The sequence below is a fragment of the Heterodontus francisci genome, chromosome 6 (assembly GCF_036365525.1).
Source record: "Heterodontus francisci isolate sHetFra1 chromosome 6, sHetFra1.hap1, whole genome shotgun sequence".
In the NCBI taxonomy this organism is placed as follows: domain Eukaryota; kingdom Metazoa; phylum Chordata; class Chondrichthyes; order Heterodontiformes; family Heterodontidae; genus Heterodontus; species Heterodontus francisci.
The window spans coordinates 11,400,992-11,676,164 of record NC_090376.1 but is presented as its reverse complement, the minus strand read 5'-3'; the positions used below and the strand labels follow the sequence as shown (position 1 = coordinate 11,676,164).

At 43.9% G+C, this 275,173-nt stretch overlaps 2 protein-coding genes across 12 annotated transcripts; one reads left to right on the top strand and one right to left on the bottom strand.

Moving 5' to 3' along the window:
• Positions 1–31,928: 31,928 nt before the first annotated feature.
• gdpd4a (glycerophosphodiester phosphodiesterase domain containing 4a) lies at positions 31,929–101,264 on the top strand. Of its 8 annotated transcripts, none has more exons than XM_068032772.1 (16): positions 31,929–32,114; positions 49,971–50,174; positions 58,677–58,780; positions 62,894–62,981; positions 64,876–64,935; positions 66,122–66,220; positions 69,478–69,571; positions 82,501–82,646; positions 84,006–84,088; positions 87,514–87,664; positions 88,104–88,325; positions 90,048–90,205; positions 93,997–94,144; positions 97,979–98,061; positions 99,475–99,554; positions 100,614–101,264. In XM_068032772.1, the coding sequence occupies exons 1-16, from the start codon at positions 31,944–31,946 to the stop codon at positions 100,721–100,723; spliced, it is 2,001 nt and encodes a 666-aa protein (XP_067888873.1). In that variant the 5' UTR covers positions 31,929–31,943; the 3' UTR covers positions 100,724–101,264. The 8 variants fall into 8 exon arrangements, with proteins under 8 accessions (XP_067888873.1, XP_067888875.1, XP_067888876.1 ...); XM_068032778.1 differs by having other exon boundaries at positions 32,096–32,114; positions 49,966–50,174; XM_068032777.1 differs by lacking the exon at positions 31,929–32,114 and adding an exon at positions 32,422–32,924.
• Positions 101,265–108,812: 7,548 nt separating this feature from the next.
• On the bottom strand, positions 108,813–236,502 carry myo7aa (myosin VIIAa). Of its 4 annotated transcripts, XR_010975184.1 has the most exons (50): positions 235,997–236,502; positions 234,194–234,307; positions 230,238–230,390; positions 224,625–224,809; positions 222,790–222,911; positions 219,735–219,877; positions 217,975–218,088; positions 214,557–214,710; positions 211,461–211,537; positions 209,763–209,882; positions 208,093–208,235; positions 206,602–206,812; positions 205,449–205,584; positions 204,259–204,365; positions 195,455–195,592; positions 193,626–193,784; positions 191,934–192,026; positions 187,516–187,610; positions 184,888–184,972; positions 183,928–184,146; positions 182,808–182,915; positions 177,298–177,507; positions 176,296–176,499; positions 174,396–174,572; positions 172,620–172,703; positions 171,813–171,940; positions 170,973–171,099; positions 169,688–169,807; positions 167,074–167,247; positions 159,035–159,262; positions 158,258–158,428; positions 155,621–155,738; positions 154,079–154,205; positions 151,023–151,192; positions 148,746–148,936; positions 146,814–146,999; positions 144,573–144,697; positions 144,280–144,437; positions 140,872–141,025; positions 137,218–137,373; positions 135,046–135,151; positions 133,655–133,768; positions 128,182–128,269; positions 127,044–127,150; positions 120,617–120,802; positions 119,862–119,978; positions 119,085–119,168; positions 117,691–117,810; positions 114,689–114,863; positions 109,497–109,580 (listed from the first exon to the last, which is right to left on the bottom strand). XR_010975184.1 is itself a non-coding variant. In XM_068033109.1 (49 exons), the coding sequence occupies exons 1-49, from the start codon at positions 236,105–236,107 to the stop codon at positions 109,491–109,493; spliced, it is 6,807 nt and encodes a 2,268-aa protein (XP_067889210.1). In that variant the 5' UTR covers positions 236,108–236,502; the 3' UTR covers positions 108,813–109,490. The 4 variants fall into 4 exon arrangements, 3 of the variants coding, with proteins under 3 accessions (XP_067889210.1, XP_067889211.1, XP_067889213.1); XM_068033109.1 differs by lacking the exon at positions 114,689–114,863 and having other exon boundaries at positions 108,813–109,580; XM_068033110.1 differs by lacking the exons at positions 114,689–114,863; positions 146,814–146,999 and having other exon boundaries at positions 108,813–109,580.
• Between the last annotated feature and the right edge of the window lie 38,671 nt (positions 236,503–275,173).

The window sequence follows — 275,173 nt, the reverse complement described above, 5'->3', positions numbered from 1 at the left end:
TTGCTTGGCCCAGGGGGCCGGTGAGCAAATTTCGAAAGATAAAGGCATTAAAAATTTATCTTGCTAATAAAAACAACAAATGTGCATTTTTGTGAAGAAACTTTAAGTGAGAAGACGAATTTATTGACTTACATTCTCGTCACTATATTGAAAACTAATTTAGTGACATACCTGGCGTTGTTTTTGCTTGCATAAGTCGTCAATCTCTGGCCACACACTTGATATAGCGATGCAGAGTATTCAGGATAGCTATCCATCTCTTGATCTCTCTGGCTCTGCCCCACCCAATGTTCCCCCCTCTCTGTGTTGTTCCCCCCCTCTCTGTGTTGTTCCCCCCCTCTCTGTGTTGTTCCCCCCCTCTCTGTGTTGTTCCCCCCCTCTCTGTGTTGTTCCCCCCCTCTCTGTGTTGTTCCCCCCCTCTCTGTGTTGTTCCCCCCCTCTCTGTGTTGTTCCCCCCCTCTCTGTGTTGTTCCCCCCCTCTCTGTGTTGTTCCCCCCCTCTCTGTGTTGTTCCCCCCCTCTCTGTGTTGTTCCCCCCCTCTCTGTGTTGTTCCCCCCCTCTCTGTGTTGTTCCCCCCCTCTCTGTGTTGTTCCCCCCCTCTCTGTGTTGTTCCCCCCCCCCGTGTTCTCCCCCCCCGTGTTCTCCCCCCCCGTGTTCTCCCCCCCCGTGTTCTCCCCCCCCCGTGTTCTCCCCCCCCCGTGTTCTCCCCCCCCGTGTTCTCCCCCCCCCCGTGTTCTCCCCCCCCCCCCGTGTTCTCCCCCCCCCCCCGTGTTCTCCCCCCCCCGTGTTCTCCCCCCCCCGTGTTCTCCCCCCCCCGTGTTCTCCCCCCCCCGTGTTCTCCCCCCCGTGTTCTCCCCCCCCGTGTTCTCCCCCCCCCGTGTTCTCCCCCCCCCGTGTTCTCCCCCCCCCGTGTTCTCCCCCCCCGTGTTCTCCCCCCCCCGTGTTCTCCCCCCCCGTGTTCTCCCCCCCCGTGTTCTCCCCCCCCCGTGTTCTCCCCCCCCCGTGTTCTCCCCCCCCCCGTGTTCTCCCCCCCCCGTGTTCTCCCCCCCCGTGTTCTCCCCCCCCGTGTTCTCCCCCCCCGGTGTTCTCCCCCCCCGTGTTCTCCCCCCCCCGTGTTCTCCCCCCCTCCGTGTTCTCCCCCCCTCCGTGTTCTCCCCCCCTCCGTGTTCTCCCCCCCTCCGTGTTCTCCCCCCCTCCGTGTTCTCCCCCCCTCCGTGTTCTCCCCCCCCGTGTTCTCCCCCCCCCCCGTGTTCTCCCCCCCCGTGTTCTCCCCCCCCCCCCGTGTTCTCCCCCCCCCCCGTGTTCTCCCCCCCACCCCGTGTTCTCCCCCCCCACCCCGTGTTCTCCCCCCCCCCCCCCGTGTTCTCCCCCCCCCCCCCCCGTGTTCTCCCCCCCCTCCCCCGTGTTCTCCCCCCCCCCCCCCCCCGTGTTCATTACTCCCCTGTGCTCGTCCTCTCTCTCTGTCGCCCTTCTCTCTCTCTCTGGCCCCCCTCTCTCTCTCTCTGGCCCCCCTCTCTCTCTCTCTCTCTCTCTCTCTCTGGCCCCCCTCTCTCTCTCTCTCTCTCTCTCTGGCCCCCCTCTCTCTCTCTCTCTCTCTCTCTGGCCCCCCTCTCTCTCTCTCTCTCTCTCTCTCTCTCTGTCCCCCCTCTCTCTCTCTCTCTCTCTGGCCCCCCTCTCTCTCTCTCCGTCCGCCCCCCTCTCTCTCACTCCGTCCGCCCCCCTCTCTCTCTTTTCCCCTCTGTTTTCTCTCTCTCTCTGTTCCCCCTCTTTATTACCCCCTCTCTTCACCTCTCTCTGTTTCCCCCCTTCTGTCTGTCTTTGTTCCTCTTTCCCCCCCACCCCGTCAGTTGCACTGAGCCTGAGCGCTCAGCGCAGCAGCTTTCTGGTTGGTCAGAAAAAATAATTCGCGACAAATTCAATAGTCACGTGGACAAATGCGAGTTAATTAAGGAAAACCAGCATGGATTTCTTAAGGGAAAATCATGGTTAACCAACTTGCTGGAGTATTTTGAGGAGGTAACAGAGAGGGTTGATGAGGGCAATGCTGTTGATGTGGTGTACATGGACTTTCAAAAGGCATTTGATATAGTGACACACAACAGACTTGAGAAAACTTGTAGCTCATTGAATAAAAGGGACAGTAGCAACATGGATACGGAATTGGCTGGGTGACAGGAAACTTGAGTAGTGGTTAATGGATGTTTTTCGGGCTGGAGGAAGGTTTGTAGTGGAGTTCCCCAGGGATCGGTGTTGGGACCCTTGCTTTTCCTGATATATATTAATGACCTGGACCTAGGTGTACAGGGCACAATTTCAAAGTTTGCAGATGATACAAAACTTAGAAGCATTGTGAACTGTGAGGAGGATAGTGTCGAACTTCAAAAGGACATAGAAAAGTTGGTGGAATGGGCAGATGAAGTTCAATTCAGAGAAATGTGAAGTGATTCATTTTGATAGGAAGACCATGGAGAGACAACATAGAATAAAGGGTACAATTCTAAAGGGGGGTGCAGGAGCAAAGGGACCTGGGTGTATATGTGCATAAGTCATTGAAGATGGCAGGATAGATTGAGAGAGCAGTTAATAAAGCATACAGTATCCTGGGCTTTATTAATAGGGGCATAGAGTACAAGAGCAAGGAAGTTATGTTGAACTTGTATAAGACACTAGTTCAGCCTCATTTGGAGTATTGTGTCCGGTTCTGGGCGCTACACTTTAGGAAAGATGTGAGGGCATTGGAGAGAGTATAGTAAAGATTCACGAGAATGGTTCCAGGGATGAAGAACTTTAGTTATGAAGATAGATTGGAGAAGTTGGGTCTGTTTTCCTTGGAGAAGAGAATGCTGAGAGGTGATTTGATAGAGGTATTCAAAATCATGAGTGATCTGGACAGAGTAGATAGAGAGAAACTGTTCCCACTTGTGAAAGGATCGAGAACGAGAGGGCACAGATTTAAAGTAATGGGTAAGGAAAGTAAAAGTGACATGAGGAAAAACTTTTTCACGCAGAGAGTGATTAAGGCCTGGAATGCTCTGTCTGAGAATGTGGTGGAGGCAAGTTCAATTGAAGCATTCAAAAGGGAATTAGACAGTTATATGGGAAGGAAGAATGTGAGGGGTTATGGGGAGAAGGCAGGGGAATGGGGTTAAGGGAATTGCTCTTTCACAGAGCCAGTCTGGACACGATGGGCCGAACGGCTTCCTTCTGCGCTGTAACGATTCTGTGAACAAGATCCAGCAAGATCAATTAGTACAACTAAATTCCCACTCATCAGCGACTTAGGAATGGGTAATAAATGCTGGCCTTGCCAGTAACACCCACATCACCAGAGTGATTGATTCTTTAAAAAAAAATTAAGGGATTGACGATATTGACGAGGGAGCCACAGAATGGCTTGATATAAGAAATGGGAAAATGTAACACTGATGTGGTAGGAGGTGATCTTCTGAAACTACATGCACAGTCTTGGAGAGTAGCACAAGTTTTGCACTGCAGGTTGGTGGTCTTTGCTGACATTTGGAAAATCCTAGCAGCTAGGATTTGTTAGAGAGAGTCATGAAAGAACTAAAAGTTGGAGAAATATTTTTCTCATGGTTCTGCAGGGGTGCTGTATACCATTGTATTAATCGGCATAACTAATGAACCAGCGGGATGCAGGGCACTGCTCATCTTTACTTTCCTGAGACTATGCTGGGAGACTTGAATCACTACAGCTCTTCCTGCGATTTGCAGTGATTGCTCTATGACGGAGAGACTTGCTTGGCCACTTCAGAGGGCATTAAGAGTTAATCAAGTTATGTGGAATTGGTGTCATGTGTAGAAGTGGGAAGTGGAGATGGCAGATTCCCTTCCCTGAAGGGTATTCGTGAAGGCATTTAGGCTCTTTGTGACAATGCAGCAGCTATCATGGGAGAAAGTAGGTGTGGGGGAGGAGGGTGCAGGTGCAGGGAGATGGGTGCTGATCGTCATAGTCATAGAGTTATACAGCACAGAAACAGGCCCTTCAGCCCATCATGTCCATGCCGGCCATCAAGCACCTAACTGATATATGAAGTTAAATTTTTAAAAAAGCAGGTTGAGCAACCAAAAACACAAGCAAATTCTGGAATAATACGTGCCTCTCTTTGTACACAGTGTGCTGAATGAAATTGAGCATTTCCATTTGATTTGATGAATGTGTTGCCACGTGAACCTGTTGCCTTGGTCTCCAAGGGCTTAGTTAATGACCGTTCTTCAAATATTAGTCATAGCAGTATGAGCTTTTCATGATTGTCAACCAAAGAAATTATGCACAAAGTGTTCAAGCTCATTCCAAACAAGTCGATGCTTTTTCTTCTCCCAGAGTGTTGGATGGCATGACCTTGTCTGTCTGATTTTCCGAAGCTCTCCTGATTGTTTTTCTTTTGCGTTTACAGGGAAACATAATCAGCATTTCACGTCAGCTTAGCTCAGTTAGTGGAACACTCATAACTCTGTTTGGTGTCCCACACCAAGGGTAGAGCGCACAAACCGGGCACAGTTGCAGTGCTTTCTGGAGGTTGCTGCATTGTCAGACGTCCTATCCTTCAGAAGAATTTCAACACTAGAGCTGTCTCTGCCTGTTCAGTTTGGAATCCAGGTTGCCAACTGTGGTTGGGTATAGACCTGGAGGTTTCATCACATGACCTCCTGCCTCAAATCATCGGCAGCCCCCGCCCCCACGGCCATGCTTACCTGTTGTCCCACTTCCCCATTTGTCCATCCTCCAGGGTCACCACCTTCCATGGCCAATTGGAAAGGGAACAGACTCTGTTACCCAATTGGGTTAATCTTGACTGACAGTGGAACAGAACTTTTTTCACTTTTATAACTAATAAATGAAAGTGTTTGAAGAAAGTGGAAAAATAAATAATTTTTTTTAATGCCCAATGATTTTCTTTCCTCCTGAATTGATTGCTACAGTGTCTGAAGATTGCTTTTCTATTCTTAGAGACTAAGAAAGAATCCTGGAGAGTTGGTAACTCTGGTTGTTCTGAAAGGATGAGATCTAACAGGCCAAAGAGCCTACTTCACCTGAACTTGCCTTACGAACTGAGAAATACATATGCAGTTTATTTATAAAGCTGGCCTGTGTTGACAGGCTATTCAGTATGGAAAGGGCATCACAGTTAAACCTAATCTTGACCTTACCAACATCCACACATGCGTTTAGAAGCAGGGGTCACTGTGTAGCAATCAGGAGCAGCAACTCAGGCTGATTCTTACCCTCACAGGGAGCATGCAAGTTCTCCCTGGTGTCCTGTCCAGTATTTCTCCCTGCAACTAATTTGATGTCAATGGCCTTTAAGTCAAAGTGTCCAATTGTGACATTTTCCACATCACCCCCCCCCCCCCCTTGGCAGTAACCCGGCAAAGCGGATGAAAACAATGGGACAATATCAGGCGAGTTCTATGAAGGAGCGGTGCTCCTCTCTGCAAGTTTACTGTCCAGGCAGAAAAGTTGAAAATGACCCCAATTGTGTTTTGTTTTCTCCAAAAGCACTGAAGGTTAAAGGTTTATGGTTCACCAAATGCAGCTGATTCTCTTCGTATTGGGGATTAAGCACGGCTCTCCTGAGCTGTATGGTGCGGTGCAACACTAGGCTTTTATTAGTGGGGAGCCCAATAAATTTGACATGTAATTATAGAGGGGCTGATTATCAATAGTTTTCTGTGTTGTGCCAGTTGTGGCTCAGTGGGTAGCATTCTTACCTCTGAGTCAGAAGGTTGTGTGTTCAAGTCCCATGCAAGCTACCACTCAAGTGCAGTAAGGAGGGAGTGCTACAATATCAGATGCGCTCTCAGGTGCATGTAAAAGATCTTGTGGCACAATTGTAAAGGTGTTTTCCCTGGTGTCCTGGCCAATATTTCTCCCTCAATTAGCATCACTAAAATGGATTATCTGGTCATTAATAATAAAAACAAAATGGATTGGCAACAGTTACTGTGGTAATCTGCACCATTCTTAAGATTACCTATTTCACCTCCATAACATTGCCTGATTTTGCCCCTGTCTCAAGTTATCTGCTGCTGAAACCCTCATTTCTGCCTTCATCACCTCTAGACTTGACTATTCCAATGTACTTAGCTGATCTCCCACATTGAGGTCATCAAAAACTCTGCTGCCCATGCCTTAACTCGCACCAAATCCCGTTCCCCATTACCCCTCTACTTGGTGACCTACATTGGCTCCCAGTCAAGCAACAACTTGATTTTAAAATTCTCATCCTTGTTTCAAAAATCCATCCATGGCCTCTGCACTCCCTATCTCTGTAATCTCCTCCATCCTCACAACCGTCCAAGATATCTACGCTCCTCTAATTCTGGCCTCCTGTGTACCCCTGATTTTAATCATTCCACCATCGGTGGCCGTGCCTTCAGTTGTTTAGACCCCAAGCTCTGGAATACCCTCCCTTCACCTCTCTGTTTCTCCATCTCATTTTCTTCCTTTAAGACACTCCTTAAAACCAAACTCTTTAACCAAGTTTTTGGTCATCTGACCTAATATCTCCTTTTGTGGCTCGGTGTCATACTTTGTTTTATAATGTCCTATAAAGTGCCTTGGGATGTTTTATTATATTAAAGGCACTATAGAAATACAAGCAGTGGTTGTTGTAACTCCCTTTGACCTTGAACCATGACCCCTTTTCTCATTTAATCTTTCCTGCCCTCCATTGTATTACAGACCTTCCCTTTTGTTCCTTCTTCCCCCCCCCCCACCCCCACCTCCCTTTACATGCTCTAACCCATTGCATTTCTAAATTTCCCCAGTTCTAAAGAATTGTTATTGACCTGAAACCTTAACTTTGTCTCTCCACAAGCGCTACCATATCTGCTAAGTCTTCCCAGCATTTTCTGTTCTAATTTCAGAGTTCTAACATCCTCAGTATTTTGCTTTTGTGTTATCTGGTCATTACTTCATTACTGCTTGCATTGCTGTGTGCAAATCAACTGTTGCATTTCCCTACATTAAAACTGTGACGACACTTCAAAAGAAACATATTGGCCGTAAAACACTTCAGAATATGCTGAGGTCATGAAAGGCAAAATAAATACAAATCTTTCTTTTTCCTCTCCTTAACCCAGCCGCACTAAGGCCACTGAGTGGCATTTGAACGCAAGCCAATTTTGACCCCCCCTATCAGCACTTCAGCCGAGATCAGCCAACTGACCACTGACCATGGATGGGACTTGGGGCTGTATCTGTCTCTCCAGGCAATCCATTTACTAACTGAGCCCATGGGAGCGTGTAATATATTTATTTTTAAATTGAAGGAGCCAAAGCTGTTTATCTCCAAGTCCCGTCCGAAACTGGTTTGGTGAGAGTGATTGGGAGGCTTGTCTGTGAGTTATCTAAAGTTAGATATCACATAATAATTCTCAGCATTATGTGCTGACAGCCTTGTATCGACCAACAGCTTAAAATTAACAATCTTAAAATCAATTATAGCAACTTCTTGGCTTGCCTTGACCACATGATTCCTCTGCTAAATCTGTTCCAAATGTGTTGATTAAATTTCACTTAAAATAAATCTCTTAATGATTAATGCTGTTTAATGGTTAGATGACTTTCTTCTATTTGTTTTTGGGATATGGGTGAGGCAGCCAAGGCTGAATTTATTGCCCATGGTTGCTGCTTGAGAAGGTGGTAGTGAGCCCCCTTCTTGAACCACTGCAGTGTGTGTGGTGAAGGTGCTGGGGAGGGAGTTCCAGGATTTTGGCCCAGTGCTGATGAAGGAATGGCGATATATGTCTAAGTCGGGATGGTGTATGACATGGAGGAGAACTTGGAGATGATGGGTGTTCCCATGAAACACGCTGCCTTTGTTCTTCCAGGTGGTTGCGGGCTTGGGATGTGTTGCTGAAGAAACTTTGCCAAGTTGCTGCAGTGCTCCCTTGATGATTCTGTTACTCATTCTTGGTGATAGAGGTCAGGGGCTCAGTGAGTTGATGCATTGTACTGAAGTCGAGGAAGGTTGCCACTTCATTCATGCCATTTTTGGTTCCCATTCTTGACTGTGTTGACAGTGGCTCTGAGTGAAACCCCTGCAGGGAGCAAGCAGAGGCACCTAAGCTGAATCAACTGCTGGACATCTCTCATGTACGTCATAGTCACTGTCTTGGGTAAACCCTCAAAGCACTTTTAGTGCAACCTACCAACCAACCGCTCTCTGGCTGAGTATGGTGTGTGGTGCATGAAGGTCCAAATAATTTCCAGAAGCAGGGGTATCTTTAGGAAATGAAATGGATAAAACCAAAAATTAAACAACTTATTGGATAAACTAAATTGGATATATAGTTAGGAAAAAATGTGTAGGTGGGGAATGGGACTCATTAGATCGGTCTTTCTAAGCGGCATGATGGGTCTCCTTCTGTACTGTATGAATCTTCCAGGGGAGATAAATCTGTGAATCAATGCCCTCTCTGTTGAATATTTATCAAACATTTCCCTCACTGACCCCCATATTAAATTTTCCTTCACTTACCAAGTTAAAATCCTGACACAGAATTAGTTAACATCAGTATAAGGCAAGTGCAGTAGTAGTAGGGCTGAGCCTCGATTTGCCAGTCATTAAAATTCATCAAAGCCTTGCCAGAGTTAATTATTAATTGCATCACCAGAGACTGAAGTATGTGAAAAGGTAAACAAGCTTTTAGTACCTGGTTTGCATTTCAGGAACTTTGCCTAGTCAGATCATGGCAGATTCCCACCAGTCTGCAAAATGCATCTGTTTAGTTATGCATCAAGTGGAAGGTAACAGACATGCTGAAGATAGGGGTGCCAACTCTCCAGGATTGCTTCGGAGTCTTCAGGAATTGAAAACTAATCTCCAGGACATTGCTGTAAGCAACACCCTGGAGAAAACATATACAGGCAATGAAAGAATTGTGCTTTTCAAAAATGTTCCTTGAACATGTTTGTGTATTAGTTATAAAAATTCTGAACATAGGATAAAAGGCTGTACAATGACAATCAAGCATCATCCAATCAGGCAATGAATCACAGAATAATACAGTGCAGAAGAGGCCCTTCGGCCCATCGAGTCTGAACCGATGCATTAAAACACCTGACCTGTCTACCTAATCCCATTTGCCAGCACTTGGCCCATAGCCTTGAAGAGTCCTTTCATTTTCTAATTGGCGGTGGGAAGGCAGAGCACTGTGAGGATGGACGTGTCAGGTGACCAATGGCGGGAATGTGAGGGGAGGGAGGCAGGAGTTTCATGCTATGAAATCTCCAGGAATATTCCCAACCAGAGTTGACAACTCTCTGAAACGGAGTAGGGCTGGGTGCAGGGGGTGGGGAATGGGAGATGAGAACATTTTGCTTTGTGTTTACTATTTAACACCAAGGTCACTATGTATAACCCTGTGTTTCATTGGAAAGACAAAAAATTATGCAAATGAAACTGACAAAGGAATTATATGTTGCCCCTATAATCTGATGGAAATTTTGAGTTCTGGCATGCTAATAATAATAATAAAGGAGAATAAATATCACACACATGTAGTAGGTGTGGCCTTGTTCCTGTTGTGTTTCCTCTTTCTTGACATAAACACACCAGTTGCTCTTATCTCTGTAGTTTCTTCCAACAACTGCCTAAAGCTCACGTGGGTCTGTACATCCTGTCTGGTGTTGGACAGCTTTTTGAAATACGCCCCTTAATGTAATACCACAACAGTTCCCTGGAGCTCAAGTCCTACCTGAGAATAACAACAACTTGCATTTATATATCACCTTTAACATAGTAAAAGGCAGTTCACAGGACTGTTATCAAACATAAATTTTACACCGTCACATAAGGAGATGTTAGGGCAGGTGACCAAAAGCTTGGTCAAAGCGGCAGCTTTTAAGAAGCATCTTAAGGGGGAGAGGTTTAGGGAGGGAATCCCAGAACTTTAGGCCCAGGCAGCTGAAGACATGGCTGCCAATGGCGGAGCGATGAAAATCGGGGATGCTAACTTTTGAGGGCAATTTACAACCTGTGTTATAAACAACCCAGCCAGGTGATTAACGGGTAGATCTTGACTTTGTGTATTAGTGTAAAATGGGCGATAACAAATTGACAGCCCATTTTACAGCTTTCCCTATTGAAATTGTCACGATCAGATGAGAAAGTGTCTAGGGTTCCCTCTCAGCCTTCGCCTGGTCTTACTGTAACAAGGTTTAATTTTAAACACACCGTGTGTTTAGCTCCCCCTTGGTGAATCCTTGTTCACTGCTTTCCAGTTAGAAGGCAAAGAAACCAGCACAAACAGGCTTTCTTAGGTTTAAAGAAGAAAAGTTGAAATTTATTAAACTTAAACTCTAATTCGGTTGACGACTACAGATACAAAACGCACCCACACAGAGCTTTTGTTACAGTTCTTTGAGCTCATTGTAGAGTCCTTGATTGTAGGTAGATCTTGCTTTTCATTGGGGCCCAGTATTCTTCTTAAAACCTGTTTGCTGTAGGAGACTTTTCTCTCTTGGAAAAGAAGAAGAAGAAGAAGTTCATGTGTCTTCAGTGGATTCAGAGGTTTGTGAGAAAGAGATGGGAGCAGACAGGAGAGATCTTCTCAGTCCAGGAGCAAACAGTCTGTCTGTTCAAACTCTCTGTGGCTAGTTCAAAAAAATCCTGGAACAGCCAGTTAGTTATGTGACCAGCTGAACTGACCAGTCCTGGATTGTATCACCTTAGCAGTCTCTGGAATGCTCCTCTTACACACAATAGCTGATGATCAAGGTCCATTGTGGGTTGAATGTGTCAGGGAATGGTCCTTTGTCCTTCCAAGTACTGTCTGTTAGTATGCAAATGTTTTTTCCAGCCACGGCTGATCTGTTTAACAAGTCATTTCCTCGCACCAGCAACAGTTTAAAATCAATGTTCATGACAAAATTAATGTGCCTCATTCTTGGCAGGTGGGTGCTAGCATGACAAAGTCAATGGAAATTTTAATCTAGTTGGTAGCACTCTTACCTCTGAATCCCACTCCAGAGACTTGAGCATAAAAGTCAAGGCTGATACTCCAGCACAGGGAGTGCTGCACTGTCAGAGGTGACGTCTTTTGGATGAGACATTAAACCGAGGCCCTATCCACCCTCTCGTGGATGTGAAAATTGCGTGGCACTATTTCAGAGAGCAGGGGAGTTCCTTCCTGGTGTCCTGGTCAATATTTATCCCTCAATCAACAACACAAACACACATTATCTGGTTATCACGCAGATTATCTCACTGCTGTTTGTGGGAGCTTGCTCTGCACAAATTGACTGCCATGTTTCCTACATTGCAATAGTGGTGATACCTCAAAAGCACTTCATTGGCTGTAAAGCACTTCAGGGCGTCTTGACGTTGTGAAAGGTACTATATAAAAGCAAGCTTTTCTTTTTAACATTGGATCGGATTCTTTCAGTCGGGCAGGTGCTTTCTGGCTTGCTTTAATGCCAGTTGTTACAAGTGTCACCTTCCGGGTCAGTCTCTCTCTCTCTCTGACTGTCTTTGTTTTAAGCTAGAATGGTGTCACCTCTCATCTGCTGTTAGGAGACACTCTTGTTTTTTCCTATGGTGATCACACAATGGCCCAGGACGTGGCTACTTCACAGCTCCTTTGTTTGAGAAGAAGACATTCAACTCTGGAATGTTTTTAGGATAGGTGTAAGATGGATTTCATTAACACTTTTTGTATTTGAAGATTTGTCCTTTGTCAGACTGTTTGAAGACACAAAAGGCTAATCCTCTTTTTCTTTGGTGGCCATTTTGGACCATTGTTCATTTTTAAAAATAAGGTCTATTTTTTAAAGACAAAGTCCATTTTTTTATACCTCTTCAGAGTTAGTCCGTGAATGCTGTATTATTGCACCTCCGATGTGCGTGACAAACCAATCACTTGATATTCAAATTCAACTACTTTCTAGCACAGATCACTGGTTAGTGATCAGGAGCATGAACGCTGGTTGATTTTCTCTTTCCGGAAACAATGGGGTACATTTTGACTTTGTGTAAAATGGGTCATTGATGTCAGTAGGAGAGCGGAAGGCAGTTGTGAATGTGGAAAAGATGTAAAATGGCTGCTGACTCACTATGAGCTATTTTACACAACTGCACAAAGTCAAGATCTACCTCTATGAGTCCAATTGAAGTGTCCTCCTTCCTACCCCAAATTATATCGTGTCTACAGCTAGAAACAGGTTATTCGGCCCATGCTGGCATTTATGCTGCACATAATCCTTCTCCAAACCTTCTTCTAACACCGTCAGCCTGGCCTTCTATTCCTTTCACAATCATATGTTTATCAAGCTTCCCCTAAAATGTATCTTTTCTATTCACCTCAGTTAATCCTTATGGTAGCACCTTCCACATTCTTACCATTCTTTGGGTAAAGAAGTTTCTCCTGATTTTAATGTTGGATTTATTAAGAACAGAATAACATAGAAAATAGGAGCAGGAGTAGGCCATTCAGCCCTTCAAGCCTGTTCCGCCATTCAATATGATCATGGATGATCATCTACCTCAACTCCACCTTCCCGCACTATTCACATATCCCTTAATCCCTTAGTACCCAAAAATCTACTGATAGTGACTATTTTATATTTATAGCCTCTAGTTATAGTCTCACTCACAAGTGGAAATATTTTCTTCATGTCTATGCTATCAACTGAGATCTACTAACACAGTAGTGATTAGGGATCCAGTCCAAGAACTTTGTAATCTGGTCACCCAATCACTGGGTTATATTTCACTTTGTGTGTAAAGTTAAAGAGCTGATGGGCAAGTTTATAATGATGACTTGGTGAACAAATTTCCCTTTAACTTCATATGAAGCACCACGTATTTCACTCAAGTGGCATTTTTATACTGAAGGGAGCCCACAGCTTCTGTTAATGTGCTGGCACTACACTCACAACACAGCACCACTGAATTTGTGATTTGATTTGCATTAATCTCCTTCACACTGCGACTCAGGAACTGCAACTAGGAGCCACGGAAGAACCGGCAGCTCCTCGGGTAATTGACTCCCCTTGTCTTGCGTTAAACAAAAATGTCAAAAATGCAGCACACATGGGGTTCTGGGCCATGAGGTTTTATATCTTTAAATCTTCACATTGTGAATGTGATGCCCCTTGAATGCCTGCTTCCAGTTGGCGAGGGTGGTAAGGGGCACATTGATACAAAGATACCATCCCAAACTCCTTGCCCAGTGACCTCCTGCAAAAATACTGTGGAATGAAAATACAGCAGTATATATGGTTTCTATGACAATATGTCATAGTAACTCTGCAATCTATGGTGTTGATGAGGCTGATGTAACTCTAACAATATTTAGACCAGAGAGCGAATGAATGAATCAAGAACTATGTGAATTCTTGGATGCACAGATTGTACAGGGGTAAATTTAACTCTTTGCTTGCCAGCACATTCTATGTAGTTATTCAAGCTCTGAACTCCCTAGATGGGTGTACCAAAGAGTGAGGTACTGGGTCCCACTGACCACACAATCTACAACAAAAACTTGCATTTGCATAACACCTTTATTGTGGTAAAATGTCTCAAGGTTCTTCATAGGAGCAATTATCAAACAAAATTTGACAGTGAGCCATATAAGGAGATATTAGAGCAGGTGACCAAAAGCTTGGTCAAAGAGGTAGGTTTTAAGGAGCATTGTAAAGAATGCGAGGGAGGCAGAGATGTTTAGTAAGGGAATTCCAGAGCTTAGGACCAAGGCAGCAAAAGGCACCGCCACCAATTCTGAGGCAATGAAAATTGGAGATGAGCAAAAGGCCAGAATTGGAGGAGCTCAGAGATCTCAGAGGGTTGTAGGGTAGTAACTAGCGCAAAGGAAGATGATTGTGATTGTTGGAGGTCAGCTCCAGGACATCACTGCTGGAGTTCCTCAGGATAGTGTCCTAGGCCCAACCATCTTCAGCTGCTTCATCAATGACCTTCCTTCAATCATTAAGAACAAAGAATAAAGAACAAAGAAAATTACAGCACAGGAACAGGCCCTTCGGCCCTCCAAGCCTGCGCCGATCCAGATCCTCTATCTAAACATGACGCCTATTTTCGAAGGGTCTATATCTCTTTACTTCCTGCCCATTCATGTATCTGTCTAGATACATCTTAAAAGATGCTATCGTGCCCGCATCTAACACCTCCACTGGCAACGCGTTCCAGGCACCCACCACCCTCTGCGTAAAGAACTTTCCACGCATATCCCCCCTAAACTTTTCCCCTTTCACTTTGAAGTCAGAAGTGGGGATGTTCGCTGATGATTGCACAATGTTCAGCACCATTTGCGACTCCTCAGATACTGAAGCAGTCCGTGTAGAAATGCAGCAAGACCTGGACAATATCCAGGCTTGGGCTGAGAAGTGGCAGGTAACATTTGTGCCACACAAATGCCAGGCAATGACCATCTCCAACAAAAGAGAATCTAATCATCGCCCCTTGATATTCAATGGCATTATGATCGCTGAATCCCCCACTATCAACATCATGGGGGTTACCATTGACCATAAACTGAACTGGAGTAGCCACATAAATACCGTGGCTATAAGAGCAGGTCAGATGCTGGGAATCCTGCGGCTAGGAACTCACCTCCTGACTCCCCAAAGCCTGTCCACCATCTACAAGGCACAAGTCAGGAGTGTGATGGAATACTCTCCACTTGCCTGGATAGATGCAGCACATGCACTGCAGCGGTTCAAGAAGGCAGCTCACCACCACCTTCTCAAGAGCAATTAGGGATGGGCAATAAATGCTGGCCTAGCCAGCGAGCCCACATCCCATGAACGAATAAAATAAAAAGGGAGAGGTTACAGAAATAGACCACAGAGGGTCCCAGTATCGATTGGGGGTCTCAAATGAGTTGGCAGTCTAAGGGCACTAAAATTGTTCTTTGCACCCGTGGGCTAAGAAGGGAAATATCAGTTCAGGTTTGTGCTCCTGTTAAGTCCCCAGTGAACTCTGTTGAAAAGCACAAACTCACAAAATGTAGGCTGACATTTCCGTGCAGTACTGAGGAAGCGGTACACAGTGCTACAGTGACTACATTTTAAAAGTACTTCATTGGCTGTAAAGTAGTTGAGGATGACCTGAGATTGTAAAAGCCAGTGTGTAAATAAATATGTCTTTCTTTTTATCTCTGGTTTAATTTTAACCAATTTTATGCAAATTTAACTTCTTTGCTACTGTTCTCTATGCCCCTTATCTAGGCTTGTGCTAATGAACAGTAATATTTGCGGGTAACATGTGTGCCACACCAGTGTCAGGCACGGAGCATCTCCAACAAGAGAGAGTCTAACCATCTCCCTTTGATACTCAATGACATTACGATTATCAAATTCCCCACCATCAACACTTTGGGGGTCACCATTTACCAGAAACTGAACTGAGCCATATAAATACTGTGGCGACAAGAGCAGGTCAGAGGCTGGGAATTCTGCGGCGAGGAACTCACTCCTGACTCCCCAATGTCTGTCCAGCATCTACAAGGCACAAGTCAGGAGTGTGATGGAATACTCTCCACTTGCCTGGATGGGTGCAGTGCAAAAACACTCAAGAAGCTCGACACCATCCAGGGCAAAACAGCCCACTGATTGGCCCCCATCCACCACCTTAAGCATTCACTCTCTCCACCGCCGACGCACAGTGGCAGCAGTGTGTACCATCTACAAGATGCACTGCAACAACTCACCATGCCTCCTTCGACAGCACCTTCCAAACCCGCGACCTCTACCACCTAGAAGGACAAGAGCAGCAGATGCAGGGGAACACCACCACCTGCAAGTTCCCTCCAAGCCACACACCATCCTGACTTCGAACTATATCGTCGTTCCTTCACTGTCACTGGGTCAAATTCCTGGAACTCCCTTCCTAACAGCACTGTGTGTATACCCGCACCAGATGGATTGCAATGGTTACCACCACCTTCACAAGGGATGGTCAATAAATGCTGGTCTTACCAGTGATGCACACATCCCATGATTGAATAAAAGCATTTTCTTTATATAGAACCCAAAAATGCTGTTGGACTTTTTTTAAGGTTTGATCAACCTACACTCGAACTATTAGAAAATGATGTGTTTGAGGTGCTGGGTCTCAATGTTCAGACACTTAGTGTAAATGTTCAGGCTCAGGATACACTGAGGATCCATATGGTCCACGTAACACACTCTGCCTGGAGACAAGACCGATTGCAGCAAGTATAGAGGTATCTCCCTGTTTTCTGCAACACGGAAGATCATTGCAAGGATCCTCCTCAATTACCTCCTCCCAGTGGGTGACGAGCTCCTTCCGGAGTCGCTGTATGGCTTTCGCCCATTGAGAGGCACCACAGACATGATCATCCCTGCGCAGCAAATCCAAGACAAATGCTGGGAACAATACCAACTGCTGTACATGTTTTTTTTGGACCTCACAAAAGCCTTTGGCTCTGTCAACAGTGAAGGCTTATGGAGCATCCTGGTCAAATTTGGCCACCCTCAGAAGTTTGTCACCATCCTCTCTCTACTCCATGATGACATGCAAGCCATAATCCTCACCAACGGAACCATCACAGACCCTATCTCAGTCAAGACCAGGGTCAAGCAAGGCTGTGTCATCACACCAACCCTCTTCTCCATTTTCCTCACTATAATACTGCACCTCACCTCAAGCAAACTACCCACAGGTGTGGAGATAATCTACAGAACTGACAGGAAACTGTTCAAGCCTTTAATCCAAAACCAAGATCACTCCAACCTTAGTCGTCAAGCTTCAGTATGCAGATGGCGCTTGTGTGAGCTCACTCTGAAACTGAGCTCCAGATCATTGTCGATTTCTCCAAAGCGTGTGAGAAAATGTGTCTTTCACTAAACACACAAGGCCCTCTTCCAACCAGCCCTCACCAACACCTCCCCCCGTCAATCAAGATCAATAGCGAGATCCTGGAAAATGTGGACCATTTCCCATATCTTGGGAGCCTCCTCTCAGCGAAGGCAGGCATAAATGACGAAATTCATTAGCGTCTCCAATGTGCCAACTCAGCCTTCCGACTGAGGGAAAGAGTATTTGAGGACCAGGATCGCAAACCAGAGATTAAGATCATGGTTTACCAGGCAGCAGTGATCCCTGTGCTCTTATATGCTTTGGAGACTTGGACAAGCTATAACAGGCACCTCAAAGCACTGGAGAAGTACCACCAAAGGTGCCTCTGTGAGAGTCTCCGAATTCAGTGGCAAGAAAGGTGGTCAAACTGCGGCGTCCTCGCCCAAGCCAATCTGCCAGCATTGGGGCGCTAATCACCCAAAACCAGCTCCGCTGGGTGGGATATTTTTCACATGCCTGACACCAGACTCCAGAAGCAGCTGTTCTACTCAAAACTTGGTCACAGCAGGAGGCTCCCAGGAGGACAGTGAAAACACTGTAGAGATGTTCTCAAAGCGTCACTAAAAAGAACAAACATGCCCATTGACTCATGGGAGTCCCTGGCTTGTGATGTTCCTGGATGGATAAAACTCATTTGGGAAGGCATCGTACACCCAAGGGACTTTGTCAGGACCATACAGAGGTGAAGTCGAGGCATTGGAGGGAGCTCACAAACCTCCAAACTACTCATCCACCTGACCCTTCAAGTACGACCTGCCCCTCATGTTGCAGAGTCTGCTGATCACGCATTGGACTTAGCAGTCATCTCAGAACCCATCGAACCGGAGTGGAAGCAAGTGATCCTCGATCCCGAGGGACTGCCTAAGAAGAAGACGCTGCCCAAGAGTTCCCCACACTCCCAACCTTTTGTGTCTAACGTGAAAAAGTTAGACAGTGTTAGCCTGAACTCTCACTAGCAGCAAACTCTCATAAGAATCAAACTGCTCCTAGTCAATTGACACAAGTAATAATTTTTGGGATGCCCTCAGTCAGCAAATTGATCAACAATGCTGCGTAGAGTAAGCGGTGAAGTATGGTGGCCTGGGAGAAGACTTTAGGAGGGATGCAGACGGCCGTGCAACTCTCTCTGTCAGAGGAAGGGAGGAAAGGAAAGCCAAGTGAATCGAAGGATATGGGGATGAGGAGGGAAGGTGGAGTTGTGCGGCGTGGAGTGGAAATTCAGCTATGAGCTAACTGAATGGCGGAGCAGGCCCCAGGAGCCATGTGACCTGCTCCTGCTCCTACAACTTATGTTCTTACGTTCTACACCCTCTATATTGTCTGCATGCTATTCAGTTCTGACTGCAGCAGAATTGCCTATTAAGCAAGGCCAATAGAACAGATTGACAATTAGAAAACTAGACCAAATTGTAAAATGTGATCAAAAAAAACACTAGTACAAAAAAACCTGAAATTCCATTGGTTAAAAACAACACAGACCTTAACCTATTCAATCACTATAAAGTAATGGCCTATACTATTTTTACAATTTCTAACTTCTCCCAGATCGTTAACTTCTGCTAGACCTCCCTCCAATGCCTCGACCACCTCCGTATGGTCCTGACAAAGTCCCTCAGGTGTACGATGCCTTCCCGAATGAGTTTTATCCATCCAGGAACATCACGAGCCAGGGACTTCCATGAGTCAATGGGCATGTTTGTTCTTTTTAGGGATGCTTTGAGTATTTCCAACATTCTGTGTTTTTGCTTATGCCTAAGATCACAGTTTTATAGGGTCAGAACAGAGAATGCTGGAAATCCTCAGCAGGTCAGGCAGCGTCTGTGGAAAGAGAAACAGAGTTAATGTTTCAGGTCGATGACCTTTTGTCAGAACTGAGCATAAGCCTAAATTCAAGGCAAGTTTTGAGATGTTAATTGAGACTCCCACAGCTACCTCGACTACACTTCTTCACACCCTACCTCCTGTAAGGACTCCATTCCATTCTCCCAGTTTCTCCGTCTCCGACGCATCTGCTCTGATGATGCTACCTTCCATGACGGTGCTTCTGATATGACTCCTTTTTCCTCAACCGAGGATTTCCCCCCACTGTGGTTGACAGGGCCCTCAACCGTGTCCGACCCATTCCCCGCACCTCTACCCTCACCCCTTCCCCTCCCTCCCAGAACCGTGACAGGGTTCCCCTTGTCCTCACTTTTCATCCCACCAGCCTCCATATCCAAAGGATCATCTTCCGCCATTTTCGCCACCTCCAGCGTGATGCCACTACCAGTCGCTTCTTCCCCTCCCTTCCCCTGTCAGCATTCCGAAGGGATCGTTCCCTCCGCGACACCCTGGTCCACTCCTCCATTACCCCCACCACCTCGTCCCCGTCCGAGGGCACCTTCCCCTGCAATCGCAGGAGGTGTAATACCTGCCCATTTACCTCCTCTCTCCTCACTATCCCAGGCCCCAAACACTCCTTTCAGGTGAAGCAGCAATTTACTTGTACTTCTTTCAATGTAGTATACTGTATTCACTGCTCACAGTGTGGTCTCCTCTACATTGGGGAGACCAAGCGCAGACTGGGTGACCGCTTTGCGGAACATCTCCGCTCAGTCCGCAAGCAGGACCCTGAGCTTCCGGTTGCTTGCCATTTCAACACTCCCCCCTGCTCTCATGCTCACATCTCTGTCCTGGGATTGCTGCAGTGTTCCAGTGAACATCAACGCAAGCTTGAGGAACAGCATCTCATCTACCGATTAGGCACACTACAGCCTGCCGGACTGAACATTGAGTTCAATAATTTCAGAGCATGACAGCCCCCCATTTTACTTTCATTTTTAGTTATTTTTTCTTCCTTTTTTTTACATTCCTTTTTACATTTTTTACAATTTTTTTTGCATTTATTTCATTTCATCTTAGTTTGTTCAGTTTGCTTACCCACTGTTTTTTTCAGGTTGTTTTTTTTCAGGTTTGCACTTGCTGCTGTTCTATATTCAGTGTATTCACACCTAATCTTTACTAATGCTTTGTCTTTCAACACACCATTAACATATTGTTTGTCTTTGCTCCGTGACCTTTTGGTCAGCTATGTGGCCTGGTCCAATCTGCACCTTCTCCTTTGTTATCTCTTGCCCCACCCCCACCTCACTTGTTTATAATCTGTGACTTTTCTAATATTTGTCAGTTCCGAAGAAGGGTCACTGACCCGAAACGTTAACTCTGCTTCTCTTTCCACAGATGCTGCCAGACCTGCTGAGTGATTCCAGCATTTCTTGTTTTTGTTTCAGATTTCCAGCATCCGCAGTATTTTGCTTTTATTTGAGATGTTAATGTTTTTTTATGGGGGCCAGGGGGTGGGAGCAATTGTTTCAGCTGATTTGAAATTTTTATTAGCCTATTCTAGGTGTGTGAAATTTTAACCTTGTGATTGCAGATGAACTGGCACTACGAGGGCAACAGGAGTGTTATCCTCTCCCCTCAGCATTCTGGGGATCAGCATTGCTAATCCAATTACATTTTCTCATGTTTTCCTTTAACTATTTTCTGTCAATCATTTTATTATCATAGCCTAACCGATTGCAACATATGACACATGGGTGAAAGCAGTACAATTCTTTGCTTCCCATGGCACTGTGACATAATCCCTCCAGGTCACACACCATCCTGACTTTTTTTTTTAGAGATACAGCACTGAAACAGGCCCTTCGGCCCACCGAGTCTGTGCCGACCATTAACCACCCATTTATACTAATCCTACACTTAGTCCATATTCCTACCACATCCCCACCTGTCCCTATATTTCCCCACCATCTACCTATACTAGGGGCAATTTATAATGGCCAATTTACCTAACAACCTGCAAGTCTTTTGGCGTGTGGGAGGAAACCGGAGCACCCGGAGGAAACCCACGCAGACACAGGGAGAACTTGCAAACTCCACACAGGCAGTGCCCAGAATTGAACCCGGGTCGCTGGAGCTGTGAGGCTGCGGTGCTAACCACTGCGCCACTGTGCCGCACTATATCACCACTGTCGCTGGGTCAAAATCCTGGAACTCCCTCCCGAACGGCATCGTGGATGCACTGGCACCACATGGACTGCAGCAGTTCAAGAAGGCAGCTCACTAACACCTTCCCAAGGACAGTTAGGGATGGGCAATAAATTCTGGCCTTGCCAGTGACGCCCATGTCCTGAGAATGAATAAAAAATGATTGAAGCAAGAGCCGATGCGTCCTTTTGCTTTTTCCAGCGCGATTAAATTGAGGTGAGTCATAACAGGCTGTCACCAACAACATCTGAAGGTTACGTAAGCAGTTAAATTGAAGCACAGGCTGCTTCCTGTGTTAACAGACTGTTAATTCATGAGTTGCGAGATGCACTCCTCACCTCTCAGCTTCACTTCAGCACAGTGAGTGACTAAGTGAAAAGATCCCAGATTAAGGCATCATGTGTTTGTGCAACCATCTCCCAAGGGAAGGTCTCACCCACCTCGGTGTCTGTTGAAAGAAGTAATATAGGGTTATGATGGGGTGACGTGAGAGGAAGAGGGTCTTCCCAGGTCAATTTGATGCTATTTGAGTTATTTTATACCACGGTCATTAAGGTTTAAATTTCCTTGCCGACCCTTAACTTATGCGTTTAGTTTACTGAAGAACTATGTCATCTGAATGGCTAGATGTGATCCCAAGCACCTTTATTTTTATTCACTCATGGGATGTGGACGTCACTGGCAAGACAACATGTTATTGCCCATCCCTAATTGCCCTTGAGAAGGTGATAGTGAGCCGCTTTCTTGAACCACTGCAGTCAGTGTGGTGTAGGTGCACCTACAATGCTGTTAGGGAAGGAGTTCCAGGATTTTGACCCAGCGACAGTGAAGGAACGGTGATATAGTTCCAAGTCAGGATGGTGTGTGACTTGCATCCTCTGCCCTTGTCCTTCTAGGTGGTAGATGTCGTGGGCTTGGAAGGTGCTGTTGAAGAATCTGAACTTGTACATGAGTTATAGAGGAGATGGAACACACTCCTGATGGATCCCTCAACACATCTCCCCCTCTCCCCCTCCCCCCCACCATTGTTTCCTTTTCCTTTGGTTGTAAACCTGCTGGTTAGAGTTGCCTCTTCCTGTCCAAGTGTGTCCTCCATTATTTGGTGATTATGAACCCTCAGCATAATCTGGCACTAATTCAGCAGCCTGAGAGGCACTTGGTGTGGAAATGAAAACATGCTTATTGTGGGAATCATTTCATTTTTTCCTCTCTTCCTTGCTCGAAGGTACCAATCTCTATTGGGGTTCGGTTCAACCAGTGCCAGTAATCCTCCTGTACCTCACTCCTGTGGCCATTTTCCTGTTGAGAGCTTAGACGTCAGGACAGAAAATTAACTCGTGTATGTTGGTGGAACTCATTTAAATGCTGCCGATTTTCTTTTTGACGCCGTGCTCTTGTTTCTCCTGGAATGACAGAATTAAAAAGAGCATTTCTTGTTCTTTTCAAAAGCACTTAATTGCCTATAAAGTGTTTTGGGGTATTCTGAGGTTGGCTGTAAGAACTGGGCTGGCACAAGAAGCAGATTAAACACTTTATTGTGGTTCTCACCAGACATTAGGTGGTACAATTTGTGACATTCTGTGCACTAATTTGTAGTATTTAAGATCGTATTAGGTAGCTGCATAGACATCCAGTAGAGGGAGCCTAAACTTGGAGGTCATTTATTTGGTCAACTCCTGGTTGAGATGCAAAAAAGAAAGTCTTGTATTTATATTAGCGGCTCTCATGATCTCAGGACATCCCAAAGTGCTTTACAGCTAATGAAGTACTTATAAAGTGCAGTCACTTTGCAATGTAGGGAAACATGGCAGCCAATTTACACACAGCAATCTCCCACAAACAGCGATGTGATAATGACCTGAAAATCTGTTTTTGTTATGTTGATTGAGGGATAAATATTGGTCACGCCACTGGGGAGAACTCCCCTGCTCTTCTTCAAAATAGTGCCATGGAATCTTTTACATTCACTTGAGAGGGCGGCAGTGTCTTGGTTTAACATTTCATCCAAAAGGACAGCACATCCAACCTCCTCATCATGCTACACTGGAGTATCAGCCTAGATTTTATACTCAAGAATGGGGCTTAAACCTATGAGATGTTAACAGTAGAGGTAAGAGTGCTGCCAACTGAACCACAGTTGACACATCGAGGATCAGCAAATTAAAATGGGGGTGAAAGACTGATCAGAACATGAGTGAAGGGCAGGAACAGTGTGACACCTTAAATTTTATTTGAATACAGAGCAATCACAAAATATAAAACCAGACACTTTTTCTGACGTAAAATATTCAAAAATTAAGAACAATTTTATTTCCCTCTCATCAAATTTTAATTCCTTTGCGGGAGACCTGCTTTCTCACAAGCATTTAACTTTGCTCTTAACACAATGCAGAAAACCACATCAATTACCACTACCTTTAACAGCTTGAGGGATGACTTATTGGGAGTATGAAGGAGGGTTAAAGGATAAGTATAGATATAGATAAAATGCTGTGTACGTATGGGTACGATGGTTTAATGATTATGTTACAAAGCCAGTAATCAGACTAGATATAGTTCAAATGCTGCCAGGGTAGGTTAAGAATTTGAACTCAGTTTGAAAAGCCTGGCAATTAAAAAGCTGGTGTCAGTAACAGGGACCATGAAGCAATAAGATTAAAATAAAACTCAACCGGGAAGGAAACTGTATCCAGTTTGCCCTCTATAACTCCAGATTACCACCAGCTGTTAAAGAATACTATAATGATAAGGGCAATTAGGCTTGTCAGTGACGCCCATAACTTGAGAATAAATGAATTTTAATAATGTGACACGTCAAGGAGTGGGGTTGGAAATTTGTACCTCTGCTACCTTACCTTGTTAACATCATCGATTTCCGCCTCTGTAACATCACCAAACTTTATTCCTGTCTCAGCTCATCTGCTGCTGAAACCCTCAGTCATGCCTTCGTTACCTCTAGACTTGACTATTCCAACGCACTCCTGGCTGGTCTCCCACTTTCTACTCTCCGTAAACCTGAGGTCATCCAAAACCTCTGCTGCCCATGTCCTAACTCACATCAAGTCCCGTTCACCTATCGCCCCTGTGCTCGCTGACCTACGTTGGCTCCTGGTCAAGCAACATCTTGATTTTAAAATTCTCATCCTTGTTTTCAAATCCCTCCCTGGCCTCACCCCCTCCCTATCTCTGTCATCTCCTCCAGCCCCACAACCCTCCAAGATATCTGCGCTCCTCTAATTCTGATCCCATGAGCATCCCTGATTTTAATCGGTCCATCATTGATGGCTGCGTCTTCAGTTGCCTCAGCCCTAAGCTCTGGAATACCCTTCCTACATCTCTCCACCTCACTTTCCTCCTTTAAGACACTCCTTAAAACCAACCTCTTTGACTTAGCCTTTGGTCATCTAACCTAATACCTCCCTATGTGGCTCAGTGTCATATTTTGCTTGATAATGCTTATATGAAGCAGTTTGGGACGTCTTATCATGTTAAAGGCTCTATGGTGATGGCAAACACGAGGGGACATAGCTTTAAGTTGAGGGGTGATAGATATAGGACAGATGTTAGAGGTAGTTTCTTTACTCAGAGAGTAGTAGGGGCGTGGAACACCCTGCCTGCAACAGTAGTCGACTCGCCAACTTTAAGGGAATTTAAGTGGTCATTGGATAGACATATGGTTGAAAATGGAATAGTGTAGGTCAGATGGTTTCACAGGTCAGCGCAACATCGAGGGCCGAAGGGCCTGTACCGCGCTGTAATGTTCTAATATAAATATAAGATGTTCTTATATGGCGTTAGCTTGCAGATCAATGATGTCATTGAATGGTAGAACAGGCTTGAGGGGCTAAATGGCCTACAGCTCTTCCCATGTTGTCACTGGGAGAACCTTTACTCAGGATATCTATATGGATTGCTGCCAGTCATGATCTGTACGTGGCCTGTTGAAGGTTACTAAAGCCACACCCCTTCACTTCAGCCACACCTTACCGTACACCTCCAGGTAGCTGCCCGGACTGGGTGCAGGACAACCTGATGGATGTATTGCACTAGTAGTGAGTGTACTGTGCCAATATTCCAAGGAGATACAAAAACATCACCAAAAAAAAACATCAGCTGAAGCCTGGATTTGATTTCCTTGCCATTTAGAGTCTATCTTTAGACTGTCAAATTGAACGCCCCTCTTTAAATGCAGTCACAGTGATCTTATAGAAATAAATTTTATTTCAATATACAACCAGTTAAAAAAATCAGACCATTTACCTGAGCTAAAATATTCAAAAACAAAAGGTCAGTGATTTCCTTCTTATCAATGTTTTGTTTCTTTGAGCAACCACTGTATCAAAAGGGAATTTGTGATAAAAACAAAGATAAAATCTTTACGGTCTTTATCAATTTAACAACCTGGTACCTATTCCCTATAGCAATATAACTAACTCCGGGAATGCTTATTGCGACATCATGATCTTAGCAACCAGTCTAATTGTGAGACCTGACAACTGATTGCTTTCTTCACAGTATATATATGCTGTCGTGAAACTCAAGCTTCCCTCTGAATGAAAAGCTTAATGATAAATGTTCTGAGTCTTTTCGACCATAGGAATGGGGGAGGCCATTCAGCCCCTCTAGCCTGTTCCATTATTCAGTTGGATCATGGCTGGTCAGTATCGTATCTCCATCTACCTGCCTTGGTTCTTTATCCCTTAATACCCTTACCCAACAAAAAACCGTCAATCTTAGTGAAATCTTTAATTGACCCTCAGATTCAGCAGCTTTTTGGGGCAGAGAGTTCCAGATTTTCACTACCCTTTGTGTAAAGAAGTGCTTCCTGGCATCATCCCTCAACGGCCTAGCTCTTATTTTAAGGTTATTCTCCTTTATGCTGAATTACCCCACCAGAGGAAATAGTTTCTCTCTATCTATCCTATCAATTTTCTTAATTACCTTAAACATCTCAGTTGGATTGCTAGTGACACAGCTGGTTTGATGTTTAAAAGGGGGCCATAGGCCTACCATCTGGTGGATCTTGACGTGAAGTGATCTATAGGCCCATAAGTTTAATGTCCATGCATCATCATAAATGCATGCTAAGTATTACTATAATGAGTTGCCATTTTTTTATGCTTTGTGGTGCTGGCTTTGCTCCCCCATAGTTTCGTTGCAGCCTGCCCATCCTGTGTAACATTTCACAACCACACTTTGCAATTATTTCGTTCATGTTTCCACGCTCGCAGGTGATGCTGAAGGTATTCAGGTATTATTACATGAGGCTCCCTCATTAACCTGCTCTATACTTTTATAGTCCTGCTTTACTGTCCCAATGCTCCCAGGCTAATTGTTAAACTGAGGTCCCGTCTGCCCCCTCAGGTGGATGCAAAAGATTCCATGGCACTATTATGAATAAGGCCAGTGGTTTCCTGGCTGGTGTTGATCCCTCAACCAATATCAATAAAATAGGTTATCTGGTCAGTATCTCATTGCTGTTTGTGGGAGCTTGCTGTGCACCACTTACCTGCTTTGCTTCCTTACATGACAATAGTGACTACACTGTAAAAATACGTGTTTGGCAAGTCGGGACTTGCTGAGGTTGAGAAAGGTGCTATATAAATACAAGTATTTCTATCTCCTTCCTTTCCCTGTTAGTCATTTCCTCTTCAAAACACTTTTTCCCTTGAAATATGCTTCCATTTAGCTATTGTTCAAACTTGTGTTCCATTTCCGAGTTTTATTGTCTCCCTCGTAGCCCATTGGAAGAAATTCTTCTCAGTTCCTACTCCCTGATCTGTTCATCTGCTGTAGGAGGAAGCAGTTGCCACGGTAACTATGTTTGCATTCAAAAGAAGCTGAGCAGGATCATCTGTCATCTCCCAAATCTCCCAAACCATCCATGTCTCATTTCAGTGTGATCGGAGGTTATCTATATCAATGAATTATATCAGTAACCAATCAAATAGTCCAGAAGCTGATAGTCAAGAGCCAATCAGAAGTTACTTTCTCCTATGATGGTTTGAGAGCTTGAAGCAGAAATGTTCTGAAAAAAGAAAGACTTACATTTATATAGCACCTTTCACAGCCTGAGGACATCCCAAAGCGCTTGTAATGTAGGAAACACGGCAGCCAATTTGTGCACAGCAAGCTCCCAAATGTGATAATGCCCAGATAAGCTGCGTAAGTGATGTTGATTGAGGGATAAATATTGGCCAGGACACTGGGGAGAACTCCCCTGCTCTTCGCTGAAATAGTGCCAGAGGATCTTTTTATGTCCACCTGAGAGATCAGATGGTGCCTCAGTTTAAGGTCTCATCTGAGAGACAGTGTAGCACTCTCTCAGTACAATTTCATCACAGCATGGAACTCCAGCTCTTTCATCAGTTGGCTGATTTCAAACAGGTCCAGCTGGTTGGCATTCCAATGGTAATGGGTCTCTGCCAGTTTCCTGCACTCCTCTTCACAACTTGGCATCCTTGGGAAACCCAACATAAACTAACCACAACAACTAAATCAGAGATATTGACGTGGTTGGCTTAGAGGGCAAGTAACGTTTGTGAAGAAGGAGAAACCACAAAAGGACACCCCATTCACTGGGAGTGTCAGCCTAGATTTTGTCCTTGAAATTCTGAGAGCAAGACTTGAATACACAACCTTCAAATTCAGAGGTGACGGGTCAACCCATTGAGCTACACCTCAATCCCAACTTAACCCCACTTATATGATAATCAAGAGAAGTAACTCTGACTGAGGGTTCCCCCGACCCCGCACTCACACACCCCCACCCCACCCCACCCTGCATAGCCTCGAGGTGTTGAGACACAAAATGAATGGCGGCAGCTAAGCCGGGAGGTTAGTGCTACACTGGGCATTCTCAGTGACTTGCGAACTTGCCACTTTTTAATCGAATCGACATGACAAGCCAACAGAAGCAAGTGAGCAAAATTACTATCAATTTCCATCTCCAATTAATATGTTCCTGTCTGATGGGGAGGCATGTGTGCTGTACACAATTACATTTGGGAAAATGTGATTCATACTCCACTATATCAGCAAAACTAGTCATTCTAGGCAAATGGAAGAGATTAGCCTCAGAAAGCACTGTCTGGCAGTCAGCCGGAAACCCATGTGGTTTGCTATGGGCATTCATTCTCTTTCTCTGTCTGTCTGTCTATAGGTGATATTTTCCTCTGTAGGTCAAGCTTAACATAAAAAGCAGCCAGGAAGAAATAGGAGAGAATTGATGGAAGTGCTATCAACAGTGCTATCAAGCGGCACTTGCTCAGCAATAACCTGCTCAGTGATGCTCGGTTTAGGTTCCGCCAGGGCCACTCAGCTCCTGACCTCATTACAGCCTTGGTCCAAACATGGACAAAAGAGCTGAACTCCAGAGGTGAGGTGGCAGTGACTGCCCTTAACAACAAGGCAGCATTTGACCGAGTATGGCGTCAAGGAGCCCTAGCAAAACTGGAGTCAATGGGAATCAGGGGGAAAACTCTCCGCTGGTTGGAGCCATACCTGGCGCAAAGGAAGGTGGTTGTGGTTGTTGGAGATCAATCATCTCAGTCCCAGGACATCACTGCAGGAGTTCCTCAGAGTAGCGTCCTAGGCCCAACCATCTTCAGCTGCTTCATCAATGACCTTCCCTCCATCATAAGGTCAGAAGTGGGGATGTTCGCTGATGATTGCACAATATTCAGCATCTTTTGCAACTCCTCAGATACTGAAGCAGCCAATGTCACAACATTTAAGAAGTATTTAGACATCACTTGAAACGCTGTAGCATACAAGGCTACGGGCCAAGTGCTGGAAAATGGGATTAGAATAGATAGGCTTGATGGCTGGCACAGACACAGTGGGCCAAAGGGCCTGTTTCTGTGCTGTATAACTCTGTGACTCTATGACTCTATGTCCAGATGCAGCAAGACCGGGACAACATCCAGGCTTGGGCTGATAAGTGGCAAGTAACATGCGCACCACACAAGTGTCAGGTAATGACCATCTCAAACAAGAGAGAATCCAACCATATCGCCTTGACATTCAATGACATTGTCATCACTGCATTCCCCACTATCAACATCCTGGGGGTTACCATTGACCAGAAACTGAACTGGACCAGCCACATAAATATTGTGGCTACAAGAGCAGGTCAGAGGTTAGGAATCCTGCAGTGAGTAACTCACCTCCCGACTCCCCAAATCCTGTCCACCATCTCTGAGTCAGGAGTGTGATGGAATACTCTCCGCTTGCATGGATGGGTGCAGCTCCAACAACACTCAAGAAGCTCGACACCATCCAGGACAAAGCAGCCCATTTGCTTGGCACCCCATTCACAAATATTCACTCCTTCCACCACCAACGCACAGTAACAGCAGTGAATACCACCTACAAAATGCACTGCATCAACGCACCAAGGCTCCTGAGACAGCACCTTCCAAACCCGCGACCTCTACCTCTACCAGCTAGGTCAGGTTAATTTCCTTTCATTAACTCGAAATGGATCCGATTGAAGCTAAATTTGATGACTAAGCTAAATAATTCCTGAAACTATATTTGATCACAGCCAGCAGCTTCATTTGGATTCTTAATTTCCACAGTATTTTGGGTAATTTGTGGACTGACCCCCCCAGTCAATTAATGACTATGAAAGCCACCAGATTGGTGTAAGAAACCCAATTGGTTCAGTATTGCCCATCAGAAACAGGGCAACATCCACCCCTGCCTGGTGTGGCCCACAGCCAACTCCAGTCCAGCCTGCTTGATGAACTCTCAATGAAGTGGCCTGCAAACCACTTAGTTACCAGCGGTGAGGGATAAAAGAAAGACTTACATTTATTTTCAACCTTTCATGACCCCAGGATGTCCCAAAGTGCTATACAGCCAAGGACTAATTGAGGTGACTAGCATAAGGGGAAGCTAGATAAACAAATGAATGAGAAAGAAATGGAAGGATATGGTGATAGAATGAGATGAAATAGGGTGGGAGGAGGCTCCTGTGGAGCATAAATACCAGCATAGATCAGTTGGGTGAAATGACCTGTTTCTATGTTGTAAATGCTATCTAATAATGTGGGAAATGTGGCAGCCAATTTGCACACAGCAAGATTCCACTAACAGCAATGATGATAACCAGATAATCTGTTGAGAGATAAATATTGGCCAAAACACCTGGGAGAACTCTCCTGCTCTTCTTTGAATAGTGTCATGGGATCCTTTAAGTCCACTTGAGAGGGCAGGCAGAGCCTCGGTTTAACATCTCATGCAAAAGACAGCACTTCCAACAGTGCAGCACTCCCTCGGTACTGCACTGGGTGTGTCAGCCGAGATTATGTGTTCAAGTTTCCAGAGTGGGATTTGAAGCCTTGACCATCTGGCTCAGAGGGCAGAGTGTATTTACTGATGGACAATAAATGTGGTCCTGCTGCCGTTGTCCTGGTCCTGAGGCAAATCCATGAATCCTGAATATGGATCCTGCATGCAGTACTTCACAAGTTAGTGTAATGGTTATATTCCTGGACTAGAGTAGATAGCCAGAGTCTGTTTCCCATGGTAGGGGTGACTAAAACTAGAGGGCATAGATTTAAGGTGAGAGGGATGAGGTTTAAAGGGGATCAAAGGGGTAAATTTTTCACACAAAGAATAGTGGGTATCTGGAATGAGCTGCCAGAGGAGGTGGTGGAGGCAGGAACAATAGCGACATTTAAGAGGCATCTGGACAGGTACTTGAATGAGAAAGGCATAGAGGGATATAGAATTAATGCAGGCAGGTGAGATTAGTATAGATAGGCATTATGGTCAGCATGGACACGGTGGGTTGAAGGGCCTATGACTCTATGACTCTATTCCAATAGATGTTGCCAGGACTGGAAAAATTCAGCTATGAGGAAAGATTGGATAGCCTGGGGTTGTTCCCCTTGGAACAGAGAAGACTGAGGGGAGATCTGATTGAAATGTACAAGATTTTGAGAGGCTTGGATAGAGTGGAGGTGAAGGGTCTATTCACCTTAGCAGAGAGGTCAGTGACGAGGGGGCATGGATTTAAAGTGATTGGTCGAAAAATTAGAGGGGAGATGAGGAAAAACTATTTCACCCAGAGGGTGGTGGGGGTCTGGAATTCACTGCCTGAGAGGGTAGTTGAGGCAGAAATCCTCAACTCATTCAAAAGGAATCTGGATATGCACCTCAAGTGCCGTAATCTCCAGGGCTGCGGACAAAATGCTGGAAGGTGGGATTAGACTGGGTGGATCATTTTTTGGCCAGCACAGGCATGATGGGCCAAGTGGCCTCTTTCTGTGCCTTAAACTTTCTATGGTTCTAGTAGAATTTGAGCTCAGACCCCACTGTGGCAGTTTTGAGAATTTGAATTCAGTTTGGAAATCGGTAAAAGTGATCAGGAAGTTGTGTCAAACGCAAATGGTTCATTAATGTCCTCGAGGAAAGGAAATCTGCTGTCCTTGGCTTATATGAGACTTAAGTCCCACGCCAATGTGTTCTTCTGAAGGAGTTGTACTAGCCACACAGTAACTGGTGATGAGCAATAAATGCTGACCTTGCTTGAGAATTAATTTGAAATAAAACCTTTCATATGGATGTCTGATCACAAGAGGCAGTGTTGTGTAAAAGATGCAACACATTCACTTGTGTTGCTGTTGAGTTGGCTTAGCTTAGCCTGGGTAGTCAGTGGGAATTAACCCTTTTGGTGATGATTAGTTGACCTGTTGCCTTTGCAAAAGATAACTGGGAGTCTTTGTCAGCAGGCGAACAGTTAAACAGTGCATTCCAGAGAATGAGCCAGTGTGATCAGAAACTGTCTTCACACTTTAATCACACTCTATCTCAACAAACTACAAGCGGAGGAGTAGAACCCTGGTGTTTTGTTTTAAGTTTTTGTTTCTTAATATGTTTTATTGGAAATAGAGGGCACAATTCGTACTGGAAAAGAGGCAATATAGTCATGGACACTGGAAATCTGAAATGAAAAAGAGAAAATGCTGGAAACTTTCAGCAGGATGGGCAGTCTCTGTGGAGAGAGAGAGAGACAAACAGAGTTAACGTTTCAGGTCGATGACTTTTCATCAGAACTCAGTTGATACTGGAATGGGATTAGCATCAGACTCAGTACACTGTTCCTGTAACAATAGCAATGTGTTGGTGAGAGCAGCCAGAGAGAGTGTTCTGTTACAACAAGAATTTGATCATTGCACTGGAGCCAACAGGCTTGACTGTATTTATTGGGTAAGTGCTCTCCCTTTCTCTTCCTCCCTCTCTCTCTCTTCCTCACCTTTTATTTCTCTCCCCCTCTCCTTTCTCACTCTGTCTTCCTCCTCTCTCTTCCCCCTCTCTCTCCTTCCTTTCTTTCCCTCTCCCTCCTCTTTCTCTCTCCCTCTCTTTCCCCTCCTCTCTCTCTTCCCCCCTCTTCTCTCCCCCTTGCTCCCTCTATTTCTCTCCCCTCCCTCTTTTTCTCTCCCCCTCCCTACCTCTCAACCCTCCCTCTCTCTCCCCCTCCCTTTCTCTCCCTCTTTCTCTCAATCTCTTCCTCCTCCCTCCCCCTTTCTTTCTCACCCTCTCTCAATCTCTTCCTCCTCCCTTTCTTTCCCCTCCTATCTCTTCACCCTCCTCTCTTACTTCCTCTTACATCTTCTCTGTCCCTCCCCCTCTATCTGTCCCTCTCTGTCCCTGCTTTCTCTCTCTCTCCTCCCCCCCCCCACCCCCCCCCCGCCATCTCTCTAACTTTCATTTCCATTTGACAGCGAGTTCGTGCTGAATACACCAACTCCCCGCTCATTCTCCGCTCTGACATTTGCCAAGAGTTGGGTCAGTTTCAGGAGAGTGAAATTGACGCCGTTTATTTCTCTCTGATTTCCTTCTGCTTTTGAACAGCTCCAAAATCCTGCTGCCCGCTGTTTTGTGTTTCAGTCTGGGTTCTGTAAAGAGGTTCATTAATTTCTGAGCAGAAAGTTAAGCGTTTGTGTACAATTATTTCTCCGTGACGACACACTGTTGGAGGAACTTGGATGCAATAACTTTGACGCTTTTGAAAGGACAGTAAGTGAGATTTTATTTTCTGAATTGTCAGAACATTTAGTGAAACAGTAATAACTCAGAGTATTCATTGAGGAAGTCTGTGTTCTTCCACATATGGTGAGGAAACAGACCAGTGAGATACAATGTGCGTCTGGTGCAGATATCTGACAAAGTTGTGTTCTTAACACATTTATTTTCCATTTGCGTTTATTCCCCCAGTTTGCAAGTGCTCTGAAAATTTTCATTTACAGATTCTTGCACTGAAACTATAAGACGGTTCTCAATTTACCAGCATAAACCTACAGATTGAAGGGCCATCTATCCCCTGGCAGGTTCTCCTCCTCTCTCTATAACAGCAGGTGATTTTTTACTGATTTTTGGGAAGCTTTGTTGCAGCGCTCTTCCGCAGTCTGATCTCCCAAATTAAACAGAAAAGCCTAAATAAGACTCCGGCAACACCAGGAGATCACAAGGAGAGCCGCTGCCAACCCCGCTCAGGAACAGCGTTTGGATTTTTGCAGAGAGACTGGAATTGCGGTGGCGATTTAAAATTAAGTATTTAACTGCAGGTTAGCTGGAATGGAATGATGCGATTAAGCGGAATCTTAGTCAAAGGAGGGAGAGACCAGCATTTTCATAGCGCCTTTCACCACCTCCGAACGTCCCGGAGCGCTTTACAGCCAATGAAGTGCTTTTTGAAGGGCAGCTCATTTGTGCACAGCAAGCTCCCACAAACAGCAATGTGTTAATGGCCAGATAATTGTTTGTTTTTTAATGATGTTTGTGGAATGATATTATTGGTCGGCGCAGTGGCTGACTCCAGCTGAGCTCTGGAATTCCCTCCCTGCTCTCTCCCTCTCTTTCCTCCTTTATGACCTACCTCTTTCAGCAAGCAGCATCTGTCCTAATATTGTCTTTTGTGTCTCAATGGTAATTTTTGACAGCACCTTGGGATGTTTACTACTTTAAAGGCGCTAGATAAATGCAAGTTTGAAGAAAGAGATCAACTAATGTTTATTTTATGTTGAGTTTAATGGGATATCAGAGTCACTGGATCCTTTCAAAGAGTTTGTGTGCAGGTACTGCCCCTCTCTGATCTGCCACTGGGAGAACCAGTCAATCTTGGTGAAATCCAGAAGACTATGGGTGAGAGACGTGTGCTGCAAGCTGGTATCACCGGTGCCAACTGATCCAAAAATAAAACTGCTTTAAATGTGGGACTGTAATGCCATCTTGCTTATTACAGAGTGCTGGTAACTGTGGGGAACTGTGAAGAATGATCTGATCGAGGTGTTTAAAATGTTAAAAGGATTTGATAGGGCAGTTACCAGAAAACCTCAGGTGGGGGGAAGGGGGGGGGGGGGGGGGGGGAGGGGAAACCAAGATCGAGGGGACAGAATCAGAAGATTGGAGCATTTTTCACAGACAGTGGAAAGGTAGAGTTTTCTCCCCCAACAGGCTGTTGGGGTTAATCAGAACATTGGAGACTGAGATCAGTAGATATTCGTTGGGTAAGGCTATTGAGGGATATGGAGCGAGGTCAGGTGAATGGAATTGAGGTGCATTTCAGCCCTGATCTAACTGAATGGGGAAGCAGGCTCGAAGGGCCGAGTGGCCTCCTCCTAATGTTCCTATTTTCCGACAATCAACAGCACTCATTAAATTTGAAGAGCTTTTGCATGCAGAGCAAAACACTCTCTCTATCCAGCAATGTGTTGTTGAGAGGATATTTTTCACTACACCTCGAACAGTGACATTTCTCCATTTCCCACACTAGTCATTGTGACCTCTCCAAGCAAGAGATGTCAATTAGTGTAAGATTATGTTTTTTAATGCAATTTTTATTACACAGGCTCATGCTCACTAGGAAATGGATTAAAATGGCAATCAGAACCTGGCAATTTTATGATGTAAAACCATCAAAACCTATCTCCCAGCGCGATAATTTAAAATTATGTCATTGTATTGCAACAGTGAGTTTCATTGCATCGTGTGTTTGGAACACAGATATAGAGAAGTTTACTTGTTTCTAAATGAAAACACGGTCCCTTTAAGATCCAGAAAGTGACTGGTGGAAGGTTTGATCCAGATATAAATTCTGGTAGTTTTGCTGAGAAATTGTAGATTGGGATTGGGATTGGGATTGGGATTGGGATTGGAATTGTCATTTATAGATTAAGTGTAGGAGTGGTTGACTTTGCAAATCTTCGTATCTCGGACTGTGCACTGGTTCACTCAGGAATTCACTCTAACCAGAAACATTGTGCACTAAAGCAAGCAGGGATTTCACATAGAAAAGAAATCTGACTGCTAAGATGTCGACTGATGCTCCACATTGCTACATCAAGTGTGTGGGCAGTCATTGACTACTTGTGCAAGCAAGAACAATGCCAGGTACTCACTAAGTAGGGAGAAATGTGTTTTAAATCAGACTGTGTTTTGATGGCATTAGATTGACTTTATACACAGATTAATTGCCCCCATGTCAGTGGCTGAGTCAATAATTTTGTCAAATGTCTTTGGTGTAACATGTTGGTGCCTATCCCTGGTTCCAACATGTATCAGAAGCTACAGAACAATTGTGTAAATTGTGTAATTGGGGCGGCACAGTGGCGCAATGGTTAGCAACGCAGCCTCAAAGCTCCAGCAACCCGGGTTCAATTCTGGGTACTGCCTGTGTGGAGTTTGTAAGTTCTCCCTGTGTCTGCGTGGGTTTTCTCTGGGTACTCTGGTTTCCTCCCACAGCCAAAAGACTTGCAGGTTGATAGGTAAATTGGCCATTATAAATTGCCCCTAGTATAGGTAGGTGGTAGGGGAATATAGGGACAGGTGGAGATGTGGTAGGAATATGGAATTAGTGTAGGATTAGTATAAATGGGTGGCTGATGGTCAGCACAGACTTGGTGGGCCGAAGGGCCTGTTTCAGTGCTGTATAACTAAACTAATGTGGAATCCATGGATAATTACGTTCCTTTAATCGATGGACTGTCCTTTTAAAAAAATAGTTTTCTTTTTTAAATTTATCAGCATCGAGTGTCATTGGCTGGGTGCAGTGTAAAGCTTCCTCTACTCTAGATTACTAATGCACAACAGTACCGTTCCCAGTGTAAACGTTAATAATAATTTGCCAGACAGGATAATGCAGACATGAAGGATTTTCAAAATGCAGTGGGATGCTAAGTTAGAAGAGGTAGAATACTGCATAGAATTGCACAGAATACACAGCACAGAAACAGGCCATTCGGCCCAGCTACTCAATGCTGGCTTTTATACTTCACTTGATCTCCTCTCATCCTTCCTCATCTAACTCTATCAGCATAATCCCTCGATTCCCTCATATGCTTACCTAGCTTCTGCTGAAATGTACCTGTACTATTCACCTCAACCACTCCCTGTGGTAGCAAGTTCCACATTCTCACTACTCTCTTGGTAAAGAAGTATCTTTTGAATTCCCTATTTAATTTCTTTGTGACTATTTAATGTTAATGGCCTCTAGTTTTGCTCTTCCCTACAAGAGGAATATTCTCTGTGTCTACTCTATCAAAACCTGCCATACCCTTTAAACACCTCTATTAGATCACCCCCAGTCTTCTCGTTTCAAGAGAAAAGAGATCCAGCCTGTTTATCCGCTCCTAATAGGTACAACCTCACATTTCTGGTATCATCCTTGCCAATTTCTTTTTTTGCACCCTCTCCAGTGTCTATATCCTGTTCATAATATGGCAATCAGAACGATTCACAGTACTGCAAATATGGTCTAACCAGGGTTCAATACAAGTTTAACATAACCTCTCTACTTTTCAATTCTATCCCTTTAGAAATAAACCCCAGTGCATGGTTTGCTTTTTTATGGTCTTATTAACTTTGGGTGGCACTGTGGCGCAGTGGTTAGCACCGCAGCTTCACAGCTCCAGCGACCCGGGTTCAATTCTAGGTACTGCCTGTGTGGAGTTTGCAAGTTCTCCCTGTGACCGCGTGGGTTTTCGCCAGGTGCTCTGGTTTCCTCCCACAGCCAAAGACTTGCAGGTTGATAGGTAAATTGGCTGTTGTAAATTGTGCCTAGTGTAGGTAGGTGGTAGGGGAAGGTGGGGATCTGGTAGGAACATGGAATTAGTGTAGGATTAGTATAAATGGGTGGTTAATGGTTGGCATAGACTCGGTGGGCCAAAGGGCCTATTTCAGTGCTGTATCTCTAAATAAATGAAACTTGTGTCGATATTTTTAGTGAATTGTGTATTAGTACTCCCAGATCCCTTTGCTCCTCTACTCCATTTACATCCTTCTTTTCTAAGTAATGTCCAACCTCCTTATTTTGCTTCCCAAAATGTAATACCTCGCACTTATCTGTGTTGAGATTCATTTGCCAATTATATAACCATTCTGCAAGTTTATTAATGTCGTCTTATAACTTGTTGCCATCAGTATTGACTATGCTCCCCAATTTGGTGTCATCTACATATTTAGAAAATGAGGTTCAAAGTTTGAATTGGGCTTAATAGACCATTTTTTTGGTATTTGACCTTTCTTCATAAAAGGGAGATGGAACAGGCTCTGATGGAGTCAGCTATATGGACTGAATGACCTTTTCTCTTTCTGTCCTGAAATATATTGTTCGTGATAGAAGCAGAAAATTTCTGCAAATGCATCTAAGAAAGAACTTGCATTTCTATAGCACCTTTCACAACCTCAGGATCTCCCAAAGCGCTTTACAGTCAACGAGCATGCGAATTAGGAGCAGGAGTAGGCCACTCGGCCCTTCGAGCCTGCTCCGCCATTCAATAAGTTCATGGCTGAACTGAACTGAAGTGTCGTCAATGTCATAATGTTAATTTCCGCACTGGATTGAGAATTACAAGGAGATTGAAATTGCTCGTGTCTCTTTTAGCCTTAGAAAAAACTTTCTTCCTTCCAGTATCTGGTTGTTGACATCATTTAAATGCATGGATTTTTGTTTGCTTTTAAAATTATTTTATTTTTGAGATTAATTTGACTATAAGTGCTGGAATATTTCAAATGATACTTTTGTTGTGGGTTCTTAGTGTCACCGCTGAGTTTACTTTTTGCCCAGTCTCAAATTCCATAATCTTTTATTCACTGTAGAAGATTGAAAGAGCTTACATTTATATAAAACTTCCTCAGAACTTCCAAAGCTTTAGCAGTCAATGAAATACTTTTGAAGTGTAGTCACTGTGGTAATGCAGGAAAATGCAGCCACAAACTTGCACACAAGATCTCACAAACTGCAATGAGGAAATAGTCTATTTTAGTGAAATTGATTGAGGGATAAACATTGGCTAAAAGGCTGAGGAGGACTCTCCTGTTCTAAAAGGCTGAGGAGGACTCTCCTGTTCTAAAAGGCTGAGGAGGACTCTCCTGTTCTTCTTCATGTGGTGGCTGTCTGATCTCTTTATTTTATTTTAGTTTTTTTAAGAGCTTTGTTTGACTATCAAGTATTGCTGAAAATAGAGACATGTCATTGAAGCTTTTCATCTTGCACTCATCAGGACAATCCGCAAGAATAACCAATGTCAGGGAAAACAACGCCTTTATACTGTATGAGAAGAGAGTGCTGATTGGTTGGCAAGTGAACATTGATTGGTAGAGGCGTTGCCATGGAGAATGCACCAGTTTACAGTGACTGACAGTTAACTGCCAAGCTTTGTTTTAAATTTAAACCAGGCAGCTTGACTCTGATTGGTCAAGGCATTGGCCTGAGGAATGAACCAATGAATGGCTGTCACTTATTTTGTTCAGCTGAAACAGGCGCAATGTTTGTACACGTTCTTTCTGTCAGCAAAGAACTGGGGCCTATGTATTAATATCAGCTTTCAATACGTGCAGTGTCCAACATTAGATGTGATTACGCAATTTGACAACATTTGCTAAATAATCCTCAGTGTGCTAAAAGTTACGCTGACAACCAATTTAAGATTGTCAGTAGGGCTCACAGTGTGGCACATTTGCATGTACTGGAAGCTACCGATATTAATAAATAGGACCCTGTACTTTACAGAAAGAAAGAATATGTACAAACATTGTGCCTGTTTCAGCTGAACAAAATAAGTGACAACTATTCACTGGTTCATTCCTCAAGGCAATGCCTTGACCAATCAGAGTCAAGCTGCCTTGTTTAAATTTCAAACAAAGCTTGGCAGTTAACTGTCAGTCACCGTAAACTGGTGCATTCTCCATGGCACACTTCTACTAATCAGAGTTCACTTGCCAACCAATCAGCACTCTCTTCTCATAGAGTATAAAGGCATTGTTTTCCCTAACATTGATATTCTTGCGGATTGTCCTGACGAGTACAAGACAAAAAGCTTTGACAACCTGTCTCTATTTTCAGCAATACTCAAGTTCTGTACTACCAAATGACTATTTATAAAGTTGTAGTTTATATAAAGTGATAATAAGAACATAAGAACATAAGAAATTAGAGCAGTAGTAGGCCATTCAATAAGATCATGGCTGATCTAATTTTGGCCTTAACTCCATTTACCTACCCCGCATCCCCACCCCCTCCCCCCATAATCCTTGACTCCCTTGCCAATCAAAAATCTGTCTAACTCAGCCTTGAATATATCAAATGACCCAGTCTCCACTGCTCGTTGGGGAAGAGAATTCCAAAGGTTAATGACCCTCTGAGAGAAGATATTTCTCCTCCTCTTTGTCATAAATGAAAGACCCTTTAATTTAAAACTGTGCCCCCTAGTTCTAGTTTCCCCATGAGGAGAAACACCCTTTCAGCATCTATGCTGTCAAGCCCCCTCAGAATCTTATATGTTTCAATAAGATCACCTCTCATTCTTCTAAACTCCAATGAGTGTAGGCCTAACTTGCTCAACCTTTCCTCATAAGACAAACCCTTCATCCCAGGAATCAGCCTAATGAACCTTCTCGGAACTGCTTCCAATGCAAGTATGTCCCTCCTTAAATAAGGTGACCAAAACTGTACGCAATTCTCTAGGTGCGGTCTCACGAATGCCTTGTACAGTTGTAGCAAGTCTTCTCTACTTTTATACTCAATAAAGGCCAACATTCCATTTGCCTTCCTAATTTGCTGGACCTGCATGTTGACTTTTTGTGATTCATGTACAAGGACACCAAGGTCCCTCTGTACCACAACATTCTGCAGTCTCTCTTCATTTAAATAATATTATGCTTTTCTATTCTTCCTGCCAAAGAACTTGTTGGTGGCAGTGTTCCCATACATCTGCCTTTTAGGTGTAAAAGGTCACGGGTTTAGAGGGTTCTGTTGAAGGAGCCTTGGCAGGTTGCTGCAGTGCATCTTATAGATGATACACACTGCTGCCATGGTGCGCCGGTGGTAGAGGGAGTGAATGTTTAAGGTGGTGGATGGGTTGCTGATCAAAAGGGCAGCTTTGTTCTGGATGGTGTTGAGTTTCTTGAGTGGTGTTGGAGCTGTACTCATCTGGGCAAGTGGAGAGTATTTCATCACACTCCTGACTTGTGCCTTGTAGATGGTGGACACGTTTTGGGGAGTCAGGAGGTGAGTTACTGCCAGAATACCCAACCTCTGACTTGCTCTTGTAGCCAAAGTATTTATGTGTCTTTTCCAGTTAAGTTTCTGGTCTATGGTGACCCCCATGAGGTTGATTGTGGAGATTCAGCAATGCTAATGCCATTGAATGTCAAGGGGAGGTGTATATTGATTCTCTTGTTTGAGATGGTCATTGCCTGGCACTTGTGTGACACCAATGTTGTATAGTATGTATGGCCTCTCCTCATTCTTCCTACCAAAATACATCACCTTTCACTTTGCTGTGTTGAATTTCATCTGCCATACCTGAATGCCTCAATTAGGTTTCAGCCTGTAAATTACAGTTATAGATAGCTGAGAGATAAAAGAGTGAACATGTTTAATTAGGAGCATTGCTTGAGTGGAGCACAAGAACAAGATGGACTGATTCGGCTTAGGGATCTCTTACCCCATTGTAGAACAAAGAACAAAGAAAATTACAGCACAGGAACAGGCCCTTCGGCCCTCCAAGCCTGCGCCGATCCAGATCCTCTATCTAAACATGTCGCCTATTTTCTAAGGGTCTGTATCTCTTTGCTTCCTGCCCATGCATGTATCTCTCTAGATACATCTTAAAAGATGCTATCGTGCCCGCGTCTACCACCTCCGCTGGCAACGCGTTCCAGGTACCCACTACCCTCTGCGTAAAGAACTTTCCACGCATATTCCCCCTAAACTTTTCCCCTCTCACTTTGAACTCATGACCCCTAGTAATTGAATCCCCCACTCTGGGAAAAAGCTTCTTGCTATCCAACCTGTCTATACCTCTCATGATTTTGTACACCTCAATCAGGTCCCCCCTCAACCTCCGTCTTTCTAATGAAAATAATCCTAATCTACTCAACCTCTCTTCATAGCTAGCGCCCTCCATACCAGGCAACATCCTGGTGAACCTCCTCTGCACCCTCTCCAAAGCATCCACATCCTTTTGGTAATGTGGCGACCAGAACTGCACGCAGTATTCCAAATGTGGCCGAACCAAAGTCCTATACAACTGTAACATGACCTGCCAACTCTTGCACTCAATACCCCGTCCGATGAAGGAAAGCATGCCGTATGCCTTCTTGACCACTCTATTGACCTGCGTTGCCACCTTCAGGGAACAATGGACCTGAACACCCAAATCTCTCTGGACATCAATTTTCCCCAGGACTTTTCCATTTATTGTATAGTTCACTCTTGAATTGGATCTTCCAAAATGCATCACCTCGCATTTGCCCGGATTGAACTCCATCTGCCATTTCTCTGCCCAACTCTCCAATCTATCTATATTCTGCTGTATTCTCTGACAGTCTCCTTCACTCTCTGCTACTCCACCAATCTTAGTGTCATCTGCAAACTTGCTAATCAGACCACCTATACTTTCCTCCAAATCATTTATGTATATCACAAACAACAGTGGTCCCAGCACGGATCCCTGTGGAACACCACTGGTCACACGTCTCCATTTTGAGAAACTCCCTTCCACTGCTACTCTCTGTCTCCTGTTGCCCAGCCAGTTCTTTATCCATCTAGCTAGTACACCCTGGACCCCATGCGACTTCACTTTCTCCATCAACCTACCATGGGGAACCTTATCAAATGCCTTACTGAAGTCCATGTATATGACATCTACAGCTCTTCCCTCATCAATCAACTTTGTCACTTCCTCAAAGAATTCTATTAAGTTGGTAAGACATGACCTTCCCTGCACAAAACCATGTTGCCTATCACTGATAAGCCCATTTTCTTCCAAATGGGAATAGATCCTATCCCTCAGTATCTTCTCCAGCAGCTTCCCTACCACTGACGTCAGGCTCACTGGTCTATAATTGATTATCCCTGCTACCCTTGTAATTTATGTGTAGCTCTGTTTAATTTTGGTAGAAAAGAACAGGAACATAATGACTAGTGAAGGATAGGGAACAAGGCAGTACAGCTTTAAATTCAAATGGTTGGATATTGAGGAACTCTCTCTGTTTTATTCTGTCTTTGAATCTGATTTGCTCCAGTTTCATTGTTGTTTATGGGAAGTAGGATATGTAGAGGTGGATGTCACTGTGCAGAGTTCTGTTTATTTTAGTTGAGGTCGTCCCTTTAATGATAAAAGCAAAATACTGCGGATGCTGGAAATCTGAAATAAAAACAAGAAATGCTGGAACCACTCAGCAGGTCTGGCAGCATCTGTGGAAAGAGAAGCAGAGTTAACGTTTTGGGTCAGTGACCCTTTTTCGGTCCCTTTAATGATGTTTGCCTCATTTGTTGACAGTAAAACAAATCCCTGGAGTAGATAAATTTTGCCTTTAATTAAGAGACAAGGTGCACGTAGAGAGATCGCATGTATAACAAGCGCCGTGTGTGGGCAGGTGAATCTTACCCCCACCCCCCCAAATTTTTTCCTGCAGCTGATAAAACATTAAGATAAAACAATATTTCCGGATCATGAGGATGCATAATCAGCTGAAGAATGGATAAATTTCCAGACATGGTCTTTGAAAGGTAGGTTTTTACCCAGTCAGTTGTTGTGATCTGCAATGTGCTGCCTGAAAGGACAATGGAAGCAGATTCAATAGTAATTTTCAACAATAGATTGGCAAACCTGGGGCTCTTCTCCGTAGAGAAGAGGAGTTTGAGAGGAGATTTGATAGAGGTGTTCAAAATCATGAGAGGTCTGGACAGAGTAGATAGGGAGAAACTGTTCCCATTGGCAGAAGGATCGAGAACCAGATTTAAACCAGATTTAAAATGACTGGCAAAAACAATCAATGGTGGCATGAGGAAAAACATTTTTTTGCAGTGAGTTGTTCTGATTTGGAATGCACTAATTAAGATCGCTGACCCCTATCCTAAATGAAAATTAAATGTTGAGTCCAGACTTTGCCTTCAATGACTCCCTTAATCCTTGAGCCATCACTTCTCAGTGCCCAGTTTTCACTCTAGTTTTGGGAAGTTAAAGGCATTGTATAAATGGAAGCTGTTACCAAACAGAGAGCCGGCATAGACTCGATGGGCTGAATGGCCTCCTTCTGTGCTGTAAATGACTCTATGTGACCTGCAAGTGACCCTCACCAGGGCACATCACCCCCAAACTGGTTTTCCCGCTTGATTTGGAAGTTTGCAGTTTTATATTTATGTTCAATAGCTGATTTGAAGAGATTAGTTTAATATTTATCCAAGTCAGTGTTGGTCAGGAGAATGAGGTTGGCAAATTGACATTTCCGGTAGTGAGAAATATTGCATCCACTCTAGAAAATGCACCTCGTTCTTCTGCATTTTTAATAAACTGCTTTTGCAGAAAGCAATTGGACCTATGCCCTGTGTCCTTAAATAGTACATGATGTGCTAGATAAATTGTACTGCGGGTCATTTAGTATCTGAATAGAGATTACATTAAATTACATAGAATTTATAGCACAGAAACAGGCTAATCAGTATAACAGGTCTATGCTGGTGTTTATGCTCCACATGAGCCTCCTCCCAATCTAATTACTTCATCTCACCCTAGAGGCATAACTCTTTTCTGCCCGATGTGTTTATCTAGCTTCATTTTAAATGCCTCTATGCTAATCCCCTCAAATACGCCTTATGGTAATGAGTTCCCCATTCTCACCACTCTCTGGGTAACAATAAAATAAATTAACATTTTGAAAAAAGACAAAAAAAGGAAAGATTTGCATTGATGTGGCACCTTTCCCGACCTCAGGACATCTCAAAGCACATTACAGCCAATTAAGTACTTTTGAAATAAAAACAACAAATGCTGGAACCACTCGGCAGGTCTGGCAGCATCTGTGGAAAGAGAAGCAGAGTTAACGTTTCAGGTCAGTGACCCTTCTTCAGAACTAGCAAATATTAAAAATGTCACAGGTTATAAGCAAGTGAGGTGGGGGAGGGGCAAGAGATAACAAAGGAGAAGGTGCAGATTGGACAAGGCCACATAGCTGACCAAAAGGTCATGGAGCAAAGGCAAACAATATGTTAATGGGGGTAATGGAGGCCTCCGCCATTTCCGCCACCTCCAGCGTGATGCCACTACCAAACGCATCTTCCCCTCCCTTCCCCTGTCAGCATTCCGAAGGGATTGTTCCCTCCGCGACACCCTGGTCCACTCCTCCATTACCCCCACCACCTTGTCCCCGTCCCATGGCACCTTCCCCTGCAATCGCAGGAGGTGTAATACCTGCCCATTTACCTCCTCTCTCCTCACTATCCCAGGCCCCGAACACTCCTTTCAGGTGTAGCAGCGATTTACTTGTACTTCTTTCAATGTAGTATACTGTATTCGCTGCTCACAGTGTGGTCTCCTCTACATTGGGGAGACCAAGCGCAGACTTTGGTGACCGCTTTGCGGAACATCTCCGCTCAGTCCGCAAGCAGGACCCTGAGCTTCCGGTTGCTTGCCATTTCAACACTCCCCCCTGCTCTCATGCTGACATCTCTGTCCTGGGATTGCTGCAGTGTTCCAGTGAACATCAACGCAAGATCGAGGAACAGCATCTCATTTACCGATTAGGCACACTACAGCCTGCCGGACTGAACATTGAGTTCAACAATTTCAGAGCATGACAGCCCCCATTTTACTTTCATTTTTAGTTGTTTTTTCTTTTTTCTTCTTTTTTTCTTTTTTGCATTTTGGCATTTATTTCATTTCATCTTAGTTTGTTCAGTTTGCTTACCCACTGTTTTTTTTCATGTTTGTACTTGTTGCTGTTCAATTTTCAGTCTATTAACACCCTATCTGTACTAATGCTTTGTCTTTCAACACACCATTAACATATTATTTGCCTTTGCTCCATGACCTTTTGGTCAGCTATGTGACCTTGTCCAATCTGCACCTTCTCCTTTGTTATCTCTTGCCCCACCCCCACCTCACTTGCTTATAACCTGTGACTTTTCTAATATTTGTCAGTTCCGATGAAGGGTCACTTACCAGAAACGTTAACTCTGCTTCTCTTTCCACAGATGCTGCCAGACCTGCTGAGTGGTTCCAGCATTTTTTTTTTTAGAGATACAGCACTGAAACAGGCCCTTCGGTCCACCGAGTCTGTGCCGACCATCAACCACCCATTTATACTAATCCTACACTAATTTCATATTCCTACCACATCCCCACCTGTCCCTATATTTCCCTACCACCTACCTATACTAGGGGCAATTTATAATGGCCAATTAACCTATCAACCAGCAAGTCTTTGGCATGTGGGAGGAAACCGGAGCACCCGGAGGAAACCCACGCAGACACAGGGAGAACTCGCAAACTCCACACAGGCAGTACCCAGAATTGAACCCGGGTCGCTGAGCTGTGAGGCTGCGGTGCTAACCACTGCGCCACTGTGCCGCCCCTCAGATTTCCAGCATCCGCAGTATTTTGCTTTTACTTAAGTACTTTTGAAGCATAGTCACTGTTGTAATGTAGGAAACGCAGCAGCCAATTTGTGCACAGCAAGATCCCACAAACAGCAATGTGAGAAGGACCAGATAATCTGTTTCTGTGATGTTGGTGGAGGGATAAATATTGGCCAGGACACCGGGGAGAACCTCCCTGTCTTTTTTCAAAATAGAATGAGTCGTTAACATCCAGCTGAGAGGGCAGATGGGGCCTCAGTTTAACAACTTACCCAGAATGATGGCACCTCCAATAGTACAGCCCCAGCACTGGAACATTAGCCTAGACCTTTCTGTGCTTAAGTCTCTGTGACTCAGAGATGAGAATGCTACTGACTGAGTCACGACTGACATTGCTCACTGATGGAGATTCATCATTTGCAGTATTGTACATAGAGAAAAAAGGACATTTATTTATACAGAACACTCTCTTCAAACATCTCAAACATCCAAAATCATCTCATTTCTAATGTATTCGCTTTGAAGTGCTGTTACTGTTGTGTAAGTAAATGTGACAGCATTGGACAGCAGCAAGGCTCCACAGACAGCAAATGAGATGAATGGCCAGTTACTCTGTGTTTTGGTTGCTTTAGAAATGTTATACAGGATACCCGGAGAGTTTACTGTTCCTTGTATAATGCAATTGGATCATTAACATCCACCTGAATGACAGAAACAGGCAAATAGATTCTTGTGTTTTATATCTCATTCAAAGAGCAAGTTCTCTGACAGTGATGCACAGGAGTCGGGTCTGAACCCACCACTTTCTGACCTGGAGGTGAGAACATTAACAGCTGAGCCAAGTTAGTACTTTACATCCCAGAAACGGAGAGAGGAGGTTGGAGAAAGAGTTCCCAGTTTTCCCTTTGTGATCCTGGGTTATCACATTGCTGTTATGGAAGCTTGCTGTGCGCAAATTGGACACCCCGTTTCCCGCATTAGAGCGGTGACCACACTTCAAAAGTACTTAATTGGCTGTAAAGTGCTTTGAGACATCCTGAGGTCGGAAAGGCACTATATAAATGCAAGTAATTTGTAAGGAGGATGCAGATAATCTGCAAAGGGATTATGGACAGGTTAAATGAGTGGGCAGGAAAGGGGCAGATAGAGCTTGATGTGGGGAAGTGTGGTAGGAGGAATAGCAAAACAGAATATTTTTAAATAGTGAGAAACTATTAAATGTTGGTGTTCGAAGGGATATGGGTGCTGTTGTACAAGAAACTCAGAAAGTTAACATGCCGGTACAACAAGCAGTTAGGAAGGTAATTGGCGTGTTGGCCTTTATTGCAAAGGAATTGGAATATGAGAACAAGGAAGTCTTGCAGCAATTGTGCAGGACTTGATTACACCATACCTGGAGTATTGTATACAGATTTGGTCTCCATAACTAAGGAAGAATATACTTGCCTTGGAGAGGGGTGCAATGAAGGTTCACTAGATTGATTCCGAGGTTGGGAGTGTTATCCAATGGGGGAGAGTTTGAGTAGAATGAGCCTATATTATCTGAAGTTTAGAAGAATGTGAGGTAATCTCAGTGAAACATATAAGATTCTGAGATGGCTTGACAGAATAGGTGCTGAAAGGCTGTTTCCCCTGGCTGGAGAATCTAGAACTAGGGGGCATAGTCTCAGGATAAGGGAAGGGCCATTTAGGATTGAGATGAGGAGAAATTTCTTCACTCAGAGGGTTGTGCATCTTTGGAATTCTCTACCCCAGAGAGCTGTGGATGCAAGGCTGAGATCGATAGAGTTTTGGACTCGAAAGGAATATAGGGATATGGGAATTTAGCAGTAATGTGGAATTGAGGTCAAATATCAGGCATGATTGTATAGAATGGTGGAGCAGGCTCCAGATCCTATTTCTTATCTTTTTATGTCTTTCCGCCTTCCTGTTTTTCTTTTGCCTCTCCCAGAAGGTCACATGATTGTTGGGAGATGGGGATGAGAGGGGTGGGTGGGAGAGGAAGTGTTTAATTATTCAAGCATGTGGTTCAGGATTGATGGACCAGCTGGTCTTTTCATGTCCATTATCTTTGTGTGTTTGTATATAACACAGTGCTAGAAGAAGGAATGGTGAACAGGCTTGGGGAGTACTAGAACAAGGAGTGCTCCACTTAATATGGAAAGATGAGGAGAGATGATAGCTAAGGACTTTCATAGTAACAATTTTATCCACATCTGGAAAAGCAATTCAAATAAATCAGAGGGACATTACCCTCCGAGATTGGTCTTCATTCTGTCTTAATTCCAACTACGTGAAGTATTAAAACTTGATGGGGACATTTTTTAATGTTGGAAGGTGCCCCTGTGTAATATGGAGTGAGGGTCCAGTCCGTACAGTCATGGAGTTGAACTCAATGCTGATCTCACAGTACATCCACATACTATTTGCAGCAGAGCTCAATGGATAGTGATCTAGTGTGAGACCAGGTTCTCAGACCAGACAAGGTGCACAGTTGTTACACAGACTGAATCAACCTACGCAGCACAATCTAGGCAGCCAACTTTATTTGCTTTTCTTAAAATGGACACTGAGAACACTCCAGTGGTCACTACCGTCCCAGCATTAACGGCCGTGTTTTCAGCCCGTCGGCCCAAAGCTCTGGAATTCCCTTCGCCTCTCTGCCTCTCTCGCTGCTCTTTTAAGATGCTCCTTAAAACCTCTCTCTCTTTGACCAAGCTTTTGACCACCTGTCCTAATATTTCCTTGTATGGCTGTATCCATTTTGATTGGTAACACTCCTGTGAAGCACCTTGGAACAATTTACAACGTTAAAGGTGCTATATAAATGCAAGTTGTTGGTGTTGTTAATATCATAGTTCTCTGCTGTTCAAGAAAGATATAGGGTAATATTAACTTTGGGTAATATTAACTTTGGGTAATGGTGTGAAACTGCTAATTTTTTTTTTAGAGATACAGCACTGAAACAGGCCCTTCGGCTCACCGAGTCTGTGCCGACCATCAACCACCCATTTATACTAATCCTACACTTATCCCATATTCCTACCACATCCCCACCTGTCCCTATATTTCCCTACCACCTACCTATACTAGAGACAATTTATAATGGCCAATTAACCTATCAGCCAGCAAGTCTTTGGCATGTGGGAGGAAACCGGAGCACCCGGAGGAACCCCACGCAGACACAGGGAGAACTTGCAAACTCCACACAGGCAGTACCCAGAATTGAACCCGGGTTTCTGGAGCTGTGAGGCTGTGGTGCTAACCACTGCACCACTGTGAATTCCTTGTCTGAATTTCCCTATCATTGACTTCAGTGAAAAGGGAAGGCGGGCTGTGGTGGCCTTTAATGGGTGAACAATTTGATAGCGTCTGTACACCATCACCCAGGGTTACAATGACCCTAGCAGAGTTGAGATTTGATAAGTACAGTGCCCGCTCTAACACTGAGCTCTCCAGCCCAAGGAGGTCCGGGGTTTGATCTGCAGTCTGTGCTGGGTTAGGGACTCAGTACTGGGCCACTCGGGTAGGGCTGTAAGGGAGGGTGTACAATAATTAACCTCAATGCTTAGGAGGAGAGAAAATCAGCAAGGGTTTCCGCTCCAGAACACCTTTTACTGGGAAGTGAGGTGAGGTCAGCAAGGGGCTTGACTCTGACTCCTCCTCACCATTGATGATTCACTGGCCAAAATCACATGGGAAGAATGGCTTCTTGGGCAGGTCTGGGAGGACAGCTTAGACCCTGGGGACCCATACCTCCGATCCAGAAGTAAGGATGCTCAGGGGGTTCTAGTTCGATGTCAGCTGTGGCTCAATTTGTAGCACCCTGGCCTCTGAGTCAGAAGGTCATGGGTTCATCGTCTGAGATACTTGGGCACAAAAATCTAGCCTGATGCTCCCAATACTGAGGGAGTGCTGCACTGGCAGAGGTGCCATCTTTCAAATGGGATATTAAAGCGAGGCCCTGTCTGCCTGGTCAGGTGGATGTTAAAGATCTCATGACACTATTTCAAAGAAGAACAAGGGAATTCCCCCTGGTGTCCAGGCAAATATTTATCGCACAACCAACATCATTATAACATTGACTACACTTCAAAAGTACATCATTGGCTGTAAAGTGCTTTGGGGTGCCCTGAGGTTGTGAAACGAGCTTTGGAAATGCAAGTCTTTCTGTTCATCGCTCTTCTGTCTTTGCAGAGTAGGAAAGGCCTGACCTGTGCCAAATGGGCAGCACTCCAATCCAGCTCACCAAGATCAAGCTGGGGAAGCTCCAGATAGTGCGCAGGCGGTTGCTCCAACGTTATGAGTACCAGCCTTTCCTCTCTTGCCTGGCGGGGCTGTACGGTTGCCAGTGGAAACGCTACCAACGCACCCGAATCCTGCCAGGGGAATTCTGCTGCAGCAAGGTAAGGACTCACCATTCTGCACTGGCAATGGCTTACTCCAGTAGGCATGATGGTTGGAAGTCTTGGATTGGGGAACAGACTTGAGGGGCTGAATGGCATACTCCTGTTCCCATGTAAGTCATCCAGAGTCTGCACCCCACTCTCCTCTCCCTCCCCAGTGCACCAAATTTCAGCTTTGAGTTCTGAGACCTTTTTGGATCACGTATCGTTTCCTTTAGAGAAAATTGTAGGATGATTAAAGCCAGTTCTCACTGCTGATTTCACAACAACTGCTTATATTTATATAGCGCCTTTAATAATAAAACCTTCCCAAGGCGCTTCACAGGAGCATTAATGAAACAAAGTTTGACACTGAGTCACATAAGGAGATATTACCAAAAGCTTGTTCAAAGAAGTAGGCTTGAAGGAGTGTCTTAAAGGGGGAAAGAGAGTTAGAGAGGAAGAGATGTGTGGGAGGGTATTCCAGATCTTCAAGCTTAGGCACTTGAAGGCACGGACACCAATAGTGGAGTGATTAAAATCAGAGGCCCTCAAGAAGCCAGAATTAGAGAAGCGCAGAGATCTCAGAGGGTTGTGGGGCTGGAGGAAATTACAGAGATAGGGAGAAGCAAGGCCATGGAGAGGTTTGAAAATGAGGATGAGTATTTAAAATCTTAACCGGAAGACGGTGTAGGTCAGTGAACATAGGGTAATAGGGGAATGGGACTTGGTGCGAGTTAAGACAAGGGCAAACGTACGAACAATGGTTGACAGGTAAACACCCTCTGGTCCACCCAGTCTGTAATTGTGATATCTTGTGTATTGATCCAACCAAAAATACGAGCTGCACTTGTTTGAAAGAATTTATTTCCTGATTTGCATTTCCTTGTCAAATGAAGGTCAATTACAACTAAATTTTCAGTCATCTCGCTTAAACTTTTCTCAAGGTCATTCCTTTTTTATTGTTCCTGTTATAAAGTGTTGTGGATCGTCATTCTCATGAAGGTACAACAACCTTTCAAGTTCTTGTAATGCACCATTTTGTTTCAGTCACTTTTAATCTCCATTTTTGGTAAAAGCTATTTCATCAAACTTCAGTTCTTGAAACTTTAGAACGTGTCAGAATGTTTTGGCTGGAATGTAAAAATGTTCTGGAAATTTTGGATTCTATGAAGAAAACCCCAGCTAGTCATTCCCCCAAGTTGAGTTCTGTAAGTGGGTAATGTGACACAACATATGACTTGGTGAGTTTTGTTGGCATATCAAAAAAATGAGTATACGTCCTTTTACTAATTCATTTAAGGGATGGGGACATCCTGTTATGGCCTCTAAGTGTGATGTAAACTATGTGCTGTCCCTTTAAATACAAGATGGCTGCAGTTGCCAATCATTCTGGAATGGCTGGCTTATAAGGTGCTTTGAATTTGTTCCTGCCTCAGGAGACTGACCTCTGTGTTCCATTCTTCTATCCTTTAACATTTAGAGTCATAGAGTCATTTATGGCACAGAAGAAGGCCATTCAGCCCATCAAATCTATGCTGGCTCTGCATGGAGCAATCCAGTCAGTCCCATTCCTCCACTCTATCCCTGTCGCCCTGCAAATTTATTTAGTTCAAGTGCCCATCCAATTTCCTTTTTAAATCTTTAATTGACTCTGCTTCCACCACCCTCGTAGGCAGCGAGTGCCAGGTCATCACCACTCACTGTCTAAAAAATGTTCTTCCTCACTTCCCCGCTGCATCGCCTTACCCAAAACCTTAAATCTGTGGCCCCTAGTCCATTTGTGCCATTGTCTGGTTCATTTTAGCTCTGGCTGTTTATTCTGTAGAAGTGCAGGTGACAGAAATAGGTTTGCTGCACTATTCAGTTGTGAGAGTGAATATAGATTAGATATCCTGCTATAAAGTTGGTACCTTTCATCCATTGCAGAAGTGATTACCACCTTTATCCCTGTGTCGTTAAAGGCAGAACTCAGCCTAGGTGATTGTTTGCTATCACTGGTTAAACAATTTCATTGCCTCTGAATAAACAACCTGGTGTTACTGCTCTTTTTGATGCTCCCCCAATCAATATGCTACTGTATTTCTCTCTTAATCAAGCCATAGCAGAATTTTATTGATTGCTGTCTGGTTATATTTAGTCTATCATGGTGCACTATCCTTTTTGAATGTCTCTGTGACCTTTGACACGGTTGACCTCCTCCTCCTCAGATGCTTCTCTATTTTCCAGCTCAGTCCTTGCTCTTATCTACCCAAGTGAAGCCAGAACATATCCAGTAATGTCTTCTCCCACCCTCACAACGTTAATGATTTTTAATATTCATTCAAGGGAAGGTGGTTGTGAGCCGCCTTCTGGAACCGTTGCAGTCCCTGTGGTGTGGGATAACCCAGAGTATTGTTAGGGAGGGAGTTCACGGATTTTGACCCAGTGACAATGAAAGAACCGTGAGATATATTTCCAAGTCAGGATGGTGTGTGACTCAGAAGTGAACCTGAAGGTGGTGGCTTTCCCATGCGCCTGCTGCACTTGTGGAAATTGTTTGCCTGACTATCTTGACTTGGGTTATAATTAACTAGAGTATTTGCTTACTGGAGGCAGTTTACAGCTGAACAGCTGCTAATGTTTTCCTCCCTCCCTACAAGGTAAACACGCCTCCATCACACAGCTCCCAACACATGATCCATGTGCCAAGACTCGAGTCCATCAGCTAGTTTGACAATAACGATGAAAAATGGATATCCAATCAAAGAAGGAAAGAATAGGATGGTGACCCAAGACTTGGTCAAAGAGTGAATGGAGGCGAGTCGTGGGCTTTAGGGAGGGAATCCCAGCCATCTGAAGGCACAGTTACGAATGATGGGATCAGAGGAAAAGGGGAGCTAACTGAGGGAGTGTTGGATTGTTGGAAAGGCTGTTCTTGACATGAGATGCTAAACTACAATGCTGCCTCTCCATTCTTGATACAAAGCTACAAATCATTGTCACGCTGGCCCAACATTCCCTTTAGGTGGGGAGTGGGGACAGCGGGAAGTGGGGACAGCGGGAAGTGGGGACAGCGGGAAGTGGGGAGTGGGGACAGCGGGAAGTGGAGAGTGGGGACAATGGGAGGTGGGGAGTGGGGACAGCGGGAAGTGGGGAGTGGGGACAGCGGGAAGTGGGGAGTGGGGACAATGGGAGGTGGGGAGTGGGGACAATGGGAGGTGGGGAGTGGGGACAGCGGGAAGTGGGGAGTGGGGACAGTGGGAAGTGGGGAGTGGGGACAGCGGGAGGTGGGGAGTGGGGACAGCGGGCAGTGGGGACAGCGGGAAGTGGGGAGTGGGGACAGCGGGAGGTGGGGAGTGGGGACAGCGGGAAGTGGGGAATGGGGACAGCGGGAGGTGGGGAATGGGGACAGCGGGAGGTGGGGAGTGGGGACAGCGGGAGGTGGGGAGTGGGGACAGCGGGAGGTGGGAGTGGGGACAGCGTGAGGTGGGGAGTGGGGACAGCGTGACGTGGGGAGTGGGGACAGCGTGAGGTGGGGAGTGGGGACAGTGGGGAGTGGGGACAGCGGGAAGTGGGGAGTGGGGACAGCGGGAGGTGGGGAGTGGGGACAGCGGGAAGTGGGGAGTGGGGACAGCGTGAGCTGGGGAGTGGGGACAGCAGGAAGTGGGGAGTGGGGACAGCGGGAGGTGGGGAGTGAGGACAGCGGGAAGTGGGGAATGGGTAGAAGTAGGTGGTCATTTCATCCTGTTAAGGGATTCAGACTCTATATTCTTGGAGTGGCACTGGACTGATGGGCAGCTGGGGTTTCAGGCAGTAAAGAAGGAAGGAGCCTCTGACAGGTGCCTGACATTCACTCCATATATCTAAATGAAACCCCTCGTCCTTTGGATTTTTGGGCAGAGTCCAGGGTGACCAAAGCGGCTGATGGAAGGCAGGTCCCGCTCTGCTATATTCGCACCTTGAATGGGTTTGTGGAGGTTCACAATATCTCAGCCATGGATCCACAGAGTCGATTTTAAATTCACATTATTCTGTCTGTCTAATGTCATATAAAATGACGTAACTCAGGCAATTCACTGTTCGAAGCATGTGGAGCTCAATAGAACAGGAGTAGGCCATTCAGCCCCTCAGGCCTGTTTCTCCATTCCTGGCTATTCTGTACCCCTAGCCCGTTTACCATCTTCCATCACAACCCTATGTTTGCAAGGAAATATCCAGCTTGTCTTTAAATACTTCAATTCAGTCCACACAGTTCAATGCAATGCTTACCATATTATCATGACCTTGTCAGCATTTACTTTTAACTAGCTTAACTCTACCTTTAAAATCACTTTCCTTTTCCTTCTGGATTCTCTAAATAGCTATTCCTCTCCTATTAACCCTGTATGGAATGAGTGCACAGACACTGCCTGCCTTGTTTCCAAATGCCTCAATGGCCTCACTCCTTTCTATCTCTAAAACCTCCTGTATCCCTACAACCCTCCAAGATATCTGCACTCTTCCAATTCTGGCTTCTTGCGCATTCCCGATTTTAATCGCTTCACCATTGGTGGCCGCACCTTCAGCTGCCAAGGCCCGAAGCTCTGGAATTGCCTCCCTAAACCTCTCTGCCTCTCTCTCGGCCTTGTAAAATTAGATAGATAGGGGTGGTTTATACCCCTTTCTAAGGTGGGAACAGACTTAGCAGCACAAAGCTTGTTGTGAATTGACGTTATTTAGATAATACTAAGGACAAGTTTAGTAAGTTTTCAGCTGGTCTGATTAGTAAGTTTGCGGACGACACAAAGTTTGGTGGAGTTGCGGATAGTGATGAGGATTGTCAGAGGATACAGCAGGATATAGATCGGTTGGAGACTTGGGCAGAGAAATGGCAGATGGAGTTTAATCCGGACAAATGTGAGGTAATGCATTTTGGAAGATCTAATACAGGTGGGAGGTATACAGAAAATTGCAGAACCCTTAGGAGTATTGACAGGCAGAGAGATCTGGGCGTACAGGTCCACAGGTCACTGAAAGTGGCAACGCAGGTGGATAAGGTAGTCAACAAGGCATATGGCATGCTTACCTTCATCGGTCGGAGCATAGAGTATAAAAATTGGCAAGTCATGCTGCTGCTGTACAGAACTTTAGTTAGGCCACACTGAGAATATTGCGTGCAATTCTGGTCGCCACACTACCAGAAGGACGTGGAGGCTTTGGAGAGGGTACAGAAGAGGTTTACCAGGATGTTGCCTGGTCTGGAGGGCATTAGCTATGAGGAGAGGTTGGATAAACTCGGATTGTTTTCACTGGAACGACGGAGGTGGAGGGGCGACATGATAGAGGTTTACAAAGTTATGAGCGGCATGGACAGAGTGGATAGTCAGAAGATTTTTCCCAGGGTGGAAGAGTCAGTTACTGGGGGACATAGGTTTAAGGTGCGAGGGGCAAGGTTTAGAGGGGATGTGCGAGGCAAATTCTTTACACAGAGGGTGGTGAGTGCCTGGAACTTGCTGCCGGGGGAGGTGGTGGAAGCAGGTACTACAGCGACGTTTAAGAGGCATCTTGACAAATACACGAATAGAATGGGAATAGAGGGATACGGTCCCCGGAAGTGCAGAAGGTTTTAGTTTAGGCAGGCAGGCATCATGATAGGCACAGGCATGGAGGGCCGAATGGCCTGTTCCTGTGCTGTACTGTTCTTTGTTCTTTGTTCATAGTCACAAACTCAATGATTAACAGTCTAATACAGATATTACCTCTCTTCCTCTCTCGCTTTCGCTCTCTCTCTCGCTCTCTCTCTCTTTCCCTCTCGCTCTCTCTCTCTCTCGCTCCCTCTCGCTCTCTCTCTCTCTCTCTCCCTCTCTCTCTCTCTCTCGCTCTCTCCCTCTCGTTTCACTCTCTCTCTCTCTCTCTTGCTCTCATTGTTGTTCACAGATTCTCTACCATACAGGGTCACAGTCAAGGCTTCTTTTATCCTGTCTGCCAGCAATTAACCCTCTCTTTCCCCAATCAGTGATTCGGCTTATGTTAAAGGATACCTTTCTTAACCAATCAAGGATAACTCTTTGGCTGTTGCTAACCTTTTGGATTTATGTAGCTAATACCCCTTTGTGTTAACTACTTTATCTCAATGCTTTTTCTTTTTGTGGTCCATTATGTCATTGCAAGACAAATCTACATTTTGTTCTCACAGAAGCTGTTTTTACTGTCTGCTCTCAAGATCTCACTATTTATTTTTGCAAGTAAGCATTTTAAAACTTGACAATCTCCCAGAATCCCTCTACCTTGATATCTTGTCTATACTGTGCCCTATTTTCTAAGTTTTCCCACGTTACCATACTGCAAAAAAGGGTTTTAATAAAGCTAAATGTTAGTTTATGATAATAAGTTAGTTGTTAGTTTATAATAGCTAAATTTTAACAATTAGTATCCTGGTTAATAACTTCTTTGTAAACTAATAATCTTATATCCTTTACAAAGCTCCTCAAAACTATCCTTTATGAAGGTTTTAGTTACGTGTCCAAATATCTCCTCATGTGTTCTGGTGATTAGTTTTGTTTGATACTGCTCCTGTGAGGCACCTTGGGATTTTTTACTATGTTCAAAGTGCTATATAAATGCAAGTTGTTGTATGCTGGAGAAAATGTGTGATCAAATTTCTCGGCCATAATTTAACAGTATGTCAGGCCTGTAAGGGTAGAGGACATAAATTTAAATTAGTGAAAAGTATATTTGAAATAGGTTTTCGATGGAATTCCTAAACCCAGTGGTACCAAATGATAGGAAGGGCAATAGGTTTAAAGTAAACAGGTGTCTTCAAAGTGCAGTTAGATGATCAGCTTGGAAAATCTGAGTCTTAGAAACACACGTTCGTCTTTCGAGAAATGGGTTTTCCTTATCCGAGACTATTCTTATACATTCATGCTGGGAAAGTCACACTAAAATTCCAACCGTCCAGGAGTAGGCTGGAGTCTCCAGGAGTCATAGAGTCATTTACAGCATAGAAGGAGGCCATTCAGCCCATTGAGTCCATGCCAGATCTCTGCAGAGCAATCCAGTCAGTTCCACTCCGCCACTTGATCCCGGTTACCCTGCAAGTTTATTTCCTTCAAGTGCTCACCTAATTTCCTTTTGAAATCATTCAATCTCTCCGCTTCCACCACCCTCGTGGGCAGCGAGTTCCAGGTCATTACCACTCACTGCGTAAAAAAGTTCTTCCTCACATTTTCCCCCTGCATCTTTTGCCCAAAACTTTCAATCTGTGTCCCCTAGTCCTTGTACCATCAACTAATAGGAACAGGTTTTCCTTGTCTAAATTATCTAAGCCTGTTATTATCTTGTACACCTCGAACAAATCTCCCTCGATCTCCTTTTCTCCAGGGAGAACGACCCCAGCTTTTCCAAACTAACCTTGTAACTGAAATTCCCTATCCCTGGAACCATTCTGGTAAATCTCCTCTGCACCCTCTCAAGGATCCTCATCCTTGCTAAAGTGTGGTAACCGGAACTGGATGCAATACTCCAGTTGAGGCCTAACCAGAGGAATTGAAGATTAAACTCCAGGACACTGCTGGGAGCAAACTCTAGGAAATAAATTGTAGTGGCTTTAAAACAATTTGTGTTTTTTAAATTTTCTTTAGAATATTTTAATTTAATGGTTATGGAAACATTGTTAATGCAGGGTGGGGAAATGTCTGTTTCACTGACACCGGACCAATGGTGGGATTGTGGGGGCGGGCAGTTTGAAACATGAGTTCATATGATGAAACCTCCAGGAATACACGCAACCACTGTTGGCAACCCTAGTGAGGGGAAGGATGGAGATGATAGGTGCTGATATCAGCCAGTGTTCTCAACTGTTACTGTTGCTGCAAAATAGATGCTGATGAGTATTGAGATGAGAATTGGATGAGGAAATTGTATGACCTGGCAACTGAACGCCCGAGACCAGCTTGGCACTAAGTATCACGGCTACCTGCTCAACTAGTTTCTGTCAGAGCAAAGTGACTTTAAGCTGCATCTGCTTTGCAAATTATCTGCAAATCCTCAGCCCATACATTTACAGACTTTGTATTTAAAATCAATTAACTGACTCCAGGTCTAACGTAGCTGTGTGGAGAGACTAGAGAAGCTGGGATTGTACTCAAAGAGCAGAGAAGGTTAAGGGGAGATTTAATGGACGCGTTCAAATTTAGGAAGGTTTTTTTTGGAGTTGATAGCATGAAACTGCACAGGAAGGAGGGTTGGTAATCAGACGTCACAGAGTTAAGATAATTTGCATAAGAACCAGAAGGGAGATGAGAATTATTACGATCTGGAAGGTACTGCCTGAATGGGCGGTGGAAGCAGATTCAATAGTAATTTTCAAAAAGGAATTGGATATATACCTGAAAAAGAAAAATTTGCAGGGCTGTGGGGAAAGATCAGGAGCAAGTAGGATTAATTAGATAGCTGTTTCAAAGAGCCAGCACAGGCACGAAGGGCTGAAGGGCCTCCTTCTATGTTGTACGATTCTATAGTTTTCTAATTTCCTTCCATTGCTATTCCGTCTACCTCCAGTTTGAATTGTTCTGCTTTGGAATCCTGGTGGCGACCTTTGGCCTGGCATTTGTGCTTCTCTACTTTTGGGGTGAAGCAAGGAATGACTACAATGATTTTGATTGGTGAGTCTGCGGCCTTCTTGAACACTTTGTGGCGTGGGATAGCTACTTTTCTTTTCGGGAATTGGGGCTACAGCAATCCTATAATCCAATCTCCGAGCAGCAATGGTCTCAGAGCCGCTGGGATGGTTGTTCACTGGTGTCACCAACTGCAAAGTGCCATTGGCAAAGGTCAGTGGTTTGCCCCTGGCGGCACTTGCTGTGAATCTGCCATCTTGGATTTGGCTGTTGATAATGGGCTGAGTTTTCAACTCACCCGTACAGGTCAGCAGTGTTAGCTGTGGTTCAGTGGGTAACGCTCTCACCTCTGAGCTAGGAGGCTATGGGTTCCGATCCAACTCTAGAGACTTGAGTACAACATCTAGGCTGACACGCCAGTACTGAAGTACTGCACTGCTAGGATGTGCTGTCTTTCAGATGAGATGTTAAACTAAGGCCCTCACTGCTCTCTAGCAATAGAGAATGGTTGATGTGAGAGTGGATGGAATCCAATAACTTCACAATGAGCAAAGCTAAATGCGATTAGAATAGAGGAAAACCTAATGTACACGATGAAAGTTCCTGATTGTTGAATTGTCAGGCCTAGGTTATTGCTCGAATATTGATCCTGAAACACTGATGGTTAAGAGAGCCATTAGCAGCTTTCAGTCCTCATTTAAACTCTCTATTTGCACTCCTCCATGTTATAGCATGCTATTGCAACGCTCTGGTTCTGTGCCCTTCATCCGAATGGATAAAAAATAGAAGGCTCAAGGAGGAAAGGCCACTGTTTAAGGCCCTCCCGCTATAGCATACCGAGGGGCTGGAAACTGTGTAAAACCTCTTGGGCTGTATTCATCAAAGAATAGTTGATGTGTAATGTAAAGCTGAAATGTCAAGTGTAGAGAGGCAACTCATGTACTGTATTGAAAGAAATTGATCTGTATTGCACTTTATTTAATGTCAAATTTGAATTATTATTTAATATATTTTTTACAAATTTTATGAATAAAGTATATGCTTGGATAAAAAATTGGGCTGCTGAGCACAGAAATACCAGTCACTGATAAATATTTTTCTGATAATGGCATTATTAAACCATTTCATGGAAGTGAAACTTTGTATGTCTTTAACAGGCTTATTGACTTGTACAATGCTGCAAAGACTAGTGGTAGGCTAGAAGATTGGGAAACATTTATAAACTGGCAGAGGATGACAAAAAAAATAATAAAGAGGGAGAAATTAGAGTATGAGAGTAAACTAGCAAGAAATAGAAAAATAGATAGTGAAAGCCAAAAGGCAGAGAGTAGATAAAGTAGGTATTGGTCCCTTAGAGAATGAGACAGAGGAATTAATAATGGGAAAAAAGGAAATTGCAGAGACTTTGAACAAATATTTTGTATCTTTCTTCATAGTAAAAGACACAAAGAGCATTCCAAGAATAGCAGAAAATCGAGAGGCAAAAGGGAAGGACGAGCTTAAAACAATCACTATCACCGGAGAAAATGTACTAGGAAAACCTATGGGACTAAAGGTTGACAAGTCCCCTGGACCTAATGGCCTGCATCTGAGGGTCTTAGAAGTGACTGGGGAGGTGGTGGCATAGTGGTGGGAGGCAGTGGTGTAGTGGTCATGTCACTAGACTAGCAATCTAGTGCCCCAGGCTAATGCTCTGGGGACATGGGTTTGAATCCCACCACAGCAGATGTGGAATTTGAATTCAATTCATAAAAATCTGGAATTAAAGCTAGTCTAGTGGTGACCATGAAACCATTATCGATTGTTGTAAAAACCCATCTGGCTTACTAATATCCTTGAGGGAAGGAAATCTGCTGGCCTACATGTGACTCCAGACCCACAACAATGTGGTTGACTCTTAAATGCCCTCTGAAATGGACTAGCAAGACACTCAGTTCAAGGGCAAATAGGGATGGGCAATAAATGTTGGTCTAGCCAGCGATGCCCACATCCCATGAATAAATAAGATAAACGATGCATTGGTTGTAATCTTCCTAGATCTGGAAAGGTCCCAGCAGATTGGAAAACCACAAATGTAAACCTCTGGGTGGGTGTGGGGTGACAGAAAGCAGGAAACTACAGGCCTAACATCTGTCATTGTGAAAATGCTGGAATCCATTATTAAGGACACTTAGAAAATCATAATACAATCAGGCAGGGTCAACATGGTTTTATGAAAGGGAAGTTGTGTTTGACAAATTTATTAGAGTTCTTTGAGGATGTAACAAGCAGGGTGGATAAAAGGGGAACCAGTAGATCTGGTGTATTTGGATTTCCAGAAGGCATTTCGTTAAGGTGCCACATAAAAGGTTACGACACAAGCTCATGGTGTTGGAGGTGAAATATTAGCATGGATAGAGGATTAGCTAACAGGAAACAGAGAGTCGGGATAAATGGGGCATCTTCAAGTTGCAAACTGTAACTAGTGGAGTGCCACAGGGATCAGTGCTGGGACCTCAACTATTTACAGTCTATATTAATGAGATGGATGAAGGGATTGAGTTGTAGCCAAATTTGCTGACGATACAAAGATAGGTAGGAAAGCAGGTTGTGAGGAGGACACAAAGTGTCTGCACAGGGTTATAGATAGGTTAAGTAAGTGGGCAAAAATTTGGCAGATGGAGCATAATGCGAGAAAATGTGAGGTTGTCCACTTTGGCGGGAAGAATAGAAAAGCAGAATATTTACATGGAGAGAGACTGCAGAATGCTGTGGTACAGTGGAATCTGGATGTCCCTGTACATGAATCACAAAAAAATTAGCATGCAGGTACAGCAAGTAATTAGGAAGGCAAATTGAATGTTGCCATTTATTGCAAGGGGGAATGGAGTATAAAAGTAGTGAAGTCTTGTTACAACTGTACAGGGCATTGGTGAGATTGCACCTAGTATACTGCGTACAGTTTTGGTCTCCTTATTTAAGGAGGGATATACTTGCATTGGAAGCAGTTCAGAGAAGGTTCACTAGGCTGATTCACGGGATGAAGGGTTGTCTTATGAGGAAAGGTTGAGCAGATTGGGCCTATACTCACTGGAGTTTAGAAGAATGAGAGGTGATGTTATTGAAACATAAAGTTCTGAGGGGGCTTAACAGGGTTGATGCTGAGAGGATGTTTCCCCTTGTGGGGGTATTTAGAACTAGGGGGCACAGTTTCAAAATAAAAGGTCTCCCTTTTAAGACAGAGATGAAGAGGAATTTCTTCTCTCAGAGGATCACTAATCTTTGGAATTCTCTTCCCCAGAGAGCAGTGGAGGCTGGGTCATTGAATATATTCAAGGCTGAGTTAGACAGATTTTTGATCTACCAGGGAGTCAAGAGTTATGGCAGGGGGAGGGAGAGTGGGTGCTGAGGGTAGGCAGGAAAGCAGAGTTAAGGCCCCAATCAGATCAACCATGATCTTATTAAATGGTGGAGCAGGCTTGAGGGGCAAAATGGCCTACTCCTGCTCCTATTTCTTATGTTCTTGTTAACTTAAAAAAGCATGCAAGATCCTTGGCTTTATAAGTGGAGGCACAGAGCACAGAAACAAGGAACTTATGGTAAAACTTTATAAATCATGCCTTAGGCCTCAGCTGGAGTATTGTGTCCAATTCTGGCTATCACACTTTAGGAGGGATATCAAGGACTTGGAAAGGGTGTGGAGGAGATTTTCCAGAATGATACTAGGGATTGAGGGTCTTCAGTTATGTGGCAAGACTGGAGAAGCTGGGATTGTTCTCCTTAAAGCAAAGAAAATTAGGGAGAGATTTGATAGAGGTGCTCAAAAGTATAAAAGTCTTTGATAGAGTAGATAGGGAGAAACTTTCCACTGGCAGGAGATCCAGTAACCAGAGGACACAGACTTACAGTAATTGGCAAAAGAATTTGCTGCCAGAAAGAGCATTGGAAGCTGATTCAATATAACTTTCTAAAGGGAATTGGATATATATTTGAAAAGGAAATATTTTCAGGGCTGTGTGGGAAGAGTGGGGGGAGTGGTAGTAATTGGATAGCTTTTTCAGAGAGCTGGCAGAGGCCACAATGGGTCGAATGGCCTCCTTCAGTGCTGTATGATTCAATGATCTAAATGTTTGCAGCAGTATTACAAGTGTAAAGACTTATTTTTCTTTCCCTCCCTAGGAATTTCTATAGTGGCAAATGGATTCCTTGGTCGGCCGTAGTTCTTGGTGTGACAGCGACACTTTTTACTTACATCGCAATCCTACTGGTAAGTGAACTGTGCATCTCGGCCTAACTGGTAGGCCTCCCTTAATGACTGAGCTAGTAAAGACACTGCACAGCGAGCATTTGAGCGATGCAGGTGAAGAGGGTCGAGTGAACTGTCTCCTGAAGTGCGACGGAGAAACATAGAAAAATGGAGACAGAGAAAGCAAGGAAGTTAAGCTAAATCGTTATAAATCACTGGTTAGGCCCCTGGTTGGAGTATTGTGTTCAATTCTGGGCACCGCACTGTTTAGGAAGAATATCAAGGCTTTGGAGAGGCTGCAGAGGGGTTTTATGAGAAATAGGAGAAGGGATGAGTTATGTGGGGAGATTGTTCTCCTTAGAGCATAGAAAGTTAAAGGTTGATTTAATAGAGGTGTTGAAAATCATGAAGGGTTTCAATAAAGTAGATAGGGAGAAACTGTTTCCACCAGCGGGCACAGATTCAAGATTATTAACAAAAGAACCACTACGAGATAAGAATGATTTTACGCAGTGAATTATGATCTGGAACGTGCTGCCTGAAAGGGCGGTGGAAGCAGATTCGATTGTAACTTTCAAAAGGGAATTGTATAAATACTTGAAAAGGAGTAAAGTCTGCAGGGCTATGGGGAAACAGCAGCGAGAAGTGGGATTAAATGGATAAACATTTCAAAGGGCTTGCACAAGGATGATTGGCCAAATGGCCTCCTTCTGTATGATTCTAAGAGAGGGAAATAAGTGGAAGTGAGAAAGAGCCAACCCATGTGACTGGCACGCTTACTGCTTTGAACTGTTTCTCAGGATTGCAGTTTGCAATCAGAAACCTCACAGTTTATGCTCTGTTCCTTATAGATTGATGTTTTCTCAAAGCTGCCTAACCCATTGGTTCAGCTAAACAATGGAGGGCAGTGATAACATGACGTAACATTACACAGACTTATTGAGAAATAGAATCGTAGAATCATTAACGCATAGAAGGAGGCCATTCAGCCCATCGAGTCCATGCCGGCTCTCAAGAGCAATCCAGTTAGTCCCACTCTCCCACTTGATCCCCGTAGCCCTGCAAGTTTATTTCCTTCAAATAGGGAGACAAAAATTAATAAATACCATACAGCCCTTTCCAAAAATGCTAAGTATTCCCCACTAACAATGCAGAGGACAGGTTTCTTAAAATACCTTTGTTAAAAATATAGTGAGTTTAGAGGGCATGAAAATGAATGTGCCAGTTGCATAATGCATCATATTAGAACTGTGCAGATGCTTTGGTTAACAACAAGAAGCCCAGGTGAAATGGGCAAGGGTATATCGCAGGACAGTGCCATGGTGGACAACTGTAGAGAGAAGAAATGATAAACCAGGAAGGATCAGGTGATTTTAAAAAAAGGAACTTGGATTTATATAGCACCTTTTAAAACCTCAGGATGTCCCATAGCTGTTTACAGCCAATTAAGTACTTTTTAAAATTTATTCTTTCATGGAATGTGGACGTCGCTGGCTGGGCCAGCATTTATTGCCCATCCCGAATTACCCTCGATAAGGTGGTGGTGAGCCACCTTCTTGAACTGCTGCAGTACCTGTGGTGAAGGTCCTCCCCCAGCATTATTTCAAAGAGCAGGTGAATTCTCCCAGTGCCCTAGCCAACATTATCCCTAAACAATGTCACTGAGATATGGATTATCTGGTCTTTATCACATTGCTGCTTGTGGGAGCTTGCTGTGCACAAATTGGCTGCTGAGGTTCCCACATTACAACAGTAACTACACCTCAATAAAAGTATTTGACTGTCTGTGAAAGGTGTAAGCGAAGGTCTTTTTTCTTTTCACAATGAGGGTTGGACTGTACGGTTTCTGTGTGAACTAGTTCAGTGGTATCTACAATGGTTAGAAGCTGTGAAATCTGCACTTTGTGTTTTGCAGGTTCTGGCAATATGTTTGCTAAGCGAAGGCCAGCGTCTGTACCTATTCTGGGGGCACAAGGTGCGCAGCCTCTTCATAATTCTCAGTCGTTCTCAGTCTGTAGCATACGTGAGGGAGAAGGGAATGGACGGATGTGGTCGGGGGGCAACATGCGGGGTTGGAGTAGGGTGAGAAGCTGCAATTAGAGTTGTCTACTACTACAGCAACAGCAACTTGCATTTATATAGCACCCTTAACATAACAAAACGTTCTAAGGCAGAAATTGGGAATGCTTAAGAGATCAGAATTGACAGAGCACAGGGAATTTAGCAGGGGTTGCAGGGCTAAAGGAGATTACAGATAGTGGCAGGACAGGGGAGGGTGTGCAGCCATTTGCAAACATTTGAAAACAAGGATAAGAATTTTAAAATAGAGGTTTTTTTTTACTTGTTTTAAAATTTTAATCAATTTAATTACAACATTTCTCTAGGTGGCTTGCATGGAGTATAAACACTGGCATAGACGAGTTGGGCCAAATGGCTAGTTTCTGTGCTGTAGGTTCTGTGTAATTCTATGTTAGTCACTCTCGTTTCTCAATCAGTGCAAGTCACTAACATTTGTTGAGGAACTCAATGTCACATTTATTGAGGAAATCAATGTCTTGCTTGAGTTCTGTCCTCAGAAATCCTGCAGCCGAGTTTAGGAAGAATCTCAAGGCCCTGGAGGGAGGGTACAGAGGAGATTTACCAGCAGGGTATCAGAGATGAGGGGCTTAGGTTATGTGGAGAGATTGGAGAAGCTGGGATTGTTCTCCATAGAGCAGAGAAGGTTAAGGAGAGACCTAATGGAGATATTCAAGGTGATGAGACTTTTTGATAGAGCAAACTTTCTCCTGGCAAATGGATCAGTAACCAAAGGTCACAGGTTTAAAATAATTGGCAAAAGAACGAGAGGGGAAGCTAGGAGAACTTTTTTCAGGATATTAAGATCTGGAACGCAGGAGCTGAGTGGGTGGTGGAATCAGATTCTGTAGGAACTTTCAAAAGGCAATTGGACAGGCACTTGAAGAGGACTATATTATATGGTTTTGGGGAAAATGCTGGGATGTGGAACTAAATTGGGTTGTTCCGTTAAAGAGCCTGCGTAGGCATGACAGGCCGGATGGCCTCCTTCTGTGCTACGATGCTACGAAAAGTTGAATTTTGGTCAGGTGCATTGACGTGAGTTGCAATCCACATGCATTAGCTCATCTTTCTCTTCCTCTCAGATTGGAATTGTTGTGGTACTGGGTGTTTCTGCTGTCGCTATCGGCTTCTTGTACAATGAGTGGCATGAGGAGTGGAATACCTTCGCCCTCTCATTTCAGGTGGGTGACCGGTCTCCTTTCAGCTCTCTACCCACCAGTGATTCCATCCTTTCTTTACATCTCGGTGGATGTTTCAGCAAACTCCACTCTACGGGCCTGAAAGGTAACGTTGCCTTCACGATGCACTCGGTTATTAATACGCAAATCAGCAACCAGTTCAGGGAAGATACACTGTGAGCTGCAAATCGCCAGCACTTGCTGGTCATTTGCCTCACACGATCGGCATCTCAGTCTCCACGTCCCCGTTATTTTCAAGAACTTGCAGAATTTGCACTTTAATTCACCATTAAACTCAGCACAGAAAGTTAAGTCTGCTAATTAATAGAGACATGATCAATTTTAATACAATCAATCAACCTCTTTGGCCCAGAAACTGAACAATTTAAACTTTCGAGTCTCATTCCTGCAGCTGGCAAATTGATCTTAAAGATTTTTAAAACGTTAAATTTTAAAATGTTATTCGTACTTTTCCTTTCTCTTTTTCCCCTATTTATCCAATCTTTCATTTCCTCACATTATTTCTCTTTCTCTACCCAACTTGACTCTAATTCACCCCATTTCCTTCTGTGTCGTTCCTCTGTTTCTTTCTCAATCCTTAAATCTCATTGGTTAAGGAGATAGACTGTTGGTCCCAACATTCTCTAAGGTCCCAGATGCCCTGTTTCCCTTACTACACTGTTATCAGCTCACACATCCAGCAACTTACAGGGCAAATCATTTTTGAGCTGAAGGTGCTCCGGGAAAATCCAGCCCCATGTTTTGTAGCAAACACAGCCATTTCGTTATCCTCTGTTCAGCTCACTCCATGTTTTGTGACAAACCAGGAATTGAAACAACAGCAACATGTATTTATTTATTTAGAGATACAGCACTGAAACAGGCCCTTCGGCCCACCGAGTCTGTGCCGACCATGAACCACTCATTTATACTAACCCTACAGTAAGCCCATATTCCCTACCACCTACCTATACTAGGGGCAATTTACAATGGCCAATTTACCTATCACCTGCAAGTCTTTGGTGGTGGGAGGAAACCAGAGCACCCGGCGAAAACCCTCGCGGTCACAGGGAGAACTTGCAAACTCTGCACAGGCAGTACCCAGAATTGAACCCAGGTCGCTGGAGCTGTGAGGCTGCAGTGCTAACCTTTAATCCCCTTTAACATAATAAAACATCCTAAGGTGCTTCACAGTAGCGTCAAACACAATTTGACACCGAGCCACATAAAGATATATTAGGGTGACCAAAAGCTTGGTCAAAGAGGTAGGTTTTAAGGAGCATCTTAATGGAGAAGAGAGAGATAGAAAGGCCGAGAGGTTTAGGGAGGAAATTCCAGAGTTTAAGACCTAGGCAGCTGAAGGCACAGTGCCAATGGTTAAAATTGGGGATGAACAAGATGCCACAGTTAGATGAGCGCAGAGAGGGTTATAGAGCTGGAGAAGGCTAGAGATAGGGAGGGGTAAGGCCAGGTAAGGATTTAAAAACAAAGATGAAAATGTTAAAATCAATGCGTTGCTGCACTGGGAACAAATGTAGGTCAGTGAGGCCTGGGGTGGCGGGTGAACAGAACCTGGTGCGAGTTAAGACATGAACAGCAGAGTTTTGGATGAGCTCAACTTTATGCTGGGTGTAAGATGAGAGGCCAGCCAGGAGAACATTGGAATAGTCAAAGCTAGAGATAACAAAAGTATGAATTGTAGTATTAGGACATGTAAGGGTTAATGTTGGAGACAGTGAGAGCCACGCCTCCCACTGTAGACATGATGATGTAATAGTCATATGGTAATGGGCTTTGGAAGAAAGAAGTAGCAAGATGAAGGATGTGAGCTGAGGAGTCTTGAGGAGAGTGTAAATGGTAATGTATATATAATAGAGTTATTAGTTACCCTAATATGGAGTCCTAGACTTTATCTGCAACGCCTGAGCTGTGCCACAACAACTACTACAACATGAATGAGGGTTTCAGAGGAGTTCAGAAAGTGCTGAAGGATCAGAGCACTGCTGTTGAGGAAGTTGACATGTTATTCAGTAATCCTGATTTTTATAAAAACATTTTGTCTGAATTCAAGGTGTGAGATGTTAACTCTGGGCAATATCTTCCATTCTGAACAACATTTGCAGGTCAGATGTAAAGCTGCTTGCATTTTACTGCAGCCTTAGGGTCAATCCTGACTTTGTGCGATAGTGTAGAATGGGATAGTGAGTCAGTATCCCATCCTGATCTCTCATGAAGTCAATGGCGAGATGTAAAATCAGCTGCCAACTCTCTATCGCCCATACTACACACTATCGCACAAAGGCAGGAGTGACACCAGTGTGACTGAGATTCAACTCCAGAAATTTATCCCTTTTTAATTTAATGTACCATTTTTCTGCATTCCCGTAAATCATCTTATGTTTGAGTGAGATTAGTGCTGAATTTAATCGGTTTTATGTCATTCACCCAGCTCGACAGGAACTGGTCTGAACTTCATTAAAATATTCTCATACAATGTGCCTTCAAAACAATCACTTCAGAAAGACTTGCATTTTATAGCACCTTTCGCAAACTCAGGACGTCACAAAGTGCTTTACAGCCAGTGAAGTACTTTTGAAGTGGAGTCACTGTTGTAGTGTAGGAAACGCCACAGCCAATTTGCACACAGGAAGCTCCCACGCACAGCAATGAGATAATGACCGGATATGCTGTTTTAGTGATGTTGATTGAGGGATAAATATTGGGCAGGACACCAGGGAGAACTCCCCTGCCCCTCTTTGAAATAGTGCCCGTGAGATCTTTTACATTCGCCCGAGAGGACACTCGGTTTAGCGTCTCACCCAGACAGTGCAGCATTCCCTCAGTATTACACTGGAGTGTCAGCCTAGATTTTGTGATCTAATCTCTGGAGTGGGACTGTCAACTCACAGCCTTCTGACTCACAGGTGAGATTACTATCCACTGACCCTTGATTGAAGCCTCAGAAGGAAAGTTCCTTAAGGGAATGGTGTTACAGATCTCATGTTGCGTTAACGTTGGGAGAGGAAACCCTTTATATTGACGATTGGCAAGTTTGATAAAGAATTTTTTGCGAGCTGCCAAAAATGTGTTGTTGAGTGCTCCTCCCGGCAAGGAGTCAATGCCTTCAGTGCAGAAGCAATTTGGCAGAGAAAAGGGAGCTGAGGGAAAATCATTGATTTATGAGGCACTGCTCGAAGTGTTTGTGGATATTATTTACCATTGCTTTTAATGTTTGTTTTTGCTTTTTAATATTTTTGTAGGTTACAGCTCCATACCTGCACATTGGAGCTTTGGCGGCCATGACAGTGCTTTCCTGGCCAGTGGCTCAACACTTTGCCAGGACCAATAAAAAAGGTGAGATGGCCAATTGGGCTGTTTTATCCTGGTAGAACTATTTTATTGAATATTCAGGCTCGTGATGTGGGCGTTTATTGCCCGTCTCCAGTTGCCCTGAGGAGCTGGTTGTGGGCCCTTTTCCTAAACTACTGCAGTTCCCTCTCACAATCTGGTGCAACCAATGCAGTTAAGAACCAAGCACGTTGGTGACGGACAATTTTTACAACACTTTTACTGATATCAGCTTTTTATTTCCAGATTTTTTTGAACTGAATTAACATTTCCTGACTGCCATGCTGCATTCGGCGGGGGTGGTGGGGTGAACAGCGTGCGAACTTTATACTTGATGCTGTAAAAAAGGCAACTAATTCTGGGGAGACGGTGGCGTCATGGTAATATCACTGGACTAGTAATCCAGAGGCCCAGGCTAATGTCATGGAGACATGTGTTTGAATTTAAATTCAATTATTAATTTTTTAAAAATCTGGAATTGAAAGCTACTGTCTGTAATGGTGCCAAGCCGCTATGATCAATTTTCATTTTAAAAAAACCCATCTGGTTCACTGATGCCCTTTTGGGAAGGAAATCTGCTGTTCTTATCTGGTCTGGCCTACATGTGACTCCAGACCCACAGCAATGTGGTTGACTCTTAACTGCTCTCTGAAATGGTCTAGCAAGCCTCTCAGTTCAAGGGCAATTCGGGATGGGCAACAAATGCTGGCCTTGCCAGCGACGCCCACATCCCGTGAAAGAATAAAAGAAATGTGACACGCTAGACTTTAATAGGTGGCAGTTACATTGACCTCAGCAATGATGTTTGATTGCGCCAGACTGTCAGTTGGCATCTGTTGTGAATCTTTGGAATTCTCTACCAGAGAAAGGATGCTCAGTCGTTGAGTATATTCAAGACTGAGATTGATACATTTTTGGGCACAAAGAGACTCAAGGGATGTGGTGATAGGGCGGAAAAGTGGAGTTGATGTAGAAATTCGACCATGATCTTATTGAATGGTGGAGCCGACCCGAGGGGCCATATGTCCTACTCCTGCTCCTGCTCCTGTTTCTTATGCTCTTATTAACCTTCTCTGTTCGAAAGGAGAGCAATTCCAGCTTCTCTAATCTCCCTGTGCATCTAAAGTTCTTCATCCCTGGTACCATCCTAGTAAATCTCCTCAGCACCCTCTCTAAGGCCATGGCCATTTTCTGATGCAAGTCCACTAAGTACTAAGTTTATTGAATTCAATTTGAATTTACTGAATTTACCTTGAAAAGGTATGACTTGAACAGATGATCTCTGGGATGCTGAGACTAACTATCAGATAAACAGGTAAACAGGTCTTGTTTTAAGTTTAAAGTATTTCTTTTACCAGCTTCTGTTGTGGGTAATCCATTCTTTTTATTGACACTATTTTAAATTAATGAGAAAGACGGGGTAGGCCTAACTAGGCTCCTATTATAGATCAGTACCCAGAAAGTAGAACAGATGAACTGACTCAAAAGGTTATACAATGCCAAGCCTGGGTTTTAAAGGCCTATTTATTATTAAAATAGGCTTTTCTCTTCCCCTTGTTTTATTTTTAAATATTTTCCCCTGAGGTAACAGGCAAATAGCATTGCAACACACTAACGCACCAACAATTGACTGGTCCATTCTTAGTAGCCATCTGTTCTGTATGCCCCGCAGCCCTTCTGTTGAGTGCAGGATCACTGCTCTCTCTGTAAGTTGGTCACAGACCACCGCCCCCCTCCCCTCCCCTCCCCCCCCCCATTGTGGTCTAGAACATGAACTTGCTTGACTCTAAATTGAAATAGCGGCTAAAAATATGACCAGATAATTTTTCTTTAGTGTTGTTGGTTGAGTGATAACAATTGTTCAGGCCACTGGGAGATCACCCGTGCACTGCTATCGAATCTTTTACATTAACCTGAGAGAGCAGGGCCTCAGTTTAATATCTCATTCAATAAACAGTACCTCCCAACCTAACTGCACCATTGGAGCACCTTAACTACACTGACTGTAGCAGCTCAAGAAGGCGGCTCACCGCCGCAACAAATACTAGCCTTGCCAGCGGCGCCCACATCCCATGAATGAACAATAAAAAGAACGGCTTCACCTTCTGATTTAGGGTTGGGATAGCGGAGAGAAAGCCCAGCCATTGTGTCCCTGTAATACAATAGTCCTGATGGCAAGTAAGCTATAAGTGAAGTAGAGACATGTGACTGTGACTGACTTTCCACTTATTATATAGAATTAGATGGACAAATTATATAATCTGAGATAACATTGAATTTTACAACACAGGAGACCCATCACACTGTGTGAGCTTTCTGAAAGAACTATCCACTTAATCCCATTTAAAAAATATATATATATTCTCAGGATATGGGCATCACTGGTAAGGCTGGCATTTATTAGCTAGATGCCCCTTAGAAGGTAATGTTCGGCCAAGGTGCTGCTGTTAGATGAGGGGTTCCTGGAGTTTAACCCAGTGACGATGAATGTTCGGTGATATATTTCCAACTGCATAGAAGCAATGGAGGAGTATGGTGAGTTGGAAGAAATGGAGGTTGATCTATCATAAAGTAAAAAGACTTTTATTGACCTTTGCCTGTTGCTAAAAACATTAATGTTCTTATCTTTGAGTTCCTAAATCTCAGTCCTTTATTAAAACCATCATTTTGCAAACTGCACCTTCTGGATGAGCTATCTTAATGTGTGACTGAACTTGAAGTATATTGCCAGCAACTATGTGCCAACAAGCTGTTCATATGTAACACCATTAGTCAAACAGGTTGCTGCCAAAGCAAGTGTTAAGTCTGGTGATTTGTACCTTCTGTTCGTCCTCTAATATCAGAGCTCCCCAGAAACTGACATAAGCCTCTCAACACAACAGCTGTACAGTATCTGAGAGGCCTCTTGCTCTGGTCTCTCTCTCTGCTGCGGGTAGTTATATCCAAGTTTTTACTTGGTTTCTCTCATCAGGAAACCACTTTTCAGAAAGAGATTATATTGCATTTGTATAGCACCTTCCACAACCTCAGAATATCCCAAAGTGCTTACCAGCCAATGTAGTGCTTTTGAAGTGTAGTCACTGTTGGACTGCAGGAAACATGGCAGCCAGTTTACACACAACAAACTCCTACAAGAAGGAAGAGATAATGACTGGATAAACTGTTTTATGGATACTGGCTGAGGGATAAATATCAGCCCGGACACTGGGGAGAACGCTCCTGAGAGGGCTGACAGAACCATAGTTTAATGTCTCGTCTGAAAAGCGACACCTCCGACAGTGCAGCACTCTTTCAGTACTGCACTGGGGGAGTGTCAGCCTGGATTACGTGATCAAATCTCTGGAGTGGGACTTGAACTTTATGACCTTCATCGACTCTGAGGTGAATGTGCTACCCTATATTCTTGAAAACTTGTATTTGTTTTATAAGTGGTGCTGTCTGGTAAAGAAAGGGAGCATGTTGGAAAAAGGACCAGATGCAAATCTGTTTGAAGCAGCTCGCATTTCTGCAAACAAAACAGAAATGATCTTTTGTTTGAAAACAGAAGCTTGTAGGATAATTAACAAAACAAAAGCTGCTTTTTCTATTCTGGTAGCTACGAGCAAATACTCTTCGTGGTCAAAGCCTAATTAACAGGGCTAACTGGACGATGCAGTCGCACACCAAGGCAAATAGAGCTCCCATTCAAACCACGTTGTTGTTGGAAACTATGTTAGCAAATTTCCGTTTCGCAATTCATGCCTCAAGGTGCGTCAGAATTTTTCTACTGTTAATTTTGTCTCTGAGTTTTCAACATTTCAACGGTAACTGTGTCAGCCATTGCTCAGTGGGAAGTACTTACACCTCTGAGTCAGAATACTGTGGGTTCCAGTTCAATTCCAAAGATTTGAGCACAAAAATGACACTCCAGTGCAGTACGGAGGGAGTGCTACATTGTTGGACGTGCTGTCTTTCGGATGAGATGTTAACTCAAGGCGTCGCCTGCCCCTCTCAGGTGGGCAGATCCCATAACTAGTTTGAAGAAGAGTGAGCGATTGTCCCCAGTTTCCTGGCCAACATTTATCCCTCAACTGGCATCAATAAAACAGATTATCTGGTCATTATCATATTCCAAGGTTTGTGGGAACTTGCTAGATGCAAATTGGCCATGCTTCCTACCTTACAGCAGTGACTACACTTCAAAAGTACTTCATTGGCCGTAAAAACCTTTCGGAAATCCTGAGGTTGTGAAAGTCGCTATATAAATACAAGTTCTTACTTATTGGCTGGGTCACATATGAACGGTGACCATCTCCCTTTGACATTCAATGGAATTACCGTTGCTGAATCCCCGACCATCAACCTCATGGGGGTTACCATTGATCAGAAACTGAACTGGAGTAGCCATATAAATACCGTGTCTACAAGAGCAGGTCAGAGGCTAGGAATCCTGTGGCAAGTAACTCACCTCCTGACTCCCCAAAGCCTGTCCACCATCGACAAGGCACAAGTCAGGAGTGTGATAGAATGCTCTCCACTTGCTTGGATGGGTGCAGCTCCAACAACACTCAAGAAGCTTGACACCATCCAGGACGAAGCAGCCCGCTTGATTGACACCCCATCCACAAACATTCACTCCCTCCACCACCGACGCACAGTGGCAGCAGTATGTACCATCTACAAGATGCACTGCAGCAATGCACCAAGGCTCCTTCGACAGCACCTTCGAAACATACGACTTCTACCATTTTAAAATTCAAGGGCAGCAGACACAAGGGAACACCATCACCTGCAAGTTCCCCTCCAAGCATCACACCATCCTGACTTGGAACTATATCGCCGTTCCTTCACTGTCGCTGGGTCAAAATCCTGGAACTCCCTTCCTAACAGCACTGTGGGTGTACCTACCACACATGGACTGCAGCGGTTCAAGAAGGCAGCTCACCGCCATCTTCTAAATTCGGGATGGGCAATAAATGCTGACATTGCCAGTGATGCCCGAATCCCATGAACAAATAAAAAAAGGGGCAGAATTTCCTTTCTAGGGGAAAATAATTGACTGGCTGCTAACTCCCTGTAGAGTAGAAGCTCAGTGGGTTCTGTTACCGATGAGTGATCCAGCTCCATGCTCCGCCCAGGCAATGCTTTCTGTCGATCACCCAGAGAGGGATCATGGCTCCAAGCAGCCCAATCCATTTTAATTCACTGCTGGGTTTTTATAGATCAGTTTAACACCATGAAGCCCACAAAGGCTTGGGTTCTTGTGGTTGTGGACTTCCTTCTGTTGCGTCTACCAATCTGAAAACCTTGCTTCTTCTCGACGTATGGTTATGGTAGTGTATTGGTTATGTTATTGGATTACCAATCGATAGGCCTGGACTAATAATCCAGAGAGTGTGAGTTCAAATCCCACTAGGGCAGTTTGAGAATTTGAATTCAGTTTAAAAAGACTAGAATCAATAATTGTTTCTATGAAGCCGTCAGAAGCCCAATGGATTTTCTAATGTTCTTTGGAGAAGGAAACCTGCTGTCCTTACCCAGTCTGACCTATATGTGACTCCAGTCCCATACTAAAATGATTGATTCTTAGCTGCTCAATGAAGCAAGACATTCAGCTGTATTAGACCATTGCAGTGGTTCAAGATGAAGGCTCACCACCACCGTCCCAGGGCAACTAGGATGGGCAATAAATGTTGGGCCTTGCCCACATCCTGAGAATGAATGAACAAGATTCATACTAATTGGTGGTGAATTGCAGGCACCATTTAGTGTTTTGGAAGTTGAGTTAAAATGCTGCAAACTCCTTTTACTCGCTACACCTGCCACACCATTGGAGACAGTGGTTAGATTGTCGAACATACTACCACATGGAGTGGTTGAGGTTGATAGCATCGATGCCTTTAAGAGGAAGCTGGATAAACACATGAGGAAGAAAGGAGTAGAAGGATCTGCTAATAGGGTGAGATGAAGTAGAATGGGAGGAGGCTCGGTCAGCATAGACTAGTTGGGCTGAATGGCATGTAGTTGTGTTTTACAAAGTATATCACAGATACAGAGCATTCATCCCAATGGTCCAGACTGTTGCATGATCCTTGATCCTCCGTGTTTGTATAGACGGTACACAAAGACTGATCACTCAAGATCGGAGCAGTAGCACAATATTGTGGGTTCTTTATTGATTACTGAGAGAGCAGCAATTACATGAGATGGTCACTGTACAGGTGAATCTTCAAGACTGCCGAACACTCAGAATCACGTGGTGTGTTACATCATAGCTCTTACATGACTAACATGATCTTGTAGCCACAACCCTTAGAGGTGTACACACACAACAGATTCAAGCCTATGCTATTCGACTCAACTACTCCTTGAGTAATTCCATATTATAACTACCCTCTGGTTAATGATGTTCTTCTTGAATTCCTATTGGATTTGTTAGTGACTATTCTATATTTATGGCCCCTAGGTATGGTCCGGCCCACAAATGGAAACATTTTCTCTACGTCTACTTCATCAAAACCTTTTATAATTTTACAGACTTCTATCAGGTCACCCCTCAATCTTCTCTTTTATAATGAAAAGAGCCCTAGCTTGTTCAATGTGTCTTGATAGTCGTAACCTCTTAGTTCTGGTATTATTCTTGTAAATCTTTTTTTGCACCTTCTCCAGTGTCTCTAGATCCTTTTTATAATATACAGACCAAAACTCCACATGTGGTCTAACTGTGGATCTTTTCTGCTTTTTATAAATTCTAGCAAATTCTGTGCCACTACAAGTCTGCCCTCTGGAATTCTGCTCTAAAAACCACAGTACCTCACCTATAAGTCCCTCTTCTCAACCATTACATTAGTTTCTTCCCCTTTATACTATTCCTTCCCTGCTCAGTGTTCACCTCACCCCTGTTGTAACTGTTCCGGAATGTTAGGCAATGTCAGGAGAGCTATATAATTGTTGTCAGAGGGAGAGAATACCTTGCATTATTTGACTCACGGAAGGGTGAGGTTTTATAGGATAATTCTGGTACAGATCTGATTTTCTGACATCACTACCTATTGACATGCAAACTTTTTTTATGGGCTCATGATGTGGTCAATGTTGATATGGTTAAATTTGTTGCCCAACCCTCGCTATTTTGAGAAGAATCTTCCTGAGTAATTGCTTTTACAAATAACTGGCTGGCTAGGCCATTTCACAGGGTTCACCCATCACATTGGCTTCTGGAACACCTGGATTCTAAAATTCCCCATGTTCAAATCCTTCCACAGCCTCGCCCCCTCATTATCTTTGTAACCTCCTCCAGCCCTGCAATCATTGAGAAATCTACACTCCTCCAATCCTGGACTCTTGTACATCCCTGACTACCTTCAGCTCCGCTACTGTCTTCAATGACTTCAAAAGGAAATTGGATGGCCACTTGAAGGAAATAGCCTTGTAGGACTACGGAAATCAAGCAAGGGAGTGGGACTGACTGAATAGCTCCATGGAGAGCCGGCATGGATTCGATGGGCCGAATGGCCTCCTTCTGCGCCGTAAATGACTCTATGACTTTACGACACTGCCTTCAACCTATTAGGGCCTAAGCTCTGTCATAGTGGTCCTTTACCTGGAACGTTACTGTTGTGGGATGACCTTAAGAAGGGACGACCTTAAGAACTGCAAGTGAAGATCATCATAAGAAGTGATGTCATGTCACACATGACCAGGCAGTTGTGGGTGGAGCCTGGCAGCATGAGAGATGTTTAAATCTAACTCGTGCAATAACTATTTGTATATATATGTTCCAGTTCAGTTATAATAAAACCCACACTTTGTTGGGAGATTACTTGTAGTCCTGTGCGTCAAATCACACCAAAGGAACAAGTAACATTATAGTTAACTCTATATAAATGCAAGTTGTTGTTGGCATTAAACATGAACCTTGTGGAATGAGACTGGAGTCATGTATATCAGACAGGGTAAGGACAGAAGGTTTCCTCCCTGAAGGGTACTAGTCAGTTTTTATAGCAATCCAGCCCACAATTTGCCAGATTCATTAATTCACTTAAGTTGCTAGTCTAGAAACATTGGGTAGTGTTTCAACTTGGGGCTCTGCCCACCCCCACCCACTGCCACCCACACGAGTTTAAACTAGCTCTGTGGATCACCCACATTTTGTGGAAACTGCCCAGGGTAGTAGGAATCTGGAATTCATTGCCCCAAAAGTTTTCAAATTTGAGCTTGGTAGATTTCTGAATGGTAAGGGATATGGAGACTAGCCATAATCTAATTGAATAACAGAGCAAGCTCAAGGGGCAGAGTGACCTCCTCCTGTTCCTTTGTTCTTAACTTGCCTGTGCAGCAACTGATAAAGCTATCCCGTAACCTGTACACTTCCACACCCATCCAATGATGAAATACATTGATAAGATGGAATTTTAATTTTCTGATATAGGGAACTGTCCTGATATCTTCTCAAAAGCACTCCCTTCATAAATAAAGAACATTCCTTGTTGATTTGTCATAGACTGCAGTTGTGGAGGCCAAGGGACAAGTTGGAAAGTAGAGAGGTTACAAAAATGCAACAACAACTTGCACTTATGTAGCACCTCTAACAGAGTAAAATCTCCCAGGGTGCTTCACAAGAGCGATTATCAAACAAAATTTGACACCGAGGCATATAGGGAGACATTAGGACAGGTGGTCAAAAGCCTGGTCAACCTGGTAGGTTTTAAGGAGTATCTGAGATGAGAAGATAGGGACAGAAAGGTTGAGGAAGGGAATTCCAGAGCTTAGGGCCCAGGCAACTGAAAGCATGACCACTAGGGCGATGGAAATCAGGGAACGTGCAAGAGGCCAGAATTGGAGGAATGCAGAGATCTTGGAGGGTTGTAGAGTTGGGAAGGTTGCAGAGAGAGTACGAGGATATAGAGGGATTTGAACACAAAGATGAGAATTTTAAAAATCGAGGCGTCGCTAGATCCGGGGCCATTGTAAGTTAGTGAACACAGGCTGATAGCTGAACAGGATTTGGTGCAAGTAAATGAACTGATCACCCCATCAATTCTGATAATTCCATCAGTGAGCACGTGGTCTACATTAATACTTCAGTGCAGTGTGAAGGGGATGTGGTATTGTTAAGCTTGCTGCCCTTCAGTTGAGACATTAAACAAGGGCACTGTTTTGTCAGTCAGATCAAGTGGATGTTAATGTTCCCCTAGCACTATCGGAAGAGTTGCTCTGGCCAATATTCATTTATAATAATCACTCAGCTCACTTCAAAGCAATTCCCTGCCCATGAGGTGCTATGAGACATTTCTAAGAGATGTTACAATGCACTTGATAAATGCAAATCTATTTTTATTAGTGCACCTCTGTATATATATCAGCACTGCTGGATTTCTGAAGTGTGGGATTTATCTGGCTGACTGCAAGGCAGATGTAATAGTGCTGGGACCATTGTACAACGTTAATTAAGCTTTGTAGACAGAAAGTGCATGGCCTATTCACAAGATATGGCAATTTTTCTATTGGAACATAAACTAAATGGTACAGTTTTCAGAGGAACAGAAAAACCTGTGGGTGTGAGTACACCAATCTTTAAAGATGGCAGGACAAGTTGAGAAGCCTGTTAAAAAGGTGTACGGGATCCTTAGCTTTGTAAACCGAGGCATGGAGCACAAAATCAAGGAGGTTATGGTAAACCTTTATAAATCACTGGTTAGGCCTCAGCTGGAGTATTGTGGTCAGTTCTGGGCTCCATGCTTTAGGAAAGATGTCAATAAGAACATAGGAGCAGGAGTAGGCCATTCAGCCCATCGAGCCTGCTCTGCCATTTCGTACGATTATGGCTGATCATCCACTTCAATGCCTTTTTCCCACTATCCCCATATCCCTTTATGCCATGGTATTTAGAAATCTGTCAATCTCTACTTTAAACATGCTCAATGATTGAGCTTCCACTCCCTGGGGTAGAGAATTACAAAGATACACAACCCTCTGAGTAAAGAAATCTCTCCTCATCTCTGTCCTAAGTGACTTCCCCCTTATTTTGAAAATGTGTCCCCTGGTTCTAGATTCCCCAACCAGGGGAAACATCTTAGCTGCATCTACCCTGTCTATCCCTTTAAGTATTTTGTAGGTTTCAATTAGATCACCTCTCATTCTTCGAAACTCTAGAGAATCCAGGCCCAGTTTCCCCAATCTCTCTTCATAGGACAGTCCCGCCATCCCGGGAACAAGTCTGGTGAACCTTCGTTGCACTCCCTCTATAGCAATAATATCCTTCCTAAGGTAAGGGGATTGGTTCTGGATAATGCCTGTGCGGAGTTTGTAAGTTCTCCCTGTGACCGCGTGGGTTTCCGCTGGGTGCTCCGGTTTCCTCCCACAGCCAAAGACTTGCAGGTTGATAGGTAAATTGGCCATTGTAAATTGCCCCTAGTGTAGGTAGGTGGTAGGAGAATGGTGGGGATGTGGTAGGAATATGGGATTCATGTAGGATTAGTATAAATGGGTGGTTGTTGGTCAGCACAGACTCGGTGGGCCGAAGGGCCTGTTTCAGTGCTGTATCTCTCTCTGACTCTATGAGTCTAAAACTGCACACAGTACTCCAGATGCAGTCTAACCAAGGTTCTACACAATTGAAGACTTCACTACTCCTGTACTGAAATCCTCTTACGATAAAGGTTAACATACCATTAGCCTTCAGGTCTTAGAGAGGATGCAGGTTTGAGGTTTTCTAGAATGGTATCAGGGATGAACAACTTCAGTTATATGGAGGGATCATAAGATCATAAGAAACAGGAACAGGAGAAGGCCATTCGACCCCTCAAGCCTACTCCACCATTCAATAAGATCAAGGTTGATCTGATTGTGGTCTTAACTACACTTTCCTGCTGTCCCCCCATAACCCTTTCTTTTATTCATTCATGGGATATGGGTGATGCTGGCTGGGCCAACATTTATTGCCCATCCCTAATTGCCCTTGAGAAGGTGGGGGTGAGCTGCCTTCTTGAACTGCTGCAGTCCATGTGGGGTAGGTACACCCACAGTGCTGTTAGAAAGGGAATTCCAGGATTTTGACCCAGCAACAGTGAAGGAATGGCGATATAGTTCCAAGTCAGGATAGTGTGTGACTTGGAGGCGAACTTGCAGGTGGTGGTGTTCCCATGTATCTGCTGCCATTGTCCTTCTAGTTGGAAGAGGTCACGGGTTTGAAAGGTGCTGTCTAAGGAGCCTTGGTGCATTGCTGCAGTGCATCTTGTAGATGGTACACATTGCCGCCACTGTGCGTCAATGGTGGAGAGAGTGAATGTTTGTGCATGGGGTGCCAATCAAGTGGGCTGCTTTGTCCTGGATGGTGTCGAACTTCTTGAGTGTTGTTGGAGCTGCACCCATCCAGGCAAATGAAGTGTATTCCATCACACTCCTGACTTGTGCCTTGTAGATGGCGGACAGACATTGGGAAGTCAGGAGGTGTGTTACACGCCGTGGGATTTCTCGCCTCTGACCTGCTCTTGTAGCCACGGTATTTATATGGTTACTCCAGTTCTGTTTCTGGTCAATGGTAACCCCCAGGGTGTTGATAGCGGGGGATTCAGCGATCATAATGCCATTGAATGTCGAGAGGAGATGGTTAGATTCTGTCTTGTTGGAGATGGTCATTGTCTGGCACTTGTGCGGCACAAATGTTACTAGCCCTTGACTCTCTTGTAGATCAAAAATCTGTCTAACTCAACCTTGAATATTGAATATATGACCCAGTCTCCACTCCTCTCTGAGGAAGGGAATTCCAAAGATTAATGACCCTCTGAGAGAAGAAATTCCTCCACAACTCCGCCTTAAATGGGAGACCCCTTGTTTTTAAACTGGATGTCTGCAAGGCAGATGTAATAGTGCTGGGACCGTTGTACAACAGTTAAATAAGATTTGTAGACAGAAAATGCATGGCCTATTCAAGAGGTATGGCAATTTTTCTATTGGAATATAAACTAAATGGTACAGTTTTCAGAGGAACAGAAAGACCTCTGGGTGTGAGTACACAACTCCTTAAAGAGGGCAGGACAATTTGAGAACTGTGCCGCATGTTCTAGATTCTCTTATGAGGGGAAACAGCCTCTCAACATCACCCAGAAAAGCCCCCTCAGAATTTTATTTGTCTTATGGGGAGATGTGGCGTAGTGGTAATGTCACTGAACTAGTAGTCTAGAGGACCAGGCTAATGCGTTCGGGACATTCGTGCAAATCCCAACGTGGCAGCTGGTGGAATTTAAATTCAATTAACTAATAAAAATCTGGAATTGAAAACTAGTCTCAATAGCCATGAAGCTATTTTCAATATCATAAAAATCCATCTGGTTCATTAATGTTCTTTAGGGAAGGAAATCTGCCATCCTTATGTGGTCTGGCCTACATGCGACTCCAGACCCAGCAATGTGATTGACTCTTAACTGTCCTTTGAAATGGTCTCGCAAGCCACTCAGTTGTCAAGGGCAATTAGGGATGGGCAGCAAATGCTGGCCTTGCCAGTGACACCCACATCCTATGAAAGACTTTAAAAAATGTTTGAATAAGGTCACCTCTCATTCCTCTAAACTGAAATGAGTATACGTTTAACCTTTCCTCTACTAGATAAACTGGGCTTGTTCTTCTTGGAGCAGACAAGGTTAAGGGAGATTTGATAGAAGTGTTCCTTATCAGAAAGAGAAACTATTTCCAGTGGCAGAGAGTCAGTAACCAGATGACACAGATTTAAGGTAATTAGCAACAGAACAAGGGGGGGAGATGAGGATGAATTCTTTTGCACAGTGAGTTATGATCTGAGATGCAGTGCCTGAAAAGCTGGTGGAAGCAGGGTCGATAATAACTTTCAAAAGGGAATTAGATGGGTCAATTGGCCTCATTCTGTGCTGTATTATTCTGTGAGAGTTCAAACTGCAATCAGCACTGTTGCCAACTCAATATTAATTTTTCTATTTCAGTTCCCAGAGCAATCATATTGGGTCTGTACTTTGCTGTTCTCCTTTTTCTCCACTTGGTGCCTCTCGGTATGTATTCTCCCTGCATCAAAGAGAAGGGGACCCTGGGACCAAAGCCAGCTATCATTGGACACAGAGGAGCACCAATGGTACGTAGATCTTCTGATGGGTCCTCACCCTCCTCCGACAAGCCTCTCTGTACTTTCCTGTACGGTGTCAGGTGCATCTTCGTTAGTCACACTCTTGCCTCTGAGGCCGTAGGTTGTGGGTTCATTCCCACTTTTGAGAGACTTGGGCCCACAATCCAGGCAGAACTGAGTAGGTGTTGTACTGATTGAGGTGCTGTCTTTCGGGCAAGGCGTTAAACTGAGGCCATTTTTTGCCCTTTCAGATGAACGCAAGAGACCCTGCTGCCACAATTTGAAGATGAGCAGGGCCTCCATTTGTACCTCAACCAAGATCACTGAAACAGATTTTCCACTCATTATCTCATTGTTTGTGGAAATTTGCTATGCTCAAATTGGCTGCTGTGTTTCCTTTTTACAACAGTGACTACACTTTAAAAGTACTTCATTGGCTATAATGTGCTTTGGGATGACCTATGGTCATAAACGGTGCTATAGGAATTCCAGTCCTTTTTTCTACCTGTAGCAAAGTTTAGAATTTTTGTCAATACTTAACTTTTACCATCGTATTGAACTTGTCAGCTGTGCACGAGTGCAACAACTTGGAGTTTTCAGGAGCAGGGAAAGAATGTCTGATCATCAAGGCTTTAAGAGGCAAAGTGTGATTATGGTAACACAACCCTTCTGATACCTTGTCAAGGTTTCCAGACTCATGGAGAGGCCTCTTTTGCCTTGGTGTCTGTTCCTCTCCGGGCCGCCGATCTAGGGAGCTTCAGGTGTCCGACCTGATGTTAAATTCAGACCCCTTAAGGCAGGGGTGCCCATCGGGCAAATACAGCGGGAGGGTTGGGGAATGTCGACTGGAAGGACAAGACCCAATCCAGGGAAAGGAGCAGGACTTGCGAAAGGTCATCAGCTTCAACAGTGCAGTAAAGTGATTGATCCCCTCCAGAATCTTTCTTCTGCTGAGGTTTGGAGCCTCAACGGGTTTCATTGTGGACTTTTCAGGGCATAAAAGTGGTGGGATTGCCAGAATTGCTTGGGAGCAATTTCTTACACAACCTCTTGATTCAATTTTGGTGGCGGGAGTTGTGGGGGGGGTAGTGGGGAATCTGCCCATGATGCTCTCCACTGGGAAATGACTGGAGCTAAAAAAAAAGGAAGATTCCTGGCACCATCTGGATCTGACCCATGTGATGGTCCTTTGACCTCGAGATTTGCCCATTCCAGTTGTGCTCTCATTTCAGAATCCTTGAGCTTACAGCGCCCTGACCTCTTAAACAAAACTTTGGCGATGGATAGCTCCGCAGAATGTATAGTTGGTGTCTGACAGTAGGGTTAATGTACAACTGATACCAATTTATCCTTTTTATTATTAAACAGCTAGCACCAGAAAACACATTGATGTCATTTGAGAAAACTATAGAACACGGAGCAGATGGTTTGGAGACTGATGTCACCATCAGGTGAGAAGATGCTTTAGCAGTTCTTGTAGACAATAGAAAGCCTACATCCTAACACTTTTCTGGAATGCTTGAACTATGAAATGCTGGAGTACAGCATAACGTGGAAGAGTAAAGAAGCCATCAACAGATTACTGTCTTTTAAAATTTATTTACCATGCTTCTGCATGTGGAGGAGTCCAAAACTAAGGGCCATAAATATGAGAGTCACTTAGAAATCCAATAAGGAATTGAGGAGAAACATCTTTACTCACAGAGAGTGGTGAGAATGTGGAACTCGCTACCATGGGGAGTGGTTGATGTGAATAGCAGAGAGGTAGTTAACGGAAAGCCAGATGAACATATGAGGGAGAAAGGAACAGAAGGATATTTATTTATTTATTTAGAGATACAGCACTGAAACAGGCCCTTCGGCCCACCAAGTCTGTGCCGACCATCAACCACCTATTTATACTAATCCTACACTAATCCCATATTCCTACCACATCCCCACCTGCTCCTATATTCCCCTACCACCTACCTATACTAGGGGCAATTTATAATGGCCAATTTACCTATCAACCTGCAAGTCTTTGGTGGTGGGAGGAAACCGGAGCACCCGGCGAAAACCCACGCAGACACAGGGAGAACTTGCAAACTCCACACAGGCAGTACCCAGAATTCAACCCGGGTCGCTGGAGCTGTGAGGCTGCGGTGCTAACCACTGCGCCACTGTGCCGCCCTATTCTGATAGGGTGAGATTAGGTAAGGTGGGAGGAGGCTCGTGTGGAGCATAATATCCCCTAGTGGACCTGTTAGGCTGAATGGACTGTTTGTGTGCTGTAAGTTTGGGTAATTCTCTTGAATATCCACATCAGGTGAGAGAGAGCTTCTGGTGGTCATGAGGCAGAATACCAATCCAAATTACACTGCCATCAGAGGTGGGATTTTTGGCAGGACTTACACGGGTTCCCTGGAAATTGCTTTTTGGGGGTGGGGTGGTTAGCTCCTGTCCTCTCCCCACTCCTGTCAAGATGAGAAGCTAGATGCCATAAGCCTGGATGTGGACTGGTATATTTTAACTGAGTTGCGTGGCATGGCTGCTATGACTGGAACTCCTTTTGAAACTTTAGAGGGCTGCTACAGCCTATGGCTTTTTTCTTATTCTTTTATGGGATGTGGGCATCACCAGCAAGGCCAGAATTTGTTGCCCATCCCTAATTGCCCTTGAGAAGGTTGTGGTGAGCTGCCTTCTTGAACCGCTGTAGTCCAGTGACTTTAATGTAGCGGTTTGGTACAACTGAATGCCTTGCTCGGCCATTTCAGAGGGCAATAAAGAGTCACCCACATTGCTGTGGGTCTGGAGTCACATGTAGGCCAGATCAGGTAAGGACAGCAGATTTCCTTCCCTAAAGGATGTTAGTAAACCAGATGGGTTTTCACAACAATTGATGATAGTTGCATGGCCCTATTACTGAGACTAGCTTTCAATTCCAGATTTTTAAAAATTAATTAGTGGAATTTAAATTCCACTAGCTGTCATGGTGGGATTTAAACCATGTCGTTAGCCTGGGCATCTGGATCTAGTGACATTACCACTACACCTTTGTCTCCCCTATAAATCATCCTCCTGAGATCAGGCAGCTTTAGTATCTCAGCTGAAACCCAGCACCTCTGACAGTGGAGCACTCCCTCAATAATACACTAAGATATCAGTCTGGATTTCACACTCAAGTGTCTGAAGTGGGATTTGATTTTATATGGATATGGAACCAAGGTGGGTAGATGGAGTAAAGATACAGATCAGCCATGATCTAATTGTATGGCACAACAGGATCAAGGGGCTGAATGGTCTCCTCCCATTCCAATGTTCTGCCTGGCCCGTGGATTGAGAAACTGAGTGCAAAGATTTTCCAGTCAGAGCTATTTAACTAATTTGGAGGAGATTGGAAAATGTCTTAGTGTAGCTTCTGTACATAACCAGTATCAGCTTAGTGGGTAGCACTCTTGCCTCTGAGTTAGCCTGAAGGTTGTGGGTTCAAGTTCCGCTTCAGAGACTTGAGTATGCAATCCAGGCTGACATCTCAGTGTAGTGTTATCATATATTCCCAATTTACATGCTTGCATTTGTAGGTTGGATGCTCCTCCTACCCATCCTCATATCTGGATCACTTTTTAATATGTTTAACATGGGGTGGGGGGGAGGGGGGGGGGTGAGAGGGCAGTGGGGGTGGTGAGAAACCCAGTACTTCTGGGTACCACTGCAACTTCCTGTACCCCCTTCCTTCCTGCTGAAAAACACCACTAACACTCCCTCCCAGACATGAAATATCATGTAACTCAAATGTTGCATTGCTGATTATTTGCTGCACAATCATATCCTTCTGTGTAATTCATTATTTTGCAAATAAACACCAAGCGTTAATTTTAGCCTGAATGATACAGCTGGAAGAGACAATCATTCAAGGCAAAGAATTACATAACCCCTTTGGCATATCACTGCCATTGATGGCATATGTAAGGGTGAATGTGGGACTCGGTTTGGAAAGTGGTGGGAATGTGGGACTAGGTATGGAAAGTGGTGGGAATGCATATAGAGAGCTGGCGAAATGCTCAAATTGTAACAAGCATCAGAGACAAAGTTTGATTCATGAATCAATCAGGAGAGCATGAGAAATCTTATTGTGAAAAGGATGCATTTAAGTGCAATCTGTGCTGTATGCAAAACAATATATCTTGTTAATACTGGTTGAAGCATTCTTAGTGAGTAGAGCTATTTCATAAAATTTGTCATGTGAATTCTTAATTAAAAATAACCTATAAGAAAGAAACTTGTATTTATTAAGCACTATTCACAAATTCAGGATGTCCCTAAGTATTTTACAGCCAGTGAAATAGTTTTTGAAGTGTAATCACTGTTGTAATGTAGGAAATGCAGCAGCCAATGTACTCACACCAAGATCCCACAAACATTAACATGGTAATGACCAGATAATTTGTTTTTTGTGGTGTTGGTTGATGGATAAATTTTGGTCAGGGAAAACTGTGAAACTCCCCCCCTGCTCTTGATTAAAATAGTGCCATGGGATCACTGACATACACCTGAGAGGGGATACGGGCCCTCAGTTTAACTTCTCACCAGAAAAACAGCACCTCCAACAGTGCAGCATTCTCTTGTCACCACATTGGGGGTGCTAGCCTAGATTTTGAGTTCATCTCCTGGAGGCTTGAACTTGCAATCTTCTAACTCTGAGTTCTCCCTGACCTGGATGTGATTGGTGTTGACACTGTTTGCCTGAAACAGAAAATGTCCCCTTTCCCCTGCAGCAGAGATAAGGAAGACATGAAAAGTGTGGAATATGGAGGTGTAATTTTTTGCAGAAGACATATTTCCATGTCTCCAGTTCTAACACAATTCGCAATGTACGACCTTTCTTATTGTTTAACAGTTGGGATGGAGTTCCATTCCTCATGCACGATCAAACGTTGAGAAGGACCACCAATATTGAAGAGGTGTTTCCAAGAAACAAGACCATGAATGCTGCCTTCTTTAGCTGGGATGAACTGGCAGAACTGAATGCAGGGAAATGGTTCCTCCAGGTGGGCACATTGCAGGGGTGAGAGTTGAAAGTGCACATAGTTGACTAAAAGATTGGCTATGGCAACCAAAAGTTTCCCTCTTGCATGGCAGAATACGGGCCTTTGATGTATTGCTGTGAATGTTGAGGTTCAGTGTATGTTATCAGTTGCGCACTAGAGCAGTGTATATACCAGCTGAGCCATTGAGCAAGCAAATGTTGGCTATTTTATTGTGGGAGTGCAGATAGTCAAGAATTAACACAATCTGATGGGGTAATTGTCTGTGATGCAAGCCTGATGTGATTGGATGAAGAATGATTAGTACGTGGTCAGGGGTGTTAGAGGTCAGGGATACTGAAACAGCCCGAGTAGAAATGCTGCTATATTTGCACTTTACCATGTCTGTGCTGTTAAACCCGACCCCTCATTTCTAACTTTGTCTCTTTGTTTCTCCAAACAGGACAATCCCTTTGGAACGAATCATCTGTTGTCACGTGAGGACAAGCAGAATGCCAGTCGACAGGCAGTTTGCAAGTTTAGTGAGCTCTTGAGCCTGGCAAACACCCACAGAAAGGTTGTCATCTTTGACCTTTTCAGGCCACCGCAGAAGCACCCATACCGAAACAGCTTCATTCACCAGACTGTCACAACCATCCAGAACTCTGGTATCAACGAGAGCCTGGTAATGAACTATCACTCACTGGCTTTCCGAGATACACGGCAAGGCACTTCCTCAGAGCTTCCCTTGGCAGAGGTTTAGCAGAACTTGTTGAAGCCCTGAGGAAATTCACCCCATTTTTGGTATATATTTTGGCACGGAAGTTTCAACCTTTCATGCTATCTTCTCTTTTTCTTTCATTCTGTGCTGCTTTCTCTCTCTCTCTCTACCACTCTCTTTTCTTTCTTCCTTCTGTTTGACTTGGTTAATACTTCAGTCCAGTATTGAGTGAGTGCTCCACTGTCTATCAGTTGAGACCTTGTCTGTTCATTTAGGTGAACATAAAAAATTCGACAGGACTATTTGAGGAAGAGTGCAAGAGAGTTCTGCTGGTTCCCTGGGCAACATTCATCCTTCAACCAATATAAGAAATAGGAGCCAGAATAGGCCATATGGCCCCTCGAGCCTGCTGCACCATTCAGTAAGATCATGGCTGTGCTCCTACCTCAACTCCACTTTCCTGCCCACTCCCCATATCCCTTAATTCCCTGGTATCCAAAAATCTCTGTCTTGAATATACAATGAGCATCCACAGCTCTCTAGGGTAGAGAATTGCTAAGATTCACAACTCTTTGATGAAGAACTTTCACCTCATCTGTGTCCTAAATGGCTGACTCCATATTCTGAGACTGTGGCCTCCAGATCTAGACTCCCCAGCCAGGGGAAACATCCTCCTAGCATCTATCCTGTCAATTTTATATACTTCAATGAGATCACCTCTCATTCTTCTAAATTCTAGAGAATATTAGACCTACTCTACTTAATCTCTCCTACGAGCCCAAATGAGAGGACAGTCCCCTCATCCTAGGTGCATAAGAACATAATGGAATCAGGAGTAGGCCATTCAGCCCCTCGAGCCTGTTCCTCCATTCAATAAGATCATGGCTGATCTGATTGTGGCCTTAACTCCACTTTCTTGCCTGCCCCCCATAACCCTGGATTCTCTTGTGGATCAAAAATCTGTCTAGCTCAGCCTTGAATATTCTCAATGACCCAGCCTCCACTGCTCTCTGGGGAAGAGAATTCCGAAGATTAGTGACACTGAGAGAAGAAATTCCTCCTCCTCTCCGTCTTAAATGGGAGAGACCTTAATTTGAAACCCCCCCCTCAAGGGGAAACATCCTCTTAGCATCTATCCTGTGAAGCCCCCTCAGAATCTTATACATTTCAATGAGATCACCTCTCAATCTTCTAAACTCTGATGCGTATAGGCCCAACCTGCTCAACGTTTCCTCATAAGACAGACCACTCACGCCAGGAATCAGCCTAGTGAGCCTTGTCTGAACTGCTTCCAATGCAAGTATGTCCCTCCTTAAATAAGGAAACCAAAACTGAATCAGGAATTAGTCTCGCTCATCAGAACCAGATTGACTAGTCATGTATCTCATTTGTTGTTTGTGGGACTTGGCTACATTTGCCCACAAACCAACATTGACAAAGGGTCAGAGGTAATCCATTGGCTGTGAAGCACTTTGTGATGATGTAAGGATGTGAAAGGCACTATGCAAGTGCTTTTGAGGTTGAGACTGAGATATATTTTCTGGGGCAAAGATAAATGGACCATTACTCTACACATAGCTATACTGCAGCTGACCAAAAAGTGCTTGAAGTTGATACTGCAATGAGGAAAATACCATAGCTTGATGAGCTTAAAATTCCCGAAATGTTTCATATATTTCATTGTAGATTCTCTGGCTGCCCAATGCTATGAGATCGATTGTCCAGCAGGAGATGCCGGGATTTGTGCACATTCATGGAGGAAAGAAGCCCATCGAAGAGTTGCAGTTGGACAAAATTGACAAACTCAACATACGTTACAGTGAAATTTCCAGCAAAGAGATCAGGTAGACGGCAACTTGCATTTATATAGAGCTTTTATTTATTTAGAGATACAGCACTGAAACAGGCCCTTCGGCCCACCGAGTCTGTGCCGACCATCAACCACCCATTTATACTGATCCTACATTACTCCCATTACCCTCTCACATCCCCACCTTCCCTCAATTCCCCTACCACCCACTAGGGGCAATTTACGATGACCAATTTACCTATCAACCTGCAAGTCTTTGGCTGTGGGAGGAAACCGGAGCACCCGGAGAAAACCCACGCAAACACAGGGAGAACTTGCAAACTCCGCACAGGCAGTACCCAGAATTGAACCCGGGTCGCTGGAGCTGCGAGGCTGTGGTGCTAACCACTGCGCCGCAGTAAAACTTCCCAAGATGTTTCACAGCAGAGTAATCAGACAAAAATTGACAGTCAAAGAAAGAAAAGGATTTGCATTTAAATGGCGACCTTTACAACCTCAGGACATCGCAAAGAGCTTTATAGCCAATGAAGCACTTTTGAAGTGTAGGAACACACAGCAGCCAATTTGTACACAGCAAGCTCCCACACACAACAATGCGATAACGACCAGATAATCTATTGTAGCAATGTTGGTTGAGGGATAAATGTTGGCCAAGGCATGGGGATCAAATCTCTGGAACGGGAATGGTACCCACAACTTTCTGAGTCAGAGGTGAACATGCTAAACAAACATTAGGACAAATGACCAGAAGTTTGACCAAAGAGGTAGGTCTTAAGGAGTGTCTTAAAGAAAGAGAGTGATATGGAATGATGTAGAGATTTAGGGAAGGAATTCCAGAGCTTCGGGCCTATGTAGCTGACAATGGTGAGGCAAGAGAAGTGGGGGATGCATAAGAGGCCAGGATTGGAGGAATGCAGAGCTTTTGGAGGGTTGCAGGGCTGGAGGAGGTTGTCATGTATTTGAATGTAGGACCCCTCATCCCACCCATTTTTCTGCCACAGAGGAATGCTCATAGTTAACGGTGTGCACAAGATATAGGGGTCCTCATTTCATTCTCATATAACGATCCTGTGGCATTGCTTATGGTTAGTCTGGGATCCGAAGCATAATGTTATATATAACTGCTAAGGTGGAGCTGTTTAAACAGGGTCTGTACCTTTAAGAGCATTGCTCAGACGCTGTTAAAAGGTACAGTATGGTTCAGGCACTCTTTGCGGGGAAACAGGAACATATGAGGACAACTAGAAGGAGGCTTCTATTCTTGTATTCCCTGCTCCGACCTTTGGGAAGAGACCAAATCATCAACGTTAGAAAAACTATTTCTCCTCCCCACCACCCCCCATACATTCGACAGTCCAGTCTTACAACAAGCAAAGCTTGGCCAGGTTGGGCGTGCTCTCAGCGACAATACTGGAAATTGTGGGTGCAAAGCTCACCTCAGACACGCATAAAATGATCTATGCTGACACTGTAGTGTAGGTTGGGAATTGAGCCTGAGGCCTATGCATAGTTTTGGCACTGCATTAACCAATTGGGCTATCAACAACACCTTCTTTAAACCATCAAATGGGAATCTAAAGCATATTTTGGCCATTAGCTAATTGGTTTTGGCTGAGTGGGTAGCATTCTTGCCTCTGAGTCAATCTGTAGGTTGTGGGTTCAACTGCCACTCAGAGACTTGAGTATGAAATCCAGGCTGACATCTTAGTGTAATACTGAGGGAATGCTATAAAGTCAGAGGTGCTGTCTTTCAGTTGAGATGCTAAGCCTGCCTGATCTCTGATGGATGATTTTTTAAATTATTTGTTCGTGGGATGTGGGCGTCACTGACTAGCATTTGTTTCCCAACCCTAATTGCCTTGAGAAGGTGGTGGTAAGCCACCTTCTTGGAAAAGATCCCATGGTGCTATTTCGAAGCAGGGTGATGGAGTCATGTCTATTGTCCCGGCCAATATTTATCCTGCAATCAACATGTCTAAAAAAAAACAGATTTTTTTTTTTCTTCTTTATTCTTTCATGGGATGTGGGCGTCGCAGGCCAAGCCAGCATTTATTGCCCATCTCTAATTGCCCTTGAACTGAGTGGCTTGCTAGGCCATTTCAAGGGCATGCAAGAGTCAACCACATTGCTGTGGATCTGGAGTCACATGTAGGCCAGACCAGGTAAGGACAGCAGACTTCCTTCCTTAAAGGACATTAGTGAACCAGATGGGTTTTTACAACAATCGACAATGGTTTCATGGCCATTAGACTAGCTTTAAATTCCAGATTTATTAATTAAATTTAAACTCCACCTTCTGCTGTGGTGGTATTCGAACCCACATCTCCAGAGCAATACCTGGGTCCCTGGGTTACTAGTCCACTGACAATACCAGTATGCCATTGTGGTCATTATCACTTTGCTGTTTGTGGGAACTAAAATTGCCTGCTGCATTTCCTACTTCAAAAAAAAGTTCTGAACTGACTGCAAAGCTATTTGGGATGGCCTGAGGTCATGAAAGGCGTTATGTAAATGCAAACCTTCCTTTTTCTTTTAGCAATGGTTATAGATTACTATTTAGTCACTCGTGCTAGAATGTGCAAGGGCACAGATGAGCTCAGGTTCAGGCTTGACTGTGAAGCCCTCCATGGTGGGATAGCTCACGACCATTCTCTTTCTAGACATGGACACAGTGAATGGTCTCTTGGGCTAAGGTGCCTGAGGGTCGCTGATGCTGTGGAATTGTAACCCAGTAGGGAGTTGGCACTTTCAGCAGCGATGGGAAGGAAAGGGCAGAAAATAGGTGTCAAGGATTTTATAATTGAAAGCATGTCACAGCAAAAAAAACAAGAACTGACTTGGTCTTGTTTATAAAGCTGGGTCATTTGCAGTAATATTTAACCCAGTTCCAACTGAGGATGTTGTATTGAAATGATGTGATTGTCTTGTGAATCGTTTGGTTGACAGTGTGTGGTTACATATACTACTTGTCTCATGTTCCCCAGTCACACACGTGAAGGCTCAAAGCTGTACAATGGTGCTGGGTATTATAATTCTATCTTGTAACAGCAATGTCTGCTTAGCACAAAGTGGGGACCTGATCATATCAATGGCTCAAAGACCATGGGACCCCTCGTGCAGTATTGAGCATTGTGGGTTCAAGTCTCACTCCAGAGACTTGAGTGCAATGTCAAGGCTGACACTAAGGGAGTGCTGCACTGTCAGAGGTGTTGTCTTTTAGATGAGACTATAAGCCAAGGTCACGTTTGCCCACTCAGGTGGTCAGACCAGATCCCACTGCACTATTTAGAAGAGCAGGTAATTTTCCCCAGTTTACTGCCCAATATTTATCCCTCAAACAACACTACGCACAAATACCAGCATGGATCTGTTGGGCTGAATAGCCTGTTACAATTTCGTAAAGCAGGTGATCTGGTCATTATCATATTGCTGTTCGTGGAATCTTGCTGTGCACAAATTTGCTGTCTCCTCCTGGTACTGCAATGAAGTTGTAACTTAAGCAGTACAAATTAAGGACAGTTTTACATAACAGCAGGAGAGACGTGAAAACCCAAATTTACCTCTTTCGGTGCCTTACCCCTTTGAGTCTGGGTTCAGGCTGCCTGAAGTGATCTCACATGGGACACTCTCACAGGCAGTGGACAAAGGAAACTTATATCCCGTCAGTCTCGGCTGATTTTGAACCCAGGTCCCTGAGGGCCTTATCTCGTCCAAATATCCCCTCAGTATTGCTTAAACAATCATCTGTGAATCAATGCCTATTTCTATAAATCTTTTTCAACAGAAGATAATCATTTGTGACCTCTTTATTTCTCTTCACCACAGGATGTATGCGGCTGCAAACATTAGCACCAACCTGTACGTTGTGAGTGAGTTGTGGCTCTTCTCTTTGGTGTGGTGCACAGGCGCCCACTCCGTCATTACCAACGCACCCCGGCAGCTGAAGGAGCTCCGCCGCCCATGGTTCCTAATGGTAGGCTGATCTTTTGTCCAGACAACTCCTTGCTTCCCCCTCGGAGTCGCTTCCCTGCTCTGCCATCCTAAGTCCTTTTACAGAAAGTGTGGCAGAGCAAACCCGCTCGTGCAATTGCAACCCCTCCACTGCCTCATCCAGTGAGGTTATGGTGAGGAAATTCCAGGCCTTTCAGGAAATGAGCAATTAAGGACTGGACTTGTGGGAATTGCCTGACTTAGAAACACTGGTCTTAACTGGCAGTGTGCCAACTGTGAATATTTATTGTTGGGTAAGGGTTGTTGGAAGGTTACAGAACCTAGATGGGTAAATGGAACCAGCGAGGATCTAACTGAATGACAGAATGGGCTTGAGGGGTTGAAGAGCCTCCTCCATTTCCTGTTCCTAAGAGCCACTGGAAGCTAGTCAATAGTCTCTAGAGAGTTGGCAACTCCAAAATAGCCCCAAATATAATAAGGGTGTCACATGAAAACAATTACACTGATAGCGCAGTGGAATACAGGTTAGTAACTGAAGCAGTAGGTATAATCCTAGCCTGCTTCTACTCCTATTGAAGGAAACAAATAATATCCGGCAGTCTGAAGAGCAGTACAGTCAAATTTATTCTCTGCCGGAATCAGGGCATAACCACCCACCCCCAAATAACTCCAACTCCAAATATTTTGACTTCTAACACTTTATTTGGTGCATTTTCCACTGTCACAGAATCACAGAATTGTTACAGTGCAGAAGGAGGCCATTCGTCCCATCATGTCTGCACCTGCTCTCCGAATGAGCAATTCACTTAGTGCCGCTCCCGCACCTTCTGTCTGTAACCCCACACATTCTTGCTTTTCAGATAACTGTCTAATTCCCTTTTGAATGCCTCGATTGAATCTGTCTCCACCACGTTCTCAGCCTTCTTTTCTCCAAGGAAAACAGTCCAATCTATCTTCCTAAATTTCTCATCCCTGGAAGCATTCTTGTGAATCTTTTCTATATTCTCTCCAATGCCTTCACATCTTTCCTAAAGACGCAATACTCCAGTTGAGGCCTAACTAATGTTTTATACAAGTTTAACATAATCTCCTTGCTCTTGTACTCTATGCCCCTATTAATATACCCTTGGATACCGTATGCTTTATTAATCACTCTCTCAACCTGTCCTGCCACCTTCAACAAATTATGCACATATACATCCCCCCTTTAGATCATTCTATCAAAATGAATCACTTCACATTTCTCCGCATTAAATTTCTTTGCCACATGTCTGCCCATTCCACCAACTTGTCGATGTCCTTTTGAAGTTCGATACTATCCTCCTCACAGTTCACAATGCTTCCAAGTTTCGTATCATCTGCAAACTTTGAAATTGTGCCCTGTACACCAAGGTCTAGGTCATTAATATATATCAGGAAAAGCAAGGGTCCTAACACTACAAACCTTCCTCTAGTCCAAAAAACATCCATTAACCATTACTCTCTGTTTCCTATCACTCAGCCAACTTCATATCCATGTTGCTACTGTCCCTTTTATTCCATGAGCTATAACTTTGTTCACAAGTTTGTTGTGTGGCACTTCATCGAACACCCTTTAGAAATCCGTGTACTCCTCATCAACAGCATTGCCTTCATCAACCCTCTTTGTTATCTCTTCAAAAAACTCCAGCAAATTAGTTAAACACAATTTTCCCTTAACAAATCCGTGCTGCCTTTCCTTAATTAATCTATATTTGTCTATGTGCCTATTAATTTTGTCCCGAATTATTGTTTCTAGAAGTTTCCCCACCACGAAGTTAAACTGACTGGCATGTAGTTGCTGGACTTATCTTTACACACTTTTTTGAACAAGGATGTAACATTTGCAATTCTCCTGTCCTCTCGCACCACCCCTGAGCAGGGATAGGCACCAACATGTTGCACCACAGACATTTGACAAAAAAAAAATCGGAACTCACTGGAAAAACCTGAACTTGTCCTGAGTTCGGAAGTCGTAGTTCCTGCTCCCAGCACTTGTCAGCTGTGAAACTGACGGCTGTGATTTTTAAAAATTTGGGCTGGTCTGAAAAGACAATGGGAAATTTCTCATTCCTGAAATTACCAGTCACAGACCTCAAAACTTTTAACATGGACACTGGTGTCTATGTACAGACACATTGCCAACTCCTGCCCCTGAGTCTATAAGGTAGACTGGAAAATTATGGCCAGTGCCTCCACAATTTCCATCCTCACTTCCTTCAGTATCCTTAGATGCATCTCATCTGGCCCTGGTGTTTTATCAGTTTTAAATATAGACAGCCTATCTAATATCTCCTTCTTATCAATTTTAAATCCTTCTAATATATTACTTACCTTCTGTTTCACTGTGCCCTGGGTTACATCTTCTTCCCTGGTAAAGGCGATGCAAAGAATTCATTTAATCCCTCAGCTATTCCCCCTGCCTCCATGCATAAATCCACCTTTTGGTCCCTAATCAGCCCCTCTCCTCTTTTTACCACCCTATAACTATTTATACACCTATAGAAGACTTTGGGATTCCCTCGTATGTTAGCTGCCAGTCTCTTTTTATACTTTCTCTTTGCTTCTCTTATTTGCTTTTTACTTCCCCTCTGAACCTTCTATATTCAGCCTGGTTCTCCATTGTATTATCTACCTGCCATCTGTCATAAGCACACTTTTTCTTCTTCCTCTTCATCTCTATCTCTTTTGTCATCCAGAGAGCTCTGGATTTGTTTGTCCTACTTTACCCCTTTGAGGGAATACACCTTGACTGTGCCCGAACTATCTTTTCTTTGAACGTAGCCCATTGTTCAGGTGCAGATTTTCCTTCCAACCTTTGATTCCAATTTATCTGGCCCAGATCCATTCTTACTCCATTGAAGTTCACTTGCCCCAGTTAATTATTCTTGTTTTGCAGGTACAATTAATACGGGCTGTGCAAATCTTTTTACTATAAAAGGAAGAGTTAATTTTATTCAAAACTACTCTGGATTTGTCATTTGGATTTTTTTTTCTTTTAAAACTTCTTGCTCTGAGTTAGCAACAGGTGAATTAGTATTTGGAAAACTAATTATATTTCTTTTAAAAATTGTCCAATAGCAGTGTTAGCTGCGGCTCAGTGGGGTAGCACCCTTGCCTCTGAGTTGCCAGTTTGTGAATTCAAGCCCCATTCCAGAGGCTTGAGCAGGAAAATCTACGCTGACACTCCAGTGCAACACTGAGAGAGTCCTGCACTATCAGAGGTACTGTCTGTCAGATGAGGTACCTGCCCTCTCAAATGTACAAAAAAGATCTGATGATGCAATTTGAATAAGAGCAAGGGATTGCTATCAAATGTCCTGGCCAATAGTTACCAACATCGTGAAAACAGATTATTTCGTGATTTATCAGATTGCTGCTTATGGGAGTTTACTGTGCACAAATTGGCTGCTGTGTTTCCTGTTTTACAACAGTGACTCACTTCAAAAGTACTTCATTGGCTGTAAAGCACTTTGGGAGGTCATGAAAGGTGCTATATAAGTGGCAAGACTTTCTTACACTTTTTTTCTTGGCCAGGGGATTATGCAATCTGGGCTATCCTATCAACTCCTTTGATCATCATAAACACTTCAAAATAGATCACTTCACAATCTTCTATATGCAAGTGAATACAAGCCTATTCTATGCAAACAGTCCTCATAATTTAACCCTTTTTGCCCCAGTATCATTCTGTTGAATCTGCACTGCACCCCCTCCAAGGCCAACATATGCTTCCTGGGGTGCAGTGCTCAGAACTGAACACAGTTACTCCAGCTGGGAAGAATATAAATATCTTAAACACTGATGTTACTTCTTCCATTTTTATTGTTCCCTCCAGACCCCTTCTCAGTACAAAATGATGTGGATTTCATCAGACATTGTATCAGCTGCACTGATCATAATGGTATTTATATTCAATTGGTAAGTCGTAACAGAATTTGTTTTTATGTTTTGTTCTCAGAATATGGATGATGCTGGCAAGGTTGCTTTTAATTACCTTTCCTAGTTGGAAATAAAGAAATTACATTTATATAGCACCTTTCACGACCTTAAGATAGCCAAAGCACTTTAAAGCTAACAAAGTACTTTCGAATTGTTGTCACTGTTGTAATGCAGGAAATGCAGCAGCCAATTTGCACACATCAAGCTCCCACAAACAGCAATGCGATAATGACCCAATAATCTGTTTGTAGTGATGTTGGTTGAGGGATAAATATTGGAAGGGCACCAGGAAGAACTCCCCTGCTCTTCTTTGAAATAGTACCATGGGATCTTTTGCATCCAGTCGAGGGGGCAGACGGGGCCTCAGCTTAACGACACACCTGAAAGATGGCACCTCCAACAGTGCAGCACTCCTCCAATATTGCACTAGAATATCAGCCTAGATTATGTCCTCAAATCACTGGAGTAGGACTGCAACCCACAGCCTTCTGACTCAGAGGCCAATGTGCTATCACTGACATGCAAGTTGCCTTGACAAGGTGCTGCTGGACCTTCTCTTTGAACCTCTATTAAGGTTATGGTGATGGTGTTTCCATGAAGGCATTAGGTTGAAAATTCCAGGAATTTGACCCAGCAACAAAGAAGCCTCAGCCGATATATTTCCAAGCCAGGATGATGTGCGACTTGGAGGTGATGGTATTCCCGTGACATTGCTGCTCATTGCTGTTTGCGGGATCTTGCTGTGTGCAGATTAGCTGCAACATTTCCTATATTACAACAGTAACTACACCTCAAAAAGTACTTCATTAGCTGTAAAGAGCTTCGGGGCATCCTGTGGTCATGAAATGTACCATATAAATGCAAATCTTTTTCGTTTTCTCTGGCGCAGACATGATGGGCTGAATGGCCTCCTTCTGTGCTGTAACCTTTCTCTGGTTCTATGCGACCAAAGCTTGTAAACAGTATTCCAAGGGTGAGGACATCAATGATTTGAGAAGTGACATGAGTACCTTGCTATTTTGTCTCAATATTGACCTGTTAATACAATATAATTATTGAGTAATCCACAGATATGTAAGGGAATGCAGTTCATCTTTTTAAACATTGCAAACCAGGTGATAACCACCCGTCACATGCCTATTGTAGATGCTGCCTGATTTTCATTGGGTGGGTTTTATCAGAGGCAGGGGGCAATTGTATACCCAGGTGATGAGTTAAAAATTGACCTCACTGTGTCAACAGTGTCTAACACGGATTTTGGAATTGTAAGGATGATGTTTTTCTTGTCTGGCTTAATGGGAACTCCCCAATGACCACATAACTGTTGGGAAAGTGGGGAATGCTTTTCTTTCAATGCAACAAGTTTAGTTTCATTTAATTTGGTTCGTGCAGGTGGAGAGAAAATGGATTACCATGTCTTCAGAATGAGAGAAGCAGGAGTGAAAATGGGATTTATAGCAAGTTCCGGACAGGTAAGCATCAACAACAACATGCACTTGTATAGTGCCTTTAATGTAGTAAAATAGTGGCATAATCAGTCAAAATGGAACACCAGACCAGATAAGGAGATAGGGCAGGTGACCAAAAGCTTGGTTAAAGAGGTAGGTTTTAAGAAGGGTCTTGAAGGAGGAGAGGTAGAAAGGTTTTGGGAGGGAATTCCAGAGCTTAAGGCCTAGACAGCTGCCAATGGTGGAGGAATGAAAACTGGGCATGCTCGAGAGGCCAGATTGAAGGAGTGCAGAGATCTCTATGGAAGAATAGGGAATTCAGAAGAAAAATCTTTACCCAAAGAGTGACAAGAATGTGGAACTTGCTACCACAGGGAGCAGTTGTAGATTGGTGTGGGCAAATGGCATATTTCGTACTGTATTTATTTAGAGATCCAGCACTGAAACAGGCCCTTTGGCCCACCGAGTGTGTGCCGCCCAACAGCCACCCATTTATACTAACCTTACAATAATCCCATATTCCCTACCACCTACCTACACTAGGGGCAATTTACAACAGCCAATTTACCCATAAACGTGCAAGTCTTTGGCAGGTGGAGGAAACCGGAGCACCTGGCGAAAACCCACGCGGTCACATGGAGAACTTGCGAACTCCGCACAGGCAGTACCCAGAATCGAACCCGGGTCCCTGGAGCTGTGAGGCTGTGGTGCTAACCACTGCGCCACCCCTAATGTTTGATGTAATAGCTCTACCAAACAGTTCGGGTCACTGACCCGAAACGTTAACTCTGCTTCTCTTTCCACAGATGCTGCCAGACCTGCTGAGTGGTTCCAGCATTTCTTGTTTTTAGTTCTTTTCATAGGCCCAGCTGTAGAAATGATAGGATTTCAAAGAGTGAGCCGAAGCAGGACTTTGTGTTTCTTGTACTCTGCCTTAATGATCTGCCAAGTGCTGGTCTAATAAGCATTGTGGAGCAATGAGATAAGTGAACATAACTGGCAAAGTGATGTCCAGATAGTAAACTAGACCAAACAATGTGTAACTCTTGGGAAAGATCATGAAAACCCAATCTTTTGTTTCAGAAATGAATAATGTCTGGTCCATTTCTGAAGAAGCTGCAACAACTGCCACTCACCGTGACGACCGCATGCCTTTCGCATCTCCTGCGTCAGAAGCCATCGGCCTAGCCTGACCGCCTGTGGAAAGATTGGCGTTTGAAGTTGTTGATGGGAGAGATTGGGGAGGGGGGGTGGTGTGGAAGGGGTAAAAGATGGAGGAATGTTACGATGCAACACACTTCAAGGGAAAGAAGGCAGACTGTGCTAACAAGTGGCAAACACAATGGATTGAAGCCGATTTGCTTGCTTTTCCAGTGTAGTTGACTTTGGGAGTCCACCAACTGAGGACCGTGAATTGACTTTCTTATTTAATTTGTTCTCAAGACGTGGGCGCCGCTGGCAAGGCCAGCATTTATCATCCATTTCTTAGTTGCCCCATGAGAAGCGGTGATAGGGCACTTCGGAGGGCAGTTAAGAGCAATGTGGAATTCTCTGATCTTCACTCTTTGATCTTCAGCTCCTGCAGTCAGAAACCCTGCACCCGTTTATACTAACTTTGTGACTCATTTTTGACATGCAAATATGGAGGGAGCGTTGGGACTAGGGAATGGGAAAAGAGCAAAGCAGTTATTTTTGTGTTTTATTTTAGTGTTTTACTTAAGAATAAAATGAAGTCAGGATTAGCCTTCTGTTTTTGGCTGTTTTGGGTCAGCTAGCACTATTATTAATATTGCAAGTCAGGTATCCCACCCTATTGGGATCCTTGTGATTGCTCAGCTTCCTCACTCCACTCTTTGTGGCTAAGTGAGGTCATTGCAAGGTCAGAAACAACAAGCTGCATCACAAGTCTATCTTTAAACGCTTCCTCTAGATTTGGCTGCCGCGCACTGTGAATCCTCTATATGTACATACGAGAGTATCTCCGGAATTGTTCCTCATCACGATGCCTGGAAATGGGGAAATGTGAAGGAAAACTTGCATTTATATCATGCCTTTCTGGTTCACAGCAAACCAAGCATTTCAGCATAGTCACTGTCAGAATGTAGGAAACACAGCTGCCAATTTGCACACAGCAAGATCTCACAAACAGCAACTTCACACTGATCATCATATAATCTGTCAATCGAGAGAGAGAGAGAGACAGAGACACCGGATCCAACTCTTCAGTGAAATCACAGCCATGGGCTCTTTTATATTTAGCTGAGGGGGAAGATATGACTTTGGTTTAATAGAGCAGCACTTCCTCTGTACTGCAGTGGAGCACCAGCCTCGATTTTATGCTCAAATTTCTGGCAGGATATTGAAACCTACAACCTTCTGACTCCCCCTCCACCCGAGACATGCCCGAAACAATATGAAGTGAGAATGGGACGTCTTGGTATTTGTGTTGGGTCAAAGCTGCTTGGAGCTATGACAGTTTCTGATGACAAGGAGGGATCTGCTTGCTGCTGGCAGACAGAAAGAGGAGGAGAGAGTCGATGAGAATGTCTGCAAGGAGAAAAGGTCACTTGGGTCAATGTGTTAAATCCAGAGGCCCTTATTTTACCATTGCCTCCCCCTTTGAAGGGACTTTTCAAAAAGTTAATTGAATAGACTGTATAACATTTCAACCTAATGTAGGTCCAGAAACGGATTGGCCTTTAAAGCAGCATGATATTTTTAGTGGTACCATTTGATTTGAGACTATAAGCACATAACTAGACTAAAACTACAGTACAGTACTGAGGGAATGCTGCACTGTTAGAGATGCCATCTTTGGATGAGATATTGAACCACCTGTCCTCTTAGGTGGACGTATAGGATCCTATGGCAGAATTCTGAAGAGGAGCAGGGGAGTTCTCCCTGGTGAATTGGCCCATATTTAGCCCTCATTCAATGTCACTGAAGCAGATTATCTGGTCATTAACACATTTCTCTTTTTAGTAGCTTGCTGAGTTTCCTACATTGCGACAGTGACTACACTTCAAAAATATTTGATTGGGTGTAAAGCACTTTGGGATTGAGAGACGCTGGAGAAATGCAAGTCTTTTTTATTACCAAGTTCGAGAAATCTCAGGGGTGTAGCATGTGAGATACTGGCACCTGGTGGACACATCTAGAAATACTGTTACAGGAGTAGCTGCCGTATAGGTGAAGAGTGATTGTGATAAGCTGGTGACTGCACCTGCACATTTGCAAACTTTGTTAATTCTTTCTCTGTGTTGACTCCCCCAGAACAGCAAGGAGAAAAAGGCATTCACTTTTTAAAAAAAATATTCATTCTTGATGACGGTAGCAGTAGCAAAGCCCATTTACTGCCCTGGCTCTGCTCATGTTATTGGCTGTATGCCTAGAGGATTCAAGTCCCTTACTCCTTTCTTATTTTGTAGAAACATAGGAACTTCTAGGTAAATGAAAACTCCCTCAATCTAGTTCACTTTCTACCCACCTGGTAGACGATGATACAGTAATCGAGTTGTTAGCAATCACTTGTCAATTAGCCCACAACAGACCCAGACATGAAGTGAGGAAAAGCCCAAGTATTAGAGAACGTTGGGATCAATATGTCCAAAGTTACCAATTCCTCCCAAGCACGTTACATTTACCACCCATTAGGTCTCATGTAGATCAGATGAAACAGTCCCATTAGCCAAAGGGTCCAGAAGCAGAGGACACTGATTTAAGGTGAATGGCAAAAGAACCAAAAGGTAACATGAGGAAAAACTTTTCTTGTAAATGCAGCCAGTGCTTAGGGTCTGGAATGCACTGCCTGAGAGTGCGGTGGAGGCAGATTCAATCATGGCTTTCAAAAGGGAATTGGATAATTATCTGAAGAGAAAATAGTTGCAGGGCTAGAGGCTAGATGGAGGTGCTCTTGCAGCAAGCCAGCCCAAACATGAAGGGCCGAATGGCCTTCTTCTGTACTGTAACCATTCTATAATTCTTATTTTTACTATATCCCGAATCTACTTTATGAAATTCTTCTTCCAGATCTCAGACTTAAATGAAGTGATTGGACCCCAGTCCTCAGCACTGTACAGTGAACTCCATCTGACAGCAGAGTTATAACTACACACACGCACAATGAAGAGTGCATATTTCAGGGTATAACACCCGAGAACAGTGTTGATACAATCAATAATGATAAGCGAGGTCCGTCCAGAGGGGTAAAAGTACATTTTTAACTTTTTCCCCGCATTCAAAATCCACTCAGATTCACCTTGTCCTTCTAGATGGTGGAGACCACTGGTATGGAAGGTGATGTCAAAGGAGCCTTGGTGAGTTGCTGCAGTGTGTGTTTTATGGATAGTACACGATGTGCCAGTGGTGGAGGGAGTGAATGTTGAAGGTGGTGGATGGGGTGCTGATCAAAACGGGCTGCTTTGTCCTGGATGGCGTCGAGCTTCTTGAGTATTATTGGAACTGCATCCAACCAGGCAAGTGGAGAGTATGCCATCACACTCCTGACTTGTAACTTGTAGATGGTGGACAAATACTTGCTGTAATTTCTACAATTCCATACTCTTGTTTAAATGATCAGCATAATTCAGGAACTTGCAAAGTGTGAAGAATCCTTTGCAATTTCATTGCAACCACATGATAGCGATTTGGATCAAAATAGCCCATCAGAGTTAATTCCATCCTCCCAAACCTGCCATCTTAAAGTTCCAGCATTTAATCATTTTCTACACCAATCCAACGTGCTAGCTTCAGCCAATTTTCCCAGCAGCTCAGTTGACTGCAATCACACTCCTGCCTATAAAGGGTGTAAATAAAACGAGTGAAGGAGTTGGTTTCAACACATCAGCTTCCAAGTGAGTGAACAATTCTCAGCCAGTCCCCTCCACCACCCCAGATAAAACTTAGTAGGTTAGAGTGCACTGCATACAGAGTTAGGTCGCAGATCAACCAGGATCTCATTGAATGGTGGAACAGGTTTGAGGGGCTAAATGGCCTCATGTTCCTACATGTACCTCCATGTGGTCAGCTCAGGAGAAGCACTGGCAGTCATGAAAAATACATACACACACACGTATTAGATACACATGGAATATACAGCACAGAAACAAGCCATTCAGCCCAACAGGTCTATGCTGGTTATGCTTCACACAAACCTTCTCCTGCCCCTCTTCATCTGATCCCATCAGCAGAACCTATACATGTATACAGAGACACACAAAGGAATGAAGTCAATGTATCACAGAATATTTATTACATGGGCAGTACATTCTTTAAACAGATACAAACTGTAGACACAGAACATCAGACATCCCGGAAGGGGAAGAAAAATCAAACATGGTCATTAGCCCACAGCTGGGATTTGCCTTTCAAACCATGCACCATGCATCCACACTAGTTTTGCTCTTTAAAAAAAAAAATCACAATATGTACGTTTATTAACATTATTTACAAATAACGTTATGTGCCAAGTGATAGCCAAACACTGATGGAAAAGACAAATGGTTTATTTTATCTATAAAACTGTTGGAGAGGGAAGTGGAAGAGACAAGGGACCAACATGGCTTTGGGATGGGTTCCAAGCTCAATCAGCAGATCCTTCTCCTTTTGCATCACAGGCAGGGGAACAAAAGTTAACAGCAAAGTTACAGTAACTGTGCTTTTACTAGCATTTTCTTGAGCCAATACACCAAAGTGTATACTTGTCGAATTTTAAGCATGTCCAAATCCATCTGCTCCTCACACAAATGAGCTCATGATCCATTTCAATGAGTCATCACAAAAAAAGGAAATACAATGACTGCACTTCAAAGTGTAGCCCCTTTGCTCACTAAAAGATGTCACACACACACACTTCCTAGACTATTCCAATATAAAATCTCAAACACATAAAACTTGATGACTATCATACAATGGATTCAAAAGCAGGCAGTGATACATTAAACCTTTCCCCAAGGCCTGGACTTGTTGGGAAACGATTTGAAAAGCAAAGACAAACAGTTATCATCTAACGTTTTGGTCATGCTAGCCAAAGGTAAGAGCAAACTGGGCCCCTCAATGGAAGCATACTGTGGCCACTTTGATAATTTATCATCTGATATTATCTGTTTCAATACAAGAGGCCATTAGCTCAGTAAAGTCTTTTAAGAAAAGATAGATATGTGTCATTTTTATGGCATCACACATAAATGAGCTCATGATCTTTTTCAATGAGTCATGACAAAAAGAGAGAGAGGGCACGCTCGTGATGCTTGTGAACATTTTCCCCCAAACCCCCTATCCATGTATAATCACTTTTCATGAAGATGGGGTCCCCTTTGAGTCCAACCAGCAGTCTATAGGACAGACAAAAATGAATATAACTGGTTTACAATTTCACAGAAAAATGGATGTTTGCTTAACAATCCACAAAGCACTGGCTAAAATCCCACACCACCACACAGTGCAGAAGGATTTTGACTCAATCACTGTAGGCTAGTGCTTATCAATAATCTTTTCTAATTCTAACCCTATTAGTTAACACAGCTCTTCTTGTGAATATACTTGCTGTTTGCTGGTTACAAGGATCTTCAGGAGGCACCAAAAGGTTGATTTCACATTAAAATATGTGCTTAAACTGAAGTGAACATTCAGCCAAAAGCACATCTACAAGATCACTACATCATCAGATTCTTTAGGCTATTGGCAGTGACCACGTGCACAATATATTAACCAATGCCAGCATATATTTGATACTGTGCGCTTATGACCCAGGTTTGCACACACCATGACATCACTTGGTTTTAGCCGTTACCTCAAGACTTTCCCCAATAAAGGGGAACGTTACAAAAATACAGGAAGATCTCCTTATGGCTTGCAGGCACTTGGAGAAGCACCAGCTAACTCAATGGGACCTTGTGGTCAGTATATGATCTAATACTTGGGAAGACCAAGTAGTAGGAAAATCAAACAAAATATTAGATATTATTTTATGGACTTGAATCAGATTTCTGAATTTGAGCACAGAATCCAGGTTTGTCCCCGAGTGAGCAGCAGCTAAACTGAGGCACTAACCTGAAAGCCACCAAAACCTATGCAGTTCCTGGAGATGAGGTGACCGTAGAAGCAGCAGCAACAGCGCAAGAGAAGCAAAGTGGAGAGAAATGACGCCCAAGCCTCCAAAATGTACGTGACCTCGACAAAAACCCCATTGGCTGGGATGCAGTGCTTCAGGCAGTCTCGGATCCAGTTGGGAGATCAGACTCCCAGTTTCAGTGAACTGTAGTGACTGAATTCACAGAAGGTTTGTGTGGAATAAGTTAAAGGGGTGGGGGAAAAGGGTATCACTGATTCTCCAGGGGAGGAAAAGAACTCAAAAGAGGAACATATCAATTTTATTTCATACTCAAATAAGAATGAGTCTTCATTGTGCATTGAACCAATAAGTGCCCATTTAAAGAACTTAATTCACCCAGACATACCTACCCACTGTTGAAACAGTTTAAAAAAAGCTGTAAACAATATATATTCTAAATGCTTCATTTACAGTCAGTGTGACCACAAAAATTATCACCCACAGATAGCTTTACTTCCAACTAAAATAAATCCAACAATTAATGATTGCCAACAATAAAATGATATATAAATAGATTATAATTTAAAGGCACAGTTGGCACCTCCAGTGAGAGCATGACCAAAGCTGAACAGACTTGGGCACTTTATAAAATAAAAGGGACATTGTTCCCTCATTGGAAGCAATTGCTAAACCGGGTCAATCCAACAGGCTTGCCATCGCAAATTTAACGCTGGACTTCAGCCGGTTGGCTAAAACTGCCAACTGCTTTGTTTATAAATAAACTGCACTCGTTCACTGAAATAAAAATAGATCGATTAGAGGAAGCCACTCGTCAAAACTCAATGGCCATCAGAATCTCGTTTACGATGCAGTGGACAGTCTTGGCTGAGACTCAACTAAGGTTCTCATTTTCAAGGAGGGAATGAATGACTGGATGTGAACCGAGAAGCCAGCACTGATCAGTAACCTTACAGTAATAATGATCTTATTTGGTACAGTAGAGCAGCCTACAAGCTTGACAGGAGTCACTTTCAGCAATCAACCTCCTTGGTCTCAGCCCAATATCTGACAAAAGATTGTGCCAACCTGAAGCATTCACTCTGTTTCTCTCACGCCACCAATGCTGCTCTGACTCGCTGGGGACTGCCAGCCTTTTTGGTCTTTAAGAATCACAATGAGCTTGATGTAGAGAAGTGGCTTTGGTCTTTTCTTCCCCTCCCCCACCTTTGCAGTCTCAAGATAGTGTAAATGGGTCAACTACCCTCATTAACAAAGTCCCTTCATTAGGCCACACAAAGATTTTGCAAAAAGTACTCCCTACTTACTGTATAAAACTGAAAGTACAACTGCAGATATGAAATGAAACCATAATATGTTGGAAACACTCAATGGGCCAGACAGCATCTGCAGAGAGAGGAAAGACCTGACTAGTTGATGTTTTAAGGCGTAGCCCAATTGTCAGAACTGAAGGCTCCACACCTGAAACACCAGTTTGCCTGCTCTCCTCGCCCCAGATGCTGATGAAAGCATTCCCAGCCTTGGCTGGTGTGGTCTGGTGTTCAAGGACAGACTCATTGCTGGCCCTTAACCCGGCACTTTATTTTTTGGGACACAACCAATAGGGAGAGAGTATGTGAATTACAGCAAGGATTACAATCAGACACAAATAAAATTTACAAACATCTAGAGATGTTTTAGATGAATTTTAAGCACAGTAATTTTTTTTGGGTGGGTGGGGGAGGGGGAGAATACAAAAAAAAAAGAGATGGGTGCGAGTAGAGTTCCCACTTAAGCCAACTTCAACAAAGGACTTGAATGTCCAAAGAGTTGACTAAAAATGGGAGTTTTATTTTGGAAAGGTTTATGGAGATGAGAATTTAGCATTAGCTAAGATACTGATTAAACTATGAATAACTCTAGTGCCAATGAATTTGGGGGACGATTACAGAATTGAATACCTTGTGGTTAATTTGGTCATGAATCATCTGTGACCGACACCATGTCAAGTTTAGAGAAGGTGTGTTTCGACGGCTTCAGCTGACTCCAATAAAAACCAACGGTTGCAAAAAACAAAAAACCACACGTCTAAAATAAACTAACTACTTACAGAAACAGTTGAGGTGGGAGTACGAGGGGCTGGGTTCAAATGGCAAGAACACCACAAAATGAAACATTTTTCAAACGTTACCTGAGCAACCCCCCCCCCCCCCCCCTCCCTCCCCTGCCCCCCACCTTGTCTGAATTACAACCAGACTCACCCCAAATGGAGCTGGCTACTTCATGAAATATACAGCAGGGTATGTTACATTGGTGGTTATGATGCACAACCGATCCATCGAGTTACTCTTCTGAAGGCAGCAATGTCAGGTAACAGGACAAGAGCAGCAACGTGACCAGCTGCTCACTAAAACTTGACACGATTACAAAGTTACGGTGAGAATTCTCCATTACACACCATGAAATATGATGCGCATTACAACCAATAACCTGGGCCACCTACAGCTACGCCGAATCACTACACATGCATTCAGGCTAAAACCAGGATGACTTGTTTGCATTTGCTGAAAGGAGCAACCTTGACAAGTAGATGAAATATCTTTTGAGTGCGATCCATCAAAAAGTGCAGTGAGAGTTTGCAAGAAGTCTGTATCGTAGGCCCAGATTTTTTTTTTTGGCTTGTTGTACATTTGGGGGACTTGAAGGTCGAGATTTTCATACAGACACACACACTACAAGTAGTCATCCTCACTCAAGGGGGACTCCGGGCTGCTGTCGGAAGAGCTTTGCAGAGGGCTCCTTCTCATACTCCAGACCTGTGTAGAAAATGTTTTTCTCCAGCTGCAAGGGTTTCCCACAGGCCTCAGAAGTTGGACCACCTTGTAGGCCCAGATCCAGTAGTCATAGTAAGTTCACTTACTGGCTTTTGTGCTCCGCTGCTTGTTCATAGAGGTCAGCACCTGACTAATATAAGAGGTCAGTAGGTCGTCCATTTTATATCCCTGTTTCGAAGGGATAAAAAAAAAAAGAGGTTTGTCAATTCAATAGAAAGGGACACCTCAAATCAATACTAATCTGCAGTGAAGCCTGTAGAACATACAGCACAAAAATCAGGTTATTCAGCCCAACAGATTCATGCTGATATTTATGCTCCACATGAGCACCCTTACATCCTGCTTCATCTAACCTCATCAAAATAACCCTCTATTACTTTCTTCATGTGTTTACCTAGTTTTCCCTTAAATGTTTCTATGTTACTTGCCTCAACCACTCTGTGGTCGTGAATTCCACATTCTCATTACTCTGAGTAAAGACGTTCCGCCTGAATTCCCCATTGGATTTTTATTAGTCACTATCTTATATTTATGGCCACTAGTTCTGGTCTTTCGACATCTACCCTCTCCAGCCCTTTCATAATTTTTCCTATCTGGTCACTCCTCAGTCTTCTCTTTTCTAGTAGAGCCCAAGCCTTCACTGATAGTTGCTGGATGTTTCAAGCATTTTCTGCTGTAAATCTGGGGGAAACAACATCCACAATATCTTGCATTTTCAATTTCCTTTTAATTACATTAGACTTCAGGATTTAAAAAATACAAAGCGCTTTGGGATCAAGTTTCACAATTTTACTTTGCATCTCCAAAAGCTGAAACCCAGTGGTCCATGTACAACTTATAAAGAGTAGTTACAGTGAGAGTGCAGTAGGACATGAATTCATGAACTAAGGTCAATGTCATGCCAGCTGTATTATAGGTGGAAAACTGAACTAAACAGGAGGGATTGATTTAGAGGTTTGTGAAGGTAGAGTCAGCTCTGTTGGTGCAAAATTGGTTTCCTCCAGCTTATTCCAATATCTATCTAAATCAGGGAAAGATAATAAGCACTGGACAATTATATAAATTATTCAACTTTCCTTGCATTTGAGATGATACAGTATAAATTCCTGACTCTACGTTCAATTCAATTAAAGAAAGAGGGACAAAGAATTTGCACTTCTGTAGCGCCTTTCACAACCTCAGGTCATGCCAAAGTGCTTTACAGTACTTTTGAAGTGTAGTCACTGTTGTAATGTAGGAAATGAAACAGCCAATTTGCGCCCAGCAAGCTCCCACAAACAGCAATGTGATAATTATGAGATAATGTTTCTTTCCATAGTGATATAGGTTGAAGGATAAATACTGGCCAGGATGCTAGGGAGATTGCTCCTTCAAAATAGTACCTTGGAATCTTTTGCAATTACCCGAGGGGGCAGACGGGGCCTCGGTTTAACGTCTCATCGAAAAGATGGCACCTCCGGCATTGTAGCACTTCCTTAACATTGCAATGGAGCGTCAGCACAGATTTTGTGCTCAAGTCTTTAGAGAGGGGCTTGAACCTATAATCTTCTGACTGAGGTGAGACGGTTACCCAACTGAACCACAGCTCAAAGACAATCTTTAAATGTTAAACTTAAAGAGTTTAACAAAAAACTAGATGGGTAGTGCTTGATTTTAATGGCATAGATTAATGTTTCAATTTCCATAATCACGTGTAATAGTGCCTTGTCTTTTAGTTATTTGATCGACATTATTAATTTACTATTTTGTAATTCTATCATGAGGTCCCAGAGTGAAATTAAGCTATGCCGTTAAAAAAAGGCAAGTTATCGTGTGCAGGCTAGCCTCCCTGCTACTAAAATATTAAAGGATTTTTTCCTGGCATTGAATCAGAAACCTGTGCGTACTTCATTCATGTATTTAGTTGATCACAAAGGTTATCTATCAACACAGAGCTCCCATCGAGCAGTGGCTGCTTCGTTCAAGCATCGTTTTTCAGCAACACTTCATGAAGCCAACAGGCCTTCAGCGAACAGAATCCAAAAGCATTATCCTTTTTGGGAAAGGCTCCATTTGGCTGCTGTTACTTGATGCTTGCATCCACCTAACCATGTACGCATGGCCCTTTGTGTGTAGTACTCTCTCCTTGCAGTCAGAAGGTTCCGGGTTCAAATCCCACTGTAGAAACTTTACATAAAACATACAGCACAGAAAGAGGTCATTTGGCCCAACTAGTCTGTGCCAGCCTTTATAGATCAGATGCATCTCCTCCCATTCCATCCACTTCGTCTCAGCCTTTCCACAAATCTTTCTATTCCCTTATCTCTCACGTACTCGTCTAGTTTCCTTTTCGACCAGGTCCTGTGGTAGAGAGTTCCACATTCCAACCACTCACTGAGTAAAGAAATTTATCCTCATTTCCCTATTGGATTTATTAGTAACTATCTTGTATTTATGGCCCCTTGTTTTGGATTCTCCCCAGAAGTGGAAACATTCTCCCCACATCTACCCTACCCAATCCTAATTTTAAAGACTTCTATCAGGTCTCCTCCAAGTCTTCACTTTTCTAAAGATAAAAGCCAAAACCTGTTCAATCTTTCCCGATAGCTGTAATCTCCCAGTTCTAGTATCATCCTTGTAAATTTTATTGCGCTTCCCCTAGTGCTATGTCCTTTTTATGGAATGTGTACAGTACTCAGAGTGCAGCCTGACCACGGGCCACGACCTTTAAATATGTGCACCTGGAAATAAATGCCAGTGCTGTGTTAACATTTTGCGAGCTTATAAATCTAAGCTGACACTCTAGTGCAATACCGAGGGAGTGCTGCACTGTCAGAGGAGCTGTCATTCAGATGCACCATTAATCTAAGGCCCCATCTGCCATTTCAGGTGGCCAGAAAAGCTCCCACATCTCGATTTGAAGAAAAGGGGAGTTCTCCTGCGTTCTGGCCAATATTTATCCCTCAATCCTCATCACTGGCAGATTCTAGTCATTCTCACATTTCTGCTTGTGGGAGCTTGCTCTGCACAAATTGACTGCCACGTTTCCTACAATAAAACAAAAGTATTTCATTGGCTGTAAAGTGCTTTAGGACTCCCGAGGTTGTGAAAGGTGCCATAGAAGTGCAAAGGTGACAGGAAAGGGGAGGAGGTGGTAGCGAGGAGTGAGGGTTTCAGAGAGGGGGAAAAACAGGTTACAAGTAATAGGCTTGGGTCTTGGCTTGGCAGCCAAGAAATGAACCTTCCATCTCTCCTTCCTCTCTTTCGACATACCATTCTCTAGCTAGATGGAAAGGAACCTGCTGGAAATTCTCTTCCACCATTGCTGGACAAACAGCTTAGTCTGCTGACTCTCCCTCTAACTCAAAGCCTGAGACATGGCTAAATATGTTGAAGAGGGGTTAGTGGGGTGGGAGGGGCCTCATTTGGAGCATGAACACCAACATAGAACAGTTGGGCCAAATGGCCTATTTCGGTTGTGTAGATTCTATGAACAACAGACTGAAGCATGCAGTTTGAACTGAAGCAGCAATGGACTAAAGTTTATTATTTATTACAGGGAATAATATTTCTCTATGTAGTGACACAAGGCCTGATACCAAAGTTTGTTCATCACCTATCTCGAGGTCATTTTTCTAATTGGTTTTTGTGTTTCTCCAAACAAAAACCACAGAAAGCAAAACAGCGTCTGTTATCTCATCTACAGCCTTGATACAAAGCCCCATCTTCCTAGAACAGTGGAGAATTGCTGCATTCAGTGGTATTCTCTATGTTAATGTTAATTGGTTAGTTACTGCTCTGTAGCTCAAACTATTCTCAGCTTCTGTACCATGGTTCAGCACAAAGATCTTCTCCATGCTCAATTTGCTAATTACCATTCTAAGTTAAAGAGCTGCCTCATTGTATCAGGGCAATCTTAGCCCAGTACCTGGTGGGTTAGAGTCCACTGCTCAAAACTACTTGTAATTTTGCACCAACTGGTTCAAAAATTGGCAATATAGCTGTTGTGTGAAATCATAAAAAAAGAACACTCTGGTGCACTATAGGTTTTTTTGCAGTCAGGTTGTAAGTTGTTAGGTCATTAGGGCAAAATAGAGAGAGCTTTACCCAACCCAGGAATGTTTGATGCAGACCCCCAAGTTTAAAAACAAAAAAGTAGAAAATTGTTCTCTCCAGCAAGGACATCGGGCTGAATTTTACCAGCCCGCTAACTTTTTTTTTTACTTTATTCATAAAAATCTGTAAAAATTACATTACCAAACAGTTTCAAACAGCACCAAGTCAAAAATTACAAACATTGCAAGGGAGATCAGTTTCCTTCAATACAATCATGAGTTACCTCACAACCCTTCCATTTCATTTGTCGTGCATCATTTTTACATTTTACAGCAGACGGAAGTTTTCCCAATACAGTTCGAGGGGTTTCCCATGGATCCAGCCCCTCAGCTCAGCTTGGTGGGGGGGACCTTACACAGTGGTCTTTCCCCGTTGAGCCTTTGCTGCGGCTGCCCCAAGCTTTAGTGCGTCCCTCAACACGTAGTCCTGGACCTTGGAATGTGCCAGTCTGCAACATTCGGTGGTGGACAACTCTTTGCGTTGGAAGACCAGCAAGTTTCGGGCAGACCAAAGGGCGTCTTTCACCGAATTGATAGCCCTCCAGCAGCAGTTGATGTCTGTCTCGGTGTGCGTCCCTGGGAACAGCCCGTAGAGCACAGACTCCTGTGTTACAGAGCTGCTTGGGATGAACCTCGACAAAAACCACTGCATCTCTTTCCACACCTGGTTTGCAAAGACACATTCCAGGAGGAGGTGGGCGACCGTCTCTTCCCCACCACAGCCACCGCGGGGGCATCGTGCGGAGGGGGTGAGACTTTGGGCGTGCAGGAAGGATCTGACGGGGAGGGCTCTTCTCACCACCAGCCAAGCTACATCTTGATGCTTGTTTTAAAGTTCTGGTGATGAGGCATTCCGCCAAATGACTTTGGCGGTCTGCTCGGGGAACCATCCGATAGGATCCACCGTCTCCTTTTCCCTTAGGGCCTTGAGGACATTCCGTGCAGACCACTGCCTGATGGATCGGTGGTCAAAGGTGTTTACCAGCCCTCTAACATTGGGAGTCATGGTGGGGGAGCCTGGAAAATTCTTCTGGGAGAGGCCTGCCATGACCCCGACGCCAGGAAGACCCCACCACATTTTACTGGTGGCAGCGAGGCCTCGGTACAGCCCTCCCTTCCCTCAATCGTGGTGCCTTCATCTGAATATGCTAATTATATTAAAATTAATGAATAAACACTTACCTGGTAATAACGGCCATCCCACGCTGATATTCCGGCCGTTGGCCGGAACTTCCACGCCTTCGGATCTCCGTACAGGGATCCAAGGGATGACGCTGGTCAGAAGGGTGGGGAGGATGAGTGAAAACCACTCCGATTGGTAGTAGGGATGTTGAGAAGGGGTTGAGGGTCAAAGGTGCTGAAGGTATTGGGGTGAAAGGGCAGCATATTAAAAAGTGATTTTCTGGGGGGATAGGTCATTTTCATTTATGGAGAACTCAGTTGGTAGGGGCGGGGTGGGTGGTGGGAGTGGGAATTCAAAGTTTAAATAGAATTTTATTTACAAGTTTGTGCAGCTGGACCTTTAAAAAATGTAAACATTTACCTGAAGGGCTTGAAGCACTTTATAAATGGCCCTGGTGTCGGCACCGGAAGCTGTTGCTGGGGATGGAGCGACCGCCCCCTCTACGTACTCGGGGGCAGCCGTCCCACCCACTCCATTTAAAGGAGCCCCTGCACGAAATATTGGCAGAAAACTTATAAAATTAAGCCCATCGTGTTTAACTAACTTGATTGAGCTTTTGATGAGATAACAGAGGGTGGATGAGGGTAAAGCAGTTGATGTAGTCTACATGGGCTTCAGTAAGGCTTTTGATAAGGTCCCACATGGAAGATTGGTGAAGAGAAGAGCCCATGGGATCCAGGGCAATTTGCATCCAAAATTGGCTTAGTGGCAGGAGGCAGAGGATGATGGTCGAGGGTTGTTTTTACGATTGAAAGCCTGTGACCAGTGGTGTACCGCAGGGATCGGTGCTGGGACTCTTGCTGTTTGTAGTGTACATTATGATTTAGATGTGAATATAGGAGGTATGATCAGTAAGTTTGCAGATGACACGAAGATTGGTGGTGTCGTAAATACTGAGGAGGAAAGCCTTAGATTACAGGACGATGTAGATAGGCTGGTAAGATGGGCGGAGCAGTGGCAAATGGAATTTAATCCTGAGAAGTGAGTTGATGCATTTTTGGAGGACTAACAAGGCAAAGGAATATACAATATACTAACAAGGCAAGGGATGGTAGGACCCTAGGAAGTACAGAGAGTCAGAGGGACCTTGGTGTACTAGTCCATAGATTACCGAAGGCAGCAGCACAGGTAGATAAGGTGGTTAGGAAGGCATATGGGATACTTGCCTTTATTAGTCGAGGCATAGAATATAAGAGCAGGGAGGTTATGATGGAGCTGTATAAAATGCTAGTTAGGCTACAGCTGGAGTACGGTGTACAGTTCTGGGCACCACACTATAGGAAGGATGTGATTGCACTGAAGAGGGTGCAGAGGATGTTGCCTGGGCTGGAGCATTTCAGCTATGAAGAGAGACTGGATAGGCTAGGGTTGTTTTTCTTAGAGCAGAGAAGGCTGAGGGGGGACCTGATTGAGGTGTACAAAATTATGAGGGGAATTGATGGGAAGAAACTTTTTCCCTTAGCGGAGGGATCAATAACCAAGGGCCATAGATTTAAGGTAAGGGGCGGGAGGTTTAGAGGGGATTTGAGGAAAAGTTTTTTCACCCAGAGGGTGGTTGGAATCTGGAACACACTGCCTGAAGGGGTGGTAGAGGCAGGAACCCTCACAGCATTTAAGTAGTATTTAGATGAGCACTTGAAACACCATAGCATACAAAATGCGGGCCAAGTGCAGGAAAGTGGGATTAGAATAGATCGGTGCTTGATGGCCGGCACAGACACAATGGGCCAACGGGCCTGTTTCTGTGTTGTTACCCGCAAAGTTAAAGCCCATGGAATAAAAGGGACAGTGGCAGCAACGATACGAAGTTGGCTGGAGTGACAGGAAACAGAGTGTACTGGTGATCAGCTGTTTTTTTGGACCAGAGAAAGGTATACAGTGGGGTTCCCCAGGGGTCAGTACAAGGACCACTGGTTTTCTCGATCAATATTGCTGACCTTGATTTGGGTGTATAGGGCACAATTTCAAAATTTGCAGATGACACAAACTTGGAATTATGGTGAACTGTGAGGATAGTGATGAACTTCAAGAGGACATGGACAGGCTGATGGAATGGGCAAATATGTGGTAAATGAAATTTAATGCAGAGAAGTATGAAGCACCTTCTTCCTGTTCCCAAATAGTTAAAATAAAACTCTCATTCTTGACTCAGTAAACAGACCCATCCTTCTTGACATTCTTTGAAACTTTGCCATTGCATCCAAGCCTCTTTGTTAGGTTAGGAGCCAAATGTGGATACAATGCTAATTGTGGTCCCGAGATGTCCTACAGATGAGCAGTACTATCTCCCTGTGTGGATTTATTGGTCTAATTACATCTTCTTGCTCTGATGGTTGTCACCTTTTGCCAAGGCGACATAATACATGAGCAAGGTTCAGTTTTGTGCTTAGCTTTTGAGATCTATTTTAATGTGAAAACCCTAAAACTACCATCTGGAACTAAGCAAAACCAGAGGAAATGCAACAGAAGACCTGCACTATTGGTTTGCACTTCAGAAATTTGATAGCCCTTTGAAAAAGCACATCAGCCCAATCTTCAATTGGATGGGCGGCAACTTGGTTCATCACCAACTAAACTCTTCACTAAACAGCTCCGAACACAAAGGTGCATTTGTATAGCACCTTTAGACACCCTTCGGTGTTTCACAAACCAAATCTAACACTGAGCCACATAAGGAGATATTAGGACAGGTTTTAAGGAGAGAGACAGAGGTTTAAGGAGGAAATTCCAGAGCTTAGGGTGTACACAACTGAAGGTGTGGTCACCAATGGTCAGGAAAAAGCAGTTCGAGAACCACAAGAGGCCAGAATCGGAGGAGCGCAGAGATTTCAGAGGGTTGTAGAGTTGGAGGAAATTACAGAGAGGGAGGAATTTGAAAACAAGGAGGGTGGGGGGGTGATGGGTGAATGACAATTTGGTGCGAATTACAATACAGACAGTTTTGGATGAGCTTGAGTTTACAGCAAATTTGCTAAGATTCCACAGGTTAGGTTGCGCTTACCAGAGAGGTTTCACACAGGAGCTTGCTGCCTCTCACCAGGTTGCCGATGGTAATGTGAAAATATGTATTGCCACTGCTCCAGTTGGAAATCTTGGTGAATGGGTGGGTGGTAAGAATATCCTTGAAAGAGGAAGAGAGGGGAGGTGTTTATATTGTATAAAATAGCACAGTGAGACAGGCACATTTAATAGCCACTTCCTCAACCACCAGAACGCTGACTCTAGTATGTGTCATATCTACAGGATGCATTGCAGCAACTCAAAAGGGTTCATTTATCAGCACTTCCCTGTCCTATGACCTCCACCACTGAGAAAGATATGAACACTAATGACTTCCAGGATTCACTCCAAGTCCTGCAGCATTCTGACTGGGCAGACCCTTCTCAGATGCTGGGTCAATATCCTGTATTTCCCTACTTAACACTTATGTAGAATTACAGAGTTTACAGCACAGAAACAGGCCCTTGAGCCCAACTGCTGCACATGAGCCTCCTCCCACCCCTTCATCTAACCCCATCAGCATATCCTCCTATTCCTTTCTCTCTCTCCTGTGTTCATCTACCTTCCCCTGAGGCATCTATCCTATTCACCTGAACTACCCCAAGTGCTATCGAGATCCAAATTCTCCTGAATACCTTGTCAGATTTATCAGTGACTGGTTTATATTTAGGACTCGTAGTTTTGGTCTCCCTCTACAATTGGAAACATCTTCTCTATGTCTACCCTATGTAACTACTTTCACAAAAAGGGATCCGTCACATTAGAATAGCTTTAACTCGGAGCTTGTTAATAAAAGGAGCTATAATGATTTTTAAAATATTTTCGAAGTGTTTAGATAGATAGATATTGGTCGTAATTTTGTAAAAGTCTAAATTACCCAGTTCAAGCCCTTTACAACAAACCATCCATTTTAGTGATATGTGGAAGATTAGCAGCTTGTTGCTATGTTAGAGTTTACAGAATCATAATTTGAAGATAATTCTGGCACTATATGGGCTTTTTCAGGCTCTGTTCTAGAAGTTGGCATTCAATGCATGCCATACTTCCTGGCTTCCACAGCAATAGATATAAATCAACCTCTAATATTACTGTGCCCATTCTATTGCATTGTGTAATGATATTCCTCATCGTTGCCTGTTGTTCTGAAGCTGCAATTGTTTGGTTGGCGAATTGCTGATCTGTATGTAGACTTTGCATAGCAACTTCCCTCCCCAACCAGAGATACACTGAGAGGGGATGCTAAGCACAGTATTGGCACACACAGTAATTGCATCCCTACTGTTTTTGGATTGTCCTATGTAGCAGTTATAAAGCACCAGCTGCCAGCAGTCAGATCCCAGTCCTCAGGAGGGAGAGGAGGATGGTGAAGGAGAGAGGAAGAAAAAAGAAAGTTACCTTCGTCTTCGGATCGATCAGACTCACACCATGTTTGTTAATCACAATCAGGAGAATCTCTGGGTAATTCGGCTCAGTGGTTTGCTGCCAAAAGGGAAAATGTTACATCAGGTAAGAACATCCAACATTGTAAAAATAAGAGAAAAGAAGGGAAAGGACAAGTGAGAGCGCTTGGGCGAAAAACCAGAGCGGGAGAGAAAGAACGAATGAACATTTATCTTGTGTCTCACATTCTCCAGACCACTGGTGAATTACTTCTGAAGTTTTGTTATTTGGTCTTGCTCAAGAGCTTCTCAGAAATGTTCCGAGTGTTGTTCCAAGAGCGATGGGATGAGGAATGCATTCAAGAGTTCCCCCATTTGGCAATTTCAAAATGCGGGAAGTCACTGAGTGGAAGCCTCGCACTTTGCTACAGAAAAGGGAGAGAAAAAAAATCCAATCTACAGGAGGACCAATAGCATCAAAATTGAACTGTCCCATTTTCAGCTGAAAGACCATTTGACTTTCCAACATTACTTTGTTTTCAAGTGAAGAGCAAGGGAAGAGGGAGCGCTGCTGCATCCCACATCTGGCAATTCCCTACAGCTGGAAAAGCCATGAATGAAGTCCGAAAGATACACAGAGCAAATGCATTAATGTCACAGGCAGACGGTGATTCTGTAGTGCAAGATGCAAATGTAATTATTAGGAGCAGTTTCCTATATGTGGTAGCGCTTTCCAAGTGCTGACCTTGCTGAGGAAATAGAAATACAAGTTGAAAAATAAAATATTCCTTACTTTGACCTCAAAAAAAGCTGATCCAAATGTAGGCCATTTAAAGATAATCTTCAGGAAGGATAGCTTAGCTTCTTCCCTCGATTTTCCTGCTTGTTTGTTGTAAAAGGCCACAATCGACTTCAAAGAAAAGAACAAAATGAGATAAGTTGCATTCAGATCCCAAGGGAGCAGCGCCAGTAAAAGTAGTTATATAACCACGATTTGGATGAAGGAGACCCTTTGGTGTGTTTGATTCACCAACCCTTACATTATATATTTTCCCTATCTACCCCAGACAGACATTCACCTAAAGGGCAGCGGAACGGACAATACTGCACTCCCTCAGTGCTGCCATGGAGTTCCAGTCAGGACACAAGTTCTAATTCAGGCCCCAAACACACAACTTCCTAACTATCAAATCGTGCCTCAGTGTCAGCAGCACGTGGGTTCAAATCCCACTCCAGGGACTTTAGCACAAAATCTAGGCCGACACTCCCAGTGCCGTACGGAGGGAACGCTGCACTGTCAAAGATGAATCTGTAGCATTCTCGTGAAAACACAACCGGTTCACTAATTGTTCTTTAGCAAAGGAAACGAGCCATCCTTCCCAGGCTTTCCTATGTGTGACTACAATTCCACACAAATCTGCTTGACTCCCAACAGCCCTCTGAAGTGGCCGAGCAGCCACCACTGCCTTCTCAGGGTAACTGGTGAAAGAGCGATTCCCAAACCCTTAGAATGGGAAACTTTTTTAAAAATTGAGGAAAATGTTTTACCCGCTTCCAGTCATCGGGTGAGACATGTCGGATTAAATCCTGTGGCACCAGTTCCTTCAGCATTTTGGGAATGTTTGGGAACTGCGACTTGTCCTCTTCGAACTTCACCCTGTAAATGAGCGCAGCCAACTGCAGCACCTCGTCACGAGAACACTTGTGGTAACCTCGCAGGTATTTTGGCAACTCCTGCAACAAGTAAAGTAAATTTCAGCCTCTAGGGTCCTTTGCAGCTTAATAGTGCAGGCAATGCACACTCTCTCAACTAGGATTTAGCCCAAAGGTTAGCCTGCTATGGTGACAGCACTTTTACCATCAGGTGGAGTGATCAAAAAGGTACATTTCTTGCCTTTCCCTTGCTCTGTCTCATGATGCACAAGAACACAAGAAATAGGAGCAGGAGTAGACTATATAGCCCATTGAACCTGCTTGACCAATCAATGTGATCATACTGATCTTGGGTAATAAAAACAAAAAATGCTGGAAATACCCAGCAGGTCTGGCAGCATCTGTGGGGAGAGAAGCAGAGTTAACGTTTCAGGTCAGTGGCCTTTCATCAGAACTGGCAAATGTTAGAAACGTAATAGGTTTTAAATAAAAAGCAGGGGTGCCAGAGCCTGCCAGACTGAACATAGAGTTCAATAATTTCAGAGCATGACGGACCCTCCTTTTTATTTGTAGTTATTTTTTCTTTTTATTTTATTTCTTTTTTTTTTTAAAACCATGTGCCTGCCCACAGTTTTTCATGTTTGCGCTTTGGGCCAGGCTGTTCATTTTTATGTCCATTAACACCCTCTCTGCACCAATGCTTTGTCTTTCAGCACAGTATGAACATACCGTTTACCTTTGCTCCATGACCTTCTCGTCAGTTATTCTCTGCGGCCCTGCCCCATCAACACCCTCCCTTGTTATCTCTTGCCCCACCCCCATTTTATTTGCATTTAGAAAAGCACAGTATGATTAGAACAGGTCAACATGATTTTTCTATAGGAAAATCCTGTTTGACAAATTTACTGGAATTTTTTTGAGGATGTAACTCAAGTGGAGATGAAAGTGGAACCAGTAGATGTAGTAAACCTGGATTTCCAAAAGGCATTCGATAGGGACTCATGGAGTTGGGGTAATAAATTAGCATGGATAGAGGATTGGTTAACTGACAGGAAGTAAAGAATGGGCATAAATGGGGCATTTTCAAGTTGGCAGGCAGTGAAGAGTGGAGTGCTGCAAGGATCAGCTTATTCGGAAGCAGAGAGTGCTGAGCGAGTGATCAGCTGGGAAGGTCAGTTTCAATTTAAACTTAATTTTCCTTTTGTTTTCGGCAGACCAGGGGGCTGCTGGGTAAGTAAAAACCCATATATTTGGGCTGTTTCTGAACCCGAGACACTACACGTGTAGTGTCTCCCACCCGCCGTCCTCCTGCAACCAAAAAAAAAGGACTCGGTGGTATGTAGATAAGCTAAGGCTTTTTCTATTTCTCTCCTTTTTTTTAAATCGTGAGATTGGTAAAAACTTTTTGTTCCTTTTTCATTTAACTAAGTTAAGCTTAAGATTAAAAATGGCAGGAGATCTCAGACCAGTGTCATGCTCCTCTTGCTCAATATGGGAGCTCAGGGACACGGCTGATGTCCCTGACTCCTTCATGTGCTGGAAGTGTGTCCAGCTGCAGCTCTTGTTAGACCGCATGACGGCTCTGGAGCTGCAGATGGACTCACTTTGGAGCATCCGCGATGCTGAGGAGGTCGTGGATAGCACGTTTAGCGAATTGGTCACACCGCAGATTAGGATTGCTGAGGGAGAAAGGGAATGGGTGACCAAAAGGCAGAGAAAGAGCAGGAAGGTAGTGCAGGTGTCCCCTGCGGTCATCTCCCTCCAAAACAGGTATACCGTTTTGGATACTGTTGAGGGAGATGGCTCACCAGGGGAAGGCAGCAGTAGCCAGGTTCATGGCACCGTGGCTGGCTCTGCTGTTCGGAAGGGCGGGAAAAAGAGTGGAAGGGCTATAATCATAGGGGATTCGATTGTAAGGGGAGTAGATAGGCGGTTCTGTGGTTGAAAACGAGACTCCCGAATGGTATGTTGCCTCCCAGGTGCACGGGTCAGGGATGTCTCAGATCGGCTGCAGAACATTCTGAAGGGGGAGGGCGAACAGCCAGTTGTTGTTGTGCACATAGGCACCAATGATATAGGTAAAAAATGGGATGAGGTCCTACAAGCAGAATTTAGGGAGTTAGGAGCCAAGTGAAAAAGTAGGACCTCAGAGGTAGTAATCTCAGGATTGCTACCAGTGCCACGTGATAGTCAGAGTAGAAATGAAAGAATAGTCAGGATGAATGCGTGGCTTGAGAGATGGTGCAGGCGGGAGGGGTTCAGATTTTTGGGACACTGGGACCGGTTCTGGGGGAGGTGGGACTATTACAAATTGGATGGTCTACACCTGGGCCGGACTGGAACCAATGTCCTTGGGGGTGCTTTTGCTAATGCTGTTGGGGAGGGTTTAAACTAATGTGGCAGGGGGATGGGAACCAAATGAGGAGGTCAGTGGAGAGTAAGGAGGTAGTAACTAAAGCCTGTAAGGAACTAGATAATGAAGTCAGCGTGACTAAGGGAAAGAGTAGGCAGGGAGCAGATGATGTATGCAAAGGGACTGGTGGTCTGAGGTGCATTTGTTTTAATGCAAGAAGTGTAGTAGGTAAGGCAGATGAACTTAGGGCTTGGATTAGTACCTGGGAGTATAATGTTATTGCTATTACTGAGACTTGGTTGAGGGAAGGGCATGATTGGCAACTAAATATCCCAGGATATCGATGCTTCAGGCGGGATAGAGAGGGAGGTAAAAGGGGTGGAGGAGTTGCATTACTGGTCAAAGAGGATATCACCGCTGTGCTGAAGGAGGGCACTATGGAGGACTCGAGCAGTGAGGCAATATGGGCAGAACTCAGAAATAGGAAGGGTGTGGTAACAATGTTGGGGCTGTACTACAGGCCTCCCAATAGCGAGCGTGAGATAGAGGTACAAATATGTAAACAGATTATGGAAAGATGTAGGAGCAACAGGGTGATGGTGATAGGAGATTTTAATTTTCCCAACATTGACTGGGATTCACTTAGTGTTAGAGGTCTAGATGGAGCAGAATTTGTAAGGAGCATCCAGGAGGGTTTTCTAGAGCAGTATGTAAATAGTCCAACTCGGGAAGGGGCCATACTGGACCTGGTGTTGGGGAATGAGCCCAGCCAGGTGGTTGAAGTTTCAGTAGGGGACTACTTTGGGAATAGTGATCACAATTCCGTAAGTTTTAGAATACTCATGGACAAAGACAAGAGTGGTCCTAAAGGAAGAGTGCTAAATTGGGGGGAAGGCCAACTATACCAAAATTCGGCAGGAGCTGGGGAATGTAGATTGGGAGCAGCTCTTTGAAGGTAAATCCACATTTGATATGTGGGTGGCTTTTAAAGAGGTTGATTAGCGTGCAGGAGAGACATGTTCCTGTGAAAATGAGGGATAGAAATGGCAAGATTAGGGAACCATGGATGACAGGTGAAATTGTGAGACTAGCTAAGAGGGAAAAGGAAGCATACATAAGGTCTAGGCGGCTGATGAAAGACGAAGCTTTGAAAGAATATCGGGAATGTAGGACCAATCTGAAACGAGGAATTAAGAGGGCTAAAAGGGGTCATGAAATATCTTTAGAAAACAGGGTTAAGGAAAATCCCAAAGCCTTTTATTCATATATAAGGAGCAAGAGGGTAACTAGAGAAAGGATTGGCCCACTCAAGGACAAAGGAGGAAAGTTATGCGTGGAGTCAGAGAAAATGGGTGAGATTTTAAACGAGTACTTTGCATCGGTATTCACCGAGAGGGGCATGACAGATGTTGAGGTTAGGGACAGATGTTTGATTACTCTAGGTCAAGTCGGCATAAGGAGGGAGGAAGTGTTGGGTATTCTAAAAGGCATTAAGGTGGACAAGTCCCCAGGTCCGGATGGGATCTATCCCAGGTTACTGAGGGAAGCGAGAGGGGAAATAGCTGGGGCCTTAACAGATATCTTTGCAGCATCCTTAAACACGGGTGAGGTCCCAGAGGACTGGAGAATTGCTAATGTTGTCCCCTTGTTTAAGAAGGGTAGCAGGGAAAATCCAGGTAATTATAGACCGGTGAGCCGGACGTCAGTGGTAGGGAAGCTGCTGGAGAAGATACTGAGGGATAGGATCTATTCCCATTTGGAAGAAAATGAGCTTATCAGTGATAGGCAACATGGTTTTGTGCAGGGAAGGTCATGTCTTACCAACTTAACAGAATTCTTTGAGGAAGTGACAAAGTTGATTGATGAGGGAAGGGCTGTAGATATCATATACATGGACTTCAGTAAGGCGTTTGATAAGGTTCCCCATGGTAGGCTGATGGAGAAAGTGAAGTCGCATGGTGTCCAGGGTGTACTAGCTAGATGGATAAAGAACTGGCTGGGCAACAGGAGACAGAGAGTAGTAGTGGAAGGGAGTTTCTCAAAATGGAGATGTGTGACCAGTGGTGTTCCACAGGGATCCGTGCTGGGACCACTGTTGTTTGTGGTATACATAAATGATTTGGAGGAAAGTATAGGTGGTCTGATTAGCAAGTTTGCAGATGACACGAAGATTGGTGGAGTAGCAGATAGTGAAGGGGACTGTCAGAGAATACAGATAGATTGGAGAGTTGGGCAGAGAAATGGCAGATGGAGTTCAATCAGGGCAAATGCGAGGTGATGCATTTTGGAAGATCCAATTCAAGAGTGAACTATACAGTAAATGGAAAAGTCCTGGGGAAAATTGATGTACAGAGAGATTTGGGTGTTCAGGTCCATTGTTCCCTGAAGGTGGCAACGCAGGTCAATAGAGTGGTCAAGAAGGCATACGACATGCTTTCCTTCATTGGACGGGGTATTGAGTACAAGGGTTGGCAGGTCATGTTACAGTTGTATAAGACTTTGGTTCGGCCACATTTGGAATACTGCGTGCAGTTCTGGTCGCCACATTACCAAAAGGATGTAGATGCTTTGGAGAGGGTGAAGAGGAGGTTCACCAGGATGTTGCCTGGTATGGAGGGCGCTAGCTATGAAGAGAGGTTGAGTAGATTAGGATTATTTTCATTAGAAAGACGGAGGTTGAGGGGGGACCTGATTGAGGTGTACAAAATCATGAGCGGTATAGACAGGGTGGATAGCAAGAAGCTTTTTCCCCAAGAGTGGGGGATTCAATTACTAGGGGTCACGAGTTCAAAGTGAGGGGGGAAAAGTTTAGGGGGGATATGCATGGAAAGTTCTTTGCAGAGGGTGATGGGTGCCTGGAACGCGTTGCCAGCGGAGGTGGTAGACGCGGGCACGATAGCGTCTTTTAAAGATGTATCTAGACAGATACATGAATGGGCAGGAAGCAAAGAGATACAGACCCTTAGAAAATAGGCAACATGTTTAGATAGAGGATCTGGATCGGCGCAGGCTTGGAGGGCCGAAGGGCCTGTTCCTGTGCTGTAATTTTCTTTGTTCTTGATCAGTATTTACACTCTATATTAATGACTTCGATGAAGAGACAATATAATGTATCTAAGTTTACTGATAGAAAAGTAAGCTGTGGGGAGGACACAGAGGCTGCAAAGTGATAGTAATGGGTTAAATGAGTAGGTAACAAGATGGAGTATAATGTAGGGAAGTGTGAAGTTAAACTCTGTAGCCATTTGATGCAACTGAGTGGCTCGCTAGGCCATTTCAGAGTCAGCCACATTGCTGTGGGTCTGGAGTCACATGCTAGACTCGGTAAGGACAGCAGTTCTCCTTCCCTAAAGGACATTAGTCAACCAGATTTTTTTTTTTTTTTTTTTAAAAACAACAATCTGGAAGTAAAAAGCTGGTCGAGTGGTGACCCCGCACCTTTCATTGCCCATTGGCACAGGATCAATATTATTTTCAATGTACATTTAAAACAATGTTCTAGTGACACAGAACGGCAGATCAGAACTACACCAACCCATCAGATTATGTTCAACCGACTGTCCAATATGGACACGTCCTGTGTCATCCAATTGCTTAGTCAGCTGTCTGTTGAATACTTAAGCCATGTAACTCTGCACAGAGATCAGTTAACAGCAGACAATTGGATCAATGCTTTCCAGCACCTGATTACATGGTTTAATTGTTCAATGGGTAATCAGTCACTCGTTGCAATTTTGTAAACTTGCCAGAGTAAATGGTTATAGGGAATATAAATCACCAATCCTAAAGTTCACCCAATGGGTGTTGGGAGTTCAGGCTATAATATGAACGCCAATTTTCCAAGGTTTGGGAGTGGGGGAGGAAAAATCGGCCAATTTACTCTATTCTAGTACATTCTTCATTTCAGTATTGTTTGCAATGTCTTAACCTTGCCCTGAAAGTTCAATTCTATTGATATCACGACTCTACCTGATAATAATGAAAGATGGAGTCTGCCATCTGGTCCTTTCCAGGAACTGTATGTGTCCATAGTTTCTTCATGAAGAAGACCTGGTAGGTGAGAGAAGGCAGTATACCTAGAAAATAAAAAGGTTCAAAAACTGACTTGCCTTTTGTTACCTTTCATTTTGCTTTACAAACTAATGATTCTAAAATAATTTTTTGACTATGAAAACAGATCTAATGGATGATGATGCCCACTAACAAATATTAATTCATGTGAGAATCAGACTTTCTGTGCCAGTTCCAGCAATGGTCTCCAAGTATGATTTATCAGATATCTGTATCTCCTCACACAACAGATTTCAATTTAACAGCGTCAGCTGTGGCTCAGTTGATAGCACCTTCACCTCAGAGTCAGAAAGATTGTGGTTTTAAGTCTCACTCCAGAGACTTGAGTGCATAAACTAGGCTGACACTCCCAGTGCATTACTGTGGGCATGCTGCACAGTTGGAGGTGCTGTCTTTCAGATGAGTCGTTAAACTGAGGTCTCATCTGCCCCCTCAACTGGGCATAAAAAGAGTCCCATTGCACTATTTTGAAGAGGAGCAAGGAGGTTCTGGTCAATAATTATCCCTCAACCCCAAAAACAAAATTGGTCATTATCTGATTGCTATTTTTGGGATCTTGCTATGCACAAATTTCCTACATTACAGCAGTGACTACACTTCAAAAGCAATGCACTTTGGGACGTCTGGGAGTTGAGGGGCGGGGCAGTGGGTCAACCAAGTTTGCTTGCTTTCTTTGACATTTGCAGTGCTGTGCTATTAGTCCATGGCCCAATTTGCCAAGTACATTCGACTAGCATGGAGCCTCATCCGCAAATTGGGAAATCAGAGAGAAGTCCCACTCAGTGTTTTTCCATCCATTGATTTCAATAGCCAGATAATTGTAAGCACCCTAATCTGCATGGCCAGCAAACAAACCACCTTCCCCCACTCCCCCAGCGTGCCTGACCTCCCACGCCTTCAATAATCAATTTGCATCAAGAAAAACAGCCCTCAAATCTCCACATTAAAATAAGATGAAGAAATGCACATGGCCAGGACAGGTTTTACAAACTAAAACCATACACGTTAAATAACCAAACTCTGTTTAGTTCTTTACCATCTTTCACTGGCCGAGCTTTCTTGATCCAGTCAGTGAGATGCCGCACAAAATCAAAGAAGAAGTCTCCTTCTGGAACACTGATCACCTGACAACCAACAAGATCGTCATTAGTAGCCATTTGCTCACACACAGCTAGACCACTTGAATACAAGCCTCACATTTCACGGAGCAATAGAATCAGGGACCCAACAGAGGGGGTTCGTTCTGGAGACATAGCCAAGATCATGATGGGGGTGAGGGATGTGGTTCAAAATCTTTTTTTTTTTTTTACACCAACACGGCAGTTGGCTGCCACCATTTTAGGTTCAAAGTGCCCAAGACAGGTAGAAATTCTGGGGCGGTTTTCCCGAGCTCATGTTGTAACTTTAGCACAAGATTGGCAGACAACCAATGTTCCCTCTAAGCTGCACAGCAATCTGGGACTTCCCGCACAAGTCAGCCCCTTTAAGTTATCACGCATGTGCTGCCGCACAATTTAAAGGGGCCACGCACTTAAGCAAATCATCTGCGCATTCCACCCCGCAAAAAAAGGGTAGAATAACCCTGGAAAAAAATGTTGCTTTCCTCATTCTCCCTTGACTTATTACAATCTCCTGCTGATGCTACGTCAGAGATACAAAAAAAACAAAAATTGGGAGGACTCCGTGAATTTGCGACCTCCGGAATTTTTGTCTAGGATAAGAGAAGTTAGGAAGCACATCTTCACAAAGAGTGGTTGAAGTATGGAACTCGCTCCCACAAAAAAAAACAGTAGATTAATTAATAATTTCAAAGGCCAAGAGAGTGAAGTAACTCAGAGTAGCAGGACAGGGGTAAAGGAGTTTCTCACCATCCTCAAAGTAGTTGTTGTGGAGAAAATGATAGTAAACGCAGCTAAGTGCTTACCCAGTGACCAAGCCCCTGAACTACCAGAAATGGCCTTTTATAAATTAGAATTTTAAATCAGAGAGCCATAGATTTTTGCTAGACAAAGGGCACAAAAGGATATGGAGTCAAGGCAAGTGGATGGAGTTAAGATACAGATCTACCAGGCTCAGTAGGGGAGGCTGAATGACCTACTCCTATTCATATGTTACTGCTACTTTGCAGATTTCCATAACCTGTTCTGGGTTCCCGGAGTATAGCACATGGCCTCACAGTCAGAGAGCTTGGCACCAGGTACAGATGGGCTATCTTATACTACAGAGCTGCAACATAGGACCAGGAGTAAGCCATTCAGCCCACCAGACCTGCTCAGTCATTCAATACGATCATGGCTGATCATCCACTTCAATGCCTTTTTCCCCCCACACTATCCCCATATCTCCTAATTGCTTGATATACCTGCATGTTAGCTCTCAGTCACTTATTGACGAGGACACCCAGGTCCCTTTGTACATCTACACTTTCTAATCTCTTCCCATTTAAGAAATACTCTGCACGTGTATTCCTTATGCCAAAGTGGATAACCTCACATTTTTCCATATTATATTCCATCTGCCATATTCTTGCCCACTCACTAAGTCTGTCCAAATCCCCTTGAAGCAGCTTTGTATCTTCCCCAAAACACACATTCCCACCTAGTTTTGTGTCATTCGTGAACTTGGAAATATTACATTTGGTCTCCACATCCAGATCATTGATATATATTGTGAACAGATGGGGCCCAAATACTGATCCCTTGCGGTACCCCACTAGTCACAGCCTGCTAACGCAAGAATGACCTGTTTATTTCTACTGTTTTCTGCCTGTTAACCAATCCTTAATCCATGCCAGTATATTGCCTCCCATCTCATGTGTTTTAATTTTGCTAATCCAATCTCCTGTGGGGGACTTTATCAAAAGCCTTCTGAAAATCCAAGTATACCATGTCCACCAACTTCCCTTTATCAATTCTATTAGCAACATCCTCAAATAACTCCAACAGGATCATCCAACATGATTTTCCATTCATAAATCCTTGATTATGTCCAATCAGATTATCATCTAAGTGTCCATTCATTACAACCTTCAGAATAGATTCTAACATTTTCCCTACTACTGATGCAAGGCCAACAGGTCTGTAGTTCTCTATTTTCTCTCTCCCTCCCTTCTTAAATAGTGGGGTGACATTTGCAACCTTCTAATCTGCAGGAACCGCTCCAGAATCTGTAGAATTTTGGATGATCATCAATGCATCCACTATCTCTATCAACACTCTGGAATGTAGAATATCAGATCCTGGGGACTTGGCATTTAGCCCCACCAATTTCTCCAATACAACCTTCTTACTACTACTACTTTCCTTCAATTCCTCATTCTACCTAATCCCTTGGATCTCTAATTCTGGAAGATTTCTTGTATCTTCCTCAGTGAAGACAGACACAAAGTAACCACATTTTTCTTAGCCAAATGTTTCCTTTTACGTACCTATAGAAGCTTTTACATTCCATTTTTGTGTTTTTTTGCTAGCTTTCATTCACATTCTATTCTCCCTTTCTTTATCAGTTTTTGTCCTCCTTTGCTGTATTCTAAAATCCTCCCAATCTTCAGGTTTGCTACCATTTCTGGCAACTTTATAGGCCTATTCTTTTAATCTTGTACAATCCTTAACTTCCTTTGTTAGCCACAGTTGACTGACTTTACACCTTCTTTGCACCTTGAAGTAATGTATAGTTGCAGTAGACTATGTATAATTCTTTAAAGACTATCCATTGCCTATGTACTGTCATACCTTTTAATGTATTTTCCCAATCCACCTCAGCCAATTTGCTCCTCATACCTTCATAATTTCCTTTGTTTAATTTTAACACCCTGGCTTCGGATTGAACTACCTCAATTTCAAACATAATGTAAAATTCTATCATATTATGGTCACTCATCCCTAAAAGGTTCTTTTACAACAAGATTATTAATTAGCCCTTTCTCATTACATAATACTCGATCTAAAATAGCCTGTTCTCTAGTCGGTTTCTCAACATACTGCTCTAGAGAACACACTCCAGAAACTCATCCTCCACAGCATTTTTGCTCATTAGGTTTACCCAGTCTATAAACAGATTGAAGTCACCTGTGATTACTGTATTACCCATTGCTACATGCTTCTCTAATCTCCTGATTAATACCATGCCCCACACTAGCACTACTGTTTGGTGGCCTATAAAACAACTTCTACCCTTGCTGTTTAACTCCACCCAAACAGATTCCACATTTTCTTCTTCCGATCAGAGATCATCCCTTACTAATGTACTGATCCCATCCCTTGTTATCAGTGCAACACCACCTTCTTTTCCTTTTTGCCGGTCCTTCCTAAATGTTGAATATCCAGGTCCCAATCTTGGTCACCCTGTAGCCATGTTTCCGTAATAGCAATTAGAACTACCTTGTTGTGAATGCTGCGTGCATTCAGGTAGAGTGCCCTTAACCTGGTCTTCTTGACATTATTCTGCATTCTAAGCCTAGTTGATGCTTGCCTTTGTTTCACCTGCCTTCTAATGTCACTTTCTACTTTCTGTTACCCTCTTTACTTCCTTCCAATTTGAGCTACCCCTCAGGTTTCCATTCCCCTGACGAGTTAGCTTAAACCCTCAACAGCACTAGCAAATCTCCCTGCGAGGACATTAGTCCCGGTCCTGTTAAGGTGTAGCCCATCCATCTTGTACAGGTCCCACCTGCCCCAATGCCTCAGAAATCTGATGCCCTTCCTCCTACACCAACTCTCCAGCCACGTGTTCAACCGATCAATCCTCCTATTCCTATGCTCACTAGCACACGGCACTGGGAGTAATCCTGAGATTACTGCTCTTGCAGTCCTGCTTTTCAATTTCCTTCCTAACTCCTTAAAATCTGCTTTCGGGACCTCATCCCTCTCCTTACCCATGTCATTGGTACCAATGAGGACCACCAACTCTGGCTGTTCACCCTCCCCCAGAAGGATGCCCTGCAGCTGCTCCATGACATCCTTGACCCTGGCACCAGGGAGGCAACACACCATCCTAGAATGACATTTACTGCCACAGAAATGCCTCTCTGATCACCTGACTATTGAATCCCCATCACTGTTGCTCTTCCACTCTCTTCCTCCCCTCCTGTGCAGCTGAGCCACCCATGGTGGCAGGGACTTTACTCTGGCTGCACACCCGGAGAAGCCAATCGCCCTCACCAGTATCCAGAATAGAAAACCGATTAGCAAGATAGACTCGGGGGACTACTGCACTGCCTGCCTGGTTCTCTTAGACTGCCTGGTGGTCACCCATTCCCTCTCTGCCTGCATGCTCCTAATTTGCCTCCATAAACATGCTATCCATGTAGTCCTCCGCTTTGCGGATGCACAACAGTGACTCCAGCTGCTGCTCGAGTTCCGAAACCCGGAGCTCAAACTTCTGCAGCCGATGACACTTCCTGCAGATGTGTTCGTCTAGGACACATGATGTGTCCATAATTTCCCACCTACCGCAGGATGTACATTCCACTTGGCTGAGCTGACCTGCCACACCTTAACTTTAAAAACTATTACAATTCGAATAAGTAGAATAACTTGCCAGTTACTCACCAATCAGCTTCTTCCCCTGTACCGAGTCAAGAGCCAGCTATCTGGAGGCTGAAAAAAGGTAGAAGAAAGGAGCACCTCCCTCACCAAACTCTCACTTTATACCCTGTGCACTCAAAGCAGCTCTCAGATGAAGCAGCACCGAGGAAGCCCCGCTTTTATGCTTTCTGAAAAACAACTGATTCAAGCTTCTGAAAAGCGGTTTAAGTCAGGTACCTAAATAACTAACTGCAGCTACTCCCAAAGAGCTTGTATACCCATTTTAAGGCTGGAATAAAACTTAACTTAATTTAAAAATTACTTTGAAAGTTAAGAGAAGTTAACTGCTAAATTGAAGAAAAAAAACTAGACTTCAGATAGAAATTAACCCTTAAAAACTCCTCACCAGCTCTCTGCACCAAACAAAAAGCCAAGAAATAAAAAAGTCAAAGTACAAGCATTTTGATCATAAATACCATGGAACATTGTTTCTGTGGATCAATTGCACAAAATTTTAGATTAATGTGGATGAGCAGGTATGGTCTGACATTAACACCTGGCTATTTCCAGCATGGACTCGATGGGCTGAATGGCCTCCTTCTGTGCTATAATGGCTTCCCTCTGGCTTCAAGTTAAAGGTCCTAAAGCTTCTCTCTTCAACCATGCCTTTGTCCCCACCTCAGATCATTCCCATCTCCTCCTTATCATTATTGACTTGTCCTCTTTTTAAAGCATAATGTTCTACTAATTGAAGATTCCCAACATAAATAGAAAGTTCTGTTTTGACCGCTACTTTAGACCAGTCGGCAGGTCTCTCACAATCTGTAGTCCTTCCTAACATGGTGTTCTCTAGTCCTGATGAAGGATCCCTAACCCAATGCAAGATGTCCACATCTCCAGACGTCCACAAGCCTACTTCAAATTCCCAGTGCCGTCTTTTTTTTTTTAAATTGCTCACTCACCATTGTCTCAGAAGCTCGTTACCTTGTCAGAGATCTTGACAAATAAGCTGAACCCGGCGGGAGATTTCAGCAGCAGCCTGGCCGAGATATTCTGGCAGAAATCTTTAGCCTTGGTGCTCGACTCCACTTCAAAGGCCTGCAGAATGTAACAATCATACTTAATGCCCTGATTTGCGAGTTTTTAAAAAAACATTCTTCACAACAATGCAATATTTACTCTTGCCTCAAATTAACACTTGAGAGATCGGTGAACTGCTTTGATCTCCATATTATAAAAACAGATATACAGGCACTGGAGAAGTGGAACAAAAATTCACAAGGATGATATTAGAAGCGAGAGGTTAAACCCATCAGGAAAAGGTCTACAGGCTGGGGCTCTTTTCTCTAGAAAAGGGAAGACTGAAGGGTGACCTGACAGAGTTCATTGATAAGCTAAATGTAGAGATGTTTCCACTTGTGAAGGAGATTAAATCGAGGGGTCATAAATAGGATGGTCACCAATAAACCAAATAAGTAATTCAGGAGAAATTTCTTGATCTAAAATGTGGAACTTGTTACCACGTGGAATAGTTGAGGCAAATAGCACAGATGTATTTAAGGGAAGCTAGATAACATGGGGGAGAAAGGAATAAAAGGATTTGCTTTTAGGGTTAGATAAAGAGGGATGGAAAGAAACTCATGGAGAATAAACACTGACCATTGAGCTGAATGGTCTGTTTCTGTACTCCAATGCTATGTAATTTTATGTAACTATTTGTGGGGCGCATCTTAAAGAGAATGAGCAATGTCCAGCCTCCGCCTGCTCGGTATTTCTCCAGGTCCAATCTGTGATTCATTCTTGGGTATATATGGACAGATATGTTGAATGAATCCCCAATATCCATGGACTATAAATGGGACCTAGGATTCAGTGAAGGACTCCTGTCAATCCTTGCCTTCACCATTCTATGCATTGGTTTAATGCATCACATCAATATGTTGGACACGTTAGAGTGCTAAAGGTTAATAATCCAACTAACATAACATAGATCAACAAGCTTTCTAAACTAAACAGGGTAACAGCGGGGTGCCACTGAGAAGGATGGATGGAATATTTACTCCAAATGTCTGATTAATACCCACAAAGAATACCTGGGGGAAGAAGGGGGAGAAAGAAGGAGAGAGAGAGCGCGAGCGAGAGAGAGAGAGAGCAATGCCTATACTGAAGGTGAATAAAGCCTGTTCCGTATACTCCACCATTGTGTGTCTCCCACTTACTCAATGTAAGTCATTGGTGAACCAGAGAAGGGGTTTGACTAACAGCTGATTCAACACAGTACTTTGCCTTAAAGTCTACACTGATATTACACTCTTGTATGCTATTTAATAAAATACGTTTCTGTTGGTACACAGGGTATACCATCTTTCACTTACCTCGTCGGTATCATCAGGGAAGTAGACTTTGTGGAATATCTGAGTGGTTTTGTGCTGAATAGCCTCCACTTCTACGAGGTGAGGTGGATACTTTCTGGAGCCGTTCCTACACACGGCCAACATAAGGAGAGATGTAGCAACTCTTTAAATCTCATTTATAAAGAAGCATCTAACATTTCTATAGCATCTCTCACGACGAGAGGATGTGTGAAGCACTTTACAGCCAATGAAGTACTTTTGAATTGTAGGCACTACTGTAATGTATCAAAGCACAGCAGCCAATTTGTGCACAGCAAGATTGCACAAACAGCAATGAAATAAATGGACAAATCATCCCTTTTTAAATCGGTGTTAATTACGGTAAACCGCTGTTATTCTTTGAAATAGCACGTGGGAACCTATACATCCATCTGATTTCACAAGAGTTATACAAGGTTGTGCTCATTAAGCCAGAACCTCTTTGGATTGTGATTAGGCATCCGATCAGTCTGAATCTTGGGTTCTCAGAGTTTGGGTAAGTGGGGGGTGAGGGGTGCGGGGATGTGGGTGGAGAGCGTCCCCATCACGGATCCCAAGATTACGAGGTATTTGAATTTCTTTGTTGACTTTTATGATGGTATTGCCTTATTGTACAACCCAACACCACATTAGACAATTGTTTTCTTTGGGTCACACTTTTTTTTTTAAAAGTTAGGACACGGACTCCGCATGGAGCATTATTATTTAAATTGGAGGACTAGGATGCCAAGGGAAGGGAAGGCACAGCGGCGCAGTGGTTAGCACCGCAGCCTCACAGCTCCAGCAACCCGGGTTCAGTTCTGGGTACTGCCTGTGTGGAGTTTGCAAGTTCTCCCTGTGACCGCATGGGTTTCCGCCGGGTGCTCTGATTTCCTCCCACAGCCAAAGACTTGTGGGTTGGTAGGTAAATTGGCCATTGTAAATTGCCCCTAGTGTAGATAGTTGGTAGGAGAATAGTGGGGATGTAGTAGGGAATATGGGATCAATATAGGATTAGTATAAATGGGTGGTTGTTGGTTGGCACAGACTGGGTGGGCTGAAGGGTCTGTTTCAGTGCTGCATCTCTAAAGAAAAAGTATGGAAACTAGAAAAATGAAAGAGGATAATTGCACACTAAACGTGAGGGCCACAGACCCTTGAACACTAGATTAACCGTGAGGTAGGTGCATGCGTGCGCCTGGTTTTGCTCCCAGTGAAATAGAACACTTTCCACTTCAAGCACTCCAGATTAGTTTATATTACAGACAAAGTGTTCCCTATTCTGCCCCAAGCCTTCTGTAGCAAGGTGAGCATTCCCTTTAGCTACACCAGACAACCTGTGAGCAAGGCTGTGATTACAACAACTTGTATTTATATAGCACCTTTAAACATAATAAAATGCCCCAAGGCCATTCACAGGAGCATTATAAAACAAAATGGGACACCATTTAGATTAGGTCAGATGACCAAAAGCTTGGCCAAAGAGGTAGGTTTTAAGGTGTGTCTTAAAGGAGGAAAGCGAGGTGGAGAGGCAGAGAGGTGTAGGGAGGGAATTCCAGAGCTTGGGGGCCTAGGCAACTGAAGGTACAGCCACCAATGGTGGAACGATTACAATCGGGGATGCTCAAGAGGCCAGAATTAGAGGAGCACAGATATCATGGAGGGTTGTGCGGTTGGTGGAGATTAGAGATAGGGAGGGGTGCGGCCATGGAGGGATTTGATAACAAGGATGACAATTTTAAAATCAAGCCCTTGTTTGACTAAAAGCCAATGTAGGTCAGCGAGCACAGGGGTGATAGGTGAACGGGACTTGGTGAGAGTTAAGACACGGGCAACAGAGTTTTTGATGCCCTCAAGTTTATGAAGAGTAGAAAGTGGGAGACCAGCCAGGAGTGCATTGGAATAGGCAAGTCTAGAGGTAACGAAGGCATGACTGAGGGTTTCAGCAGCAGATCAGCTGAGACAGGGGCGAAGTCGGGCATGTGCGAAGTAATTTCAGCCTTGAGGCAGGAGCTTCAACTGTTACTAGAAGAAACTTTTACTGATAGTGGATGGGAAGGTGGAGCAGAGAGAGGGGAAGAGAAGAGGGAAGGTGAAAGGATGAAAGGACATTCTTTTGTCATTTCGTTGGGTAAACTGAGATTCTGGGTTTGCAATGTGAGGGGTTATTCTTACCGGAGTGCTTTCTGCAGTCGATGCATGCAGTCTGGAGCAAGCACGTGGCTTTTCCTCGACTGTAGGAATCTCTGGACATGAGGCAAGAGGACGTTGCTGGGGGGAAAGAGGCCTGTACACAGCCAGAGCAGCTCCCAGCCTTTCTCCTCACTATACCTAATGGAAAACACAGCAGACCAATCGGTAAGTCACAAGCAACAGGTACAAATGGGCCAGCCAGCATTGACTTGGGAAGGGGACGGACGAGAGTCAGGCCATGCCAGGCAGCAGCTGATCAGAAAACATTTACCAAACAGCCACGTCAGCCATCCAATGCAACCATGCCCCTTCAAGAGTGGAGATGGAAATCAATGCAATCGAAGGTTGGAGGAAACTCCTTCTGCAGTCCAGAGATAAAAAGGGATAATTTTAACCCCAAAGTTTGGGAATTTGAAGACGTTTCAAACCTGAACTCAACCCCCTTTACCCTCGCTCACTTCTGGTTTTTAATATGAGCAGGGCATGGCCAACCAACAGTCTCACAGCAGGAGGGCCCCTCATTTAAATATTTTATCTCTGTTTCAGGTGTAACACGAACTGACCGAACTTTCCTTGCCTTGGGAGACTGGCCAGCTGAATGGAGGCGAGGTCTGCTGGACAGAACAGGTAAACACCTTTCCAGCTTTGCTGTGGGCCATGGGGGAGGGGAAGACGGTGGTGCAGTGGTAATGTCACTGGACTAGCAATCTAAAGGCCCAGGCTAATGCCCCAGGGACACTAGTTCAAATCCCACCACGGTAGCTGGTGGAATTTAAATTCAATTCAAGAATAGGAATTTAAATTCGATTAATTAAAAAAAAAAATCGGGAATTGAAAGCTAGTTTCAGTTTCATGGCACCATTACTATCATTGATGGTCATTGACCCATCTGGTTCACTCATGTCCTTTAGGGAAGTAAATCTGTCGTCCTTACCTGGTCTGGCCTACATGTGACTCCAGACCCACAGCAATGTGATTGACTCTTAACTACCCTCGAAATGGCCTAGGTAGCCACTCTGTTCAAGGGCAATTATGGAACAACAACAAATGCTGGCCTTGCCAGTGACACCCACATCCCACGAAGGAATAAAATAAAAAGGAGCAGGAGTTGCCGCAGCTGTTCCCACGTCCCCCTGACCCCCCCAAACTACACTGAAGCTCCCCGGCAATCAGACACCTACCAACCCTAAATTTTGACTGCTGACCTTCGACTCCAGCCCCTCTGCTTTCTTGGACCCCTGACCCATAATCTCTTCAGATCCCACACCACACCTACGATCTCTCCCCCTTCCTTCTATCCGCTAGGCCGGGTTCCACAAGCCTCCTAGACCAACATCCAGCCCATCAATCTCTCAATCTGGCTGGCTGGCTGGGGTCAGGAAATAGAGTCTAAAAATAGTAATCAGATCCTACCTTTAAATTCAGCAGGGCTGGGAGAGAAACCCATTCTTCTGGAATTCCTGACTGCTAAATTTCTCCACCCCTCCAATACTGATGCCAAAGTGCTCACCTCAGATTTTCCCAGTGTCAATCTTCACTGTCTGCCCAGATAGGTTTCACTCAGGGTGCAAGCTGGGCAGCTAGCATTGGTTGGAGTATTCAAACTGGGTTGGAGAGAGAAAGCTACTTACATATGAACATACGAATTAGAAGCAGAAGTAGACCATTCGGCCCCTCTAGCCTGCTCCGCCATTCAATAAGATCATGGCTAACCTATTTGTGTCTTGAATTCCACACTCCCATCTACCTCCGATAACCTTTCATTCCCGAGACGTTTATGTGCATCACTGGTTTCCCAATGACAGTTGAGAATTTTCATTTAAACAGAACGCCTGAAAATGGACTTGAACCCTGGACACTCAGATTAAAAGTCTGATGCTTTACCAAATGAGCTATCCAGGCTCTTCTATTCCCACCCCATCCGCATTGGAAATATGGATGTTCTCCTAGCCAGTCTTAAGACTTTCCCATCTCTCGCGACCTTCACATGCAAATCACTTCCTGGAATTGCCCTCTTCCATTTATTTTCTCTCCGATCCCTGACCTTTCTTTGAAGCTGTGCGGCCGTTATACTCCTACATCAAACTCGTAGCCAGCATGAACGCTGGCCCTTAGTTACACAGTGAGCCGAGATGTCTCACTGACCAACTCACAGCCGCATCACAAAACTCTACCAACATTTCAATCTTGGCAGAGGGAGGTGTTGGAATAGCAGTTTAACACCCATATTGCATAGTCAGGAAGATGGAGTAGACCAAAGCACCTATAAAGATGTTCTCTACCCTTGACCAGGGATGTTGCATAAAACCCAACAGAAAGAGGGACTCTTACCCACCGATGCAGTAAGTACAACAATCCAACTGCAAATATGTTACCTTCATTTGATCAATGTATTTCACTTCAATTTACAAAAATATGCACAAATCCAGCATTTTTGAAATGCAAGAAAATTAGGAATAGGGGTAGACTGTTCAGTTGCTCAGGCCTGCTTGCCATTCAGCTAACTGCACAGTCCCTGTTTCAATAGAGCATTGACAAATTATGACTAAAGCTTCTAAAATTCCCCTTATCTATTTCTTTTAGTACCCTGGGGTGGAAACCATCAGGTCCTGGAGATTAATCAATCTCAAGTCCTGTTATTTCCTCCATACCATTTTGTTACTTATATTGAATCGTCCCCTTGATTTATTTTCAGTTTCCCTTCTATTACTGCTAGTTTATCCTCGTCCTCTATTATGAAAACAAATATTAAACGACTCACTTAATTACATAGAATTACATGGAACATACAGCAGAATAAATCTGGCATTTCCTTATTGTCTACGATAGTATCGCCTGAAATAAAAGCAAAACACTGCAGATATAGGAAATCTGAAATAAAAACAAAGTGCTGGAAATACTCAGCAGGTCAGGCAGCATCTGTGGAGAGAGAGCAGAGTTAACGTTTCAGGTATGACTTTTCATCAGAACCATCTGCTGTTTGCGACGGGCAAGGTACAGATCATACCCAACAAGCCAGTGCTCGCAAAACTCAAAACAGTGTCCAACATTAGATGTGATTCCGTGATTGGCCAACATTTGCTTAATAATCCTCAGCGTGCTAAGCATTATGCTGACAACCAATTTAAGATTGTCAGTCAGGTTCGCAGTGTGGCGCATTTACGCGTACTGGAAGCTACATATATTAATACACAGGGCCCTGTTCTTTGCAGACAGAAAGAATATGTATCAACATTGCGCCTGTTTCAGCTGAACAAAATAAGTGACAGCCATTCGCTGGTTCATTCCTCAGGGCAATGCCTTGACCAATTGGCGTCAAGCTGCCTGGTTTAAATTTCAAACAAAGCTTGGCAGTTAACTGTCAATCACTATAAACTGGTGCATTCGCCATGGCAACGCCTCCATCAAAGTTGACTTGCCAACCAATCAGCACACTCTTCTCATACACTGTTGTTTTCCCTTACATTGGTATTCTTGCGGGTTGTCCTGATGAGTGCAAGATGAAATGCTTCAACATAATGTCTCTATTTTCTTAATTATATCTTTATGAAAACTTTTACTATTAGTCCTCATATTACTTACAACTCCAGAGTTCTTTCTTTAACCAAAAACAGCCAATTTAGTGATCGGACTTACTTCACATGGTTGTCGGTGAGCTGTTTCAGGACCTGGCAATAAATCTCATCCTTCATCAGCTCTCCCTTCAAGGCACCTTCGAATATCTGGTCAGTCAGTTCATTCACTGAGCGCATTCTCTTGGAGGGGTAGTCGCCCATGTACTTCATGACAGGTGCTGGCTAGAAGTCAAGGCAGAACTTGCATTTATATGGCACCGATCACAACCTCAGGATGTCCCAAAATGCTTTACAGCCAATGAAGTACTTTTTGCAGTGTAATCACTTGTAATGTAGGAATCACAGCAGCTAGCTTGCGCACAGCAAACTCCCACAAACAGCATGTGATAATGACCAGATAATCTGTTTTTAGTGATATTGCTTGAGGGATAAATATTGGCCAGGACACTGGGGATAACTAAAATAAAAGCAAAATACTGCAGATGCTGGAAATCTGAAATAAAGGGTTAACTCCCCTGTCGTTCTTCGAAATAACGTCACAGGATCTTTCTCATCCATCTGAGGGGCAGAGAGAGACATGGTTTAACATTGCATCTGAAAGACAACACCTCAGACAGTACAACACTCCCTCTGTACTGTGCTAGGAGTGCCAGCCAAAGATTACTTGCTCAAATTACTGATGTGGCACTTGAATTCACAACCTTCTGACTCAGTCAGAACTGCTACCAACTGAGCACTGAGCTACTGCAAACACCAAGCATTATTGTGGAATTTACCAAGAAGCAGAAAACTGGACTTTGCTCGTTAAGTAAATTAATTGGATGAATAAACACTGTTTTTTCCATGAATGTGCATGTTTCTAGCACATCACTTCCTCAGATGTCACAAATTGTTTCATGAGCATTGATTTCCTTTTAACGTGAGATCCATTATTACGTTGGCATTGTCAATAGTGAAGATGAACATCATAGTAACAGGTAACAGGCCCCTTGAGCCTGTTCTGTTATTCCATTAGATAATGCCTGATCTGCAGCTCAACTCTCTAACCATGTTAGCTCCATATCCCTTAATAAAAATCTCAGTCTCGAGAACTCCAATTGTCCCAGCATCCACAACCTTTTGGGGAGAGAATCCCAGATTTCTACTGCCGTGTGACTAGGTGATTCCTGACTTCCTTTTAAATGAGCTGAATCTAATTTTCAGATTGCATCCTTCTCTCTATTCCCCCACCAGAAGAAACAGCTTCCCTGTATCTATACTCTATTGAAACGTTTTAACATTTTAAACACCTTGATTAGATCATCCCTCAAAACTTCTATACTCAAGGGAATATAAGCCAATTTTACGCAATCTGACCTCACAACTTAATCCACTGACCCCTGGTATCAAAGCCCAATATGTCTTTCCCGAGTGTGATGCCTAAAACTGAACACAGTACTCTAGATGCAATCTGAGATATAAATACGTTGTCACCTCTGGTTTTGGACCAGTTTAAAATACATGCCCAATGCCAAAAGATTTGAAATTCCTCTAAACTGTTCATTTAACTGTTAGACTCTGAATATGACTTTGCTTGGGGCATAAATGTAATGGCTAGGAGCGACTCTGGGCACAAGTGTGAATCAGGTTGCAGTGTGATGCCAATACCATCTGTCTATCCGCCAAGGCAAAATAGGCTGTCGAGAGACTGAGTGGGGGTGATGGGGAGAGAGCTTGCATTTATATAGTGACTGTATCCTTAGGACATCCCAAAGCACCCAACACCCAATGAATCAATTTTGAAGTGTACATGCATTCTTTTGTATGAAAACGCTGCAGCTAATTTGTGCAAATGAGGTGGGTGACTAGTTAATCATTTTCCTTTGGTGATGTTGATCAAGAGGAGGATGTTGGCCAGGACACTGGGAGAACTCCCCTGATCATCTTCATATAGAGCCATGGAGGGTTTAAAAAAAAAAAAAATTCTTTCATGGGATGTGGTCATCGCTGGCAAGACCAGCATTTATTGCCCAACCCTCTACAGCTGAGTGGCTTGATGGGCCATTTGAGAGCAGTTAAGAGTCAAGCACGTTGCTGTGGGTCTGGAGTTACGTATAGGCCAGACCAGGTGAGGATGGTGGATTCCCTTTCCTAAAAAGACATTAGTGAACCAGATGGTATTATCAGTAATGGTGACCATGAAACTTGTACTTATGTAACTGAATTTAAATGTTCCAGCTGCCATGAGATTTGAACATAATCTTATGTCCATCACGTTTCACCTGAAAGATGTTACCTCCGAGACTGCGGCAATCCCTCAGCACTGAAATACCAGCCCAACTCTACACTCCAGCATGAATAGGCATTTGGGTGAGGCACTGGACACTCACCATCCAGACCCATGTATTAAGGAGGGACATCAGGACAAAGTATTGGCGGGTGATTAGGGCCTGTGGAACCATAGTTCAACAGGAAGGGGTAGCAGAGAAAAGAAGAACAAAGAATCCACCAGTCAGTACTAACTTTCTAACTGTGAACTACCTCTAATCATAAAATCATACTTGTGCCAGCTCTTTGAAACAGCTTTCCGATTAGTCCTACTGCCCCCTGCTCTGGCCCTACAATTTTTCTCCTTTTCACATACATATCAAATTCCCTTTTGAAAGTTGCTACTGAATCTGCTGCTGCTATAACTTACAGGCAACGCATTCCAGAGGCATTGAAAATCTAGATAGAGTAGATAGAGAGAAACTGTTCCCATTGACACAAGACTTAGGAACCAAAGAACACCAATATCAAAAGGTGAATGGCAAAAGAACCAATGGTGACACGAGGAAAAACTTTAAAAAAAAATATTGTGCATGGTGGAGGCAGATTTGATTGGGCTTTCAAAAGGGAGTTGGATAAACTGAAGAGAAAAGATTTGCAGGGCTATGGAGAAAGGGCAGGGGAGTGGGACTAGGCGAGTTGCTCTTGCAGAGAGCTGGCACAGACTCAATGGGCCAAATGGCCACCTTCTGTAATTCTGTTCTGAGAACACAACTCCTCGCTGTGTTAAAAAAAAACATTTCTCATCACTTGCCTGGCTCTTTTGGCCAATTATCTTGAATCTGTGTCCTCTGGTTACCAACCCATCCAGCAGCAGAAACAAACAGTTTCTCCTTATTTACTGTATTAAAACCTCTCAGTTTTGAACACCTCTATTAAGTCTGCCTTTCAACTATTTCTGCTCCAAGGAGAACAATTCCAACATGACTGAGGTCCCTCAGCTCAAGTAATAGTCCGGTAAGTCGCCGTTGCGTCTGCACCAAGGCTTTGACATCCTTCCTGAAGCGTGGTGCCCAAAACTGGAAAAAGAAAATATGAACAAGCTCAGTTGAGCATCGACTTTACAAGTAAATGATAACTTTTTTGGTGCTAAGTTAGTATTTCTTAAGCTGATCAGTCTTCATTACTGAAATTCCATTCCTTATGAAACATTAGAGGATATCGATGAACACCAGACAGGATTCTTGAGACAGCTCCTCATTATTCAGCAACTTCTTCAGTAGCGGCTGTTTAATTGGCTCCCGTGTACAAGACCACATTTTGTCTTTCCCACGATTCTTAGTGATCATCACCCGGCTCAAGGTATGCTTTGGAGGTGGTCTAGAGTTTAAGAAAAATAGCAGGAAAAACTTTACAAAATAATTAGAACACTTATTTGGAAATGATGCCATTGAATAGTATCAACAACTTTCTCTCTTCCTCCAGACTTAGTGCATGTTACAGAAGGTGACCTACCTGAAGTAGTCATATGAGAATTCTTCCAGCGTGTAAGGTTTAACCTTCTCCTCCAGCTCCGATATGGACAATTGGGACGTCTTGATGGCTTCTTGCCTCTGGCCTGGCGTCATGGTAACCAAGCACTGGAAGACAAGTCGAGAAGAATCTATGTTAGGATTCTTCCCCTTGGAAGCAGAGAAGGTTTAGGGAAGATTTAGTAAACACAATTGCTACGACCAGGCGAGAAAGGTGTCTAGGGTTCCCTCTCAGCCTTCACCTGGTCTTACTGTAACTGGGTTTAATTTTAAACACACATTGTTTTAAGCACCCCCTTAGTGAATCCTTGTTCACCACTTGCCAATTATAAGGCAAAGAAACCAGCACAAACAGGTTTTCTTGGGTTTAAAGAAAAGTTGAAATTTATTAAACTTGAACTTAATCTCTAATTCGGTTGATGCCTACAGATAAATGACACGCCCACACTGGCAATCCACACATTCAAATAGAGACAGAAAGGAGAAGAAAAATAAAGTGGAAAAGTTTGAGGCAATATCTGAAGAGTTATTGTCGCAGTTCTTCGAGCTCACTATAGAGTCCTTGATTGTTGGTAGATCTTGCTTGTCTTTGGGGCCCAGTATTCTTCCTAAACTTTGTTCGCTGTAGGAGACTTTTCTCTCTTGGGGTTCATGTGTCTTCAGTGGATTCAGATGCTTGTGAGAAAGAGATGGGAGCAGATAGGAACGATCTTCAGTTCAGGAGCAAACAGACTTTCTGCCCAAATTGTTTGTACAAATTTTTAAAAAACTCAAGTTGCCCAGCAGGTTAGTCACGTGACTAGCTGGTTTGACCATGTCAGTTTGTGTATTCGGCCATCTTAGCAGCTCCCCCACCTTCAACGTCTGGCGGTCAAAAGCCCATTGTGAGTTGAATGGGCCAGGGAATGGTCCTTTGTCCTTCCCAAGCACTGTCTGTTAATATGCAAATGTCTTTCAAAAGCCAAGATCTGGCAATTTTTTTTTTTAATAAAGCAAGTCCTTTCTTCACTTCAACAGTTTGAAATTTAATGTCCATGTGGTGAAATTAATATGCCTCATGCTTGGCTGGTGGAGGCTTGCATGACAATGATGTTCACAATTTATGAAAGGTTTTGATAGAGTAAATAAGGAGATTCGATAACCAGAATGGAGAGGAAGAGAATGTTGTTTTTATGCAGTGAGTAATGATGATCTGGAACGCACTGCCTGAAAGGACAGTGGAAGCAGATTCAATAGTAACTTTCAAACGGGAATTGGATAAATACTTAAAAAGGAAACAAATTGCAATGTGGAAATAGCAGGAGGAGTGGGTCTAATTGGATAGATCTTTCAGAGCCAGCAGGGTCATGGTGGGCTGAATGGCCTCCTGCTGTAGTGTAAGATTCTATGATTCAGAACACTCGAGGCATAAGCATTAAACCAGACAAGTACGGTTGCAAGGTCCATCTCTGATTTGTACCCAATTTAGCTCATCTTAGCCAGGGTAGCAATGAAAAAGACTAATATTTGTAATGCACCTTACATAACAGGGTGCTCCAAAGAGTTTTACAGCCAAAAAAACACTTTTTAAAAAGTGTAGTCATTGGGGAAATGCAATTGGACTCCTTATTCTCATGAAGGGGTAGTGGCAATGGGAGGGAAGGAGCAGGAATAAAAAGGGTCACAGCTAGTTTTCCTATTCCCTGGAAAATGCAAATATGCAAAGATGTCAACTGTTGCAACTTAACATCTAAACTCACCTGTGGGGAAAGTGCAGTTGAGTGAAGTACTGGGAAGACAGATAGAAACAAAATAAAGCTTGCATTTCTATAGTATCTTTTTACATCATCGGGATGTGCAAAGGTTTCTTTTTTAAAAACAACTAATAGAGCACTTTTGAAGTGATATTTGGGTGAACATCGGCAGCTAATTTTCCACACAGCAAGATCCCACAAATAATAATGTCATGCAGGCACCCACCTGCCAAAAATGGAGCACAGATATTTTGCCACATGGACATTAAATTTTAAAATTGTTGCTGGGAAGAAAGGAAGGCCTATTACAAGGGGTTGCCAAGCCCCTGACTGGAAAGACATTTGCATAGTAACAGAGTGCTTGGAAAGGACAAAGGGGCCACTCCCTGTTCCAACTTAATCCACAATGGACTTTTGATTACCAGACATGGTCAGACCAGTTTAGTCACATGACTAACTGGCTGTTGGAGTTTTTTTGAATTTGAACTTACCACAGAGAATTTGAACTCAAAGCTCTTTCCTCCTGAACGGAGAACATTTCTCTCCTGTCTTTTCCCCATCTCTTTCTCACAGAACTGAAGTCCCATTGAAGACACACGAACCCCAAGAGAGAAACGTCTCCTACAGTGAACAAGGTTCAAGAAGAATACTGGGCCCCAACGAAAAGCAAGGATCACCTACAAAAGAACTACAGTGAGCTTGAAGCACAGGAACAAGAAATTCATCCGATATTGCCTCAAAACTCTCTACTTTATTTTTTCTTCCGCTCTTTTCTGTCTGTTTGCATGCCAGTGTGGGGCGCGGCATTTTCTGTAGGCGTTAACCAAATTAGAGTTTAAGTTTAAGATTTAATAAACTTCACTTTTCTTCTTTAAACCTGAGAAAACCTGGTTGTGCTCATTTCTTTGTCTTATAATTGGAAAGTGGTGAACAAGGATTCACAAAGGGGGAGCTCAAAACAGTGTGTTTAAAATTAAACCCTGTTACAATAAGACCAGGTGAAGGCTGAAAGGGATCCCAAAGACACCTTTCTCACCTGGTCGTAACAAACAAGTACATTTATGATCAAATGTGTGACCTCTACCACCTAGAAGAAAAAGGGCAGCTGGTGCACAGGACTACCCCCATCTCCAAGTCACATGCCATCCTAACTTAGAATTAGAACACTGTTTGGTAAAAATTGGAACACCCATCCTAACAGCACTGTGGATATATCTGCACACACTAATTCCAGTGGTTCAAGAAGTCAGCGCACCACCACCTTCTCGGAGGCAATTAGGATGGGCAATATGCACACTTCGCATGAACAAATTTTTAAAAAAAGGCAATTTAATGGTGGTGCCGATTACACATCCCAATGCTGTGGACACAAGATCATGTCTTTGACAACCTGGACCATGATCATTATAATAAAAGCAAACTACTGCAGATGCTGGAAATCGGAAATAGAGAGAGAAAGCACTGAAAATACTCAGCAGGTCTGGCAACATCTGTGGGGAGAGAAACAGAGTGAACATTTCTGCTCTGATGAAACATCACCGCCCTGAAAACGTTAACTGTTTCTCTCTCCACAGATGCTGCCAGACAACCCTAGACCCTCTCGGAGTATTTCCAGCACTTTCTGCTTTTATTTCATGATCAATAGGTTATTCACAGCCGACCCCAACCCTGTTCTCGCCCAATATCCATCCATAAAGAACTGCCTTTACCAGCAGTGATTGGGAGAGGGAATAATAGCTGATTTTCCTTTCCCTTGCTTGGAGGCCATGAAGCCATCCGCATACACCGCAACCCCCCCCACAGCAAATACTCCCCTTGGAACAGAGGGACCTGGGACCTATGAGTGCTGTACCACACCACACACATTAATTCAGTGAGCTCTTCTTGGTCTACATACTACAACTTGTAGCAGATTTACCCATTAAAATGATCCTATAAATAAATACACACACACAAATCCAAGTGTTAGCTCAGCTCATTCACACTCGAGTCAGAGATTACGCATTCAAGCCTCACTCCAGAACTTCCTACCCAATCTAGGCTCAAGCCTCAGGGCCGTGCTGCATTGTTGGCATCTATCATCTTTTCAGATGGTATCCCAACCTTGGCCATTTCAGCGGCTGTAACAGATTTCTTGGCATTATTCAAAGAGTAGCGAGGTCTCCCCAGTGTCCTGACCAACATTCCTCCCTCAATCAACACCACCAAACGATCATTCAACTCAATTGCTGTTTGTAGGACCTTGCCGTGTACAAATTGGTTGACACATTTAGCTACATAACAAGGACTGTACTTCAAAAGGAATGCATTTGACGTGAAGCACTTTGGTAAGTAGATAACGTTCTAGAAGGCTCTATATATAAATGCAAACCCATTCTTTTTTCTGTGTCAAAACCTAACACAAACACTGCAAAACAATTTACCACAATCTCAGCTGCTGGCTTCGTGACCGTAGGTAAGACGTAGACGCAGTCAGTTGGGAAGTCACCCTTTTGCTTGGTCCTTTCATTCATTCCATGACCCCAACCACAGTTCATCACCTGCTCCCCAGTGTCATGATCCAGAAGTATCAGATCTCCCTTCATGAAGCTGAGGAACGTCAAATCATCGCCAACTGCACAAAGAACACAGCCGTCAACATTTCAACCACCCCATGGAGATTAGAGGCATCAATTCCGAAAAGATAATGAATCAGGGAAATGACACCCAACAGGAAGGTTCTTGAGCAAAGTTACCAACCTCAACATTGGGAAAGTGTAGAGGTTGGAAGGCAATTGAAAATTTTGAAAGAGAGATCGATAGATTTTTTTTTTTTATTATTAGGCAAGGGATATAGAACCAAGATGGGTAAATGGAGTTAATCTGTAGAGCAGCCACAACCTAATTGATTGGTCAAACTGGCTTAAGGGCTCCACAAGCCACTATCGCACTTCTGGAGCCCAGTTTCAAAGAGTCATGAGATGAGACACGTTGGGAAGAATTTTGGAAGTCCGTCAGAGGCAGGGGCAGAGGCAGACAGGCCAGTTTACCTCAAACATTTTTAAAAGGAGGCTGAGTGGGGTAGTGGCAGGGGACAAGGCAGCTACCTGCCAGGAAGCAGTGGCTAGCCAATTGAAACCATGAAGGCCCTGATCTAGCGCCGACTGGCATTTTCTAATCGACATGCAGGGCCCCTGCACTGGCCAAAAGCTGGCCAGAGAGAAGGGGCGACAGGGGTCGGCAATGTGTCCATACACGGACACTAGTGTCTGTGGTAATTTTAAATGTCTTGCTCCAAGTCTCAAAACTCGTGCTTTAAAATAACCTAGCCACGAGTTTATTTTAAAACACAAGTTTAAAGGCTTGGAGCAAGACATTTATAATGATCAGGAGCGAAAGCAATTACGAAGGATCGGGGCATCGGGCTAATTCCGACAGCTCGCCAAAGTTTAACCGGCTCGCAGATCAAGAGCGCAAATGGTTTGCCTGCGTGCGGACCTTCGTCCAATCAGAGCTCGAGGGAGGCGGGACTCGCTGGGATGACTGGTGCCATCAATCTAGTGATCCCTGCCCGTGTCTGACCTGAGGAATCAGCCATGTAGTGTGTTGGTGCGAGTAGAACTGCAAGGATGGAACTGGAAAGGCAAGACGTCCTGGAGCCAGAGCAAGCTGTTTATTTTTGGCAGACAGTCCACATTCTCAGCTCTCCAAACTCCCTGGCTTCCCTCAGTGTGCGGGATGGGGCTAGCACTGAGCGGCTGTCTGCTTCTGCTCCTGGTGCATGGTGGGCATTGCGGGAGGGGCCAGAAAGGGGGGCACCAGACAGGGAGTGTTGAGACACAGAGGGGAGCACTGTGGGGGGGGGGGGGGGTGGAAGACAGGCAGAACAGAGGGGAAAGGGATGGACCAGAATAAAACAAAATCAAGCTCGTTGCTGACAGATGGACATCTGACCAAATGCTCTGCATTGCTCATCAAGTGTGCAGGTAGACAATGACTAAATTGTGCCAGCAGAAACAATGCCAGCCACTCACTAAATAGTAAGTAATGGTTTTAAATCAGACTGGTGTTTTGATGGCATTAGATTGGTGATACACTTTATATACAGATTAATTGCATCCATGTCTGTGGCTCAGTCAATAATTATGTCAAATATCTGTAGTGCAACATCTAGGTGCCTATCCCTGGGGGAGTGGCTCCTTGGTGGTAGAATAAGGGGGGGGCCAGTGCTCCTGAGCCACTTTAAGACCCCTTCCCCAGCTGCTGATTCAGGAAAATGGATATAGCTGCAGCCGCAGACTTTCCCTCCACAAAGGCAGTCTGGTAGCTATGGCCATTGTTATTCTCAAAGATTTTAAAAGTGCCGAGAGGACACTTCCACCTTGAGGCACCATCTCTCTCCTCAACCAGCATTGGCAAATTGCAGCTTTCTCACTGCTGGAGAGCCTCGAGCGTCAGGAGCCTGCCCACTGTGTAAGGTCCCCCCACCAAGGCCTTCTAAGAATAAAGACGGAGTTTTCCTGTGGGTTGGGATTGGACAGGACAAGAGAGAAAGTGCCTTGGTGCCAAATGACAAACAAAATCAAGACTCTGCACACTCCTGATTTAGGCAAGTATTAAAGGCCATCCCAGCAGTTTGCACCATCACTTGAACCCTTGGATTACTGACTACAGAAAGCAGAGTTAAGAGCACACGTTACCTCCAGCTCATTCTTACTCACCAGGGTTAGGGTTATCTTGCAGAGCTACAACAAACTTTGACCTCCTCCTGAGCCCCTCCAGGAAAGTCACCACAAGGTCCCGGATATCCTCTGCATTGTTGGAGGTGAAGGTGTACTCATCGCCTTTAATGGTTGCCAGTGTGAAGCTCTGTCCTTGCATTTTGCCTCCCCTAGAATCCAAATGAGACGACTTTTCAGCAGTAACACTAACCTGATATTTCAGCTGTATCCCTTCTCCCCTCCCCTCTCAATAGGACAGGGCCATGAACTTGCTCCAAGTTCTACTTCAAAGATGCTTTGGTTTCTCTCTCCTCTTCTCCTGAACGTGTTGCTCTCATTTGCAGGAAGGCTCCACAGGCATCAGGTACCTTCTAATGTCACACTTAAATAATTATTGTGGCAGCTTCAGTTGAGCACCAACTACAAGGGGCATCACACACAAGACCAATTCTGTTCTTGATGAATGCCCACAATTGCAATTCCAGCATGGTAGGTATCAAGTTGATTGAGTTTTCCCTCTCCCACCCCGGGCGTACATACAGCCAATCCCTCGGCTAGGATCTGAAAGCGTGCCTCGGTGACAAAAAAAAAAAATAGCAGCACTAAGCTTGTCCGGTAGGACTTTCACTTGCCCTTACCTGGAATCAATTTTGCTTTCCCTCCCTACTTGAGTGGCAACTCAATTCAGGGTTCAAAGAGTGATGCCCTTTCATTACATTTGGGATAGGCAAGGATACTTTGAAAATATTCTTTGAAAACTGGTGAAAGTCTAGTCTAATTTAGAGATCACGTAAAAGCTGTACTCTCAAGCTTCTGCAATCTATCCAACACACACCAAATCCCATCCCCCCCCATCTCGCCGGTACTCACTGACTAAGTCTAGAAACACACAATTTAAAAATTCTCACCCTAGTTCTCAAAACTCTCCATGGCTTCACCCCTTCCCTTCTCTAACCTCTTCCAGTCCTACATTTCTCCACGATCTTGACACACGTCCAACTCTGGTCTCTTGCGTATCCCCGATATTCTTTGCTCATGTCTTCAGCTGTTCTAGGGCCTTAGCTCTGAAATTTCCTCCCTGAACCTCTCCACATCAAGGTGCTCATTAAAGTCTACCTTTTTGACCAAGTTTTTGGTCACCTGTCCTCATAACTCTTGTGGCTGGGTGACAAATTTTACCTTATAAATCAAAGCTATGAAGCAAGCACTTTGGGATGTTTTATGATGTCAAAAGCACTATACAAATACAAGTGGTTGTATCTTAAGGATCTATGAAAACCTTCTACTGATCAGCCATGATCTAACTGAATGGCAAAGCAGGCTCGAGGGGCTGAATGGGCTATTCCTGTTCTTAGGTTTCCCTTTGTCTTCCCTCATACCAGGTGTTGCTGGGCCACAGCCTTCCTACAGTCAATAAAGCAACATCTACCAATGTAGCCCTTGATCCAGATGTTGGGAATTGCGTGGGAGAATATAGGCCGAGCAACAGAAGATTCTCCCCGATTTCCAATCCTGGTGGAGTGTTAACAGACCTCAGCATTGCTGAGACTTTGAACTCACCCTGTGGAAAAAACCATGGCAACAAACAAGTTAGCACTCAGTGGCACAGTCCACCAGGGTTTCAAATCAGCTGAAGCTTTTAGGTATTATTGTGATAAACAACTTTGAAGTTGAAGAACAATTGAGACCTTTCATCATCCTCTTACTTTTCTCAATACAAATGATACAATTTTATGACCTGTATGGTAATTGTGTCTTACTTGAAATTGGCCTGAAAAAAAAAAATCAAAGTTCAATTTATTTTGTTTGGTGCCCTTCAGGTCGAGGGATGTTAATTCTGGGCAACACAATTTCTGTTATTTCAAGCATCAAGTAACCTCAGAGCAGGTAAAAGCTCCTTCTAGCTGTTGCCCTAATAAGAAGGATCAATCCCAAACTCAGGGGAAGTTATCCCATTTCCCAAAACAAACACCTTGTAGCCTGTCCAAGTAAGAACGATGAGAGCCTCACCAGGGACAGTTTTGCATCGTCAATGAAATCCCACCCAAAACTGGATTGAGACTTCCCTCAAATTTAAGGGGAAAGCTAGGTTAAACCTTGGTTCGATCACAATTGGAGTTCTGTGAACAGTTCTGCTCTCAGTGTTATAACAATGATGTAGAGGGACTGGAGATGGTGCAAAAAACATTTACTACAATGATACCAAAACTGACAGATTGAGCCCATCAGGAAAGATTGAACAGCCTGGGGCTCTTTTCTCCAGAAAAAGACAAAGAAAACTGAGGCAGGTCTTCCAGATTCTGAAAGGTTAGACACAGAGAAGATATTTCCACTTGTGGGGCAAGAATAGATCGGGGACCCCTAAATATAAGACAGTCGCTAATAAATCCAATAGAGAATTCAGGAGAAATTTCTTCACCCGGGGAGTGGTTAAATGTGAAACGTGCAACTACAGGGAGCAGTTGAGGTGAATAGTGTAGATGCATTTAATGGGAAGCTAGATCCGTGCACAAGGAATAGAAGGATATGCTAATAGTGTGACATGAGGTAGTGTGTGAGGAGGCTGTGGTGAATAAACACAGGCATAGATCATTTGGGCTAAATTCTCCATTTCTGTCGTGTACATTCACTCCATGTAAACAAAAAAATACTTTTTTTTTTTGAACACTGCAATTTGTGCACTGGCTAAAATGATGGTGGAAGCAGATTCAATAGCAACATTTGAAAGAAAATGATAAATTTGAAGGGGAAAAGTTTATCTGACTGAGGGGAAAGAGCAGGGGAGTTGATCTAATTGGGTAGCTCTATCAAAGAGCCAGCAGAGGCATGATGGGCTGAATGGCCTCCTACTGTGCTATATTATTCTGACCCTTAATACCAATAAGAGATAGCAACCCCATTCTTTTTTCACTGATTTAAACCAGGTCCTAAAGGTGAAAAGCCAGTGCTGAATCCACTGCCATCCAGGAACCCCTGCACAAAGCTATAACATCCAATATCGTTCCTCATTCAAATTTCTCAGCCACCTGTTTTTAGATTCCAGCCCACTTACTTACTTGCTGCTGGTAACCGCAGTGATTTCTGGGAAGGAAAGTTCCAGAAGGACTTGCTCCTGTTCATCAACAAAGTAAACACCAGTCCAGTTGACAGCTACAATCACATCATTCTTTGGTAGACTTGGGCCTAAAGCAAAAAGGAAAAATGAAAAATCAGTAACTAAACATCACCAGCCCAGCTAATGGGTCCGTGCCTTAACGTATAAATTTCCCCTCTCACACAAGCGGGAGAGAATTCGGAACAGTCCTCGGTCCAGCAACTTCAGAGCATTTCACCTCAGTACTTTCTCTTATAAAAAAAAAAGTCTTGCATTTAGATAATGCCTTTCAGGATCACCAGATGTCTCAAAGCTCTTTACTCCCAACAAAGTACTTTTTGAAGTGTAGTCACTGTTGTAATGTAGGAAATGCCACAGCCAATTTGTGCACAGGAAGCTCCCACAAACAGCAATGTGATAATGACCACATGATCTGTTTTTGTGATGTTGATTTAAGAATAAATATTGGCCGGGACACTGGGGATAACTCTCCGGCTCTTCTTCGAAATAGTGCTGTAGGATCTTGTATGTTCACCCCCAAAGGGGGCTTTGGTTTAACATCTCATCTGAAATACAGCACCTCCGACAGTGCAGCACTCCCTCAGCACTGCACTGGAAAATCAACCTTGATTTTTTTTGCTCAAACTCTAGCATGTGACTTGAACCCCCCCAACCTTCCAATTCTGAGAAAAGAGTGCTACCAACTGAGATACAAGCATACGACTCACGCTCAGTACTAAGTAGGGGCAGCAAGAGGTCACATCATGACTAATCTTAAAAAGTGTGTCGAGTTATCTTGAAGTTATTAGTTTAATAACTCTCCTGTGAAGTGCCTCGGGAAGCTTTACTACATTGTAGGTGCCACGCAAATGGAAATTGATGTTCTTATTGGGGCCAAAATGGAAACTAAATTGGGAATAAAACATTGTGCACAAAAAGCAAAATGTTGCAAATGATGGAAACCTGAAATAAAAAAATGGAAAATTCTGGAAACAACTCAAGTCAATTAGCATCAGTGGAGAGAAAAGAAAAAGTCAACTTCAGATATAGATAGACCTTCCCCAGAACTGAAAAAAAAAATCACAAAATAATACATTCAGGTCAAAAAAAAAAAACACTTAGGCTCCTCTTTTCGGACAGAAGAGGAAGACATTTGGCATATTGCCAGCTCCCTCTGATGTGTGTTGATTCTCTGCACTCCTCGAGGGTGAGGGAGAGGGGAAGAGATTGCATTTTATGAAAAAGGTAAGCCATCAAGCAGCATTGCCCATGCTAACTCCTGGGCTTGTTTTAATCGTCTGAAAAAGGGTTAAAAAAAAAATTTATACTTCATGGTTTCCAGGGAAGGGACAAAGAGCCTGGTCCTGATGTACGCGGCATCATGAGTGTGGCACAGGCTTAATGGACCAGTTGCTCTTTACCTGCCAGTACTTTTGTAAAGTACATTCATATCATCATATACCATGGAGCTTTAGAAATATGATAATTCATATTTTTAACAAACCTGAAAATTTGAAGGCCTCATAAAATCGAGAAAAGAGCAAAGGCCACTTGAAGCGAGCGAAGTCCACAACCTCTTCCTTCACATTCTGAGGGTCAATCCTCTTCTGGGTGTACACTCCCTAAAAAGAGAGAGAGATTTAAAAAAGTGGTATTTAATGCATTGTACATGCAAGATTAACAAAACGCATTCACAATGCAAGGCAGCTTCATTGCCCAGTGTCGAGACTTCAAATAATTCCAGAACCAAAATAATACAGGATGCTAAAATTGGAGAGTGTTGCTGGTTAGTCTACCCCCCATGTCTAGCACTTGTCAGTCAGACACGGAGATTTAACACAATATGGGGTAGGGGATAGATGCTTTCCATCAGGTGAACTGAGATGAAGGGAAAAACTAGACATTTGGACATTTTAGGCTTGAGAAGGCAACTAAGGGGGGACCTAAACTGAATTACATAGAAGTTACAGTACAGAAACAGGCCATTTGGCCCAACAGATCTATGCTGGCAATCATACTCCACTTATATCTTCCTATTCCTTTCATCTTCATTTATTTAGCTTCTCCTTAAATGCATTGATAATTCTTCTTAACTACTTATGGTAGCAAGTTTCACATTTTCACCACTCTCTGGGTGAGGATGTTCCTCCTGAATTCCCTACTGGAATTATTAGTGACTATCTTATATTCATGTCCCCTAGTTTTGGGCTCCCCAAGTTGAAACTCTCTACATCTACCCTACCAAACACCTTTATAATTTTGAAGTCACTCCTCAGCCTTCTCCTTTCTACAGAAGAGCTCCAGCCTGTTCTATCTGTCCCAATACTTATAACCTCAGTTCTCACGGTATTGTGAATCTTCAGGTGGTATACAAGAGTAATTGGTAAAGAAAGGGAGATCTGAAATACTGATTCACACAACAGCTTGCATTTATATAGCGCTCTTAACATAGTAAAACATCCCCAAAGCACATCACAGAAGCGATAGCAGATAAAATTTAGTAAATTTTAGTAAACTATTTAGTGAAAATTTAGTAAACTATAAAAGGATGACAGGCCCAAACTAGGGAAAGGCAAATTTAGGACTGAATCTAGCAAGTTGTTGTCAATCCATGGAATGGATGTCCAGGTAAGGTAGTGGAGGCAAAAAAAAATTAATTTAACAACTGAATGTCACAATTTGGAGCAGAATTGATAGGTTCCTTCTGGATAGAGGAGTTGAATGTCCTTCTTCACCTATATTTATTTTGTGACGTGAACGCAACTCTCAAACCACCACTTTCTTCCCCAAGCATAGATTGGAATGATTGTAGTGTAGCAATCTATTTGGTCAATAGAGGGCATCAGTATGCTTTGCAACAAATGACAGGCTGTTGTCGAGTTCCCAACCTCGTTAAGGACAGAGGAGAGGGAAATCACAGTGAACGAGAGAGAACATCTACATTAGATTAAAACTATCCCACTGACCAAACTTCCCTTCTTCAATTGTACGGACATCAAGTCTTGTACCATACGAGGATGTGACTTCATTTCATGGCTTAATTTTGACAACCAATTAATCCTTTGGTTATTTATATTTTATGGAGTTGCCAACTCTGATTGGATGTAGCCCTGGAGGTTTCAGAACATCCAACAGCCTCAACCCCACACCAATTGGAAAGCAAACGAACTCATCATTGGCTGTCTGGATAATTCTCAACTGTTAATCAAAAACTTTCTTTCATCTTCAATATTCTACTTAAGAATATAAGAAATAGGAGTTGTGGGCCATTTGTCCCCTCGAGCCTGCTTTGCCACGCAAGGTCATGGTTGACCTGATTGTGGCCTGAGCTCCACTTTCCTGCCTTCACCCCTCATAACCCTTGACCCCCTTGTAATCAAAAATTTGAATATATCCAAGGATGAAGTGGGCAATGACCCAGCCTCCACTGCTCTCTGGAGTAGCAAATTCCAAAGATTAACAACACGCAAAAAAGAAATTCCTCATCTGTCTTAAAAAAGGAGGCCCCTTATTTTGAAACTGTGCCCCCGAGATCCAGAAACCCCCACGAGGGGAAACATCCTCTCATCTACCCTGCCAAACCCCTCAGAATCTTATATGTTTCAGTAAGATCACCTCTCATTCTAAATTCCAATGAGGATAGGCCTAACCTGCTCAACCTTTCCTCACAAGACAAACCCTTCGTCTCAGGAATCAGCCTAGTGAACCTTCTCTGAACTGCTTCCAATGCAATTCTTTAAGGCTAAGAAATGAAGTTGCTCAAAGAAAATGAAATATAATTTAATATCCTGTGACTGATCCTGAAGGGCTGTTCACAGCACTACCTTGGAGAATTAGCATTAACTTCTGGAGACCCCAGGAGAATCCTAGAGGGTTGGCAATGCTAATGTCATAGCTTTTTTTTTCAAAAACATGGCTCCTTATTAACATTTTAATATAAAAGAATTTCAACAACTTTTATTTCAATAGGGCCTCTAACAGAGAAACATCCCAAGGTACTTCACAGGAATGTAAGTAAACAAAATATGACAATGAGCCACATGACGAGATCCCCCAACAATGTCTGCCTATTGGATAAATCCATCAGGTCCTTGGCATGCAGCCTCTGGATTCCATTAGCACGTGTGCTGGACGAACACACCTTTTTGTGAGCTGCGATGATGTATTGAGCCCACTTTTCCAACGTTTTGGAGGAGCTGATATCTCGGTCGGGAATGTAAGACGGGATTAAGCTCATGAGTCGCTCGAGGATTATCTCAGATCCGTAATCCACGTAGTACTGCTGTGAGGCCAGTTCAGCCAGGTCTTCCTCCTAATGGGGGATGGGGGGGGTGGGGGAAATTGAAGTTAGAGGAAGCACAAAACCTGGTTAGTAGAAGTAGTTTAATCCAGAGTGTCCAACAAATGCAAAATGGCAAATCAAACCAGACCGTGGTTATTAATTTTTAAACTTAATTTATAATTTATTTATAATTTATATATAATTTATAATTTTTTATTTATAATTTATAAATTTATAATTATAATTTATAAGATCTGGACATTACTGGCAAGGCTGGCATTTATTACCCACCTCTAGTCTCCACAGCTAAATGGGTTGCTATACCACCTCAGAGGCCAGTTGAGAATAGTTTGCCGAACTGAGCAATGGACGCAACCATTAACGGACGTTAATCTTGACTTTTGATCCTTATAAAGATGATATCAAATTCTCAAGTGTTCCAGTCAACACCAGGCTTTATAATTTAGGCTAAAATTTAAACCACTAGACATATTCAGTCATATTTACAATACTAAACCACAAATGAATTCACCCTCCCACCAAATTAGATAGCACAGAAACAGGCCATTCAGCCCATCAAGTCTGCTTTGAGGAATACCTGGTGTAGGTATGCTTCCCGGTGGAGGTTAGACTCACCTTGTCACACCTGTACTCTCCAAACTTGACGCCCCTCACTGTCTGTTGGTAAATTAGGTTGGTCGCCACCATGTCCTCACTGGGGTCATGCCAGGGCGTGAAGATCTCCTTGCGGAAGAAGAGGCGCCAAGGTGCATTTCGCTCTTGTGCGCCCTGCTCCTTGGCATACTGCTCGCACTGGGAGACGGCATCCATCACGTAATCATTCCCACTGCCAAGGGAGGAGACCTACAGAGAGGGCAGTTAGCAGATCAAACAAACCATGAACATCCTAAACAAATCTGGATGCAGGAGTGTAGTGATTATGCTACTGGATAAAAGAAAACGAGCTATGACTTACACTCATCTTTGGTGAAACCACATCTCGAATACTGTGTGCAGTTTTGGTCTTTTCATTTAAGGAAGGCTGTAAATTCATTGGAGACGGTTTACTAGATTGATACCTGGAATGAGCAGGTTGTCTTGAGGAAAGGTTGGACAGACTGGGCTTGTTTTCACTGGAGTATAGAAGAGCGAGGGGAGACTTGATTGAAGTTTATAAAGATCCTGAACGGTCTTGACAAGGTGGATGTGGAGAGGATGTTTCCTCTTGTGGGCGAGTCCAGAACTAGAGGGCACGGTTTTAAAATTAGGGGTCACCCTTTTAGGACAGAGATGAGGAGAAATCTTGCCTAGGAGGGTTGTGCGACTTTGGAACACTCTGCCTTGGAAGGCGGTGGAGGCGGGGTCACTGAATATTTTTAAGGCAGAAGTAGATTGATTCCCTTGCCCGACAAGAAACTAAGGTTATCAGGAGTAGATGGGAATGTGGAATTTGAGACACACACAGATCAGCCGTCTTACTGAATGGCAGAGTAGGCTCGAGGGGCCGAATGGCCGACTTCTGCTCCGAATTCGAATGTTCATATGTTCGTAACAACCACCTGCATTTATATAGCACCTTGAAAACATCCCTTCACAAGACCATAAACAAAATTCAGCCACATAAAGAGATATTAGGACTGATGAAAAATGTGAACAATGACTAAGGTTTTAAGAAGCATCGTAGGGGACGTGCGGAGGTGGGGCAATTCCAGCATTTAGGGATGATAGCTAAAGGCATGGTCATCACGTGTGGGGTGAAGAAAATTGGGGATACGAAAGAGGCCCAAACTGGAGGAGCACAGATAGTCACCTTGCAAGAGACTTCCACATGTGGTGGGAGATCTGAATTAGAGGCTGCAAATAAAGGCAATTACTACTAAAAACAGGAAATTCCATAAAACTTCTTTAGAGAATGGTTAGAACATGGAACAAAGAACAAACAGTACAGCACAAGAATAAGCCATTCAGCCCTCCAAGCTTGCGCCGAACTTGATGCCTGTCTAAACTAAAACCTTCTGCACTTCCGGGGACCGTATCCCTCCATTCCCATCCTATTCATGTATTTGTAAAGATGCCTCTGAGACGTCGCTATCGTACCTACTTCCACCACCTCCCCCAGCAGCAAGTTCCAGGCACTCACCACCCTCTGTGTAAAGAACTTGCCTCGCACATCCCCTCTAAACTTTGCCCCTCGCACCTTCAACCTATGTCCCCTAGTAACTGACTCTTCCACCCTGGGAAAAAGCTTATGACTATCCACTCTGTCCATGCCGCTTATAACTTTGTAAACCTCTATCATGTCGCCCCTCCACCTCCGTCGTTCCAGTGAAAACAATCAGAGTTCATCCAACCTCTCCTCATAGCCAATGCCCTCCAGAACAGGCAACATGCTGGTAAACCTCCTCTGTACCCTCTCCAAAACCTCCATGTCCTTCTGGTAGTGTGGCGACCAGAATTGCACGCAATATTCTAAGTGTGGCCTAACTAAGGTTCTGTACAGCTGCAGCGTGACTTGCCAATTTTTATACTCTATGCCCCGACCAATGAAGGCAAGCATGCCATATGCCTTCTTGACTACCTTATCCACCTGCGTTGCCACTTTCAGTGACCTGTGGACCTGTACGCCCAGATCTCTCTGCCTGTCAATACTCCTAAGGGTTCTGCCATTTACTGTATACCTCCCACCTGCATTAGACCTTCCAAAATGCATTACCTCACATTTGTTTGGATTAAACTCCATCTGCCATTTTTCCGCCCAAGTCTCCAACCGATCTATATCCTGCTGTATCCTCTGACAATCCTCATCACTACCCGCAACTCCACCAACCTTTGTGTCGTCCACAAACTTACTAATCAGACCAGCTACCTTTTTCTCCAAATCATTTATATAAGACATGACCCAGACTATCTACACTCCCTTCCCTAGACTCATCATCTACCAAGTCCTTCTCTTTGGTGAATACTGATGCAAAGTACTCATTTAGTACCTCGCCCATTTCCTCTGGCTCCACACATAGATTCCCTCCTCTGTCCTTGAGTGGGCCAACCCTTTCCCTAGTTACCCTCTTTCTCTTTATATATGTATAAAAAGCCTTGGGACTCTCCTTAATCCTGTTTGCCAATGACTTTTCATGAACCCTTTTGAATCCTGACTCCTTGCTCAAGTTCCTTCCTACTTTTTTTTTTATATCCCTCAAGGGCTTCGTCCGTTCCCAGCCTTCAAGCCCTTACGAATGCTTCCTTTTTCTTTTTGACTAGGCTCACAATATCCCTCGTTATCCAAAGTTTCCGAAACTTGCCAGACTTATCCTTCTTCCTCACAGGAACATGCTGGTCCTATATTCTAATCAACTGACTTTTGAAAGAATCCCACGTCAGATGTTGCTTTACCCTCAAACAGCCGCCCCCAATCTAAATTCTTCAGTTCCTGCCTAATATTGTTATAATTAGCCTTCCCCCAATTTAGCACCTTCACCCGAGGACTACTCTTATCCTTATCCACAAGTACCTTAAAACTTACGGAATTATGGTCACTGTTCCCGAAATGCTCCCCGACTGAAACTTCGACCACCTGGCCAGGCTCATTCCCCAATACCAGGTCCAGTACGGCCCCTTCCCTAGTTGGACTGTCTACATATTGTTTCAAGAAGCCCTCCTGGATGCTCCTTACAAATTCTGCCCCATCCAAGCCCCTAGCACTAAGTGAGTCCCAGTCAATATAGGGGAAGTTAAAATCACCCACCACTACAACCCTGTTACCTTTACATCTTTCCAAAATCTGTCTACATATCCGCTCCTCTACCTCCCGCTGGCTGTTGGGAGGCCTGTAGTAAACCCCCAACATCGTGACTGCACCCTTCCTATTCCTGAGCTCCATCCATATTGCTTCGCTGCATGACCCCTCCGAGGTGTCCTCCTGCAGTACAGCTGAGATATTCTCCTGAACCAGTAATGCAACTCCCCCACCCCTTTTACATCCCCCTCTATCCCGCCTGAAGCTTCTAAATCCCGGAACATTTAGCTGCCAATCCGGTCCTTCCCTCAACCAAGTCTCTGTAATAGCAACAACATCATAGTTCCAAGTACTAATCCAAGCTCTAAGTTCATCTGCCTTAACTGTTAGATTTCTCGCATTGAAACAAATGCAATTCAGACCACCAGTCCCACTGTGCTCAGCAGGGGTAGGCGGTGGCGTAGTGGTATCACTGGACTAGTAACCCAGGGTATTTCTCTGGGAACATGGGTTCGAATCCCACCACAGCAGAAGGTGGCATCTGAATTTAATTAATAAATCTGGAATTTAAAGCTAGTCTAATGATGGCCATGAAACCATTGTCGATTGGTGTAAAAGCCCATCTGGTTCACTAATGTCCTTCAGGGAAGGAAATCTGCTGTCCTTACCTGGTCTGGCCGACATGTGACTCCAGACCCACAGCAATGTGGTTGACTCTTACATGCCCTCTGAAATGGCCTAGCAAGCCACTCAGTTGTATCTAACCGCTACGAAGTCAATAAAAAGGAATGAAACCGAACGGACCACCCGGCATCGACCTCGGCACCGGAAATGACAACTGCAAACCCAGCCTGGTCGATCCTGCAAAGTCCTCCTTACTAACATCTGGGGGCTTGTGCCAAAGTTGGGAGAGCTGTCCCACAGACTAGTCAAGCAACAGCCTGACAGTCATATTCATGGAATCCTACCTTACAGACAATGTCCCAGACACTGCCATCACTATCCCCGGGTATGTCCTGTCCCACTGGCAGGACAGACCCACCAGAGGTGGTGGCACAGCAGTATACAGTAGGGAGGGCGTTTCCCTGGGAGTCCTCAACATTGACTCCAGACCCCATGAAGTCTCACGGCATCAGGTCAAACATGGGCAAGGTAACCACCTACTGATTACCACCTACCGCCCTCCCTCAGCTGATGTCTCAGTGCTCCACCATGTTGAACACCACTTGAAGGAAGCACTGAGGGTGACAAGGGCACAAAATGTACGCTGGGTGGGGGACTTCAATGTCCATCACCAAGAGTGGCTCAGTAGCACCACTACTGACTGAGCTGGCCGAGTACGAAAGGACATAGCTGCTAGACTGGGTCTGCGGCAGGTGGTGGGGGAACCAACACGAGGTAAAAACATACTTGACCTCGTCCTCACCAATCTGCCTGCCGCAGATGCTTCTGTCCATGACTGTGTTGGGAAGAGTGACAACCGCACAGTCCTTGTGGAGACGAAGTCCCGCCTTCACATTGAGGATACCCTCCTTCATGTTGTGTGGCACTATCACCGTGCTAAATGGGATAGATTTCGAACAGATCTAGCAATGCAAAAGCGTGCATCCATGAGGTGCTGTGGGCCATCAGCAGCAGCAGAATTGTACTCATCCACAATCTGCAACCTCATGGCCTGGCATATCCCCCACTCTACCATTACCATCAAGTCAGGAAACCAACTCTGGTTCAATGAAGAGTGCAGGAGGGCATGCCAGGAGCAGCACCAGACATCTCAAAATGAGGTGTCAACCTGGTGAAGCTACAACCCAGGACTACTTGCATGCCAAACTGCGTAAGCAGCATGCAATAGATAGAGCTAAGCGATCCCATAACCAATGGATCAGATCTAAGCTCTGCAGTCCTGCCACATCCAGCCGTGAATGGTGGTGGACAATTAAGCAACTAACTGGAGGAGGTGGCTCCACAAATGTCCCCATCCTCAATGATGGGGCAGCCCAGCACATCAGTGCTAAAGATAAGGCTGAAGTATTTGCAACAATCTTCAGCCAGAAGTGCCGAGTTGATGATCCATCTCGGCCTCCTCCTGATGTCCCCAGCATCACAGATGCCAGACTTCAGCCAATTCAATTCACTCCCCGTGATATCACAAAACGACTGAAGGCACTGGATACTGCAAAAGCAATGGGACCTGACAACATTCTGGCAATAGTACTGAAGACCTGTGCTCCAGAATTTGCTGCGCCCCTAGCCAAACTGTTCCAGTACATCTGCAACACTGGCATCTACCCTGCAATGTGGAAAATTGCCCAGGTATGTCCTGTACACAAAAAGCAGGACAAGTCCAATCCGGCCAATTACTGCCCCATCAGTCTACTCTCAATCATCAGTAAAGCGATGGAAGGTGTCATCAACAGTGCCATCAAGCGACACTTGCTTCGTAATAACCTGCTCAGTGACGCTCAGTTTGGGTTCTGCCAGGGCCACTCAACTCCTGACCTCATTACAGCCTTGGTTCAAACATGGACAAAAGAGCTGAACTCAGGAGGTGAGATGAGTGTGACTGCCCTTGACATGAAGGCAGCATTTGACCAAGTATGGCATCAAGGAGCTCTAGCAAAACTGAGGTCAATGGGAATCAGGGGGAAAACTCTCCGCTGGCTGGAGTCATATCTAGTGCAAAGGAAGATGGCTGTGGTTGTTGGAGGTCAATCATCTGAGCTCCAGGACATCACTGCAGGAGTTCCTCAGGGTAGTGTCCTAGGCCCAACCATCTTCAGCTGCTTCATCAATGACCTTCCTTCAATCATAAGGTCAGAAGTGGGGATGTTCGCTGACGATTGCACAATGTTCAGCACCATTCGTGACTCCTCAGATACTGAAACAGTCCGTGTAGAAATGCAGCAAGACCTGGACAACATCCAGGCTTGGGCTGAGAAGTGGCAAATAACATTTGCGCCACACAAGTGCCAGGCAATGACCATCTCCAACAAGAGAGAATCTAACCATCTCCCCTTGACATTCAACGGCATTACCATCGCTGAATCCCCCACTATCAACATCCAGGGGGCTACCATTGACCAGAAACTGAACTGGAGTAGCCGTATAAATACTGTGGCTACAAGAGCAGGTCAGAGGTTAGAAATCCAGAGGCGAGTAACTCTCCTCCTGACTCCCCACAGCCTGTCCACCATCTATAACACACAAGTCAGGAGTGTGATGGAATACTCTCCACTTGCCTGGATGGATGCAACTCCAACAACACAAGAAGCTCGACACCATGCAGGACAAAGCAGCCCGCTTGATTGGCACCCCATCTACAAACATTCACTCCCTCCACCACCGCACACAGTGTGTACCATCTACAAAATGCACTGCAGCAATGCACCAAGGCTCCTTTTAGACAGCACCTTCCAAACCCGCGACCTCTACCAACTAGAAGGACAAGGGCAGCAAATACATGGGAACACCACCTGCAAGTTCCCCTCCAAATCGCACACCATCCTGACTTGGAACTATATCGCCGTTCCTTCACTGTCGCTGGGTCAAAATCCTGCAACTCCCTTCCTAACAGCACTGTGGGTGTACCTACCCCCCCCCCCCATGGACTGCAGCGGTTCAAGAAGGCAGCTCACCACCACCTTCTCAAGGGCAATTAGGGATGGGCAATAAATGCTGGCCTGGCCAGTGATGCCTACATCCCATGAATGAATAAAAAAAAAAATTCCCTGTCTGCTCTTCCTCTTAGTCTTACTGGCCTTATTCACTAGTTCCCCTTCATTTATTTCACCAGCTGTCCTACTGCTCTGGTTCCCACCCCCCTGCCACGCTAGTTTAAACCCTCCTGAGTGACGCTAGCAAACCTCGCAGCCAGGATATTTGTGCCCCTCCAGTTTAGATGCAACCCGTCCTTCTTGTACAGGTCCCATCTGTCCCTGAAGAGATCCCAATGGTCCAGATATCTGAAACCCTCACTCCTATACCAGCTGTTCAGCCACGTGTTTAGCTGCACTATCTTTCTATTTCTAGCCTCACTGGCATGTGGCACAGGGAGTAATCCTGAGATTACAACCCTTGAGGTGCTGTTTTTTTAAACTTTCTATCTTACTCCCTAAACTCCCCCTGCAGGACCTAGTCACACTTCCTGCCTACGTCATTAATACCGATGTGTACCACAACCTCTGGCTGTTCACCCTCCCCCTTCAGAATGCCCCCTGGCCATTCAGAGACATCCTTGACCCTGGCACCAGTGTGCCAACATACCATCCTGGAGTCTCTTTCACGTCCACAGATACGCCTATCTGTGCCCCTGACTATAGAGTCCCCTATAACTATTGCTCTTCTGCGCTTTGTCCCTCCCTGCTGAACAACAGTGCCAGCCGTGGTGCCACTGCTCTGGCTGCTGCTGTTTTCCCCTGATAGGCCATCCCCCCCAACAGTATCCAAAACGGTATACTTGTTAGAGAGGGGGATAGCCACAGGGGATTCCTGCACTGACTGCCTGCCCCTTCTAGCGGTCACCTATCTATCTGCCTGCACCTTGGGTGTAACCACGTCTCTAAAACTCCTGTCTATGACACTTTCCGCCGCCTGCATGCTCCTAAGTGCATCCAATTGCTGCTCCAACCGATCCATGCGGTCTGTGAGGAGCTGCAACTGGGTACACTTCCTGCAGATGTAGTCGTCCAGAACGCTGGAAGCGTCACGGACCTCCCACATCTCTCAGGTGAATCTCGCAGGAACTCACTAATAAGTAATTGAGGCTTCCCTTTAAAGACACTTGTTAGATAAGCACATGAGGGAGAAAGGAATAGAAGGATATGTTGACAGGGTTTAGATGAAGTGTGGTGCATGTACTCCAGCACAGGTCGACTGGCCCATTTTTGTACTTAAAACACTCTATAAATGGGAGGAGGGACTGTGCAATTTTGGTCATACATACCTTGTCAAACAAAGCAATATAGAGAGAAAATCCAAAGCGATCCTTCAGGCCTATCTTGTCAGCTAGTGAGTTGCACAGCTCTTTAGCTGTCGTGGCAGAGTCAGTCAGGAGGGTCTTTGTTGTTCCATCCATGAAGGTAACAGGCAGCATGATTGGCTTCTTCGACTTTGTGGCCTGTTAGGACGAGGAAAAAAAAAAGTTTATCAAAGCTAGACAACAAAGAAAAAAAAATAGAAAAAGGTCACGCTGATCAAGCTCAACAAGTGGACTCGCTAACACAGGAACTGGTTGAGGCGAATAGCTTGGATGCTTTCAAAAGAAAACTGGATGAGTCCAAGAGAGGGGAGGGAGTAGAAAGATTTGCTGAGAGGCTGAGATGAGGTCAATGGAATGGGAGATGCGTGTGTAGTGTAAGCACCAGCACACAGTCTAGTTATGCCGAATGACCTCGGTGTATTATCCATATTACACAAATTAGAGGTTATACTGAATTTTTTCCTTCCCTTAATCGTGTAAGCATCCATAGGCACTCTTTCTTACCCCACCTGACGAGGCTAACCCCACAGATCCTCCCTCCCTCCCTCCAAGGTTAGCTCTTTGTTCAATATCATTGCTGGCAGCACCATTAAGACCTCGTAAAAGGGAATTATTTTTTTTTTTATTATTCGTTCAGAGGATGTGAGCGTCACAAACAATGCCAGCAATGTTGCCCATCTGTAATGGTCCTCGAAAAGGTGGTGGTGAGCCACCTTCGTGAACTGCTGCAGTCCATGTGGTGTAGATCCATCCACAGTGCTGTTGGGGGAGGGGGGGGGTGGGTGGGGGGCTGGGGTGGTGCAGGGAGTTCCAGGATTTTGACCCAGCGCCAGTGAAGGAACAGTGATATACATCCAAGTCAGGATGGTGTGGCATGGAGGGGAACCTGCAGGTGGTGGTGTTCCCATGCAACTGCTGCCCTTGTCCTTCTAGGTGGTAGAGGTCAAGGGTTTGGAAGTTGTTGCCAGAGGAGCCTTGGTGAGTTGCTGCAGTGCATCTTGTAGATGGTACACACTGCTGCCACTGTGCATCAGTGCTGGAGGGAGTGAATGTTGAAGGTGGTGGATGGGGTGACAAATCAAGTGGGCAGCTTTGTCCTGGATGGTATCAAGCTTCTTGAATGTTGTTGGAGCTGCACCCATCCAGGCATGTGGAAAAGTATTCCAACACACTCCTGACTTGTGCTCTGTAGATGGTGGACAGGCATTGGGGAAACAGGAGACGAGTTACTGACCTGCACTTGTAGCCACAGCATTTATATTGCTGGTCCAGTTCCGTTTCTGGTCAATGGTAACCCCCTAGGATGTTGATAGTGGGGGATTCAGGGATGGTAATGCCGTTGAACATCAAGGGGAGATGGTTAGATTCTGTCTTGTTGGAGATGGTCATTGCCTGACAAGTGCGCGACGTCCAGGTCTTGCTCATGTGGGCACACACTGCTTCAGTTCCCGAGTAGTCGCAAATGGTACTGAACACATGGACGCAATTTTATGGTGGCTCAATAATTTTCAGTCAACTCACTTAAGATTGTAATACCAAGAGACCTCAAGAAAAGGCCATTTGACCTTCCCAGCTCTGCCAAGTAAATTCCATTTCATTTTCCTTCCACCTAAAACCTGAGTAAAATCAAAGAATCTACACAGTCTCCTTTTGATTGGACTGACCAAGACAGTATCCAGAATAAAATCTATTCCATAAATTGGAGAAGTGTGAAGGACAGAAAGCAGGAATAGAAAATTCTTTAAGGTTTACAGGCTTATTTGTTTTCCTACCAGAATAACCATCTTGCAGCAATGCCCCATGCTACGAAGGCTCATGGTCAACACCTCACATTATGCCACTGTACACTGAAGTGACTTTCAACGAGGGGCAGATTTGGGGCATTTCTCAGCTATCTGGAAGCTTGCTTTTCACACATTACAATCCTTTCTAATATCTAGCCATTGGGTGACTTTCCAGTTCTTCACCAAGGGACAGACATCCCATGATCCAGGCTCAACAATGCTGCTTTTGAACCAATTGGCTAGAATGTCTGGAGTACACCAAAGGTGCTTGAATCAGATCTATCTTTCTCATCAGATGCACAGTTATCACCTGCTACATCAGAGGCAAAAAACTCTTGGCAGAGAAAAATCACATGTTACAATGAAGGTACAAGACATTACACCCACTGTGGTGTGCGTCGAGGAATTGATAAAAAGTGCAAGATCCCAAAAATATTCTACTTTGAACTTCCAAACCAAACAGATTGATAGAGTAAGATGGCTTATGAGTGCACTGTACACACAGAGAACACCACAAAAATGTCTAACTGTATGCAGATCACTGAAGTCACTGGTGCAGAACTGGTGAACCTCGGTCTGCTTTACAGGCATGAAATGGGCAGAAGGCCCAGTTATGGGGACCAATGTTCTGTATCCCACATACGCTTTTGTAATGGTACGATGGGATCTGTTGCGTCCACCCGAGAAGAAAGATGGGGCATCAGTTTAGAGTGTTATGTGACTTTCTTGAAACCCTATCCCCCTCTTCCTATGAAATATCTCAACATTCTAAATTTAGATTCCTTGGGAATTACCTGCAGTTCAAGCCAGCTTGGTGGCTGTGTCCGGGTTCCATTAGCAAACGTCCTCCTCATCCTCTCCTCACAGTAAGGTGCATAGCCAGGTGGGCCTCCATTGATGAAATTCCTCAAATACTGAATGAAGAGACATATGATCAACCAGTCATAGCAGCAGGTAGAATTTCAGCCCCTCAAGCCAGTTCTGCCATTCAATTAGATCTTGGCTGATCTCTCTTTTCCAACTTTATCAACCCACCTAGGTTCTGTAACTCCACACTTGCCCACCAAAAAAAAAACTATCTTTGAACTGAAATGTTAAAACCGTTTCTCTCTACAGATGCTACCAGGTACACTGAGTACTTAGACCACTTTCTGTTTTTATTTCAGATTTCCTGCAACTGCAGCTCTTGTAAAAATATATCAATTTCAGTTTTGAAACTTTAACTGATTCCCAGCCTCAACAGGTTTCGTGGGAAAGAATTCCAGATTTCCACTATCATTTGTGTGAAGATAATGTACTTCCTGTCATCAATCCTGAATGGCCGAGCTTTAAAAAATGTTAAGGTTTTGCCTCCTTGTTCTGGGCTCCCCACCGTACTAGAGGGAATAGTTTCTTTCCATCTACCTTAGCAAAATCCTTTTCCAAAAAAGGTAACTTCAGAAGTAGGACAATAGAGAGTTCTAGACATTTCAGAGTTCAGATGGTAGCTCGACTCGAGTCAGCTTCCAGTTCCCAGGAGTCCTAGGCTGATGTCGCCCACACCCACTTCAAAGGAAATCTCCTCTAATGCTTACTGGCTCTCAGATAGCAGAGTACAAAGAAAATCACTGGTGCAATGCACATCATTACTCTTTGGTGCAATTTGCTGTAACATTGTACCAAACAGTTTTGAAATAAATTACCCTTTCAAAAGAATTCTAGCCATAAAAAAGTTAAAATATAGTCTAATCCATTGGATTTCATTAAAGACTGGCATTTCTATAGCACCTTTCACAAAATCGGGATGTCCCAACGCGCTTTGCAGCCAATGAAGTACTTTTGATGTGTAGTCACTTTGTGATGTCTGAAACGCAGAAGCCAATATGTGCACAGCAAGCTCCCACAAACAGCAATGGGACAATGACCAATTAATCTGTTATTTTAGTGCTGTTGGTTGAGAGATAACCAACCAACCAAGACACCAGGCATAACTCCCCTGGCTCTTCTCCATTTAAGCAGATGGGGCCTTGCTTTCATAAGATGGATTTCACTATATTTTAAGCAATTATACAATAACAAAAAGAGAAATTGGAAACTTGCCTTAACAAACTTTGCAGAAGGAGCAAAACAGCCAACACAGAGAGACATGAGGATCCATCCCCTAGCATGACTGCTTTTGGAGGGATTCTGCGTAAGTTGCTTACAGATCTGGCAGTAAATCTCATCTCTGTCACATTACAGAAAAACAAATCATCAGCACAACTATCCAACAACTGAAGTTATTGTGTTACAAACCTAGCAAACATCACTACTAAAATATTTATATAGCACTTTTCACTACCTCAGGACATCACAAAAGCACTTTACAATGACGTGCAGTTGCTGTTGTAGTGTAAGAAATTTGGCAGCCAGCTCATGCACAGCAAGCTCCCACAAACAGCAATGTGATAGTCACCAGATAATCTGTTTTTAGTGATGTTGGTTGAGGGATGGATGGACAGGAGACTAGGGATACCCTCCCGTGCTCTTCTTCAAAATAGTGTCATGGCATCTTTCATATCTAGTTGAAGGACAGATGGGGCCTTGATTTAACATCTCACCTGAAAGAAACAGCACCTCCGACAGTGCAGCACTCTCTCAGTATTGGACTGAGGCATCAGCCTAGATTTTGTGCTCAAATCCCCGGAGTGGGGTTTGAACTCACAACCTCAGGAGGTGCTAATGCTATCACACTAGCCCATAGTAGTGTGTGGCAGGGTACGCATTTCACAAATAGATCAGATTGGCCCGGGCCATTCTATAATCCAAATCAAGGAAAAACTGAAAGTGAACGGACTGGCGGGTGGGGTCTCAGAAAATGGCTGATCTTCCTCGATTCTATTCATCTTTCGAGTTGCCTGGTGAGGAACAATGAGGTAAAGCTGTGGGAGGGATCAGTACCTGAGCTCCGGCCGCAAGATGCCATTGCCAATGATGAAGTGGAGTTTCTCCAGGTTGGAGGTTGGCCTGTCCTCTAACATACTGTTCCCCTGAAGGCTGTATTCACCATCATTCAATCTCTTTGCCACCTAACAAGATTCAAATGAGAAGCCAAAATATAAATTAAGAAGTTGCAGAAACTACGATACAAAAAAAAACTTGCATTTATATAGCGCCTTTAATGTAGTAAAATCTTCCAAGGTACTTCACAGTGGTATCAAAACAAAATTTGGCACTGGGCACCATGAGGAGATTAGTAGGATAGTGATTTTTAAAAAAAAGCTTGGTCAGAGGGGTAGGTTTTAAGGAAGGTCTTAAAAGGAGGAGGGGGAGGTGGAGAGGCAGCGAGGCTTAGGGAAGGAATTTGAGAGATTTGGGCTTAGGCAGCTGAAATCATGGTCACCAATCGTGGACAGAAGCCAATCAGGGATGCGTAAGAGGCCAGAATTGGATGAGCGCAGGAGGGTTGTAGGGCTGGAGGTTAGATATAGAGAGGCATGAGGGGGCAGCAAAGCCATGGAAGGCTTAAAGAGGTGTTGCCGGACTAGCCAATGTCGGTCAGTGAGCACAGAGGTGATGAGTGAGCGGGACTTATTGAGTTAGGATAGAAGGTGGATTGTTACCACGATGTAATCAAATGAAGGATATTTTGATATTAAACTATTTTTGCTTCTGTCTGGATCATAAAGTTCAATTTGATGACACTCACTGCAAAAAGGATCAGTTGTGTGTGCGCGCATGGGATGGAACAAGTCCTCTCAAAATTACCTCCTCTGTTAGCTTAGATTTCTTCTTCAGAGTTAGAGAAACCAGCTTGTGCCTCACGCTGTTCTTCTTGTCTGTGTGCGTGCTCTGCAACACAACATTAAGCTTTAGTGGAATACAGATCACTGCATATGTCAGCATTCAGACCATGTGGAAAAGGTGCCTCCAATTTTTCAGAACTCCTTGATCTTCTTCATACTGTTACCAGTGAACCTCTTTACCCAGAGAGTGGCGAGAATGTGAAACTTGTTGCCACAAGAGAACAGCAGATACACTTAAGGGGAAGCTAAATAAATACATGAAGGAGAAAGGAATAGAAGGGTATATTGGTACGATGAGATGAAGTAGGATGAGAGGGCTCATATGGAGTTCGAATACCAGTACAGCATAGTTGGACCAAATGACCTGATTCTGTACTCTCCATTCAATGTAATTACATATTTAAGAGGAAAAAGGCTTCGCTACTAAAAAGAGGGAAGGGGGGGCGGTGGGTGAGGAAGGGGTGGTATTGTGAGAGAAGGAAAATAGGAAAGTGGAAGAGAAGAGAAAACTGGACAGATAGTTCAGTTATGCTACAGTGTTGTCTCAACCTCAATCCTGCATTCTATGTTGAGTCAATTCTTAGCTAGATTGACTGTACAGGAGATACACTTCTCCCTGAGGCTACTGTCGAGGACCGCCCACTGCTATCCAATCACTCTTGCAGAAAAAGCAAGGAAGAAAGATTGGGCGAGGTTGGAATCGGACTCACCCTTGGGTGAAGAAACTACCAACACTGACTGCTCACGTGTAGAAGACCAATTGGGCAAGGTGCTGGAGGACCTGGAGGCCACATCCATAAATTGATGCTCCAGCATCTTCAGGAGGAAATCAAAGTCATGAGAGGGGCAAAAAAAAAAAAAAAAGTTACCTTGGTTGCTCTCGCACATAAACAAGCTTTGGGACCATTGACATATTGTTTGCCTTTGCTCCATGACCTTCTGGTCAGCTATTGTGACCTTGTCCTATCTACACCTTCGCCTTTGTTATCTCTTGCCCCACCCCTGCTTTACTTGCTTATAACCTTTCACATTTCTAATATTTGCTAGCTCTGATGAAGGGTAACTGACCTGAAACGTCAACTCTGCTTCTCTCTCCACAGATGCTGCCAGACCTGCTGAGTATTTCCAGCATTTCTTGTTTTTATTTAGGATCATCAGAATGGCAAAGTTATCTTAGAATAGAATTTCATTACAGAGAAGGAGGCCATTTGACCCATCATGTCTGTGCTGGCTCTTTGAAAGAATGGCAACACACCCCTGCTCTTTCCCCATAGTCCTGCAATTTTTCAGGTACATAAGCCATTTTGAAAGTTACTATTGAATCTGTTTCCACCACCTTTTCAGAACATACCTACTCGCTATTTTAAAAAAAAAGTTATCCTGGCTTTTTTGCCAGTTACCTTAAAATCGGTTTCCTCTAGTTACTGACTCTCCAGCCAATGGAAATAACTTCTCCATGTTGACTATCAAAAGACTACATGATTTGGAACACCTCCATTAAATCTCCCCTTCGACCTCTCTGCTCATAGTAAAACAATCGCAGCTTCTCTAGGTTTACGATGGTTCCAAAGAGCGAACAAACAAGGTAAAAAATCCCCTAGTTCTTGGGCAATTAAAAACTACCATGTCATCAGCTCCCGCATGACTCTTATTTATCCTTACAGTACCTTCATCAACACGGAATCTTCCAGAGAGCAGAAAGGTTCTTTCACTAGACAGCTTGTTTGTCAAGGCTTACCTCTCCTTCTCCTTGCAGAGCTTGCAGTTCTCGTTTAAATGTCTTCTTCCCAAGGGTTTCGTAGATTTTGGTCATGACTGGAATCTTCTCGCTGCCGTCGCTCATGGCCGTGTGATACTTGGGTTCTGGCAAATCTCCCATGAACCGTAATATTGTTACCCAGACTGCAAGAGCTGCCTGCAAGCAAGGAGGTTAAAAATTTTAAAAAGACTTGCATTTATACCGCATCTTTTCAGGGCTTCAGGATGTCTCAAAGTTCTTTACAGCCAATGAAGTGAAGCAATATAGGACGTTTGCCATTTTGCGCACAGCAAGCTCCCACAAATGGCTATAATGACCAAATAATCTGAATTTTAGTGATGGCAGATGAGGAAAGAATATTGGTGAGGACGCTGGAGAGAAATTTCCTGTTCTTCTTTGAAATAGTGTCAAGATATATTTGATGTCCACCCGAGGGGCCAGACACAGTCTTAGTTTAACATCCTCTGAATGACAGCACCACACTCCCTCAATACTGCATCGGAGTGGGATTTGAACCCACAATCCTTTGACTCAGAAGTGAGAGCCACGACTGATACCAGGTTAGTATGTGGAACAATCTTCCCACAGTGTTTAATCAGATATTGTCATTTAGGAGATTTAAACTTTTACATTCTAAAATTAAATGTTCTATTTCCTGTAACCTTCAGATAGAATCCAAGTTTGTGGAGCTACGGATGTCACGTCATAGCTCCCTGGAGCCGTGTAATCACTTGGAAGAAGTGAAAAAAACAATTGAAAACCAAGGCCAATTTGGGGGTGGGTGGGGAAACTACAACATTCTTCTCCAATTTCCCCTTAGGTAATCAATACTAGTCCAGGAGACTACTCTGGCCCTGACTGATGTTAAACAGTAACCATCTCCTGTAGAAAAACCATAGAAAAGTTACAGCATAGAAGGAGGCCATTCAGCCCATCATGTCAGCGCCAGCTAAAAGAAAAAAAAACTAGCTGCCCAATCTAATCCCACCTTCCAGCACCTGGTCCATAGCCTTGCAGGTTACAGCACTTCAGGTGCAGGTCCAGGTACCTTTTAAATGAGTTAAGGGTTTCTGCCTCCACCACTGTTCCAGACAGTGAATTCCAGATACCCATCACACTATGGGTAAAAAAAAAAATTCCCCTCTAATCCTTCTACCAATCACCTTAAATCTGTGCCCCCTGGCAATTGACCTCTCCGCTAGGGGAAACAGGTCCTTCCTGTCTGTTCTATCTAGGCCCCTCAATTTTGTACACCACTATTAAGTCACCCCTCAGCCTCCTCTGTTCTAAGGAAAACTACCCTAGCCTATCCAATCTTTCTTCATAGCTGCAATTTTCCAGCCCTGGCAACATTCTTGTAAATCTCCTCTGTACTCTCTCCAGAACAATTATGTCCTTCCTGTAATGTGGTGACCAGAACTGTACACAATACTCCAGCTGTGGCCTAACCAGCGTTTCATACAGTTCCAGCATTACATCCCTGCTTTTGAATTCTATACCTCGGCCAATAAAGGAAAACATTCCATGTGCCTTCTTCACTATGATGATGTACGATGTGATTTCACCAGAAACAGGTCCAGCTCTCACTGAGCAATTCAGTGAATCTGTATCCATTGCAAAAGCCAGCTGCCTATTCCAGAGGTTCATTATCTCTGGCAAACATCCACTGCCTGAGAGGGAACCTAGATCTGCATCACCACAACTTGAGACTGTCACCTCATATCTTCCCTAATGCAGTTAGCTGACATTTGAAGCCAACTTTCTGTAATCCTAAAAGGATGATTGATAGCATGCTGACATTTCCACTCAAACATCAAACTCCAAAGTCAAGTACATCAGGCGACAAATAAGTCCACCTCTTCCAACAGTTTTTACTTACCAGCTGGTCTCCTTCGTCGTCATGGTAAAGCAAGGGCAGTTTGAGGGGCCTCCGGATATAGGTGTGTGCCGTAGTTCCCTGAAAGTAAGTAGCGGCAAACTTGGCAAATTTGTACTCGGAGAGATCTTCCTCCTCCTCTTCCGGGAGCGGTAGGCTTGCATCCAGATCCTCTTCCTCCAACTCTTTTGGGACACGCTCAAGGTCCTGGTACCAACGCAAAATATATTCAAAGCTCAAGTCACACCTCACTGACAAAAGCATGAAAAGCAATATATGCAAAACAAATTAAGAAGTTAATGTGGTAATTGGAATAAATCCAGAGCTTTGGTCATTCAACACACTTTAATTAGTGCAAAATACTAATTGCACCTACGCTTATTGAATGTAACTGCAGAAGAAACCAGAATGACTGGGGGGGGGGGAATGGAGGGATTTGATGAAGAGTGATATGTAATTGGAGCAGATTCTCACTGGGGGAAGAAATAGAGGGAGTGAGAGCGATGATTCATTTCCAGTTTTTGGGATACTAAAAAACGGATTGGATAAACTAGACCGTGATCAACAATTTCAGCTTGTCCAGAACAAAAGAACCAGAGGACGAGGCCTGCTCTGGAACTGAGGGGTAAATTCAAAACGAACAATGTTTGAGTAAGTGAAGGGTTCATCTATGGAACAGGCTCCCTAGGGAAATGGTGGAAACAGATCGTGTTAATTCAGTCAAATGCAAATGAGATAAAATTACTATTTTGTGATAGATTCTGAGATACGATATTTCAAGTAATATGGTAAGTTTAACATTGCTTAGGAGAAAAATGGTAACTTTTAACCTATGGTCCCCAATGCTCTCGACAACTGGGGTTTTCATGTCATTTCTGGCTCTGTTGTGGACCAATGGACAATAATTGCTAAGGTTAATCGAAAACTCCATTATTGAGAGACCTGCAAGTGAACCACATGGACTTTGGTCTTTTTTCCTCTAACAATTCATCTTGGCTTTCGTACCTCAAACCCAGATGGCGCTTGCCCTTCCTGTCCCGGCAGCACAGCGGGCGTGCCCAGAAACCCAAACATCTTATCCACCATCTCAGAGTCGTTCACGGGCTCATTTCGAGCCTTCTCCATCTGCTCTACCATTTCTTTCTTTCGACGAGCTTCTCTTCGCTCATTCAGCTCCCTCTCCGCATCTTCACGAGCCAATTGAGCGAGACGTTCCTGCAGGAAGAGGAGAACAAAAAATGATGGGAGAAGACCATTCCCAATGTCAGTAAAACCTTGCACAGTTGGTTCAACCAGTCGAGACAATACAATTTGGTTGGACTTCAGGATTCTTCCAACATAATTATCATCTGCCATTTTAATCCCTGTAATTTTCTCCCTGACCTGCATTAAGGTAGGTTTCCCGGGTGCTGGTTGCCTAACATCTTATCCAGATACACATTCATCTGCAAGATGACAATAGTGTTGGCAGGACCTTCAACTACAATAGTCATTAAAGCCAATAGAGCAACTAGTATTTATACAGCACCCTTTACATAGTAAAAAGGTTTACTGGAGAAAATAAAGTTAACCCAGACCCATTAGGACAGGTGGCCAAATGCTTTGTCAGAGAGGGAGGTTTTAAAGGAGCTTCTTAAAAAGGAGGCAAGAGAGGTGGAAAGGGAAGAGGTTTAGGGAAGGAATTTCAGAGCTTAGACCCCAAGCAGCAGAAGGCATAGCTACCAATGGTGAAGGGAAAGTAGTAAGGGATGTACAAGGTCAGAGTTCTTGGAGTGTTGCTGAAGGTTACAGAGGGTCGAGGCCATGAAGGGACTGGAGTACAAGGATGAGAATGTTTAAAACAGGTGTTGCTGGACCAGGAGCTAATGTAGGTCAGTGCAGGGATGATGGGTGAAAGGGACTCAGAGTTATGATATGGTAGAAAAGTTTTAGCTGAGGTCAAGTTTACAGAGGGTGCAAGGAGGAAGGCTGGACCGGAGAGCATTGGAATAGCCAGGTTTAGAGGTGGTGGAAGCACGGAAGAGAATTTCAGCAGAAGAGGGACTGATGCAGGGAGGGAGAAATTAGGCAGGGAGGATTAGAGACTGAACTTGTCCTGACCAGATGGTCACAGTGTTATAACCCAGAAAGCTTGTTGAAGGATGATGCTGGAGTCAATCTTTACTCAATGTTACATTTATTTTAGAGTAAAAGGAATTACATTTTTTTAAAAAATTTGTTCAAGGGATTTGGGAGTCACTGGCTAGGACAGCATTTATTGCCCCATCCCGAATTGCTCTGGGAGAAGGTGGTGGTGGTGAGCTGCCTTCTTGAACTGCTGCAGACCTTGGGGTGTAGGTACACCCACCGTTCTGTTAGAGAGGGAGTTCCAGGATTTTGACCCAGCAACAGTGAAGGAATGGCAATATAGTACCAAGTCAGGATGGTGTGTGACTTTTGAGGGTGGGGGTGTTCCCATGCATCTGCTGCCCTTGTCCTTCTAGGTGCTGGAGGTCACTGGTTTGGTAGGTGCTGTCGAAGGACCCTTGATGCATTGCTGCAGTGCATCTTGTAGATGGTACACACTGCTGCCACTGTGCATCAGTGGTGGAGGGAGTGAATATTTGTGAATAGGGTGCCAAATCAAGCGGGCTGCTTTGTCCTGGATGGTGTCGAGCTTCTCGAGTGTTATTGGAGCTGCACCCATCCAGGCAAGTGGACAGTATTCCATCACACTCCTGGCTTCTGCCTTGTAGATGGTGGAGGGGCTTTGGGCAGTCAGGAAGTGAGGTACTTGCCACAGGATTCCTAGCCTCTGACCTGCTCTTGTAGCCACGGTATTTATATGGCTACTCCAGTTCAGTTTCTGGTCAATGGTAATCCCCCAGGATATTGATAGTGTGGGATACAGCGATGGTAATGCCATTAAATGTCAAGGGGAGATGGTTAGATTCTCTCTTGTTGGAGATGGTCATTGCCTGGCACTTGTGTGGTGCAAATGTTACTTGCCACTTATCAGCCCAAACTTGGATATTGTCCACATCTTGCTGCATTTCTGCACAGACTGCTTCGGTATCGGAAGAGTTGTGAATGGTGCTGAACTTCGTGCAATCTTCAGCGAACATCCCCACTTCTGACCTTATGATTGAAGGAAGGTTATTGATGAAGCAACTAAAGATGGTTGGTCCTAGGACACTACCCTGAGGAAGTCCTGCAGTGACCTTCTGGAGTGGAGATGATAGACCTCAAACAACCACAATCACCTTCCTTTGAGTTAGGTATGACTCCAACCAGCAGAGAGTTTTCCTCCTAATTCCCATTGACTCCAGTTTTGCTCGGGCTCCTTGGTGCTATATTCTGTCAAATGCTGCCTTCATGTCACGGGCAGTCACTCATCTCACCTCCTGAGTTCAGCTCTTTTGTCCATGTTTGAACCAAGGCTGTAATGAGGTCAGGAGCTGAGTGGCCCTGGCAGAACCCAAACGGAGCGTCTGCGAGTACGTTATTATTAAGCAAGTGCCGCTTGATAGCACTGTTGACAACATCTTCCATCACTTTACTAATGAGTGAGAGTAGACTGATATGGCGGTAATTGGGCAGGTTGGACTGGTCCTGCTTTTTGTGTACAGGACATACCTGGGCAACTTTCCACATTGCTGGGTAGATGCCGGTGTTGTAGCTGTTCTGGAACAGCTTGGCTAGGGATGCAGCAAGTTGTGGAGCACAGGTCTTCAGTACTATTGCCGTAATATTGTCAGAGCCCATTGCCTTTGCAGTATCCAGTGCCTTCAGTTGTTTCTAGATATTACGTGGAGCGAATGGAATTGGCTGAAATCTGGCATCTGTTATGCTGGGGACTTCGGGAGGAGGCCGAGATGGATCATCAACTGGCACTTCTGGCTCAAGATTGTTGCAAATGCTTCAGCCTTATCTTTCGCACTGATGTGCTGGTCTCCCCCATCATTGAGGATGGGGATATTTGTGAAACCACCTCCTCCAGTTAGTTGTTTAATTGTCCACCACCATTTACGACTGGATGTGGCAGAACTTAGATCTGATCTGTTGGTTATGGGATTGCATAGCTCTGTCTATCGCATGCTGCTTCGAATCATCAGCAAAGTGTTGGAAGGGGTTGTCAACAGTGCTATCAGGCAGCGCTTGTTCAGCAATAACCTGCTCACTGACGTTCAGTTTGAGTGACTGCCCTGGACATCAAGGCAGCATTTGACTGAGTATGGCATCAAGGAGCCCTAGCAAAACTCTAGTCAATGGGAATCAGGAGGAAAACTCTCTGGTTATTGGAGTCATACCTAGCACAAAGGAAGATGGTTGTGGATGTTGGAGGTCAATCATCTCAGTCCCAGGACTTCACAGCAAGAGTTCCTCAGGGTAGTGTCCTAGGCCCAACTACCTTCAGTTGCTTCATCAATGGCCTTCCTTTCATCAAAAGGTCAGAAGTAGGGATGGTCGCTGATGATTGCACAATGTTCAGCACCATTTGTGATTCCCCAGATACTGAATACTGAATCCTCAGATACAGATACTGGCCGTGTAGTTAATAGTGAGGAGGTGAGTCATGGACTCCAGAATGATATCAATCGTTTGGTTGAGTGGGCGGAAAAGTGGAAAATGGAATTCAATCCTGAGAAGTGTGAAGTGATGCATTTGGGGAGGGCAAATAAAGCAAGTGAATATACAATAAATGGGAGGATATGGAGAGGTGTAGAAGTAGTGAGAGACCTTGGAGTGCATGCCCACGGGACCCTGAAGGTGCAGGACAGGTAGATAGAGTGATGTAAAAGGCATATGGAAAGCTTTCCTTTGTTGGCCAAGGTTTAGAGTACAAAAGCAGGGACGTGATGCTGGAACTGTATAGAGCATTGGTTAGGCCGCAGTTGTGTAGTTCTAGTCACATTACAGAAAGGACATAATTGCTTTGTAGTGAGTACAGAGGAGATTTACAATAATGTTGCCAGAGCTTGCTGTTTGCAGCAATGAGGAAAGATTGGATAGGTTGGGGTTGTTTTCCCATGGAATTGAGGAGGCTGAGGGGTGACTTGATTGAGGTGTACAAAATTATGAGGGGCCTAGATAGAGTAGTCAGAAAGGACCGGTTTCCCCTGGCAGGGAGCTCAGTTACCAGGGGGCATAGATTGAAGGTGATTGGTAGAAAGATTAGAGAGGACATGAGTAGAAACGTTTTCACCCAGGAGGATAGTCGGTGTCTGGAATTCACTGCCAGAAACAGTGGTGGAGGCAGAAACCCTCAATTCTTTTAAAAGATACCTGGACATGCACCTAAGGTGCTATAACTTGTGGGGCAATGGACCAGGTGCTGGAAGGTGGCATTAGTTTGGGTAAATAGCTTATTTGGTCGGCGCAGACACAATGGGCTGAATGGTCTCCTTCTGTGCTGTATTTTGTTCTATGTTATATGTTCTATGAAGCAGCAAAACCTGGGCAACATGCAGACTTGGGCTCTTAAGTGGCAAGTAACATTCGCACCACACAAGTGACAGGCAATGACCATCTCCAACAAGAGAAAATCTAACCATCTCCCCTTGACATCCAATGGCATTACCATCGCTGAATCCTCTACTATCATCCTGGGAGTCATCATTGGCCAGAAACTGAACTGGACCAGCCACAAATGCTGTGGCTACAACAGCAGGTCAGAGGCTGGGAATTCTGCAGTGAGTAACTCACCTCCTGACTCCCCAAAGCCTGTCCACCATCTACAAGGCACAAGTCAGGAGTGTGATGGAATACTCTCCACTTGCCTGGATGGGTGCAGCTCCAACAACACTCAAGAAGCTAGACACCATCCAGGACAAAGCAGCCCGCTTGATTGGCAGCCCATTCACAAACATTCATTCCCTCCACCACCGACACATAGTGGCAGCAGTGTGGACCATCTACAAGATGCACTGCAGCAAGTCACCAAGGCTCCTTCGACAGCACCTTCCAAACCCGTGACCTCTACCACCTAGAAGGACAAGGGCAACAAATGCATGGGAATACCACCACCTGCAAGTTCCCCTCCAAGCCACACACCATCCTGACTTGGAACTATATCACTGTTCCTTCACTGTCGCTGGGTCAAAATCCTGGATGTCCCTTCCTGACAGCACTCTTGGTGTACCTACACCCAAGGACTGCAGCAGTTCAAGAAGGTGGCTCACCGCCACCTTCTCAAGGGCAATTAGGGAAGGACAACAAATGCTGTCCTAGCCAGCGACGCCCACATCCCCCAAACAAATAAAAAAAAACTCCAACTGCATATAATTAAACAATTGATATAGAATTAACACTGAGGTCTACTTCTCCCCTCCTTAATCCTGAAGGAAATTGTGATGACCTTGGCTAACTCTATGCAGACCCAGAATCAAACCCAAGTGCAGATAGCAACCCTCCTTATTCAGACCTTCACCAATTAAAAACCCACACTGAAGTTTTAAAATGACCCCTGTCCCAAACGCCATTGAGTTACACATCCAGTCACAAAAAACTGGGACTAAACCATTCAAGCGACATACTTGATGTTTCTTTTCTGCCTCCTCCTTGGCTTTCTTGCTGCTCATCTCCTTGCACAGCCGCAGCTCCTCAGCAAGACGCAGTTTCTCTGCTTCCAGCCGTCGATGATACTGTCAGGGCAAGATGCAAAAGGGTGAATAAACTGTTTCAGGGTTTCAAATATGTGATTTCTTTGAATGTGAACAGCAGATGGGACAAATAAAATATCTATATAGCACCTTATCAAGAGAAAGACTTGCATTTATGTCACACTCATGACCTCAGGTTATTCCTACATTTAACTTTGGCATATGCTCCATCAGTAAATCAGTCTGCTGTCCAAAGGTGCAAACAAGTGGTAGATGCCTGCTTGCAAGGATCAAACAGCACAGGAGACTACAAGACGACTGGCTGGTTAGCAGAGACGCAAATAGGAGGCAGATGCAGTTTAATGCGGAGATGCGAAGCAGCAGAGTTGTGTGAGAAACAGCAGGGAAAGACCTCACATCCTGAATCAGAGAGCATAAAATAGGAAGCCATTTGGCCCACTGTGCTGGATTTTTGAAAGAACTATCTAGTTAGTCCCACTCCCTTGCTCTTTCCCCATAGCCAGGCAAATATTTCCTTTTCAAATATACATACGCAATTTCCTTTTGAAAAATTTACTCTCAGGATTGCTTGCATTAGCATTCTAGTCTTTGATTCCTGGAGACTCTAGGGTGACCCTTCTTGTAGGAGACGGTATTCCTTTGCCCATCACAAGAGGGACTCCACTGTACTCCATTGTACTCCATGAAACTGTTTGGGACACCCTAATACATGATACGCAAAATCACAATCAGTGATATAGCAGGGAAGGAGGCCGTTCGGCCCATCGTGTCTGCTAACTCTTGGAAAGGATAATCCAATTAATGCACACTCCCCTGTTCTTTCCCCGTAGCCATGTGTATGTTTCTTTTTAAAATATATATCCAATTTCCTTTTGAAAGTTACTATCGAATGTGCTTCCAACCCCATGCAGTTAGTGCGTTCCCAATCAACATACTCTATGGAAAAAAAATTGCTATTACACATGCAAGCTCTTTCCAATTACTTTCTACATAAAAGGTAGGCGATGCCCTTTGCTGTGTGAAATGCACTTACTTCTCCTTTCAGCCGTTTGTAGAGTCTACGTGCGATCATGCCTCGAACACAGGCCTGGATAGTGATGACTGCCCAGAAGCGATGTCGGAACGCTCTCCGCACCAGATAGCCCCGACAACGAGCCTGGAACACAATTATTCTCTTGCGGGCGAAGTGATACTGCGTGCAGAGCTTACGTGATCGATAGAGAGCCTGCAGTCTGGAGAATCCAATTCTCATCTAACCAAGGGTTTTAAAAAAAAAAACACGAAATGTTGAAAAAACCAATACGTAACTTCTGTTTACACTAGCTACTCTTCTACTCTCTGAACATAAGAATGTAAGAAATAGGAATAGGCCATCTGGTCCCACAATACTTCTCCACCATTCAATAACACGGCTGATCTTCCATCCCAACGCCACTTTGCCGCCCTATCCCTCGATTTCCTCATGTACTAAATCATCAAGGATAGGAGATAATCCAACCCATATGATATAGGACCTTAACAGATAAAGTAGACATGCATCCCATAACTCATTAGCACATTTGATAGAAAGTTTAACAGCCTGATATGAGGGCCTAAGTTTCCCAAAAGGAACAAGTCTAAAAATATGGGTGCGCCTTACAAATCTTGACTTAGCAACAGCCAATTCCTTTGACAGCACCTTCCAAACCTGTGACTTCTACCATCTAGGAGGGACAAGAGCAGCTAATGCATGGGAACACCACCACCTCCAGGCTACACACCATCCTGACTTGGAAATACTGTTTCTGGTTAAAATCCGGGAACTCCGTCTCTCAAAGCACTGTAGGTGTGCCTACACCACATGGACTGCAGTAGTTCAAGAATGCAGCTCACCACCACCTTGTCAAGGGCAATTAGGAACGGGTAATAAATGCTGACCTTGCCAGTGATGCCTGTATCCAGTGAACAAATCATAAAAAGATGACTAGTAATCAATGAAATGTCATTAACTCACCGCACTGAAGTTCTTCCGGCACTGATACCCTCGCCAATACCTCTGAATCAACATCACTGATTTTCTTATTTTAACAAAATTTGACCTGTGAAAAGGTTTTGAAATTTGTAAAATCCAGAATTGAACATGTTTTCTTAAAAAAAAAAACTGCAGCACAATATATAGCCATTCAGGAATGGTCATCAACTAGTATAGTAGGGTCTAGTTGTAGAGTAAGCTTCCCGCTAACCTAAGCTGTGGCTCAGTGGGTAGCGCACTCACCTCAGAGTCACAAGGTTGAGAGTTCAAGTCACGCTCCAGAGGTGTGAGCCCATAAACTAGGCAGACACCCTCAGTGCAGTACTGAGAGAGTGCTGCACTGTCAGTGGTGCAGTCCTTCAGATGAGATGTTAAACGGAGGCTCTGTCTGTCCCATTAGGTGGACGTAAAAGATCCCGTTGCACTATTTTGAAGAGGAGCAGGGGAGTTCTCCTTGGTGTCCTGGCCAAAACTGATCAACCAACATCAAACAAATATAAAAAGGAAAAATAATGCTGGAAATCTGAAACAGAAAATGCTGGAAATACTCAACTATGTTACTTTCTTCACAGATGCTAACGGTGAAAGGTCACCAGTCTGAAACGTCAACACTCCTTCTCTCTCCACAGATGCTGCCAGCCCTGCTGAGTATTTCCAGTGTTTCCTATTTATATCACAAACAGATGGTCATTACCACATCGTTGCTTGTGGGACCTTGCTGTGCATAAAATTGGCCTCTACATTTCCTAGATTACAACTGTGACAACAGATTTGTAAGTCAGAAAAGGCACTATATAAATGCAAGTTTAAAAAAAATATCTGCCTCTTCCATGCAACACCGGTCTCATAAGATCTTCTAGTAAAGAACATCACAAGCCATGCTTGTGACCTTAGTGAGCCTTTGCGATAACAGAGTATTTTCTGCACACTAGAGTGAATGAAAGCTGATCAATCTAAATTTCACAAACACTTGCAACCAGTGAGGAGACGTTTATCCATTTAATTTTACCTGACATTCAAACACAATTCTTATATGAGAAGCAAATTAAGATATTGTGGAATTCTGCTCAAAGAGACAGAGAGACACTAGAGAAGGTGCAAAGATTCACAAGAATAGTAGTTTTGTGACCCCTCAGTTCTGCCATCAGGTACATGAGAAAAAAAGAGGAATAGAAGGATATGCTGATTAGGTTAGATAAACTAGGTTGCGAGGATTGTGTTGAGCATAAACACTAGCATAGACCAGTTGGGCTGAATGGCCTATTTTTGTGTTGTAAATTCTATTTAATTCTTGGTAAATTGGAGATCAGGGAGACTGAACACTCTCTCATATCAAATCAGATGGAACGGAGTTCATGATGAGGTGAACTATGGAAGGAGCAGGATTGATGGGTTAAGCAGCCTTTTCACTTTTAAATGATTCTAACTCTCGGTTAATTAATTCCAATGCTCAGCGGAGTGAGCAAAGCAAATCAGACATTGGGTTATACTAAAAAGTCAATTTTCAGCCAAAATAGCAAGAGTCACTTTATAAGTCATCGCTGTGACCTGCACGAACACAGTACACAAACACTGCTGCAGCTATTGAAAGGGAACAGAAGAGAGCAACCAGAACGATTGAGGGGATGCAGGGATTGGCTTATGAGAAGTGATTAGGTAAATGGGGTGTGTTCTCAATGATTACTGCTCTTGGGATTCTCAAGGGACTGGATAATATAGACCATGACTAACTGTTTCACCTTGTCCAGAGCAGTAGAATCAGAGTGCACAGCCTGTACTTGAAGAAGGCAAAACTAATTTACAGAAACAATATTTCAGTCAGCAAGTGGTCAATCTATGAAACAGGCTCCTTAGGAAGATGGCGGAAGCAGTTAATATTGATTCATTCAAATGCAAATTAAATTTCTTCCAGAAAAAAATAATCTTGGAATACTATACAAGAGTAATATGGGAGGAACAGGTGACTTTGGACCTATGGTTCGGAAAGCTCTCCCCAGTGAGTTTTCCTCATGTCTGGGTCTGTTGTAGACTAATTGATGAGGTTGATCCCTGTGATTAGTAACTATCATTGTATCATGTGAATACCAGGATAGCAGAAGACAAACTAAATGGACCTGGGTCTTTTCTCATCTAGAAATTCCTTTTTTTTGGGATGTCCGCAATGTTATTCAAACAAAAAATTGTACTACTAATTTTCATTTTAATTATAAATATGAAATATAAACATAATTAAAAAGGTCCAAAGGTATTCAGATTAAAACCAAACGGCTGTACAGGGCTTTGAAGTGGAGGGATTTAGATTGAAAGAGGTCATAACACGATCATACGCTCCCTCCCTTATTCGACTAAACTTAGACCAATTAGCAATAGCATTATTCACATGTCTCATATTCATAATCAAATGTTGCTAGCTGACCTCGAGTAGTAGTAGGGCAGTAGGGTTAGACTAGACGCTGCCAACAATGGGCCTAATGGCCTCCCCCTGCTGAAGTGTCAGGTGATTCACTTTGCAATTGGACGGCAACATTCAAGAGATTCCACCAAATAGCGTTCCATAAATTTGGGGCCTTTTGAATAAAACTGGGCTGCTCCAGTGTCAATGAGCCCTACCTGTCTTTAAATCCTCGAACCACTTTCTGAATGAGGATGACCTTGTCTGTAATTGCCTTGTCTCTTTCGATCTCTAGCAACATGTCATGGTGATCCTGAAAAAGGCCAAAGGAAAGCCAAGTTCAAAAAAAAAAAAACACCGATCAAATAAATCCTATTCAGGGCAATATCACTCCATTGAAAAAAAAACCACACCCCACTTGTGGAGGAAAAACAAAAAACAGTACCTCTCCTTCCAGCAGACTAGACCATTGTGAATATCTAATGATTACAGGCAACATCTAGATTCATTGGAAATCTAATGCATTTCCCCCAAATACAGACATAAGCTGAGGTCAGTTGAAAATTTCAACAAGATGGAGATAAGGACTATTAAGGAATATGGAACCAAAGTGAATAAATGGAGTTAAGATACAGACCAGCCATAATCTAAATAAATGGTAAAACAGGTTCAAGAGCTGACTGGCCTACTCCTGTTCCTATGTTCACAGAGGAGACCACCTGTTGGCTATCTGTGGTTGAGAGCTGGGGTTGTTCTTGGTCTGGAGCAAGGATTTCTCCACACATTGACCAGCCAAAATTGGGACACAGGTGGCAATGAGTTACTAGTATCTTGTACAAGAGATGAATATTCACACCTCCATGAGGTTTTCCAACGAGTGGCTCAACCCCTTACGCTGAAATCCAAGGGCCTAGTCCACCTGCAGGGAAGATTATTGCAACAAAAAAAGTGGCCAAGTTTATGGGGAAAACTCTGCCTGCTCCGATGGTGCTTTACCACAGCTGACAATTTACATATAATTGTCTAGTTGAGATGGAGCATTTACTGGAGATAGGGTGTGGAGAGCAACATGGATTCAAATGCACATGAGTCAAAACTACACATTGGCCCAGATTTTGCAGTCAGCAAAGCAGTTACACAGAGAAATAAAAACTTGGACGTTAGCTGCAGCGAGAACTTCCATTTCTTGCTGCAGCATGGTCTACTGATGTCGTCTACAGTCTATGAGGCCTAGCAGCAGGGCGCATTGCCACTGAAGCCACGCCCCAATGGTGTCACAAGCTGAAGACACACCCTTTTTGGTCAGGCTTCAGCTCCAAAGGCAGGTGAATGTTTGAGTATAGATTTTAAACACTTGAAACACTTTTTAAAACTGTTAAGCTTCTAAATATTTAGCACCTACTTTTTAAAAAGACTGTTCTAAATACTTCCAACACTTTATATTAACTTTTTAAAAATATAAACATTTAAATACTGAGACAGGAAGGAGGGGAGGCAGACAGAGAGGGAGGGAGAGAAATTAGGGGAGAGACTCTCGATACGGAGAGGAGGCATAGGAGAGAAACTGGGACACACACACACACACACACACACACACACACACACACATAATACCATTGAACATCAAATTGTAGATGATTAAATTCTCTCTTGTGGAGATGGTCATTGCCTGACACTTGTGATGTAATGTTACTTGCCACTCATCAGCCACTAACATCCTGGGGGTTACCATTGACTAGAAAATGAACTGGACCAACCACATAAATACTGTGCCTATAAGAGCAGGTCAGAGTCTGGCAACTCTGCAGCAAGTAACTCACCTCCTGTCTCCCCAAAGCCTGTCCACCATCTACAAGCACAAATTAGGAGTGTGATGGAATATTCTCCACTTGCCTGGATGGGTGCAGCTCCAACAACACTCAAGAAGCTCAACACCATCCAGGACAAAGCAGCCCGCTTGATTGGCACCCCATCCACCACCTTCAACATTTACTCCCTCCACCACTGATGCACAGTGGCAGCAGTGTTTACCATCTAGAAGATGCATTGCAACAACTCAGTAGGGCTCCTTCAACAGCACCTTCCAAACCAATGACCTAGAAGGACAAGGATAGTAGATGCATGGGAACACCACCACCTGCAAGTTCCCCTCCAAGCCACATACCATCCGGACTTGGAACTATATCACTGTCACTGGGTCAAAATCCTAGAACTCCCTTCCTAACCACACTGTGGGTGTACCTACACTCAAGGATTAGTGGTTCAAGGCAGCGGCTCATCACCGCCTTCTCAAGGGCAATAAATGCTGTCCTAGCCAGTGATGTCCACAATCCATAGCACAGGACTAGTAATCCAGAGTCCCATGCTAATGCTCTGGCAGATGGTGAAATTTGAATTAAATTAATAAATCTGTAATTAAAAGTTAGTCTACTGGTGACCATGAAACCATTGTCGATTGTAAAAACCCATCTGGTTCACTTTATGGAAGGAAATCTGCCGTCCTTACCTGGTCTGGCCTACAGGTCACTCCAGGCCCTCAAATGGCTAGCAAGCCACACAGTTCAAGGGCAATTAGGGATGGGCAATAAATGCTGGCCTAGCCAGCAATACCCACACCCCACAAGCGAATAAAAAATAAATGAACGAATAAAAAAACCTATTGTGAAGATTTTAAGATTCAAACGGTGATGGGTTTCCACTATCCGGCTGATATCTGATCATCGTTTGCTTCTCTGGAGCCCATTATGGGTCACCAAAACATCTAGCTTTTGGCGCAAGCGTGCGTTCCGGACGTTGTGGTGCTGTTATGGCCCTCTATAGCAGCAAACGTCTCCATGTTCCCCACTAATGGGACCACAAAATCTGGGCCATCAGTCCTACACTACAATTTGGAACTTTTCATTGCGTTTTTCTTTTAGTAACCAATTGCAGTTAGACATATTTTCCGACCTCTTATTTTATTCCTGACCCATTCTCTAAACCTCAATCCTAAAAATGCATAAAAAAAAAAATCTCAGCACACACCCACAAGTTTTTCCCTATGTTTCCATGACAATGGCCTTCTACAAACATCACTGTCCCATCAGATGATCTGGAGTTTCCTGCCAGGAAGCCAAGCTCTCCTGCTGTCCTCAGCAATAAATAAAGTACAAAGCAGCTTCCTGATACAGCAACAGCTGAGAATCTCTGATAAACTCTCCCATGGGTGGATGGGGAAAGAAAGTGTTTTACTCCTGCAGCCAGTCACTGATCTCAGCACCACACAATACTACATCAAAAGCACAACATTTTGTTACTGTGTCCTTCACAGGTGTGATAAACAAAATTGGACGCTTGAGCCACACAAATATAGTCGGATGGTTCTTAAAGGGAACTTCTTAAAAGGAGTGAAGTGGGCGGGGGGGGGGGTGGGGGGGGGGGGGGAAGACAAGAAAGGGAGAAAGCGGGAGATATATTTAGCAGTAGGGAATTCCAAAGCTAGGGTCCACACAGCTGAAGGCAGGGCAGCCAATGGTAGAGTTATAAAACATTGGGGATGCACAAGAGTTCAGAATTGAAGTGTTGTGGAGCCCTCAAGATAACAAGCTAAATACTTCCTCACCCGTGGGAACCACTCATTAGTAAATTCCTAGCTGAGAACCATTCCACAGAACCCCCTTTATCCCTGGAGAATTGTTGGAAGGTAGACAGCAAAGCCCAAGATGCATCTTTTAAAAAAAAATCTCAATTCCACGTTCTCACTAGGTGCATCAATCCTCTCTCTTCAGCAATGCATCAAAAGTTGACTCACACCCTTTTCCTTCAATAGCAAGTTGATTACTCTTTGTGAAAAGGAGAGATTCCTTACTTCCCAGTTTTAAAAACTTGCATCCTCTGGTATTTCAACCCCTTTGTTAGTCATCAATTTTACTTGGGAGCAACTTTGGAAATTCCCCTTAAGCTTCAATTAGAGCAAACATGAGGTTGTGGGGGAAGGGGATGGGAAGGAGTAGCTTACTGGGAAGTGACCCTGTCTGCCCCCTCAGCTGGATGTGAAAGATCCCCTAGCACTATTTCGAAGAGCAGCAGGGGAGTTCTCTCTCGTGCCCTGGCCAATATTTAGCCCTCAATCAACATCACAAGAATAGATTATCTGATCATCGCATTGCTGTTTGTGGGATCTTGCTGTGTGCAAATTGTCTGGCGTGTTCTCTACATTGCAACAGTGACTACAAAAGTAACTCATTGGCTGTGAAGCACTTTGGAACATTGAGGTTGTGACAGGCGATATATAGAAATGCAAGGCTGTCCTTTCTTATTTAGGCCTGGGAAGTGTTGACAATTGGCCAACCAGGGTGGCTCGCCAGTGAAATCTGTCCATCACCAAGAGAAGAGCTCCATCCCACTTGACTCCAGATAACCTTCCCAGCTAATGGCCCCAACAGGAAGCTTGGTCCTAGCTGGACAAGCCGCAGGAGTCTTGCATTTTTAAGGGTTCTTACAGCTGGTGGAGAGACTTTCACCCCATCAATAATGGTCTGTGTTGGAAGCCAGCAGTCCTGGACAGGCAGCACTCACACCCTCTTTGCACCCCCTGCACCTGCTCCTCCCACATCCCAACATCTCTCAGATGTCACCAATGGAAATTCTTACACACCTTTAGGAAAATCTTAGTCTTTCCAATCTGCCAGTCTCCACCTTGTCCAAGAACCGCTTCTGCTATTCGCTGGCAGGTACCACGCAGATCTCCCTAGGAATAGAGAAGAGCATTTTTTTTTTAAAAAAAGAGAGAAATCTTACTAATTAATAAAACGCATTACTCAACTCCAGTCCACACATGATCTGGCATCATTGGGTTCCAGTAAATCTGTTAGCAGTACGCTTGCTTCTAAGTGATTGGCCCCAATCCAGAGGCATGACCACATAAACTAGGCAGTAGTGAGGAAGTGCGGCATCAGAGGTGGCAACTTTTGAAGACGACAATATTTTTGTTCGGCAAGGGAATCAAGGGATAGGGAGCAAAGGCTGTTTGAGTGGAGTTGAGGTACAGATCAGCCATGAGGTAACTGAATGGTCTTCTCCAGTTCCTGATGTTCCATGCCCCATCAGTATGTCTGTTTAGGTGGATGTAAAGGATCCTGTAGTCCTATTTGTAAGCAAGCAGGGGTCTTTTCCCCCCCCCCCCCCGCCCTCCCAACATTCAATTTTCAACCAGCATCACTAAACTGACTAAATGGTTGTTTATCTCATCTGCTATTGGTGGATTTTAATGTGAGGAAGGATTGATAAGAATTTACCGACATACCATTGAGCCTCAGATTTTGTTTTCGTATCACAAGGGTGGTCACATGGGCTGAGCCCATCCTTCATGCCACCAGCACTGAAGCAATTATGAGTTCTCGGGTTGCAGTAATGGGCTGCATTACTGAGAGAGGCTTGTGAAGGCAGGGCACGTGTGCTGTATCGCTGGAAAGCGGTTACTGTCACTTCTCTTCCAGGAATGCCAACCTTGAAGAAATTCTACTCTTCTCTTCAACGGGTTTTCTGTTCATCTCTTGTACCTTGTTCACCTTCAAAACTTTCCATTTCCCTTCTTGTGTTTGATCAGGTACCTACAACATGAAACCTTTTGCCATTTAAATCTCTCCTGCCCTCCACCCTATAACAGACCTTCCCTTTTGATCATCCTCCTACCCTCCCCCTTTTACTTGCTCAAAACCTATTCTAATTCTAACTTTTCTCAGTTTTGATGAAAGGTCAGTGACCTGAAACGTTAACTCGGTTTCTCTCTGCACAGACCTGCTGAGCATTTCCAGCATTTTGTTTTTACTTCAGCTTCAGAAGGCACTAGAACACATCTCAGTTGGGAATCACACGGAAGCTTAAAACGGACATGCCAAAAGGGCAGACAAGTGTAGGAACCGGTGAAATGGTGAAAACTTATCGGGTTTCTGACCTAGTTATAAATAACTAACTGACTTCATCTTCGACAGCACCTTCTAAACCTGCAACTTGTACCAACCAGTGGCGCATAGGGACACCACCTGCAAGCTCCACTCCAAGTTGGTCAGGATAGTGTCTTGGAAATATATCGCCATTCCTTCATCATTGGATCAAAAGCCTGGAACTCCCTCTCTAACAGCACCGCAGGTGTACATACACCACAGAGTGCAGCAGTTCAAAAAGGCAGCTCACCACCACCTTCTCAGAGGCCATTAGGGATGGGGAAAAAATGTCAACTTTGCCATTGAGGTCCACATCTCTCAAATCTGAATGCAAAGGAAAACAGTCAAATCTTCAATGAAAAAAAACACAAATCGGCAAAGAATAAAGAAGATTTTGTATTTACCTGTTTGTAAGCTGGTTTGACTCCAGGCATCAACACTCGATATCGGTCTACAAACTCCACAAAGGTGTAACGAATTGGATAACCTGCTCGTCGGATCCGAATGGTTTCCATCATTCCAGAGTATCTCAGTTGGCGAACACACAGCTCCCGGTCAAACAACTGTCAGACATCAAAAAGATATCACGTTGTGGTCATTTGAAAATAAAATTCAGCCTTCTGCCTTAATGGATCAGTGGGTAAATACACAAAGCAGTGTGGAACTGAGTCACACGGATCAGGAAGGCTCCAGGTTTAGGCCTTCAGTGGTGTTAACTGATCACAGCCATGGTATCATTGAAAGCATTAGAATAGGGAATAGGAATGAAACAAGCAAGGAATCCTAAGCTCTCCCTCCTACTGAATGCTACGACTGTAGTTGTGGATTCAGGTAAGAGGCAGACCAGATTGTGAAGGCTTTCATGGTCAAATAACCCAACACTACTCACATGGATCTCCACTTGGATGGTAAGATCAGTCGTCCTAGAAATACCCAACATGAGTAATCTCCTTCAGAAGGAAGAAAGAAGGATTGTGCATTTATCTAGTGCCCTTCCTGGCCCGAGAGCACCCCAAAGTGCTGTATAACCAATCAAGTTACAGGCTTGTCTTCCCAACTGGTTCTTTTACTAATTACCTTAAATCAGGGCCATCTGGTGACTGACCATCCTGCCAGAAAAACACTATTTTACTCAAACACGGCCCTCATAATCATGAATCTAATCTGGGACAACATAGGAAATGCTGAAAATACACAGCAGGTCTGTAAGGAGAGGGGTTCGGATGATGGAAGAAGATCCTTCATCTGATAGACAAAGGACCAGCTGTGCATTTCAAACATTTGCTTCAAAATTCAGAAATCGCAGATTTTTCTCCCTTCAATCGGAGGTGCTGCCCCTTCAGATCAGAAGAGTGGCCGAAACCCCACCCGCAGGTTTGTGTTGATTTAAAGAATCCGATAAAGAGGCGTTCCCCTGGTATCTCGGTCAACACACTGTCCTTAACTGTCAAAAAACCGAGATTAACTAGTTACTCACCCTCAAGTGTCTGCTTGTGGGGGCAGTGCTGCAATGGAGAAATGATCAACTCACTTTGAAAGTGGTTGTGACCGCCGGGTGGAAAGCAGGCGGGGACGCAGTTAAAATTAGGTCAATGCCCTACAGCCCTCTCCCACTTACCTGCCCGCTGGGGACCGATCCCTGCATTTTCTTGGCTGCAGACTCCTCACTCCTGTCCACAGATCTGTTCCAGGGGTGGGAGGAAAGTTATGGAAATGTGGTCCTGGCTATTAAGATCGACTGGGCTTTCATGTTCCCCCTGGACTCCAGAGGTTCATCACTTGTTTACACCCCGCCTGCTTTAAAAATCAAGGGTGTTGTGTGAGGCACTGCAAGCCCTTTCCACATAAAACAAATTGCTAGTGGTTCTTACTTGTCTTTACTGTTGCAGAAACACCTTCAACAGAGATATGCAGAGAGGTTTTCTTTCCATGTTCTAGTTGTAGCAAAATGATAAACTGTGTTTTGATTTTACAATTGCATTAGATCTTGTGCACAGTGGAAATCTTCCAAGTGTTCGTTTTCTTTTTAAAAATCCTTGCTCTGCAAACGGTAACAACCTCCAATATTGAAAGGCCAAGCTTTTAAAACAAATGCCTTCCTTTCCCATTTAGTGACTGAGCAGTGATTTACCCAAGCTTGGGGGACGATTTATATTTCCCCACTATCTGCTCCTCTAGAATGTCATACAGATTAAATAATAATGCTGTAACAGAAACATTTAGTGAATCCTACCATGGACTTCTTGTATTCATTGGGCTTGATACAACGAACGAAGAAGGGCTGACAGACACTGAGCGTTCTCATCAGCAGTTCCAGCGACCGCTTAAACTGGCTGCTGAGGGTTGGCGAGCGTTTCCTGGTCTCTGCTCCCTGGGAAATAAGCCGGACAATGGAAATTAAAAACACAGGAAGCAATGAAACAACAAGAGACACTTTCCTTTGGAACATTTACTGCAGTGACCCTGGTGGTCATTCTCAGCAGCTCCTGCACCACTGCTCAGTATTTAAAGGGGAAGAAAGGAAACATTTAATTTCACTTCTTTTCACCGCGCCACCCCCACCACCCCCCTTCCACCCAGACAAAGGGTCCTGAAAAAAATTCTCTCATTTGGAAAAACCAAGCAGGAAATGGTTATGATGCAACAACTTGCATTATAACGTCGTCAAACATCTCAAGGTATTTCAAAGGAGCGACAGCAATATTTGACAGAGCCACATTATGAGAAATATTAGGGCAAGTGACCAAAAGCATGGTCAAAGAGGTAAGTTTCAGAGAGCATCTTGAATGGGGAAGAGGGGGTACAGGGAGGGAATTCCAGTACTTGGAGCCTAGGCAGGTTGTCAAAGGTGGAGCAATGAAAATCAAGGACGTGCAAGAGGTCAGAACTGGAGGAGAACAAGAGATTGGAGGCTTGTAAAACTGGAGGAAATTACAAGCTAGCGAGGACTGAGGTCATGGAGGGATTTTAAAACGGAGATGAGAATGTTAAAATTGAGGTAGTGCCTGATGCAGCATTATGAATGTGCGTTCATAAATTAGGGACACTTTTAGTCCAACAATTGTTCTTTGATTTCCTCCTATACTTTTAATAGGTTGTTGATTAACATACGCTGTCCAACATCAAACAATAAAAAGGAAAACTAACTAGATTGCAAGATACAATGATAATGGAATTGTTAATTAATCCCAGTAATCCATCAACCACAAACCCAGATATGAGGTGAGAAAGATGGCCAGTGGTTCATAACGGAGAACCATAGGTCCAAAGTCATCTACTCTACCCATACAAGTACATGTCATGTCTCAAATTACTCATATGCGGTGTCCCAAATGTTATTTGCTAAAATATTTAATACAGTATGAGCCACACAATGTAGTTTTAATTTAGACAGACCACCTCTTTCTATTCCTTAGATGTAATTTCCATGTAATTCTAGCAAACAAATAGGCTATTTAGGTCAACTGGTCCATGCCAGTGTTTATGCTCCATACAATCTTTCTCCCACCTTTCTTTATCTCACCCCATCACAATAACCTTCTATTCCTTTTTTCTTCTTGGGATTATCTAGCTTCCCCTTAGTGGCCCCGTCCTTCTGAAAAGGGAGAAAGTGGCACTTGTGGATAGTCCGAATTTAAGCTCGACCCCACTCAGTGTGCAAGTCTCAACTGCCAGGAACATAAAGCACTTCACCATATCTTCCAACCAAACCAAGATAAAAATATGCCCCTTTTCTCTCCCCCACCCCAAAGACAAAATGACACGAGCTTGGCACTGACTCTGTTGGAGATCAAGGAGTTTATTTAACTGGGTTGAGCCAGTGTAGAGTTACAAGGAGTCCAACTGTTTAACATGATCTTTCTGCTGAGAGTGCAGTGTTGATCTTATTGAAGAACTAAAAAAGACTAGTTGAGTTGATAACTAGATGGCGACTAACGGAGCCTTCGCCATCCACCTTAATAGAGCTTGACTGGCTCACTGCTCACACCCCATCCCTCGAGGAGTGACAGGACAAGAGTCCCAAATTTTGGTCTTGCTCATATAGTTCAGTGCTACTCTAGATAGAGACCAGAGACACAAAATGAAAAATTCAGTTCTGTTCATACCTAGAGGAGGAATGAAATAATTTACAGAAATAAACATACACATTATGGGGTAGTGTGATGAAGCAACATCTGGCATAAGATTTTGTCCCATGAAAATTCTGCTGATTAATTGGTGGGCAGATACATTATTGTTGATGGTTTCTCCAGCACAGGGAGAAAGTCATGGGAATGACATTGTTCATTGTACGCTGTGGTGGTTGGGGTGTTCAGTACTCAGCGAGTTCGAAAATGGCGGCTGGAAACCAGACAGTAAATTCTCAATATGTTTAGAAATGGTTCACACTCAGATCACCACTCCCACCCCCAGGATACTTCTGGAGTCTCCAAGAATTAAAGATGAATGCCCTGAACACAGCTGTAAAAAACCTAGATCACAGAGGAGCAGAGTTTAAAAAGTCTTCTCCCTTTTTCATTTTTGAGTTATAAAAACATTAGAAAATCGGTGGGCGGGGGCTATTGACTTGAGAACAAAGTGATTGGAAGCAGGATGCCATGTGGTGATACTTCCAAACATACATCCAGGCAGAATTGGCAACCCTAGTAACAACTGGAAATGCACCATTGGAATATTGGGGCACTGCCCATGATTTCTCATCTGCTCGTTTTACTGGATGGGAAAAACTGAACACCACACATTCAATGTTTCCAATACGTGCTCCCCCAACATGCGAAACTCTATACTGGGAGCATGACCGACAAACACGTCCCCCTGGAGGAGCTGTGCTTATTTTTCCAATAGCGAGACACACCAACATAAGATTACATGCTTCACAACTGAAACAACAAATCTTGCTCCAAATAATTGAACTCTGGCACATCTGCTATGAGATGACATGACATGACCTGTAACAATGTCTGATTTAGACAACAAACTGAAGGAAAATGTTGTTGGCAGAATTCTATGTCTGACACCTATGTGGAGAGATGATGGCGGGAACAGAGGTGGGTAGGCCTGGAATTTCCCACTGCGGGCCGGTGAGTTCCCTGCACAGTCCAGACTCCCAGCTATTTTCCAGGAGGCTGAGTCAGGTTCAGAATAGCTAATTGAGACAATTAAAGGGACCTATTAAAGGCCCATTTCCCACGCCGACTGGAAATTTCCAGTGGGTAGGCCGGCCCTCTGCAGTGACTGAAACATGGTCAGATAAAAGAGGCAGCTTCCTGGCAGCAGACCTAGGCAGGGACGGTGGTGGGGGGAGGGGGTGTGGTTTGTCAGTGCTCCAGATTGGTTTTAAAACCACCCTTTTCCCCCTCCCCAATGACAAAAAGCGACCAAAGCTACAGCCGCAGCCAGCCCTGTAGAGAAGTTTCCCCTTCGTGATGGAAGTCTGGCAGCTGTGACCATTTTTACTTTTATAAATTTTACAAGTGCTAGAAAATGCATCCATCTGGGAGGTCCTCCCCCCTCCTCCAGCAGCAGGTTGCAGCTCTTTCACTGCTGGATGGCCTCCTACTGGCTTTCCAGCCTCAGGAGCCCACCCACTGTCCTTAATTAAAACAGCAAACATGCCCTCTGGCAATAAATTGGTCAATCCTACAAAAATCATGTCAGGTGACTATTCCCGATACGGTTTTGGGGGGGTTGGGGTCAGGACCCACATTTAATCCTGATATCAGGGTCCTGACCCCAAATGGAAAATCTGTATGCCAGGCTAGTTCTATCTGTACAAGCAACGTGATTTAACCGCAACTTCACAATATCATTTCCCATTGTGTCAAGATATCTCTCTTAATATTGTGGCCCAATAAAAACTTCCAGTTTAGCTCCAATTTTGTGATGTAAACTCCTACTCTGAACAAAGACCACAATTGCCCAAACGAATTTCACATTGACTAGAATGGTACCAAAGATGTGAAGGAAAGACTAGAGAAAAGGTGAAGAGGCGATTTGACAGAGGTGTTCAAAATTATGGAGGAGATTTCCATTGGCAGAAGGGTCAGTAACCAGAGGAAGCGGAGTTAAAAAGTAATTGGAAAAAGAACCGGGAGAGAAGGAGGAGATGAGGGGAAATGCTTTTACATAATGAGTATGATGGAAGGGTGCTGGTAGCAAATTCAATATCAACTTTCAAAACAGGATTGGATATATACGTGAAAAGGAAAGATTTGCAGGAATTAGATAGCTTTTTCAAAGAGATGGCAGAGGTACAATGGCCAAATGATCTCCTTCCATGCTCTATGATTCTTTGTGCAGTATGTCCACTTCTAGAAGGCGCTTACAAAGCCGCAAGCAGAGGACTTTTAGTTTAGCTCAGATCGGTGAACTCTCCGAATCGGATAAGAAATTGTGTGAAGGGAACTTGTTGGAGGAATGGCGGGGGTCCTGAGAATCTAGTGACTGGTACTGGGACCACAAAATCATTCCAATTTAGATGAATTGTGTTGATTCACAATCTCAGTGCAAATTGGCCAAATTAATGGATGAGACCAAAACTAGAAGAGGTAGAGGATACAGGAATGACAAAATTGGAAAGAATATGTAAGTGGGCAGAGCAATGGGACATTACATTTAATGCAAATAGAAGCTCCAAGGAAGGAAAAAAAAAAGGGGTCCATGAATGGCATTGAAATAGGCAAGTATGAAACAGAAATAGGCCCAAGGGTTTTGGTAAACTCAACACTCATACATGTCTAATGTAGAGCAGCAATCAACAAAGCCAATAGAAGGTTTTGCTACTCAGTCAAAATAGCACAAGTCAGAGGAAGCTATGCTCAGAATGTAGTGTGTTCTGGTCAGGTTACACCTGGAGTGCCATGTCCAGTTCTGCTCACCGAGACATTCTAGCTGGAGACGGACAAGAGCTACAAGATTGATCCCTGATGTTAAAGGCCTGGAGTTATAGAATTAAAAAATCTGGAGCTGTTAGCCTTGCATTATGAGGGGTTCTGACAAGAGAGATAGAACATACAACAGTACAGCACAGCACAGGCCCTTCGGCCCACGATGTTGTGCCGAACCTTTAACCTACTCTAAAGATCAAACTAACTACCTACCCTAACCATTTCCATTGGCAAGAGGGTTGATAACCAAAAGGGCAGAGATTTAAGAGCCAAGGGGAAGAGAAGGAGGATTTTTAAAAATTTTTAAACCCAGTGAGTTATGATCTGGAATACACTGCCTAAAGTGCAGTGGAAACAGATTCAAGAGGAACTTTCAGAAATGAATTGGATAAACACTTGAAACGGAAAAGTTTGCAGGGCTATGGAGAAAGGGGCAGGGGAGTCAGGCTAATTGGATTGTTCTTTCAAGAAGCTGACACAGGCACGATGGGCCAAATGGCCTCCTTCTGAGCTGTATGATTCTATGATAGGAAACTACTGAGAAGTGATCTTATATATGTTCATAAAGCAGAAAAACAGTGTTGAAAAGCAAATCTAGAAAATTACTTCAAACTAAATTGAGAGTAGGAAGAGAGGAAATGGGTCCAAACTAGTTAAGAGGCAAATTTAGGACTGATGGAATGGAGTGGAGTGATGGAATATAGAAACGGGAGTAGTCTATTCAACCCCTTGAGCCTATTCTGCCATTCAATTCAATCATGGCTTTTAACCAGTAGAGCAAGAACCCTGGAATTATTATATATTTTTTTTAAAAAAGCCTGGCGCTACAACTCAGTATAAAAGTGGAGGATGAACATCTTTCATCGTGCAATTCCACCCTGAAGTTTACACTCACTTTTTACCTTTTGAAGAGGTATTGAAGGAGGACTCAATATTTCAGTTCAATAGCCACAGAGAGAGACAGACACATATTCAGGATACATGTTTAACAGGGCAGAAAAGAAAAGGAAAGACAAGATGAGATTATATTTTAAAAAGAAAAAGATGGGGATGTTAGTGGAACCCTGGCAACAATTCAAATTGGAGAAGCTTTTATTAGACCTGGAGGAGTTTAGGTAAAGGTGAAGGTGGCTGAACAATGATTGGGAATCTGCACATTGGCATCAAGTGGCATAAACTCTATGCAAAGTGACCATTAATAGTGCCTGTGCAAACTGTGCAGATTTTTCAGACTTCAGTTAGAGAGGAGATTTACTGGAGCAGTGGGATGTGGGACTTCATTACGTGGAGAGATCAGAGTAGTGGGGTTGTTCTCCTTAAAGCAGAGAAGGCCAAGAGGTGCTCAAAATCATGAGGAGTTTTGTTGAGTAAATAAGGAGATAGCATTTCCATTGACAGAAGAGTCAGTAACCAGAAGACACTGACTTGCAATAATTGGCGAAAGAACCAGAGGGGGAAAAGAGAGGAGGATAAATGTTTTTACACAGCAGGTTATGAAGATCTGGAACGTGCTGCCTGAAAAGGGTGATAGAAGCAGATTCAACAGTAATTTTCAAAAAGGGAATTGGATAAATACTTGAAGGGGGACAAATTGCAAGGCTGTGGGGAAGGGGTAGAGCAGTGGGACTAATTGGAGGAGTTGCCACCGGCAGGTTTGGTTGAATAGCCTCCTTGTGCAGCATCATTCAGAGTGTCGACCCGGGGTTCCAGTTGGAATGAAACATGAATCAGGTACAATCCCAAAATAAACAAACAGTTGAACACATTCCAACTTCATTGATTTGGCTCAGCATCCTTAAGAATCATAGATGATTAACTTTCAATTCTTGAACAAAAGCAAAATATGGCAAATGTTGGAAATCAAATAAAAACAGAAAATACTAGAAATACCTGATGCTGGAAATACTTGCACTAAGAACCCTTTTGTCATTTAACCTCTTCGGCCTTCTACTCTATCACAAACCTTCCCCTTTGTTCTTTTCCCCACCCTCCCCATTTCACTTGCTTAAAACCTTTTACATCTCCAACTTTTCCCAGTTCTGCTGAAAGGTCATTGGCCTGAAAGGTTAACTCTGTTCCTCTCTCTCTCTCCACAGATGCTGCCTGACCTGGTGAGTATTTCCAGCATTTGCTATTTTATTTCAGCACTTTGGCCTGGCTTAAACCTGGACGGAAGGAGAGAGAGGGAGAACTGATCACATTTCCCAGGAACCTGTCCGAGCCAACATTGCAAAGAAATTTTAGATACTTTTAACAGCAAAGATAAAGGCAAGAACTCCAACTGACAGTCATCTTGGAAACCTGACATTTCTTAGGAGAAGCGTGGTTAAGAAAAAATTATTAGACAGACATAATTTGGAATAAATGAGTGTTCATATTCCACGTATAGGGACTAATGAGATCCTGATAAGGCTTTGAATACCTTTCTGTTGTGTTATCAGGCGGAGGCCTGGGGCCTAAATTATCACCAATAGAGATTCATGGAGAAATACAGCACTGAAAAAGGCCCTTCAGCCCACCGAGTCTGTGCTGACCATCAACCACCCATTGATGCTAATCCTACATTAATCCCATATTCCCTCTCACATTCCCACAATTCTCCTACCAACTACCTACACTAGAGGCAATTTACAATGGCCAATTTACCTATCAACCTGCAAGTCTTTGGCTGTGGCAGGAAAGCGGAGCACCCGGCGGAAACCCACGCAGACACAGGGAGAACTTGCAAACTCCACACAGGCAGTACCCAGAACTGAACCCGGGTCACTGGAGCTGTGGGGCTGCAGTGCTAACCACTGCGCCACCCTCTTGTTGGGGATATGGTTCGCAAGGGCGGGGGCGTGCGCCAAAACCTGGAAGGAGCAGGTAGCCAGGGTACACCATAAGCTGAGCATGTGGGAGCAGTGTTCTTTCTCCAACCTGGTCATCAGGTGCGAGGCGATCACCTTGTTGCTGTTTGTGACTCAGGTCTGGCCCATACCCCACGCCTGCGTCGTGGTGGTCATAATCAAGAAATCTCTTCATTCAGAAGGTTGTAAATCTTTGGATTTCTCGACCCCAGAGGGTTGCGGATGCTCCATCATTGACCATATTTAAGGCAGAGATAGATTTTTGGTCTCAGGGAATTGAGAGACATGGGGAGTTGGCTGGAAAGTGGAGTTGACGCAGAAGATGAGCCATGATCATATAGAATGGCGGAGCAGGTTTGAGCAGCTGTATGGTCTATTCCTGTTTCGATTTCCTATGCTCTTATGAGAGGGCAGACAGTGAGAAAATGTTTGAATTAGTTTTTTCTCCATCCAGGTCTCCTGCAGCTGCACCTTTCAGCCTCAAAATGCCGACTTTGTTTCAGTTTATGTCCTTCCCTCGCTCCTCCTCCCGTAGCCCCAGAAATGAACCCCAGTATTTTTAGTGTAGCTGTCGCCAGTGTTGGGGGCTTTGGAAATCCCACCCTGGGACCCAAAACCTCTCCCACAAATGCTGAAACATTCAACTCAGCTGACTATACAGTATTGTACAAGGTCTCTAATCTCATTGTAGATCAGGGTTGGGATGAAGGCGGTCCGGTAGCATTGGGGTTTTATTACTGGACTTGAAATCCAGAGGCCTGGATTAATGATCCAGAGACAAGAGTTCAAATCCCACATGGCAGTCCGGGAATTAAAATTCAGTTAACTAAGTCATAAAAGTGATGGTAACCATGAAACTATCAGACTGTCATTAAAACCATATGATTCACTAATGCCCTTCAGGAAGGAAATTACCATTCTTACCTCGTCTGGCCTATGTGACTCTCAGCAATGTGCTTGACTCTTACCTGCCCTCTGAATTGGCCTAGCAAACCACTCCACTGTACCAATCCACTACACCAAAGTATAATAAGCAACACAGCCTGCAGCCAAGTAAAGCAGCTCACCACCACCTTCTCAAGGACAATTGTCAGCGACGTCATGAACAAAGAAAGGAAAAGAATCATTGAGAATGCATCAAGTCAATCCAGGTACAAGCAGGCACTTCCCTTCTTTAGATTGCTACTAGAGCAACTGGTTGAATGGAGTCAAGTATTAGCAGAATATTGGAGACGAGCTCTAAATATCACAAATAAACACACTAAAAAAGAAACGCCTCTAATTAAAAATATGCTAGTTACCATGGCGACATCCGCCTGGAAGATCTGCTTAATGAACTTATTCTTGGAGGAGTGGACCAGCTGAATGATGTCTCCATGAAGCGTGTCCCGATTCTTCTCCAGAAAACCTGACAAAAAGGGGAACAAAAACACACAGCTCTTGAGGATGTCAAGGCAATGTAAAGTGGCAGGATCATGCTGTCAGTTATGATAGATTGACTTTCACAGGGCTGGTTATAAAACACCCTCAGGATTTTGTATTCTCCTTTGGACATTAATTGGTTATTTATGGGAGAGTCCATGTCGGATTAGAATGCTTGCTCTGGTGCATCAGGATGCCTTCCTTCAGGCGGCCTAAAATAGAGGCCTCCGTTTTTTTAAAAAAAAGGAAGACGACAAAACCACAAAGGCTCGATGACTGAAGTATGAACTCACTGAAGCTGAACTGTTCAGCTCCTTTGCATTGTCAGTCATGGCACTGTTACCTCACGTGTTCTTTCCTGATCCAGGAAAACTGCTACTTATTTCAAAATCCTAAACCCAACAGCATGAGACAGCCCAGATATGCATACAGTAGGAAAAGAATGAGTTGCATTCATATAGTGCCCTTCATGGACACAGGACATCCCAACGTGCTTTACAGTCAAATGAAGTACCTGTGAAGTGTAGTCACTGTCATAATGCAGGAAACAAGACAACCAATTGGCACACAGCAAGCTCCCACAAACAGCAATGTGATAATGAGCAGATAAATCAGATTTTAGTGATGTTGGTTGAGGGATAAATATTGGCCCAGGACCCCTGGGGAGAACTCCCCCCACCCTTCAAAATATTGCCATAGGAATTGGATAAATACTTAAAAGTATTTCTAAGGCTATGGGGAAAGATTCGTGGAATTGGACTAATCAAATTGCTCTTTCAAAGAGCTGGCACAGACACAATGGGCCAAATGGCCTCCTTCTGTGCAGTATGATTCTAGCATTAGAATGGTAAAAAGGAACTTTTGTTGGTCCAAATAGCCTTCTTATAATTACACATTACAAAATGCGTTTTCCCCCCCAATAGTTAAACCTGACCAGTGAGAATCAGAGGTTATGTGCAACAACTAATGGGTTAAAAGAGAAGAACTACACAAAGTACATTCATGGATAGCTGGGGTGCTTTGGAGTCTGATTCCAATCTAGTCCCAAACGTTTAACACAGCAACCTACCTTTGGTTTCATAGTAGACTATTCCAGCAAAATGGCTGATGCCAAACTGGGTTTCATAGTTGTTCTTTGGAGGAATGTAATAGGTGTTCAACTTGTGCTGGGAATTCAGTTTATTCAACATTGTTGTGTCTGTACCCTGTAGGGAGGTAAGAATTTGCTTTAAAGGAAAAAAAACAATGTTGCTTTCGAATGCCATATTACATATACTCTATAAACACAGTTTCACTGTTCCCCAGTTTAGTGGATATTAAAGTTGCTACAACATCACTTGAATTGAATTTAATAGTCTGACTCTCCCAATGGTTTAATCTGCTGCCAAGGGTAGAACTCGTACAGCGCAGGAAGGCACAAGTCTGGGCCATGTTTGGTGATATTATTCAGGGCTGCTACAGCAGTACAACAATTGGATTCGTGTAACTGGGCTGGGGAGGAAGGGAATATAGTCAGAGTTCTTACTCCTGTTCACTAACCTACAATCCATGCAGGAAAGATATGGGCATCAACTGAAGATCAGGTTGGACTTGGCTGCAATTGCATAGAATTATGTAACATTTACTGGCCCCTTATGGCCATTGCACCAGTGTTTATGCTCCACACGAGCCCACTCCCACTCTTATTTATCGAGCTTCTCCTAAGATGCATCTATGCTAATTTGCCTCAACCACTCTTTGAGATAGTGAGTTCCACATTCTCAGCACCCTCTTTGTAAAGAAGATTCTCCTGATGTCTCCCATGGTTGACTAGCTTGCCAACCTGCATCTCCTAGGTTCACATGCAGAATGGCCATGTGCAGGAGGTGGTCAATGACAACACTCATTTCTGCTATCTTCCATAGATACATTTGATGATGGGTTTAGGGGAAAGTTTTACAAGAGGTACAATGTACATGAGGTTTAGAAGAGTTTTACTCCATTGTCTGAGCCTGGATCATTAGTTTTTGAGACCATACTCTAGAATGACCCTGTTGCTAAGGAGGTGGGTGGAGCGGGGTGGTGGAAGACTCCCTGAAATGTTCCTGAATGTATCCATAAGGACCAGGAAGATGGGGTTGAAAGAACACTCAATGCTAATTGACACATCTTTACTCTAACCTCAGTTTCTATCCACCTCCTTCCATTTGCTTACAAATCCAGTGCCACAGCTACACCCACACCTTAGGGAATTTGCTCTCTTCATCGATGAGGGAAATGATGTTCATGGGTTTGAGCGCAATCATGTCCAGTGCATCCTGGTTGTCGGTGAACTCAATGTGCTGCCAGTTGATGTTCTCCAGGTTATACTCCTCTTGCTCCAGCTTGAAGACATGGCGCACAAAAAACTGCTGCAGATTTTCATTGGCGAAGTTTATACAGAGCTGCTCGAAGCTACAGTGAAGCAAAAGGACAAGATTAAACCAGGTTGTATATGATTCAGACACGTGTCTAGCCCCACAATCTCACTTCTGACATGGAACAGCTGATCAATTTTTTTTGATAAATTCATTTTTGGGATTTGGATGTTCTTGGCAAGGCCAGAATTTATTGCCCATCCTAGTTGCCCAGAGGTGGTGGTGGAGGTGGGCCTTCATACAACTGAGTTATTTGCTAGACCAGTCAGGGGCCAGTTATGATTCAACCACATTGGTGCAGGACTGCAGTCACATGAAAGTCCAGACTGGGCAGCTTTCCTTCCCTAAAAAGAAGGAGATGAACCAGTTGGATTTTCACAACAAATCAACAGCTTGATAGTCACTTCAAGCTGCATTCAAATTCTCAAATAGTCATGGTAGGACTTGAACACTCATTCTCGTTACTAGTCCAGTAACATAACCACTGCACTTAAGGTATTATGTATTCTATGAAGAATCAAAAGAATGTTACAACACAAACAGGCCTTTTGACCCATGAACTTTGCGATGTTCCTCCCCACCATGAGACATCAAGTGTCAGTCTTGGCTCAGTGGTAACACACTTGCCTCCAAGTCACGAGGTTTTGGGTTGAAGCATATAATCTAGGCTGGAAGTGCAGCATTGTCTGAGGTGCCATCTTTAAGATGTTAAACCAACATCTTATCTGCCCTCTCAGATGGGCATAAATGATGCCGTGGCACTCTTGACACATAAGAGCAGGAATGCTCTTCAAATGTCCAGGTCAACAATAATAGACATAAGATCAACACAACATCCCATACTTTCAATTTGTTAGGTGCCCAATGTCAAAATCAAGAACTACCAGAGTCCTGCTGCCCTGACAATATGCCTCAGTTCCGAGGAGGAATACTCTACCACACCATGACATTCATATCCTCCCCTGCATTAATCAGCTTGCTACTTCATTAGGACAATCGCAGCTTTCAATGTGGAGAAAGCTAGGTTTTTGTTAGGTAAGGGTGTCAAAAGATTATGGGGCAATGGTGGAAAAATGGAGTTGAGGTGCAGATTGGCCACAATCTAATTGAATAGCAGAACAGGTTCATGGGGTTGAATGGTCTCCTCCTGTTCCTAATGCTGTTGGGTTACTAAAATTAATTATCCACTACATACCAATATCCTATAAACCAAGCCATGAACATCTAGAATGTAATGCAGTGAAAGGAGAAACTCCCCAAAGTCAAGGATATGGACATAGGAATGTACAGGACCACAATGGACAATGCCCATCTTACCTGTTGACATGGAAGTTTTCAAACCCAAAAATATCCAGTAAGCCAATCGACCTGCGCCACACCTTGGGCTCGCGAGATGGAGGTTTGTAAATAGCTGCGTTGATCTTCTCCACTATCCACACAAATAGCCTCCCATAGATACCCTTGATGTGCATAAAGGGGAGAGGGAGGAGGCAAAATGTGGGGTCATCAGATTAAGGAGAACTACAGCAGTTCGTTGCATTCTCGATCATTGTGATTTGACCCTCTCCCTCCCTCACTCTAGGTTTCACCCCAACATCTCTTCCACCCTCCCCAGTCTCTTCTGCCAATTCTAAAAACCTCTGCAAAAACAACAGGACTGCTTCAACGAGCAGTACAGAGAATACCACTGGGAGGCAGAGTGATCCCATGGCTTCTCTGTACTGGAAAGCTGGTGGGTATTTGCCTTCAATGTATTTTTGGACAGTAGTTGATATTCAAGTCTGACTCCCCAAAGTACAGAAACTGCTCACTTCCACAGGAACCTCTCCAAGCAACCACAAAAGCGATTTAGAAGCATAATTAAAAAACAGGCAGCAGATGCTAAAATCAGGCCACTTGCACAGTAGATGTACACCAGAAAGGAGACCAACAGGGGCTGAATTTATGAGGAGGTTTTCCCCCAATTTTCTGCTGGACAATCCAGAGAAACATCACTTCTCCAGGGGAGTGGAACTAATTTGACCACTTTCAAAAGAGTCAGCACAGAGAAGATGGGCCAAGTGGCCTCCTTCTGTGCTGTATGATTTTATGACTATCTTGCTTATTTTTCTGCTTCAATATATTATTTTATCTAAATAAATAGGAGCAGCAATTTTAGCCTGTAGGCAATGGTGTTTTAGTGGAAGAGCCACTTCTGATAGGATAGGAAAACCAACTGGGCAAATTACATCGAGCAAATAGCCACAGTGGTGGTGGGGAGCATTGTTAGAATTTTGAATGCTAATTCAAGCAAGACAGAACAACACAATGCAAATTTATGTTCATAGGAAATTCAATCTAATCAAGAAAATGGCTATTTTAGATATTAATACAGGGAAAGGTCTTGGAAGAAGCCCAAGCTATAACATCGTCGCAAATGAAGAATTGTTTGCCAAATATTTGAATAAAACAAAGTCCCTTACAGGTTTAAAAATGAGCGTTAAGAGCAGGGTTCAATGTTTTGTTATCTTTCCTCCCATCACCCACCTCCAGTTCTCTCATTAATAGTTTATTTTGTATGCAAGCATCTTTTCCCCTCACTTCCTGCCCCTTGGCTCCCACTTATTCATGGCAGAAATGTAAACTTAAAGAAAAAAGCATTTATTACCCATCCCTAATTGCCCTTGAGTTTTATGACTGGCATTGCTGCATTTGTGATGCAACCAGGGCGACCGACTGTAAAACCACATCAGAATCGGAAGAGGCTCTCCTGAACCAATGCAGCCCATGCTCGTTCCGAGACTGACAACATTGAAAAAGTTTAGAGGGGTAACGTCTTCATGGAAAAGATTAAACCTCAAGCATTTGCCAACTTGATGTACAACTTTGCCTAGCCGAGCACCTCAAAATCCTCATTCTTTTCTTCAGATTAAAAATAAACCAACTCTGCAAAGAGTGCTACTTGCAGAGATGATGTATCCACGATTCGCACAGCGAGGAGCTCTCACCTTCACGAAAGCATCTCGGACATCCAGAGCTTGGTCCATGTTTAGAGGGGTGGACACCGTCTCCCCTCGTGTTATAATGGTACGGCTGGTGAGGCAGTTCTGCAGGTCTAAACAGTCAACCTGAAGGAAGGAACAAGGTAATCCGGAGGTTTAAAAGCAACTTTAAATGGAGCTTTGCATCATTTGTTTTGTATAAAATGGGATTCCAGTTGTCCAAAACGATGGCTCCCAGAGTTGAATGGCAACTGCTGGCACTCCCTTGATTGGGGATAAGGGTTGGGGAGAATGAATCCCAGATAGATAGATCAATGGAAGTATTTTCAGCCATGGCTCAGTTGGTGGTACACTCGCCTCAATCAGAAAGTTGTGCCTTCGAGCCCCACTCCATAGACTTGGGCACAAACATTTAGGCTGATGCTCCCAGTGCGGTACTGAAGGAGTGCTACAATGTCAGAAGAGCCGTCTTTTGATGGAGGAGTTAAAACCAAGACCCCACCTGCTTTCTCAGGTGGGCATTAAAAAAAACCCAAAGGCATAATTCAAAAGAAGAGCAGGGGAGGGAACAGATTTCAAAGTAATTGTCAAACGAAGCTAAAAAGTGACAAAGGAAAGCTTTTTCACGCAGCGAGTGTTTAAGGTCTGGAATGCACTGCCTGGGAGTGTGGTGGAGGCAGGTTCGATCGAGGCATTCAAAAAAGGGAATTAGACTGTTGTCTGAAAAAGGAAGAATGTGCAAGGTTACGGGGAGAAAGCAGGGAAGTGGTATTAGATGAACTGTTCATTTGGAGAGCCGGTGCAGACACGATGGGCTGAATGGCCTCCTTCGGCACTGTAACAATTCTGTGTTTGAATTCTCCCCAGAGTCCTGACTAATATTTATCCCTCAAATCAACATTGGTAAAACAGATTACTTGGTCATTATCACAGTGCTGAGTTTGGGAGCTTGCTGTGCACAAATAGGCTGCCACTCTTCCTAAAAGGGGATGGGGAGAAAAAAAGGCAAGGCTTGGAATTTTACACAGTGCCTTTCACCATCTTAGAATGTCCCAAGCGCTTTCCAGCCAATGAATTACTTTTGAAATGTAGTCACCGTGGTAATATGGAAAACGTAGCAGCAAATTTGCACACAGCAAGCTCCCACAAACAGCAATGTGATAATGACCAAATTTGTTTTTTTTTTTAAAGCGATATTGATTGGCCCTGCAAGTAACCAGCTTTTTTTTTAAAAAAAAAGACAAAAACTGTACTGAATCATTTAATTGTTTCATTGGTGTACACTAGTCCTTTTTTAGTAAATTAAGGATTTGATGAAAACCAATTTTGAAAACCGGTCTACTCGCGGCTGAACGCTTGAGAAAATGAACCTGATTTGAAGAGCCTTCCTGAACCAGCGTAATTGGCAAAAATCTTGTACCGAGGCCATGGTCAGTTGTGTGGGCGAAGTCCTGATTCAGGCAAATTGAACCTTAAACCAGCATTTAAAAAAAAACATGGAAAACACAAGCACAAGCGGTTTGGGCCACAAATCATTTGCATTTAAAATTTCCCAATCTTTTTGCAGTGGTTTGAATGATTCTGCCTGGAATGTGCTGATATAACAATGGAAGCAGGAGGAATATATATCAGTATGAAGCCAAATAGGTCTCACTATGAATGAACACAGACACCAGATATTACAGTAAGTGACTAAACACTTACCTCGAGGAGAACTGCAGCAGTCGTTAGCTGTGTAGAGTAGACGACCTCACATGAATCCAGATTGTCATACACTCGAGCTGAAGGATCAGCAGGATAAACAAAAGCAAAATTATCTCAATTGCAATTTGAATAAAACAGTTATTACCTTTGCTCATTATACTGAAGGCACAACATTGGGATCCCTGCTGACAATATTATGCACATATGCACATGCACACACAGGTGCTTCTAGTGACAGAACCATCTACGGAATGCACCAACTACCCCTTCCCTGCTCCTCGCTCCTGCGTCACTAGCTACTATTTCTAAACAGGGGCACCAATACCTCAGAGTAAGAGGGGCATGGGGCAACTTGTCTCAGTTGTCAGAGTTTGAGGAGTAGGGCAGGGGAAAAAAGGGGTTTAAACCCTTACTGTGACACTCATAGGAAATGACCAACTTGGGCACTGGATGAGTTGGAACTGGAGTTAGCTGTGATACCTCCGCACCTAGCCCATCGGAGGGTCAGTGCCTAGGTTTAGATAGAAAAAAAAAGGTTGGCCTTTATATAGTATCTTGCATGTCCTTAAGATGACCTAATGTTGCATGTGTCAGTAGGTAACCCATCACGTTTGAGTCAGAAGGTTATGCATTCAAATGCCACAACAGACACTTGAGCACAAGAATGAGGGTGATAGCCCACTGCAGCGCTGAGGGAATGCTGCACTGCTGAAGGTGCCATCTTTTGAATGAGACGTTAAACCGAGGCCCCGTCTGCCCTCTCAGGTGGGCATAAAAGATCCTATGGCAAAGAGGGAGTTCTCACCCTACTCATCCCTCAACCGATATCTAAAAAGCCGATAATCGGGTCCTCATCACATTGCTGTTTGCGGGACCTTGCTGTGCGAAAATTGTCTGATGCATTACAACAGTGAGTGGACTTCACAGGTACAACATTAGCAGTAAAACACTTTGGAATATCCCAAGGTTGTGAAAGGCGCTACAGAAATGTAAATTCTTCTTTCCTTCAAAGTGCTTCACAGCCAATGTAAACAGATACAGCAAGGTTCCATAAATGGGACAATGACCCGATTTAGACATGAGAGATAATGGGGATGGCTCCTCCTTTTTCACCTCGCAACTGACTTTTAAAAAAGAAAACAAAGTGTTTTAACCCAAGTGCCAGGAACAGACAAATTACAGCTTTAAGTTTTAAAAGAGAGATGAATGTTCATTTTTCAACATCTGAATATACACAACTACACCCACTCTCGCATTCATACAGATACGCACACACAAGATTGTAATTATACATGTAGCGTGCATTTAGGTCTTATGATTAAGAGTTCTGTGTTACACTTGCTTTTCCCTGGGGTGAAAATTTGAAATAAGGCAGGCCTATAATCGTTTTTTTGTACACTGAAGAAAAGCTCTGGAGGTTTAGGAAGATGGATTCGCTGTCGTATTTTTCACAGTAGCAGAATTCTCTCGTTATACTCCAGTCCCGGTTCAATGGCAAAGCCCTGGTAAGATTCCTACAGTGGAAAGTTCAAGGCCAACTCGAGTCTCTGCCCAAAGGCTGTTGGTGGTAGGCAAAGTCCTTTCTCTTTGAATGGCATAGATGTTCCTCTTCCTGTCTGTCCAGAATATACCATTATCAGAAACCTAAGCTGGAATTTTACGCCACTCCCAATGAGCCGAATAGCGGCGGGGGGTGGCGTAAAATGGAGCGGGAGGCTCCGGGATGCTTTCCCGACCCGCTCCCATCTCCACCCCCTTTACATAAGGCAGGGGAGGGGCAAAAATCAGCCTGCCCGCCCCAGGTCAATCAAGGCCCTTAAGTGCCCACCTCTACGCAGATTTTAAGCATGGCAAACAGGCATCCTGGAGCCGGGAAAAGCCACCTGGGAAAAGCAGGCGGCCTCCGATCGTCTCAGGGGGCTGTCCCTGCTTATCAAGCACAGGGTGCCCGATGGAGGGCCACCCCCACTACACCAACCACCCCCAAGAGCTAACATGCCCCCCTTTCCCCTAAATGACCAGGCTTGCCTCGCCAGGGCCCGACCGATTACCCCCAGGCAAGGCAACCAAAACCTACCTGCCTTCCCGGCTCCCAGGCAAGTTCTGTGCATGCTGGGCTGCAGTCCCAGCAGTGGCCACCACTCCTGGTGGCACTGCTGGAACTAAGAGCTGCCGGCCTGCTGATTGGCCAGCAACTCAATGAGGTGGGACTTCCTCCCTCAAGCAGGTAGAAGTCCCGTTTCGGAACAATTAAAGTCCAGGGACCTGTAAAATACGGAACGGACCCCCAGGCGAGGCAGAAGCAGGCTCACCACTGACTTTTACATCTGAGGCCGGCTCCTATCCACCCACCATAAAATTCCAGCCCTAATTTCTTTCATCTGACCAGAACATCTGTTTCAAATGTCCTCAAATAGTTTCTGATTGTCTGACAATGGAGTCCTGGTATCACTCACCCATATCCCATCTTGATAATAATACTGCTTTTCACACCCATTCTCTGGATTTCCAATTTGAAGTTGAAGTTGAGGTGTCTGCAGCAGTATTTTTCTAATTAGTTGCAGAAATGCTGCCATTACCACTGGACGGGTCATTTGCATATTAATGACTTCACTAAGCCTGGTCTAGATATGGAAATCAGCTCATGGTTCTTGCAGTTCCATGTGTATTGGCAGGAAAGAAAAAGTCTCCTGACCTCGCAACTCCAGTTTATTTTACAGGAACGTGTCAGTTTTGGGTTATACTTCACAAGTTCATATTTATAGTTCATAAGTTCGGATTGCATGAGCATAACACCAGTTAGCCGGTTTTAGTGCTGTTGATCAAGAAAAGAATGTTGACCAGGAACGTAGGGCAACTCCCTGCACTTCTTCAAAAAGCCCCTTGTTATCTTCTACACCCACATGAACAGCCCAACAAAGTCTTTATTTAACCACTCGTCTGAAACATGGCACTTCCGCCAATACAGCCCTCCCTCAGTAATACACTGAGAACGTAGCATAATGATCAGCCACTTGAGGTACAAGATGTCCCCACCACTAATCTTATATTCCCAACTTTCCCTCCTTCATAAAAGCAGATCATCTCTAGACTTACGTTCATAAGCCAGGTTGCCCATGTGCAGAATTCCAGCCATCAGTTTGGAGATTTCCCAGTTCTCTGTGTCGGTGAACATAAGGACCTTCATGGCAGATCGAATGTTGGCATACTCCTTTTTGTCATCACGGCCATCACAGAAGGTGCATTGCCCCTGCAACAAAACAAATTCAAACATGCCATCAGCTACGGATAGACAAGAAACAAGAAATATAGAAAATAGGAGCAGGAGGCGGCCATTCAAGCCTGCTTCACCATTCATTACGATCATGGCTGATCATCCAACTCAGTAACCTAATACCACTTTTGCCCCATATCCATTGATCCCTTTACACCCAAGAGTAAAATCTAACTCCTTCTTGAAAATATACAATGTTTTGACCTCAACTGCTTTCTGTGGTAGTGAATTCCACAGGCTCACCACTCTGAAGAAATTTCTCCTCATCTCAGTCCTGAAAGGTTTACCCCCGTATCCTTAGACTATGACCCCTGGTTCTGGACTCCCCCACCATCGGGAACATCCTTCCTGCATCTACCCTGTCAAGTCCTGTTAGAATTTTATAGGTTTCTGAGAGATTCCCCCTCACTCTTCTGAACTCCAGCGAATATAATCCTAACCAACTCAACCTTTCCTCATACGTCAGTCCCGCCATCCCAGGAATCAGTCTGGTAAACCTTCGCTGCCCTCCCTCTGTAGCAAGAACCTCCTTCCTCAGATAAGGAGGCCAAAACTGCACACAACATTCCAGGTGTGACCTCACCAAGGCCCTGTATAATTGCAGCAAGACATCCCTGCTCCTGTACTCGAATCCTCACGCCATAAATACCAACATACCATTTGCCTTTTTTACCACCTGTTGCGCCTGCATGCTTACCTTCAGCGACTGGTGTACGAGAACACCCAGGTCTCGCTGCATATTCCCCTCTCAGTTTATAGCCAGATAATAATCTGCCTTCCTGTTTTTGCTACCAAAGTGGATAGCTTCACATTTATCCACATTATACTGCATCTGCCATGCATTAGCCTACTCACTCAACTTGTCCAAATCACCCTGAAGCCTCTCTGCATCCTCCTCACAACTCACGCTCCCACCTAGTTTTGTGTCATCTGCATACTTTGGAGATATTACATTTAGTTCCCTCATCTAAATCATTAATATATATTGTGAATAGCTGGGGTCCCAGCACCGATCCCTGTGGTACCCCACTAGTCACTGCCTGCCATTTGGAAAAATGGCCATTTATCCCTACCCTTTGTTTTCTGTCTGCCAACCAATTTTTTATCCATCGCAATACACTACCCCCAATCCCGTGCTCTTTAATTTTACATGCTAATCTGTTATGTGGGACTATGTCAAAAGCCCTCTGAAAGTCCAAATAAACCACATCCACTGGCTCCCCCTCATCAACTCTACTAGTTACATCCTCGAAGAATTCTAGAAGATTTGTCAAGCTTGATTTCCCTTTCGTAAATCCATGCTGACTCTGCCCGATTCTACTACTGTTCTCTAAGTGCTCTGCTATAAAATCTTTGATAATGGACTCTACAATTTTCCCCACTACCAAGGTCAAGCTGACTGGTCAATAATTCCCTGCTTTCTCTCTACCTCCCTTTTTTAATAGTGGGGTTACACTAGCTACCCTCCAATCTGTAGGAACTGTTCCAGAGTCTATAGAATCTTGGAAGATGACCAGCAATGCATCCACTATTTCTAGGGACACTTCCTTAAGTACTTTGGGATGCATTCCATCGGGCCCTGGGGATTTATTGGCCTTCAATCCTATCAAATTTCCCCAACACCATTTTCTCTACTAATTCTGATTTCTTTCAGTTCCTCTCTCTTGCTAAGCCCTGTGTTCCCCAACATTTCTGGTATGATATTTGTGTCTTCCTTTGTGAAGACAGAACCAAAGTATGCATTTAATTGGTCAGCCATTTCTTTGTTCCCCATAATAAATTCCCCCGTTTCTGACAGTAAGGGACCTACATTTGTCTTCACCAATCTTTTTCTCTTCACATACCTATAGAAACTTTTACAGGTCAGTTGTTATGTGCCCCGCAAGCTTGCATTGGTGTACAGGTACACAGGGAATGAGCGAAGCAAGGGGTCTGACTTTATTAATGTGGAAGGGGGGGGGAGGGGAGGGGTGCGGTTTAATCAATCAGCATACTGGAAATCTGGAATTCTTTCCCAAAAATGTCAAAAGTCAGTTGAGAGCAGGGGGGTCAAATGAAGAAGGTATTCAGAGTTACAGAACCAGGCAAGTAGATAGAGATACAGATCAGCCATGATTGAATTGCATGACGGAGCAGGTTTGAGGGGCTAAATGCGGGGGGGGGGGGGGGGGGGTGGGTGCAGTGAACTCAATCTGACATACATACTAATTAGGAGCAGAAGTGGGCCATTCAGCCCCTGGAGCCTGCTCCACTATTCAAGAAGATCATGGCTGACCGGTTTGTGTTTTGAATTCCACACTCTCATTACCCCAGATAACCTTTAATTCCCTTGCCCAACAAGAATCTACCACCACCTTAAAAATATTAAATGACCCTGCCTCCACCACCTTCTGAGGCAGAGAGTTCCAGAGTAGCACAACCCTCAGGAAAAATTTCTCTTGATTTCGGTCCTAAAAGGGCGACCCCTAACTTTAAACAGTGCCCCCTCTCATGATGACAAGGAAGATTCTGGATTTTAATATTCTACCTTACAACAGGTGTGCAATGGAAGGGCACTGTGGCATGTTGGAGCTCCAATATGTTGGATGATAGTATTCAAACATGCAATTCCCCACCCGAGTAAACTTGCCCCCAACAGTGTTGGATCTCCAGCATGCACTGCATGAATGGAAGCCACAACATCTGACAACTTGTTGGAACATTGGAAAGGTCAGCTGTGGCCGAGTCGGTATCACTCTCCCCTCTGACTCAGAGTTGTGGGTTAAAGTCCCAATCCAGAAACTTGAGCAGTGTGTAGGCTGACACTCCATTGCAGTACTGAGGGGGAGCTGCACTGCTACGTGTTTTGGAATGAGGATGCGTCTGCTGTCTCAGATGGACGTAAAACATCACGTGCTACTATTTCAAAGAGCATTTATTCTTGATGTCCTGAACAATATTTATCGCTCAAATCAACAGCAGTATCACGCAGCTGCTTGTGGGATCTTGCTGAGCACAAATTGGCAGCTGCATTTCCTATATTACAACAGTGACTACATCTCATTGGCTGAAAATCGTTTTGAGACTTCCTTGGGTCATCAAATGGGCTACATAAATGCAAAACTTTCTGCAAATCTATAAATCATATTCATTGCTCACTCCTATATCCTCTCAATATCAATGATGATGTCACACTGTACTCAAATGGATCAGCAACTCCTCCGCAACCCCACCCAACCCAATAAGTCCCTCAGGTCTCACCATGGTCAAGTAGGTGTAATCTGTAGCTTTCCCAAGACCTAGTGCCTTCTTCTGGCCAAGACTCATTCCCATCAACATACAATAGAAGATGTGATAGTTCCTCTCACCATCAGCCTGCAGGAACATGAAATAAATGGAAAAGAAAATTAACCATATTTGAGAAAGACACAAAATTTACAAATTGGCCTCCCATTTTGGTTGATAGTCACTTGAGGTGTAACGGACTTTGAGATCCTTTAACAAAATATATTAATTCATCTCTCATTGCATTTTCCAAGGACAAAAACAAAAGCCAAGTTTGAATGTCTTTGCTCATCTCCCACGCTAAATTCTTCCTACTTTCCTATTTTTCACTTGCCTTTCATTTAATGGCCCTTACACATATTCTCAGTTACAGAATCATACAGCATAGGTGGTGGTCATTCAGCCCATTGTGCCTGTGGTGGCTCTTTGAAAAGAGCCACCCAACTGGTCCTACTCCCTCCTCAAGATCTCGTTTGAAGGAATTCAGTGAATCAGTGCCCCCCCTAATGAGCTGCCAGCCTGTTAGAGGTTCATTATTCTCCTGGAAAAGACCCAACTCCTGACAGCTAACCTACACCTGGCCTTCTCAACTGGAGGTTTTCAGCTCTAGTTTTCCCTAACTCATTTAATTGGAAAAAACCATCTACACAAACACAATTATTATTTCCTTCATCATCTTATAAACCTCGATCAGATCACCCCCAAGTCTACACTTCTGTAAAATGTACAGTCCCAGCTCTCTTTTAAAAAAAAAAATTCTTGGGGTGTGGGCATCGCTGGCTAGGCCAGCATTTATTGCCCATCCCTAAATGCCCATGTGAAGGTGGTGGTGAGCTGCCTTCTTGAATTACTGTGGTCCATTGCTGTGCCGTTAGAAAGGAAGTTCCAGGATTTTGACACAGCGACAGTGAAGGAATGGTGATATAGTTCCAAGTCAGGATAGTGTATGGCTTGGAGGGGAACTTGTAGGTGGTGGTGTTCCCATGCATCTGCTGCTCTTGTCCTTCGAGGTGGTAGAGGTTATGGGTTTTGAAGGTGCTGTTGACAAGTTGCTGCAATGCATCTTGTAGATGGTACACACTGCTGCCACTGTGCGCCAATGGTGGAGGGAGTGCTGATCAATGGGTCATGTGTCTAACTATTAAGTAAAAATAAATAAAATTCTAAAATTGTTATTTTATTTAGAGATACAGCACTGAAACAGGCCCTTCGGCCCACCGAGTCTGTGCCGACCAACAACCACCCATTTATACTAATCCTACATTAATCCCATATTCCCTTCCACATCTCCATCTTCCCTCAATTCCTCTATCACCTACCTATACTAGGGGCAATTTACAATGGCCAATACACCTATCAACCTGCAAGTCTTTGGCTGTGGGAGGAAACCGGAGCACCCGACGGAAACCCACGCAGTCACAGGGAGAACTTGCAAACTCCACACAGGCAGTACCCAGAACTGAACCTGGGTTGCTGGAGCTGTGAGGCTGCTGTGCTAACCACTGCGCCACTGTACTGCCCTTTTTTTAAATCATCATTTTCTTAAACCTATACCTGGAAATGGCCCGTATTTATATTAAAAAAAAGAAAAATCTTGATAAAAAAAAATATTCCTTTTCCTCCTCCGCAACAGGTGCAAAAAGAAAGTCAAAGTCTTTGCAATAAGAGTTTAAGATTCTTCCACCCAAAGATTGCCTTGTCCCACACAACATATTTGACTTCCCAAATATTATTACCTGTCGACAGACTCTGGATTTCTCCAGGAGATATTGTTCAATCTTGGCTCCTTCGATGGCCCCTCGCTTGTTAAAATGGATGTCTATATATTTCCCAAAACGGCTGGAATTATCATTCCGGATAGTTTTAGCATTGCCGAACGCTGAGGCAAAAAGATATGCAAGGTGATCAAGTCACGACAGTAAACCACTCTGAACAGGAGGGAGGGAGGGACAGACAGACGCTCTCTTCTACATTGGACAGACCAATAGACCAAATGAGATTGGGTAATCCCTTTTCTGAACACCTCCATGCAGTCTGCAAGTGTGACCCGGAGCTAACGGTCGTGCCATTTTAATTCTGCGCTCCACGCCCACCTCTCTGTCCTCTGCCTGCTACACTGTTCTATTGAAGCTCATCTATCAATTAGGCACATTACAGCCTCCCAGACTCATCAAGTTCAATAATTTCACAGATTAAGCAGTGCTCTCATTTTTTGAGACAGGTGTTGGTAATGATCTGATGTAAATGACAGCCGCCTTCTTCAAACCCATCTTTTGTTTCTTTACTTTTCCCATTACCACCCCCTTTTGCCTTGCATTTCCTTTGTCAATTAATCTCTCCTGCCTTTCATCCTATCAGACATCCCTTTGTTTTTTCTTCCCCCATTCCCTGTTACGTCTTTAACTTTTACCAGTTCTGTAAAAAGGTTATTGACTTGAAAAATTAACTCTTGTTCTCTCTCCACAAATGCTGAGTATTTCCAAAATCTTCTGTTTTTAATCACAGGTTGCAGAGTTCTCAAAGCAACAACCCCAATAGTTAAGTTTCGACGCACACAAGCTCGAATCAGGAGGGATATAGTCTAAAAAAAGATTCCGCCACAATGCACGTCTTAACCACTGGGACCGGTATCATTATTGTGGACAGAAATCACACTTACCATTCAACCAGTTTCCATCACATGGCCCATACTGCATAACAGGGGCAACATTTTAAAAATGTGAAGTTTTTGTGACTGGAGGGCTGTTTCCAGTGGCGTTTCACAGGGCTCCATACTGGGTCCCCTGCTTTTTGTGGTAATATATTAATGATTTTGAAGTAAATGTAGGGGACATGATCAAGAAGTTTGCAGATGACTACGATTGGCCGTGTGGTACATAGAGAGGAGGACAGCTGTAGGAAGATATTGATGGCCTTGTCAAATGGGTAGAAAAGTGGCAAATGGAATTCAACTTGGAAAAGTGTGAGGTGATGCATTTGGGGAGGTCAAACAAGGCAAAAGGAATAGACGACCAATGGGAAAATACTGAGAAGTGTAGAGGAAGTGAGGGACCTTGGAGTAAATGTCCACAGATCCCCGAAGGTAGCAGGACAGGTTGATAAAGGTGGTTAAGAAGGCAAATGGAATCCTTTCCTTTATTAACTGAGGTATAGAATATAACAGCAGGGAGGTTGTGCTGGAACTGTATAACTCATTTGTTAGGCCACAACTTGAGTACTGTGTGCAGTTCTGGTCACCTCATAACAGAAAGAATGTAATTGCACTAGAGAGGGTACAGAGGAGATGTACGAGGATGTTGCCGGGACTGGAAAATGCATCTATGAGGAAAGATTGGATCGGCTGGGGTTGTTCTCCTTGAAACACAAAAGGCTGAGGGGAGATCTGATTGAAATGTACAAAATTTTGAGGGGCCTGGATAGAGTGGAGGTGAAGGGTCTATTCACCTTAGCAGAGAGGTCAGTAACTAGGGGACAGATTTAAAGTGATTGGTAGAAAGATTAGAGGGGAGATGCGGAAAAACCTCTTCACCCAGAGGGTGGTGGGAGTCTGGAACTCACTGTCTGAAAGCATAGTTGAGGCAGAAACCCTCCACTCATTCAAAAGGAGTCTGGATATGCACCTCGAGTGCCGTAATCTGCAGAGCTACAGACCAAATGCTGGAAGGTGGGATCAGAATAGGTGGATTTGTTTGGCGGGCACAAAGACGATGGGCCAAGTGGCCTCTTTGTGCCTTAAATTTTCTATGATTCTATTTTTAGACGCATGAGACACTATGGGCAGACTCAGAATAGTTACAGCACAGAAGGAGGCCATTCAGCCGGTCATGTCCATGCCAGCTCTTTGCAAGAGAAACTCAGCTAGTTCCACTCCCCTGCCTTTCCCCCCCCAGAGCCTTGCAAATTCTCTCTGCAGGTAATCATCTAATTCCATTTTGAAAGCAATGATCAAATCTGCCTCCATCACATACAGGCAGTACATTGCAGATCCTAAACACTCACTGCGTAAAAAAGTTCTTGCCCTGATCTTTACCTGGCCTTGTTTTGGGGGTGTTATATGGAGTCTTTCCTTCATGTGTGCACACCTCCCTGTGTGGTCTGGGCACTAGCAGCAGTTTGGAGCTTGCGGTATTTGGGTGAGTTATGGGGGCACATGTCTCTCTATTTCCTAAGCAACCCAACAGTTAAAAGTGGAATAGAGCCTTGGACAATATGTCTTATAGTCTTTATGGCTTCTTTTCCCAACCCAACACCTAACTTGGACCAAGTCCCAGTCGCCCATCACGCCTGCACTGACCTACTTTGGCTCCAGGTCAGCAATGCCTCAATTTTTTATAATTCTCATCCAGAGTTCAAATCCTTCCATGACCTCACCCCTCCCCATCTATGTAACCTCCTCCAGCCCCGCAATGCTCTCTTCAATTTTGTCCTCTTGTGTAGGCCCCAAGCTCTGGAATTCACTTCCCAAACGCCTCTACTTCTCTCCTTCAAACCAACTTCATTGACCAAACTTTTGGTCACCTGTCCTAATGTGGCTGGGTCTTTTACTACATTTAAAGCATTACATAAATGGAAGATGTGGTAGAACCCAAATCAAGGCAGAATATATTAAAAATAGATCAAGTGCATATACACTCATTGGTACGATTGATGTATTGATAATATTAAAGTGTATACGTTGTGCAAAAATTCATTTTCCTTGTATTCAGTTCTAATACGGTGGTCTCTGATGGATATTGCATGACTAACAGTTCAGCATCTCAATTTAAAGTTAACTGGATTTCTCCAGCTCACCTTCTAGAATGGGATTTGCCTCAAGTACTTGTTGTTCAATCCAGGAGTGTTGGCCACTAATAGCTGCCAGGAACTGTAGGATGAGTTTTGTGCTCTCAGTTTTTCCAGCACCAGACTCTCCACTAAAAAAGACAACAAAAAAAAAAATCATTTATATTTGTATTTGGACCCTGTCCTGGAGCCAAGATCGTGTAATGGGCTCATAAACCTATGAAAACTTTTACATTCGTTTACAAAGTCAGTGCAAAAGCAAGGGAGGAACAAAGCCTCATCTGATTAGATTAGATTAGAGATACAGCACTGAAACAGGCCCTTCGGCCCACCGAGTCTGTGCCGAACATCAACCACCCATTTATACTAATCCTGCACTAATCCGATATTCCTACCAAACATCCCCACCTGTTCCGATATCCCCCTACCACCTACCTATACTAGTGACAATTTATAATGGCCAATTTACCTATCAACCTGCAAGTCTTTTGGCTCAGAATGCACCTATACCTTTTACATGGCAGAGAATATAATCTTTAAATTACCGGTTTTCAGTGACAAAATACTGTACCCTGGGCAGGTGTGGGGTTGGAAATTGGAGAAGGACCCAGGGCAGGTGGGAGACCGAGGATTGGAACAGGACCTTGAGGAGAGAAGGGGGACGGAGATTGGAGCAGGAGCCCAGACAGGTGGTAATGGAGATTGAAATGGAAATCTATTATGCAAAACTCCCGCCCATTTTTACTATCTGTCAGAATCCCGACCCATATTTCTCCCTGGACCACTGACAAGCCAGTGAATTGAAATGCAGGAATTATACAATGGAGCTCCTACATTTCTGCCACTGGCAATATTGGTCACAAGGGTTACGTACGATATCTTCGTATCCAGCATTAAGGGAGAACGCATTCACAAATTCAAAGTTCTGCTTTTCCTCATCTCAAGGCATTGCACTCGACTTTACAGTACGAGAACATTTTTAAAAAGGAAGGTGCAATCATTTTCTTTTCAAAATCTTTTGGTAAATGCCACTGCCAGCCAAATCAGCCAATTTAACTATATTGCTGGCAGCTGTCAATCATACTTCTGGTCCAGACGAATTATTCAGGGAACTTCCTGTCCTTAACCATGGATAGACCAGTATCGAGCCAAAGCTCATCACAGGTAGGGATACCTCCAAAATCGACAAGAAGACAGTGAAGCCCTACCCCACCACACCCTCATATACTGAATAGATGTCAAATGCATATTCCCTTTCAGAGTGGCAGGAATCAAAGATACCCCTCATGCAAAAATCAACACTAAGGATGCCACACCAGGTCATTTTCTTTTTTACTGGAGCCCAACTCCTAAGTTGGGCATTGCCAAGGATCAAATACCCCTAACTGGACTGTTGCAATTAAACACATGTTTAGGAGGGGAGGCAAAAAAAATTACTTTTAATGCCATCAGTCTTGGAATCTAAAGCTCCAGAAACAAAGTTAAAATCATCTATCACCCACTGTGAGGTTAACAAACAAAATACGTAATGTGGAAAAATTTGGTGGTTAATGAGAATCTTATTCTTTGATATATACCGGTGTGTTCTCCCCAAAACACTTTGGTTGAACTCATCATCCCGAACAGGCCCCAAGTGACTCCGCTAAAGATCACTTTCGATTTGGAGTTGAGCTGGTTCCTTAACTTCCTCCTGAACCTTGCTTGTTGACTGTGATTTTGGTCAACTCTGTTTACGAAGGCTATTTTATCATGGTAAAGGCACTTCATAAAATGAAAGGCATCATCAGTTAACCCTTGTGCAACATCCACAGGGAGAATTAAATCACTGTACGATCTTGACTTACCTTATAATACAGCACTGGTCCTTGTTGTTGCGTTGCATATTGAAGTAGCAGTTGTCAGCGATGGCAAAGATATGAGGCGGCATTTCCCCAATCTTCCGGTTTGTGTAATACCGAATTTGTTCAGCTGTGTAGATTGGCAGTAGCTGGTAGGGATTCACAGCAACCAAGATTGAGCCAGTGTAGGTCTGAAAGCAGGGATGTTATAACAAAATAAGCAAACCTCCGATCAGAAGCTCAGATGTAGCAATATTGGAACAGAGAATATACAATTCCAAATAGACGTTTGGTAGCACAGAACTTGAGTATTGCTGAAAACAAACATGTTGTCTAAGCTTTTAGTCTTGCACTCATCAGGACGATATGCAAGAATACCAATGTAAGAAAAAACACCACATTAATACCATATGAGAAGACAGGGCTGATTGGTTGGCAAGTGAACTGTGATCGGTAGAGGCATTGCCATGGAGAATGTTCCAGTTTATGGTGACTGAGTTAACTGCAAGCTTTGTTTGAAAATTAAACCAGGAGCTTGGCTTTGATTGGTCAAGGCATTGCCCTGAGGAATGAACCAGTGAATGGCAGTCACTTAGCTGAAACAGGCGCAATATGTGTACATGTTCTTTCTGTCTGCAAAGAACAGGGCCCTGTGTATTAAAAATGCAGCTTCCAGTACGTGCAAATGCGCCACACTGCGAGCCCCTGACAATATAAAATTGGTTGCCAGTGTAATTCTTAGCACACTGAGGATTATTTAGCAAATTATGTCCAATCACAGAATCACATCAAAGTTGGACACGGTTTTGAATTTTGCAAGTACAGGCTGGTAGGGTACAGCCTGTACCTTGCCTGTTGCGAACAGTGGAAGGAACATATTAAAATAAGTGACCGCCATTTGCTAATTCATTCCTCTGGGCAATGCCTTGGCCAATTAGAGCCAAGGTGTCTGGTTTAAATTTCAAACGAAGCTTGGCAGTTAATAGAGTCACCATAAACTGGTGCATTCGCCATGGCAATGCCTCTACCAATCACAGTTCACTTGCCAACCAATCAGTACTCTTGTCTCAGGCAGTATAAATGTTGTTTCCCTTACCTTGATATTCTTGCGAATTGTCCTTATGAGTGCAAGACGAAAAGCTTTGACAAAATGCCTATTTTCGGCAATGCTCAATATACAACTCCATTCATTGTTTTGCACAGAAATTAAAACAAAAGTGTGACCAGGCAAATAAAGCTCACTTATTCAGCAATGGAAGAGTACTAATTAAATCATGCAACGTACTGATGGAGCAGGTTTGCTTTCCATGGGATATACCAGATATCTGCTCCAAACCCTTCTGCACTCATTTCTGCTGTATAGAATTCCCTTACAACAAGAATATTTAAATATTCCAGTCACACCAGATATCAGCAGATTCTACATGGAATGTACAGCACATAAACAGGCCATTCAGCCCAATCAGTCCATCCTTCCTCATCTAACTATCAGCATGACCCTCTATTTCCTTCATCCTCATATGCTCATCTAACTTTCCTTTAAATGGCTTCTTTACTATTCATCTTAACTACTCTGAGGAATGAGTTCCACATTCTCACCATTCTCCAAAGAAGTTTCTTCTAAATTCCCTATTTAAATTTCTTGGTGACTATTTTATGTGGATGGCCTCTAATTTTGCTCTACCTCACAAATGGAAACATACTCTTTCCGTATTCACTCTATCAAAACCTTTCCTAATTTTAAAGGCCTTTATTAGGTCACACCTCAGCCTTCTTTTTCAATAGAGACCCCCAGCTTGTTCATCCTCTCCCAATAGGTTAAACTCTCAGGTCTGGTATCATCCTTGTAAATCTCTGTCTATATCTTTTTTTAATAATATGGTGACCAGAATTATATGTAGTACTCTAAGTGTGGTCTAACCATGGTTCAATACAAGTTTAGCATAACTTCTTTACTTTTCAATTCTCTCTAGAAATAAACCCTAGAGCTTGGTTTGCTTTTTTGCAGCCTTATTAACCTGTGTCGCTACTTTTAATGATTTGTGTATTTATACTCCCAGACCCTCTTTGCTTCTCTTTATCCCCATTTAGATTCTTATTTTCCACGAAATGTGTGACTTTATTTTTCTTACCTCACACGTTTCTGTTCAATTTCATTGGCCAATTGTACACCCATTGCACAAGTTTATTAATGTCATCTTGTAATTTGTTGCAGTAGTCTTTCTCAGTGTTGAGGATCCCTCCCACTTGGTGTAATCCGTGAAATTATGAGATAGCATGTTTAATTCCAAAGTCTAAATTGTTAATCTAAATTGTGAACAATGATCCCAGTACTGATCCTTGTGGGACCCCAGTTCCCATTTTATACATCTGAATCACCCTATGGTTTGTCCCAGAGATTATAGATAGTTTCAGTTAACATTGCCAAGGGGGAGTATTTGCTCAAATGATACAAAGTGCCATTTCTGAGGAACGGATGAGCAACTGAAAAAATTGTTAGGCGATTCTACTGTCCACAAAACTACAGGAGCCGTTTCAGAGGAATCACAGAATTATTACAGCACAAAAGACGGCCGTTGCATCTCTCTGCAGCAGCTCTCTGCGAGCAATTTACTTAGTGCCATTCCCCCACCTTCTCCCCATAACCCTGCACATTCTTCCTTTCCAGATAACTATCTAATTCCCTTTTGAATGCTTGATTGAACCTGCCTCCACTCTCTGGCAGGTGAAGATGGTGTGCCAGGTTAGCAGACTGGCTTTCTGTGATTAGATGATCACATGGCAATTTATATTTACGGCTAGGTGGCACAGTGACAACTGTACTTTTTACACCTTTTACATTGTAAAATGTCCCAAAGCTTCAGAGTGTAATCTGATAAAATTTGAAGAAATTACAACAAAATGTTAGGGCAGCACAGCTGAACAAAGTTTGGAGGAGGTTTTAAAGGAGAGTCTTAAGAGGAAAGACAGTTAAGAGAGGTGTAGAGGTTTAAAAAAAAGGAGGAAATCCCAGAGCCCAGGACCTAGGCAGCAGAAAGCATGGCAGGCAATGGTGGGACAAAGGAAATCGGGGATACGCAAGAGGCCAGAATTCGAGGAGTGCAGAGATCTGTTGGTTATAGGGCTGAAGGAGGTTACAGAGATTAGGAAGGGTGAGACCAGAGAAGGATTTGAACACAGGATGACAAATTTGAATTTGAGGCATTGCTGAATCTGGAGCCAATGTAGGGGTGATGGGCGAATGGGACTACGTGTGCTTATGTTAAGAGATTAACATACTGGTCTATTACCTTTGGGACTTTTGTGCAAATACAGCTCAGGTAGTTGGAATAAAAGCATCTGTTTTTCCTGTTAATTCTGTGCAGACGCAAAACTTCTGTTTCACTGCAAGGGTAGGAACAACCCTCAACTTCCCCTTTAATGTGGCAAATGAAGAAAGAGGACAATGGAGAATGAAAATAGTACACTTGTCATCCCAGGTTGGGGGTTAAGATTCATCATTGGTGATGAACACTGACTCACCCCTCTGATCACTGCCAATGTCATGCAACCCAATACTTCAAATTCAAAATCCTCAACCTCATACATGCCCATTCTCATTTACAAATCTCCCTCCAACTCACTCCCAGCTCTACAATGTACTTTAGCCCAATATTCCAGTCCTTCCATCTTCTGACAATAAAATGAAGATGGAGGTGGGGATGGGGCAGAGCCTTCAACCACTTGGGCAATTCTTCTCCACCCTCCATCTTGCTACTTTTGCCCATCTCTAAAAAGTCATCTCAAAACTATCTTGTCAATCACATCTCAAATGTTTTCATTGCTGCTCAGTATCCATATTTCATCTGTGCCTTGGGATGTTTACTGTTAAAGGTGCCATGTATAGGTAATACGTTGTTGATAATTTGGGGAAAATGGGTTACATTTCAGCTAACTTGAACTACTCAACGTCTCAACTGCATTTTGCAGACATCCTCCAGAAGCATTCTCCATCAACTCTGCGAGCTCTTGTCTCCAGTGTTACAGGATATCTCCTTATCTGGAACAGTGCAGTCAGATTATCCTACGACATCTGGAGTCAAGAGCTGGCATGAATCCCAGATACACAAACATCTTTAGAGTACAATTATCCAATGTTAATCAGAATCCCCCAAAACCAAAATGACCATTGAAGAAATGTCATGAAAAAAAAAATGAACAAACGTAACAGTTTATCTAATCACTTTTCAAGCTCTTAGGTCACCACCAACCAATATTGACTGATGCAGAAACAGGACACCAATAGCAGGCCCATGAATTGAATTACATAGGACCAGGGGGGGATGAAGTAACTTATAGAATGAAAATGGTCATATAATACACCGATGATGACTTAAAAAAAAAGGTGCGCTTAATGAGATGAGAAACCCAATACTAGTGGTTAGCCATGCACAGTGCAGCCTTTGAAAATGGACGTGAGGGGTTATGTGTTTTATAAGCTTCTGATACTTAACCTCCAATAGTTTCACAGAGTTAGATGACTGTTCACGTATGGTACTTACCCTTCCGCCACAGTTTGTCTGTAGAAAAAGTAGGCAATGGATTAAAAGCAAAGGATGGGACAGTCGTAGATAAGGCCACAGTTTTAAAAAATTGCATTTATATAGCGCCTTTCATGACATCAGGACATCCCATAAAGTGCTTCACAGCCAATGGAATACTTTCGAAGTGTAGTCACTGTTTTAATGTAGGATGTACCAAATGCAGTAGGAAGAAGAGATAGATCACTTACTTGTGTAGTTTTTACATGTGACTATGTCACATGAAGCAGCATATAAATTGAGACCCAAAGCAAAATATTTCCTGCACCCTATCCCCACCCCTCAACAACAACTTGTTGCACTGTTCCACTGGTGCCCATGGAACTAACAAGTTGGGCAGGAGGATGGAGGCCCGTGTTCCGAGCCCCCAGAAATTCAGGTGCTGGATGTCAGATGAATTGGGCTCCAGTCATTTTTAGGACCTAGCTACTCTTTGCATTTACTCAACAGTCAGAAATCAGCAATAACCGAGTAACTTAAAATATTCTTTATTCCAGAGTACCTTTGTTATATGCTCTCACAAAGTTTTAGGCTTCAAAAAAGCATTAAGACACTAGGGAACATACTACAAAGCTGTGATTATAAAAGGGCACCCCATATATATTATAGAAGCAATAAATGGCATTTTAGATGCCACTTCAACAGAAGCTTGTAGTAAAGCTGAGAACCTACTCATTAACACCAGCAGTCGTACTCAAAGCACTGCAAGCAGGAGAAGCAATAGTGCTTTATGTTGGTGAACAAAATGCAATGCATTTACAAAACAACTCAAAATTACTTGGCAAAGGGTGTAACCATCAACTTACTAAAAATTTCCAATAGGTCACAAAATTAGTAGAGGGCAATTCAACAGTTGTCAGCCATTGAAGTGATCATGCATTTCATCTCCCACAATAGGAGAGGATAAACTGCTACAGTCCTGACCACCAATAGGCAGACCTCATATCCAAACAGAAACACACAAGTGTTGTGCATTTTACCCAAGTGCATCAGCCATAGACTGTACTCAAGACTCTTAAGGAAGAAGGTTGGTACTCACATAAATTACGTGTTCTCTGTAGCGGATGAGAAGGTTACGCAAAATTCCTGCTTCATTCAAGTCTCCGAGACGGATCATATCTTCCACTCCATGGATGGACGTTGGATGCATGGGCTTAATATTTGTAGCATTCTGAGGGGAGATCCAGTGTTCCTGGAGGACCACGAAGGGAGGGGGAGGGAATGGACAACAAATTTTTTTATGCCACAGTTTCATTTTAACAATAATAAAAAGATACAAGAAATATTATCTGCATTGATGCATATAGTGACTGGGCACACAAACTTCAGACTATGAGGCCATTCTTAACTTTGTACAGACTTTGAGTTGAACGCAACTCAATCAATTTAAGTACTTCCTCGATGTGTTGTTACTCGTCTGGATGTTGGATGCCCAGTGCTGATTAATGGGACATTTCTACACTCTAAACCAGTGTTAGCATCAAGCAGTCACTGGTCTGCTACTGCGTTGGCTGGTCATAGAGCATTGCCCCAGGTCTCTGTCCTTCTCACTTTATGGGAACTCCTTAGGGCAAACGGCAATCAATTTTTCCGCTACCTGAGAAATTTTCCCCTCCAGGTGTAAAACTCAGTGAAACTATAAACCTGAACAAGTGTCCTACCCCATGACCAATTTCTATTGCAATCCACACTGCATTTATTTGTAAAATTAGTTGTAGATGCAGCAATACAAACCTACATACCAAAACCCATCAGAATATAAAAGAGTGTTGTGGCATTAACATTGATATTTACAAACATAGTACATATTACCTACCCATGTACAGAATCCAGGATATCATAGTTCACAAAGGCTAGAAAATTAAAAGTTTGGCAGTGCTCAAGGGTATCTATTTCAATGTAAGGAGTATAGCAAATAAAACAGATGAGCTGAAGGCACAGATAGAAATATGGCAGTATGATATCATAGCGATTACAGAAACATGGCTTAAAGAGGGACAGAAATAGCACCTCAATGTTCTTGGTTACAAGGTTTTCTAGACAAGACAGAAAAGGGGATCAAAAAAGGTTGGGCTGGCAATTTTGGTTAAAGAAGCAATTACTGATGTGAGGAGGGATGATATGTTAAAAGGATCATCAAATGAGGCCATATGGATTGAGTTTAGGAACACAGAAAGGGGCAGTCACACTACTGGGAGTGTACTGCAGACCTCAGACAGACAGAGATAGAACAACAAATATGTAGGCAAACTTCTGAGAAGTGCAAAAACAATAGGGCAGTAATAGTAGGGGATTTTAACTACCCCAATATTAACTGGGATAGTTTAAGTCTGGAAGGATGAAGCAAACAGAATTCTTAAGGTGCATTCAGGAGAATGTTTTTGGCAAGTATGTAGCAAGTCTAACAAGAGAGGGCGCGGCCTGGGCTTGGTTTTAGGTAATGAAGTTCGGCAAGTGGAAGAAGTGGCATTGGAGAGCATTTTGGTGACAGTGATCATAATTCAGTTAGTTTTAACATAATAATTATGGAAAAGGACAGAGATAGAACAGCAGTTAAAGTTCTGAATTGGAGTAAGGCCAATTTTACTGAGCTGAGAATTGACTTGGCAAAATTGGACTGGAAACAGCTACTTGAAGGTAAATCAGTGTCTGAGCAGTGAGAGGCAAAAGGAGATTCAAGGGGTTCAGAGTAAACATGTTCCCAAAGAAAAAGGGTGGGATGGTCAGATCTAGAGCCCCATGGATGTCAAGGAACTTACAGGGAAAAGATAATGCAGAAAAGGAAAGCTTGTGTCAGATACAGAGAACTCAATACTACAGAAAGCCAAGAGGAATATAGAAAGTGCAGGGGTGAAATCAAAAGGAAATTAGGAATGCAAAGAGAGGGCAAGAAAGAAGATTGGCAAGTTAAAATTGAGAACCTTAAGATGTTTTATCAATACATTAAGAGGAAAGCTAAGGAAAGAATAGGGCCCATAAGAGACCAAAAATGGTAACCTGTGTGTGGAGGCAGAAGATGCGGGTACGGTTCTTAAATGAATACTTTGAGTCTATCTTCACAAAAGACGGGGACGATGCAAATATTGTAGTTAAGGAGGAGTGTGAAGAATTGGGTGTGATAAACATGGGGGTGGGCGGGAGAAAGAGGAAGTATTAATGTGATTAGCATCCTTGAAAGTGAATAAATCACCAGGGCCAGATGAAACCAGGGAGGAAATAACAGAAGGTCTGACCATCATTTTCCAATCCTCACTGGATACAGGTGTGGTGCTGAAGGATTAGAGACTTAATGTTGTACCTTTGCTTAAAAAGGGAGCGAGGTACAGTCTAATCTCAGTTGTGGGAAAATTGAAATCAATTCTGAAAGACTGGATAAACTGTCACTTAGAAAGGCATGAATTGATCAAGGGTAGTCAGCATGGATTTAGTAAGGAATGGTAGGATCTGACTAACTTGAGAGTAGTGGATGGGGAATGTAGCAAGCTGGATACAAAATTGGCTCAATGGCAGGAAACAAAGGGTAATTGTTGATGGGCGTTTTGCAACTAAAAACTGTTTCCATGGGTTTGGTACTAGGTCCCCTGCTTTTTGTGTGATATATTAATGATTTAGATGTAAATGTAGGGGGCATGATCAAATGACACAAAAATTAGCAGCATGGTTGATAGTGAGGAGGATTGCTGTAGACTGCAGGATGATAGCAATGGATTGGTCAGAAAAATGGCAAATGGAATTTAACCCAGAGAAGTGTGAGGTGAAGCATTTGGGGAGGTCAAACAAGGCAAAGGAATATCCAATAAATGGGTGAATACTGAGAAGTGTAGAGGAAGTGCGGGACCTTGGAGTGAATGTCTACAAATCCCTGAAGATAGGACAGGTCGATAAGGTGCTCAAGACCAATGGAATTCTTTCCTTTATTAGCCAAAGTATAGAATATAAGAGCAGGGAGGTTATGCTGAAACTACATAAAATATTAGTGAGGCCACAACTTGAGCACTGTGTGCAGTTCTAGTCACCTCTTTAGAGAAAGGATGCAATTTGACTGGAGAGAGGGTACAAAGGAGATTTACGAGGATGTTGCCAGGACTGAAAAATTGCAGCAATGGAAGAAAAATTGGACAAGCTAGAGTTGTTCCCCTTGAAACAGAAGAGGCCAAGGGGAGATTTAATTGAGATGTATAGAATTGCAAGGGGCCTGGATAGAGTGGATGGGAAGGGCCTATTCACCTTCACAGAGAGGTCAGTGACTAGGTGGCATATGTTTAAAGTGATTGGTAGAAAGGTTAGAGGGGAGATGAGGAAAAGTTATTTCACTCAGGGGGTGGTGGGATCTGGAACTCACTGCCTGAAAGGGTAGTTGAGGCAGAGACTTTCAACTAGTTTATAAAAAGTCCCTGGATATGCACCTGGAGGGCTACAGACCAAATGCTGAACAGTGAAATTAGTATTGGCGGGGAGTGGGGGGTGGGGGGGGGGATCTCTTTTTTTTCAGCTGGCGCAGGCACAATGGGCCAGTGGCCTCTTTCTGTGCCGTACACTTTCTATGATTCTATAGGAACAGGAGGTGGTCATTCAGTGCCTCGAGCCTGTTACACCATTCAGTTCGCCAATTCTGATCCGCATCTTCACTCCATCTAGCCGCCTTGCCTCTGTAACTCTCAATACCCTTAACTAACAAAAATCTATCAATGTCAGTTTTGAAACTTGGATTAAATAGCCTCAACAGCTTTTTGGGGCAAAGTGAGTACCAGATTTCCAATTCTCTTTCCTGATATCATCCCTGAACAGCCTGGCTCTAATTTTAAGGTTATGATGCCTTGTTCTGTATTCCACCCCAACAGAGGAAATGGTTTCTCTCCAACTACACCCATAAATGTATTTAAATCATCTTAAAAGATACCTCGACTGAATTGCCCGTTATTGTTTTCTTACACAAAAGCTTATTGAGAACTAAAGTAGAATAATACAGCAATAGTCAGATGTCAGAATACTCACATTTCCTTCATCGTCCACCACCTGAATTTGACCCGAGTCGCATAGTTTCACCACTGCTCCAATGGGAACTTCAAACTCACGTCCAGTCTTCAGATCCAGCCAGACATAATCCCCCTGAGAAGAGATAGGTGGGTCAGGATCAGCTGGTGTTACTGCAGGAAGATCATTTGCTATTGAGTCTTAATTATAAACTTCAGATTATCTTGTGATGTGTGCAGCTCGGGCAGTAAAGTCACTGCACAATTTAATTGTCAGCTTTAAAAAAATTTTTTATAAAAATTCTTTCATGGGATGTTGGTGTTGCTGGCTAGGCCAGCATTTATTGCCCATCCTTAATTGCCCTCGAGAAGGTGATATTAGGGAGGGAGTTTCGGAATTTGTTGTGCTCAGCTTGTGTGGGGGGGTGGGGGGGGGAGGCGAGTGGGTGAGCGAGCGAGGAGGGGAAAACAAAGAATGAAATGAAGGAAAAGAAAAAGTAGAGAAAATGAGAGAGAAAATTCTGTTCTTCAACATTGCTTACTGATCTTTGCCGTCCTACACACAAACCAAGGAGGGAAGAACGGGGATAAAAAGGAGAATTCCAGTAATGGAAGGTGCAATGACATATTAGAATTAGAACATTACAGCGCAGTACAGGCCCTTCGGCCCTCGATGTTGCGCTGACCTGTGAAACCATCTGACCTACATATAGACAGTCACAGCCCAAGATTCTTGCACACGTTACATTTCCAAGTGAACTTTCCAGCCAATTAAGTCATTGAGTGCCAAGATGGATAGCCTTATGCAGGAATACAGATCAACATCACCTAGCAATTAACAATTAAAATTAACAAGAATCCAGAATAATGGCCCCTCAAGAAAAATTAGCTTTCAAAGTTTCCAAACATTACAGCTTCAATATTGACCCTCCAACAAAGGTCAAGAGTATGGTTGAACCGATAGGGAATGTGGCCCCATCGCTCCCTCGTGCAGCAGATCTTGGGGTGCGTGTTTCTCCCCTTCCCCGCCTCCATGCTGAGGTGGGACACTTCATTAACATATTTAAACAGGGCTCTTAGTGTAAGGAGGAACTAGATTTAGAACTTGTTCCTGCCACTGGGTTTCCTGGGGTCAAAGAGGTAATGAAAAGGTAAGCTGGAGTAGCCAGCACAATAAGGCTATTTCTCACTCCTCTCGGTCCCCTGCACCCCTGATTACAGCCTGCATCTCCCCCTGCCAATCACCAGGACTGTCCAAGGGTCCCTAGTTGTGGCGTCTGGCCGCTGGTTTTCCCTTCAGGCCGCTGACCAGGATGGCAGTTAGGCCACCTGCGGGCAGGAAGTGGAAAAAACAATTGATATTGGTTTCCTCCGGTTAATTTTGGCAGGATGTCTGCTTCCCAAACCTTGCCTAGTTCTTCAGCCATTTTCAGCCCCTCCCCCACAAATATTGGGCCCGCATGTTTGTCATGGTCAGAGGTGAAAATGAACAGGATACAGAACACAACTGAAGGGGCACAGATATTGTCACTTCTCTGTATATTTTGGCAGAGTACTGGAGGCATGCATTGGGTTATACAGCACACTGAAACAGCTTTAATGGGTTAGCACCATGTGGAGAGGGGGCGAGATGGGGAAAAATGAGGCATTTTCTCAATATCATGTAAAATTTGGGAGAACTTTGGTGAGGTTTGAGGTACTTTTTTTTTGAAAAAAAAAAGAGTAATGAGAAACTTTATGGTTTAAAAACACTAGGACATCAATGGTCAATGACCAACGGCTGAACTTGCTGACCTCTGACATGGCAAATGTACTCAGTGCTTACCGGAAGGAGCGCGTGCTGGTGTTTGAACACCTGATTGACGTTACGCAGCAGAGCCCATTTCCCTTCATCCTTCTGATACACGTCATTGTCGCCCCCTCTGCTTGAATACATTTTCAGAAAGACCAGCTTCAAACCCTTGTTAAGCAACACATGGAAACAGCAGACCCTCTGTCAGTCTCGTACATCCAGTATGCCTCAAGACACTCTGGCATCAATGGCAAACAAATAGCTGAAGTGCAGCTAACACAACAAAGGGTCGAAAGCAAATGTTCAGTCGAGAGAAAGACAGTTCCGGAAACTGAGCAGCTTTTTTTCCCCCCCCCAAAACAGTGCGTGTGAAGTCAAGAAACTCTCAATCCCATTTGAATGTCACAAGAGCGGAGAGTGAACTTTCCATACACCAGGTAATATCATGGATTTACAATATCACAAAGAATCCTCAGCCTTTGAGAGCGGTCAGACCCAGAGAACCTCAATGTATCCAGCCAAATTCCAAAGTGGCTTGTATTCCCCCGCCCCAATTACTTTTCACGTGACGCTCCTTCACATTGATGCTTAGCTTTTTAAAAAAAAACAGTCCTCTGGCAGAAACAGCTTGGTGACTTATAAGCCAGGCTTGGTCAAGCTGCAACAGCTACTCATTAATCCATTAGACAATGCCACACTGCAAACATTCATGCATTAATGCATGTGATTAAAACAACCCTTGAAACCACTATGACCATCTGGGCAGGGGGGGTGGGTGGGGGAAAGAGAGAAGAGAACTTGAAGTATGAGGGAGTGATCCATTGCTAACAAAGGGAATCGTGAATCATTTATGGAGTCCTGTACCATGCATCTGGCCTTCAGTTCCTCTTAACTTGATGAGCAAGTTCAGTGCTGCTGGTCATGTGATGCCAAAGGCCTATTTGCTCCTTGATTGGCCAGAAGGTAGACTTTTGAGCAAATGGCAAAGCTTCAAAGGAGGGATTACGAGGCAACTATCGGGAACTACAGTCAAGAATTCACTACCCAACATTAAACATTAAAGCATTTTAAGGTGATACAACAGATGTGTAACCTACTCTTCTATGCAGAGACTTAACTTGCTGTTACAGAGAAACACTGTGGAATGGAGTGGATATACAGCATGTGGTTACAATTCAACTTTAAGTAGAAAGTTGGCAGCTGCAACTCCTCCTTCTGTAACTAAACTGATTCACAGATTGGCATTAAAAGACATTAGCCACCCATTACAGGGGTATTATATTGTAAATACGAGGCATCAAAATGCCTCATTCATAGATTGGTCACTTTGGTTTCTTCCATATACTCACCTTAGATAGGGAGGGAGGAGGTACTGCGTGAAGTAGGGATCAGATCCAACTTGCACCAAATCCCCTTCACCCGTGTTCGATGACCTATGATGCCTCCCAGTCCATCAACACCTTGATTTCAAAATTCCTACTCTTGTTCAAATACTTGCCCATCTCTAATCTTTTCCAGCCCTACAACCTCAAAATCTCTATTCCCTCAGCTCTGACTTCAGTGATTTTAATCTCTCCACCACTGACGGCTATGCTGTGATACTCGTTCCATTTAAAGACGCTACTTAAAACCTACCACTTTAGCCAAGCCTTTGGTCATCAGTTCCAATATCTCCTTTGGCATTGTTGTCAATTTGTCTGATTATGCTACTTCGGATGTTTATAAATACAAGTTGCTGTCGATTGAAGGACACCAGCACCATTGTTCTTCATGGGGAAAGAAGCAGGGTGAAGGTGGAATCAGAGGCATCACTGTGAAATCACAAGTATTTAAGGCTCTTGACCAGAAACCAATGAAGGTGATGGGCACGAGGAACATGGAACTGTGAGCAGAAGTTCGAATAAAGGGTGGAAGATGGTTCATGTATTTTACTTTTCCGCTCTCCTACCCAAAGCAGCTGTGTCCTCAGCCAGTGAGGACCCAAATCGCCTCAGACAATCCCAGCTCCTTCTCCATTAATCCAAACCTTTTGCTCTGACTATGGCCCCTCCCACTCTTTCCTTTAGATTAGTAGTGTCTTTCCACCCACCGTGTACACTTAAGACACTTTTTCTACATTAAGTGGGACCAATGCTTTGGGAAGGATGGCATTTGAAAAGCTCATTTAAAAACAGGAAGGATTCTCCAACTACCATAGGTTAACAAGTATGAGAGGCTCTAACTTTAATGAATGAGCAGTAACCAACCACCCCCCAACCCCCCCCCCCCCACCGACTGCACTATGATTCAGCAGTGATGGAAACCATTTATTAAATATTTGATCATGGGATATGCTCAGGCCCAGGCCAGCTCCCTGCAAGAGCAACTCACCTAGTCCCACACCCCAGCAAATTTTCTCTTCAGATAATTATTCAATTTCCTTTTGAAAGTCATGATTAACTAGGCATCCACGATTCTACAGGACATGAGCATCACTGGCAAGGCTAGAATTTATTGCCCATCCCTAATTACCCTCGAGAAGGTTGTGGCAAACTGCCTTCTTGAACGGCTACAGTCCTTGGAATGTAGGTACACCCAGAGTGCGGTTAGGAAGGGATTTCCAGGATTTTGACCTGGTGACAGTGAAAGAACACCAAGTCAGGATGGCGTGTGGCTTGGAGGGATACTTTCAGGTGGTGGTGTTCCCATGCGTCTGCTGTCCTTATCCTTCTAGGTGGAGGAGGTCGGGGCTTTAGAAGGAGGCTTGACAAGTCACTGCGGTGCATCTTGTAGAACATAAAAGGAACAGGGAGTAGGACATACAGCCCCTCGAGACTTCTCCGCCATTCAATAAGATCATGGCTGCTCTGATCTTGGCCTCAACTCTACTTTCCTGCCTGTTCTCCAAAACCCTCGATTCCCCCACAGTTTAAAAATCTGTCTATCTTAGCCTTGAATATATTCAATGACCTAGCCTCCACAGCTGTTCGGGGTAGGGAATTCCAAAGATTCACAGCCCTCAAGAGAAGGAATTCCTCCTCATCTCAGTCTTCAATGGGCAACCCCTTATTCTGAAACGGTGCCCCTAGTACCAGTTTCCCCCACGAGGGCAAAAATCCTCTCAGCATCCTCTCAAGCCTCCTCAGTATCCTTAAATAAGGAGACCAAAACTGTACACAGTACTCTAGATATGGTCTCACCAATGTCCTGTACAGTTGTAACAAGGCTTCCCTACTCTTATACAAAAGTGAAATACTGCCAATGCTGAAAATCAAATTTAAAAAAAATGCAATAAACACTGAGCAGGTCGAGCAGCATCTGGGGAGGGAGAGTGTTTTAACGTTTCTGGTCTGTAACCTTTCATCAGAACTCTGCTGGCTCCCTGGTGTCCTGGGCCAATATTTATCCCCCTACCAACATCACTGAAAAAAAGATTCTCATTTTCATATTGCTGTTTGTGGGAGCTTGCTGTGCACAAGTTGGCTGCTGCGTTTCTTACTTAACAGTGACTATACTTCAAAAAAAAACTTCATTGGCCGTGATGTCCAAAGGTTGTGAAGGGCGCTATATAAATGCAAGTTCTTTCATTAATGGGAAGGTAGGAGCAGAGGCAAAAATGGCACCAAAATGTATTCTGTCTCACTCCCATATGGTACAAAGTAATAATGAACTTGTAAGGAATGTGGGTAACGCAACACTAATAATAAGCTCTCCTGCTGAAAGAGAACTTAACAGCAGAGATGCAGCTTGAACCAAGGAGAGTTCAATAATTTATTGCATAGACTGCTATCTCCGTGATACCAATGATTGAGGTTTTGAACATTATCGTTACAATGGCTGAGTAATAGGTAGGCTTCCAATGCTGCAAGTACGCCAAGTTGCACTGCAGTTGCAGTGTGCTATCTGCAGATGCACTGTAGGAAGTTGCCAAGCTTTCTTTGGCAGCATTTCCCAATGCAGTGATCTCTAGCACCTATAAGGACAAGGGCAGCAGGTGCATCGGAACACCACCACCTCCAGGTCACACACCATCGTAACTTGGAACTACATTGCCATTCCTTCATTATCATTGGGTCAAAATCCTGGAAGTCCTTCCCTAACAGCACTGTAAGTGTACGTATAGCACATGGACTGCAGTGGTCAAAAGTTTAGCACACCCTTACCTTCTCAATGGTAAGTAGTGATGGCAAAGCCAACAGTTATTGCCCAGTGATGCCGACATCCAAATATTTACATAGCACCTTTAACATAATTAAACGTCCCAAGGCATTTCACAAGAGCTTTATAAAATAAAATGACAGTGAGCCACAAAAGGTGATATTAGGTCAGATGACAAAAGCTTGGTCAAAGAGGCAGCTTTTAAGGAGTGTCTTAAAGGAGGAAAGCGAGGGGGAGAGGCAGGGAGGGGCGTAGGGTGGTATTCCAGAGCTTGGGAATTGGCACAGGAAGGCGCGGCCACCAATGATGGAGCCATAAAATCAGGATGCACAAGAGGAGTGCAGATATCTCAGAGTAGTGGGGCTGGTGAAGATTACAGAAATAGAGAGGGATTTGAAAATAAGGATAATAACTTTAAAAAATCATCGCAATGTTGCTTGACCAGGACCAGAAAATATTAAAAATAATGCAAGGCAGAGAATTCTCAAAATGCACAACAGGGTTACCAGCATCTGAAGATGCATCCTAAATGTCTTTGAAGAGCAGAGGGAGAGTTCTTTCTCCTGTCCTGGCCAACATTTATCCCTCAACCAACATCACTAAAAAAAGCTGATGATCTGTAATCAAAGTACTTCATTGGCTGGAAAGCACTTTCGGAAATTCCAAGGTTGGGAAAAGCGCTATATAAATGCAAGTCTATTTATCCCACAAGATTCATGAAGCTAATCCCCTGCATCAAAGGGCTGAGTTGTCAGATGGAGTTAGACAGACATTGGGTTTAGAACTATACAAAATATTAAAATGTTAGAAACAATGTAAATCCGTAACACTACTTTGAGGTTAAGACAATGGATTAAAAGGACATGCACCAAAGCCGGAGAGAGATTTGTTGAGGTCCAGTGTGAGGAAGAAGCTCTCCAATCAAGTAGCAATCAACAATTGGAATGATCTTCCAGATAGGGTATTGCAGAAAATCTTGCATTAGCTTTCTCTCCCCACACCTGCCACTGATGGATGATCTGGAAAATCTATAGTTCCTGCGTGAGATATTAAGCTCAAGCTCCATCATGTGTAAAAAGATCCCATGCCTGGCACTATTCGAAGAGGAGCAGAGCACATTCTCCAGTGTCCTGGACAATATTCATCCCTTAAAACTAATCAAGGCAGGTTTCCTGATCACTTATATCATGGGAGATTGCTGTACGAAAATTACTCCATTACATTACAGCAATGATGACATTTCAAAAGTAATTTATTGGCTGTAAAGTGCTCTAGGACATTGAGGTCATGAAGGTGCTATGTAAATGCAGAGCACTTTGGGATAATGTCTCGATAACGTGGAGAGAGAAACATAAAACACACCCTTTGTAGGTTAGCTACTTGATTGGAGAGCTTCTGACTCACACTGGACCTCAACAAATCTCTCTCCGGTTTTGGCGCATGTCCTTTTAATCCATTGTCTTAACCTCAAAGCACAGGAGGTGGCAATTTGGTACATGGAGTCCCTGCTGGCTCTCTGCAGAGTATTCCCCCACTCGATCCCCATAGCCCTGCATTTATTTCCCTCAAGTGCACATCCAATTTCCTTTTGAAATCATTGATCGTCTTTGTTTCCACCACCCTCGTGGGCAGCGAGTCCCAGATCATTACCACACACTGCATAAAAAAGTTCTTCATGTTGCCCCCCCTGTATTCCTTGCTCACAACTGTAAATCTGTGTCCCCTAGTCCTTGAGCCATCAGCTAATGGGAATAGCTTTTCTTTGTCTAACTTGTCTAAGCTGGTCATAACCATGAACATCTCTATCAAATTTTCCCTCAATTGCCTTTTCTTCGAGAACAGCCTCAGCTTCTCCAACCTAACCTGGTAGCTAAAAATCACTCATCCCTTTAAGCTTCCGATTAAGGCATTCTGCTCGATCGCCCTGTGTCAATATTGCTACTTACTTTGCGTTATCAGAAGTGCTATTAAAACAAGCTGAACATATTTAGATTACAATAGGTGAGGCAAACAAGGTTCACCCCATTCCACAGGGCATCTTGGCATTGCCCGAAATTCCAGGCAATGGGCGAGAATGAGACACACAAATGTAACCAATTTGTCAGGTATCATTTCACACTTGCACAGGAACAAAGTTATACTGCCTTACTTCACTGACTGTAACAGGAACGTGCATCTGTCTGTGCACTTACCAATTTTAAAAGTACAATTGATTCCTTCCCAAAATTCAAAACCCAGATGTCTAGAGAACTGAGAATTTAGCTTCAGAATCATAAAGCAGAGTTTAATAACTAGTTGCAGTTATTTTGTAAAAAAAAAGTTAGTTCTCGGAACACAGGTGTCACTTGCAACACCAACACTTACTGTCCATCTGCACCAGACACGATGGATCAAGTGGCCTCTTCCTGTGCTGTAAACTTTCCCCATGATTCCCAGTTGCCTCGAAAATGTGGTGGTGGAATTTAAGAGCCAGATAGGACAAGGATGGCAAGTTTCTCACTAAAGGAACATGGACAGGAGGAGCTCATTCACCCCCTCGAGACTGTTCCACTACTCATTTAGATCACGGCTGATCTGTGTCTTTACTCCGTCTAACTGCCTTTGCTCAGTCATCTTTAATATCCTTGCCTAACAATTAGCACCTTCATGAAACAGGGCATGAAGACTAAAGCTTTATAAAGAACCCAAGAAATGCCTGGCTATTTTGTATTTCTAGTATTGTGGTACCATCTTATTTGGAGTGGGAGGTGTGGGAAAATAAAGAGTGGATTAAAAAATGCCACATGGGGGCAAAACAATGTTGTGCAAAGTCCTCAGGTATCACCGCTAACTTTTACATTCCTGGCTAGTGCTTTAGTGTTTCCTTGTTCACAGAATGGGGCAGAAATATTGGAAATAATTTACAATTAGGAGTTGAATGACTAGAATCATAGAATGGTTACAGCACAGAGGGAGTCCATTCAGCCCATCGGGTTTATGCTGACTGTGCAAGAGCTATACACTTAGTCCCATTTCCCCCCTCTTTCCCCAAATCTTTTCGCTCTTCAGATAATTATTCAATTTCCTATTGAATGCCACGATCGAATCTGCCTCCACCACACTCTCAGGCAGTGCATCCTGTACACTTGGGCTGCTGTAGAGAACACGTGCCAGCACAGTGGCGCAGTGGTTAGCACCGCAGCCTCACAGCTCCAGTGACCCGGGTTCGATTCCGGGTACTGCCTGTGTGGAGTTTGCAAGTTCTCACTGTGTCTGCGTGGGTTTTCTCCGGGTTCTCCGGTTTCCTCCCACAAGCCAAAAGACTTGCAGGTTAATAGGTAAATTGGCCATTATAAATTGTCACTAGTATAGGTAGGTGGTAGGGAAATATAGGGACAGGTGGGGATGTTTGGTAGGAATATGGGATTAGTGTAGGATTAGTATAAATGGGTGGTTGATGTTCGGCACAGACTCGGTGGGCCGAAGGGCCTGTTTCAGTGCTGTATCTCTAATCAAATAATCAAAGGGAAAGTAAAAGTAAAACAGAATAAAGATGACTCCATTATGTTCAACATCATGTTGTCTCAGTCTTTGATTCATTGCTTACTAACTCAGCCAAACCTCATTTCAGTCTAGAGATCATACATTCCCGATCCGAACCACTCGCTGTGTAAAAACATTTTGCCTCCATCACTTTTGGTTCTTTTGCCAAATCACTTTAAATTAGTGCACCTGGTTCTCAATCATTCCACCAATGGGAACAGTTCCCCTATTTACTCTGTCCAGACCCCTCATTTTTGAGCACCTCCATCAAATCTCCTCTCAACCTTCTCTTCTCCAGACCGAACAGAATTACATGGCAGGCGACAACTCCCAACTGGGCCAGAGGTCAACCAAGTCCTAGCCTAGAGACTTGAGCATATAATCCAGGCTGACACTCTAGTGCAGGACTGAGGGGAAGTTTCACTATCATAGGCCTTTCAAATGAGATATTTAAGCGAAGGCCTGTCTGCCCTCACAGATTGGCATAAAGATTCCATTATTTCAAAGAAGAGCAGGGGAGTTATCCCTCATGTCCTGCCAATATTTATTCCTCCAACATCACAAACAGATGATCTGGTCATTGTCACATTGCTGTTTATGGGATTTTGCAGTGCGCAAATTGGCTGCCGTATTTCCTACATTACAACATTTCAGAAAACTATTTCATTGGCTGTATAGTGTTTGGAGACCTTCTGAAATTGTGAAAGGCACTATATTAATGCGTGTCAGTTCTTTCTTTCACACAAAGAATTTTCTTAAGATTATATTTCATGGGACCAGAATGGTGTCAGGAGCAGAACAGCAAGATCCCATTGCTGTACACCCATTGATGATGGAAGAGAATGAGACAGGACTGATTGCTATTTTCCCCAGCACCAGCTTAGCCTATGGGTGGGCGAGTGTTTAAATATTTAACGAATGCAGTGTGTGGGGCAGTGTCAGTCAGTGGTTGAAACACCTCAATTTATGGTTTTAGTTTCCATATGCTGAAGTAGATTGCCTTTCGAGATAATAATTGTATCAGCCGTCTTGTGAATAGTTGCTTGAAAAACGAGGATGTCACGCAATTTCATCATGATAGGGTTTTCTGCATTAAAACACTGTTTTGTGTTCTTAACAAAACTGCAAGAGAACAGCAAAAAGGAACTCTGACTGGAAATGATACATCCTCAACCGCACAAAACAATTTGTCAGAGGCATACTACTGCCTTAAAGAAGCTGCTTCTACAAACAGACCATCAATGGAAATTAAAACCATAAATTGAAGTGTTTGTTTGGGCCAATAGCTGTCTCACTAAAGGACATGGTGACACATACACACGACAATATTAAACTCTCAGATGTCCATAAATATTCCTGTTAATTCAGCCACACTATTTAATTGCCTTAAACCCTGGGACAGTCAGATAATAAACTACTTGCTCGCTAGAAAAGGGCTAATCCTACGAACCTTATCATTTAATGAGGGAAAAAAAAATGTTCTCTACCTCTGGTCAGAACAATCTATCTTTCAATCTATATGCAAGTATCCATGGTTGACCTCAAAGCTTTGTGGCTGACCTGTCGCATATTACAAGCCCACTGCACCAGAACAGGACATGAGAAATTTATTAGCTTAACCCTGTTCGATTCCCACTGCCCCTTGACAGTGATCGTATACGGATGTCAGAATTCAATTTGGTGATTCACTGCAATAAGATACAGCGCAAATTAAACCATTAAAATTGTATCTGTTACGGGTCAGGAGCTGGGTGCTGGAGGATTGGTGGATTGGGTTTTCTGTACATCAGTCTCACATTGCTTGAAGCAAGGTTAACAACTCTCCAGCGTTGTCCAGGAATTAAAGATAATCTCCAGGGTTTGCTTGCAGCAGTGTCACTAAACCAAGTGTGTTTTCTCATTCTCTTTAATAACCAAGTGCTCAGTTATAAAAATCAGAAATTGCAGAGGGGTGTGAGGGTGGGTGGAAGATCATAAGTAAAACTCCAGGAATATGGCTAATTAGAGTTGGCAACCCTAGGCTGTACCCTTTCCTACCGAGTGTCCACATACAACATTTCACACTGTAGCACTTTTGTTTTGAATTCTTTCATGGGATGTGGGCATTGCTGGCAAGGCCAGCATTTGTTGCCCACCCCCAAATGGCTTTCAGAGGGCAGTTAAGAGTACAACATTACTGTAGGTCTGGAGTCACATGTAGGCCAGACCAGGCAAGGATGGCAGATTTCCTTCCCTAAAAAGGACATCAGTGAACCAGATGGGTTTTCATGGCAATGGTGCCACGAAACTGAGGCTAGCTTTCAATTCCTGATTTGTTTTATTAATTGAATTTAAATTCCACCAGCTGCTTTGGTGGGATTTGAACCCATGCCCCCAGGGCATTAGCTTGGGCCTCTGGCTTACTAGTTCATTGATATTACCACTATGCCACCGGCTCCATTTGTGCACTGCCAATACTTCACGACATGCTCAGGGCCCCTACATGCCAACTGAAGGATTCTTCAGATAAATGGGAGGGCACCATGGCCATAATAAAATGGACAGGAAGCAGGTTGGGAGTAGGGTAGGGTAGGAGGGGCACAACAAAACCAAAAAGAAAAAAAAAGATATAATGTGGCTTTTGAAAGCGTCAAATGTTCTAAGGGGGCGGTTTACAGCATTAGAAAAGTAGTTTGTTCAACTGCGTGACCATTTTTCCTTCCCTTTCATTTTTAAGCCTCCAATCATTACTCTGCTGGTACACTCCTTCTTACCATCCAATAGGTGTTATTGAGTTATGCAAACAGATTGGAGAAGCTGGGGTTGTTCTCCTTGAGATGAGAAGTGATAGAGGTGTTCAAAATAACGAGGGGTCTGGACAGAGGAGGTAGAGAGAAACTGTTCCCATTGGCAGAAAGGTGAGTGGCCAAAGAAACAAATGGGGACATGAGGAAAAACTTTGAAAGAAAACAGAGTGGTTAGGATCTGGAATGCGCTGCCAGAGTGTGGAGGAGGCAGATTCAAATCAAGGCTTTCAAAAGGGAACTGGATAAGTACTTGAACAGAACAAATTTGTAGGGCTGAAGAGGAAAGAGCAGATGAGTGGGACTAGCTAAATTCTCTTGGAGGGCCAGCACGGACACGACTGGCTGAATGGTTACAGCACAGAAGGAAACCATTCTATGATCATGAGATCATGCTGATCTGCAACCTAACTCCATACACCTGCCTTTGCCCCATATCCCTTAAAACTTTGATAACAATTTTAAAACCACAATTGATAGATTGTTAACAATTGATCTAGCATTAATTGTTGTTTGTGGAAGTGAGTTTCAAACTTCTGCCACCCTTTGTGTGTAGAAGTGTTTCCTAATTTCACCTCAAAGATCTGGCTCTAATTTATGAGACAATAACCACTAGTCCTAGACTCCCCAGCCAGCTGAAATAGGGTAGATATTAAAAGGAACTGGTCCATCTTGAAAACTTTGATCCCGTAAAAGTGAAGGGCAGGACCAACAAGTTCAGGGAACTCTGGACTGTAAGGGATATAGAGGATTGGATAAGGAAAAAATTTAGAGGGCAGATTTAGAGGGCTGAAAACAACAGAGACACTAGAGGAATATAGAAAGTGTAGCGGGGTACTTAAAAATTAGGAGAGCGAAGAGGGGGCATGAAAAAACACTGGCGGGCAAGATAAAGGAATATCCCAAGGCATTTTATAAGTATATTCAGGGCAAGAGGATAACCAGGGAAAGAGTAGGGCCCATTAGGAACCGAAGTGGCAATCTGTGTGTAGAGCTGAAGGATGTAGGTGAGGTTTCAAATGATTACTTTTCATCTGCGTTCACTATGGAGAAGGACGATGCAGGTGTAGAGAACAGGGAGGGAGATTGTGATATACTTGAACAAATTAGCGTTGAAAGGAAGTATTAGCAGTTTTAGTGTGCTTAAGAGTGGATAAATCCTCAAGCCCAGATGAGATGTATCCCAGGCTGCTATGTGAGGCAAGGGAGGAGATCGCAGGGGCTCAGACACAAATTTTCAAATCCTCTCTGGCCACAGGAGAGGTGACAGAGGACTGGAGGACAGTGAATGTGGTACCATTATTCAAGAAGGGTAGTAAGGATAAACCAGGTAATTACAGGCCGGTGAGTCTAACATCAGTAGCAGGGAAATTATTGGAAACAATTCTGAGGGACAGGATTAATCTCCACTTGGAGAGGCAGGGATTAATCAAGAAGAGTCAGCATGGCTTTGTCAGGGGGACATTGTGTCGAACAAATTTGACTGAATTTTTCAAGGTGGTGATTAGGTGTGTAGATGAGGGTAAAGCAGTTGATGGATTTCAGTAAGGCTTTTGATAAGGTATCACATGGGAGATTGGTCAAGAAGGTAACAGCCCATGGGATCCAGGGCAATTTGGCAAATTGGATCCAAAAGTGGCTTAGTGGCAGGAGGCAGAGGGTGATGGTCTAGGGTTGTTTTTGCAATTGGAAGTCTGTGACCAGTGGTGTACCGCAGGGATCGATGCTGGGACCCTTGCTGTTTGTAGTGTACATTAATGATTTAGATGTACATATGAGGTATGATCAGTAAGTTTGCCGATGACACAAAAATTGGTGGTGTTGTAAATAGTATTGAGGAAAGCGTTAGATGACAGAACGATAGGTCAAGTCGGCATAAGGAGGGAGGAAGTGTTGTGTATTCTAAAAGGCATTAAGGTGGACAAGTCCCCAGGTCCGGATGGGATCTATCCCAGGTTACTGAGGGAAGCGAGAGAGGAAATAGCTGGGGCCTTAACAGATATCTTTGCAGCATCCTTAAACATGGGTGAGGTCCCGGAGGACTGGAGAATTGCTAATGTTGTCCCCTTGTTTAAGAAGGGTAGCAGGGATAATCCAGGTAATTATAGACCGGTGAGCCGGACGTCAGTGGTAGGGAAGCTGCTGGAGAAGATACTGAGGGATAGGATCTATTCCCATTTGGAAGAAAATGGGCTTATCAGTGATAGGCAACATGGTTTTGTGCAGGGAAGGTCATGTCTTACCAACTTAATAGAATTCTTTGAGGAAGTGACAAAGTTAATTGATGAGGGAAGGGCTGTAGATGTCATATACATGGACTTCAGTAAGGCATTTGATAAGGTTCCCCATGGTAGGCTGATGGAGAAAGTGAAGGCACATGGGGTCCAAGGTGTACTAGCTAGATGGATAAAGAACTGGCTGGGCAACAGGAGACAGAGAAGCAGTGGAAGGGAGTTTCTCAAAATGGAGACGTTTGACCAGTGGTGTTCCACAGGGATCCGTGCTGGGACCACTGTTGTTTGTGATATACATAAATGATTTGGAGGAAAGTATAGGCGGTCTGTTTAGCAAGTTTGCAGACGACACTAAGATTGGTGGAGTAGCAGATAGTGAAGGGGATGGTCAGAGAATACAGCAGAATATAGATAGACTGGAGAGTTGGGCAGAGAAATGGCAGATGGAGTTCAATCAGGGCAAATGCGAGGTGATGCATTTTGGAAGATCCAATTCAAGAGTGAACTACACAGTAAATGGACAAGTCCTGGGGAAAATTGATGTCCAGAGAGATTTGGGTGTTGAGGTCCATTGTTCCCTGAAGGTGGCAACGCAGGTCAATAGAGTGGTCAAGAAGGCATACGGCATGCTTTCCTTCATCGGACGGGGTATTGAGTACAAGAGTTGGCAGGTCATGTTACAGTTGTATAGGACTTTGGTTCGGCCACATTTGGAATACTGCGTGCAGTTCTGGTCGCCACATTACCAAAAGGATGTGGATGCTTTGGAGAGGGTGCAGAGGAGGTTCACCAGGATGTTGCCTGGTATGGAGGGCGCTAGCTATGAAGAGAGGTCGAGTAGATGAGGATTATTTTCATTAGAAAGACGGAGGTTGAGGGGGGACCTGATTGAGGTGTACAAAATCATGAGAGGTATAGACAGGGTGGATAGCAAGAAGCTTTTTCCCCCCCAGAGTGGGGGATTCAATTACTAGGGGTTACGAGTTCAAAGTGAAAGGGGAAAAGTTTAGGGGGGATATGCGTGGAAAGTTCTTTACGCAGAGGGTGGTGGGTGCCTGGAACGCGTTGCCAATGGAGGTGGCAGACGCGGGCACGATAGCATCTTTTAAGATGTATCTAGACAGATACATGAATGGGCAGGAAGCAAAGAGATACAGACCCTTAGAAAATAGGCGACATGTTTAGGTAGAGGATCTGGATCGGCGCAGGCTTGGAGGGCCGAAGGGCCTGTTCCTGTGCTGTAATTTTCTTTGTTCTTTGATATAGATGGGCTGGGAAAATGGGCAGAGAAATCACAAATGGAATTTAATCCTGAGAAGTGTGAGGTAATGTATTTTGGGAGGACTAACAAGGCAAAAGGAATATACAATGGATGGCAAGACCCTAGGAAGTAGAGGGTCAGAGGGACCTTGGTGTACTTGTCCATAGATCACTGAGGCAGCAGGTAGGTAAGGTGGTTAGGAAGGCATATGGGATACTTGCCTTTATTAGCCGAGGCACAGAATATAAGAGCAGGGAGGTTATGATGGAGCTGTATAAAATGCTTGTTGGGCCACAGCTGGAGTACTGTGTACAGTTCTGGTCGCCACACTATAGGAAGGATGTGATTGCACTGGAGAGGGTGCAGAGGAGATTCACTAGAATGTTGCCTAAGCTGAAGAATTTCAGCTATGAAGAGAGACTGGATAGGCTAGGGTTGTTTTCCTTAGAGCAGAGAAGGCTGAGGGGGGGACCTGATTGAGGTATACAAAATTATGAAGGGCATAGATCAGATAGGTAGGAAGAAACTTTTTCCCCCTGAGTGGAGGTGCCAATAACCAGGGGGCAAAGATTTAACGTAACGGGCAGGAGGTTTAGAGGGGATTGAGAAAAAGTTTTTCACCCAGAGGGTGGTTGGAATCTGGAACAGACTGCCTGAAGGGGGTGGTAGAGGCAGGAACCCTCAACATTTAAGAAGTATTTAGATGAGCACTTGAAATGCCGAAGCTTACAAGGCTGCGGGCCAAGTGCTGGAAAATGGGATTAGAATAGATAGGTGCTTGATGAGCCAAAGGGCCTGTTTCTGTGCTATATAACTCTGACTCTATAATCACCACTTAATCTTCTAAATTCCAGGGAATATCATAGCTTAACCCTTGGAGTCCAAGTACCATTATAGTACATCTATACTGCACTCCTTCAAAGGCCAATATATCCTTCCTAAGGTGTGGTTTGCAGAACTGCTCACTGTACTCCAAGTGTGGACTAACCAGGGCTTTATATAGTTGAAGCATGACTTCTAACCCTCTTGCCATGATGGTCTGCATTCCATTAGCATTTTTGATTATTTTCTGCACCTGTTCATGACATTTTAATGATTGGTGTGCCTGGACCCCCAAGCCTCTAGCTTTTCACTATCTAGAAAGAACTGATCTTTTTATTTAAAAAAAAAGTCAAAGTGGACGATCTCACATCTGCCTACGTTGAAATGGACGTGCCACAGTTTTGCTCAGATGGGAGGGTTAGGCAAAAACCAAAATTAATCTGCATAGATTTCCTTTCTCCACATTATTCTGCAACAGAACTTTTCTGACTAAAGAGCAGCTGCTAATATCATTCCAGGGATTTTCACCTTCAAAAAAAAAAAAAAAAAAATTCACTCACTGTGTGGGCATCACTGGCAAGGTCAGCATTTATTGCCCACACTTAAGGTGGTGGTGGTGAGCTGCCTTCTTGAATACAACACAGTACCTTGTTCAGGCATTTCAGAGGGCAGATAAGAGTCAAGCACATTGCTGTGGTCTGGAGTCAGAATTCCTTCCCAATAAAAAATGGCATTAGTGAACCAGGGGCGGCACAGTGGCGCAGTGGTTAGCACCGCAGCCTCACAGCTCCAGCGACCCGGGTTCAATTCTGGGTACTGCCTGTGTGGAGTTTGCAAGTTCTCCGTGTCTGCGTGGGTTTCCTCCGGGTGCTCAGGTTTCCTCCCACATGCCAAAGACTTGCAGGTTGATAGGTAAATTGGCCATTATAAATTGCCCCTAGTATAGGTAGGTGGTAGGGAAATATAGGGACAGGTGGGGATGTGGTAGGAATATGGGATTAGTGTTCTTTCTTTTGGGCCTCCTTATCTCGAGAGACAATGGATACGCGCCTGGAGGTGGTCAGTGGTTTGTGAAGCAGCGCCTGGAGTGGCTATAAAGGCCAATTCTGGAGCGACAGGCTCTTCCACAGGTGCTGCAGAGAAATTTGTTTGTTGGGGCTGTTGCACAGTTGGCTCTCCCCTTGCGCCTCTGTCTTTTTTCCTGCCAACTACTAAGTCTCTTCGACTCGCCACAATTTAGCCCTGTCTTTATGGCTGCCCGCCAGCTCTGGCGAATGCTGGCAACTGACTCCCACGACTTGTGATCAATGTCACACGATTTCATGTCGCGTTTGCAGACGTCTTTATAACGGAGACATGGACGGCCGGTGGGTCTGATACCAGTGGCGAGCTCGCTGTACAATGTGTCTTTGGGGATCCTGCCATCTTCCATGCGGCTCACATGGCCAAGCCATCTCAAGCGCCGCTGACTCAGTAGTGTGTATAAGCTGGGGGTGTTGGCCGCTTCAAGGACTTCTGTGTTGGAGATATAGTCCTGCCACCTGATGCCAAGTATTCTCCGAAGGCAGCGAAGATGGAATGAATTGAGACGTCGCTCTTGGCTGGCATACGTTGTCCAGGCCTCGCTGCCGTAGAGCAAGGTACTGAGGACACAGGCCTGATACACTCGGACTTTTGTGTTCCGTGTCAGTGCGCCATTTTCCCACACTCTCTTGGCCAGTCTGGACATAGCAGTGGAAGCCTTACCCATGCGCTTGTTGATTTCTGCATCTAGAGACAGGTTACTGGTGATAGTTGAGCCTAGGTAGGTGAACTCTTGAACCACTTCCAGAGCGTGGTCGCCAATATTGATGGATGGAGCATTTCTGACGTCCTGCCCCATGATGTTCGTTTTCTTGAGGCTGATGGTTAGGCCAAATTCATTGCAGGCAGACGCAAACCTGTCGATGAGACTCTGCAGGCATTCTTCAGTGTGAGATGTTAAAGCAGCATCGTCAGCAAAGAGGAGGAGTTCTCTGATGAGGACTTTCCGTACTTTGGACTTCGCTCTTAGAGGGGCAAGGTTGAACAACCTGCCCCCTGATCTTGTGTGGAGGAAAATTCCTTCTTCAGAGGATTTGAACGCATGTGAAAGCAGCAGGGAGAAGAAAATCCCAAAAAGTGTGGGTGCGAGAACACAGCCCTGTTTCACACCACTCAGGATAGGAAAGGGCTCTGATGAGGAGCCACCATGTTGAATTGTGCCTTTCATATTGTCATGGAATGAGGTGATGATACTTAGTAGCTTTGGTGGACATCCGATCTTTTCTAGTAGTCTGAAGAGACCACGTCTGCTGACGAGGTCAAAGGCTTTGGTGAGATCAATGAAAGCAATGTAGAGGGGCATCTGTTGTTCACGGCATTTCTCCTGTATCTGACGAAGGGAGAACAGCATGTCAATAGTCGATCTCTCTGCACGAAAGCCACACTGTGCCTCAGGGTAGACGCGCTCGGCCAGCTTCTGGAGCCTGTTCAGAGCGACTCGAGCAAAGACTTTCCCCACTATGCTGAGCAGGGAGATTCCACGGTAGTTGTTGCAGTCACTGCGGTCACCTTTGTTTTTATAGAGGGTGATGATGTTGGCATCGTGCATGTCCTGGGGTACTGCTCCCTCGTCCCAGCACAGGCATAGCAGTTCATGTAGTGCTGAGAGTATAGCAGGCTTGGCACTCTTGATTATTTCAGGGGTAATGCTGTCCTTCCCAGGGGCTTTTCCGCTGGCTAGGGAATCAATGGCATCACTGAGTTCCGACTTGGTTGGCTGTATGTCCAGCTCATCCATGACTGGTAGAGGCTGGGCTGCATTGAGGGCAGTCTCAGTGACAGCATTCTCCCTGGAGTACAGTTCTAGGTAGTGCTCAACCCAGCGGTCCATCTGTTTGCGTTGGTCAGTGATTATGTCCCCCGATTTAGATTTGAGGGGGGTGATCTTCTTGATGGTTGGCCCAAGAGCTCTCTTCATGCCATCATACATTCCTCTGATGTTTCCGGTGTCTGAGGCCAGCTGAATATGACTGCATAGGTGTTGCCAGTAGTCGTTTGCGCAACGCCTAGCTGTTCTTTGTGCAGTACTTCTGGCTGCTTTAAGTGCTGCGGATGTTAAATCGCTGGGGGCTTTCTTGTAGTTCAAAAGTGCAATGCGCTTAGCGGCTATGACAGGTTCCAGCTCTTCATTATGAGATTGAAACCAGTCTGCATTTCTCTTCGCACTTTTGCCGTAGGTGGTCAAAGCTGACTCATAGATGGCGTCTCTGATGTGGGCCCACTTGGTCTCAGCATCCCCTGTGGGAGTGTTTTGAAGGGCTGTTACAAGTGAATTTAGAAATTTTTGTAACAGCTGTGGGTGAGAAATTCTGCTCGTGTTGATGCGCGGGTGGCCCTTCTGCTTGGAATGATGCAACTTCTTTGGTCTGAGTCTAACCTTGCTGCACACCAGGGAGTGGTCGGTGTCGCAGTCCGCACTGTGGAAGCTGCGTGTGATTTGAACACTGTTTAAGGCGGCTCGCCTTGTGACAATGAGGTCTAGCTGGTGCCAACGACGTGATCTTGGGTGCCTCCATGAAACCTGGTGACAGGGTTTAGTGTGAAAGAACGAGTTGGTGATGCAGAGGTTATGATAGGTACACAACTCAAGCAGTCTCTGCCCGTTCTCATTCATCCTTCCAACGCCATAGCGCCCAAGGCAGGAGGGCCATGAGTCATGGTCGGCCCCAACCCTGGCATTAAAGTCCCCCAGCAGGAATAGGTGTTCGGTGTTGGGGATGCTGCTAATGATGTTATGGAGTTGTTCATAGAACTGGTCTTTAGCTTCAGGTGCGGAGCAGAGTGTTGGAGCATAGATGCTGAGTCGGTGTACTGGACCAGAGGTGGTGAGCAGTCGGATGGACAGTATGCGTTCTGAGCCATTTGAGGGATTAGTGCAGGATTAGTATAAATGGGTGGTTGATGGTCGGCACAGACTCGGTGGGCCGAAGGGCCTGTTTCAGTGCTGTATCTCTAAACTAAACTGATGGGTTTTTCAGAACAATCCAACAGTTTTATGGTCACCATGACTTTTTATTCCAGATTTATTTATTCACTAAATTTAAAATCCCCAGCTACCATGCTGGGATTTGAACTTGTGTCTCCATATTAGCCCAATTTTTAAAAAATTCATTCATGGGGGTGTAGGTGTTGGTGGCTAGGCCAGCATTTATTGCCCATCCCCAACTGTCCTCGAGAAGGTGGTGACGATCCGCCTTCTTGAACTGCTGCAGTCCTTGGGGTGTAGGTACACCAACAGTGCATTTAGCAAGGGAGCTCCAGGATATTGACCCAGCGACAGTGAAGGAATGGCAATATCGCTGCAAGTCAGGATGGTATGTAGCTTGGAGGGGGACTTGCAGGTGGTGGTGTTCCCATGCATCTGCTGTCCTCATCCTTCTAGTTTGTAGAGGTCAGGGGTTTAGAAGGTGCTTTCAAAAGGAGCCTTAGTAAGTTGCTGCAGTGCATCTTGTAGATGGTACACACTGCTGCCACTGTACATTGGTGGCGGAGGGAGTGAATGTTGAAGGTGGTGGATGAGGTGCCAATCAAGTGGGCTGCTTTGTCCTGGATCATGTCAAACTTAGAGTGTTGTTGCAGCTGTACCCATCCAGGCAAGTGGAGAGTATTCCATCACATTCCTGATTGTCAGCTAAAAGGCACAGACAGGCATTGGGGAGGCAGGAGGTGAATTACGCACTGCAGAATTCCCAGCGTCTGACCTGCTCTTGTAGCCACAGTATTTATGTGGCTGGTCCATTTAAGTTTCTGGGTCAATGGTGACCCCCAGGATATTGATAGTGGGGGATTCAGTGATGGTAATGCCATTGAACATCAAGGGGCCATGCTTAGATTCTCTCATTTGTAATGGCCATTGCCTGGCACGAATCTCTAGATTACTAGTTCAGTAACTTATTCACTGTGCTACTATACTTTACCTCTGTTCTAACCAGTTCAATTTCTTGCACTGTTCTTAAATCCCTTTATTTCCCTTTCCTTCAACCTATCTAATCTATAATATTGTCACTGCTTCACTAACTCCAGTAGTTCATTTTCAAATAATCCTTGTGAAAAAAAATTAAAAATTTTCCTACTGTCCTTAAATGCCTTGCAACTAATCTAGTACACGTCTTGTTCTAGGTCTCTGAAATCATTGGAAACAGTCTGTACTAATCTACTCTGGCCCATCCTTCCATAGTGTTGAAACACTTCTTGCAAATCACCCATAATCTCCTCTATTGCCAATGAAAATAGCCTCTACATTTTCCAAGTCTTTCTTCTTTGTTCCATATACCAGATGGAATCTTGGTGAATCTGAGCTGTGCACGAAGTCGGAGACATTTACGGCACAGGAGGAGTCCATTTGGCCCATCGAGTCCATGTCGCTCTCTGCGGCGCGATCCCGGTTGCCCTGCAAGTTTATTTCCTTAAAAGTACCCATCCAATTTCCTTTTGAAATCATTCATTGCCTCTGCTTCCACCTCCCGCATGGGCGGCCAGTTCCTTACCTCAATCTCAAAAAAAAACATGTGGAACTCAAAACTGCACAGTTTTTGAACTGTGGTCTTTAAGGTTTTATTTAGAATCACCATTACATCTGAACATTTACATCCTATACTGTTTATTCTTTGGCATTAAGTATTCCATTAGCTTTTCATCGCTTTATTGAGGCGCTGCGGTTAGTTAAAACTGAACCCCCAAGTCTCAATTGCTCTTCCCAAATCATCCATCTTTCCCTCAAAAAGTATTTTGACATATATATTTTTAAAATCAAAATGCACCACCTCACACGTATTGGCATTAGGTTTTAGCTGCCAGTTTTTTTTGCACTCTCATTGCACCATTTTACCAATCATCCTATTCCATATCCTTTGCGATGCCGACTATTTTAGCATCATCAGAAAATTAGAACAGCATTCCCTACATCAATAGGCTGAATCTTCCTGGAAAAATATCAAGTTTGCAACAAGCACCGCTATTAATGCGCAAACTGGTCAGCAAGTTCAGGGAATGAAGAGATGCGCTGAGTCGCGAATCACCAGAAATTGATTAATTTATGCCACTCTCATTTGCTGGCAACCTACCCTGAACCTTCATTTTTTTTTTTTAAATTAAAAAAGATACAGCTACATTTTTGTTCTGTTCATGGGATGTGGGCATTGTTGGCCAGGCTAACATTTGTCAATCCCCAAGTTCCCTTGAGAAGGTGGTGGTAGCTGGATTCTTGAAACACTGTTGTCAGTGTTGTGTGGGCGCAGAGTTAGGAAGGAACATTAATTCGCAGCTAAGCTCACTGCAGAAAGTCAAGGCTGATAATTAACAGTGCAAATACCCCTCTAATGGTACTGCAATGCTGAAATTAATTTCTAATCCGGAAAGGGAACATTTAAACTGCAGAGTCTCATTCCTGCAGGTAGTAAATTTGAGACTTAAAACACTTCAAATTAAATGTTTTCCTTTCCATCTTTTTTCTCCTAATCCGATCTTTCCTTCCCTCTCGAATTCTTACAGTAAATAATTTGACTCAAATTCACCGTCCTGCTGGAGCCAGCACTGGAAAGTAAAAGGAGGTGCTGCTAATGACTCTGCTGGGTTCTGGGGGGCAGGGGGGGAAGGGGACAGCAAGAGGGAGAAGGGAGCAAGTGTCTGTGGAGCCGAACCCAATGAATAGATCATTTGATTCCAAACTGGCAGCCAAAGAAACACAACTATTTCTATTGCCAGCAGTCCTGTGTAGTGAACCAGCCAAGAGTGAAATCAGAATATGATCAAATTCTGTTGGTAAATTGCTTTGGGCAACAAGGTTTTATTACTGTAAACCAGTTGGCATGCGAGGAAGCATGGTAACTGGGGCACAATGCAAGCCTTGTGCAAGAGTCTTTTAAAACTTCACCATATCAGGCAATAAGTGGTTGTGTCCAATTTGAACTTTGCATTCTCATCCAAGGCTACTATATTACTAAATGTACCCATCGTGAACCTTGCACTGTGGGCAGGCTTGAATGATTCACTGGCTCACATGAATAGCCTCGGAGAAACGGTGACCTGAAGCAGCTGGCGTTATCTTGTACAGGGAGCTTGATCATTAATGGGACATTAGACAAACTCAAGAAGAGGAGCACGAGGGGGAAATTGAGAAAAAAAAGAAACGGTTTCCCCTGGTGGGAGAGTCCAGAACAAGGTGACGGAACCTCAAAATTCAGGGGTGATGCCGGGAAGCACTTCCACATTACAACTACCCTTTGGTGTGAAGAACACACTCCCTTCAAACAGCCGCTGGGGCAAGGGAGAGGCAATTGGAAAGTTCAAAATGGCAATAATGGATTTTGGTTTGTGGAGGGTATTACAGACGAAGGTGGGTAAATGGAGTTCGAGATATGGCAGAGCAGAGACATGGGAGTGCTGATTGGCCTGCTCCGTTCCCAACTATTAAATCAACACATTCTGGATCAGATGTGGTTTACTTACAGGATCATTTGAGGAGAAAATTGTACTGAATAAAATATTGTTGTATTTTGCAACAACTTCTCCAGAGATCTTTCACTAGGGTGATATGCACAATGGCAAAAATCCCCCAAACACAAAGCAAACCTACACCTTGCTCAAGGGCACTCCCAAGATCCCATGCAGAGCTGTCCCTCCACAACCAACCCAGTAAACAAACATTGGCAGAAGAGAGAGTTACCAGCGAGGTGGAATGCTCAGCTCGATTCCAAACCAATTTCACCGTCTCACCGACGACGACATCTGCATCACCAGCCATCGCTGCACACAAGCCACTGGTTGCCATGGCTGCTGAATATGACCAACACTTTCGTTTACTCCATCACCAAGTCAGGACAGTGAACAGAACCTCGGACATTTGGACTCACAATCACCCCCCACCCCTGGCATCAAGATCTCTGCCAAGTAGCTACACAAACTTTGCAGAGATAGCGAGAACCCTCAAGCACTAGGTTAAGCCAAGACAAAAAAGGAACAATCCATAACTCAGTTTTGCCCCAACGTGCAGCTCATTAAGAAGCCAAGTACTGCCAGAGTGCACGCACACAAAAGAGATGCCAAAATCAATTTAGAACTGGAGCAGCTGATAAAAATTTTACTCTGACGCCATTAAGCAGCCACTCAGGGCCAAACACATACCAAGAGAAAAGCTCAGAGGATTAGATACAATATTAGCAACTGAACGAGGACAATGAACAATAGCATAAGTGATAAAGTGTCGCTGTACTGCTTCAAAATGCAACAAACAGCTTTGGTTCTTTGTAATTTCTTTCAACCCAGAATCCAATTTATAATCAGAACCATTTAAAAAAAAAAAATGGAGCAGACATAATATTCCACAACAGAAATATAGACAACTGACTATTGGGTCTTGTTTCGACAGAGTGGGTGGGTATCAGTCACCCATCACCCCCACCCCTGCTCACTGGCCTACATTAGCTCAGTCTGTAACATCTCAAACTCTCACCTTCACCCTCGTGTTCACATCCTTTCATATCCTCGCCCTCTCCTGATTTCTCGAATCTATTCCAACCCTACAACCCTCCAAGATCACCACGCTCCTCCAATTCTGCTGTTCCCAATTTTAATCACTCCACCATTGGTGACCATGCATTCAACTGCCTAGATTCCAAGCTCTGGGAATTCCCTCTCTCCCCTCCTTTAGATTATAAGGAATAGGAGCAGGAGAGGGCCATTTAAAATGTCTCTGCTGTGAAGAGTCGGGACAATTTACTACATTAAAAGTCTACATAAAAAGTTATTAATTAGGTTTGTTCCCAGTGTTGCCAATGTAGTTTGGTCTATGATTGAGAGCTAGGGAAAGGGGTGGGGGGGTTGGGGGGCAGCGGAAGTCCTTGGAGCAGTTGCTCAAGGCCAGAAATATTTTATTCTTTCATGGGATGTGGGGGGTCACTGGCGAGGCCAGCATTTGTTACTCATCCCTAATTGCCCTGGAGAAGGTGGTGGTGAGCTGCTTTTTTGAACTGCTGCAGTCCTTGGTACACCTACAGTGCTATTAGGAAGGGAGTTCCAAGATTTTGACCCAGCGACAGTGATATAGTTCCAAGCCATATGGTGTGTGGTTTGGAGGGCAACGTGCAGGTGGTGGCGTTCCCATGCATCTGTTGTCCTTGTCCTTCTAGGTGGTAGAGGTAGTGGGTTTGGAAGGTGCTGTCAAAGGAGCCTTGGTGAGTTGCTGCAGTGCATCTTGTAGATGGTGCTGCCACGGTGCACCAATGGTGAAGGGAGTGAATGTTGAAGGTGGTAGATGGGGTGCCAATTAAGTGGGCTCCTTTGTCCTGGATGGTGTCGAGCTTCTTTAGTGTTGTTGGAGCTGCACTCATCCAGGCAAGTGGAGAGTATTCCTGACTTATTCCTTGTAGATGGAAGACAGGATTTGGGGAAATCAGGAAGTGAATCACTCACTGCAGAATTCCCAGCTTGTGACAAATGTTTAATTTTGATCTAGATGACTTTTTTTTTTAAAAAAAGGTGCGTTTGAGAGCTGGATGCTGTCCAGACTCATTCCTAAATTTTACTTACTTGGGAGGCGAGATTCCCCTCCTGACTTCGAGGCTTATTGGAGCTCTGGTACACTCAGTACTAGGCTAGAGCAGCCATTCTTCATGGTCAAACCTACTGGGGAAATCCAGACTGGCTGTCTGACCATGGACGTCATCGTAGTCAAGCCCAATTCCATCCTCACAGCCAAACATGAGCAATTTCCACCCAGAACCACAAACGTTCCTGGTCACAATGTCAGTTGTAGCATCCAACTGTTGTAATGACCAGACTGCATCTTGGACATGGTCTGTGCTGCTCAGGATCACACCACATGGTATATCCACCTACCATGCCATCAGGAGAAGCCAACTGAGGGATCAATCGTGAGGCTCTTCCCCTCATCACTTCTAGGGCTTGCATGTTCCCCCTGTTACTCAGTGACCAGAAGTGAACAACAGTAGCCAAGGTGTGGTCTGATCAGAGTCCAATACAGTTCGAGAATGGCTTCCTCGGACTTGATTCATGGACCTTCCATTCCCACCTTTCAATGAAATAGTAGTCAGGTCCCCACTATACCCTCTGGTTAGGGGCAGGGAGAAAAATCAAGTACAAGAGGACAAAACCTTAAAATTAAAGGCAGGCCATTTAGGAGTTGAGTCACTTTTTCCACCCAAAAGGAAAGTGGAAATCTGGAATTGTCTCCCACTAAAATGCTGTGTATGCTGGCTTAGTTGGAACTTTTAACATCGAGATTGATAGATGGTTGGGCAAGGATAATGGAGCCAAGGCAGTGAAACTCATCGAATAACAGCAGGCTTGAGGGGCTGAATGGCCTCCTCCTATTCCTATGATTCCAAGCACTATTAACAGAGATCATTTTCATGCAAATTGGAAGCTAAATTCATGGCTTGTAAAAAGGGTCTAGTCCGGTTTACTGGGACAAGACGACACGTCACAACCTAATAAGTCTCAAAGTGATTAAAGCCAATGGGTTGAAATTTAACAAATTTGTTCTGTGTCGCTGTCTGAAGAGTCCATTTAAGATGGGTGTCCCTTGGTCAGAAAAAGGAAACCAGGCTATTTCCTGCTGCTATCTGTTCTAAATATTAATCAACACATTTGTAAATGTAAACCTCAGCTAATGACTAATCAAAGCATTACTGTTATTTCTGACAAAATAATCAATTCAAGTGATTTAACATCAATACTGATTGCGGCAGCTATTCAGCATGAACATACTTAAACATGTAACATTTAGCCAGAGGGTACAGATTATACATTGTCTGGTTTTAAAGAACAAAGAACAGTACAGCACAGGAACAGGCCATTCGGCCCTCCAAGCCTGCGCCGATCTTGATGCCTGACGAAACTAACACCTTCTGCACTTCCGGGGACCGTATCCCTCTATTCCCATCCTATTCATGTATTTGTCAAGATGCCTCTTAAACGTCGCTATCGTACCTGCTTCCACCACCTCCCCCTGCAGCAAGTTCCAGGCACTCACCACCCTCTGTGGAAAGAACTTGCCTCGCACATCCCCTCTAAACTTTGCACCCCTCACCTTAAACCTATGTCCCCCAGTAACTGACTCTTCCACCCTGGGAAAAAGCTTTTGACTATCCACTCTGTCCATACCGCTCATAACTTTGTAAACCTCTATCATGTCGCCCCTCCACCTCCGTCGTTCCAGTGAAAACAATCCGAGTTTATCCAACCTCTCCTCATAGCTAATGCCCTCCAGACAAGGCAACATCCTGGTAAACCTCTTCTGTATCCTCTCCAAAGCCTCCACTTCCTTCAGTTAGTGTGGCGACCAGAATTGCACACAATATTCGAAGTGTGACCTAAGGTTCTGTACAGCTGCAGCATGACTTACCTATTTTTATACTCTATGCCCCAACCGATGAAGGCAAGCATGCCGTATGCCTTCTTGACTGCCTTATCCACCTGCGTTGCCACTTTCAGTGACCTGTGGACCTGTACGCCCAGATCTCTCTGCCTGTCAATACGCCTAAGGGTTCTGCCATTTACTGTACATTTCCCACCTGCATTAGACCTTCCAAAATGCATTACCTCACATTTGTCCAAATTAAACTCCATCTGCCATTGCTCCGCCCAAGATCCTGCTGTATCCTCTGACAATCCTCATCACTGTCCGCAACTGCACCAACCTTTGTGGCGTCCGTAAACTTACTAATCAGACCAGCTACATTTTCCTCCAAATCATTTATATATACTACAAACAGCAAAGTCCCAGCACTGATCCCTGCGGAACACAACTAGTCACATCCCTCCATTCAGAAAAGCACCCTTCCACTGCTACCCTCTGTCTTCTATGACAGAGCCAGTTCTGTATCCATCCTGCCAGCTCACCTCTGATCCCATGTGACTTCACCTTTTGTACCAGTCTGCCATGAGGGACCTTGTCAAAGGCTTTACTGAAGTCCATATAGACAACATCCACTGCCCTTCCTTCATCAATCATCTTTGTCACTTCCTCAAAAAACTCAATCAAGTTAGTGAGACACGACCTCCCCTTCACAAAACCATGCTGCCTCTCGCTAATAAGTCCATTTGTTTCCAAATGGGAGTAAATCCCATCCTGAAGAATCCTCTCTAATAATTTCCCTACCACTGACGTAAGGCTCACTGGCCTATAATTTCCTGGATTATCCTTGCCACCCTTCTTAAACAAAGGAACAACATTGGCTATTCTCCAGTCCTCTGGGACCTCACCTGTAGCCAATGAGGAAGCAAAGATTTCTGTCAGGGCCCCAGCAATTTCTTCCCTTTCCTCCCCCAGTATTCTGGGGTAGATCCCATCAGGCCCTGGGGACTTAGCTTGCAAAGCATTAAGGTAGATATGAAGATCTGAAATAGCATTAAAGAACTTGCATTTATATAGCACCTTTCACCACCTCAGGACGTCCCAAACAACCCAATGAAATTCTTTTAAAGTTTAGTCACTGTAGTAATGTCGGAATCAATCTGGTGCACAGCAAGCTCCCACAAACTGCAACATGATAATGACTGGATAATCTGTTTATAGTGATGTTTGTTGAAGGATAAGTAATTGGCCCGGGCACCGGAAAGAGTTCACCCTGGTGATCTTCATGTGATTGACTAGAAAAAGATGGGCCCTCGGTTTAACAGCTCAACCGTAAGACGACACCTCCCCGAGCGTCAGCCTAGTTTGTGCTCAGGCCTCCGCAGTGGTACTTGAACTCAATCATCTGAATCCAAGGCAAACATCTTGCCGACTGAGCCACTGCTTTGCCAAGTTGAAAAGCCAGGAGTTTCTTCAGGGGTATTGTACAACAGTCTTTCATTTGTCAGCTGTGTTTTCAGCTAAATGGCCATGTGCAGAAGGCAAGAGGTCAGCAATAGGGGAACTAGACCTCTAGGCATCACAACGGGCTCTCATTCAGTCGTTACCCTGCCTTTCTACCCTTCTAGATCATTCTATAGTGGTGCCCCTCTATCTTAAAGATCTAAACTCTAGTTTGAATACCATGCAGTGCCAGAGGGGAAAAAGAAAAATAAAGGAATGATGACTGCAGTTCTTCACCACTAACTCCGATGTCTCACTAACATGTTTTAGGAACAAAGTTTGTCAGAACATTTTTTTTTTTTTTTTTAAATGCACCATAATTACATACAGGAGACAGAATTTTAAATGAGGTTTAGAAAGTTCTGTCGAACTCTCCAGCAGTTGTCGCACATCTTGCTCCCTCTAGTGGCAGGACATTTTAAGGCGGCTGGTGTTCTGCTTTCTACAGCACTCTGGTGGGAAGGGTTATAAATAAAATCCCCACTGCACTGTTACTGCCCACTCACATGAGGAAGAATCAGCTTGAGAGGTGGTGGTAAGCCACTTTCTGGAACCGCTGTTCTCTGTCTGGTGCAGGTACAGCCAGTGCTGTTGGGAAGGAAGTTCCAGGATTTTGACCCGGTGACAATGAAGGAACAGCAATATAGCTTCCAGTCAGGATGATGTTCAACTTGGAGGGGAACTTGCAGGTGGTGGTGTTCCCATGTGTCTGCTGTCCTTGTCCTTCTAGGTGGTAGAGATCATGGGTTTGGAAGGTGCTGTCGAAGAATCCTTGGTGAGTTGCTGCACTGCATCTTGGAGATGGTGCATGCTGCTGCCACTGTGTGCTGGTGGTGGAGGGAGTGAATGAATGTTTACGGTGGTGGGTGGGCTGCTTTGCCCTGGATGGTGTTAAGCAGCAGTGTGTGTCATTTACAGAGACATCAACAGGAAATAGAGGTAACAAGTGTTCTATTCCAGAAAGCCAGTTGGTGAAGGAGAAAACTGGAGCCAATCTTTACACAGTTATATTTAGAGTTACACATTACAAGCAAATCCCTCCTAACCCAATCACAATTTTAGTGTGCATCTATTTATATAGAGTCTCAAGTTAATTCCCACCACCTGCATACAATTAAATATACAAATAAGTTGTGGAGATTGGATCATCTGCTCCGGTTTACATTCACTGCCGTTTTTTGTCCCCAGTGTGAAGCACTGTGCATTTCTCAACATTGAACTTCATCTGCCACTTGTCTTTCCAAATTCTCCTGTAGTTTATCCTGCTCAGTTGGAATCCACCACTTTCGTTAGCTTTGTATCTACAAATTGAGCCACTGTGCTTGTGACTCCTAGCTTCAGATCACTTAAGATATTGAAGAGAGAAGATCTCCCTCTCTCAAGTGATCATTTTAAATTGATGATTCATCAGTACTGACCAGTCCTTGCTAGAGGTTACTCTACCAAAAGCCTTCATAATTTTAACAACCTCTGTTGACCATCCCTTCTCCAGCAGGATGGTCAGAAATTCTTAAAGCAATTTCGCCAATATGTTGGACGTTACACAACTGGAGTAGATGGGGAAAGAGAAGAGCATAATGAGAACGCTTTCATTTGAAATAAATTAGTAGACCATGTAAGTGAACAAATCAAAAATTCCATCACATGTGAATGAATCCATTTGAGATGTGCCCCAGACATGATAAAGTGCCAGTGGCACCTTAACAGTCTGGAAGAAAGAATTCAGCAACCAGCTTCCACAGGTAAGATTGCTTTATCAACTACAAAGAGCTGATTCTAATCTCCAGGTCATATTTCACAGCAATACCTCAAAACGGGCCCATCATCTCTCAGGACTGCAGCATTAAAACAGAATAAGCCAAGTACAAATAGCACAAGGTGATTCAAGATCGGTAAAGATACTCTTCTTCCAGAAATGGTGACTCAGAATCCCAAAGTATGGAAATTGGTTCCTGTACTTCTGGTTGGAAGATGGAAAAAGTTCCGTTGTAAAGTATTCCGATATCGCACAGCCACAAACCTGCCACAATTGCCTCATGAAAGCATAGGACATGTGCCCAACAGGTCTAAAGTTTCATAGTATGAACCAGCTTTCAGCCCAATAAGGGTCCAAGACATTCTTGGCTGTAATCTTTAAAAACAGCATTATTCAATTCATTTTCCTTTTAAAGCAAGGAGGCGTGCACAACTTTAGAAACATAGGAGCAGGAGTAGGCCATTCAGCCCCTCGAGTCAGTCGCCCCCTGCCTCCCCACACCATTCTACAGCCAATCAACCTACCTTGGTTCCATGTTTGCAAGTACCCTTGCCTACCAAAAATCTAAATCTCACTGCGAACATTTTCGGTCAACTCCCAGGCTCAACAGCTTTCTTTTTGGGGGTGGCGTGGGGGGAAAAAAAAAAAAGTTTTCCAGATTTCCGGAACCCTTTGTGTGAAAAGCATCTCTCGATAGCACCCATTAAAGTTGTTGCAGATAATCTCACCTGTTGTAGAATCACCATTGTTCCACTTTAAATCCCAATGCCATCCAACCATGTGAATCTGGAAGGGGGAGAAAGAGAAAAAAAAAATGGTCAATATGACACAAGAGAATAGCAACAGGAGGCCATTCAGCCCCTTGAGTCTGTTCTACCATTCAATGAGATCATTACTGATCTGCAACCCAACTCCATTACTTACCTTTGCCCCATTCCCCCTTAGATTTTTGAAATGAGAAAAGAAAGTGACAGAAATATTCAGGTCTGGCAGCATCTGTGTAGAGAGAAACGGAGTTAACGTTCTGCTGAAAAAAAGTCACTTTCTGTTCTCATTTCAGACTTCCAGCATTCGCAGTATTTTGCTCCCCGTAGATGGTTATCCAAACATATCAGCTGCAGTTTTAAAATTAACAGCTGATCGAGCACCAATAGCTGTTTGCAGAAGAAAATTCCAAACTTCTATCTTGTGTGTGGAAAGGTTTCCAAATTTCACTCCTGAAAAGGTCTGGCTCTACTTTTTTTTTTTAGACTCTGCCTCCAAACTCCCCAACCAGGTGAAATAGTTTCTCCCAATCTATCCTATCGGTTCCCCTTAATATTTTGAAAACATCGATCAAATCATCCCCCAACCTTCTAAATTCCAGGGAATACAACCCTAGTTTGTTTAATATCTTTGTTGCTTAACCGACGTAGCCCAGGCATCATTCTGGTAAATCTCTGCTGCACTGTCTCCAAGGCCAATAGATCCTTCCTTCTCTTTATCTACCATAATGGTAGATATTAGACAGGGACTTCTCCAACATTTAGTCCGATAGCAATTTTTATATTGATGGGTTGATCCCTCAGGACAAATGTGGACACAAAAGCACAATCTAAGCCAACACTTTCAGAAGATCATGGGTTCAAGTCCCATTCCAGGATTTGACCACAAAATCTCAGCTGACACTCCCAGTCTGAGGTGCCATCATCATTTGGATGAATTGTTAATATTAGACCCCATTTGGCCATTCAGCTGGATATAAAAAGATCCCCACGGCACTATTTCAAAGAGCAGCTGAGTTCTCCCTAGCGTCCTGGCCAATATGTAATCCTTCAACCAAAATTAAACACCGAATTTCTAGCTCATTATCTCATTGTTTGTGGGAGCTTGCTGTGCACAAATTGGCTGCTGTGTTTCCTATATTACAATAGTGACTACACTTCAAAAAGTATTTCAGTGCCTGTAAAATGTTGGCCTTCATGGCTTCAAAGGCACTATATAAATGCAAGTCTTTATCTGTGTGAAGTGAATGGAAACAACATTACAGTTGTAGCGTCCTAAAAAGAAAATTGAAGATCCAGTGGAGCTAATAACTTTCTCTACATCAGCTGGAACAGAGGATCCCCAAGCAAACAGAGGCTGTATTCATGAGATGAATTTTGATGGAGCCCCATTGCTTTCTAAATGTTCAGACAGCTTTTATTCACAGTTTTTCATTCCCATTTAATTAAGACTCACTAATCCATGGTGATAGCACTCCAGCAGCACTGTACAAATGTCAAGCCAGGCCGATTCACTTGGGCAGACAATTAGACAGTTTTCAACAAAAAAAAAAAAGTTTAAACTAGTCCTTTTCTAATCTTCAGAGACCTGTCCAATTGTCGAGAAAATACTGGTAACAAAGCCCTGTTAAAAAATGTTGAACTCATTAACCCCAAATTTGCTACACTTATCAGAGCTGTAGAGGCTGCTGCTTGCTATGACAGCCTGTCCCTTTCAGACTGCAGAAGCTGCCTCACAAATACTGGGATTGTTAGAGAATTTACAGCACAAAATCAGGACATTCGCCCAACTGGTCCTTATGAACCTCCTCCCACCCTTTCTTCACTTCAATGGAGAATTGACCTATTGCGCAAGTCCTGGTTTTTAAATTGAGCCATTTCTAAGCGAGTCATATTTTCACAAGTACCATTTACTTCAAATCTACTTTTTCACTGTCCAGGAGGTGCATCAAAACTCAAATCCAGTTAATGCTTTTCAAATGCCTAGAATTAAACAGCACAGGAATGGCCATTTGGCCTATAAGGTCCAAGTCAGGAGCGTGCTGGAATACTTTCCACTTGCCTGGATGGGTGCAGCTCCAACACAAGAAACTCGACACCATCCAGGACAAAGCAGCCCGCTTGATCAGCATCCCATCAACTACCTTAAACATTCCCTCCATCACCAGCACACAGTGGCAGCAACGTGTACCATCTACAAGAACCTTCGACAGCACCTTACAAACTCAGGACCTCTACCACCTAGAAGGACGGGCAACAGATACACAGGACCACCACCACCTGCAAGTTCCCCTCCAAGCTACACACCATCCTGACTTGGAACTAGATCAGCGTTCCTTCACTGTCACTGGGTCAAAATCCTGGAACTCCCTTCCTAACAGCATTGTGGGTGCACTGGCACCAGTTGGACTGCAGTGGTTCAAGAAGGCAGCTCACAACCACCTTCTCAAGGTCAATTAGGGATGGGCAATAAATGTTGGCCTAGCCAGCAGCCCTCACATCCCATGAAACGAAAAAACAAAAAATTCACTTCAGATGCTTATTCAACTTTGTTTTGAAAGCCCTGATTTAAGTCTGCGTCCACCACACTCAGGCAGTGCATTCCAGATCCTAACAACTTGCTGCATTTAAAAAAAAATATTTGCCTTAAGTTGCTGGTGAAATTTCTGCCAAGCACCTTAAATTGGTTTCCTCTGGTTCTCGACCGTTGCCTATGGAACCATTTCTCTCAATTTACCCCCCATTCTTTTAAGCACTTGCATTAATTCACGATAAAACAGATTTTTCCAGATCATTCAAGATTGCTTATTTTCATAAATCTCTGCGAGTTATCCTTTTTCTCAGGATGGTGTTAATTTCCAGCGATTCCCTATTTCCTATCCCTAGTTGCCCTCAAGAAGGTGCAAGTGGGCCTCCTTCAACTGCTGTAATCTACGGGGCAAAGGCCTCACACGGTTACCCATTTCCACCTCTCTGCAGCCCAGACCATTTTTTAAATCAATAGCTAAAACTGTTCAGTTGCTGTTTGATCAATCTTATAAATAGAGGAAGAACACAAGAAATAGGAGAAGTAGACCAGAGGGCCCATCGAGCCTGCTCCACCATTCAATATGATCATGGCTGATTTTGGGCTTCAATTCCATTTTCCTGCCCGCTCCCCATATCCCTAGATTCCCAGTGAAACCAAAAATCTGTCTATCCCAGCCTTAAGTGTATTCAATGATGGAGCATCCACAACCCTCTGGGGTAGAGAATTCCAAAGATTCACAACCCTTGGAGTGTAGTAATTTCTCCTCATCTCAGTCCTGAATGATCAGCCCCTTATCCGGAGACTCTGCCCCCACGTTCTAGATTCCCTGACCAGTGGAAACAATCTCTCAGCTTCTACCCTATCAAGCCCTTTCGGAATCTTGTACATCTCAATTAGATCATCTCATTCTTCTAAACTCCAGAGAATATCAGCCCTATTTACTCAGCCTATCAGAACAACCCCCTCATCCCAAGGACCAATTTAGTAAATCTTCGCTGCACTGCATCCAGTGCAAGTATATCCTTTCTTCAATGTGGAGACCAAAACTGCACACAGTATCCCAGGTGCGGTCTCACCAAAGCCCCGTACAATTTTAGGAAGACTTCTTTATTCCTGTACTCCAATCCCCTTGCAATAAAGGTCAACATGCCATTTGCCTTAACAGCCTGCTGCATCTGCATGTTAACTTTGTGTGTTCCTTCTACAAATACCCCCAAGTCTCTCTGAATATCAACGCTTACCAGTTTCACACCTTTTAAAACATATTCTGCATTTCTATTTTTACGATCAAAGTGAACAACTTCACACTTCTATAAGCTAGAAAAGTACACAGGGGGAAAAAGGAATAGGCAGCTGTGTTTAAAAGGTTGAAATAGGTAAGGAGAGAGAAAGATTGCGTGGAGCATAAACATTAGCATTGACCTACATGGTTAACTGGCCTATTTCTGTGCTGGGGGTTACTAGATTGTTTCAATTCGGCTGCCACTTTCTTCAATTTGGAAAGCTTAAAGAATTATGATGTGACCTGTGGAGCGACGGGACTGAATTGACAGTGCGTTGCTCCCACCGCAATCAGAATCATATTTTGATTGGGGGCTTTGTCCGGAGCAATCGAAACAGTCTGTTAACCAATTCTCGATCCATATGAGTAGATTACCCCCAATCCCAAGTGCTCTAATTTTGCTTACTAACCTCCTGTATGGGACCCACTGGTTCTCTTAGCTATGCTACAAGTAACATCCTCAAAAAAACTCCAACAGGTTTGTCAAACATGATTTCCCTTTCATAAATCCATGTTGACTCTGCCCAATCATATCATTATTTCTTAAGTGTCTAGTTATCACATCCTTTATAATAGATTCTAGCATTTTCCCTGCTACGGACATCAAATTAACAGCTCTGTAGTTCCCAGTTTTCTCTGCCTCTCCTTTCTTCTATAGTGGGGTTACATTTGCTACTTTCCAGTCTGCAGGAACCTTTCCAGAATCTTTAGGGTTTTGAAAGACAATGCATCCACTATCTCGATAGCCACCTCCTTTAACATATTACATATAAAATGCAAGTTTGAATAAAAATTGGAGCCAACTAGGTATAAAAGCAACTTGACAAACCATTCCATAGACAGAACACACCAATGATAACAGCTGTCTAATTAGAATCAATGTTGCTATCGAAATCCGGACTCTATTGCGAGCACATTACTAAATGGCTTCCATTAAAAAAAGGCCCAGACACGTTATTCACTAATTATTTAACAGCCTCATGAGGCATAATCCGTCTTTCAGGAACTCAGCTGCTTGGATTAACAGACTGAGTCATTGGATGGATCTTCCAATAAATGTTATTTTTCCCCATGATATAAACCTGCTCGTTGGACAGATTCCAATTGCCAGAGTAGCACTTCTGACCTTTTTAAAAGTGGGCAGTTCATTTTCCAGTCTAGTGGCACTGTCCTATATTTAATCAACTGAAAAACTGTCAGCCACAACTGTTCTTGTCGCAGACTCATTTTCCCAATTCTGAAGATCATAACCTATAAGCTGATTTACGACAGACAGACAAGAGAAAAAGGAAATAACTGGAGAGAATTGGATGATAAAAGCAGAAACATGCCATGCTCATTTTTCCTTCTCCTAAAATTAGAAGAGTGCACAAATTCACAGCACAATTTCATTCACATATAATGAAACACAGATATCAGTTCCAGGATAATGATTGAAGGTCCTAAAGGGTTGCCAATGGCAACATGTTCAAATCTGGTCTATCTAAAATGTCACCAGAATGTGAATTCTGGATACAGATATTCCACAATGGAGTACTCACAGGAAGGAAAAATTTCTCCAAAATCTAAAAACCAAGGAGTTAAACTGCAGAAAATTCATGCAACATTCAAACCCAACCTGTTCCAATGAACAGATGCATTTTCTGTTGTGTTGTATTATCCCAATGCATAAGGGCTTCAAAATTAGACAGAACTTGAGAGATACTAAAAAGACAGACTTGACCTGAAAGAAATTAGGATTAGTGAAAAAAAAAAAGTAGTACTGGAGAAATTAATGAGACTGAGAGTTGACAAATCCCTGGGACCCAATGAGTATTGAAAGAGATGGCTACAAAGATAGTGGATGCATTGGTGATAGTCTTTCAAAATTTATAAATTCTGCAATGGTGCCTGCAGATTGGAAGGTTGCAAATGCATCCCTGGCTGTGGGGTGTAGAACCAGGGCACACAATCTCAGAATAAAAGGGTAAACCATTTAGGACTGAGAGGAGGAGCAACTTCTTCACTCAGAGGTGATTCTTTGGAATTCTCTGCCCCAGAGGGTGGTGGAAGTTCAGTCACTGAGTAAATTCAAGACAGAGAGATCGATAGATTTCTAGTTGCTAATGACATCAAGGTTAATGGGGATAGTGCAGGAATATGGCATTGAGGTAGATGATCAGCCATGATCTAGAATGGCAGAGTGGGCTCGAAGGGCTGAATGGCCTACTCCTGCTCTTATGTTCCTATAGCACCTTTCAGCCAATGAAGTACTATTGAAGTATAGTCACTGTTGTTGGAAATGAGACAGCCAATTGTGCACAGCAAGATCCCACAATCAGCAATGGGATAATGACCAAATGTTACGCTGTTGATTGAGTGATAAACACTGGCCTGGAGACTGGGGCTAGCTCCCCTGCTTTTCTTCAAAATAGTGTCGTAGAATCTTACGGCCACCTGAGGGGGCAGATGGGGCATCGGTTTAATGTTGCATCCAAATGATGGCACTTGCAACAGTGCAGCGCTCCTCGGATACTGCACTGGAATGTCAGCCTAGATTTTTGTACTCAAGTCACTGTATTTTCCCCAGAGGGGAGTGTGGAGAAGGGGGGTGGTGAAAAATGAGAAAGGCCAACGTGTGCCAGCACTCTAGAACAAGAAAGCCATGCAAGTTTCTCATTTCCAGTTGCTGTCCAGCTACCTCTACTGGAAGGTACACTGGTGTATGGACAATGGGACTAGGAGAACATAGCTGAGTTTCAATAACCTAACATACCATTCTCCGGGCTTACCAGTAATGAATGACTACTTGGACAGTATACAGGAAGCTTGCAGACTTGCATCGCAGCACGAGGCAATGCTAAGACGACGAGAAGACAGACAAGAGTGCAGGAAGGGGAGAAAATAGCTGGATCAGGAAAGGCTAAACAGGCTGAGGCTCTTTTCTCTACAACAGAGAAGGCTGAGGGGGGTGACCTAACGGAGGTGTTTAAAATTATGAAAGTTTAATAGGGTAAATGTAGAGAAGATGGTTGTACTTCTGGGGGAGACCAGAATCAGGGGCCATAAACTTAAGACAATAAGTCCAGTGGGGAATTCAGATAATCTCTCTTTACCCAGAGAGTGGTTAGAATGTGGAACTCACTAAGACAAGGAATAGTTGAGGCTGATAGCACAAATGCATTTAAGCAAAAGATAGATACGCATGAGGGAGAAAGGAATAGAAGGCTACGTAGATAGGGTGAGAAGTAAGGTGGGAGACTTGTGTGGAGCATAAACACCAGTATTGATCAGATGGGCCAAATGGCCCGTTTCTGTGCCAATTCTGTGTCATTCTCTGTAGATTTCTGATAATGTTTACAGAATCCAAGAGTTATGATAGAGTTGTGATTTTTTTGTGCAGTGAATACAAGGCAATTAAAAACAGTCGGAGGAACAGGATGGAAGGGGGGCACAAGATAAAGCAGAAGAGACAGGAACAATAGCACTTGGTAAATCCCAGTCAGTGCTTCAACTGAGAAAGGGTTAAAAACAATTAAAGGTAAAAGTAATACACATGTATACTGTAAAACATTTTTAATTAATTTTCCTACATCACCTTCCTTCTCCCTCACTGGGCAATGCACTTGCCTCAAAGTCAGAAGGTTGCAGGTTCAATTCCCACTCCAGAGATTTGAGAACACCATCCAGGCTGTTTGTGGGACCTTGCTTTGCCCAAATCGGCTGCTGTGTTTCCTACATAACATCAGAAGTGTTGACTGAAGTGCTTTGGGACAAGTCTTTCTAACAATGGCTACTGAGGGGCACCAAATTGATGTAGAATTTTGAATCAGCGAGTAGTCACAGCAACTTGTATTTATTTAGGATTTATATCGCAAGAGTTGTAATACATGCCCATTTACCTCCTCTCTCCTCACTATCCCAGGCCCCAAACACTCCTTTCAGGTGAAGCAGTGATTTACTTGTACTTCTTTCAATGTAGTATACTGTATTTGCTGTTCACAATGTGGTCTCCTCTACACTGGGGAGACCAAACGCAGATTGGGTGACCACTTTGCGGAACACCTCCGTTCAGTCCGTAAGCACGACCCCGAGCTTCCAGTTACTGGCCATTTCAACACCCCCTCCCCCTCCAACCCAACACCCCTGCTCTCATAAATAAAAGCAAAATACTGCGGATGCTGGAAATCTGAAACAAAAACAAGAAATGCTGGATTCACTCAGCAGGTCTGGCAGCATCTGTAGAAAGAGAAGCAGAGTTAACGTTTCGGGTCAGTGACCCTTCTTCGGAACTGACAAATATTAGAAAAGTCACAGATTATAAACAAGTGAGGTGCTCTCAAGTGCTCTCATGCTCACATCTGTGTCTTGGGATTGCTGCAGTGTTCCAGCGATCATCAACGCAAGCTCGAGGAACAGCACCTCATTTACCGATTAGGCACACTACAGCCTGCCAGATTGAACATGGAGTTCAATAATTTCAGAGCATGATGGGGGCCCCCCCCTTTTTAGTTTTTTTTTTAAAGTTTGTTTCTACTCTGCCTACCCATTGTTTGTTTTTTTTTAAAAAATGTTTGTGCTTAGCATGCTCTGTGCTTTACAGTCAATTCATACCCTCTCTGTACTAACACTTTGTCTTTCAGCACACCATTAACATACTATTTGCCTTTGTTCCATGACCACTTGGTCAGTTATTCTCTGTGACCTTGTCCTATCAACACCTTCTCTTTTGTTATTTCTTGCCCACCCCCCGCTTTATTTGCTTAAAACCTTTTACATTTCGAATATCTGCCAGTTCTGATGAAGGATCACTGACCTGAAACGTTAACTCTGTTTCTCTCTCCACAGATGCTGCCAGACCTGCTAAGTATTTCCAGCACTTTCTGTTTTTATTTCCGATTTCCAGCATCCGCAGTATTTTGCTTTGGTATTATTGTATTTAGTGTTTCTCACATAGTTAAATATTCAAAAGGAACTTCACAGGAGCATTAACAAATACAATTTCACCCTGAGCCACAGCGATGTGAGGATGGGAAATATTTTTAAAGGAGTGTCTTAAAGAAAGAGGGGGTGGAAAGGTTTTGGGAGAGAATTTGGAGAGAATTCCAGAGCTTAGGGCCTAGGCAGCTGAAGGCATGGTCGCCTTTGGTAGAAGGATAAAAATAATTGGGGATGAGTAAGAGGCCAAAATTTACTGCAATTGGGTCCTACAAGACAAGTTTTATTGTACCAGAAAGCT

What these genes read in the sequence shown, in the direction of transcription:
- gdpd4a (XM_068032772.1), top strand. Translation starts at nt 31,944, where the DNA reads ATGACTTTTCATCAGAACTCAGTTGATACTGGAATGGGATTAGCATCA. An exon ending in GACACAGAGGAGCACCAATG is followed by an intron (nt 82,647 to 84,005) that starts GTACGTAGATCT and finishes ATTATTAAACAG; the next exon opens with CTAGCACCAGAAAACACATT. An exon ending in TTATAGCAAGTTCCGGACAG is followed by an intron (nt 99,555 to 100,613) that starts GTAAGCATCAAC and finishes CTTTTGTTTCAG; the next exon opens with AAATGAATAATGTCTGGTCC.
- myo7aa (XM_068033109.1), bottom strand. Translation starts at nt 236,107, where the DNA reads ATGTATTCAAGCAGAGGGGGCGACAATGACGTGTATCAGAAGGATGAA. An exon ending in CTGCTGCAGTTCTCCTCGAG is followed by an intron (nt 209,883 to 211,460) that starts GTAAGTGTTTAG and finishes TCCTTCCTTCAG; the next exon opens with GTTGACTGTTTAGACCTGCA. An exon ending in TGAGGCCTTCAAATTTTCAG is followed by an intron (nt 154,206 to 155,620) that starts GTTTGTTAAAAA and finishes TTTTTGCTTTAG; the next exon opens with GCCCAAGTCTACCAAAGAAT.